Source organism: Parus major, chromosome Z (genome assembly GCF_001522545.3).
Source record: "Parus major isolate Abel chromosome Z, Parus_major1.1, whole genome shotgun sequence".
NCBI classification, from domain to species: Eukaryota; Metazoa; Chordata; class Aves; order Passeriformes; family Paridae; genus Parus; species Parus major.
In genome coordinates, this window is record NC_031799.1 from 19,859,193 (window position 1) to 20,141,259 (window position 282,067).

The 282,067-nt window shown below is 36.0% G+C and overlaps 4 protein-coding genes across 4 annotated transcripts in view; 2 read left to right on the forward strand and 2 right to left on the reverse strand.

Annotated features, from left to right (window-relative positions):
• The first annotated feature begins 11,866 nt into the window (after positions 1–11,866).
• RGS7BP (regulator of G protein signaling 7 binding protein) lies at positions 11,867–46,631 on the forward strand. The gene is made up of 6 exons (XM_015652753.3): positions 11,867–12,473; positions 15,203–15,369; positions 34,996–35,126; positions 42,699–42,846; positions 44,080–44,150; positions 45,620–46,631. The coding sequence occupies exons 1-6, from the start codon at positions 12,315–12,317 to the stop codon at positions 45,709–45,711; spliced, it is 768 nt and encodes a 255-aa protein (XP_015508239.1). The 5' UTR covers positions 11,867–12,314; the 3' UTR covers positions 45,712–46,631.
• A 5,777-nt stretch (positions 46,632–52,408) lies between these two features.
• SREK1IP1 (SREK1 interacting protein 1) lies at positions 52,409–61,222 on the reverse strand. The gene is made up of 5 exons (XM_015652754.2): positions 61,132–61,222; positions 58,605–58,652; positions 56,884–57,024; positions 54,782–54,860; positions 52,409–53,236 (listed from the first exon to the last, which is right to left on the reverse strand). Exons 1-5 carry the CDS (start codon positions 61,142–61,144, stop codon positions 53,053–53,055), a joined length of 465 nt encoding a protein of 154 aa, XP_015508240.1. The 5' UTR covers positions 61,145–61,222; the 3' UTR covers positions 52,409–53,052.
• Positions 61,223–61,309: 87 nt separating this feature from the next.
• CWC27 (CWC27 spliceosome associated cyclophilin) lies at positions 61,310–161,693 on the forward strand. The gene is made up of 14 exons (XM_015652752.1): positions 61,310–61,579; positions 62,250–62,346; positions 63,916–64,028; positions 65,236–65,379; positions 66,095–66,193; positions 66,348–66,451; positions 67,432–67,501; positions 69,950–70,029; positions 72,425–72,458; positions 76,210–76,385; positions 131,909–132,006; positions 141,267–141,376; positions 144,130–144,233; positions 161,275–161,693. Exons 1-14 carry the CDS (start codon positions 61,538–61,540, stop codon positions 161,435–161,437), a joined length of 1,434 nt encoding a protein of 477 aa, XP_015508238.1. The 5' UTR covers positions 61,310–61,537; the 3' UTR covers positions 161,438–161,693.
• Positions 161,694–198,885: 37,192 nt separating this feature from the next.
• Positions 198,886–282,067, reverse strand: part of ADAMTS6 (ADAM metallopeptidase with thrombospondin type 1 motif 6) — an 87,834-nt gene continuing 4,652 nt past the window's right edge. Inside the window, exons 3-18 of the mRNA XM_033520586.1 lie at positions 270,283–270,429; positions 262,308–262,449; positions 252,314–252,421; positions 246,859–247,004; positions 244,566–244,629; positions 236,647–236,749; positions 235,464–235,597; positions 233,615–233,738; positions 232,313–232,393; positions 228,006–228,169; positions 226,024–226,162; positions 216,710–216,839; positions 212,968–213,172; positions 209,324–209,500; positions 208,002–208,158; positions 198,886–202,681 (exon numbers count right to left, since the gene is read on the reverse strand). Coding sequence (XP_033376477.1) covers positions 202,572–202,681; positions 208,002–208,158; positions 209,324–209,500; positions 212,968–213,172; positions 216,710–216,839; positions 226,024–226,162; positions 228,006–228,169; positions 232,313–232,393; positions 233,615–233,738; positions 235,464–235,597; positions 236,647–236,749; positions 244,566–244,629; positions 246,859–247,004; positions 252,314–252,421; positions 262,308–262,449; positions 270,283–270,429 — 2,131 coding nt within the window. The 3' untranslated portion in view covers positions 198,886–202,571. The remainder of the gene's footprint in view (positions 202,682–208,001; positions 208,159–209,323; positions 209,501–212,967; positions 213,173–216,709; positions 216,840–226,023; positions 226,163–228,005; positions 228,170–232,312; positions 232,394–233,614; positions 233,739–235,463; positions 235,598–236,646; positions 236,750–244,565; positions 244,630–246,858; positions 247,005–252,313; positions 252,422–262,307; positions 262,450–270,282; positions 270,430–282,067) is intronic.

The following is a 282,067-nucleotide window of genomic DNA, read 5'->3' on the forward strand; positions in this document are numbered from 1 at the left end:
ACTCCCCCGCCGGCAGGGGGCGCTGTGCCGCGCCCCCCGCCGCCTCCCTCACGCGGGGATGGCGGACGCTGCCGGCGGAAGGGATGGGAAGGGGCTTCCCTTACAAATCCCGGTGTCCCCCCGGATAGCGAAAGGGGTGCAGCAGGAAACTCGGAGCGGCGGCTGGAACGGCGGAAGGGGTTAACCCGGGGCAGCAAGCAAGAGGCAGCAGAAACACCGCAGCTGTAGCTGGAGCCACAGGGCATCCCGGCAGCCTAGGGGTGTGTGGGTACAGTGTAGGGAAAAACTCGAGCAGTGGCTGGGGAAGTGGGCAGAGGCAGCCCGGCTCCCGAACACGGCAGGGAGAGGCTCCCTGGCAGGGGAAAGGGGCTCGATCCCGGGATTTCCCCTGAGTCACCCCACCAGATGGTGAAGGATCCATTTTTTTTAGTGCGGCAAGGTGCCGGTAAGGTCCCAGTTCAGTGGCTGCTCTCACGAGCAAAGGCTCACCCACAGCACAAGAAGCAGGGCAGGACTGAGCTCCGGCAGCGGCAGCAAGTTCCCCGCACCAAGCAGCAGCTCGACCGTCCCCCTCCGAAGCCGGGAGAGCAAGAGACCCAGGAGCTGTGCCTAGTCCCCTTCTCCCCAGCCCAATTCTTGCTGTATCTGCCCCTCAGAGAGATACCCCCTAGCTAAGAGAGTAGTCAGCCTCACTCTTCCTGTGGAAACCCTCTTCTGTCTCTCCGAGGTATCACTCGTTATGGTTTTGTAGCAACAGGTGGGACACAGTTCCAGGAGAGAAAAAAACAGAAGGAAAAATCCTAACTTCCCAACAATATATCATTTACCATGAGTTACAGATTGAGTTACAGAATTTCACCTTATCCTTAATAAAAACGCAATAGGTAGGTTTAGCCAATCTATCTGTTATAACAAGAAAAGCTGAATCAATTTAATTTGGTTTTGAAGCTATTCTAGGTACACAACTAGCTACACATCTGTAAAGGACACTTGTGCATCTATTTCGGTTCACAAAGTCTCTAAGTTTAAACAATTATAAATCATCCTTACAGGAGCAATTTTTTGTTAAGAAGGAAAAAAAGCTTATATTTAATGTTCAGAGAAAAGACCAAGGTAAAAAAAATCTCAGCCTAATGAGATACTACTTTCTGCACCAAACATTTAATAATATGGAGGGGAAAAATAATTCTCAGTAGCCTACATAAAAAAACCCATAAAACAGTACAACAGTAGGCATAAGAAGTACTGGCCACAGTATTCTCAAATCTGTGTATGTTACAGAAGCCTACATAAAGCAGCATTTAGTGGCCTAATGGACCAGTTACTAGAATCCTGGGGTAGTATCTGAAAAGATCCATTTTAAGTGAATTATTCTAGAAGATTCTGGATGCTAGGTTACTTCAGGAGAGGATATAATTGCTAAGGACAGAAACTAAACGTACTTATTAAACTTTAAATACCAATATTTCAGAAGCACTGTTTACTATGAAAATGAACTGTAAGTACACAGGCAGATTTTTGTGGAAACAACCACTTCCAGTATCTTTCTTTGAGAAATAAGATGTTTTCATGTATGAAATTGTGGTATATATGTAAAACAAGAACAGAAAATAAACTTTATTATAAGGAATTAAATTTACTTCCTAAAAATTAACTAACCCCTGAGCTTCAAAAGACTAGGCAAAAATAGCAGGAACTGAAAAACTACTAAATGTCATCCTTCCACTGAACTAAATCCTCATATGTCTGGAAACACAAAGCAAAACAATCAAAAAGTCCAGTAAGATAAATCCTTGACATATTTTTGCTTTTCCTTTTTGGTTCTTTTGCATTTAGCAACTCTAAAGAGCCTTTGGTTTACTTACATATGTCATTGCCAAACAAAATCATTTGTGCTTTATCATTTCATGGGTTACTGCACTTTTGTTCTTAACAGCCAGTTCTGTTGGTCACTATTTGTCACAATCTCATTTGGGAGTCTGAACATGTTCTGCCTGCAATAAAAGCAAAGTCTGTTTCAACTAGGGCTTAATTACCCTGCTTATTAAAAAATGCTTCTTTTAAAAAGCACACTTTATATGGTTTAGTTGTTAATTTCAAACAAGTCTAGGCCAAACCAAAAATCTTAGCTAGATTCAAATGGTCTTGGATTTACGTCTTCCCTGAAGTAATTGTTCCTGAGGACTGGAAGAGCTACCAAGATGCTGCTACTGTACAAATTGTATGCTTGTCCTGGTGTGACAGCAGCTATTTTGAGATGCCACTAAAATGTTAAAAATGTTAAAAATGTTGCTTCATGTGATGGGTAGTTTCTACCCATCACATGAAGTAATTAGGCTGTATTGACACAGGCTGCATAGAAGTTAAGAATGTAAGGTTATGTCTGAGACAACTTATAATCAGAAAGCCACAGATGAAGCCACACATCTAGAAAAAACAACAAACCACAGGTATTATGAAATTCAATGTAGATTTCCTTACTAAAGACAGCAAATGGTAAGTACATCTGCAGGAATTGTGCTATTGCTACACATAAAGCTGATGAATTTAAGCAACTTTCTCTAAAACCAGTAAGTGCATTCAGGGAATCAAACTTTATATCTATTGCAAGTCTACAAGAAAAAACAAAAACAAGAACCAAGTCCATTAGGGCCATTTGTCATACTCTTCATGCTGCTAATCTATACTTGTAGCCTCCTTTTGACTGATGTTTTGGTAAAGATTTCATTTGGCATTTCCTCAAAATAACTGAAAATATTTACAAACAAAACAGATGTACAATGTTTAGAGCACTACATTCTCTTTCAAATGTCAATAGCAGGTGCTCTAGGAATAGACAGGAAAGGGAAAATAGAAAAAGGCTACAGGCAAAATATGAATTTGCTCTTTTTCTGCAGGGCTTTATCTACCCCATGGCGGATAATTTCTACCAAAGTGCAGTATTTCTTACAAGATTTCACAACTTTTTTTAAAGATGGTATCTTCAATTTGTCAGGATCACAATGAATTCTCAGCTCAGTTCCAGCAGCTGTCCTTTCCCATTTGTGTCATCTAAATTAATAAGTATATTCCCAATACCACCATCTGGGGAACATGGAAAGCACTGAACACTGAGAGCTGGACTCTCAGTGGGCATCTGCTGAACTCCACTCACATTAGCCTCATGTTAAGAGTAACCCACTGACTACATATGGAATTGTTGTTTGGACTATTTTTTTCTCCCTTAACTGTAGCGCTCCCCAGAGACAAGGAGAAAAAATAATATATAGGTAAATATTAATCTATATTGTCTATGTCCTACATATATGTAGCATATATTTCACAGTATTTCTCCAGTTCTCTGTGGCTATCTGTGGTGAACAAAGACAGTAGTAGGTTTCTGGCCCTGTAAGTCTTTCATGTAGGGTAGTCTGGGTCTATATATGAATTTTTAATGTAATTTTTGAAGTTCATTTGTATATTAAACCTTCCTCTCTCATCCTAAGTTTTAGCCTATGTAGGGTAAGCTTTGAATTTTGCTCATATTTGGAACTCTGACATGCTAGCCTCAAAACCATAGTTTCACTTGAAGAACAAAATACAAAACTGTTCTTTGATCACACGGATCAAAATAAAACATAATCAAATAAAAACAAATGTGAGCATGGACAACAGAGAAATGAGTGAGAAACAAAACTGGAAAAATAAGTACAAAACATTGAATAGAAGGATAATGCAAGATAACAAGAAAAAACAGAATATAAAAACAGGCAAATTAAAAATATATAGCATAAACTGAAGAACATAAAGCAAAGAAACAATAGGATAACGTTTAAAAGAACAGAAAAAAAAGACAAAAAAAAGAAAATGCAAGTCCATTACATAACATTGGAATCAAGCACTTAATTCCAAGCCTCTATACAGTAATTCAGTCCTATATTTTTAGGAGAATAGTCATACATTCTCAAATCTTTAGCTGTTTACTAACAACAGCCTCCTTCAGGATTTTAAAAGCATATTTTGAGAAAAGCAAGAGCTATATCTTTCTGAATCCCTTCAGGTTCTCCCACATGCTATGTCCTTTCTCAATCTTCATAAGATTAAACTTAAGGTACTTTGTTTTTTCTTTTTTTCTCTTTTGAAATACATTGTCAGAAACACTGGTCTTAATGTATAGAGTATATCTCCCTAAACCCTACCTCTTATGAATACACAAGTATGAATTCATGCTTGTGTTTGACTTTTTGATTCTTACAGGGATATTTAATTCATTATCATACAAAGCTCAAGGAAAAATTATTAGAAAGGGTTCTTATTTTCATGACCTGCAAAGAAGAAAGGAAGAGGAAGAATTAGAGAAGGAGACCTCTGCCAGGCAGAGCCTTCATGTTTCTCAGGTTCAAGCATTCAAGCAATGCACCTGCCACCACAAGCAGAAGGACACTTTTCTAATTATGAATTTCTCCACACCTCAATAACCAACCAACAAGGTAAATCTGGAAACCTACACCAGCAAATCAGCACACCACAATAATGATTACCAACTTGTCTACACAGGTACAGAGATAAAATTTAAAAATCTTCAACTGAGTAAAGTTTGCAGAGTTGTGCATATAATGAAGCAACAAAACTGGAAATTCTGGAGTGTATTTTCTGAGAAGCTACCATTCCACCATACTAATATAATGTGGAGGTGGGGCATAGAGGGAATATTTTATTTGCTTTCACATGGATGAAATGCATAGTTTGGGTTGTTTTGTTTGTTTTGGATTGCATGGATTTTTGTTGTTGTTTTGGGGGTTTTGGGTTGGTTGGCTGGGCTTGGGGTTTTTTTGATTTATTTTTATATTCTATTTTTCTGAAATACCCTAGTTTATTCAGTTCTGGTTTTCCTTAAAATTCTCCCTGCTTCAAGTGAGTGTCATTGGAATAACACCAGGCAACACCATCATTGTCTCTCAAACTTTTTATAGATTTTTGAAAGAATAATGTAATATTTAAAAGTTAGGCAAACAAAAAAGAAAGGTCCCCATTATTGTCCTTGTCTGTCATAATGCACAGCCAGATTCCCAGAAGTACACAATGTTCATCAAGAACAATTACAGGTTTTGTTCTGCCTTTTGAAAATTTTACTATGCTTTAGAAAAAGTCAGTTCTGTAGGTCAATGAGCTTAATGAAAGAAGGTTGATGACTGATTAAGGACAAGAAAGGCATTTGGCAATATATATTCCTATCATGGAAGATCTTGATTTCACAGCAGTTACTTATAGCAACAAGGCCAAAAATCTTGTAAGGCAGAGTAAGACCTCAGCTTTTCCCCCTGGAATACCCACTGATCATAATTTGATTCAATCCAAACTGCTTTTTCATGTAAAAATGAACTATGCTGTACTTACCATGTACCAAAAGTAGATTAAATCATGGTGGTGTGTTGTAATGACACACAGAAACAACATCATTTCCCATGAGATCTAAGCTTTCATTTAAAAAAGCTATGAAAATGTGGTTATTAAAATAAATCTTTCAAATGGGTATTTAACCAGCAATGTAACAGTCCAGATAATAGTTCTTAACAGGATGTGATCCATTTCTATTCATTTAACTAACACATTAATTCCAAAGTCAAGTAATGATCATTTCAAAAACCTTTTCCAACCAGGTACCAGACATGATAGAATAACTGAAATTGATGTAAAAAATTAGTTTGTAGGGCTACAAGATTTTTAACATGTAGCTAGTGAATAATTATAAGGGAGGGCAGAGGAGTAGAGATACCAACTGGACAGTAAAGGCTGTTTCACAAGGCTAGATTCAGACTGCAAGTAGAAGAGATTTCCGAGCACTGCTGCTTCCAATGAGTTTACTTATTTTCAGTTGTATTCTCATCTTCTTATAACATAACTAGAAATTTGTCAAAATTACTAAGCCTGAGTGTCCAGTCTGATTTAGTGTCCAGACTTTCATTAAGTCACTTGCTCTGAGACATACATTTGGATTATTCCTTGTAACAGCACAATTATTGCACTATATGTACATAATATGCAGAAGCAAAGTTTTACTGTCCTTGACTTGACTTTGTTATCTGAAAATATACATACTTTTTAAAATATTTTTTTACTTTACTTTTAAAAATCTTGAAAGAGAATAGTAAAAATTTAATAAAAATACTATTTATTTTAAAAATATTATCAAGTAGCTTACCAGCAGGATTCCTCTTGTTGGCATAATTTATGCTGTGTGCAATTCCATTCCTCGGCACTGGGACTGCATGACCAAGAGGCAGTACAGGCAGTGGCAAAGCCATTTCTTATACTGAATAAACCATAGATTTTGTATAGGCCTTTTATTTCTAGTTACCACTACATGACAACAATGGACACGACAATGAACACAAATTTTGCCATCTCTTCCACTTTTATAAAGAACAGGACTGTTTATAATGTTTCTGAAGATGTAGTAGAGGGCATCTGTATTGATCCAGGCTTTTTTCCTGTAGACATAAGCAAGATGAAGAATACTTGGGTTTGGTATTTATGCATTATTCTCAGATTCTCAAAAGACCATACTTGGTTCTTTGAATTAAGTATATGTTCCCTGAATGCATAAATTACTGCAGTTTATACATTTAATCTAAAACCACAAACCCCACATATTTCTCTTATTCATCCATCAAACACTCTCTAAACCACTATATGCCAAACATTGTCTTTTCTAAGTAGCAGGGCACTGCTGCTTCTAAAGACTTTGATTACTTAAAGATCCATTTGGCTAAAGCTCTATTCTCTTAGTCTTCTAACAGCTCCTCGCAAATCCAAGGTGTTTTTGTTTTCATCGGTCTTCCTATTCTTCTTTAATAATAGCATTCTTTTACTTTGAGTTTAGTATTCACTAGTCAATTAATAATGTACTGATTCATTGTAAGACTTTATTCAAATATTTTATTCTTCAGTCTTTCATTAAATTTGTCATGAGAGTTGTGATTCATAAGGAATTTTAATAATATCATAAAACTTAGCTTTTAATTGTTATTTCTTATACATATTTTTTAATCATTTTGGTTTTTGTGTTTTTATGACACTAAAGATATTTTTCCTTGGCTTTTTTACAGACTTTTACAAGAAAACTTATCAGTAGTCTCTTGTATCTTCCATTTCTTGGGTGGCTTTGTTTTATGTCAGATTTTGTATGATAATAAAAAATAGATAATCCTAAGGCAAAATTGTATTAATTTATTGCATTATCTACACTATTTATAGTCATTCTCTATTGCATTGACTACACTAGAGCTAAAAGTAAATAATTTGCTTTCATACTTTCATAATGAGAAACTTATCTTAACCTTGCTCATTTCAGAAAGAATTCTTCATTTCTGCAGTTTGAAGATTTTCTCTGCTAACATCTGGGTTATTAAAGAAGGCTCCCCCCCCCAAATAAAAGAAGTGCTGATGGCTTTAAAATTGCTAGTAATGATACTGTGTTAAAAAAAAAAAAAATAGATGTGAAAGCAAAAGGTATCTGGTTCTGTGGGCCATTTTCTTAGAAATCCTTGTCATTAAATCTTACACTGTGTTAGGCAAATCCAGATATATTTGAAAATTTTAGTTGGCTAGCTTCCTGAGTGTTTCCACAGATATTTCTGTGTAAGTTTATGTTGGAATTACATATGTAAATATATGTGGTAAAGAACTAGAGGAGGTGGGAAAATATCCTGGATTATCTGACTTAGAATTTTTTTCATTCTCTGGTTTAAAGAATGCAATAGTTATTAAGTGCCAAATATCCTACCATAATAATTTCTAGACTCCTCAAGGCATGACTTAAATATTACAAACAATCTTTTGCAACACTTACAGAGAAGGCAAGTAGAGCAGACTTAGCCATTTTTACATTTTTGCTAGTTTAAGCATGTTGTTTCACGCTTTCCTAACCAAGAGAAACATGCCTGTACTGGGCTGACAGCTACAGTCTCCGTAGTGATTACATTTTTAAAAAACTTGACAGCAATCAAAGTAAGCCGCTTCCTCAGCATCTCCACTGCTAATACATTGCATGGACATTAGCTTCCTAAGTGAACTTGGTAATTTTTGAGTCTTCTAAGACAACAGTACTTAGGAAAGTGTTGCTGTCTTCTTTACAAGTTTAACTGATAGATGACCTGTGTTTGTGGAATTGACTGACTAGAAAGTTCTAAGCACAGATATGTTTCTTTAGATACATTAAAGACTTTATGGAATCAGTATGGAATAGTCCCTCTTGTGGCACTCTTTTCCCTAACTTCCCAGTCTTATGAAATAATTTATGAAAAAGAAATGGCCACTAAAGTTGTGATTTTCAAAGACATTATTACATTGTTATTCGTGGTAGTTAAACAGCTTAACTCCACAGGAAGCCTGATACAAAAATCAAGTACTTTATTTCCAGTACTTATCTCAGCCTGCATTTTCAGGGTATAAATCTGTGCTCTGTTTAAAATGTACCATACTTACTTAGAATGTCAGTCATTTCAATTCCTTTAAAATATATATATTTTATAGAAATACAGAAAATCTATCGGTGTTTGAGAGACAAGGGTACCCGAGTCGAGATCAGAAGCCAGTTTTACTGAGTATACAAGGTGTTTGTATCGGGTTTTACTTGTATGGCACTTTTACAGGGTTCTGTTTTTGGTAACAATTTCTCTTTGGTTACACATTCTTCACGACATTACCTGGTAACACTATCTTACCACAAAGTTTCCCAGCATGTTTCTTGGTCACTTATTGCCTATGGAGCACTTACCTGTTTCTGTCTCTTCCACAGTTTCTGCTCAATCAGACCTCATATAGTAGGCTCCTTTATCAGTTCTATTGTACTCTGTTTTATTCCCAATAAAAGCCTATATTTTTTTGTTTTAATTTTCACTTAACTTTTAAACTTACAGTTTATTTTTCTGTCTTATGAAAATCAGAGAGAAATACTTTCCTTTTTTTCTTCAGTACCTGCTTCCTGGTTTCCTCTTCTCTACACATCTGTATCTAGAGAAATGACCTTTTTTCCTCCTAAATTTTATGTATCTCTTTCTCCCTTTTTTCCCTACAATGATGCCTCTCCACATTTCTCAGAAAATCAGCCTCTCTTTCATAATTTATCTAGTCCGTTACATTCTACACACCCTTGAGAAATATCATCAGGAGCCAACAAGCAGAGCAATAAATGGATCAGATAAAGATTACAACAAAATGGAACAAGAGAAACTCAAACATTTTTAAAAAAAGTTAATCTCACCTGATTTTTTGGAATTACCATACAGGCTAGGCAAAGGAAAGCCCACATATATACTTTTGATTCACTGTGAGTTATACACCTGCAAAGAATGTCACTGCAATGGGCCATGTACTTTCTGAACTTATCTCAAGGTAACCTGCCTGTGGTCTTGAGAGGATGCCGTGGGAGGGAGCAACAAGCCTCTGCTTCATGCAATCCATAAAACATCGGGATATAAAGCTAGAGTAAGGAAAAGTTGACAGAAACACTAGTTCAGACAAGAAAAAAGAATCATGTCTCTCTCTTCAGTAAAATTTTCAACATACATACCTCTGCTTTCAAGACAGAGCATTTTGTTTCCTGGTGATACATATTTTCAAACTTAGTCTTGTTTCTTCCGCTGCCCATCCTGCCTTTGGTGGGTCAGCTTAGAGCTCTCTCCCCCATCCCCATCCCCATATACCATGTGAAGTCACTAGAACTTCAACACTGTTCCAGATGCTGGCTGATGGACAAAACTCAGCTGTGACTCAGCTTTATATAGGGCAGATATATCACCAGGGAATAAATTATAATCTTTCTTAAAAGCCAGTGGGACTTTGGTGCTGATTCCAAGGCACTAGAGCTTCAGCCAAGACAGGTAACGTAAAAGCAAACATGCTGCACTCTTTGATAGATTTATTGTTATTGTTGTTTGGTTTGGTTTTAGCATTATTTCATTACTGATATTGCAGTAGCTCTTAATAAGACTAGAAATAGACTGAAAAATACTACAACATTTGACTAAAATGATCCTTAGGCAACAAATAAAACACTAGCACTGGTATGGCATAATGTTATATTCAATTTCCATTTACAAATATATTTTTTCTTACCTTTATAGACACAAAGAGAGGACCTGTTAATTTTGCTTTTTCCCAGTATTAAAAATATTTTTCTTGGCATTAGGAAATGTCTTTTCTCTATATTTTAGCAGTATGATATCCTGGCTCAAAGCACAATCTCATGCATTTATTTCCTATGAAAGAATTTAATTGACTATGAAAAGAATAAGTGATGTCCTTAAAATAGGACTAGCAAACTGCAAGTTTTTCTGTGCTGACTGTTGAAAATCTAGTAGTTTATAAAGGTAGAGTTATAATTATAAGGCCATTTTAATTTTAACTATTGTGATGACAGCACTTGCACGTGCTGCAAATCCATCTATACAACCACATATCCATTAGCTTACATTTCTGTGAAAACTGCAGGAAAGGTCTAAAAAGAGTTTCCAAGTAGATTCATAGGCCATATCCAGATTAAAGTGGGTATAAGGTTGTCTGTGTTACAGTAATGTTCAGCAGAGTCTGAAAAGAGTTCCTCAGACTGCCAGAGTGCCACTGATGGCATACTAGGCTACTCTGTGTGATGTGTTTGATGTTGCTTTGGATTCAAGAACATTACTGAAACACAAAAAAAGCTCTTATTCAGTGGCCTGAATAAATAAAATGATACCAGAAGCTAGCTAAACAGCCATAGCTGTCTGGGTACAGAGGGGAAAAGGATCAGCAGAAGTCGAAGCCAGCTTAGGCCATAGCTCGTGCTGGGGCAGTGCAGACCCCAAGAGCCCCCGGGGAAGGGAGCTACAGAACTGGCACAGCCCCACAGGCCTTTGCCTTGGAGGGGCTGGTGCCCATGGCCTGACTGTGAGCATCAGCCTAGTGAACTGCAGCTGCACTGTGGTGCTGCTGCACAGAGGAGTCTCTCCACTCAATTATTATTTAATCTTTTCTACAATAAACAAATACTACCTTGTTGCATCACACATACCAAACATTTTTTTAGAGCCCCAAAATACAAAGATTTATAGACACACAAACTAAGTCATAGTATCATAGAATATGGTGAGTTGGAAGGGAACTATCAGGACCACTGAATCTGCTCCTGGCCCTGTGCAGGACACCTCAAGAATCCCACTACATGAATAGGAATGTTGCTCAAACACTTCTTAACTCTGTCAGGCTTCCTGCTGTGCCACTTCCCTGGCAAGCCTGTTCCAGTGCTCACCACCCCGTGGGTTAAAAATTTTCTGACATCCAACCTAAACACCCCGACTCAGTTTCATGCCATTTCCTCAAGTCCTGGCACTGGTTGTGAGCGCGATGGGATTGGCACCTGCCCCTTTGCTTCTCCTCATGAGGATGTTGAAGACCACAATGAGGTCTCCACTCAGTCTCTTCTCCGGGCTAAACCAGTGGCCTCAGCTGCTCCTTATAAGGCTTCCCCTCCAGATCCTCCACCGTCCTTGAGTCCCTCGTTGGGACGCTCTCTAACATTTGACTAAATTTGATAATATTTGAGCAGCTAACCAAGTCTTTTTTAAAAAAGAAAAGCGACGTCTAAGCACGCCTCTTGAAGACCGGTATTAACTTCGCCAGACGCGAGGCGGGCGGTGCCCTACGGTCCCGGGGTGCGCCGGGGCGGCTCCCAGAGGCACGGCAGCGGCTCCCAGGGGCACGGCAGCGGCTCCCAGCGGGACAGCGGCTCCCCGGGCTCGGCGCGGCGGTGCCCGGCCCCCTCACGGCGCGGCTCGGGGCACGGCGGGCTCGGGCGCGGCGCTCCCGCCCAGCGGGGGCGGTGCTGCTGACGGCGCCAGCCCCTCCGGACCTTTCGCGCCGTTCCCGGCGGGGAAGCCCGACCCGCCGCGTGTGGCGGGGCGCCGCCGGGAGCGCTGGGTGCTGTATGGGAGCCCTTTCCCAGAGGACACGGTCGCGCTCCCCCCACCACCGCCGGCGGCGCGAAGGAGGACGGCGGAGCATGCCATCGGCGGGGCGGTTCCGCGGAGACTGACATGCTGCTGAAGGAGGGCAGGCGCCAGCCTCTCCGCCTCTCCGCGCGGTAGCGGAGGCGATGCTGAAGGGCGCTCCCCGGGTTTTTCCGCAGGCGCCAGGCTATCGCCCACAGCAGCCGCGGTCGCTGCCGTGAGCGGCGCGGCTCCGGCCCGGCCGAGGCGACGAGCGGCGCGGGCCCGCACCCGTGCCCGGGGCGGCGGCGGCGGCGGGGAAGGCGCTGCCCGCGCCCGCGGGCGGCTCCGCGCGGCGGATGCGTGTGCATGAGCGCTGCACCGAGCGGGCGCAGGAAGCGCCCCCGCTCCGCCGCCTCCATCTTCCAGGGCAGCAGGACCTCGCCGCACGGCCGCGACAGCGAACGCCAGGGCAGCGGCTCCGATAGCGCCTACCAGACCCAGAGAACCCTGGACGACTGTAAGCTGGTGAGTACCCCGGGCGGGCTTGCGGTAGTTTTTTGCCTTTTCCGAGCTCTCTCGGCGCAGGTAGCGGTGCCGCTTCTCCCGCCACCTTGACAATTCCCATCACGTGCAGTTGCACTGCTTTTAAACCCGCAGCCGGGGTGCTGCCCTGCACTCCAGCTCGCCGCTATTCCAAAGCCGGAGCCGGAGGAAAGACGAGACCTGCGGGACAGGGAGCCCGCCCGCCCGCGGAGCCGGGCGCCCAGACAGTCCTGCGGGAGCAGGAGTCCTCGCCCCAGTACACACACCGCAAAGCAGATGGAGTTGCGTTTTTTGTAGATCCGTCCAAATCTGTACCCAGACTTGGGTTCACTGAAGCCTACACGGGTAAATAGTTACCTCAAATCAGTCACTGCACTGCCTACTTGCTGTCTTGTGCAGCAACCACATGCTTGCCCTAATATCCTAAATCAGGACACAGAATTAGAGGCCCTGAAATTCTGTCCCTGATATATGTGGTACCTGTTACTAGTCTTCCCAGAGTAACTGGTTGCAGTTGTAAGACCTCAGGTGAAGCACTTGTGTCTCTGTTATTTATGGACTGTCACATTCTGGTATGAGATTTTTCCCCAGTCATACCCAAAATGCTTGTATCCTGACACTTTCCTCCAAATCAGCACCATATGCCCCCTTTCAGGCTCCTTGAGCTACCATCAGCCTGACACTGGGCCCGAAAATTGCTCCTCTAGCTAGTGACAGATGTAGAAAAAAATTAAGTTGGTGCTACTTTATCTTGACAAATCCATACCTAGCCAAAGCTCTGTCCAATAGCATTGAAAATGGAGTTGTTGCTTCTATTCTGCTGGATTCTGGCAATTTTTTTTCCTCTTGTGCTGAAAAATGTGCTGGCAGATTATCCACTCTGATGCTTCAAGATTGGGAGCAATTCCCAGTGCATGGAGGAACAAAAGCTGCCACTGTAGCTCTATTAATATACCCAACAAGTGGATCTTACTGGATTTTGCCTTTTTTCTCATTCCAGATGAATGAGAAAACAAATTCTCATTTGCATAATGTGGTTAGTTACAGAGAAGTTTTTAAAATTAACTGATTAGAAATAAAATATGTTTTATAGGTGGGTTATCAAGTTGTGGTAGGATTCAGGAGGTAAAATCAGTGTGGCATTTTTCTTGCTTTCTGTCTTGATTCAGCAGCATATGTGTGGTTTTGTTTTCCTGGGCAGTGCTAAGGTGGCTGGGATCAGACTGTTTAAGCAAGGGATGTCAGGTGAGAACTGGCAAACTGCGTCTGGTGCAATCAGTGTCCAGTTGCAGGATGCAACGCTTTTCTTCCTAATGCACAATAATCACTCTATGACACAACATAGTATAATTTTTTTCCTCTCCATTGCGTTCATGCATTCTCTTAAGCTGCAGAATGATGAGAGTTGAAGACATGTTTAGCAAATATTGTGCCTAGGGCTTTGTTTGGTGGGTGCTTTTGGGTTTGTTTGGGATCTAGGTGTGGGAGGGTGCAGATGTACTGAAATGCACTTGGATTGACTTGCTGCTCCTGAAGCAGAGGAACCTATTTGGTATTCTTAAAATGAAATTTTAGGAAGCATGGCCAGAACTATTCTTGATACCAGTTCTTCAGCTATACAGTTCAGTGCAGTGGGATGCATGAAGGGTATGAATGTAATACTGCAGAAGTGACTCGCTTATTTCCTGAGCATGATAATTTGAGGGCTTGACTTTAAAAATTGGTAGCTCTGATAGACACCAGGTTCTTGGCATATTTTTATGTTGGGGTGTGTTGAACTTCTGGTGATAATGATGACTGCAGAATTATGAGCAATTACTCTTGTCTGTTTTTATGTAGTTTGGAAATTGAGGTCAAAACACAGATAAATAAATATTCTGTTCTATTACTCCAATCCTTCCACCCCCGCCACCATGTGGAGCAAATGGTCTTATGTGCAGTCTTTCAGAAGGCAGCAAATGCTTAATTTCCTTAAAATATAATTCCATGCATGTCATTAGTGGAACTAAACAATAATGATCTTTCCATCACTCTGAAATTACCCATTTATCCAATAACATCTCTATGGATCTGCTGGATATTGGATTTCTGTGCAGGTTGTATTGTTTATTAACTCATTTGTTTCTTTTTCCCCCATGCACTTTAGAAAAGGTGCATTTTGGAATTTTAACAGGAAAGTGCTTATCTGGTACATCTTCTCAGCCAGTAACAGCAGATGAGTTTTAAGTCAGAAATCTGGGTTGAAGGAAAGTGACAGAACAGAAATCATTACAAAATGAATTAGCAAAATTGCCAGTTTAAAAGCAAATGCTACATTCCAGTCCCTGAACATGCTGTTAATCAGGAAGCAGGAGGAGCAAAGGCAATAATTTCTGGAGATATTTTTGCCTTTCATGATAGCAAAAAATAACCTCATGCTACTAATAAAACAGATGTTTTTTTGTCTGCTTAATACTTAATACTAATAACTCAAACACTTTCAGATATTAAAAGCAGAAACACTATTTTCCTACAGATGAACATTTATAGCTCACAGAAGAAGCAGCTGCCGTGGAGGCTCTATCGTTTACAGAATTGTGTGCTCTTGATCCTATGTATGAAATTGTGAGCAGCAGGAACAAGCCCTAGATTTGGCATGATTTAAAACACTGGATTGTTTTTACCAATGTAGTTAAAAATTCTCATGTGTGTAAATCGTTTTTGTTTTTCAGCTTGTCCAGGAGTTCAATACCCAGGTGGCTCTCTATCGGGAGCTGGTCATTTCTATTGGGGATGTCTCAGTCACCTGTCCTTCTCTGCATGCGGAATTGCACAAAACTCGAACCCGAGGATGTGAGATGGCCTATCAGGCTCATCAAAAACTAGCAGCAATTTCTGGGTAGGAGGCAACTTACGTTTAATTAAAGCCATATTCATGTGCAAATCTTTGTTAAATACTACATAATGGAAACTTTCAAGAAAAGCATTAATCTGTGTTTCTGTTTTAGGCATAGAGGCGTATGACCACAGATTTTGCAGAATGTCCATATCTTTATGATAGTACAATTTGGGATCAAATCATGGTCCCCTTTCCAAGAATATATCCTTCTGATTTCACTGGATGCTTTTATGTAAGACAAACGGGATTTTATTGTGTATCACTGTAGACCAAGGGGGAAGCCATGCCATGCCCTTCAAGGGTGAAATAGCAATAGCTTTCTGCACAGTCTTCCATTGAGTATACCTAATTGAATAGTTAAGAAACAACCAAAATTTGCTGAAAATTCAGCAAAGTGAATACAAATACTAGTCTAAAAACTTGTGTTTACCTTCTACATGTTTTTAAACCCTTGTTTGTGTTGAAATAAGAATGAAAGCTTTGCCAGCATATAATGTTTTTAATTTATTCTTTGGTATCACATTATGTACATTTTTTTCCATGGTGACAGAATGTATTATCACATACTTGAGACTATGCCTCAGTGCAAGATCAACCAGCATAAATAGCTCTTTCCTAAAAAATGGGAATTCGTGCTGCTAATTCCATGTGGGTGCTTCACAGTATGATGACTGGGGCATTTGCATTTATACATGTACCCCCTGAGTCATGTCTTTCTGATTACACTTTCTCAGAACTTTCTGCATCTATCTTATCTACCATAAGCCATTGTGCACCACTAGAAAAAAAAACCACCATCTTTTTTTTTTGTAGCTCTGCCTAATCTCCATTGAATTTCTTTCATCACTTTAATATGTAAAAGAAATCTGTTATAGGTTTGATATATAAGGGGAGCCCAAAGAAACAAACCAAACAGGGAAATATACTGGTTGGGTGTTTTAGTAGAAATGTCATCGTTTTCAAGTAAGACTTTGTGCACAGTGACTTAAGTTGGTTTTGTGACCTCTGATTTGTTCCTCAAACAAAATACATGCTTTTAAAATACTAAAGTTGATGGGAACTTTAAAAAAATTAGCAATGAATAGACATAGTTCTTTTTAACCAGTACATTGAAAAATGTGAAGCAGTAGTGAAATTTATCTTGTGTGCTTTCAGACTTTTCTATTCAAAAGAAAAACTAATATAAACTAAAATAATACATTTGAATAGCTGAATCTATTTTGTAACTCTTAAATATTTTTCCCTGTAAAGAAAACATTTGATACATGCTCTTTTAGAAAGTACACAGTTGTTTTAAGCAATCATCTCACAGCTGGAAGTCTGTCATATGCACAGAGATGTCCTGAAGGTTGTGCAGTTGCTGCGAGATTGACATTTGGCTAATCTGAAACTGTTCTAAATAACTCTGATAATACTGTGATATCCATAACAACTGGTAGGTGTTAGAAACTCTCTGGAAATTACTTGTTTGGTTTCACAAACATTTTACAAGATGTGCTTTGAATCCCCACCCTCCTGTAGCTGAGGAAAGCCATAATAAGGCATTAACTTTTTTGATGTATTTTTGAGGAAAGGTGGGAAATGAAGATACAGCAAGAAAATAAATAGAAGGAGAGGGGTAATAAATAGTCTCAGAGATTTAGTCTTTACCTAAGCAAAAATACTGATGTAGTGCATGTGAAATAGGATCTGGAATAGGAATCTAATTGGCTAGGAAGAAAAAGTATCAGGAAAAAAAGTGCTTAGGGACAGGAATGCATTAAATCATCCTCAGTGTTAAATAGTCAGGAGGGTAGTGTGCTGTTCAGAAACCACTGTTAGTGTCAGCATATGGGATGAAGGCTTATTTAGTTCACTGCTTTAGCTCAAAATGCACACCACTGCACTGGGTAGCACAACAAGTTCTGTCTTCCAAAACTTATTAAAGAAAATGTGTTGCTTTCCCACCTAGAAGAAATAATAGCAAGAAGCTGTTTATGTTATCAGACTAGAACGTTTCATGAGCGAATACCATTCTATTAATTTAGGCCATCAGTAATGTTCAGTTAGTATCTAAGTGATCTATCTGAGATGTTGCAGAGCACTCTTCCTTTGGAGAAGCTGGTGTGACTGTCTAATACTAAGTTTGTTTATCTTGTTTGTACTGTGTTTTCCTTGTAACATTAGCAGACACCTTAATGTGATACTGCTCCTCTTTGAATATATCAGGATGTAACGGAATGATGGAATTGTTAGGGTTAGAAGGACCTCTGGTGATCATCTAGAGATCACCTAGTCCAACTCCTGTTGGCACTAGTGCATTTGAGAGTCTTAAATTACCTGATTTGGACAATTAGAAGAGGCTCCTATTTCCTTTCTTAATTCACTTGTAGTACAAGACTAAGCAAGGTAACAAAGATGAAAGATGCGAAGACTTGGAAGGAAAGAAGTAAAAACAAATCCTCTAGTGCTGGGGAAGGGAGCTCTGGGAATAAATTTGGAAATTGTGAGAAGGGAAAGAAATGCTGAGGTGGAGATAATGCATTAGAATCTTAGCAGGATAGAAATCAGGGGGACAAAAAAATACATTTATTTTTGTCCATTTTGCCCAATGGTCTTGGGCATATGAGTTCTGGAATATTAGGCACACATCAAAGTAGGACAATGCCGTAATGTGAACAAGAAGAGAAGTAAGTGTAGTAGTAGTAGAAGCGTGCAAGTGGACCTGTAGAAAAAGGATACACTGATATGCCAACAAAAGCAGATTCAGCTATAGAAGCAGAGGAAATGAAACTCACACGTTTTAAAAACTGAGAGAAAGAAAGACAAATTAGATAATGAAAAAAAAAGATGAGGTAGCAAGGAAACCTTTTAAAGTCCACACGGGATTAGACCATATCACCCTATATCTGCCTCAAACCTGACAACTGCTGGTAGCAGAGATTTCATAAAAAAATATTCAAAGATACAAAAAAGAAGGTTGTGCATAGATGCCTTCTCTCACATACTTGACCCTACCCAGCACTCAGCATTCAGTAGGCAAAGGCTGCATCTGAACAGTCCATATCTGACAAATGCAATTTCTCTAAATATTAAGATATTTACTCAAAAAATGCTGAGATTGAGTAAGGAAATCTTTACACTGTGATGTCTTTAAAAACCTATTTACTAAAAAATATTACTGAAAAAGAAAGCTTCAAATGAAGTCTCCAACTTAATAGGGCCTCATAGATACTACATCCTCTTCTTTACTTGCTCTGATATCTTTTTCTTATAGAAATAGTAAGATTTTAGATGAGAGGAATACTGATTAGAAATAAAAATAATCTAAATTGAAATATCCTAATTCTAGTTAGTGTTCTTTTAGGAATGCCCTAAAGCAAACCCTCTTGTCAGTGTTGTATTTCTCAGGACTTCAGGTCAATTCCTGCTCTCATATTAAAATTTGTTAGTGATTCTTAATGAGCTGTCTTCTGAGGAGGGTGACTAAGGTTTGGTCCTTTCATCACATTTTCTGCTCTATAATGTAGCAAAAATTAAAAATCTGAAAGTATTTACATTGTGCATCCTTGTAGTATTAGCTGTCCAGTCAAAACTAGACAAAGTACAGGAACAAGAAAATGAGTCAGCATGATTTTTTTTTCCAAAGAAAAGAAAGGAAAAAATTTGTAACAGTAAGAAGATGGGGGTGGGGGGAAAGATGCAGATCTCTGTTGGGGAAGGGAGTCTGCTTTATGGAATGATAGAATGGTGATCTGCTAGAATTGGTCAAACAGGGAGCTGGTTTTATGTGTGGCGTCCACTGAGTCTGGGATGTCAAGAGAAAGATAACTCAGAACTGTATTTTAAGTTACAGGTCTGCACAACTGTGCACACACTTTTGTAAATGTCCTTACATATTCTCAGGCACTTGATAGGCTTACATAATGTGTGCACTTGGCACACTGAGACCAGAACTGGCAGTGTCTCTGTGACAGTCTGATATATATGTTGGCAGTGGCTTTTTTTGCATGAAATAAAACTGTGTGAGGAGCTCAGAGGTGCATGGCAATGTACATCTGTGTGAGCATAGCTCTGAAAGTGATTTTTCTCTGTTTTTCTGACTAGTTGCAAAGTCCAAAATCTAAGAAGGAATAAACCTCTAGTATACACTGGGGCAGCAGCTTTGCAGAAAAGGATCTTGGGGGTTCTGGTGAACATCAGGTTGAACATGAGCCAGTGCTGTGCCCTTGTGCAAAGAGGGCCAGCAGCCTTCTATGCTGCTTCTAACAGTATGTGGAAATGCTGCCAGCAGGTCCACAGAGCTCATCCTTCCTTTTTACTCAGGGCTGTTGAATATGGATGCAGTGGGCTCCCGAGTAGAAAGGAGGAAAGGACAGGTCTAGTCAACTACCTTAAAGATGATTAGGCAGCATCCCACATACTGTTAGACCTGGGATTGTTTAGCTTGGAGAAGAGAAGGCTGGGAGGGGGATATTATCAATATGTATAAAAATACTTGATGGAATGTAAAGAAGACAGTCAGACTATTCTCGGTGATATATAGTGATAGGACAGCAGGTAAAAACTGAAATGCAAATAAAAATTGATTTAAATTTTTTTAACTCCTTTTTTATTGTAAAGCAGGTAGAATATTAGAACAGGTGTGCTGAGAGGTTCTGGAGTCTCCACCGTTGTAGATACTGAGAATTCAACTGGTCATGGCCCTCAGTAACCCTCTGTAGCTGATGCTGCTTAGAGCAGGAGGCTTGGAGCAAATTAGTTCTGGTGTCCCTTCCAGCCTGTGACAAAGTCATCATAAATCTCCTTGGGAAAATTGAAAGAAAAAGTTTCCTTATTTAACACCCATGTGCATCTGTTACTTTTATAAAACAGTTGCTAATTTTAAGTTTCCCTAAGTTAATGAAGAATGAGAGAAAGAGTTGAGAAAGTGAGCTAAAATCACATCCTGATTGCAATCCCATGCACAAAAAGACTATCACAGATAGTGTTGCTTTAAGTTTTTAATTTTACGTAATTTCTACTTTTGTTTTCCATTGCAGTCTGCAGTAGGTATTCTCATGTCTTCAATAAGCACCAAATAGTAATTTCTCAGAGCTAATTAATATGAGGTAGTTTCCTAAGGCTGTTTTAAAACATTCTACTGACACCCAATTGTGGCCAGTTTTTCTCTGAATTGTCTGGATTTTCCCTGAATTACAATCCTAAAAAAAATCTGCTTTTTAAAGCACACAAACAAAAAAGGCTCCCTCAAAGTATTTTACAAATTAAATGAAGACTCCATATCTGTAAGTTAATGAAAGCTGTATTAAGATAGGCGTAACAGAAACCATCTTAACTGTTTAGCTGCAGATGTTAAATAAAGCTCTGCTGGCTGTCAGTATTAGCTGAGCAGAAACAAAGCGCAGCAACACTTAGCTCAACAGGGAAGAATTTTTATAATCTTGATTCAAAACCAACTTTATGGCAGCAGACAGAGGAACAAACCAGAGGTCTGCCCCAGCTAGATACTGATCGAGCAGCATTTGTGATCTCTGTCCTTCCTGGACATCTTTGCAGTCACTGCCATGGTACTCCTCTCGGTGTATATATCAGAGGTGGGGAGAGTGATAATCTTGATCATGGGATTCTGAACCACAGGCACTGCTGCCTGTAGCTAGCCTCTGTTGGAGTTGTTAGCGTTGCTTCAACTGCCAGATGAAAGTTACGAAATAAGGTAAGTGCTTCACTTACTAGACTGCAGCATGATAACCAGAATGTGGCCTGATTAAAAGTACAGTTAAATATCAAAAATAGTGTTATGTGTAAGAAAACAGGTAAAGAAGTCAATATTCACTGCAAGAATCAATGCTGTTATGCATGACAATACCAGTAGCACAATGCCTTCTGAATCCATCCGAGTTTTTGTGTTTCTTGCTAACATGTTGCAGATGTTTTAAACAGGAGCAGCTTTAAGTTCTGACCTTAAAAATCCTGTCTAGTTAAAAAATTCTGAGATCCTCCAGAAAACTCTTGGAAATGTAAAACATAATTTTGCTCTCACAGGCTTTACTAAAAGCATCTCAGTAAGTTGTTTTAATGTGGTATGCTAGAATCCACAATTCTTACAATCATTTTATAGTACTTAGGAAATTGTCCTGATGATTTAACTGTGACTGTCTGAAATTGGTAAAGTTGAGGAGAGGTTTGTCTCCCTTCAAAGAAGAGCTTTTTCAGGATTACTGAGCATTCTTGTCATATAAAGTCTCATTTCCCCTCAACTTTGATATTCAGCTCCTGTAAATGTTTACTAGAATTTTCTTACATGCTTAAAATTTTCTTGTGATTTTGAGCATATCAAATTCTAGAAGCAAATAATGACAGTGTTTATTTCACTTTGTTTGGCTGGCATATATTCAATGATTTCTACATCCTGAAGTGATTGTGAACTTAGTACCATATATCAGAGACCAGACCTGTTCCAGTGAATAAACAAGATTAGATGTGGGTAGTTTAATGTACCCCTTCAGGAGCATGTAGTGTGTGATAGTGCAGTAAGTATATCATAGCTTACTCCTTTCACAAGAGGTTAAGATGCACATGTATTGTTCTGAATAGATTCCTTGTAAAAAAATTTCTCTGGTTACACAATCCACATGCATCTAAAATGATGGAAAGGAAGAGCAGAAAGAAAAAAGTTTTTCTTTGGAACTGAGTTAAGGTAGGTTTGGTTATTAAGAATAAAATATGTTTGCTCAATTTAACTTGCAAGTTGAAAATGAAATTGTTTAAATCAGGTACCTCAAGTTCAGAAAGCAAATAATGGAAGAAAAATAAGGTTATTTACTAAGGCTAGTATTCTCAAAATATCTGACCTCTATAGACTGTTTTCTTTGTACCTCTGTCTTTGGAAGTGCTTTAATAGGTGTTTGGGACTTGAAGATACAAAGTATTAATATCTCCCTTTATAGATCTCTCTTTCATAACTGGAGGCCAGATGTAGTAAAGGGCAAACAGACCTAAAAGTGAATTTATTACTCTATTATTTTTCTGTGTTCAGAACAGTAATTCTGAAAATTCTTGAAATTCTACATCTGCAGTAACACAACATATGTTAGTTTTGACAGAGTGGAAGAGCTTATAGCAACTTGCTTAATGATAAACCTCACCAGCACTCAGAAGGACAACATTCTTGGTTGTCCAAGCTCTGACAAGATTGTTCCCAGAGGTGCTGGCAGAGCATCCTCAGAGCCTGACAGCCACTGACAGCTTTAGGTTCCTCACAAAACTCAGTGGACTCTTACACTTTCTTCTAGGCAAAGCTGAGGGTGTGTCAAGTTAATTTCCAGACCGCTTGCACCCAGAAAAGGGAGAGAAGTGAGAAAAGGGGAAAGGGAGTGCTAAAGGTAGAACAGACATCATCTTTGTCAGTCAGTTATTTGCCCCTTTATTCCAGCTGACACTCAATTAGCACATTTACAGCCCTTTCAAGTGCAATGCTGCCACTGCTGAGCCACTCCAAGACTGCTGGGTAAGCCAGACAGGTCACCCTGCCACTTGCATGAAGGGTACTCCCAAGAGCAGGGAATCCATGTCCCAGCCCAGCAGCCAGAGAGGCTGCCTGTGCTTGAGGATCACCACAAATAGCATGATTCTCTCTGGGAGAGCAGCATAGCTTTTCCTCTGTGACATGACCTGAAGCTGTGAGGTAGTTGTAGAGAATTAGGGGGCACACTGCCATCATCTAACCCACTGGAAAGAGTATTTTGCATGAGGAAGCTCTGTACTTGGGCTTCAAGCCGTGTAATTGCAGGTAAACACTGAAAACTGTTAGAGAACTTACTTTCTGGAATTCTAATCCTTGTTCCTATTTTTTTTTATATATTTTAAGCAGATAAAACACGTAAAGATACAGGGAAACAGAGATTCAGAACTCAGGTAAAGGCTGACTATTCCTCAGCATTTTTTATCTTTTATCATTTTATATCTTCAACCTGGCAAACTGTAAATTCATCTGCACTGAGCCTGGGGTTAGAGTAGCCTGCAGGTTTAAGGTCTTTACCTTCCATTTTAACATGCCCTCTGCATTCATCACTCCCATTGTGTGTTCCTGGAACCTGGAAGATGATACCAAAAACTAAGATACTACTGTAATTCAAGTCCTTCAGTGGAATGTTCTCTGCTGTGCACAAGCAGCATTCGATTACAGTTAGATTTTAGAAGGGTTGTTTCTTGAAGTCTAACTAATTAATAGTGGAGTATTCCAGTCATAGATAAGACTGTTTATCTGTAGCAATGATTGAAATAACCAACTTGTTTCACATTCCTATTCTCAGGTGTACAAACCTTTACATGAGGAATTAAAGTGAAGGAAAACAACATGAGTTATCAAAGAGACTTGGGGTCTGAATTACATTGTCAGGGCCTCTTTAGAAATGCTGCAGAGTCAGAGCTGACCTTTCACAGAAAATTCAGTCTTTCTGCCAGCAATCTGTGACATCATAGCCTTCTCTTGCCCCATTTTTGTCCTTTCAGAAGATCTGCTGTCATTGTTGTACATAAAAAGCTTTTCACACCTTTGCTTTGCAATTGATTTTCTCTGGGAGTAATCAGTCAGAGGATCCAGCAGTTAGGTACATCTCTAGAAACAGGAACTGTGGGTATTTTTTAATTTAAAAATTAAATTAAAAATTAAGTTATTAAATGTGAGCTCTGTTTTGACAGTTGCTGTTACCTTTGCTTCACTCCAGATTTTCTCATGCCCTTTTCTCCTTTGTCATCCCTTTTTTCCAGTGTTTCTGTTTCTTGATTTTTTTTTTTTCCTCATAGCCTGTCTCTAAACAGTAATGAAATCAACATCTGATTTGCTACTGTCACATTAACTATTTGGGAACTCCTTGTGGCAGAGACTTGAATGGAAAAGTAACAAGCCCACTGAAATCCACTGACCTTTCAATCTGTGGCATTACTGTAGTAAACATGGCTAACAAAAATAATAATTTCAAAATCCAGCCTTTTGGGAAAAGTCTGGAAAATCTCATTCAACCTCTGGCTGATGTTTGTGATGAATCACTTATTAAATAGGTGTACCAATACTTACTATCTCTGAAAAATACCTAGTAATTTTATAATATATTTGAATCTTTCAAGGAAAAGCATTGTTTTCAAACATTCTGTTTTATTATTGCTGTAGTGCTTTCTAAATAACACATTTTCTAAATTCTAAATTCTAATTTCTAAATACTGAATATTACATTTTTATAATTGTTTCCATAATCAATTTATTTTGAAATTGATTTTTAAGTGTCAATTTACTGGAATTCTAAGCCCTAACATGTAACAAACAGCACATAGCAACTCCTGTTGCTATGTCTTGTCATTCATGTCACAAGTGGAATCAGTTAATAAGCTTGAACAAAAACCTGAGTATTACTAACTTATGTCAGTAAATAGTGCTCCACAAGAGGATCTAGAAATAAATTTTAGAAGGTAGTTAAAGATAGAAGTGCAGCTGATTATGAGCCTGTCATGCCATGGTGATTTCTATGCCCACAAAAATTAGAAGTACCAGAGAAGCCTCCATGGTTCAAAATTAATGTAAGGCAAATCTAAAAAAAAAATAAAATACTGCAGTATTTCTGAAAAAAATAATATATACTTCATACCTATCTTCACAGATGTAAATAAAAGTTGCACTTGTACTAATCTGTAACCAAGATCGCCAAGAGGAGTGTATTTGTGTCCCCATTAGGCCCATTGCTTTGAGACCTGTTTCAAAAGCATATTTCAGTATTTATGTTCTGTAAGTTTCTAGTGAAGCACAACTGAAGCTAAGAATTTAATGGTGAGTTTTAAGTGCTTCTTTCATGATCATTTTCCTGAATACTATTTAAGAAATCCCACATGGATGCAATTTTTTGTCATAGACACTTTGCCTATCTTTGTTCTGGTTAGCTTGGCTTATATTGTTCTCAGAAAATTACTTCTGATTCTTATAAAGCCAGACTATGTTGACAATATGTTCATATATCTTAAGAGAAGTGGAGACATGAGATAATGAAGTTATGCATTAGAAAGGCTTCAGCATGAGCTCTTAGAATTCCACATATACTGGGATTTGCTTCTGATTTCTTTCATCTTTTCTAAATTTTGGACTGAAAATTGCCAGTTAATGGAAATGTTTTTACTAATGCTTAGTATTTCTCAACATTCTGGAACACTGCTCTCTAGCTGGAAAGGAACCATTTTGATTCTGTGCCCTTCACTGAAATCAGCCGATGGCATTGCCAAGTGAATTGTGCAGGGCCGTGCAATTAAGAGCCATGTTTGATCATGCTCTTTCAAGTGCTGCACTTCCTGCATAGGCAACCAGAAAAAGACTTCACTGTGAGCTGCATGGTACGTGGAGGTTTGCTCTAGAAAGAGGTCAAGTACCAAACAGTAGCTACTCTTCAGCATCATCAGTACCTTGCAAGATCAGTCTCCAGCTGTGGGAGATAGTAGGTCTCTCAGGCTTCCACTGGAAAAATTCTAACCAATGTGTGCAAAATCTGTTGTAGTTTTTCTAATTGCTTTATCATTCTGTTTCTGAACAATTAATTAAATATTTGAAGCCATTATCTGGGCATTAAGATCTCGTCTTGACACAGCATTAAATGCAGCATTCCTTAATCCAGAATCCTTCCAGTATTACCAGTTAAATCTGCTTAAATTCATGTTTTTAAATTTAACATAAACCAAAGTGTTGGCTGTTGTTGAATAGAATTTTCTTCTTGATGGGAATATTTAGAGATCTACCACGTAATTTTTAACTATCAGAGAAATAATATACCGAATTATTTTTATATTAACATAGAAGGTCTTCTTTTATATTCCATTTTTTATCTTGCTGCTCTTATCTAAGAGTACTTTCGTCATGAGCATTTCCTGGCAGCAGATCTGGTGTAAGAATTCAAATACATATTAAATTCTGTTCTAGAAGTTGTTGAAGAAATTGCTTTCCCTTTTAAGAAGAAAACAAGTTTGCACGTATTGTGTGAGCAAAGAGAAGCTGACACTTCGTATCTCTGTCTATCATGGCAAGACAGATCATTGCAAATGTACTGTTGGTAATCTTGGAAGCATGGCAAATGGTTGAGTGGCAAAATATTTAAAAGTGCCATGTTTATACAGCAGCTTCCAGTTATTTCCAACAGTTCTGGAGTTGTTACTGCAGTGAAGCAGCACTATCCACCCATATGCATTTACAAGCCCTCCCAAAAAAAAAACCCAACACCAACAAAGCAGTGTTTGGTACTTGGGAATAGTATGACAACTACAACCACAGTACATAAGACTCGGCACAGGGTGAGGCTGTGTGCTGAGGAAGCAGTCCCTTCATGCAGGATGAAGAGCCCCACTGCACCAAAGTTGTGGACGTTCCAAAGTCTGGGCATATAATTTAGCTGCAGACCTACCCAAAGGCTGTGTGTACAGCCTTTTGCAATTCATTTTGCATCATTCAAGACTCAGAAACAAGTAGTTTGTCTGTGCAGCTGCTAAAACACAATACTGAATGCCTTAGGAAGACTTCATGGAGAAATCCTTGTTTCCAAGCACAAAAAAAGGGCTTTTCAAAGAGGGGAAAAAACAAAAATAACGCCAGTTCACAAAGTCAAGTGGAGACCAAAGCAGGATTAAAAAAATCTGAAATAAAAAAATCACAAAGTTCTTTTAGCTAGAATACTCCTTCCTGAACACATTTTATCAACAGATGGTTTTAAAAATTTATTTCTCCATATATGAATTTAAATTCAGGAAGCTAATCTGTTTCTTTTTTCCTTCTATTTCCTTCTATTCTTTTTTTTCTTTTTTTTTTCTCTTTTTTTCTTTTTTGACACATTCAAGTTTTCTCAGTCTCTCAGCTGTGATTTTTAACTGCTCTTACAGATTTCATCTGTGAAGTATCTGGTGGTGCTGTGTGAGATTCTTCTACTGGTTCTATAACACAATTTCTTTTTCACTTGGAATACTTTTATATGGAGGTATTTGAACATCCTTTTTTTTTAAAAAAAAAAAAAACAGATAAAAATACTCTGAGGTATGAGCATGATATATTCAAGGCATTCCTGGAAGCATTTGATACATAAAACATCCCAAACACTACCTTACTCTGAACAATCTAGTAATATCTACTGGATGTGCAGTCTTCCTACCAGTTTAGAATTGTAGCAATCACATTATTGATGTATTTGACCGATAGACAAAAAGAAGCTATTACGAAAATGTAGAATTTTTTCCAGTAATTTTTAATACAATATAGCTCTTACCCAAATCACAGTGAAACCTTAAAGAACATCTTCCCTTCAGTTTAAATACTTAAATAGGTGGTTTGTAATATTTTTGAGGAAAAGCAAATATACTGTTCCTTGCATCTTCTCATTCTAACATACCTTCACAACTGCTCTGGTTTTCTCATTTTGAAATACAGAAAACCAGAAATCTGAGTTACAAGCAAGTAACAGGTATCCAGATCGCTCTAATGTGTTATGGAATGCCTTTTGGAAAAAAAAAATATGTTGAAATTTATATTCAAAGAAGGAATAAAATGAAATAAAATAAAAGGAATAAAAGGGAAAAAGGAAGTATCACAAATCTGAGGCATCATCTGGTTTAGTGTCCTGTGAGTGGTCAACAGCAGATGGCATCACTTGGCCTGCAGCAGAGTTCCTTCTAAATCCAGTGTGTTCCTAGTTCAGTGTGACCTAGATCCTACGGCATCAAATATCTGAAACATCTAACTCTCCTTCAGGCTCACTGGAAAGTTTGACCCTATTTGTCCACACAGATCAGAACCACTTTCATAAATCAGATACTAGTTTTCATAAAAACTCTGTACAACTGTTAATCAAAGGAACTGGACGGGACTGTAAGTATGAATACATTCATGTTTTGCAGACTTTTGAAAAGTAGAGTTTATAAATCACTCATTAACGAATAGTGAGTGATTAAGGGACATTTTAAAAGAGAAGCTTAATTAAAATCAAAGGGCAGATCCACAGGCAGCATGACTTTCAGCTGCCTGCAGTAAAAGAGGCTGGGCTTGAGCCTGTTGGATGGCACAAACTTATCTGTGCTTTCTCTACATTTTTATCAAATTCATTTGAGAACAACTTGTTGATGCTGACAAGGCAGTGTTCTGAATAGGAATTTCTTTGATAAGCTTAAGAGTTATTGCATATACAGCTAATGTCACTGTCTCCTGCTTGGTTAGCTCAGATCTTTTCTGGAAGGTCTGTGTCATGGTTTGGATTTATCTGTTCTTTGGTATCATTTGAGGCTGTGAAATTTTTTATTTAGCTGAGGCTAAATCTAACAGGGCTGACTTGAGAGCTCACCCAAAGTTTTCTTTCATCTAACTGGACAGCACCTTCTCAACAGGTTATTTGATAACCTGTAGAGAAAAATGCTCTGTTCTGCTCATGTCTGGCTAGTGCAAAAGTCTCATGGATTTCTCTAAAGTAGAAGCAAGGGACAGACAGCTGAAGGAAGGATCAATGGGCTTAAGATGTGGTGATCAAGCCCTGCATTTCTATTTTTATTTTTTTTTTAAATCTTATGAGAACTCAGAAGCATAATTTAAGATACATACACAATTTCATTTGGGATTCTGAATACCTAAAAACATTCTGCTGGGGATTTTAAGCTTAGCTAAAGTGGTATCTTATTTTAAGACAACATCCAAACTCCTGCCTAATTCCTTGCTCGCTCCTCAGCAGAATATGGGGAGAAGACAGGAAGAACAGGAATGAGAAAGATTAGGTGGAAATAAGGACATTGACTGTCTGTAGAGCAGGCTTGACATGGGAAAGATTACCCTAATTAATTCCAATTAAAATAATTTCTAATTTAAGTGATGGGAAGAGAAAAGAAACATCAAGCTACCTTTTCTGCCTGGCATCCACGCTCAACTTCGCCCCAGTCTCCTCGCCTGCCCCCACCCTCCTGAGCTGCGCAGGTAGAATGGGAATGTGGGGTTACAGTCCATAACCAATCTGCCTTGTTTCTCCTTCCTCCTCACACTTCCCCTCAGCTGTAGTGTAGGCTTCTCCACAGGCAGCAGTCCTGTCAGGAAAATCTGCTCTAGCATAGGTTCTCCACAGGTGGCAGTTCCTCCAGGAATATCCATCTGCTCTGGTGTGCTCTGTGGGCTGCAGGGAAGATCTGCTTTGCCATGGAGAACCTCCTCCATTCACTTACCCTGATATTTCCTCTCTTCTTTCTCACTCTTCCCACCCCGCACCCCACTCCCTTCTCCCTGTGGCTATTTTTGCCCTTATTAGAAATAAGTTTTTTGATCAGCAGGTAGGTTCAGCTGTGTCCTGCCGAGGAGCCCTTGCCGAGCTGCAGGGACTGGCTGTGTCCAGCACAGGGAAGACTCTCACATCGTCTGATAAAGGGCACCCTGTTACCACCATCACTACCAAAACCTTGCAACTCCATCTAACACACCTAGTATTGCCTAGAGTGGAGTGAGTTTTACTGAAATCTCTTGTTTCAGTGCTGTTATACTTGTGTACAGGATGATATACTTAGTGATTTATGATTGGGTTTTTCCTCTAGTGGAGTAGTTTGCATAGTGCTCTCATAATTTACTTATTGCCCATGCTTGAGTTAGTTCAGCCATTAAAACTTCTGAGGAAAGAAGTCTAGAAAATTCTGGTCTGTGATTCTGATAGTTTGAAAACGATGTTTTCTCAAAAAAAAATTAAAATGTTACAGTTGTATCTATATGTATCTAAATTGTTCTAGAATGGAAATATCTAAAATGTTATCAACATGGGAGGTAGCAATGTCTACAGTATGAGTCACTGCATTGAGGTTTTGTTCTGCTGTATCATATACTCAGATTGACTCCATCATCCTTATCAGAGTTACTGGAGATTTGCAGTGTTCTAACAAAACGAAACCTGATCACATGTCTTCTGTTACTGTGAGTGCTGTTGTAACTGCTTCAAAACAACAATCTGATTTAATAAGAACAGCATTGCAGTAATTTATGGGTCTGCTAGAAAGAACAAGCCCTGCTTTTTTTCCTGGCTGGACTGGGATGTGGAATAGCAGCTGTATCACAGTATTGTGTATGTAGAGAGCAACAAACCAACACATGGCACTGAAGCTGACAGCAGTTTGTGTAACTTTTTTTAAAAAATAACCCCAGCAAATGGTAGGAACACAAATAAGAACATTTTCCCAGGAACTGTTTAGAGGAAAACATCATTGTTGGATTACAACTTTTCTACCTATATTCAAAATAAATTCACCTTCATTTTGTTGCCTTCAAAGATGTATGGTTACATGATAAAGAAATAAACAATCAGTTTATGGTACAAAAGCAGAGGCAGGTTTAGTAGGCTGTTGAACCTGAGCTGTAATCAGAGGGGCATCTGGTACTTGATATATAAGGGGATTAAGTGTATCTCTTCTGCAGTGTTTGTCACACTTTTTGTCCCAACATAAGGATCAAATGTCTGAGGTGAGATTTGTTTTTCATCTTTTTCATCCTTTTACTGCTTCGTATTTCTAAACCACAGTGTTTTCAGATACTAACTTAAAATACAATCTACAGGGTAATATTTATGGACAGTGATTTTTTCACAGCTCATCAAGCCAACTTACATTATTTTTCAAGGAAAGTACATATGTGGAGCATAAGACAGAATTTGATGATTTAATTTTCACTTTTTGCTTGACAAATGTTTATTTGCCTTTGGCTTTTGAAGACAGTCTTCATTATATATCTATATAGTCCTTTGAGCTTATAATATTTAAGAACTATTAATACTTTTCTTTGGTGTTAAGCATAGAATTTGTAAAAAGAATGCTTTTACAAAAAAGTTTATCAGACCCTTCATATAGTTTAGCTACTCTTACCAGAGATAGTCTATCTCTCTATATTTTTTAATGTTGTTGATACTAAAAGTAAAATGCCGTTCTGTTGTAAATGTGTGACTAAAGTTTTTAAGTTAAATTGAGAGTCAGACTGAAATAATTTTTCAGTTTTAATAGTCTTATGTTTCACTTAATTTTACTTAAATTTCACTAATTTGCAACTTTGAGTGCTGGGCACCTGTGGGAATTCAGGAAAATTTCAAGATGTTTCTCAGTTGTAACCAACATTTTGACTGTACAGTGAAATCATCTGTTAGCTATTTTGGAGGGAAATATTTTTTTTAATGAATTTTTACTTTTTTTTTCTTTGCATTTAGGGAGGAGCGTTTTAATCTTGTTTTTTTTTAATATTTTAACATAATTACCAAAATAGCTCCATTTACCTCTCTTAATGATCCTGGGTACTATACAGGTGGTGTAAGAGCTCCCTCTTTAGGTTTTATTTTAAATCTCAGCTTAGAAAAATAAAAAGGAAAGGAAATTCCAGTTCTTGTCAATGCTTTATAAACATATTCAGTCACACATGGTTTTACATGATTACATGATTTTTAAACAGCTGGATTTTATGGAAAGAAAGCCATCAATTTTGCCAGCAGTTAAAGCATGAGAATGTAATAGTTTTATTATAGATTTTACAGGCTTAAGTATGTTTCCACAAAAAATTTATACTTTTAATAGCAGCCTGATAAACTGCATAACTTAAGCTGCTGTTTTATGTAGGAGTAACACAGCATTTTCACTTTTGTAACTGCATTTTATACAGCCAACAATGAGGTGATGGTCTGTGTCTCATGGGCAGGGGCTCAGTGCTGTGCTAGCTCTCTTATATCTGGCTGCACATAAACTATTAAATAGCTCTGTTGCAAACACAATTTAGCACAGCCTTGTATAAGGTCATATTATATGAGATTTCTCTTGAATAACTAAAGCAGTCTTCTTAAAAAATCAGCTGGACTAACTGAAGTTTACATTAACTTTTCTTTATATATAAATACTCATTTGGCATATAACTATTAAATACTATTTAATAATAGTTAATAATAAATGTATCATAACCAGCATTCTGAAGTTTGTCTGTACTAGTCCCTCATTCAGCATTTCTCAAGGTATAGCATTGTACACATAGAAATAGAAAAATTGATAGAACTTCAAAAGGAAATGTTAAGCTCTGTACACAGAATTCAGGGATTACAAAAGAAGTCTTTGTAGGCATTCATATCAGAGCATTTGGCTTTCAGAGATGAAAATGAGGCCTATATACATGCATAGAAGCAAATTGTTTGGTTGCAAACTACTGGAATTGTTGTGGTCATTATTACAATTAAACACTAATTAAATGGTTTGAGACAATCAGTGAGGGTACTGGGCTGGAAATACTTCTCATTATAAAAACTCTGTATAATATTTTTCTTGGATATCTCTGCAGTTTCTCTGGATTGGCAAATGAGAGAAGAATTTTGTGCATAGTCCAGTTAGAAATGTTCCATATTCTTAAGAAAACAAGAATGGATCAGAACATGCATATATTATTGACATTTCTGGTTCTTACTCTCACACTGTTCATAAATATAGTTTGCAAAAAGGAACCACATTAGATTTATGACAGCAAAAATAGTCAATTAAAATGCCTATTACTATGCTTTTGAATACTCTTCCAACTTATTTGTAAATAGGAAGCCACTAATAAATCTGAATTGGCTCATGAGACAAGTGTCTTATTTATAATTGCCACTTTCCTAGTCTGCGCAATTAAAAATTCTGTCACTAAGAGCAAAAATGTTTTAAGTAAAAGCTTTCACTATTTTTGTTTCATAGGAATTTAATAGCTGTATAAGGAAAACACTGTTTCCTTACACCTGTGTGCAGACACTGAAATCTTTTTGTCAGTGACAGCTAGAAAGGAACGTTGCAAACAAAGTTCCTGTAGTAGCCATGACTTCTGAGAGGGTCTCAGGTTTTCTAAGATCTGAAATAGTGCAGAGAAAAATAGAAAACTATATTTAAGTTTTCTCTGAATCTGCTACAAGGAAATTACCTGATCACAATATAGTGTCTGTTTCTCATAGAGATAGGCTTGTAGTTAAGTAATACTAGTTTTCAGAAGAGCTAGACAGATTCAGCTTGACTGGCATGAGAAAGAGAGGTAGCACTGTATCTCCCAATCAAGAGATCTCTCATCATTGAACAGAAAAAGGTCATCATTACCATCTCTAGTGGCTTAAATTTTTTGCAGGTTCCACTTTGCACAAGAACACGTTTGGCCAAATCCTCTTCTGGTGGAATAGACAAGTCAATGGCTTCAGGACAGAAGAAACCTTGGTCAAAGAGAAGTCTTCAGATATCTAGGAAACTTAAGCAGAAACTGAACGGGCCTGTGTGTTTATTGGTGGGGCTCCAGGACTTAGGTATTGCATGAGATAAGCAATAGGTTTGAAGACCTAGATTTTGGACCCGCATCCTAAATATGGAAAGTAAATGGAACTCTATGCTCCTAAAGTTTTTTCCATTAAAGGAATTTTCTGTGTGCTCATTGAGAAAAGGGCTGCAAGAGTAAGTGATGCAAACATTGCAGGGGCAGGGGGGAAGCAGAATTGTGGTTGAACCTTTTTGTTCTGCACCATAGCTTTATTCTATATTTATAAGATGCAGAAAGTATCACGCATGATCATTTTTCAACAGATTGAGACTTCAGAAGTAGAAAAGTGGCTTAAGAGAAATAAACATATTATAATCTAGCCAAAAGAAATAAATTCGGATGGACAGGTTTATTACCATGTGTTTGGTGTAGCTGCTGTAGTAACAGATCACAGCAACTGTAGTTTATGCTTCAGTAATTTCCTACCTCTTTGATGACTTCTACTTTGTAATGGATTGGCAGGTGGAACCAATTGTCCTTTGTCTCTTCCAATTCCAGCATAATTTCTCCTCAGTCTTTAGTGTAGGTTCTTGTTTTTGTTAGGTTGGTTTTGGTTTTTTCTTTTCTTTTTTAGCCTAATTTTTTTCTTGATTAAGCATTCATGACTGTACTGCTCTCCACTTCTGTGATTCCAGCCTTCAAAAGTGGTACTTGGTTCCTGAGTATGTGTAAATTATTTTCTTGGTATCCTGAGCAATTAAATGGAGGTGTAGGATTTCAATTTTTGTTTTCAAGATTGTTAATACTTCCCTGAAAAAAGTCTCGTGCATCCCATTCTCTTCACAGTGCATAGGATCACATCACTACTAATTTAAATATGGAAGAAAACAAGTTTAGGCAGAATGTATAGAACAAGTAGGCTAAAACTGACTTGTTTCTGATGATAGTGTCTTCAAAGTAGGGTTGATTATGCTTGATAAAGGATTTGTAACCTGAACATGGACTGTTAAAAGTGGCCTGGTAATCTGCATCTGTGTCAAGACCAAGGGTAACTGAAACTGGATGGCAAAAGGAGGCTTCAGTCTCACAGAAAATACTTGTACAAAGCTTCTGAAGAGAAGATAGTCACGTACCCATTTTCCAAAAACACACAGAGGACATAATGACATGCAGTCTTTCCAAAGACAGTCCAAGTTCGGCTGTGTTGGACCTAGAGTTTTATAGATCTAAAGAATTGTTTGTAAACAGAGTTTGGTAGAAGAAGCTTAATAGTTTGTGAAGCAGATTTTGATACGGTTGCTTGCAACAGTAAGGAAGTGGATTTTATGACCCCCACATTCTTCTAGTCTCATTCTTAACTACATTTTTCTCTTTTTTTGCAGCCCAGAAGATGGTGAAATCCATCCTGAAATCTGTAGACTATATATCCAGTTGCAGTGTTGTTTAGAAATGTACACAACAGAAATGCTGAAGTCCATATGTCTGCTGGGATCACTGCAGTTTCACCGGAAAGGTACTGAAATGCACAAATACGCAGATGCTTGTTTTAGAAAAATTGATGCCCCAATCTTCTGGGGTATGCCTGGTATTCATGAAAGACAAAACACTGTCCTGGTTTTGGCTGGTGTGGAGTTAATTTTCTTCATAGTAGCCATCATGCAGCTGGGTTTTTTTGCACTGGAAACAGTGTTGATAATACAGGCACGTTTTAGTCATTGCTAAACTCACATGATGTCAAGGCCTTTTCTGCTCCTCACCCCACCCTACGAGCAAGAATGCTGAGGGGGCCCAAGGAGCTGGGAGAAGACACAACCAGGACAGCTGACTCCAGCTGACCCAAGGGAAATCCCAGACCATATGGCATCATGCTCAGCATATAAAGAAGGGAGGAAGATGAAGGAAGGTGAAGACATTCAAAGTGATGACGTTTGTCTTCCCAAGTCAACATTACACATCATGTAGCCTTGTTTTCCTGGGGATGGTTGAACATCTGCCTACCTGTTGGGAGTGGTGAATAAATTCCTTGTGTTGCTTTATTTGCTGCATGGCTTTTGCTTTCTTTATTGAACTGTCTATATCTCAACACAGGAGTTTTTTCACTTTCACCCTTTCAGTAGTCTCCCTCATCCCACTAAGGCTGAGCAAATCAGCAGCTCTCTGCGGGTTCATTGATGTCCAAGGTTAAACCACAACAGCCACCAAACTGTAAAATTTATTATGTATATCTATTGGTAGGTTGTCAGTTAATAAAAAGGAGCTCTATTTCTGTTTATCAACATTCTTACAGAAGTGTGTCTTATCAGATATATATCACAAGTGTCTTCACCATTTAAAAGTCAGATTCTTTTTAAAAAAGAGTATTTCCTTAAGTTTTAGCTGTCATTAGTCAAATGAGTGGGCTAGCTGAGTAATGTTATTATACATATTTGTTGGGCAAGATATGTTATTAGCAGTGTTGTTATTACTATTAGTTTTCTTATCTCATTGCTGTTTCCAGTAAATTGTGCTTATCTTAACCTGTGATCTTCACCTTTTGTGCCTCCAATTCTCAACTCCAGCCTGCCCCAACACAAAGAGGAGCGGGAGAGGGAGTGGCCTGTGGTTTGGGAGAATGTCAGTGGTAGCATTAAATTGGGGAGTATCATTCCTAAAACATTACCATAGCAAAAGGTAGATACATATGGTTCAAAATATGTCCACCTTTATAAAAGCAAATACTAGACTTGTAACTGAAAGGAGATGTCCTCACTTCAGTGAAAATGCGGCTCTCTAATAATTTCATACTTGATTAACCGCCTACTGAAAGGAAGATGTAGAAATGCTGATAATTTACTGAATAGTTTAGTTAGTAACGTCATTGCTCAGAGATGGCACAGGCTGATTATGGCTGTATCTGTGCTGATTGTAACTACTCTTTCCCCAGATTGTATCTCATCAATAAAAAACTAGGTAAGGACAAGACAGAGTTCTGTAATGAGCTGTAATAAAGGTCTTGTAATGAACCTGTTGCATTTCCTGTCATGCTAAAGGGTCCTGTAGTGTACTTTTCATGTCTAGCTGTAGAATACTGCTAAAGCTGGGGATATTTTTATTATGAAAGTAAGAATGGGAGATTTGTGAATGCTTAACTGAGCTTCTCAATTATTTTTTCAAGTCAAAAATAAGTCTATAAAATAGGAAGAGAGAGAATTAGCAAAGCCATTGTAGAACAAGATAATAGTAGCTGTCAAAATGAGTCATCACTTTTAAGGCAGATTGTACTACATTTCCTATTGTTGGCAACAGTTGTCAAACCATCTTCTGAACTGCTGCAAGTAAATAGCTTAAAGTGACCGGAGTAACTCTGAAATGTCTTCTCTGTCCCTTTTGTCTCTGGGTGGAATCTAGATTAATAACTTAAACTAAACATCGAACTCTTAGATGTCTAAAGTTGGATAAGAAGAGTCACAGCTTAGTTCCTATCTGGCAGTAGTGTGATAGACACCAGTTTCTCAACTCATCACAGAGAGAGTCATGGTAGCTGTTTTGTCCTTGCCAAACAGAGTGATTTTTGTCCTTGCCAAATAGAGTGATAAACACAGTAACTTGGCTCCAAGCTTCTGTGACATTCTTTAAAAAAAATGCACAATAGGCAAAAACCATATGATGACAGGGATTCAGATAATTTGACTATCCAATAGACAATCACTTTTTTGTATTAAATATTTAGTATTGTCAACATCTAGAAGTAGGCAATGCAAGGGCATCATGCAATGATGGAAATTCCAGTCCTGTATTAATTGTTTTTTCACTGTGAAGGTAGACTAGACAGGCACCCAAAGGGGCTGTGAAATATCCAGCCCTGATACTGATAACTCAAATAGTCTCAAGCAGTCTGATGCAAGATGGCCCTGCTTTCAGTGGGATGTTACACTTGATAACTTTGCAACCAATTTATTCTATGCTCTGACAGAACATATCATTTTCAGAGAAGCATTATGAACCCATAGGTTTCCTTGATTTCTCTGCTTAGAGAGAATGCTGCTTTAGTGTAGGTGAAATGCACAAATTTATCTCTAGGAAGGAAAGAGACAATTACTTCACTATTATAAAATATATTATAATGCTGCTGTATATAGGTTTTTTATTTCTCCACCTGTTTAGTTTTTCACAGGTCTTTCATCAACTGAGTGAGCATATTAAAAAAAAAAGTTTGTTGTTTAAAAGAGTACTGCCCTTTGTATAAAAAGGCAGTAAAGTATTAAAAAGTATAATCTTTGCTTAACCCATAAGTGTGCATGTCTGGTGTTCTTGTTGTGTCTTGAAAATAATTTCTGAGGGTAATATTTCCTATTTGGATGTAATACTTCCCTTCTCTAGCCCACTTACCTGCCAGACAATTTCTTAGGTTTTTAAACCTCCCGGGAGGTTTCCACAATTCATGTTCTTACTCAGGTGGCACCAGAGATTCAAGTAGAATGACCTGCAGACTGTTCTTCGCAACCTGTGAGTTATAAATAATAAAGTGGATATTGGTACCTTGATCAGAATTTATCAAACAAGCTGTAGAACTGATAAAACTCAGGCAGTGTGCTGATGGTGATGTTATTTTCCCAAGAGAAACTCAGCCAGTAGGAAAGAGATGTCATACTAGGAAAGAGATTCTCTTAAGGAAACACCACACAAAAATTTGAAGGTCTGAGCTTTTGATGGTCTGGGTCTTTTGACTTCCTTTCACAGCACGTATCGTCTCATATCTTCTTATCTTTCTTTTCAGCTGAACAAATATTCCTTTATTTGCTATATATATATATATATATATCAGTCTTCCTGTACAGAAATTTCTTGTATGTTTACAGTGCTTAGAATAACTTACTGCTGTCATTAAAAACTCTACTAGAAAAGTCAGATAATCTGTTGTTTCCTTGAGAGGTAACTGGCACAGTGGGGCCAAAAGCTATAAATATTTGCAGCTGTTTTATGCAGTAAGTAAACTGAGGTAAGTGCTCCTCAATAATTCTTTCTTGTAAGATACATACACTACAAAAGCCCAGTGTTGAGAATATATAATGATTCAACAGTTCATCATTCAGAAAGTTTGCAAAGGGCATATGGAATTTTGCCTAAGTATCTTTAATTCAAGTGTTTTTTAGTTACTAAGTCTTTGGCTACCTGATAATTTATTCTCATTTCAGTAATCCCAGGAATTCTGGCTAACTGATACACCTACAAATGCTTACTTGGGCATACATCTTTCTTTTATCCTAATTGTTTAGTGTCATATGCTTTATTTGTTGCACATCATGAATTAAAAACTGTAGAGTTATGTCATTGTAACTGAGATGTGTGTGTCCCACCTGACATGTGTAAACACAGGTGAGGGCAGAATAGTACCAGCACTAACCAAAGTGATTGGTACCTGTATAGTACCAATATTCATGCAAAAAAGACAAGAATTTAGTCTTAAGGAAAATCAAGTACGTGTACTACTTGTGTTTCATATAAGAAATTAATATAGTTAATTATTGTATTTCCAGTATGTGTTTTGTGATAACAATACATATTTCCTTAAAATAGTATCTAAAAATGATAGCTTATGTTACAAACCCTCAGTTCAGTGGAGAGAATTCTTTCTTTTCAGCTTTGTTTAAATGACATGCTTTTTAGAGTTTTGAAGGGGAAAGGAAGGATGGTTTAATGGTTGTGCTACAATCTCAGTGTTCTTTTTAAAGACTGGTAGATATGTGTTATTACCTACACATATCACTTATGAAAGAGGGATAAGATGTGAGAGTGCGGAAGAGCACACAGGTATGGAGAAACAAAATCAAACACAGTCACCCATTCTCACGTGGACACTATGAAGGAATGGAACAAAACCAGCCATGGAAGGAGGGTAACAGAACTTTTACCACAAAATTATTGTTCCTATTCCTTTTCTTTAATAATAGTATTTCCAGTGAGACTATCTCCAAGTTCTGCAGGTCCTAAGTGTTAAGTAAAGAATTAAATTCATCAGGCTGTTACTTTTTTACTTCATACACAATTCTTTCCTATTCCCCTTTATAGGTTTTCCTGCTTATTTACTTTAGCTTGTGCATTTATCCTTAATTGCCAGGTTAGAAACCTGATGTAAACACTGTACTCTTTTCAAGAGGGGGATTTGAGATCACCTTTGTTAGCTGATCAAAGATCTCTAGTTCTTCTGCAGTGAAACCTGATTAGCACTTAGGGACATATATTTTTCTGTCTTCTAATTTTTTCATTCATCACAGTTTATGTGCAAATTTGGTGATGACTAAAAGTAGGTGCCTAGGCTTGCGTGATGGAACCAAACACAAAGATCGCCACAGAAGCAGTAAGGGGCACAGTAGGTGAGACACATAAAAACAGGTGATGTATGTAACCTTACCGAACTGACAATTTTATGCCTTCTTATTTATCCTCACTCAAGTTTGATCCTCAGCATTATTTAACTAAATTGATTTAATTTCTTATCAAAAGCATTTTCTGCTTCTTAAAGTAAAAAAAGAAAAAGCTGAATTACTGATGAGAAAAGGAAGAATAGATCATTGTGACTAAAATTATTAAAAATCTTTCCATTGACTAAATTGAAAGTAAAATTTAGGGTTCATATCCATTTTTGAAGTATCTGTGACAGAAAATATCTTTACCAGCCACTGTAAAGATGAAAAGATTTAGAAACTTTTGTTTCCCTATAGGCTGTGACCATGGCAGAAATGTTAAACCTGAGTCATACATTATTCAAGCAAAGCCTTTATTATTATCTGACTCTTTAACTGCTTTCAAGAGACTGAGCAAATGATCTGAAATTCAAGAAAGGCTTCATGAATTGCTCACAATACAACAGAATTACTGGTGAAGAGCTTTTTCCAGTTGAAAAGAGATCTGTGTCATTCATTCTGCTAAATCTGCAAGAGCTTGTCTTTGTGCTGACAAAAAGAACATTATGGTCTCTGCTTCTGAGCGCAAACTGAGAAAAAGAATCTTTGCTATTATTTCATCTAGTGCTGTTACTGTTTCCATTGAAACACCTTTCACATCCCTGAAAGATGCATCATTACAGCGTGTCTCCAAAGGTCAGGTCAGGGTTAGGGTTAGGATAACACTTAAAACACTTAAAAATAATGGAACAATCCGCTAATACCCTATTTCATGAGTAACACCTTGTGATACTGGTGGCAAATTAGATGGTTTACCTGAAACCTTTTTAGTGAAAATGTAGTATGTGAGATACTGGTAACATTATGTTTTGTTATGGTCTTCTTGTGAAGGGAAAAAACAATGAAGCTGATATGACTGAACAATGAAAACTATACTGTATAAATCACCTTAAAATAACAGCATAAGCTGAAGTTAAGGACAAGAAAAATTTGAAAGTTAAACCTACAGGGTGATAAAGAGTAAAACATGCAATCTGTGAAGCAGACTTAGTCTGCTATTCCACAAGCAAGAGAGTCAACTTTCAGCATAACAGCGTGTAACCAACAGAAAGGTCTTGGTTTCTTTCTCTCTGTCTCCCCTCCCTTATAATACCTTCACTTCTTCCTCCTTTCCACTGCTTTTGCAAAAGGAATGATAGGATCCTCCTAGTTGCTCCTGGACATGTACAGTTTTTGACTGACCTTACTTAAACCACTTCATTGGAAAGTTCATCAAATTTTATTTTTCCTTTTGTTGGGGTAATCTATAATTTCAGTGGCTAAAGTAGATCACAGAATGATCTGGCAAAGCACAAACTAGCAGTGGATCCCAGTAAGTAGCAAAGAAGGGACACAGGAGGTTCTTTTATAGAGGCTAAACTTATTACAGTCAGGTCATGCACTCTCTCAGATTCATTTAGGTAACCGTGGGCTTCCTACTGTCTTTAAAGAGCATTAAAACATAAAGCAAGTATCTTCTGTAGCATACGCAACATCTAGTTTCAGACAGGTAGCTAAGAATACTTTTTTTTTTCTTTTTTTCCAAGGAATATTTATCCAGAGTGCAACTGTATAGATAACTTATCCAAAAATATTATCTTATGATCCAGGAATTTCTACATATTAGAAAACAAGGCTGCCTGCCTGATAGCAGGGATATATATTTGTGATGTGGAAGAGCAGTATACCGTGGTCTCTAGTGTCCCAGAAAAATGGGCTGAATGACCACTGCTCTATTAGCTGGTCTTGTTTCTCAAACCTTTCAGGAACTACTCTGGTTTGTCCTGACATCAAAATTTTTCCAATTGCAAAAACTGCAAAATAAAAAAAAACACATTTCCTACTCAACTTTTAGTTCTACTAGTTTAAATGTTGACAATTGTCTGGGATACACTCCATTGTGCATTTTCTTCTGTATTTGGTGCCAGAATTGTACTTGGCACAGTACAGAGAAAAGGAATGCTATCAAGTAGTCCAAAGGAGATTTGCAGGTTTATCAAAGTGTTCTACGAAAGGTTAACTCTGTTGCATGCTCCATTATCATGCTATTATCCATCCTTTATCCCGTTCTCTTCCTCACAAAAGCCCTGGAAGGTCATAAAGCCCCCTCTTCAATTTCAACACTATATTTAATTTTCATACAGGGAGTGGGATTTAGGTAGGTGTCAACACAGAAAAGTGGAATGTAATTCATTTGGGTTGTGGATGGTGGCAGCTTCATATTGCTGTTAAACCGTGAAGTACAAAATTTCACATTTTTGTCTTGTGTTTTCTCTCAGTATTGCTGTAGCACTCAGGGACATGGATTGCAGTGTTCTTTAGTGTCAGAGTTTTGAAATTGTTTCCACAACGTGTGTTATACTTTCCTCACTTATTTCATTCTGTTTTGTCTTCCTGGCTTTTATTTTGTGCTCCATGAGAGCCACTGGAGTTTAATTGAACGCTTTCAAATTGGTAAGAGTAACATAGGGCAGCACTCTGATTTGCAGCTTGGTGTGGTCTGCTCTGCTTTTGAACAGTACTTACTAAGAGTTTGCATTTAAGTAGTCTTTTTCTCCATTTGTATTGTGCAAGGTCAAGTTCAAAGCATCAATTAGGTAATTTGAGTATCCATTTTAATCAGTAAATAATAGGGATACATGTTTTGTTTAAATATTTTAAAGGAAAAGAACCTTGTGGCCCACCCAAGAACTTAGATACTAAGGTGGAGGAGAGTTCTGAAGTACCTATTTTAGAAGACACGTCATTATCACCAACAGATATTCAACAGCATCTATGGCAGGTTTCCACAGATATTGAAAACACTGAAAGGTATGTGTAGCACTTCATTCCAAAACAAACAGATTTCCTTCTAGGATTTATTTAGTCTTTTTTTATTTGACAGCCAGTGTTGCTACTATGAAAATTATAAGTTAATTAAATAACCTGTTAACTTCTCTGGTACATCAGATTTTCTGATTTTGTGAAATGTGGCTGAAATATGCTAAGCTCCAATTCTGCATTTCAAAATCAAAAACACAGAATCTAATTAATTTCACTTAGTTCTGCCCAGAGTTTTAAATTTGGAAGTTTTAGGAGGGGAGGGGAATGTTGTAGTGGTATTATTGTACTCTCTTAACTATACAGTTGAAAGACAAAAATTAGACCCTTTACTGTAGAGTAATCCTGATGGTTAACATTTCTTTGCAAAAAGTTCTGTTCTGAGGCTTTGTATATTAGGTTGCTGCTGAGATTTGGATTGTTATCATGCTTATTTACATAAAACCAAATTGTGGAGAATGAACAGAGCAATTTTTTACTAATCATGCTGCTACATTTCTGAGAACCATTTCATGTGTAGAGGAATGAAGCAAGACCGTATTGATTTTAAATCCTGAAAGCATTGAGTCATTACAAGCTTATGTACATCTGCCATCTGTGTGTAAAATGGATACCACTTGAAAATTTCTGGCCTCTTTCAAAACATTTCAAAGTGTAATTTTCTTTTGGAGATGATGTGTTGTTATCATATTTTCCACCATCTCCCTTTTAGAAAATCTAATGCCAGAGTCCTCCCAAGGCAGGTGAGAGTCATAGCCCTGTTTCTAAAATTTTCATTTAATGTGCACTGTTAAGTATCGTGGGTTAGTTGCATGTGTTACAATTTTCTTCTGAACAGTGAAACACATTCATGGCACAAGCTACAAAATGCTTATAAGCAGTATGAAGATGATATTAGTACTAGCTACTATTAATTTTAATACATATTGTGTATTTTGCCACTAGGATCACATTGTGTCCCCAAAGGTTTTTGATATAAAATATTCAAGTGCCAGAATAGGTCATAAATTTGAACCAGGAAAAGTTAGTGATCCCCTATTAATTTTTTTGCTGTTTCTTTTGGTATGAATCTTTAGATACATGTATGTAAACTGAATTCTTGCTCAGTAGATTCTTGTATTTATCACTCGGTTGTTTTAGCATATAAAGCTATACTGTGGGCGATTCCCCACGCAGTCTTCAACTGTTGTTCCATTGTATCTTTTTTAACTGTTGTATCTACAGAGATATGAGAGAAATGAAGAACCTTTTAAGTAAACTCAGGGAGACTATGCCTTTACCACTGAAGAATCAAGGTAGGTTTTGAATTTTCTTTATTTAATAAAAATCAAGATAATGGAAAGATTTTCCTTCCTTTGTATACAAAAAAAATCTAGGGCTCTTTAATGGAAACTAGAAAAAGAGAAATCTAGACAAAATCTAGATTTCTGATTCAGTGGAGCTGATTCAGTGGAGCCAGAATCTAGTATGTGATCTTTGGCCTCTTGAATTTCACATGAGGTATTCTGGAATTTATAAATACAGTATGTATAAATAAAATAATAGACCTTTCCTGTTGATACAAAGGCAGAAGCACAACTCCAGTGTCTGGAGTCCTTCTTAAAAGCAATGAAGGTGCAAGTTGCACAGACTAAGGGATCCTTTTGAGTGATGTAGTTTGCTTCGCCCCTACAAGGCTCATGCCTTCTGTGACCTGACACTGACTCTGCAGAAAAGCTGCTTTTCTTGAGTCTGCCACCAGGCTGCTTTTTCCCATAGATGGTGATCAGGCACCCCATAGAATTGCACAGGTGGGCAGGATCCCCATCCTATGCATGTATTTAGCAAAGGGCATTCATTTTCTTGGCATGGTAAATACTCCACATCTACAAGCACTCTTTGTTCATGAGAACGGCATAAAAAAGATAATGATTTTTCTTTTTGATTTCTGCTTGATAATGGGTGTTCCTTAAATGTGGTGCAGTCTTTGCACGGTGACAGCTGATGAAATGTACTGAATGTGTCCTAGATCTCATTCCAAGTAACTAAGCAGCCTAGCATTCATCATAATATGCTATGAGATGAATGTAGAATGATTGTATTCATTATACAAGTAAGATTTCATGGCAGGATAGCTTGATTGAAGACTATACTGCAAGGAAAAGGGAATCACTTGTGATACAAATGTGCGATTGTAAAGACTAGAAGAATGATAAAAAGTCTAGGCTTAACGTAGAAGAAAAGAGTGTGCTGGAAATAAGGAAGGGAAAGACAAATTGAGGGGATATAATGCATGGAGAAACTTGAATTCAGAACAGAGATAAAGGTGTAGAGAATTCTTTTTTGCTGCCTGCTGTCTACACTGCCCTTCAACACTGACCAGTGCAGCAGGATAGGAAGCATCCCAGAGTTTTAAAACTCTGAGATATGCCCCAGGATCGGGTAATCATAATTATTATGGAGATCCTGTTAATTAGCACTGTGTGACTCTCAAATGCAAAATTCAGGTGCTCTGTGCTCTATGGGATCTACCACTTCACAGAAAGGGTTGTCAAGCATTGGAATGAATGCCCAGGGAGGTGGTGGAGGTATTCAAGAAAGGGCTGGACTTAGTGCCATGGTCTGGTTGTTGTGGTGCTGATCGGTTATAGGTTGGACTCAGATACCTTTTGCAACATGAATGATTCTGTGATCATGCAGGTGCTGTTAGGATACATAAATGATGTAATCTCTTTTCTGTGCATATGGGTACATGCTTGTTAAGATGTGGGGTTTTTCATCACAGATGATAGCAGCCTCCTAAACTTGACTCCATACCCACTGGTAAGAAGACGGAAGCGAAGATTCTTCGGATTGTGTTGTCTTGTCTCAAGTTAGAAGATTAAGCACAGGAGTACCAAGGAGATCATGACTTTGATTAAACCACTATTATTTGATGACTGAAAAGATGAAAGTGGCTAATATTGATTATAAAGTATATTTTCTACACTAAGCTATTAATTTTTGCCTTCTGCTCCATCCTTTTCAAATAAGGGTTTTAATACTTTCAAGTCTTGAAAGGCTGTGGAACAGATCTAGCATATTTAAAACTTTTTAAAGTATGTTTTGCATGCTTACTTTCAGTCACTCAAAGAAGACACAAGAATTATGGTTCATAGATAATTTTAGAGGGTTTTTTAATTGTTTGAGCCACTGGTAAAAGTTTGTGCATAGTACAGTACTCTTATTAGTATCATATTAAAATCATACTCTAACAGTCTTTAAGCATAGAAGAAGAACATTTGATTATTCTCTCACAGTCTTTAAGCATAGGAAACTATTTAAGAGCAAAACTATTAAGGTTCTAAGACATTAAAACAATATTGTAACAGAATTTATAAAATATAATCCAGTTGCTTTTTGTGCTCTCATTCATATTTAGTCTTCCACTGTATCTCAACTTCAAAGCTTTATAGAAGAATACCTTAATTTATTATACAAAAACCATATATGAAAATAGTTAGGAGTTGTAAATACAGAGAAATCATAATATCTACAAACTATACAATGCTTAGAAGCAACAGATTTCCTTTTAAGCCAATAGTATATCTACAAGCTTTTGGAAAGAAAAAGTAATTCATTAAAAGAAGGTATATTAAAATAATGTAAAACACAACACCAACCCATTTTGTTGCCAGTAGAACTCAAAGCATGGTGTCTGCATATCACTAAGTATTGATCTGATAAGGCATGCCAGAATTATCTCAGACTGTAAGATATTAAACGTTTTACATTGTTAATAAAGTTTTTTATTTAAATTAAACGTTGTCTTGTTTCTAGTTGTATTACCAGACTATGTATTTTTTCCTAATCATGTTGTCAGAGTACTGCATGAATTTGTGACAATATTTCCATTTCAGCAAGTATGTTTACAAAGATTAAAAAAATATGCATGACTAAATTCTTTAAATAGCACCAAAAAAGATAACTTCAGTGTGTTTGAAGATTTTAGGTCATGAACTGGCATGAATTAGGCATAAATACTGCTAAGCATCTGAAATGGGGAGATCCCTATGCACACAAAACTATGTGCTTGTGAGAGCAAAAAACATTTTTAAAGAGAACGGAATCAAAGTCCACAGCATAATGTTTCAGCACAGTTAATTCTTTAAAGCTTCCTGCACATATCTCATGAACCTTGTGTTAATTAATCAGAGCTCTTGTCTGTAACAGGCAGCACTGACATGTTTTCACTAGAACTCTCAAAACAGTAGACTCACTCTACGATTCCATCCTCACAGATACACTAGGTTTTGCAACTCTTAAAAAAACAACTTTGGAAAATAAAGTTTAAAAAGCTTTTTTGGAAAAACAACTGGTGTCTAATGGCTATTAAAAATAATGTCTACAAAGTTGATTAGTAGTTACAATTAACCAATTAATTTTTTTTCAGAATAAGTGAAAAAGACAGACATTAATGCCAGAAAAAATGTATGCATTCAAGACTGAATGTACAGTGATGCCATGAGAAAGAAAAGGGGGAAAGAAAATATCACACCAGATTTCTTTTGAAGTCCTATTTTGTTGGTACACACAGAGAATCAGATGGGCAGATAAAGCAGTGACCATGTCTTATTCATTACCTGACCACATATCATCACAGGGAATTTCATATGCCAGGTTGCATGACAGCTCATATCTTTGTGTTTTAACCACAGTTATTGCAATGGAATATACATTAGTAAGACAAATGTATAAACATTTTAATGAACAAAGTCCTGGTAAGTATCTGAATTGAAGAGGTATCAAGTGATAAATTGGTTTACTTAGGAATGCAGAGGATTATCTTTTACTAATTCAAAAGGAAACAAGAAAACTTTTTAAGCCCCAGAGCATGGTGTCAGTAAAATAAAGATAAAAGTTAATGATATTTCTACATTTTAATTTAATGGAATACGGCAGTGTAGGATCAAAGTTTAAAAGTTCCCTCAACTAAATGAAATACAAATTAGAGATTGTTTAGAACCATTATTTTCTTTCTGAGTACTTAGAAATACCCCCTATTTCACAATAAACTCCCAAATGGTAACAAGCAATTCCAGGAGAATACTGAGGAAAGCAGCACTTGCTTTCTAAATCCTTCTTGGAGTTTGAACATTTTAGTTGAAAGTGTTACAAGTTCAAGACACCATTATTTTGAAGGGTAAGGAAGCAAGTTCCTCTTGCCACCAAAAATGTCAAATTTCACCAACTCTCTCTTTTACTAAAATTGTGTACCTCCGGCTTTTCAAAACCAGGTTCTTTACAGCCACCTTCCACTGGCAGCACCCATTTTTCACATTTAATGTCATAAAAAATACCAATCTAAGAAATCACATAACTATGTACACTGTAAAGTCTAAATTTTCAGAGTAGAATCAAAATACAAGCATACAGCGGTAGACAGAACGCTAGCACGTGCTGCAGGTTGCATGTTAACTAACCCAAAATGAGAAGGTACCATAAAAAATCAGCATGTTAACTTACATAACAGGTCCATGTATATCCAATACAACTTAGCAAATCTGTGTCAGAGAATGGGAGAGACACAATAACCAACTTCTGTCCCATCTGAGGAATAAAGTGGTGCATTAAATGCCTATTGGTCTTATGTCTGTGTAATGGTGAAATTCCTTATTACCTCTGTAAGAAACATCCTACCTATTGTCCAGCTTTGTAGACAAGAGGCAAGAGAAGCTAAAGAAACATCTATTTCTTCTCATACTTAGTCATAAGTCACTCCAATCAATGAAGACTTATAGCATTTTTTTTGGAAGTTTGTGGTCCTGTTTAAGTTCTACAACCTTGAAGGCACTGACTGATATGCAGGAAAACTTACCCTTTGCCAGCAGAGCCAGCCTTTTCTGCTTCAAAAAACTGAACTAGGCTAAATACAGGTGGGCAGGACATATTTTCTAGGGATCATGGTGTGGCAAAAATTGTAACAATGACTTTTAACTGTTCTACACCTGAATAATTTGTCTCAAATACAAAACTATTTTCCCTGAGATTCCATTTTCTAGCCCCACCCATGTTTCAAGACTTAACTTTTTAACTTTACTTTTACTCTTTATTTGGTGGTTGTACCCTCTAATGTGGAGGCTGTTTTTTTTCACCTTCGGCTGTTCAAAGTGTATGCATGTGCTGTCCAGATCTAGCCTTGTGTTGCCAGTCTTAGACATTTTCCTGCCTGAACTCACTTGGCTTTGAACTACCAGTCTCCATCTCCATCATAGTACTTCGAGCCTTTCCCTTGTAACATCTGTACAATTTCTTGGAGTGGTATTTCTCTCACTTCTATTTTTAAAAAATGTATTACATACCACTAGCAAAGGGAATTCTGATCTCAAAGAGAGCACCTGTATTTGTCCAGTCTATTACTATCTAATGCAAGCATATCTTCATTTGAGCAATTACATGTACTCGGCTCCCTCTTCCAGAAGTTATTCCTAACTCTTCTGGGACTGCAATTCTTTGATGAAAAAAAAGTTTCTTCCAATTTTCATTTTAAATCTACTCCTGGACAATTAAAAACATGCAATGTGTTTCTTACAGGTCAACTTTATTCTTCGTTAAAATTCTCTGATAGTCAAAATTCTGAAAGGGTATGTTATAAACAATTATACTAGGTTAAAGCCTGAGGAAAATATACAGTACAGATCAATAAGGATTAATCACTCCTTCACAGTACACCTTCTCAGTGGGACAAATACTTAGCTTACACAGCAAACTGTAAATAAACCACATCTTGCTGAAGTTTAAATGAACTAACTCTACAAAATAGCCTTTTCAGACTTTTCTCTTTGGGTTCTTCATTCTTGTAGCTCTTTTGTTTTCTGCTACCACCTCATCTCATGTTCTTCTTTATCACTTGAATTCATCTTCATAGATTGTTATACTAGAATTTCTTGTGAACAGTGTAAGTGTTCTGGAGTTTTTACTACAGAAGCATTTTTGACATATTTTTCTCTATTAACCCTTATTATTCATAATGATTTTTATCTTATAATTTCTATTAATGTCTTTCTTAGGTACTACTGCCTTGAGGCAGAGGCATTGTAGTAGGTACCAAGTGTGTGTTTGCCCAAGAGAGTTTGTCATGTGTGGTAATTTTCACAAGGTAAGATAGGTTGGTTGCACAAGACATGGCAATATCAGAAATACGTTTTAACAGCTTTGCCACTGGCTCTACTGTGGAGACTTCAGCGCACAACTGAATCATCAGTTGAGAGAAAAAGTTTGGGATGTTTGACATTCTGTTTTGCATACAAAGAGATTGTGTCCTTTTTTGACTGGAGAGAGATGATGTGAGGAATTGCAAAAGATGATCTTCTAAAAATACATCCCAGGAGTTCCTATAACTGATTGTTACATGAAACAGATAACAAGCACCACGTCAGATTCATTACTCGTGATACTTTTCAGAGGAACCTGCATCTATGATTTTTTGCTGTTGTCAACTACAAAAGCACTGAATAAATAGAGTTCAATGTGCATTATCTCAGCAGCTTTCATGTCCTTAAAGAACAAGCCTGTAAATGTTACTCAGTCCAAGTTCACAGCTAGACACTGCTTTTGCTATCCATAATTGTCTTGTTGCACTTCTAAGCTATTATTCTTCACTATGACTTTTTTTTTAAAAGCAAAATAAACCAAAACCTTCCAGTTGTAAAGCTGCATAATAGTACTGCATCACAAAGAATTTATTTTTCTTTTTGTTCTACTTCTTGAGTACCTATGGCTAAGACTTTTGTTCGTCCATCATTTATGCTCCCTTGCAGAGTGCACAAGAAACAACACATACCAGGAGAGCTCAGAATACAACAGAGGAAGCATCTGACTAAACTGCAGGAAATATTCAGGAAAGAGTCCTGTAAACAATACAGGTTGACACTACCAAATTACTAAATCTTTAAAGTAATATTCATACAAATTTGAGTGCTGGTAGAGCTTGTAGTGGTAACACTTGTCTTTTTGCCCAACCTGGAAATGAAACTCCGTAATTTAATAAGGAGGTAATATTAAAAGGGATCTTTACTTGAAGGCCTTCAGGAACAGTTCTGGAAAGATGTCCACAAAAGCCCACACCCCCCACCCCCAGGGGGAGTACATTTTTATAGGTTTTAGGAAATTAAAATTTCCTGAAATAATTGATTAAAAGCATCACTTAGGACAAGAAGAGGTGATGCAATTCCCCCTCCAGGTCAAGCCCCTTCTCTGGAGCACCTGCTTCAGCAGTTGTACTTTGTCCATGAAAATGTAACTTGAAGAGTTATTCTCAGCCTTGGTTCCCAGGAATAACCAAGACAGCACAGAGCCTTGTACCCCCCTGGGCTTGAAGCTCTGGAATTTGTTTTGTCTTTCTGCTTAGGGAAAGGCCATGGAAAAGTACTGGGAAAACTAGCTACTAATACAATAGGTCACAGAGTTACAAATATATGTGTGAAGAGTACAGAAAACATATAAAAGAAAAAAGAAAAAAAGGCAAAACCCAAATGGCATCACCACAGGAAACTAGTATTAAATTGCAGTTGTACACACGGCTTTCCTCACACTGCAAGATGATGCTGGTAGCAGGTAAAAGACTTCAGAAGTTTAAGATTATGAAGATGCCAAGTATATTGTTAAAATACCTCTAAAGACTATGAAAACTACTAAGCATGGAAGTAGTTTTGTACTTTTGGCAGAATCTGAAGAGAAAAATATTATTGAAGTGCTGTTCAACTGTCCTAATCTGATATGTATTCAAATTAGGGTAATACATGTTACACAAAATTATTTGTGTTGAAAATAGCTTTAAGTTACTCCAGGTACATTTTAAAAATGTATATACTCTAAACTGTGAAAGAGACTGAAGGGTTTTCCTTGGTGTCTCTCAAGTTGCAGAGAACACTTAAGCTGTAATTTTTGTGCTGTGACTGTGTATTTTCTTTGGCTATTTATGAAACAAGAGCTTCATTCAGTTTCAATTCAGTGATTCCAGGATTTGGTGCATTTTATAGCAGTTTGTTTCCCATCTTAGCAGCTCAACTGCCAATGTGCACATTTTTCTTCCACTACCTGGGAAAGATGACGGAAGGAAACACCAAGTATCTGCTTTTGTTTCCTGGTGCCAATTGGCAGAGACTGATTTGCATTTCAGAGTTTACTGTAAAGCATATGAAGGTTGTTAACTCTTCATTACGCTATGCACTTGTCATGCTCGCCCCATATACTATCCATATGCTTTGTTCTTGTCTTTCTTTCTGGAAATGGTAATTTCATTTTGTAACGAGAGAAGCTGACAGGGAATGGCACTCATTTGTACTGGCATCACCTTTGTATTGCAAGAGCTTTGGAGCCTGTGGAGTAGCAGGGATGCAATCACTGCTGTAGAGTTATGCCAAGGTTAGCCTTCAAAAGTGTGATTGATTGATTGATTGAGATGCAAACTGAAGCTAATAACAATTGACAGGAATGAAGAAATAGCTGAAGTTCAATACTGGAAGTCTTGATATCCAAACTTTTACATCTATGTCAAAGATGAAATGACAAAGAACAAAACCCATGGAAAAAGAACTTTAAAAATCGGTAGCTTTTGTTTGCTTCTGTTTATTTTCAGCTTGCTTATAGTGATCCTGCCAAAGGAATATGTAGTTATGCTTCACAGTCTACGACCAGATCGATTTTAGAACATAATTTTGAAGGATCAATCTTTTTTAGCTTCCCATTGCTCATTCTTCCCCTCTCAGGACCTGAACACTGATTCATATTTGCACTTACTGATTAATGTATTTAAGCAGAAAACATTATGTAAAACATACATTTATTTAAAGGGTAACAGAAAATCTCACTTGAATTTCCAAATCTGAAGTAACCATTCTGACATTAAGCATATTTAAGTCCTTATCGTTCTACACAAAGGCTTGCAAACTGAAATTTACCACATCTTACTGTAAAGGTTACAAACACAATCACAACTGAACTAAAAATAAGAGTCAAGAACCACTTGCATTAGTACTAATAAATCTGAAATAGAAAAGAAGATTCTTTTCATAAATGGTCCATCTAATAATTTGAAGCACTGATGTATGCAAATAGATTTGTCAAAAATATATATATATATCCCATTTTACAACAGCATTGCAAAGCATAAATTAACTTGCTCTGAAAGGAAAATCATCTTCTCTGCAGAAGCGAAAGCAAAAACAGACCAGCACATCAGTCACTACTTGAACTGTCTGAACTGTTAGAAGATGAACTTTTTTCCTTTCGTCTCTTCTTTTTCTCCTTTTTATGATGTTTTCCTTTCTTAGATTTATGCTTTTTCCCTTTTTCTTTTTTGTGTGATTTTTGTTTTTTTGACTTTGGCTCATCCTCTTCTGCTGAACTTGATGAGGAAGATCTAGTAAAAAAAATGCAGATCAATATGTAATTAAAGAAGGAAAACAACACAATAATCATTTAAGTCAGTATTTTTATAATGTCACAATTTGAATTTGGTGTAGAATTTGTACAGTAGCACCCACTGGAAACCTTATGTTATCTGAATCTGCATGTTTAACTTAAAAGATGACTTTCCTATTAAGACTTTCATGCTAGAAAAGTAACATGTTTATAATACAGATTAAAAAATAATGGAATAGGCAAGTTGTGTGGGTTTTCAGTCTTTGAGAAAAGAACAACCAAGAGTACAGACCATCAAAAAATAAAGTATGACAACAAGATAGAGCTTCTGTTTTAAAATACCAAATGATCAATAACAATGCTAATTAATGCCTTCAGATATATGTCCCTGATGCAAAAATCTAAGAGAACAGTTATGAAAAATTTTTATGTTTTTGAAGCTCATACTATTGGTCTCTAACCAGTAGTGATGAGTGATTACATACATAAAAGAACTGTGATGACAATAAAAGTCATTAAATATTCATGAATACTAAAGAGGACATTTGTGCTATTGTTTACTTAAATATTACTTGAATGTAAAGAAAACCAACAAGATTGACTCTTTTCTGTTCTACTTCTTCACAAGTGCAAGGGCTGTCTTCAAAAGTGGAAGCTTGAGCTACACAATGTAAATAAAGAAAAGATAAAATGCAAACATAACAGGTATTAAATCCTGTTTCTTTATATCTGAGGGACATCTTGTGGTCTCCAAATATATTTTACAGTTTATACCTTCTAGTGCAGTTCCTGGCATATTGTCTTATCAGTTGTCCTAATGACAAAACATTAGTTTGTTTCATCTACAGTCTCACTTAAAAAATAAATAAATAAAATAAACAACAAACCCCAAGAAAACAAGTCTGTCCACAGGCCACAACTCAGATTCACAAACATTGGGCTATTATAACATTTTCCTCTGAAACTGGAGTAACACTGTTTTTAGGCTTCTAAAACTCAGTATTACATAGGTTTCCCTTTTGACAACTGCCAGTTACTCAGGGCACATGTGTGTGCCTGCAGGTGTGTATACACATGCACGTGTGCACATAAAGAACCCTATGGCCTCTGAACTTCAGTGAGCCTTCTCCATCAGGCTAGGCTGGGGACCAACCCCACAATCCTCCTGACTTGTTTTTTTCCCCATCACAGCTTGTCTGAAGCTGGACACTCAGGGGGACTTCGGCTTTCTCTGATCTGCAGACCTGCAGCTTGCTAGAGCTTTCAAGACTCCTATGATCCTAACTCCATGGCAGAAGGCCTGTGACTCCCCCACAGATCTAAGAACCTTTACCTTACTATTATTTTACCATTACCCTTATCATCCAGCAAGAACTGATTATAAATATTAATCAGTTCTCACTGGAAAATGGGACTTTTCAAGTGGAAGAGGTACTTGCAAATAAATTTACAACAACAGAAGCAGTATTTCCTGAGAAAACACAAGTATCAAAAATATTTCTAAAGCTATGTTTTGAAATGAAAAGAGGTGTGAAAAGGTTACCTTTTCCTTGGTCTTTTTAATTTTGTTTTCTCTTTGCTTTTTCTTTTTTGTTTCTTTTTTTCTTCCTCTTCATTTAAATCTATGGGTAGAAAGTTAAAGTTTACGAAGCACTTATCTGAATTACAATCAACATTAAAAAAGTAGTTTCAATAGCAATGTCAAGTTATTACAAAATTCTTGTTAAAAGGCTTTCTTTTCCTTCCCCCAAATTCTGGTTAGTATAGCAAATTCAGAAATATTCTGCAGTAACAGCAAGACTTCGATACACAACTTACACTGTACTGACATTGATCTAAGCGCTACAAATGAAGGAAGGCCTGTAAAACGTAGCAAAAAGACCTCTTCCTATATGATTACATCAAATTCAGGTTTTCTTATCTGTTCTTCTGTATTGTAGCAGTTTTAACATTTAACATATTATTGTCCATGTCTGAAAACTAGAACCATTAAAAGAAATAATATTCTGTTAGGTTTCCCTGAGTTATTTTCACACATCCCCATTTCAGGTTTCACAAACAGAAATGCCGTGAGACACATTTGAGTTAATTGTTAATGTACTGCCTACAGAGACCAGCAGAAGGCTCACCCCTCATCTGAGTGTGTCTGCCTCCTGCCCTAATCCTCTACAGTATAGTACAGTAACTTCACATTTCACTTACAAGCAATGTTTTTATGACATAGATGCAATTTCTGACCTTAGATTTTTCTATACCAGTTCAAAAAGTACTTTTGAACTCTCCAAAGTGCAAATCCACCACAAATATACCACCATAAATACACATTCAGCTAACAGGAAAACACTGATTTTACAATTTATCCTTAGAAAGAGAGGAAATTTTGAGTATTTCATTTTATTCCTAGGACCCTTTCCATAAAGTCTGAACGCTGGTGTAGTTATTCCTTTGCTACCACAAATACAAATTATTGGCCTGTATGTTATGGAGTGGAACTTAAAAGAATTTAGTATGACATAAAAAAGAAAATTACCTTTGGAGCAATGTAAAAAATATGAATGAGAATGGGTGAACAAAGAGTATTTTTTAAAGAAAATACTGCAAAATCTTAAGAAGATGAGAAAAAACAGCAAAATTCTGCCTGGATAACCGACAATACACGTCTCCTTACAATATATGTAGCAGCCAAAATTTGCAAGAGAACATATAATAAACGGGAATATTAGAAGGTCAAATAAGCAGCTGTTTTTCCTGCAGATATCCATCTTCAATCAGCTTAGAACTGAAAAAAACCCCAACCTTTACATTCAGAAATACACAATAAGTGGTATTTTTTCCAAAGAGACTTGTTCCAAGAAAGCACCATTACAGTACCAATTCAGCACTCTTGATAAACAGCCTACCCATTTCACTTGAAGTGTACAGCTAACTATATGGTTCTATTTACACCTTTTCCTTTCTAAATAGCTTCTTTAGGAACTAAATGTCACAGCATATGAGAGCAAGAGAACAAAACATAATAAAAAACAAAAGAGCAGAGGAGAAGAAAGTTCATTCATTTAAAACACACCATGGTGGAACAAACTCCCCTTCTTTCTTGGGTGAACAACCTCTTTGGAGTCCAAATTCAAATGAACTCAAGTATCTGAAAAACAACTCATCTATTCTCACTCTAACAACAAGTTGATAGTCAGACCTTCCAAATATAGAACAGTGCTTCTCCAAATATGAATGACTGAATTTCAATTTACTAGATGTTTCTGTCAAAATCCTATTCAGAAACTGGAGAGAAATCCAGGTGTCATATTCTCATTAGAAGATGTTTGAACTACATGTCACAATCAAAAGATTAACTCAGAACATCCATGTCATTACTAGCTTCTTAGTAAAAGATCAATAATCTCTTGTATTTAGGAGCCCCTTTTTAGATGTTCTAAATGGGTTCATTCATGACTTCCTATAGAAGGAATTAATCATAATACTGAAAGAGTGTAGGTGTATCAAATCTCTGAAGTCTAAACACATGAAGTAAATGACCTATTTTTAAATCACAGGCTAAAAGAATTAAAAGTAGCTATCAAAAAGGATAAAGTGAGAGTCCCTGCACGTAAGAAGACTATTATCCAAGACCCACAAAAAACACCTTACTCTTTTTTTCACGCATGGCTTGTAATCTCTGTAGTTCCTCTTCCTCGCTGTCTTCACTGCTAGTGCTGCTAACATCTAAAACAATATCTCTCTGAGGATCTACTCGGAGGAAGTTTCGACATTCAAATGTCAGATGACCAGCTGAACAAAATAAATATACAGAAAGAAAAATCACAATTTACCAAAAAACATCAAAAACTAAGTAACATTGATTTTTGTATTACTCAGTTTTGAAAAGTGAAAGGAAAAAAGGCAGTCTGTCATCTGTAAAAGGGACAGGAGAAAGTTTACTTTGAAAAAGTCTCCAAGAACTTTGATAGGTTCAATGCTCCTCCATTTAATAGTGCTTTATGGCCTTTCTCCTATTCTGCTTATTTGAAGATTTTTTTCAACTTCAGTTTCTATTTTTAAATGGTCTTAGATACTTTCTAAAGAAATTACCTAAAAACAGCATGAAATATTTCAAAAACTACAGTAAATGCATTGCTTAACTCCCTCTAGTGAAACTGTAGAATTCTATTTGCTTATGAGACATAATCTTTAACAACCAGCATTTAATACTAAAATACAACCTGACCAGTACTTTTATCTTATTTTCTAAGTTACATCTTGATAATCATGACCAGCTAGAAACCTTGTGCTGAATAATCTCATTGAAATAATAAAATGAAATTTAAAAAAAATTAAGATATGGTTTTGGAGACACAGTAATTCAAGTAGCAATTGAAATAAACTCATGTTCTTAGTAAGGATGATGTCAAACTACCTAACATTGAAGACAGGAGATTCTAGGAACATATAGACATGGATCATGTGATTTGACTACAAGTTTCTTCCTCTACCAGAAAGCTTCTGATACTTGTTGCATGTAGAAACAAAGCACTAAATCTATATTTATATCCACTGTTCTTTGAAAGAACAGATACATAAAGCAATTCATTGACAAAATTTGTTGCAAAGCCTGAAGTGAAAGCATGAAGCAATCTTTTTTCCTGTCACCCAAAATAACACTCATAAAAAACCCGGACAGCTTCATTCACTGTGCTGAAAGTTCAAGACAATTCAGTACAGAACAGTGTTCATTCCTCCAATGTTCCAAAAAATAATAGTCAGTGACTAAAAATTTATAATCTTCACTAAGACCTGTCTCCATCAATCAGGAAAGTAGTCACAGACATTTACAATCAGTGTATAATCCAAATCATGAGCTAAATGCCAACTGCAGAAATTGTAAGCAGTAAAGGTAGCTGTTTCTTGAAATAAACAGTGCACAAAATAATATTTTCTTAGCATAAAAGATAATACAGATTTTAAATTATTTTTTCTGGTGATTTAGATTGGACTTACACTGAAATGCATGCCTTTTTGCAGTAAGGTTCAAAAGAAGCACAAGCACTCGTCTCAATGTATATCAAAGGTGATTTCAATGCAAAGTTTCTCAAGTAATTGCATTGACATGTAGTATGTATAAATATAATATGGTTTTTTTTTCCTGAGAAACTCAAAGAGGATTGATAATTTGAGAAACCAGAGAATGAACATGAAATAAATAAAAGAAAAATAATGTGGTAATTTAAACTGACAAACATCTGGGCAGAATACTGGGAATACAAGGGAGAATACTTCTTTCTTTTTTCCCCCTTCTTCTCTAAAGGCAGTTCCAACCAACATCACAAACTAAAGAAAACACCGTAACTTCATACTGCTTATTACAGACTTACGGTAGCCACACTTTTTGCATCCAGCTCTGATATTATCCTTATTTCCACCTGAAAGAGAAAATTTCATCAATTAGGTGTGGCTGAAGAGAACTTTCAAGTTTCTTTCAAATGTGACTAGATATTATCAGTACACAGAAGTGATCACCCCCTCAAAAGTACTAAGTACACTAAGATCTCTTAAAAAAACTGCATTTCTCAGGCTACTTTTCTCTACAGTAGTCTATCAGAACATTTGACTAGTTTCAACTGCTAGAGATCATTTAGTCTTACATAATTTACTGCCAAATCCTAATTTGATTTATTGTAACCTTTCCACTTGTATAGTTACAGTAGGAACCCAATCATTGACATCTACAGATCACAACATTGCAGTGATCTGCAGCACACTATATAAATTCTAGCAGTGCAAGGATGTTGGCAGGCATCTGGAAACTCTATAGTGATTTATAATTTAATTACAAGAATTGACTTTACAAGGCAATTAAGAAGACCAAACAAAAAAATCACTCCTGAAAATAAGGAAATAAAAAGTCAACAAATCGTTAAATTATTCTGAATCCAGACAATATGACACCAAATACAAAAAATGCAAGAAAGCAGATGTCTAAGAAAGTAAAGACAGCAACAGAAAAGTTTGTATTCTAAGCAGGAAGAAAGATCTGAATAATGCAAATTTTAGGTATTGAAAGTGTATGATTCTCCCATGTGAGACAACAGTTAAGTTAAACAGACACAGTAGGACACAATTCAGGAGAAGAACCAGGGATCTGCCCCACAGATCAATCTAATTTTAATAATTTAAGCCATTGGTAATGAAAGGGACAACTGAATTCCCAAAATCAAAGGATGCTCTTCTATCTCCCAACTGAATGGAGCAGAAAAACCCCAGTGACTTAAGCAGTCATACGCTATGAGAAATGAAGTACATTGGCCCCATTAATTTAAATTATGATTTACTGAGACAAGCACTGTCTTTAGAAAATTCTACTCAAAATAACAGAAACTTTCAAACCCCAAGTTAAAAAAACTACCTTTGAAACTTGGACAACTCAGGTGTATGCCTTAAAGGGTATTGGAAAGCCAAGCAACAAAGATCCATACATTCCATTATAACAGGTGATTTTCTGCAAATCCCAAAACCTTAGTATTACATATCCCCTTCAAGGTCAGCAGTGTTCAGGTACCTGTTTTGTGACTATCTTTAGAAGGACACCCATGAGAGATAAGGAGGTAGGAAACAGAGAAGAAAGAGTCACAAAATAAAAATCAAAAGCATAAAAGTATCTTGCAATGTCACATCAAAGAAACACTCAAACCAGCATTAGCTTGTTCACTACTCCTTGGGACTAGAAAACAAGATTACCCAAGCTACCTACTTTGTCTCAACTTTCTGAAATACAGAGTCAACCTCTGCATAGCTGACCCATAGGTAAAGGAAGATTTGGTGTTGCAGCAAACGGAGGTCAGTACAGTGCACACTACAGAAATCTACCGTGTAAGTCAGGATCTCCAAAAGAGACACCCAGCAGATGACAAGAATGCAAATATTGTCATCAAATATTCCCACCAAATTCCAAGGACTTAAATTTTAATATTGTTTTTATGGCTTTACATAATAAGTGACTTTAAATAATAATGTTAGAGGCAGGGGTTTGGACTAAATGAAATTTTAGATGACTAAAAGCAAACAAATTGCAAGAAGCTTTCTTTCTCACTCTTCTTCCCATATCTTAATTCTCTAGACAATTAACAAATGGCAAGCAACTAAGGACCCAAATCATTCAGTGGAGAATAAGATAAGAAAAGCTTTGGAAACCTTTGAATGCAAACACGTCCTCCACAAAAAACCCTTCTAGAATGGGAAGAAGTTTATGAAGGCCTTCTCCTCATCAGAGAAGCAATTCTCACCAAAGCTCAGGCCTGTTCAGCTGTTCCTGAACCAAACACTCCCTGTTTGTCAGGACAAGACAACACTAAGAAGAAATGGCGACACCCGAATACCTTGTAAACCGCGCAGATACTTCTGCCTGCCCTGTCTCACAAGAACAGTCTACCGGGACACAAGCGTTAATCCAGAACTACCATGGAGGAGAAAAGCTATGTCTGACAACCACCGTTCTTTAACTCTAACCCCAGAGAAGGCGGCGATGGGAGCGGAGCGCCGGGTCACCCAGAAGCTCGGGGAGAGCCTCGCAGTCTCAAGAGGACGCGCCCGCAGCGCCCCTGCGTTGCCCCTACCCAGGGCGGACGCCTCTCCCTCTCCATGTCCCTCTCCCTCTTAATTTCCCCTTCCTTCTCCATCTCCATTTCCCCCTCCCTCTCCCTGCCGCTGCCCCCGGCAGCACGGACTGGAGCAGCGCCCGCAGTCTCCCGCACGCTTCCCAGTGCCGCGCACGGCCGCGAGCCCTCCCCGTGCAATTGTCCCAGCTGTCCACCGCCCAGCCGCTCGTTCCCGCTCCCAGGCTGTCGGGCGGAGCCGGCCGGCGCTCTCCCTGCCCCGCCGCGGCCCCAGGCGGGAGCCCCTCACCCGGCAGTGCCATCCCGCCGCACTCTCCGAACCGGACCGGCCCGCATGCGCAGCGACGCCTCTCCCCGCCGGAAGGCTTTGCTCGGGACACTCCCGGACCGTACCACTCTCAGGGAAGGCAGGGGGCCTCAGCACCCCTTGGGCGGGAGCCGCGGTGGGGGGCCACAGAGGTGTGGAGAAGCCTGCAGATCATTCCCAACACACGGCTTTTTTCAGTGAATCTCGGAGAGACTCCGGCCGAGGACTCGTTCCTTCTTCTTTTCTCCCGGCTTGTGCAACTTCATTCCCCCTTCCCTAGGTTATGTAAAGGCGCCCAAGATGGCGGGCGGCTCGGGGCGGTAGGAAGTGTCGGAGGTGAAGCGGGCTCCAGCGTCAGGCTTGCCGGCCGGGCAGTCCTTTACCCACCATGAGCAACATCTACATCCAGGAGCCTCCCACCAACGGGAAGGTGAGTCTGCCAGGGTGAAATCCTGGAGAAGTTATATGCTGTAGGGTTATGGGAGGACAGGCGAGAGGAACACGAACTTGGGGGGTGGTGGTGGTGATGATGCTGGTGGTGGTGATGGTGATGCTGGTGGTGGTGATGGTGGTGGTGGTGATGGTGGTGGTGGTGGTGATTGAGGCTGGGGAGGTCAGATCATTGTTTCTGTGGTGGACTCCTTTGGTTAAAGTTACTTTGACGCCGCCAGAGTAAAAGCACGAGGCGTGATGTCTGGAGACATAACACAGAGCAGTCCTCGAAGCGTTTAATTTAATTTCCTCTATTCTCGTTTATATTTTAAGTCCTCAATTTTATTATGATCTCTCACTGAATGTAATGGTGTTCCTTCTAAGATCGATACCTTTGGATATTTATGGCTTTTTCTTCCCCCCACGTTATGTTATGTTAGTTATGTTATGTTATGTTATTACAGCTATGTTATACATCTTCATTATACATTGATTCAGAGATACTCTCAATTTCTGGAAATGCTAGTTAGAATTAACAGTAGCTAACTGACACACCTAAATGTATACCACTCCTACAAATATAACAAAATCACATCTATTGTTCTTAAGCATTATATTCTTTGATCCGTTACAATAAAACTGAGGTTGCATCTTCTGTATTTTTATAGGTTTTGCTGAGGACTACAGCAGGAGAGATAGATATAGAATTATGGTCAAAAGAAGCACCAAAAGCATGCAGAAATTTCATCCAGCTATGTATGGAAGGTAATGGCTGAATGCAATGGAGTTGTTGAAATTAATTCATATGCGATCTTTGTGTCCTTTCTAGAAAACAGAGGTCATAATTAAGTTTTGACTTTAGTATGTCATAAGTTTATTTCTGTTTAGAAATCAATAATTAACACTCAGGCAATGTTTTCAAGGTTACCATTTAAGCTGGTGGAGAAAAATAGTAAAAATTTCTGACGCTTTTCTGAAATTAAGCAGATGACATAGTAGTGAGACATTGTCTTTCAGAGTCTTGAGAAGGCTCACTTTCAGAAAATGTCTACAAAGTATAACAGCTTCAGTGTGTGTATGAGACAAAAATGATGCAATATCTGACACTCTCCAACATTCTTATTTCTGCATCATAATTTACAGTACCATTTCTTTTCTTTTTTTTTTTCCCCATGAGTGCTCCTAATGTTTCAGTTGCTGTATTTTTTTGTTGATGAAAGCTCTGTAAAACTTTCCACTGAAGTAGTGCGTGCCAGAATGAGAAGCTTCCTACTGAGAAAACTGTAACAAAAATCTGTAAAAGACTTGATTCCTTTATATGTTTCCTGACTGGTGCTACTCTCCCATTTAAGCATTTATAGAATTGTTAGGAGTTCTTCTAGCATTTAACTGTTAAAAAAAAATAGCAGTCTAGGCTTTTGTGTCCCCATCACAAATATATACAGTCTGTTTTGTGTTCTTTGCCCTCATGTTGGGACTTTTTGCAATGGTAAAGGAATTTCTTAGCCTGTGGTAAAGGTTTGTGTATACTCGGTGGGTTTTATTTCCTTTCTGATTTTTTTTAACTGCTGTGTTGCTTCTTGTGCTTTGTATAATACATTTAAATATTTATCAGTACCATCCGAGCATATAACAATACATGACTGTCTAGTTATGCTGCAGCATTTGCACGCCTTACTTTATCTTTCAGCATGCTGCAGGTTTATTTTTTTAATTATTATTATTAGTGTTATAATATCAACCAGGGGTTTGGTTCAGGTAAAGTTATGTTTTCATTGCTTTCGTTTTCTTATGATCTTGTAACCTCTATCAGATAAATAAAAGAAAATAGCTTAGTGGGCAAAATGTACCACATATTTCATTCTGCAAAAATTACCACTGTCTGTGCAGTATAAGTGATGAAGGGTGTTCTGTGCTGGTGAGTGAAAATGCAAATTATCTGTATTTGGATATTGCTAATGTTGTATGTGAGATCTCATCTAGGACAGAGCACAGTATTTGTAGTTCTTGTTTTAGATTGTTCTATTTTGATAGTGTCATTCCAGTAATAAAACTTATAAGCTTAAAAGACTTTCATCAAGGTCATCTTGTCAGTGATGGGCAGGATTTTTTGCAATAGAAACATGTGACATCACAGAGTGTGATTTCATAAGATTGTGGAGAATAGGAGGGAACGAAATAGAAGCCAACAGCAGAATGGAGTTTGTTTTCTGGAACTTCTGTCTCTGGACATCATTGCATGATGTATATGAAAGTTTGGGTTTGAGACCACTTGCATGTATTTAAGAGCTTATTCTTTTTCTTTTCTTTTTTTTTTTTTCTTTTTTTTTTTAGAGTATTACAATAACACAATATTTCACAGAGTAGTACCTGGCTTTATTGTGCAAGGGGGTGATCCCACTGGTACTGGATCAGGAGGAGAGTCAGTCTATGGAGCTCCTTTCAAGGTGTGTATCTATATCTTATATGTTAATTAGTTTGTTATTCTCTGTCCATTGTTCCAAGTTCTGAAAAAGCAAATCTTGTATGAAATGCATCTATGTGCAGTAGATGCCTTCATGTGCTACTTCAGTATGTTTGAATATGCCCTTCTAAACTGAGAGTTCTTAGATCTAGCTACTCTGGTATAATGATAAACCTGGGTGCTCAGATCCTGGGTGAAGCTACACACAGGCTCAGCAGTGTTCTGTTGTGCCTGACTGTTCTATTTCAGGTGGGGCAGCCACCTTTATTTGTGACTGAAGCTACAAAGCCTGCCTCTGGGCCTCCCATCTTCTTGCTGCTAGACTTTTGCATCTAGCATGAACCTGAAATTTGTGGGATTGAATGGTACCTGAGCAGAGAACAAAACAAAAATTACCAATATTACAGTAGCATTGCTGCTTCAAAGTAGTGGTATCTCAGTATTGCAGTGTTTAGTATTGTGATGTTAGAGTGGTATTCATTGTTTTCCCTTGCTTTGGAAGGAGTCCTGTTTTGTCTTCCTAAATCCAGGAAATGTTCTTCCAGTGGATTTTTGCATTCATCTACTATTACAACCTCTTAATGTGCTTTCGGGAACTTTACATGAATTAGGATTTAAATTAATTTTTCACATAAATATAGTGATTGTCAAAAATAGTATTTTTGTAAGAAGTGTATGAAATGTAGTTACTTTTTTAAATGTTTTTTATTTTCTTAATATTGGGGGAATAATGAATGCAAATAAAAATAATGGATATCAATTGATTTATAGGCAATGACTGGAAAATATAAAATTAACAAGACAGAATTTAGAATTTTTTTAATTAGTAATGTGTCTTTCTCTTACTGATATTTTAGTTTCTAATTTTTTGTTTGGTGTTTGTTGTGTGTTTATGATTTCTTTTGAAGATTGTTCATTTGTTTGCATCATTGTGGGCACTAAGTATTAGAAATACGAACTAAAAATAATTTTTTCTGCTCAGAGTAGGAGATTAAATATAATTCTGGCATAGAGTTTCAAAATTTGGATTTATTACTGACTGAATTCAAAACAAAATTAGTAGCATTGTTTTCTGTGTGTGCATGTTGATGTAAATAATACCACTCCTATCTCCTATCATGCTGCAGCTAAAGGAGTGAAAAAACAGTTCTATACTGAAGTCATTCTCTTTTCTGTCCTGCTTTCACCAGGATGAGTTCCACTCACGATTGCGATTTAATCGAAGAGGACTTGTTGCAATGGCAAATGCTGGACCCCATGATAACGGGAGTCAATTTTTTTTTACATTGGGTCGTGCAGATGAACTTAACAACAAGCACACAATCTTTGGAAAGGTCTGTTACATGAATTGGAATCCCAGTTTAAATCTGACAGATGCTACTAGAAGTTTCCCTGAAGGCCAGTTTAGTATTGTTTGCTGCTATGTGCATTTGAAATTTAATCCAGTGCTTTCTAGGGTCTCTTCCATTCTCTTTGTTTCTTATATCTGGTAGGAATGTTTCTGTGGGTTGTGCCTGTTACTACCTGTTTTGCTCCTGTTATTCTTCTAAATTGTATTTTCATGTTGTGCTGCCTTTAAATAATCTTATTTGTATTATTATGGCTCTGTTGTTAATTGGTTCATCTAATACTAATGACATGTTGGAAAATTCTGTTTAGAATTGATTTGATTCTAATTTCCCAAGACGGATGAGGAAGATAAAAAACATGAGATGGATTTACCACTCTCATAATTTACTTAAAAGAAATTAAAGCAAATATTTAGTATATTTCAGTGTTTTTTGTTTCATAGCTCACAGTAACTTCATTGTCTTCCTCTGTATGCATTCTCAAAACGACCTCCATTCCTTCAACTTTTGCCATTAAATTTAAAAATCCAAACTTTTGTACATTGTACTTGCTGTCTTTTACACATGTTGGATGCTTACAATATTTCCTATATCAAATGTACTTTCAAAATTTTTACACAGTAATTGCCTTGTATTTTGCACAATAAATACCACACATTACAGTCAAGAATTTTCAAACATTTCTTTGTAAATTTGCCAGGTTACGGGGGATACGATATATAACATGTTGCGCCTGGCTGAAGTAGAAGTTGACAAGGAAGAGAGACCTCTCAGTCCACACAAAATAAGAAGTAGTGAGGTATGTTGTGTTTTGAAATATGACATTTAAAAATTATTTTATGCAGTGTTCAGAAAATTTGGCTTGTCCTTTTGCGTATTGTTTTGAAATATTGAATCACTTAATTACAAAATATTAATTAAAGATGTGTCTAAAATACTGGCTTTTTTAACAGGTTTTGTTTAATCCTTTTGATGACATTGTCCCAAGACCAAACAGAAAACTGAAGAAGGACAAAGGAGAAGAAGAAACTAAAAAGTCCAAAGTAAAAGGCACAAAGTAAATACATGCAACATAAATGGTGGTTAATTTTCTTTTGCATTTAAATTTCAGTTTAGCAGTTTTTATTTCCATTTCTGCCTTTGAAGCACTTCCTTTTTTCCAGAGAGGGTCATGCAAATCTAGTTTCTCTGACTGAAATGTTACTATGCATCTGCTGAGCTGTAACTGTTTTGTGCATGGTGATAGTTTGTTGAAAATAATAAAAAGCAGTTTATCTTTCCCAGATGCCACAATGTGCAGTCATCTGACTGAGATGACTCTGCAGTTAAAACCTACTGGTAGGAGTAACTAGGTTGCAGCTCAGTTGTTTGGGATTTTTTGAACTTCTTTTATCAGACACCATTTCTCCCCCACTGAAGTACTTAGCAAGAGGCAGGCATTTTGACGTGGGAAATTTTAGTTTCTGTGAATGAAAGTTTGTAGTCACAAACATGCAGTGAAAAGTAATAGGAATCTAAAGTGGGCGTGCTCTCAGTTCTGCTGCATAAAAATAGAACATATTGCAACTGACTGGTTCCTGCAATGTGAACAATTAACTCCTGAAAAAGAAATTATAGATCATAAATTCTTTTAATTACATTCTGTGAATGTGTATATATTTGATACCTGTCTGAGCTGTCATATCTTGAAAATCTTGCATCTTGAATGCTGCTCTGTTGAGAAAAAAAAATGCAGCAGAACTGTCAGCATTCAAGAATCTGGGAAAGTTAGTCAAGACAGGATTTCTTAAATTGTGCCTTTACTGATGCTTTGCTAGCCTTGTTTTATCTCAGGAGTATAGTACAATGTGCTTTTCTAAATATGTATGATGTATTTCAAAGCACAATGCGGTAGTTGTTTGGAATCGGTACATACTTCAGGACAAAAAGGTTTTTAAAAAATCAAATACAACTTAAATGTAATATATTTAAGGTTAATTGAATGTTATTAAGATGGTATTTAAAATTTTACAATAAATTTTCTTATTTTTCTTAAAGGAACTTTAGCCTGCTTTCCTTTGGGGAAGAAGCTGAAGAAGAAGAGGAAGAAGTCAGTAGAGTTAGTCAGGTATTGTACTAAATTATTCTTATTTTTCTTTTCAACCTAATTACCTTTTCTGCATATTTGTGGAAAGCTTTAAAGTTTTCAGTCGTCTTCTTATGTTTGCATTTTGAACAATAATACTAGCAGTTGCTTCAGTTTTTAGGATTCTGCTGTTACAGCATTTTGCAAAAACAAGTTTTTAGCTTGCTTTATTTTGAAGGTGCCTTCAGTTACTGCATGGAATTTTTACATTTCTATGAACATAAAATTTCATAGTATAAATCTGTCTGCTGTTTAAAAACCATGGAAGTGAAAGGTACTTATTCTTTTTCAAGTCCTTTATTTATGAGTGCGATTATATGGTGAAATACTTGAATAATGAAGATGATCATACGCATTTCAAGTGCATGTTTATCTCCATTTTCTTACATATATCCATTCATCTGTGAGTAAAATGAAGCACGGTTATGGAGAAAATAGTCTATTCTCGTAATTTAATAGTGCACTATAGTGAAATGTTCACATTCACAGAATCAGGATTGCTCTGGTAATCTTTGATCTAACATTTCTTCCCTGACTTAAATAAGGTTAGTTATAAAATTTCTTAAATTGCTGATTTCATTTCTACTGCTGACCAAGTTGTTTCATTAGACTCCTGGGCATTCTACAATACCTCATTGCTTCAGTTAGTGATCAGACTACATGGTCCTGCATACTGTACCACATAATGGAAAAAATGTTTGTTTGTTCTCAGAAGTTAGCTAAAGTACAGAAGGAAAACAGTGAATAATGATGGGCAGTATTATAGTGAGATGATGTCAGTCAAAATGATAATAGAGACTCATTACAACAGCAGCTTTAACTATTTATCTTTCTCTTTTTCAGCTTATCAGTCAGACAGACTTGACTTGTTTACCTTAATATGCTCATCTGCTATTTTGCTCTTGCTATATATTTGGCTTGCAATACTGCGTTTAGCTCAGTTGCTTGGACTTCCTTTTTTTTCATGCCAAATACTTGTTTTCAGGTTAAAATTATCTAAATAGAATGCCTCTTTCATGATAGGCCTAGTTTCAGTGTTTTCATGCTGTATTAAAACTTGTCCTCAAAATCTCATTTGCCTATTTGTCCTGACTAAATTCTGGACTGGCTGTAGCTAGATAAGTGACCAACCTTATGAAGAATTTATCTTTACTCTTTGTAACAAAATAAAACCTTTTTGAAACCTCATTGTTCATAAGAGGTCTAGATCAGTGTCTCTGTAGTTTTGACATTATTTTAATCTGATTAAGCTGAAGCACATGAATATCAGCACTAACTTGAATTCTCTGTTTTTGATAAGAAAAATGGAAGGTGAAAGTTATTATTGAGATCCTTTGACACCTACAAACTTGGAGTCCTATGAGCTTCTTCTGGTTCTAGATGCTGATGCTAGCTTGTTTAAGAAGGGCAGAGAAGCTCTGGGTAAAACTAGCTCCCCACAGCCATGAAGGCTATTAGTGCAGTCAGGGAGCTGGCTGTAGGGTCCCCACTGGTCGTTGGTCAGTGTTTAAACTGTAGCTTTCAGTATCCAGACTATTTACTGTCTGTACTTGTTTGGAGCACTTTGTAATATACAGCCCCACCACCACTCCAAATACACCACCCCTTTCTTAATAAAGAAATAACCTTTTTATCTTGATGAATGTGTTAGTCTTTGTTTTCTACATAATAAAAAATTGTAGTTGCAGTTAAATGAGTGAGATTTTTTCCACATGTCTCCTGTCTTCCCAGAAGCATTTGACAGTGCATCTGCCATGGAGACATTCACAATGTAGTCACAATACAGACATGTATGTTCCTGTATCACAGATTTTCAGTCCGAGTTTTTCTCTGAAAATTAAGTATACTTTTTTTTCAGTTTAGCATGTGGAATGCTTTCTAACTGCAGTCTTTCTGCCTGAAGATTTTATGTGTTGTTAGATTTATTTGACTCCTTGTATCAGTAGATGAGTCCTGAATGATGTATTCCAGATTGATGTATTGCAGTTTGTTAATTTCTTTATTTTTCTCTAGGGATCTAATTAATATTCTTCCAATTAATAAGTACTGTTTTGTACATGGTGGTTATTTCAGGTGTCATGTGTCATTATTGGAAAGTCAAGTTCTAACTTGTTCATTCACTCAAGTGTTTATGTGCTAGACCTACTGTCTTAATGATGTGTAATGATTGTACGTGACTAAACAGCATCTTTTTTTCCCCTCTCTCTGTCCTTTAAAACTAAGTGTATTGTTATTGCAAAAATTAATCTGAGGATTGTTGGCTTGATGTTTCTCTTTCTGGAGAACTTTTTATGTCCTTCTGTTCTTAAGTGTATATGCTTACTGGATGAAAAAAACCAAGTTATATTTTTCTTACGATAATCTTTTTTCACTATATAGTCTCTTAAACACTGGAATGAATAATAACTTTTTTCTTTTTTCTTTTAACAGAGCATGAAGGGAAAAAGTAAAAGTAGTCATGATCTCCTGAAGGATGATCCACGTCTAAGCTCAGTTCCTGCTGTCAAAAGGTTAGTATGTGATTTCCAATTTCTAGAACAGATCTACTTTCAGTATGTTATACCAAATTATCAGCATGTATGATCATTTAAGAGTTACATTTTCACATTACTCTTCTAAAATTTAATTTAAATTTTAAAAGTCAATTTAAAAATTAAATTAAATTAAAAATTTAATTTAAAATTTAAGAGTGCCAGTGATAGATCAGACCAAATATTTCTCTAACCCACTGAGCTGTCACCACCACTGGCCATCAGTAGATGTCCAGTAAAGAATAAAAGCAGTGCAAATGTAAAGTTCATCTGAGTAGTCTCCCAGCCTCCATCAACTTTCACCTCAGAGGACCGTCAGAGTTGGATGTGGTTCATCTGATTAGTAACTTTTAATAGAGCTCTTTTCAACGTGTTTACTAAGTCTCTTGTAATACTGTTTCCATTCATACTGTCCTGTCCAGTACAGAAAGAAGTGTCTCCCCTTTTTGTTCTGTTTCACTGCTGCTAGTGGTATTTCATGAATTCTAACTCTCATTCTGGAACAGACAGTGAGCAGACAGTCCCTTTTATACTTCTCTTTACCACAATCCTTTCTTAGACTCTCTTATAGTCTAAATTTTTAAAGTTACTTAAATTTTTGTCATGATGAAGATGTTCTTTGTTGTGATTATTCTAGGGGGTTGCTTTTCCCAACCCTCTAACCCTGCTTATGCTTGAAAATATTTTTTTTCCAAATCTAAAGAACACATGAAAAATTAGTGTGCTGCTGATGCTGCTTTGGACGCAGCCCAGGGCACAGTTGGTTTCCTGGGCTTCAGTGTGCATTGTCAACTCATGTCCAGCCTTTCATCCAGCAGTACCCCCAAGTCCTCCTTACTGGGCTGCTTTCAGTCCATTCATCCCCATCATCTGTATTATATCATCAATTGCTCTGACTCAGGTGCAGCACTTTATTAAATTAATGTCATTGATTGCAGCAACACTGATCTTGATTACTTACTGAGTGTTTAGAGCCTTGACTTCAAAGTCTTGACTTTTGAGACTTCTTTAATATTCCTTGGTTTTCCTCTAAGATTTCTGAGATTTTCGTTTTTTAAAATGTGGGCTAAAAAGGTTCAAGGGCCCTTACTATTAGCTTGTGATAATTAACAGTGGGTGTGTTAGCCTTAGCATATTCAAATAGATTTCTTTTTTTATTCACCAAACTGTAGCTGTATAACAAATTAAAATCTTGATGTTATGCTTAAGTGTTGGAATCCAAAATAAAAGCATCTCTGGGCTCCTCAGAGAGAGAAAAGAATTAAAATATATTAAACCATAAATATAAAGTAAAAATATAAGTTTTAGTTTTAAGTGAATAAAAATATAGCTTAAGTGCCTTAAGAGTCTGTGTTAGCTAGTGAAAAGCCTTATTATCTATTTTAAATAGATACGTGATATTAAATAGATCAGTGATAATAGCCTTCATAGACTCAGCTTTGCTCTAGTCATAATGAAAATACAGCTTTCATTCTTGGATAAGAACATACAGGATTATTCATGTAAACAGATAATGCCCTATATGTAAGTTTTAAGTAAAAAGAACATTATTTTCACATGTTAAAATTAAGTTCAGATTGGTGTAGAAAATATATTTTAGAAGCATGCTTTTAGCAGATTGGATGATTTATGAATTTAATCCCCTGTATTGGGGATCAGAGGAAAACATCCAAAGAAAAAGAGCAGCAGCACCACCATCTTCACCAACTGCTCTTGTGGTCCAGGGCAGCAGAGCTCCACACTGAGAAGCTGCTACCCCAAACATCAGGACCTTATATCTGAGACCTCCTGCTCAGAACTTGGGACTTTATGCCAAAGCTTTTAGTAAAGACTTCAACTTTCTAAACTCTTTGTCTTTGAGACTGATGCTTTTATACAATAAATACTTTTCTAACAGCCATCAACTGCTCCTGTCTCATTGAGACCTAGAAATATTCCTAGAATTCCCATTAAAGTGTCGACATGTATCAGTAAAATGCATCTTCCAAAGTATAAACTAGTTGCAATGAAATGTTACTAATTGTTTGATAAATGATATAAAAAGCATCTCAACTGAGTCTTGGAGCTTTTGACTATATATATTATTTTGACTATATACATTAGCATTTTGCTTGAGTAGCTCAAGATATGGTTAGGATTTCCCCATTGTATGAAAGCCCTTGTTTTTAAGCATTTCTAATTAGAAAAGATTCAAAAGTCAAATGATAGAAAATAATATTGATACCTTTCAGATAAATGTGAAGATGATGTAAATTAGTAAGTTTACTAAAATTTCAGGTTGCTAACAATTTTTTTTTTTATTTAAGAAATGTTGGGTTTTAAAAATTTTGAATCTCTAGCATTTCAAAATAGTTACTTTTTTTTCTTTTTTTAGTGAAGTGGCAAATGAAGAAAAGGATTTGAGTGAGGCAAGTATTATTTTTTTACAAAGAATTCTTTGTTTTTTACTGTGTGCAGATTAAATTTTCTTTGGGGAACAAATTTTACTTGAGAGATCTTTAAGAACTAGCTCAGGTCAGATTTCTGGCAAAAGTGTGAAGGCTCTCTAAGTTCTAAGGTTCGGCTATTCACAGCAGGGTAGAATTAGCATGCTACCTGCTACCTTTTATAGAAACTCTTTGTATTGTATTTCAGTCAGTAGACTAGTTATATGATACGGTATATGGGTTGTGTACCACAGAGTAACAAACCACCTGAAACTGCTTATAAAAAAATAATTAAAATCAAGCTTGTAATGAATAATTATATAATTACAATGTTCAAGGGTAAGTCTGCATGTGAGTCAGAGTCCTGTTTAAAAGATTTCTTGAAGAGAACAAAAAGTCAGTGAATTAATTAATTGTAGCAGTGAAATTGTATTGATGAAGACTGTCACCTCTGAAAGACGTGAAATTTGAATAGTCAGGCAGTAACATTCAACTAATCATGGAGGCAATTTAAATACTAGTAAATTGTCATACATGATGCAGGTAAGCATAAGCTTGTTAGCTGATGTCTCTGTCTCCAACCATAGGTCATGGGAGTACCCCTTTGAATTTCTGTTTAGATAAGGATGTATTATAGGACTAGGACTGTAATCTCCCATTCACCTAATTGAATCCTGGAAAGTATTGTTTTCTATATCTGTCCATCATGCACAGGTATTAACTACACTTTGTGTTGACACAGTGGAAGTAAAGGAAGAACACAGTCTCTCCCATTTGTGTGCCTGAAAAAAAAGCATCTGCTTACACCCTGTTCCTTTTTTCACAAGGCATAGTATGAATTCAGGCTTTTTCACTCTTTTCCTTTGTAATTTCTGCTGTGCAGAAGAATTCTAGTGTTAGAAAGGTTTGGAGAGTGCTATTTAATTAATAGTTCTTCAGATATTGAAATATCTCTTTGTTAAGCAAACTGGAATTGTGGATTATAGAACATGGATGTATTAGGTTGAAGAATAAAAATTTAAATAGATATCCTAGTTAAGCCAAAGTTGGAAATATGAAGGCTTTTACTCTTTTTTTCCTGGAGAGGGGTTCTCTTTAGATTTCATTAAATTTAAGATTTTAGCTAAGATTGAGGACTTCAGGCAGCTACCTGGGTCTTGTAAAGTGGTACTAGTATTTTATCATCTCTGTCGGAGTTATTTTAGTTAACGCATCACAGGATCACCTTTGCTTTTATACAGCTGCAACATGCAAACCTGGGAGCAAATAATTCTTACAGATCTCCCTACTTCTCCCAGCCTACAAGCCCATAGCATGTAAGAGAAACTCTTGTTAGTATTCCCTAAGCACCTGGCCTTGCTGTTCATGCTATTTAATCCCATACTGTTTCTCTTACTGCAGTCCTCAGATTTGTACATTTAATTGTTTGAAAGAGCCTTTGTATTAGCAGTACCTTGTAGCTATTTGTTAAGATTCTTTTTGTGCCCAAGCTGTTAATGAAAACATTACATGAAATGTATTAACAATTTTTTTTCTCACCACTGACATTTATTTTCTGCACAATTTATTTTCCTATTTGTCAGTCAGTTGTTGAACAGTAAGTATCATGCAGTACTGTGTATAGATAAAATTAGTTACCCACCCCTTGGTTCAATAATCTTCTTAAATAGGGAGATCATATTACATACAGTAGCCATTAGTCATTTTGTCACAGAATATCTCATTACATTTTTATTTCCATATTAAATAGAAGAATAGGGAAACTCCACCCAGCTAATAACAGCAGCAAGAAGTAATAGAGCTTTCAGGCTGGCAGTTTTGCATTTCTGTGTCATATGGGGAGCAACCGTCAGCCAACAGAATGGCCACTTCCCTTTTGAGGTGCCATGCAGTTCAGTCTGGGTTGTTGAAACGATTGTTAAATCTGTTTGTTGAGATCAGAGGGACTTAATGAGAGAGAGAGGGACTGAAGGAGGAGACTGGACAGGAGAAGAGAGTAGAGCTGCAGGAAGGAAAGCAGTTGAAGAGGAAGGATATATCCTATTTTCTCAGGGTTTTTCTAGAAGAAAAATGATGAAATACTGTGCAAACTGAGGCTAGTGGATGGTTTGGGAAGTAGGGGATTTAGCCAAGTGAGACAAGTTGAACCATTTTGTCCCTCCAATTTTAACCCCCCTCCTGGTACTCAGGTATCTGTAATTTTTAACTAGCTTACTGCTTAGCAATAGCTATTTATTTAGAATTGTCCATTTTTATTCCAGAAGTTCTCCTGTCCAATTAGTTGTGTTTCAGCTAAATGCTCTCACCTAAGCCCTAGTCAAATCTCCACCAGGAGTCTGTCTTTGCTCTTGATTGTTGAGGACTCTGAACATAGTCCTGTCACTTTTTCTTTGGGCCTCCCCCTGCTATTGAGATCTCTAGTCACCCATCTCTCTGACAATTTATCATGTAAGCAAATCTAGAAAGTTTCATTACGTCCTCTGTCTAACAATACCTTTCTGGTAAATTAAGGGTAATGCTGATCCTGTTCCAGTTTTCTCTTCCCCTGTTAAAAAAGAACAGACTCCCCCAACAATCTTTCAGTCTTTTCATTGTCAAAATATTCAGCTGTTTTACTGTGCTGAATATTCAGAGATTTCTTTCTTATTTCTGACTGGTCTTGGCTAAATCTCAAATCTAAGCATAGTAGTCTAATGATTGTCTAAACAGTGACTCCACTACAACTTTTGAAATCCAGCTCTTGACTTTTCTCTTCTATTCCCAAATTTTGTTTCTTGCTGCTTTTACTTTTTTAGCCTTTCTTCCTCCATGTTTATGGACATGGTCTTCATGCTTTTCTTCTTCGTACCTGTGCATTACACCCAGAACAAGTACATGTACATGTACCTTCTGGCAATCTCCTGCATGCAGTATCTGGATTAGTATTTCTAAGTGTCTTTTCTTTCTTTGGCTAAAATTAGAATCATGTGGCATCTTTCACTTTCCTTTTGCTGATGAGCATCACACCAAAATAAATGTAAAAAGGTGTACCACATCATCTTCAAGCTGTCATTCTTCAATTAAGATTCATACAGACTTCCTTCTTCAACAAAGGAAGTAGTCAAACTTAGCTGCCTTGGTCTAGTCAGACCACCTGTTCATTCTCCAATTACTTCTGCCTTCAAATGTCTTTGATCCAGGGTGGTTTATCCCCTTTTGCCTACCTGTGCTAGGCATGGAGGCCTGAGGCCTCTCCTTGGACCTCTGTAGCAAGCTGCAATGATCAATTCCACAGGTTTTCTCAGCCTGTTATGAACAATTTAGTATTTGTAAATTCCCTAACAGGAGCTGATGTTCTAAGCTCTTCCATCCCATCATGACTGTAGTATAGCCATGTGGGACGGAGTTAAGTTTTTCTTTCAGTGGAAAATGAAGGAAAAGTTTAGTGTATTGTCTCAATAAGATTTTAGATTCATGAACAATGGTACAGGTAATACCACACTTCTGTGATGTCATCTATAGACATGTAAGAGTTAATAGTCTAGAAAAGACTGTTCTAGTTTTTTTCACCCTACACATAAGAAACTATCACATTTGTATTTTTTTGTTACCTCTGAAGAAAATAAGGACACATTTGTTTGAAAAGTTTGCTTTTGTTCTTGGAAGAGATCATATGTATAAGAAAAAACATTCCATATTTGTCATCCTGTACTGAAAAGATCTAAGGTAGTTTTATCATTTTAAATCAATAAAGGATGAAGAGGAACATGATGAAGATGCTGATAGTGTAGAAGATGAAGCTGCTTGTAATGAGAGATTTCAAATAAAGGAACGCATTGCCAAGAAATTGAAAATTGATACAAGTGAAAATACTAAACAGCAGCTTCAAGAGGAAGAAACCAAGACAGAAAGGAAAACAACTAGTCGCAGGTAAGGATTGTGTTGTTTGGTGGGTGTTTTTCTTTAGACAGTTTACAGTTTTAAGATTTTCAGTATTTATTGATGCCTTGTATGGGAGTTTTATTTTTCGGTGAGAGTTAGAAATGAAGAGGTTTTTAACGTATTTTTCAGTCTTTACTTTGTCTTTCTTCTCAGTTGTAAGACCGAGTTTTGCAACTTCTTTGTCTGTGTTAACACATAGTAATTGTGTGTTGGGGTCAGAAGCACAGAAAATAGGCCCTTATCTGTGGTGCCTAGCTCTGACACCCAAGAGAGTGCTGAGTTTAGTCTAAAACCATGGAGACAGCTTTTAAAGTTAAGTAAAGAAACTAATGATGTGAGTGTGTTAGTTAGAGAGTTTTGTTAAGTCACTGGATGAGAAAGATAGAGTTTGGGGTTTAAGCTATTTTAGAGAATAAGAGACAACATGGAGGATTTAGGGCGTTGTCCCTTTCTCCTTCTTCCTTCTTCATTTTCTTCTTCTAAGGGTTTTTGGGTAATAATGAGTGATTGGATGAAAGAATCCGCAGAGCAGCACACAAGTGTCGGGTCATTGGGCCACAAAGAAAAATAATTTACTTGGCATTTGATTATTGGACAAGTAGACACATAAAAGACCTTGGAAAGATTCTCCATTCTCCATTTTGCACCCCTCTATCTTAGTGTATTTTGCTCCTTGTAGTCTGTGTATATGTAATGTAGAGAAGGAAAGAATAAACAACTAAGCCTGAACATGAGAAAACAGCCTCTCTCTCAGCAATCTCTGTCCTGGGGAAAAAGAACCCAGCCACCAATGTCATGCTCCAACAGTTGTCCACCACTGAGACTCACAGAAAGGAAAGACATCCAGTAAAGCCTGGTTTAATTCAGTACTCATCACTGTGGTGTACCAGCTTTTCAACATTGCAGCACACACATCTGTTTTTCTTTACAAGCATAAAAGCAAGGATTCCTGTCATGTAACTTAGCTGTGCCAGTGTTAGTGACCATCCCTTCCATCTCAGAATATTCTGTGATGTGTACTGAATTTTCCGTGAGTTAATTTGTTTTCTTGGAACCTTGCATTTTGACAGTTCTTCTTGCAGCGTGAATTTGAGGATTGATATTGCATAAAAACATTCATCATGTGTACAACTGATGAGTAGTCAGTGTGATGTGAAACTTACTGAAAATTATTATCCAGTATTTCAGTAAATACAGACTCTGGAAGTTACTGAAGAATTAAGACTTTGCAGCTGAAATGTTAAATGTGTAAGTTTACTTATTCAGTGAAACTTCCTGGGGGCTTGGTGGAGGAAGCATCAGAAAGCTAATTCAGATTTTCTGCTCCTAACAGTCATAGATAACTGCCTGATTAAATTAGTCAGGCTTTGCCCATGCTAAATTCTGCATATGTAGTAGCTGTTTTGGATTCTCTCCCATGACAGTTTCCTTTGAAGGGAACCATTCCAGTTTCATTTCCTATTCCAGTTTCTTTCCCTGTTCATTTTCCTTGATTTCCAGGTTTTTTAATTTGTTTTCTTTTAATTGGGTTTTTATTTCAATTTACTGTCATTGCAGGTAAGATAATTTAGGTGATGGCCAAGGCATAATGCTGACATGTAATAATCTAGAAGAGTCTAGATTTTGTCTTTCTTTGTGACCTGGTTCACCACTTCCATAGCAATTACCATGATTATTATATTCATGGGATACATCCCTGGGAACCTCTGGATCAAAACATGTGACGATAAATTTGTTATAGTAATAGACTTTGAGATAAAACATTGAAACTTTGGTTAGAAAACAGAAGGAATAACTGAAACAGAATCAGTTGTCATTTTACAGTCCTCAGAAATTCAGGTATCTGACTTCCACCTCTTGCAGGTTTTTATGATTTTGTTTTACTGTATATAAGTGCTAAAAATAAAATTAGCCATATGTTTTAATGAAAAAAGGGTTTTGTCAGTTTTGGTGAGTGTTCAATCATTATCTTAATTGTAAAACAAAACTTGTTATTATAAAGGGAAAAGAAAACTTACACCCTGATGTTTGCAACTTGATACATATCAGTATAATTGTTTTTACTGGAAGAATTTTATATGATTTTAAAAGCAAGATTAGTAAGTTTCTACCATTTCATGCTAAGTAGTATTTTTAACTCTGTGTGGCCTTTATGTTAAGAATAAGGCAACAATTTTAGAGGGATAGGAACACTTTATGCATTACTTTGGATATTATTTTAATACTGGTACATTAAATTATGCCAGCTCTAAATCTTGAAGTTCGGCTGCTTTTTCAGAGCAGTTAAAAGCCCAGTGACAATACTGCCAAGAAAGCAATTAGTATTAGCCACTTGAATAGGTTTGAAGAGCTCTAGAAACTAAAATATTCAAGGGATTTAAGAGGGAATTCAGTGTCCTTTTCTGTATCTCCTTCTCTACTGAGTCTAAGAATCACACCAGGTACGGTACAGAGGCCTTTGCAATTTGAGCAGATCTGCTCAACTGACTGATTCCAGTCAGTTATTTCTCAGGCCTGGAAGATTTTACTTCTCATAATTTTGTGTAATAGAGATCCATAAGAGTATTTGACATCAAAGACCTAGCACAATAACAAAAATAAAGAAACTGTGAACAAAATCTATAACTTAAGTGAGCATTAGTGTTTCCTGTCACAGGATTTACTTCTGGTTAGAGGCTAGGTAACTAACTTCCATGATTCATCAGATTTCATGTTGTCAACAAGATCTGTGTGGTCAGATCTGTAAACTGATGTTACTCTGTTTCTTTTGGAACCATACATAAATCTAATCTTAGTGGAGTCATGTGTTGTGGTTTAACCCCAGCCAGCCTCCAAACCCCCTGCAGCCACCTACTGACAGCCTCCACCAGCAGGATCTGGGAGAGAGTTAGAAGGGTAAAAGATAAGAGAACTCAGCTGAGGTAAAGACAATTTATTAGGGAAAGCAAAAGCTGCATGTGCAGGTAAAGCAAAACAAAGAGTTAATTCACTGCTTTCCATGGGTAGGTAGTACGTAGCCATCTCCAGGATAGCAGGGCCCTATCACATATAACGTGACTTGGGAAGACAAACTCCATTCCTCCAAACGTCCCCTGTTTCTTCCTGCTTCCTTCTACTTTTTATACTGAGCATGGTGTCACATGGCCTGAAATAGCTCTTTTGTCAACTGGGGCCACCTTTTATGGCTGTGTCTCTTCCCAGCCTCCCAGACACTCCATTTCTCTTGCTTGCGTGGCAGTACAAAAAGCAGAAAAGGCTTTGGTTCTCTATGATAACAACTCTGTGTTCAGCTCAAGTCCAAAACACAGCCCCATGCTTGGTACTGCAGAGAAAATTAACTCCACCTCAGCTGAAACCAGCAAGAAACTCTAATTCTGGAGCACTGGTTTTATGTTTTTCAGTGTTCCTTTCTCTCAGTAATAGCATGTAAATTGCAGTACATAAAGTACAATATCATGATTTTACAGCTATGTAGACATAACTGGGTGTTTTTGTAAAGAGCATTTACAAAACATCTTGTAAAACAGGTCACCTGACTTTGCATTGTTGTAAAATAGTGCTGTGTGTTGCTTTGGGAATTGGGAATTGTACTATCTCTGGTGTAGACAGATGGACCACAGGAAGTATACTGAGATCAATGAGTAAGATGGATAACTTCAATCTCAAAATCTAGTTACTAGTTCTGTGGTTGAGATTGACATAAGTTGAGGCTTCTCAGAGTTAATGAATTGTTCTTGGTAGGGGAGACTAACCAATTACAGTTTAGCATTAAATAGTCATATTCAGTAGTGGAGGACGAGGAATTCGAAATTTGGAAGGTCTCTAAGAAAAGTTTTCTCTGAAAAAGAACCTATGGCAGCCAAATAACACCTTTACAACACCAAAGGGCTTTGGAATCTGTACATATTCACTTCCTACCTATCTGTCCAACCACCTATCCACCTGTCTGGTGGATGATTTATTGTCCCTGTAGTTTTATTAGAATAGCTGCTGGAAAGAAAATTGTCTGAAGTGTAATAATAAGTTTGTAGCATGAAGAGAACACAAAGCTAGAGGATACTTTTAGGAATGAGGCATTCAATGCCCAAGCTTGCATCATGCTATAGCTTATTTTAAGAGCCATTTGTGTAATCAGTCTGTAAGCTGCATGTGGTCCATCAGTGTGCTCTGTTTGTGGTTATTCTGCTCTTTCAGGGTGGCAGTAGTAATAGTATTAAAGCCAAATGGGTTATCTTAACTCAGACGGGTTTTATTGGATGCATTTTTAGCAGTTGGGAGCCATAGCCTTGGGAGATACTGCCTAGTATCAAAAGTAACATAAATTTCTAGACTTACTGTTTTCTAAATAATTGTCTGCTGTTCTCTGGCATGAAAATCAAAGGCATCATATTGTTTGTTACAAATAATGTGTTTTTACATTTGAGGTCTGTTTTGATAAAGTAAGATAAACAATATCAAGTTTCATTGTCTAAAATAGTGACTATTTTCTCAGTGTACGGGAGATGTTTAATAATATACTCATGGGTGTTCACCACCCACTGTAGTAAAAGCCTGCGTTGATCACAAGCAGAGATGTGGGAGGTGTAAATGTCAAACAAAAAATTGGATGGACCATCTATAGCTTGAGGGTAATGTCTACAAACATATCAGTGGGTGAAGAAACTTCTCATATCAAAATTTCTTCTCATCAGATACTTAAATGTGCTAGTAGAATAACTGAACTACTAACATTTTTTGTTTCAGAGTTCTGTCTTTAACATGCATGACTTTTTCTGCAAAACTGTATTCATTTGTATCAGTCCAATTTCTTTTAATCAAAATGCATTTGTGAGGTCTGAAGGTTGCACATCTGTTTTAGAGAAACAGTATGGAAACTATAGACACCTTCTCAAATTCATGGTAAGAAAATCCAAATCTAAAATCCAATACCACTTCTAAATGCAGCCATACTTGAAGTGCTCAAATGGTGAAGTTAATTTTAGTCATTTCAGTATGCGTTTTAACCTCTTGTATCTATTTTTAAAATAGCTCTATACACTTGACAACTTTGTGTTAGATAAGAAAGCTTGAGAAAGAGTTTCCCAGTCATTCTGGCAAGTTATTAGAGAAATTCATTGAGTCTGGGGTTTCGATTAGAAAGATTAAATCTAAACTTCACAGTGCAAAACACATATAGGAATGTTTAGAGGTAGAAGAAGTGTTCACCATCTTAGCATAAGTAATAAAATTTCTCAGCATTGCATTGAGTTTGTAAAATGACAGTGGCTTGAGATGACCATCTGAAGGCTTCAGAATAAATAGTCCTATTCTAGTCTGGTAATTAAAAGTATTTCTTACACATTTATTTTCATCCTGTAGGTGGAGCTCAGATGCTACACATTTCTGCTTACTAGCTTTAAAAATTTTCAGTGCTTCTTGTTTGCAAGAAATGCAGTGTGGAGTGAAATACAGTAGACTGTACAGTTTTTCACTGTATAATCAAGTTAAGTTGTAATGGATGTGGTATTAAATAGCAATATGAAATAAGTGCTTGCAATAGCTAAACTGTTGAGGAAAAGAAGCTGACCTTTTGAGTACTTAACATCTCTTGAATTTAATTTGGTGTTTCCTCTTGTATATATTCTCTTAATAATCCTATAATTTGCAGTTGAACTAAGTAATCACATTTATTTTGGTTTACAAACTATTTCATTTGTTTACAAACTATTACTATCAATTACTCTCTCATTACTAAGGAGATGAATAGTAGTAGTAGATAACTACTACTATTAACTACTTGTAATTAATAGTACCTCTATTGCCACTCCTTTGCATTCCTGTTTTTTCTTATATCCATTTGCTTGTCATGAGTAAAATAAATATGTGAATAATAAATATATTATTTATAAATACGCTTTACATATTTTCTGTGCATATATAAGTAATTACTTCCTTCACCCTCAAAGAAGAAACCTTTAGCAGTTTTTAAGATGTAATTTCTCAGACTTGGTTTTTTGTTGAAAGACAACATGAAATAATTTGGACAGCTTGGATCCTCACAGTCCTTCTGTCATCTATGCACAATTGTAATAAAAATAGTTAATAATGTTAGGCAGGGTTTCAAGTTCATGCTAAGTGCAATTCAGACCAGAAAGTAAAAATTGAATATCATCAAGACACCTCAACATTTTTTGGCATCAGCATGAATAAACATTGCCACAATGAGCACGCAAGTTAGCTTTTCTGAAGTGCTCATATAGTACCGTGGTGTGGAAAAGCCAAAGGTAATTTTACATGATCACATGGAGATCTTTTTTAAAAGATCTTTAAATCGAATTTTTTCTATCTTTATAAATGTGCAGTTGTTATAAATGATGAGTTGGATATTTTGTATTTGTAAATTAATAATTTATGTTAAAATATGTTGGTTTAAATGCATTTATTGTGGACTTGTTACCTTGTGCTTCTACAAGCATTACAGTGAAAAGTAGTAAAAATGTGTATTTATATGTTTCTACTTATCTAAATCTAGTATCTCATCTTGTGTTCAGCAAGCTACTTTTCTATTAATTATTTATTCTATTACTTTTCTATTAATGTTGGCTGTTAATAAGTATAGCAGTGTGATGCCAGTACCATATATTTAGAGCTACGTATTTACTTTGGAATGTTAAGTTTTACCTGTTTCTATATAAACAGATATATTTCTTCACAAAACTACTTTAATAACTGTACTTCTAATCCTACTAGCATTTTCTTAAAATAAGTGTAACTTACTATCAGGCTTTGTCCAGAAATAGATTTTGTCTCGTGTTTTTTTCTGTCTAGCACCAGAAAATATATATTGCACGTTAATAAGACAGGCTTATGAGGTTCTGAATAGAAACTCTTTTTACAACTTCATTGTACCTAGAGAACTGCTGTTTTTGTTATACAGCAGATTCAGGTATTCTCTCAATAGTGTTTTAAGCCAAAGGAGACAATTAGATAAACAGTGTATCTACTGCCATAATTTACTGCCAGTTACCCTTGTATTGAACTCACTGTTTGGCTTCAGCTGAACAGGAAAGGCATTCAAACATAATTTTTGTAGTTATCAAGAAAGTGTAGTTTGCTCCATAGTCAGTGAGTGTATTCTATTCCAGTACTTAGATACATGATTCCTAACAGTACCTCTTCCAGTTTTACATTTTAACTTGTCTGGGTTCAGCTTGTAGCCAGTGAATTATTTTTTACTGTGCCTTTTCTGAAGTTCACTTCAGCAGGCTGTATTTTCTCTTACTTAACTTAAATTCTAATTGAGTCCTTTCAATACACTGTACACATTAAGTTCTTTCTGGCCTTCACAGTAAGAAATTTTTTCTAGTCTTCAAATTACTTTATGGTTTGAGCTCTTGTCCATCTCCAATTCCTCAACATTCTTTAAAGCTCTTTCATCATTAATCTCCTATTAGCCTTAAGAATGCTGTATACAGAGAGCAGCAACTTTTTTTTCTTACTTCCACCTTCCTCTTCATTCATATCAGCCCTTCTTTCAGGTATTCAACTGATATCACTTGCATTTATTGGGTTTTCCGGTTTATTTTCAATCATCACTCTGAGAATTTGTTTGTCATTTTCTCTGTTTTTGAGTTCCTAGATTTTGGCAATTAGATCTTCAGCTTTTGTTTTATTCAGCAAGCCCAGGTTGCCTAGCAGTTCTGATATGAGAGTTCGCTGCTGTGACAGTTTGTGCAATTCACTACTAATGGATTTAGTAGTGTTCCCTGGAATGAGCGGGTATATTTCTACACAGTGGTTATCTGCTTCTGACAACTATTTTAAGCAATAACTTTTTAACCTTATTCTTGAATATGGTTTTTTGGCCCATTTTGTGTTGCTATTTTTTTAAGACTTCCTTACATGTACGTACTGGGAAGCACATTTTCAGATTTTTGGATTGACTCTAAAATTAGCCAAGTTAGCAACCAGTCAGGAACTTATGCTTAGCTCTACTAAGAAATTCCCCAATAGCATTGTGTCAAAATGTATATGCTACTCTGAAACCTACATTTCCCCTCTATCAATTTTTTTCTCAGAATGAAACTCTTTGTACTCAAGTTTAACAATGCCAAGTGCAAGGTACTGCACCTGGGTCAGAGCAATCCGAAGCACAAATACAGGGTGAGCATAAAATGGATTGAAGGCGGCCCTGAGGAGAAAAGTTGGGGGGTGTTGGTTGACAAGAAGCTTCATGTAAGCTGGAAACATACATTTGCAGCCCAAGAAGCCAGCTGGGCTGCGTCAAAAGAAGTATGGACAGCCAGGCAAGGGAGGTACAACCTGTATGAAAGATGGGGGTAAACTTTTTAGGAGGGTCTTTCACAGTAAGAGTAAGAGGCAATGGTTTTAACCAAAAAAGAAAGCGTTGATTTAGATTAGACATAAAAATGATGTTCGTTATAATGAGGATGGTGAAATGCTGAACTGGCTGCCCAGAGAGGTGGTAGATGCTCCACCCATGCAGTTTGTTCAAGGCCTGCCAGGACAGAGCTCTGAGCAATCTGAGCTAGTTGAAGATGTCCCTGCACATTGTAGGGGCTTGGACGCAATAACTTTTAACCATCCCTTCCAACCCAAACCATTCTTAGATTCTCCCTCTTGAATCTCCTTCCAATCCATTCCATGGTTCCGTATGTCTTGTTAAGGTTAATGCTTGTGTTTCATGGGGAAATTGTAAATACTTTTATTAAAAATAATTAATTCTGTATTTCAGAAAAGACTTCCCTCTGTGTTTATTGTGCTCCATTTGTATGGGTGTTCTTTTAAAACTAGGAGCCATTGGTAGTAATAAACTGGCAAAACAGCTTGTGTTGTTTAATTTTAACTTAACTTGAAACAGGCCATTATGACACTAAGGTAAGTGTCCAAAGGTTTAAACTATTTTAAGCAGTTTATATATTAAATGGTTAAATTTCAACTTTATGCAAAAGCACCTATTTAATCACATACTGAATTGATTTTAAATAATATTGAATAAAATTCTATCCACTATTTCTGTAAAAGTGCAAAAGCTCCTATAATGCTGAATTTCAAGAGAACAAGTAAAAAAATCTATGCTACTTGTGCTATTTCAATTCAGGGTATTGGAAGATTTCTCCCAAATCCTAACTTTCAGTGGTCTTTATTACACTAGACTGTTCTAAGTGTTCTGCTTGTTGTTCTTCAGTGGTTAATAGATTTCCATTTCTGTTCTTCCACTCTTGGTTTAAATTGTCATTTGGTAAGCTTATTGGAGAAGTACTAGGCATATGAAATGTGCTGATACATATACAGAACAGTATGGCAGTATTTTAGTATTTCTGTTTTTCTGTATCTTGATTGAACTGTTTCCAAGGAGAATTCCATAAGGTTAGTCATTTGCCTTAGATACAGTACATCAAGAACACTAGCTGAATTAGACAGTTTTTCTTGTTCTTCATGTAAATTCTTGAAAAGGTACTAATTTCAAGCATGGATGAACTTGGTTGTGAAGACCTGACAAGGTTGTAGGAGATAATGCAGGTAGCACCTACCTAAGTATTTTCAGTGTGTATCAGGACCAGTGCTTTTTCATTAGAGAAACATTTTATGGAAATCTGGACAGGACTCAGCCCCAGTAAAGAGGTAGAGTTTGGATTATTATCTGTGAGGAAGTAATAAAGTTATTCGATTATTTATGAATTGACTTTACAGCATAAAAATATGGAAAGCACCTGCCAGTTGTCAAGATCAACACATTTTCCAGGTTTTACGCTGTAGTTACAGGTGCTCCAACATACAGTCCTTGCCTCACATGCCAAACTCAGCTTGTACTTAAGAGGGCAAGTGGGGCACTACCTTTGAAGAATTTTGGAGTTTATGCCAGAAGTAAAGTAGACAAAATAATGCATGCCTTCAGTGGTTTGCAGATGGGACTCTCCTGAATTCTAAATACATTTAAAATTGTTTTACCCAAGAGAATATGTCTTGTGTTTTATTGCCACAGCAATGATATGGAGATATGCATAAGCTGAAGCTACCTGAAAACTTTTTTTTCTCTCCCATGGTGTTAAGAAGAACCATAGACAGTAACTGGTGGTAATTCATTGGCTAGGTATCAAAAACAGTGGGAATGGAAGTAACCTGAAAAAGTAACTTATTTTTATGTGTTCTTTGAAAACCCAATTTGATTGTGTTAATGTAGTAGCTGTTCTAAGCTTCTGCTTTTCAGAAAGTATAAACATTTAAACTTCTAAATATTTGTAATTTATAAACTGAACTTTCTGTTTGTTTCTGTTTGGGGGATCTCTGGCTTCTGTGAAGATGTCTTTATACACTAGAGCCCCAGAAAAAGATTCTTAGATACTCTTATGGTGCCTTGCTTGATCTTGACTATGGCAAATGATACACTAGAAAACGACACACGTACACACACACAAATTCACTATAGGTGTAAAGAGAAAAAAAAATAGACTTAGTTTTACATATTTTGAGTGTCTGAAAAAAGTGAGATACTTTTCAGAGTACTTCGGTTTAGTATCGATATCCTAATTTTGTAATTATATCCTACACAGTCACCCACAGGTCATATATTCTTCACAGTCCTGCTTACATACATGTCAAATGTTTATTTTGATAGGATTCTACATTAATTCTTGTATATTTTGTATGCTTTGAGTGACTTGTCATAGCATATAAGTTCAATAAGAATTCTAAATTAAATTGCTAATTTGTAAATTGCCATTTATCCACAGTCATGGAAATTACTCACTTCTGCAAATGTTTACATGATTCAAGGGATGCAGTGAAACTATTAATGTAAACAAAAATTCATAAATAAGCCTGACGACCAATGAAGTTCCTTTGGACCAGAATTGGATAATCACTTTATGGTATGAGAATAAAGGAGAGAAATGAATATTTTGGTGAAAACGACAGGAAAAATCCTTACCCTTGGGATCATGTGGCTTTTTTTATAGGCGGTCTCAAGAGATCGTTGTCTTCTGTTCCTGTCCATTTGGCCTGGTTTTCTTTCCAATTTTTATGCAACTATTGATTGCTCATGCAACCTCAGTAAATCATATTTTAAAAAGTCAGCCACAAAATCAAAGCCAGAAGTAAGCTCTCATAGACAAGAGACTGCTAAGCAAGTTTTAGTGCTGTAGAAGGTGGGCATGATCATCTACCCCCAGCATACTGTATAAAAGGAATCAGTCTTAGAGTGAAATGGGAACAGTCTCTTGCTGTGACTAGAACCTGGAATGACATTTACTCTTGCTTTAATCTTTATATGTTTTATCAAGTGTTTTTTAGTTTTTTCTCATCTTCCCCACTAATATCATGGCATTAATGCTTTAAAAGTACATTTAACTGATATTTTCTTTTCCTTTACATACTTCTTTTCCTCAGTGTGTGAGGGATCACTCACTTCCATCCATTTTGTTTGTAAGGATAGCAATAATATTTGGTTTATCAAGTGTAATGTTTCATATTTTAACCATTTTTCTTTAGTATATTCTTCAGTTATTTTTTGACTGATGATAGTCTCCCTGTTCAAGAAACTGAAAACAATTACCTACTTTTCTTTTGGAAAAAATGAATTCTTAAGTTATCTGCAAGTTTAAGAATTCAGTGTGTTTCTTTCAATTTGGATTTTTCTATTTTGTTAAAGAAATTCAATATTTTGGACATGTATTACTGATATACAGAAAACAAAGATTACTCCAGAATTGTTTTTGGAAATACATTTATGGTCTAAATAAGACTACCCTTTTAGTGCTAAGAATTGCAGGATCCACATACTCTTTTCAAAATAATGTAAATTTTCCTGCCTTCTTTACCTTAATAACATTCATTGTAAAGACAAAATAATCCCAGACATATTCTTTGTAGAGTTAATGATTGGCAGTAACTTAAAAGCAGACTATACTATATTAAACACAAGCCCAGATTGTTTGGGCACAAAACCCAGAAACCCAGCACTGAGATTTTTCTTGGCTAAGCATCAAAGCGTGTTAATAGGTAGAGTGTTAGGCTGGGACAAAGACGGGATTGTTACTGTGGTATATTTCATCCTGCTGCTACTTGGCAAGACTGAGTGTATTTTTAGGTGAAGTTTGTGTGTGCATTTGTCTAGTCACCTGGAAAAAAGGATGCGTATATGACCCGTGAAAATGCAGTTAGCGTAATGGAAGGTGAGCATGTGTAATCCTTATTATACAGTGAATTGTTAGCACTATATAGTGGGTAAGATACCATTTCAAAGAGTTCGAGTGTTGTCCATTGTTTAGCTGCACATGTGATTTTTTTTTTTTCTTGTAACATAACAAGATGGATTTAGCAGTGGTATAGCCATGTACTTTTTAATTGCTAAATGTTCATGCTCTATTTCCTTTCTTTGTCTCAACAGAGTTGAGTAGCATGGGAAGAGACTTTTTGAGGGTTTTCTTTCTGTTATAGAATACATTTTCTGTAAATATGAGTGATACATCTTAAAGTGGCATTGCAGTGAAGGATGACTGGAATATGTTCCGTTTCTTTAAACATCTCATCTGCAGTTTAACTCTAGACAGTCAATCCATATTACAATTCAGTATTTTTATTATTTCTACATGCCTTTCTACAGAGCCAAGCAGATAATAAGTATTTTCAATATAGTGTAGAACAAACCATGTTGGTTATGAGGTTCTGGTTGTGGAACGTTTATAACGGATAATGGCTTGTAAATAAAAAGAAGGGAATTCAAGTACTGCCTGAAAAAGTTTTTGTATTACATTTCTGATCATTACTAGTTAATAGTAGTTGATAATTTGATAATAGGTAGAATATAGTGAATAGCAAAACAAAATAAATTACAAAACTTTCTAACCTGAGTCACAGAATGGGTAAGGTTGGAGGGGTTGAATAAAATCTGTGTCAACATGAATGAAGGAAACTAAATTTGAATCCTTATAAGGTTATATCTGCTTCTAATGAGAAGAAGCTGTTTATCTAATGAAAGTGGAAAACATCCAAATATCTGAACTTTGAGAGGATAAGGCAGAAAAGGCAGCTAGGATCATTTTATCCCGTGATTTACCTAACAGAGCACACAAGACTCCTAAATTCTTTTATCTTATTCTTATCTTCTGGTGGGGGGAAAAAGAAATCCCATTCTAATTTAGAGAATATACCCCACAAAAGTTTTCTTTAGTAATTGCTTTTCTTATAAGTAAATAAGAATGCTACTGCTTTTCAGTCTGACTTTTGGCACTTCTTGGACTCTTTATCACTCATCTGCTAGCCGTCTATTAGCATATCTTCATTTGCAAATTGTACTAAATCTCTCTTGGACTTTGGTGCATTAAGTAATTCCACTTCTTTTGTGGAATTTTAGTTTTCTCCAGCTTTTGTTCTGTGTCAGCTTCATCAAATACTATTCTGTGTTTTCTTCCTTCACACAAGATAGTTTGATAGTCTACCTTTTCTTTATGTCCACAAATAGTAGAAATAATTTTTTCATGACTCTGAGTTACGGTTCTGTTATTTTTGCTCAAGAACACTTTATCAATCTCAGGCATATAATTATCTGAGTTGTATTTATTGTATAGATACATATTGTACATATATATATGTATATATGTGTGTGTATATATATTGTAAAGAATGATGTAACACTACTGGTTTCCCCTTCTTCTTTCACCCCCTTTGTGTAGGTTTTTCCTCCCATTTTATACACAACTAATGTTCATCATGGCTCAAAAAAAGAAAATCTCTTTAAGCAACTTCTAAGAAATCTTGGAAACAAATTGCATGACTGTGTTCCTTTTCTTTTTTTCTCTGAGGCTTATTTTTAGTTGCTTTTCTTTCTGTTTTGGGATAATTCAAGAAGACAGAAAAATATGTCATCCTCAGGTATCATATCTGGCTTTCATACATCAGAATCTATGAACAAAAAAAGCTATTGAACCTTTTTTTCCCTTCTCTACATTGTAAGTCATTTTCCTTTTTGGAGGGTGTTTAATCCCTAACACAAAACAATAATAATGTTACTATTAAAGGTGAATGTCTGGATATCTTCAGCTGTGTCTACTGTTGTAAATAAATGGACAATAGTTGTTTAACAATCAGTTTTCTCTGTACAATATTTCTCCTTGTGAAAGAACATCTAAGGCCAAGTTAAAACTTTTTTTTTCCCTGTATGGTATCATTTTTTGATTCAGGCCTTTGGCAGCAAATTACAAATACCCAGCTATCCTTTTATTCCATGCAGTTGTTTCTTCTTTGTATTTTCCTGGACCTTGAGTATAAAATTCAAGATACTGGTAAAATCAAAGTATCAAGCCAAATATCATGTGTTCATGGCATCTTTTTAAGTAAAATTTTTATTAGAAAGTAATGTGGGATTTTTTTGTATTTTAGTATAAGTTGTAAATATGTGTGTCCATGAATGAACACCTGACAGAAAATTGATTTGGTGAATTAATGTAGTTTCTTCTTCCTCTGCTGGAGATTACTGTTGTCTTGATCCCAAAACATCTTTATTAATAATTGGACTTTCTGTAGAGCATGGCATTTTGTAGAGACTGCGTTTTTTACCAAGAAGTTATAAAAGGTTTGGACTAACACTACAGAATGGTTGTTACTCTGCGGGGTTATTAGGATATTACAGCATCTGTCATGAGGAAATAACTGTGGTAATACAAGTAACACTGTTAATGGCAGTGGGACCAGCAGTTCAAAATAAGCAATTTCATGGAGTTAGCTATAGTATGTGAATTTTCATTTTACAGTTTCCTACTTTCACTGTGACATGTTCTCTAGTTCCCCTGGTCTCAGAGCTCTGAGATTAGTGATACTGCTCCTTCACTTTCCAGTAAATTAGGGAAGGCTTTGAAGCATCAGAGAGATAGGAGCTATAAAAGTGAGCAGGGAGGAATAATGTAGAATGCTGTCATGCTGTATTATTCTTGTCCTCTCATTTGTAGCTAAGGGGTATTACAAAAGAAAGACATTGCTGCAAAAGTTAATGAGAAGTTAGTCTGACTTCTAGTGGATTTTGTGTATTGCTAAAGAAATGGGGCTTAACTGTATGCAAAGAGAAGTTGGTTTTAGAAGTTGTATAAACTGTGTTACTTCAATGTAGAACGAAAGTCTTAAAATCATACCCAGCCTATCAAATAACATGTGGAGACACACCCTGTGTATCCTTGCACATGTTCTTAAAGCAGTGGAGTTGACTCTTTTGAACCACCTGGTGATGTGTGGCATCAGCAATGGCTTATTGAGTCCTGAAAAATCTAGGCTGCACCCAGGTATATCTCCACAGTGTCTGTAAATCTCCAGAATGTGGAACACACTGAGACATACTCACCTGGGAGAAGTGGGGTAGGTAATTATAAAAAACAGCCAACAAAATGAACTCATTGAAAAGCAAACAAACAAGCAAAAACCCACAATAATCACAACAATGTAATTCTTACCACTGTTTCCATTAGTTCTCATTTTGGCTCATTAGGCACCTGGAAATCTGTGATCCTCTTGGCAAAAAGGTTAATGCACATTGTTTGACAACTTCCCAAGTTAGAGAACAGTAAAGCATACCATAGTCACAGTTGGATAATTTCATAATAAAATCGCTTTTTAATGAGAAGTGTATCAGCAGTACAGACCTTTTGAAGTCCTTCTTAAGTTTGGCTGATAAGCAGCCATACTGAGCTCATTGATGGAAAAGCATTATTTGTTGAACAAGCCTCATGCATAAGACTGGAAGTCATTGTTACGTCATTTCTTGGTTAATTGGCTGCACCTGTGATTTGTTAACAGCTCTAATCCAGTGGTCTCTGAACCACGTGTGGAAAGGTCAGCAGGAGAGTCTGGTGCACTATGAAGCATTGTTAGAGGTAATCTTAGTTTGGCAACTTGTCATGCCTGTTAAATCCAGATTGTCACTTTTTAGCTCATGACGTGAGCTTCTCAAAATGAGAATGGTGCAGATAACTGGAAAATTAATTCTGTGGTTCTTCTCCTGCAAGGCAATGCTTAGTTAAGAACACGGGGATTTTTTTAAGAATGTATTCATTTGTAGGTTTCTCTTTTGTAATGAAAACTTCTTTACAATTTGTTGTTCTGAAAGTTGTAATTTGTTGTGTTTTTTAACATAAAAGTGTAAAATTAATATGAATCCAGTGAAATATGTCTAGATACCTGTATTAACACATGCAAATTTATTTGTTGGTATTTCACTCTCCCTTTCAAGTCATAGAGTTTGGGTCCTAAGTAGTCTCAGGTGCTTGTCATTGTGCTGCCTATTATAATGTAATCATTATAATATAATGTAATCATAATCATTATAATGTAATCCTAAGTCTGTGAGGCTGAATTTTCAATATCATTATTATATACAAGTAATACAATTATGTCAGAACTATTAATATACATAAACCATCTTTAACTCCAGTGTGCTTTTCAGCTAGTTTAGTAGTTTGAGTATTGCAGTTAATCAGGAAAATACTTTGTACATATGTTGATACTGTACCTGAATTTTGAAAGTACATCTAAGTGTCTTGGGTAGTAGAATTTGCCTTTGTCTTTTTTGTGCATTGTATAAAAAGCAAGTTGCTAAATTTGTTTAAATAATTTGAATAAGTTTACTTAACTGAAACGTCTCTTGTAATATTCTTTATTAAATAGGAATAATCTAGCTAGAATATGATACCAGAGAATCATGAAATTATAGGGTAGGTGAGAAAGGACTTATAAGGGTCACCTAATATAACACTTGTGCAGTGGACTGGGTTCTCTTCCACCATATTATTTTGCTCAGAGCTCTGACCAGCCTGACCTTGGATGAAGCCCAGGGATGGGATATCCACACTTTTCTGGGCAAAGTGTTTCAGTGTTTCACCATACCCATTGTAAAAAATGTCTTCCTTACATCTAGTCTGAAGCTACACTCTTTTAGTTTAAATCCATTACCCCTATCCCAACAGGTCCTGCTGTAAAAAGACTCTGTCTTTCTTATAGAACCCTTTAGGTCCTGAAAGGATGCAATAAGCTTATTCCAGAGCCTTCTCTTCTCTAGGCTGAATAACCTCAACTCTTTAAGCCATTTTTCATAAGATAGATGTTCCACTCCTCGGATCATTTTCCTGGGTCTCTTCTGGACCTGTTCCAGCAGGTCCTGTGCTGGGACCCCAGAGCTGAGGCAGCCCTGCAGGTGGGGTCTCAGCAGAGCAGAGCAGAGGGGCAGAATCCCCTCCCTGGCCCTGCTGCCCACGCTGCTCTGGGTGCAGCCCAGGATATGGTTGATTGTTTGAGCTGCAATGGCATGTTGCTGGGTCATGCCCAGCATTTTATCTGTGAGATCTCCAAGTCAATCTTATTGTTCTCATGATGTCTTGCATTACAGGAATCATGTTTTTTCAGAGAAAGTATAAGTTGGTAGGATTTTCATGACTGAATTAACATTCAAGTATTGATTGTGAGATTGCAACATCTACTTTGGAAGTTGTTGGTTGTATATGGGAAGGAGAGTATTTCTGAATGCATGTGGATTAAATACTAATCTAGTACAATGTTCATCTTTCATTATTTCCCAAATAATTCCTCAAGAAATAGTAGTGACTTTATGTATAGCATGTCATTGGCACAGAAATGGCATTATGGTAATATTCTTATTTTAAGTACATGCATAGTCTCATTCAGTGTAGATGAAGTATTTATGCCACTTCTACTCTTGGTAGAAGATAGGGTCCAAACTAATTTTAGGAATATATTTTTCCCCTGTAAGATAACATTCTCAAGTAGGTTGTGTGGCTGTTTGAGTGACTAGAACACAAAACGGAAAAAGCTAACTGTTAGTGAGAATTGAGGTCAGCAGTTATTACTTCTAGAAAAAGACGATGGATTTAATGTGTTCAGCTTATTTTGAATAAAAAACCTGAAATTCTGTATTTTTTTATTTTTTAAAATTTCATTTTTAATGCCTATAATCTGTGAAACACTTAAACTCACAGCTTTAAGACTTACTGGGATATTAAATACAATGTACAATGGAGTATTCTGATGAAATATGTTATTTTTATAATGAAAATACGATGGAGGTTTCAGATGATTTCAAAGATACCTTATGTGCTCTTTTTTTCTTACACTGAGTAATTTAGTGTTAATTCACAGTAGCCTAGGACAAAAAGTTACCAAATTATTTCTTAGGTATGTTCATGTTGCTAGCTATTCTGATTACAAAAAAGGTATCTGAAACTAGCCATTTTGTTAAAATGTCCAAAGAAAAACAGATCACTTCAGCCTCTAAAATGTGAAATTGTTTATCAGCTTTAAGTTAAAGTTACCTTCCTTCAACAAATTATGTTTTTCTCATCTAAAAAAATAAATCTTTAAATGAAAAATGAACCTTCACCTACTTAAAATAGCTGTATTTTTTTATGTCATGTTATCCCTTCTATTTCATTATTAGCATAATACCTTCACAATATTTTTTTTAGTAGAAAAAGGAATTTAATTAAATTTGACGATAATATTCAATATTTTTAAAAGCGTAAAAATGGAATTAAAAACTTTATTTTTAAAAACAAATGCATGATCCAGTGGAATCAGTCATTTTAATTGAAGCTGTTGGATTTTTTTTATAACACCTCTACCCAGAAAAAAAATCTGTAGCTAGTGGAATGTTAACATGTTTTAGGGCATTATTAAAGCACTATCATATATCCTTCCTGTATAACTAAATGTGAGCCTCTTTAAAAAAAAATATTTCTGCCTACCAAGAAATCAGTATTTATATTGTTTTTTGTATTAATCAAAATTCAGTGATACTTTTAAAGAGTTATTATCTGTTATAAACTGATTTTTGTTTGGCAAATCTCTAACAAAAATTATCCAGATAATATAACCATCCTTAATCATAGACCATTTTTTAAATCTTGTAATCTATATTCCTCTCCAGTTTTAGGGGCTGTCCTTCAAATCCTATCTCTAGTTTGTATGGTTAGATGTTTCTCCTGTGAAACTTCCAGTGGACAGACAAAAATAAATAGCTTAACTTTTTCAAAGGCATAAAAATACTTCTGTTTAGAATCTGCAAAATTTTATCTGCAGTCTGTCCATGGCAGATGTGTTATTATAAGGTTATAATAAGGCTTTAGAGCTGTAGTTTTAGCCATTTTCTGATGGTAAGTTTAAAGGATTAAGCAGATCTTTTCAAAACTATGTCATCAGTAAGGTGGTAGAATATTGGTGAGGGAAAAATGCATTCATGGGTGTCTGTTTTCATTCAAGCATTTCCTCCACAAATTTACTGCCCAGTAACCTTTAGGCTCATTGTTGGTTTTTTTCCATTGACTGATGAAATGATAGTTGCAGGCTGTTGGCAGAAAAGGATGGTTTTGAATGGTGGCTATTGTTCTATTAACATTAGACCCTCTGGCTAGAGGATCAGCAAGAATGCCTGCTAAGATTAAGTGACAATGTTGTCTCCTGTTCATGGAAATAACTTGCTGATAAACTATGGCAGTAAAAAAACCCCTAAGGACTCGAGGTGGGAAAATCTGTATTAAACTTCATGTATTGCTCAGCAGAATTCTCACTTGCTAGCCAATTTGTCCACCGGTATCTGTTGGGAAGTAGGAATAAACCATATTTGTTTGTACTGTTTTGATAATTCTTGAAACAATTACAAATCATGAGGTTCTATTTCTGTTTCTCCCTACTTTCATGTTAGTTTTTGATACTAGAACATCCAAGGCATCATCTAATCCTTACAAGGAGTTATGTGATGTCTATTAAATAAATGTATTTCCAGTGCTCTTACTGAAATTTTTATCCTAAAAGGCTAAACAGCATGTTCATATTTAATACCTTCATATCTTTGAGTATTTCTTATATTTGGGCTAACTGTAGATAAGCATTTGTGCCATAATTGTTTGATCAGGCTCTGCTAGCCTACTCCAGAAGATACTCAGCTTTTTTAAAATGCATTTGTGACTAGTATTATTCATACAGTGATTCATATAATGTTATACAAATGCATGCTTCAAAATACCTTGGATTTAAAATATTCTGTCATTCTTGAAATATTTTCACATGTACAGAAGTTTGGAATTCTCAGAGAATTTCATCTTTACAGCAAGGTGTACTTTTAGAAATATTGTCACAAATGTTGAAACTGTTAATTTAGAATTACAGAACTACTGAGGTTGGAAAAGTTGTTAAGATCAGTAAGTCTAAACGTTAGTCTAAAACTCCCAAATCCACCACTAAACCATGTCCCTAAGTGCCAGTTCTATGTCTTGTCCACAAAGTGAGCGATGCACAAGAGCAAGGTGTGAAAAGTGAAATTGTTAGGAAGTAGGATTTTAATGTAGTTTTTTAAGAGATTTTTCTGTGATTCATATGAATTTGAAGATATTATGGGAAATGTGATTTTATTTCTTGGGGTTTTTTTCTGTCTCCAGTGATGGTTTTTATGTTTATCAAGTTTATGAGACTATGGCTCACTCTCAGATCCAAACAATACAAATTGTTATCTGTGTAAGCGGAATGAAATTATCTGTTTTAGAGCACGTGCAGATGAATGTGTTTGAGAGCTTCCATGGTTCCAAATATTCCGGATAACTTGGAGTATTACTAGAATACTAGAATATCAGAACCCAGTTGTAAAGTGGAGCTGCATATATATTTTATTAAATAATAAGAATTGTTCAGATTTGTATCTGAAGGTTCAAGTCATTTTTTTGTACTTACTCTTACTCTAGTAAAATTATTTTTCCTGGCTTAAGTTAAGCTCCTTGAAACTCATTTGAGCCTTATCAAATTTTTTTTTATTATTTCATTTTCTGAAAAATTAGTGCATCCTCATGGGGAATATACTTTGTTGTAATAGTGGTCAGTTGTAGGCTAAGTCTCTGTTCTGTGCATAATCTTTTAATTCCCTTTAGCTGTGCAGAAGGAAGCTCTAAAGTCTTGCTTTGATTTTTAAGAGTAATTGGAATGCAGTACTGAATAAAATACTGTTTTCTTATTTATGCTACCAAAATGACATCCCCCATTCCTTCTTTGCCCAAAGATGGAAGAAGTTCTGTCCTGTGGGCCAGAGCTGAACACAGGATTCAAGATGCAGCCTCACCAGTGCCCAGGACAGGGGGACAATCCCTGCCCTGCTCCTGCTGGCCACACTATTGCTGAGCCAGGCCAGGATGGCATTGGTCTTCTTGGCCACCTGGGCACAGCCTGGCTCATGTTCAGCTGCTGTCACCAGCACCCCCAGGTCCTTTCCAGCCACTCTGCCCCAGCCTGTGGCACTGCCTGGGGTTGTTGTGACCCAAGGGCAGGATCCAGCACTGGGCCTTGTTGAACCTCACACCATTGGCCTCAGCCCATGATCCAGCCTGTCCTGATCCCTCTGCAGAGCCTTCCTGCCCTCCAGCAGGTCAATAACACACACAGCTTGGTGTGGCCTGCAAGCTTACTGAGGCTACACTTGACAGAATCATAGAATTGTTTTGGTTGGGAAAGACCTTTAAGATCCTTGGATCAAACTGTAAAGTTAACACTGCCATATCCACCACTAAGCCTCCTAAGTGTGGGATGCACATCTACCCCCAGTGTGTAGGAGCACAAGTTCAATGAGGAGCAGCTGAGGTAACTGGGGTCTTTTAGCCTGGATAAAAGGAGGCTCAGGGGAGACTTTATTGCTCTCTACAACCACCTGAAAGGAGGTTGTATGAGGTGGGTAGCAGTCTTTTCTCCTTCATAGCTAGAGTAGAAGAGCAAATGGCCTCAAGTTGCACCAGGAGTGGTTTAGATTGGTTATTAGAAAAAAAGTCTTTCTCCAGTACAGTTGTCAAGCTCTGGATCAGGCTGCCCAGGAAAATGGTGGAGTCATCGTCCCTGAAGATATTTTTGAGATATAGGTAGATGTGGTGCTTGGGGACATGGTTTAGTGCTGAACTTGGCATTTGCTGGGTTAGCAGTTGAACTCAATGATAAAGGTCTGCTGCAACCTAAACAATTCTAGAATTTTATTATCTGCCCAGAGAATCTCTGAAAAACTGCACTTAAGAGTGTTCTAACCTTGTAAGAATCTAATCTAATGTAAGAATCTGTAGGTTCCTACATTGACAGATGACAAGACATAGACTTAGGAAAACCTTTGCATATCAGCTGAGATTCTTCATACATCTGCAAGGGAAGTGTCTGTCATTTTAAGCTTTGCTAAATAATGCATGCTGTCCACACCATTCAAAATTATTGTCATGGACAGGTTCCATTCCTCTCTAGGACAAAACATCTGGTGTCATACCATTCTGTACTAGGCAGGAGATTTGGTCCTATTGTTTTCAAGTCCTTTTCTCCCTTTTGAGAATATGCTCCTCTGCGCTTTCTTTTCATGCTTAATTTTGGTCATGGTGATACTAGTTTACTGTTTGAAGCCTTATATTTTCCAGGGAAAGAAAAAACTTGTATTTAAATTGGGTACTTAAATAGAGTTATGAAGGACTGTTGTTCCAAGTGGATGCTAAACAACTCTCCTTAGTAAAACTTTCAACTTCTGGAGTTCATATTTTGCAGTACAATGTATTTCATATCTTAAGGTCTTTTTCTACGGTCTGTCCTTTTTCCCATAGATTAGCCAAGAAATACATATTTTGTGGTAGCATTGACGTAAAGAATTTTTGTATTTTTAGGGATCTGCAGTTAAAGGAAATAGGTATTCTGTTGTTCAAGAAGTGCTTTGACAATGCTCTTGGGTGCATGCTGTAATTTTTGGGGTTGACCAAGCAAGGCCAGGAGTTGGGATTTTGATAATCCTTGTGGATTGCTTCCAACTCAGGATATTGTATGACTCTGTGATACTATTGACAAATGATCATTTATATTTAATGAAAAAAAACCAAAAAAACAGAGGAGTTTTTTTTTAAAAAAAACCTTTTTCACCATTAAAATGAAGATGTAAAAGATATCCAATTGCAGGAATGTCCTGGTAGAATAAAGTAATTACATTAAGTAATAATCACATGTATTTTTTTTATTTGAGTCATGTGGCTGTATGCTAAGTGATATGTTCTCTCAATGTGTGTAGACAGAAGCAGAACAGATAACAAACCCAGAAAATGCCATAAACTAACTTACTGATTATGAGTATTTAAAGCATGACCTACAAACCTGAAAAGTAGATTTCTTAATTAAAGTAGATTTCTTAATTACTTAATTAAAATTTATTTGGTAGTTCTAAGTAATCATCAGCAGGTCTGCAATCTCTTTTCTATCACTCTCTTCCCCTATAACCCCAGCTCTTTTGCATTTTTACTACTTACCATGCACACCTGTTCCAGCCCTCATCAGAGTAGCACTAACTTATTTCACTTTCCTGTAAGAAAGTTAATTGAGAAAAAGTCATTAGAAGTATGGCTGCCTGAACTAGATGTCATGGTAGATGAAGGAAGAGCAATTTAGGAGGGAACAGTAGTGCAATACCTTTTGTTTTCAGTGTCAGCCAACTACAGCTGGGCTGTTCATGTTCATTTATGCATGCTGCTAAATCTCAGATAGTTTCTGTAGAATACCAGTGTTAGTTTCCAGCTGTCCAAATGTATTATAACACATTCAGTATTTTCCTATTTTTTTTTAATCTTTTCCTTTCCATTAATTTATTCCTTTTGTTAGTTACAGGTAGACTTGCTACTTAATTGTAATTGAGAAATGTGGACTGCTGTGATGTTATGGTAGAAAATACTCTTTGAAAAAGATATAATGTGATTTATATAGAATACAATTGCAGCACTTACCGTGGAAAAGAAAATCCACGTTTTTTGATACAGGAATCCCAAATTTAACATCATATGTACAGTTTTCTCTCCTTGTACGTCTTCCAGTCTTGTTAGTAGTAAGATAAAGCAGTGTGTGCTGGGAAAGGCAAGAGACCTCAGTGTCTCAATGGAAGGAAAGTGTATGTGTGAATAATGTATCTCAATTAGTTTTAAAATTTTGTCCTTATTGCCTTTAGAATTTGAGGTGCATACTTGTAAGAATCTGGCTCCATATATTCTTTTCCGGCATGGTGCCAATAATAGTTTTCTATCTCAATAAGAATGAGTGTGTCGGTCACGCTTGTACAGTTAGTGTTTTACGACTTCTTTCACTAGTACCATTCTCTCAATAGTCAGGAGAATAGCCTAATGCAGAACAGCAAATTTTTTCATGCTATTTCCTTGGGAACTCACATGAGGAATTCAAAGACATGATCAGATTCATTCTCTTCTTCAAATGTGTTTTCAAAAGCTTAATATTATTTCTGCTTACATTTTTAGGTTCAGGTAGGCTCAACATAAAATGAAAAAGAGCAACTTTTCTTAAGCTGATTTGCCTCCCTCCTTGAAATTTTTTTGAAAGAAAGCTAGAGAAATTACTGATTACTTTAAAATTGTGTTTTCTTTTCTGTGCCATATGTATTGCTGTAGTAATTGCCACTGTGAGATCTTGCTATTCTGTTTTTCAAATCTGCATGGTTTATTTCTCTCATAGTTTTTTCTCTTTCTTATTTAACTTTTCTGTCTGATCTACTTTGATGTCGTGTTGAGCATTGTCTGAAATTAGGCTGGGTTTTTTTTCTTTATTTTCTCCAGTTGGTGGTAAGTTATTATCCATTGATTGCACTGATTTGAGATTTTAAATGTATGCTACCACAAATTCTAAATATTTCCAGTGTTCTGATTTCCAAGCTTTATTTTTTATAGCAGGAATTTTAAAACCTGATTTGTTTCATTCTGATTTCTTGCAAAATATGCCAAAATGGAATTCATGTGCACCCAATACTCTTTTCAGGCTTTAAGTTCTTCTAACTATATAAAACAGGAAAAAAAAATCCTTAATGTGAAATGAACCATACAATGCCCTCTAAATCTCCATGGAAGAGTCCAGGGTTACATAAGCTTTTTTCCAACCCATCACTAAAACTGCATTTTTGTCATGGCTGTTGTAAGAGTGATGGATTCCATGATTTTCGTTTTTTTAAAAAAATATCTATGACTTTTGACATTGTGGTTTTTTGCATGTGTGTGGGAGGATGCAGTGGTAAACAGTTTGAACCATTTACAGTGAGAACTTTCAGAGCTGCCAAGTTAAGCTTTGAGCTCCCTGGGAAGCAAGTGGAGAACAGGAGCTCAGCAGCAGTTCTGCAGTGACACACAGGATTAGGCATGCGAACTCTCAGTGAGAACTTCTGCTTCTTCCAGAGGTAGTTAGGCATCCACTTCCTCAGAAGGGTGGGGGATTCTTAATACTGATACATAGAAAGGCCAATAACTATAGTTATACATTGATTACTGTTTGAGATTACTCAAACTGATTGAGAACCATTACTGTGGTTCTTGGAGCAGACTCCACTCTGCGTTTTGAGGAGTTTTTGCCTTTTTTGGTAGAGTACTTGAGCCTATTAGTGTAAAAAAACATGGCTTATGACAATTTGCACTGCATTGCTGCAGTCTTTTACTTTGTCTCATGCTCTTAGCTTTAAAAAAATACTTGAGGAAGAACTCCACTCATGCTTGTTGATTATAAACAATTGAATAAATTTCAATAAATGTTATTTTATGTTTTGCTTTGAAAATACGATAAATTAGAAGAGCAAAATCATTCACTTTGTGGGTTTAGTGGTTCCTGAATTTAGCTGAGACTAGGCTTTGCAAATAACTTCAAGGACATAAATTAAAACTGCATTGGATTAAATAACAGTTTAGAAATTCAATCTGTTTTTACCTTAAATGCCTCTGTGTTTTCCACTTGTCTGTATCCATGTAATAGTGCTTCATAATTTGATACCTACCAGATTTTTGGGTGACAGATTTGCTTTCAAAAGGAAGCAAAAAATAAAATGTTACTAAGCTTTGTACTACAGATTGGTCTTACATTAAGAGAAGTATTTGACATTCATGTATGAAGTGCTGGTGTTAATAAATAATTATCATAAATGCTGTTTATGATAATGTGTGATACTTCATGATCTGTCTCAATTGAGCTAAACTTATGATTGAAAAGAGGTGCACAACCAGTTTTGCTTAATCAGGAAGTATTTCAGCCCTTGCATGCTTTCTCTTAATGAAAGGGTCCGTTTTGGGGTTTTTGTCTGTTAGTCTCATTAAACTGAGTTTTGCAGCTGTGATGTACAGCAGAGTACTGTGACTCTTAGGTAAGGCAAGCTCCAAATAGACCAAATGTATTGAGGCATCTCATACTTTCAGAGATATCCAGCAGTCCCCTTTGTCTCAGAGGTATGATTACACACAGGAATATTTCTTCCATCAAGTATGTCAGATTTGTGTAGAAGAGTATAGAAGGACTTTTTATCTGTGTATTAAAAAGATAGTATGGATTTTCAAAAAAAAAGTTTACTATACATTTATAAAATATGTAGGTCAGGAATAACCATGTAACCATTTGATCCTTCATAGATTACATAGAGCCTGGAAGAAACTGGGAAGAGAGTATTTCCTTGTAGGTCTTCATGTTTCTGACAATAGTTCAAGTAACCATGGTGTTTATTAAATTTATCTGAATACTTGAGCTTTAACAGTCTAATAGTATTCAAGCTTTGGAAATTACAGCATATTCAAAGAATTTTCACCATATTTTCCTTTTGAATTTTTTGCAGGTAAATAACCAAAATTACAATGTTGGAGCAGACCATGCTCTCTCTGTGTGAGTTAGTAAATCCTGCTTGATTCTTTCACCTTCATTCTAGTGATTGTCCAAAGAGATAGTATGTGATGGAAAGTTTGATCTGATACCTATGATTTGCTCATTTCTTTTTATATAAAAGTCTGTGTTCTGTTTTATAAATCTTAGTTAACTTTGGGCACTATAGATTTTTGAATGCTTGGCAAGGAGGTATGTTTATTTTGGCTAAAGATATGGAAATGTGAATATTTCCTTTTTCCCATCATGTAAACTAGTAATGGAAAAAAAAACGTGGATTTTTGGACTTATTAGATCATCTAGTCTGACCTTCATTATACCATGGTTTGTCCCACTTGCCCTTTTCATAAGCCCAGTAATCCACATTTTTTGACGGCAGAAGATGTATTTAATTCCAGAATACGTTTTGAAGAAGTAGGTATCATGATATGAAGACAAAATTAGACTCTGCTAAGGCGCATGGAAGCAAAGGGGTGGTTGGTATCAGCCAACATGGCTTTGCTAATGGCAAATCATGCCTGACAAATCTGGTGACCTTCCATCAGGGGTGACAGCATTGGTGGATGGGGCAGAGCTACTGACTAGGGGACTACTAGACGTATAGAAAGTGTTTGACACTGTTCCACACAACATCCTCATCTCTAAATTGGAGAGACATGGATTTGAGGGATGGACCACTGAGTGGCTAAAGAACTGGCTGGAAGGCCAGCCACAAAGGGCTGTGGTCAAGGGCTCATGGTCCACATGGAGACCAGCAATGAGTGGTGTCCCCCAGGGGTCAGTGCTGGGGCCGATACTGCTCAACATCTTTGTCAGGGACATGGACAGTGGGATCAAGGGCACCCTCAGCAAGTTCACTGACAGCACCAGGCTGTGCGGGGCAGTCAACACACTGGAGGGAAGGGATGGCATCCAGAGGGACCTGGACAGGCTGGAGAGCTGGGCCACTGCAAACCTTATGGGGTCAACAAAGGGAAGTGTAAGGTCCTTCATCTGGGTCATGGCAATTCCAGACACACCAAGAGCTTGGGCAGAGAAGTGATTGAGAGCAGCTCTGTGGTGAAATATTTGGGCTGATGGTAGATGGAAAACTCAACATTAACCAGTTCAGAAAGCCAAGGAAATCCTGGGCTGCATCCAAAGGAGTGTGAACAGCAGGAAAGGGAGGTGATTCTGCCTCTCTGCTCTGACACCCCAGCTGGAGTGCTGCATCCAACTCTGGTGCTCCCAACATAAGGTCAAGGAACCACTGGAACAAGTCCAAAGGAGGCCACGAAGCTGGTAACAGGATTGGCACATCTCCCCTACGAAGACAGGCTGAGAAAGTTGTGTTTGTTGAGGTTGGAGAAGAGAATGTTGTGTGAGGACCTCATAGCAACCTTCCAGGTTCTGAAAGCCTGCAGGGAAGCCTGATGGGCTCTTCATCAGGAGCTGTAATGATAATTCAAGGAGTAATGGGTACAAACTGCAAGAGGGGAAATTTAGGTTAGGTATTCGGAGATTGATGAGACAGTGGAACAGGTAGCCCAGGGAGGTTGTGGATGCCCCAACACTGGCAATGTGCAAGGCCACACTGGCCATGGCCTTGAGCTGCCTGGTCTAGTGAGAGTTGTTCCTTTCCATGGTGGAAGTGGTTGGGACTAGATGGTTAAGGTTCACATCAACCCCTTAGCACTCCATGAGTCTGATTCTTTATATGAAGTATTTTCTTCTACATAGTAGCTGAGCAAGTTTTTGGATCTCTTCTGTGCTGCCTATGAAGTTGCACTTGTTAACTATTTCCATTCACATCTTTAATAATTGAAAATTTATCACTTACTACAAAATACCCTTTTTTCCCCTTCTCATTTTTTTTCCTCACATTAAGTAGTTTGCTGATACTAAGGCAACTGACCAGTAGAACTGCTGGGTAATCCTAAATCACTTTGCAAATATTAGCATATTGTCGGTCTTTTAATTTTCATATGATAAAGCAAGAGATTAACTCAACTAATCCTTTTGGAAATTTAAATAAAGGTGACAGATTAAAATGTATTTATTATTCCATTAGATGAATTCTAACAACTTCCTTTACAACTGACGGACTGAAAAACTGTGCACCATTTTTGTGTAGCATGATTCTGCTGCACAAAAAACATAGAGAGTTTTTTTTTTATTTATGTGTTTGTATCCCTTGTTGTACATAGGGCTTTTTAATTAGAGTTGCTGCATTCAGTGTCCCAGTGAACCAGTATGGGGTCTCTTCCAGTGTTGTCTTTTTTATGTGTTGTAGAATTGTGATTTGAGGCTGACTTACATCTTACATAAGGATTTTCAAATGCAATCACAATTTCTTTGCATTCTACTAGCCTTAATTTAATACTAGTTCTACAATCTTTCTGTATTTTTTTTTCAGTGTTGGAGAACCAGCTCATATGTTTTCATATGCTTTTGAGCCAGTTTGCTCTTATTTTCTCTTTTATTTTAGTTCGTGATCAGTGGTCTCTGGGCAATCGTTCTCAATTCAAAAACCAAGTAACTTTCACCTCATAGTGAAGTCTGAAATACTTTGTGTTGGATGCAATATCAGTGTTTAAAAGGTCATATAATACTCTTTAAGCTATTTTCATCAGAACTTCCGCTATAATTTCTGATTTTTCTCTCAGTGCCTTATTAACAGATAATTTTAAAATATTGTACTTTTTTTGTTTGGGGTTTTGTTTTGTAGACAACATCTCTAAATATTCTGTTTTCAGGATGTTCAGGGTTTTTTTAGTTACCAGGCTGGTGTGCGGGCCTGGAGAGGTCTTCAGCTGCAGAAGTATTATGAAATAATTTCACTTTCCTGACTTTCTTTCACTCTACACTGTCTTTTTAAACTAGAATTCTAGTCACCGTTTTCCTCCAAGAATTTTCAACGTTCTGTGTGTATTGATCCTGTAGGTTGCAGTAATGTCAATTTTATCAGTTAGCCAATTATACCAATTAGTGTCATTATCACTTAATACATGGAATACGGGATCATTCCTACTAGAAATGATGACATTTCAGTAAATTCATGTAATCTAAATGCAGGAAGGATTTATTAGGTCATCTAGTCTGTCATCTCATCAGAGGGGGATTATACTCTTTCACATTCTCTACAATCATGTTGAGAACAAAATGTTCCGAGTAACGGTACTTCCATTGTGTCTCTTAATTACTTCATATAAAAATTTATTTTTGAGCAGCAAAATACCTTTGTATGTGGGTGTGTGTGTGTTTTTCCTACTGAATTACTAAATAACTGAACTTTAAGGTACTAGCAATTGTCTTGGTAAAAAACAGTTTCAGCAATATATTTCTCTTTTTGCTAGGTTTGTGCCCTGTTCTTTCAGATGGCAGGGCCTTTTCCTAAAATTTGGCTTATATGGATGCTTCTAAACAGGAGTCTTTTCCAATTCTGATATGTTTTTCTGTTTTTATGAGGACTGCTTCAGTAATTGAGTTCATGTGTCTTAACCCTCTATATTTCTCACTAGAATGTTGTGTTGGAATCTGAGCTACAGAGTGTGTTTTTTTGGAGAACAGTTGCATGTTGAACTGTACTCATTTAATTATCTCATTCACTGTTAATCTACTATTCTTCATAGTGTACTGACTTTTTACATTAATATCTAATCATGATCTTAGAAAAGTGGAAGAGGGGTCATCTAAAATGCCATTTAATTAAAATGTTGGGATCTTAATGTCTAATGGCTCTGTTTAATATTTTTTTAACCCCGCTCTGTGTGTGGATAAAAATTGTTTGATATAGCCATCTTTGTAATGTTTTTTCCTCATCCGTTTCCCTAAAGTCAAATAAGAATTCCTTCATTTAGTTTTTGATCCAAATATTTTCATATACATGAAATACTTTAACAACTACTTCTTTTGTTGTTATTAAAAATTATTGTGGCTTAATCATGAATGGTTCAGTGCAAATCCTTGACATCACGTAATGTATGGGAAGTGACATAATTGGCCAGTATTTGTTTCTTTCCTTTGGTTCTAGTCATTAACTGCTTGAAGTTGGCAGTTTCTGTGCATGGTTTATCACTAGCTTATACACTGGCAGCAGTATAGCTGTAGTAGTATGAGTTCTAAAATTTAGAAGAAGATTCACAAAACTGCTTTAAATATTTAGTGAGCTTAAATAGAAGTAGGTAATGGCTCTATTTACCTTTTTTTTTGTAAATTTTGATAGCTGTTTCTACATGCATTGCATGCAGTTCACCTTTTGGTGGAGACATAGCATGCTCTGCAAACACTTCAGTGGAAGGTAAAAGCTGCTGACTCATTGAATTCAAAAGGCTAGGCTCTGGGTTGTCTGGTAAGAGGAGAGGCTTGTTAGGGCTGAAACTGGAGACAGACAAAACACTGTCCGGGTGTTAGAACTTCTTACGAAATACATAAACATGTAGCACAGAATGAAGGTGAGAGAAGGAGTTCGGAGGTATCTTAAGGAAATGAAGTTAAAGGTTGCATTTTAATGAAAACTCACTATGTGTGCTGGAAGTGTCTTTATATGCCCCCCAAGCAGATGAAAGGGTGCTTTTTTCTTTTCATGAATTGAGACTAAAACATAACATCACTACTCTGCTGGAGACTCCTGTGGGACAGGTGTGGTCAGAAAAAGACTGCTAACACTGTCTGAAGAGAGAGAGTCTGAGTGAGCAATGTCTTGAGGCAGTTAACATTCACTGTTTTGTCACATGTTTTTGCACTCATTTCCAGACCAGCATTTTTATAAAGCTTAGCTTGCTGTGTTTTAGGTTATTGACTTAACGTTCTTTGCACATAATTCCTGCTCATCTATATTGAAAAATAGCATTAAAAACCTGCATGATATTAAGTTAATCTAACAGTCATGAAAAGGAACAAGGACAAGGCAGAAGGTTCCAATTACAGGAACAACAGAAGAGCAAGTTATTTCTTTCATTGTTTCTATACTTGAAAATATTAAACATATAATCACCAGTTTCTCAGTCTAAATTTTAGGTTTTGAGTTCAAAACAGATAAAACACCAAGTAGTAAAACTCATCAAGTGGTATCATGACTTGGGAACTTCTCAAGAGCAAACATGTGATACCTATCCTCAACCAAAATTAAAACAATACAAAGCCCACCAAAAAAAGGCCTGAAACAGGAGTAAAAATACATGTGTAGCAATAATCTCAAAATACTTTATGGATCTGTGCATCTTCAATACTGAAAACTATTCAGTTAAGAAGTACTGTTTAATGAATTATTACTTTTGTCCTTTGTTTCCCTCAGCTCATCACTTAATATGTACACTATGGCAGGCTTTGGGTATATATGAGAGAACATATATGCCCTTTTTATTCTCCTGGCTACCAGCCCATTTGATGAGATATCAAGCTAACTATTGCAACTGGTAGTTTCACAAACAAAATTAGTTCTTCATTTCCCAGCATAGAAAGTGGGTCTCCACTCCTGCTGCAACTTAGACATATTCTGTATGTATTTACCAATCTCTCAAATGTAGTGTGTTCAGTCTTAAAAATAGTTTTTAGTAGTCTGCTGTGCAGATTTTTTCAAAATCACATTTTTTCTCCTCAACCAGATAAGTTTTTTTTCTCCTAAAGAACTCCTAAAGCCATTCCTTGCCTGTATAAACCAGTTTGGTTTGCACTGGCATGGAATGCAAGATCGCCAGTTGTCCCAGAAATAGCTTCATCCAGACTTACACCATGAGCTGTATTCATTTATTGTTCCAACATTAACTTTTTTTTAAATGATGTAGACACTTCACTGAATTTGGTCCCTGAAATATTCTTTCATGACGTGTATTTGAACTTCAGGGTTATTTTATTCCATTTACAGTATCTACACTGTATAAATAAGGATTTTTTTATTCATTTAGTTGTAAGCATATTTAAAGGCATTTGGCAATTCAAACTGGAGAGAAAAAGAAGTTACTTTTTGTATGTATGTGTAAATAAATCCAACCTAGTGGTAGATTAAGTAAAATATAATATGTAAAAATTGTAAATGGCTGTTCTTTCTTTGTTGCCACTTGATGGTGTTGCCTGTTTTGAAGATGGTCTCTCAATAATGATTTTTTAAATTATGCTTAATATTCCTGCTCATCTTGAAGAACTCAGGAAAGTTGTTTTTTAAAAATGAAAGTATTTATTTTCCATCAGTTTTTATAGTCTTGAGGACAGTTGACAATGAGGGTATTAATACCACCATATCTCACTGTATTTATACCATTTGAAGCTAGCTCCTGTGTTATCATGGAAAGGTCTAGCATGGTCTTTACCAGAGTATTTCCAAGCTATAGGCTATCAGAAAAATGGGGTTGGGGTATAGATGCAACATGCAAATACAGAGCACAAAATCACAATTTTGTCTCGAAGTTAATGTAGTTGTGCTCTTCTTACCTGTTTTGGTAAGTGGGAGTAGTGAAAGACAGTGGGAAAAATAAGAGGACAGAAGAGGCTATAAGTCGATGTTGGCTTGCACATGGTACTAGTTGGGGGTTTGTGGATAGTATGGCAGAGGATGAGTAACACAGAATGAAGTTATGAAGGATGAAGTTTCAGTTTCTCTCTGGATTTTGTCACAGAATTTCAATCCAGATGAAAGGGGCAGAAAAATAGAAAGGAAAAGAGTGTATGGGGAAGGAGCTGAGAAGTATTTATGTACAAAGCTAGTAATGGGAACGCAGTGACTTACCCTTTTACACCACAGCAGATGCTGTGAAAGGCCTGGAGTCTTTTTACTTGTCTATAGTAAACCCAAATTTTCATATTCCTTGTGCTCATAGAGTTTGTTTGGGGTCAAAACACACAGTCTTACACAGTTGTTCGACATTGATCTCCTGTTGGATAAATGTAATGAACAGTGAACATGTGGTGTTGCCATATTCGACTTACTGAATGCCCGGGTGTTGCCACTGGTGCTGAATAGATCACATCGACACAGGTCGAGGTGTGGTGAAAGGAAGAGAGAGTTTATTTTTCCTCCCAGGATTTATAGGCTTCTGACCATGGCCAGGGATTGGATGGTCAGGATAACACCTTCCCAACTGCACTGGCCGTGAGAGATGCCCATCACAAGACATGTAACAGAAGGAATGTACTCATATCTATGTTCACAGTTACTGTCCTGGGAAAGTCTTAGAAAACCATGTCAGCAAGCTCAGAAGCTGAGTTTTCAGGGCGACACCAGGGTAGCATTTTGAGCTAGTTGTTTCTATTACCTATATCCAAGGCAGACTGTATGTTTCATTTAGTGCACTCTTGTGAAGAAATAAAACCAAGAACTGACATTATTTTCTTCTTTCCTCTGTTGCCCTTTCTAATGCATAGGAAGACTTTAATAATCACTTAGAGTGAATTTCATTTTTTATTTCTTTTTCTTCTCTCAAATTCAGTACATTTCTGCTATACTGTAATTTCAAGGCATCAGTCCTCTCCAGAATCAGCAAATTCCATTACCTTAAAAATACAATTGTTATTTTCTGTTGTAAGGAGGTAATCTTTGAAACTCAGGTTTAAAAACTACATATTCACTCATCTCTTCTTCCCTAAATGCTCTAGAATGTATTTCTGGCGAGTTGTGAACTGCTGTATTTCTGCAGTCTACTTAGCCTGAAGGCAGCACCTTACCATATACTCCCTGTGGTCTGTGTGGGTGCAGTTACTACTTATGCTTCTCTCCATATGAATTAATTTTCTAGTTTATTGGGGTTTTTTTATAGATCTGACTTTTAGGCTAAGCCCTCACTACCTTGCTTTGTTTTCAAACTTAAAACCACAATTTTTAAGGCAGGGTTTTTCTCTATTAGTATGAAATCCTTTGTGCAGAAAATGCTGGCTATCATGAGGTATAGGAAAATAAAGTATTTAGAAGACTACTTCTTTTTCTAATGATGTACTTTGTAAAATATTGCTAAAAAAATTAAATATTATTCTATAAGTATTTGTCAATTTTCCCCTACCTACTTGAGCAATTTTCCTGCTTTCTAACGAATGTTAAAGAAATTACTTCCATTTGTCATAGGGTTCTGACATATCTGCTTAGTGTCGGGAGTGGGTAGGAAGGGCAGACGTGAAGCCTGGAAAGATATGGCTGTGCTTTAACAGAGCTCACTTCTGATGCTGCTGGTTTCAGTCTTTTGCATACTTTAAACTAGTTGTGGAAAAACTTGTTCTTAAGAAATTAATCCTTCTTTTTAAGTTTTAAAGTCGTTTTAGTAAAGGTATTGATACAAGTATTCATAGTATGACTTTTCAGTGTCTCATATACCAGTCAAAAATGTTAACTGAGTCCATTCTCTTTTTTCTTATGTTTTATACTGGATCAAAAATTGTGAAATAATGTGTTATTTGAAGGTTGCTGCATTCTTTGTAACAAGTGCTTAATCTTTTGCAATAATGATAAAGCAAATATACAAAAGATAGTATTTGGCAATAGTTTACATAAGGGTGAATTGTTAAAAGGAAGAAGAAGATGGTAGAACTGTCTAGAAAAGAAAAATAACTGTTAGAAAGGAAAGAAAACTGTTGCAAGAGTATCTACTGGAAAACTCATGAGCCATGAGCCAGAACTGATGTCAAACACATTAATGTCTCATTCTGATGAATAACCAAGTAAGTATCAAGGACTTTTGTACCTAAAATAAGTGCTAGCACTGTATTTACTGGATATTTAATTTTTCATGTATTTTTTAGTTCTGAGTTTTAATGTCAGAAATTATATGGTTGGTTTTTTATGTGATAACAGTGAAATAGAAGAGTTTGGTGGATTCTTTGAGTTGCACTGAAATGGAAGAGAAGCTGTTAAGAAAAAATCAGTGTTATTCTTGTGAGGGAAAAGGGTAGCTCTTTTCCTGCATGAAAGCTACACAGAGTTATGTTAAGTACCTACAGAAAGAGTGCATGAAAGAGCTGACTAGCTTACAGCCTAGAGCAGGTTTCATTATCGGGAATAAATAGATTTTTTAGGATAGAAAGCGTGCAAAAGAAGCTGTGAACAAGCTTTAAAAAAAAACCCCTGAGAGCAGGTAGAGGCAACCTGCATGAATGATACATTTATGTAACTCTGAGACATAAACACATGAGGAGCTTCTATATAAATGTGGAGTTCAATTTTTCTTTATTTGCAGTGTGCAATTTATAAATGGAATGTATTTTTAAAATGTTTTGAACATGTCATTAATAGTTCCATGTTTTCATAGTTTAGGCAACGCTTTGATCATGTTATGCCTACTGAAATCCAATAAACTGTTGCTGGTTTCTAAGGGCTTTTATTATATACACAGGTTTAAAAAAACCCTACTTGCCAGGTTTTAACTTGATGATTTCCTATTAGTGCTTTCTTGTATAGTAATTGTTTCAGTAGATCACTTAAAAAAGTATTGGCTGTTACTGAAATCCCACATTGAGAAAGATTCTGAAGTAGGGAGATTCTTTGGAAAGTAATGAGTTACAAGAAAGTTTCTTCATGTATTACTTGCTTTGCTGTTAAAGCTTTGTTTAACTGAGTTTGGTTTTACTAATTGTGAAATGTTCTGCAGTATATGTCAGTAGTAGAAATCATTATTTATCTTTTCTTTCTATGTTTTGTTATGTCTTTGTTCTTGTAAGACTTATTTTAAACAAAATGTGCAATAGTTCATGATTGCTTGACCATTTTGGAGAATAGATATGCAAGAGAGATTATTTTATACAGGTCATTTGAAAATTATTTATAGTATTTTGCTGGAGAAACACTTTTAGGCCTGTAGTCTCTTTATTAATATGTTATTACTTCATAATACAATTTATACTGTTTCCTTCACATAAATTATGTGAAATATGAATAGCAGCCTTGTCGTGGAAGTCAGAATTTTAGGGATATGATGGTGTAAATAGTAAACTCATTTGGAAGTACGTTTTGGAAGGCATTCATATAAAATACTAATCAGCTACTTACCAAGTACCAGACTTTAAAAATACGTAATTCTGCTTTAGTACTGGCTTTGTCTTCCAATGGCCACAACCCCCAAAGCTGTGGAATTGTGGATTATGAAATTTCTGGTTTAGTTCATTAGAAATATTAATGGATTTGTAAGATCATGAAAATAGCTGTCTAGCTTTTTCTTTACAAATTACTTTTTTTTTTACTGCATTTCAAGTACTAAACAGGAAATCTGTTTCTTAAGTATTCATACTACTTCCATTATTTCTTGAATTCTATTCAGTTTAGAAATACAACAGAATATAGTCTTAACCAAGTGCCTTCTGGCTTGGGTTACCAAAAAATTTAGAAGTTGAATTAACATGGCGCTACAAGATCAATTGTCTCGAGAAGCTGTAATTGACAATTTAAGGTTAAGCTAATATGCTTTATTTTGTATTTGTGATTGCCTGAGTGAATATACAGTTATAACTGGTCAGTAGACACAGGGTAGTTTCTAAATCTTTAGTGTCTACTTGTGTCTGAGGATGTACAATATCTTACAGGAGTTTTCAAAACACATGTGTTCCGAGATGCTGAAAAGAAGGGAGAATCAGAATATTTGAACTGGATATCAGAAATACTTTCCAAATTATGAAACATAAGGAAGTGATTGTTTTAGATATTTGTACTAAGAGTACCAAAAAGTGCTACATGTCACATAGAAATGAGGAAACAGATAAACTAAATAACCTAGTAGATCCTTTGCATTTTCTTCATCCAGCTTTAAAAATAATTTGCTACAATTTTTGAACTATCTCTTTTTAGCTGTTCCAAAAATCAGTTTAACATTTTTCATGCCAGTTTTGCAGTGGAACTTCAGCCAAGACTAGTATGACCAGAATATTAATTCCACAAATTTTTTTAAAGAGAACTGTGAATATAGCAACAATGCTGTCTTTAGTTAATTTTGTTGGCATTGTCTGTGGGTTTCATGCTACTACTTGGTTCTTCCTACTGATTAACTGCACTTTTAACTATCTTCCCTAGATGTTTTTTCTTACACTTTTCAAGACAGAGTTCATTTCTGACCTTATTGTAATTTTTATAAGTCTGTTAATATATTTCTGTTTTCTTACTGCAGATAATATTTATTTGATGTCTGCAGATTTTTATTAATACAGTGTTTACTGTCTGTTTTGTAATTTAGCCAAGTCACTTCACCCATAATAGCTAGTGAAGAAACACAGAGTTAGGAAAAATACCAACAAATTCACAACACAAATGATCACTGAAAGGTAAGATTTATGGCACTGAATGAATGATGACTATGTAAAAACCAAAAGAGCAAGAGCAAATATTTCTGAATAATCTGGTTACATATAACATGCTCATCTTCTGTGTGTTGCATCAATATAGCTGCAGCTCAATCATTATGTGAAATGAAACACTTTTTACATGAATAGTATTTAGTCTGAGCTTAAAAGTAATTCCACTTTTGTAGAAGTGCAGTGCATCTGTATTAGCAGACACACAATGATTAAAAAAAAAATCTGCTAGCAGATGGTGTTCAACAAAGACTACTATTGTTTCAGTATGAGATGCTTCAAATGTTCTGGGCATTTAGCCCAGACAGAGCCATTTTTCTATAGTATGTGATCAGGCAATAACAAAAAGAATGAAAATAGAGGTGTCAGTCCATATAAAAATATTTTTTTAACTTAATAATCTAACAAGTCAGTGGCAATTATTAAACCAAGCTAAATTAACAAAACTGATCAGATCATTCTTTTTACATTTTCCTGTCTCTCCAAACTGTTATTTGGCATTTTACCTTCCAGAAAAAAAAGAGTTTGGAAAGTTAAGCTACCTGCTGGTACTGTTTAAATGCCCACAGATAACATAACTCAAGCTGCCTGGTGCCTGAAAGTGAGTGTTGGGGCAATCAACAGGAACAATAAAAATCTGTTCAAACAGAAAATCCACAAATCCCAAGGATTTGGAGCCTCCCTGTGGATTTTCCACAAATTTTGCTGTTTTCAGCAGAATCTAAGCTTTTATTTTAAAGGTGAACTGCAAAGCTGAAAAGAAAATTGAGTTAATAAAATATGTGCTGAATCCCATGCTCTCCTTTTGCAGCCTCCTAACTGAGGCCGTGTGCCACATGTGTTTCAAGTTTTTATTTTTATTAAAAAAGCATCAACAAAGTCTGTGTTTAAATATCATCTAATACTTACTTGTTCACCTCAAGAATAAGCCTCATCTCAATAATCTATTACCACTGTAGAATTTATTAAATCCATTACTTTGTTTTCTTCAAGTGACATGTCTGCCATCCATCATTCAATTTAGTCTTGCGTTCTTTTTTCTGCATTTAACCCTTTAGAGCATAAAATTTTGAGAATACAGCCGTAACCTTCTATTTATAAGGATATTACAGATATAAAATACTTTCAGAATAAAATGTGGTACAGCTGGCATGAATGAGGATCAACTACTGATTTTAGTTTACAAGCATTTTTCCAGGTATTTTTAGATTTAATTTGTAAAAATCAGATGGGTTCTAAATTGTAAAAATCAGATGGGCTCTCACAACAAATTTGATTTATGATAACTTAAGTGACATCAGTGTTTTATATGAAACATTTCCATTGACGTTCCTTACTTGAGAATATTTAGTAATAATCTTTAGTAGTTCAGTAGAAACAGGAACAAGATTTTACTGACTTATCAACAAATGAAAACCAGATCCCAAAATACTGATAATTATAAAAGAGAAGTAACTAATACTCTCTATATTATAATACTATATAGTATACTGTACTATATATACGCTATGTATTATACTAGAAATTTTGAACTAAAAACCCCATATGTATTATTTTTTATGTTGTTATGCATAAAATTCATGATAGAAAGGAACTTTTTTTAAGATCAGGAAAAAGTAACATTGAGGATCATGACACCCAGTGTCTGTGTCCAGTGATCTTTACTGTTTTAGCACTTACTAGCAGGTGCATTGAAGAAATTAAACATAAAATGAGAAGTAAAAAGAATATTGACAACTTTTTTAGTTTATATTGTTGTAGAAAGACTGCTTCTTGATAGGATCTTTTTATCATTTTCTTTCTAGTATGCTTTTTCTTTATTGACTTATTTATTGTCAATAACTGTTACTGGGAAAATTTAAGAGGAAGGGACATCCTTTGATTTTTAAGTGCAGATATCATTATTATTTTAACTGTCTACTTGACTTTTTACGTACAGAGTTTTATTATTTTATTGCTAGACTTTTGTATTTTTAGCTGCACTCAATGATTCTAAATGCAAAGCCACTTTGAGATAGCACACTATTGCTGAGAGGTTGGGACTAATAGACTCCTCTAAATTCTAAGATTTTTTTGCAAAACAAAGTTCGCCCTTAATTAAAACCTGTGTTGCAAGCTTTGTTATGATCCCACATGCCTGTTTTGTTTCCAAAGTAGAGATGTATCAGTTACTAAATTCTTTTTCCTTAACCCAAATAAACACTCTCTTCAGCAGGTCATAGAAATATTTCTGTTATAGCTGGTTTTCTTGTCTGCTTAATGAAACTTGTCTATACCAAGACTAATTTGCATTTTTTTTGCATTGCATTTGCATTTCATAGAGCATAAAATACTGTATGGTTATAGTATATGAGTTACACTATGTAGTATATTTAAGCAATAGTAAAGTAGTTGCATGTTTATTAAATCAAGTACTATATTTACATGACAGATAAATGCCCTCTGTAGTCCTCTACTGATGAAATTAATGTCAGTGGGGGCATTAACTGTGAAAATGTTACCTATGTCAGCTTAAATATAAAATTTAGTCAACTGTTTCATAATAAATTCAACTAGTAAGGACAAAAACTTAGCTTGACCAAAACCTAAAAAGATGAAACTTGCAGGATATTTCCTGATTGAAGCAGTTACACATGGGATAAATTGCATGCAAAGTAGCACCTGTCTTACAAATGTTCAAATATAAAGTTAGTTTTCATTGTGTACTATAAACTACAGCTAGTAGTTTGGAAATGTTTCAGCCTCAACATTTTGAGCCTATGTAATTAATAGATATGTCCATTTTTATTATTTTTTTTTTTATTCTTGTTTGGTCCTTTTTAATTTTATTTCATTTTTAGATTAGTATAATACATTAAACTATACTTATAACCCAGTTTTATTTTTATATAAATTTTTTTTATCTTTTTTATATAAAACTAAATTTTTAATATAAAACAGTGTATAAGACCAGAGGATTGGAGACTGCACTTAGAATACAAATAATTAACATGGTTGTATATATGCCAATCTGTTATCTATAATTTACTATGGCTTCTAGAATAAAACATCCTGTTGAAGATTCTTAAATAGGTTTGATACAAATTATGTTTATTATTAGTCAATTACAAATCTTTTCAAGCACACCTGAGGGTGACACGATCAAATGAAGTAGACTTCTACTGCAACATAATAATTCAGGCTCGGTTTCACATCTACTGGAAAAATAAAACATCCTTGCTACTTGATTTCATTTTTGAGATGTGCTTTCACTCAATTTAGAAATTCTTTTCATTCAGCCTAAAGAGGTATCAAAATGTTTTTTCTGGCTCACATATAGTCCATGCTTAATTAATGTACAGATGTGGGATAATAATTTAGAGGTATTTTGTAGCCATTATTTTTTCACATGAGCAGGGAATGGGTAATTGGAAGATATCAGAGATGAAGCTACTTCACAAGAATGTGAAATCCATCTGGAGTTTGAAGTTCATAATTTGAACTAATATTTGAGTTAATCAGCTCAAATATTCCTCTGTAAAATAACCTATAGCTGAGGTGGTGCTTGTAAGACTCTGAGATAATGAACCTTACTTTAATTATTCATAGACTACACAGATTATAATAATTGTTATGGAAACTATCACTTTAATTTTATTAATTCTTTTGTCTACAGTCTTACTATGATGCTGATTTTTGTGACTCATATAGTTGAAATTAAAAAACTAATGTACAGAATATACTAAGCACTGAAACAGATGCTTTGATAATGCTGTGGGAAGCTGAGAGTGTTTTTCTGATTATGTATACTTTGGTGTAATTAATTCTATACTCTTTACCCATTCTTCAGATAACTCTTATGTCAGATGTGGCATGATATTGTGCATTAAGCGTTCAATATGGAGGAAGTTCACCTAGGTCATAAATAGTGAGTCAGGCTTTGATTGTATTTCAAAATCAATCTATTGGTTATTAATCTACTTCCTTGTTTTACCATTGATGCATTACATAAAATTAGAATGCTTTTCCTTTTTGTTTTACTGTTGCATATCTCACAGTTGTTGCTTTCATAGTTATATCAAGTTTTCCAATTACATAAATTAAAGGATGATCTTTCTTGCAGCTGCAAAAAACCTTAATTTCCCTCCATTCAGAAACAGACAAATGACAAATCATTTTCTGTGAGGAGTATTTTTATATGAGTAATATTTAATTCCTAAAATCAATTTTAAAAATAAATGAATTTATGTATCTTCATATATCAAGCTCTCCACTATGGCAGATACCACTTCATGCTTGTGTGCTACCAAGTCAAGATAATAAATGGCAGGTTTTAGAAATCATAACTGATTGAAGAATAAGTTTTTCCAAATTAGATTAAAGATCTGTTTAGCCAAATGTCCTGTCTGTGATGATGGACAGAAGCAGCGTAGTGCTAAAATACTTCAGGGCAGCTTTTCCTTTTTCCAGCAATGTGAAGTTCAAGGCTCATTTGGTCAGGAAATTCATTTGGTCTTTTCTGTTTAATGTTCTGTGGTATATTTTCTCTTCTGTGACCAGATCTAGCTGCTTTGAACCTGTTCATGCTTTTGATCTGTTTGGTGTCTTGTGGTAAAGCATTCCTCATTTTAATTGTAAGCAGTGTGAACAACATTTCCTTTTATTTTCTAAATCTGCTGTTTTGCATTTTCATTTTATACCCTCAAGTCCCTGTCATATAAAAAATATCTTACATTCTGTTGAAGATATTTCTGTCCTGTGTTTGTTTGGATATATTTTTTAGGCTTATTCAGGTTTCCATTTATATTGTAATTCACCATCCATACGAAATGTCTGTAGCCAGTATTCCTAATCACATCTTGTTTCTGATGTCTGGAATGTGATTTTCAAACAAACTTTGGCATGAGGATCTCTTGTTTTACTGGGCATCCAGATGAATTTGATGGCACATTCTCCCCAAAATCCCAGTTAAATCTGACCTGCTTTTTCTGTCAGTTTATTTAGACGGAAGAGAGCATGAAATTAGGGCAAGGGATTTTTAAAAGGTCCTCTTAACCAGCTTGTGTTCTGATACAGAACCAGGTGTAGTCTGAGCTAACAGTGCTTGACTGATGAGTGAGCTACATAATTTTTTCCAAAGACAGAGAATTCACAATATGGCTTATTTTGATACCATTCTCTTGTGCAACTCTGAGGGTAATTCCCTGAAATGCTGTGTTTATTGCGTCTGTCTTTGTTTTCTGCCTTAAAGAGGAAAAGGGAAACAAGGAGCAGGATGCTGCTACTAGAGCATCTCATCCAGCTTGTACCTAGCAATCTGTGTGTGTCTTCAGGAGTTCCTCAGAAGTATGATCTAAATTGTTCTGACAGTGGAAATCCTGGCTTTTGACTTTCCCATAGTGTCCTACATCTCTACCCTGTCACATCATGTACATGTGGTTCCTTCATGTGACAAAAGAGGGCTTGGGAAAAGCAGTTGCTGCAGCTAGGTTCTTTTTTTGCTGCCAGAAAAATTCTTTCCAGTCTGCTCTCTCTTGTCTGGATCAGAGGAGCCCCTAGAAGAGGGGGCAGCCAGGAAGGATCCCCAGGCTGGATGAATCACCCTGTTGGATCCTTTGAGGCTCAAATAGTACTATTGGAAGAAGGAGGTTTTTTTTTTGTTTTGAGTGAGGCTCAGTGATTGTTTCTAGACTTGAAACATTCTGCAGACAGTCTTTAAACTGGCATTAAGTTGATGACATTTTTATGTACAAAAAAGCAATTTTATGTAAAGTTGACATTTGAGAAAAATTAAATTATTTTCTCTTCAGAGGTCTTCTAATTTCAAGTCTTATTAAAGAAACAAAAATCTGTAGTTGCTTGTGGAGGAATACATTAGCTAGATTTTGTAGAATGTTTAGCTGATCTTTCAGACATTTCATCATTGATCCTGAGAGCACCTCAAGACATACTTAATTTTAAGCCTTTTTTATGTTATTAGAACTACTAGCTACTGTGCACTCAGAGTTCCCATTTGTAGTCTGCAGTAGCAAATCATTTCAACATGATTTGTTTTTTTATAATACCTGTTTAATATAGAGACCACAGAGCAGACTCAATCAGGAATAATGTTGCCATTTTGTGTTAGGGAAAAATGTTAAAATCTATAAATGTCTAGGCCAGCTAACTATGAAAGATTTTTGGCAAAATTATTTTTTAATATGGTCCTTCAATGTAATTACAAATAAAATTTGTTTATTTAACATTGCTTCTATTATAGAATTTACTGTTTTGTATTGATAGGTAATATGGCAGATCAGAAAATAACTGTATGTCTGTGGTGACTATATTTTACAGTGTCTGATAGGTTTTTATGGAAGCCATTTGGTGATCTCATCAGCAACAAGTCTATTGTTTCATTACTATCAGCTTCAGTGGGTTTGTGATTAAATCAGCAGAATGGAGAACATGAAGGGAGTGCTGTTCACTTTGCAATCATTTCCATCTGTTAAAAATTTTTATCAGATGTTGGGAAACAGCAGGCAAAACTCAGAGCAAGTGTTTTATCCAGTTTCCAAGAAATGGTGATATATAATTGGCATATATTATGTTCTTAGTTTAATCTGTCCAGTTAGATGTTTTAAATAACCTATGGTATACCATTATTAATAGAATATATAGAAAGCTATTTCCATCATTCTTTATATTATATTCTTTTGAAGACTCTGGTGCTGATACAAGTATCTTGATACTTAGTAATCATGAGCACTGATGACACTTTTCATAAAATAGAGTGAGACTTGTAGAGAAAAATTTCCATTTGGCATATGCTGTGGTCTGAAGTGTCTTTGCCTTCATTGGTGATGTAGGAATCTGCAAGTGGAATTGTCTGGCTGGTGGCCAGTACCATTAGCCTCAGAGAAGTGGGAAAGGAATCCATCAGCAATACCCATAAGCTGATTTGTAATTGGGTAGTCCCAAGGCATAGAGTCCTCTCTTTCTTCTGAAATTCATTTTTTAGCAGTAGCTGTTCTAAATGTTTCTGGTTTTCATGTAAATTTCAGACATACTTTTAATAACGTGAAAGTTTTTTATCCCAAAGAAACAGTGTGCTCTCATTTGAAAAGTGAAAAATATTTTCTCTTTTCTAAATTACTGAGATATTACTGAGTGCCTCCTTGCCTAGTCATTAAAAGTTTGCAGTAGGTGTGGTTTTGCTACACTTTTTCATGTTTCCTCTGTCTCATCTCCTTCTGAAATGAATTCCTTTTTTCTTCATCTTCATGTCAGGGGTGATTTTTCATGATGGGAGTAACCTTTGTCATTTTTTCTGAAGTTTCCTGTATTACTATGTTGTCCATTTTGGCATGGGAGGTTCAGTTTCATTTATAGTATTCTAAATGGAGTAATATTGGCTGACTCTTGTAGAGCAACGATAATAATTCTTGGTTTATTCTCCTTAATAAGAGTGCATTTTCTGTTTTTGTTTTCCACAACTACAGATTGGTAGAGATCTTCTTCATTGTGCTGTTACTAGTAAAGTTGACAGACTTCTGTCATGAACTTGTTCTGTTACTTTAGAGTAACAGTCCTTCTAAAGAGTAGAACAACTTTACTCTGCAGGATATTCTCCAATTTTGTAAGATAATTTAATTAGTTTCTGAGAACCTGTGTGTTCCATTTTCCATTCCTGAGCTAAACCCATAAGAAATCACCATAGTTTGTCTGCAATTGGCTGAGTTTCTTATTTTGGATCTTCTAGAAATGTATCTCAGTTTATTCAAGGTATTTAACTTGAAGTATTAATTTAATTACATTGAAAAGTAATTGCTTATTCTTGTCTTAATCTGGCTATTTTTTTTTCATTCTGTGCTTTATTTTCAATCCAGTTTTCACCCTTTTCTCTCTCTTTTTAAAAGACTCATTGTATGGGTTTTTTGAATGTCTAAAGCTGTTCACCTTGTTGTCCATGGCTTTGTTCATCCACACCTTCACCAGTACGTTTGAATGAAACTGCTGGATATGTGAGAAAACTTAGAGACTCAATGTTCAGATGATTTTTATTTTATTAGTTACTTAAAACAGAAGCTGTTGTGTTGTTCACTGTCATCCTGTCTGTCCTTGGTCATCCCTTTCGTTCTTGAGATACAGTGTTTGTTACTACCTGGTCATCTGGTGCATTGATTTTTAAGGTGAGTTAGTGAAACAGTAATTTCTGAGTTCCTTCCTGAGGATGTACTCTGGAGCTTTATCACACTTGAAGTTGGTTGAAATTTACCCTTCTGACACCTCTCTGGTCTTGTCTCAATTTTATGTCCAAATCAGATAGGGTTCTTGGAGAGTTATCTCCCTTGAATCTTCTTTTGAGAAAGCTTACACAAATCAATCATTTATCCGGTCAGCAGTGATTTTATTTTACTTTATTATTCCCTTTAATCCCATGTGACCTAGTGACCTCTTGCTTCTTTTATGTTTCTTGTTTTAATTAATTCAATCATTTTGGCATTAAACTTTCAGCTGTTTCCTCTTTAAAACTCTTCATAGCCCCTTTAATACAACTTCTAACATACAGTCTATTCTGACAGGTCTAGCTTTATGTTTACAGATGCAAAATTCTTCTAAAAACTATTTTACTACTTGTTTGTCACACTATTTAATTGTCTTTCTGGTCCATTTTTTGGTGAGCTTTGCATTTCAAGTAATATTTTTAGGATCTTTTGGTTTACACCATTTCTATTTCTAAAGCTTTATATTACTTTTATCTAAGATATTAGAACCTGTTTGAGTTTTCTGATGAAACCGCACTTCTGAGTTTTCATATCAAGTTACAGATTTGGTTTGCTTCCCCTAAGATAGTACAACAATATAAGACTATGATCTAGATATGAAAATAAGAATATTAAAGATGCTTAATAGTGACTAATAGAAAAAACATGTTGAATTGGTTTACTAAAAAAGATTCTGATAAATTAACCTGCCTGTAGGTATTTCCTAAGCCACAGGAAGCTTTTTTTCTCAGCTAAATATTCATGGTAAATTTTAATTTGGTTTAAACTGGAGGAGATAGTTACAATTAAAGAGAGGGAAATGCAGAACAGGAACTGCAAAATAAATATGAAGGTGGTCAAAAAGAGAATGTGAAGTAAGTTGAAAGCTATTGTTTTGGTTCAAATTTATAGGCTAGTTCTAATTCCAGGTTTTCAGAAATATTTTCAATACTGAAAAAAAACCCCACCACAGTTGTTAACAGAAGTTTGTAAATACTATAAAATTGGAAAGTCATGTTAATGAGATAGGAATATCCTAATGCAAAATTGTATGATCTCAAAAGCTTGAATTATAGCAATAGGGTGAAATTTAAGAGTAACAGAATCATACAGTAAGGAACAAACCCAAAACTTCTTCCTGCAGGCCATCATTCAGAAGTGACAGAGTAACGGGAAAGCCTCTTAATTTTAATTGCAACAGTTCTGTTGGTCTGCAATGTGGTGTGTTATGTAAAAAAAAACCAAATAAACAAACCTACTTCTATCAAGCATTATGCTAGGTATTTGCGATCCAGATAGATACAGCATTGGTCTGGATGAGAGATGCTGTCGGTCTCCACTTTTTCTTGTTTTGTTTAACAGTTGTTAACTATCTTACAGTAAACGAAGTTAGATTTTCATCTTAAACTGAGAAATTTTAGGGTCTCCTATCTGTTTCAGGATCTGCTGTGAACATAGAAGGTCCAGATAGTGCATAAAATCAGCCTTAATATATGATCTGTGATATATGATTTATGCTTCTATACATGCCCTACTGCGTACATCTGCATTTTCTGGCAGTGTAACTGGTGGCTGAACAATGTAAGCACAGAAAGTTTATAGTGAAAGCTAATACCTTTTATTAAGCAAACTGTGGAAGAAAAATAAACTAGATGAAGAAGAGCTTGTGTGCCCTGAAACCTGTGGGGTTTTTTCCTTCTACATCTGTGTTAGTAACCATAATAAAATATATCGGCTCTTGTTTAGTATCTTTCTTGCTCAAGTTTGTACTTCTTGTTCAGCTTATGGGCCCTGCTGTTTGCTGAGTTTCTCTCCATCAGTAAAACATTCTTCATCAGTTTCAGCCTGTGAGAATTCACTGAACAATACTGAGGCTGCTGACGTATAACACAGCTTACACTCCAATATGTATGATTGAAATGGAGTGCCAGTTCTGTGAAGTGTTTGTGATGTGATGCACCTATTTACACTCAGGTTTATGGTAATGAAAAGACAGTAACAGTTTCCCATGTAGTCTTTAATAAACATGCCAGTCCTTTTAGATTTCATCATTGACATCTTTCATAGGTAAAATGTATGAATACTGGTGTTTGCCCCATAAATTCAGTCAGTGCATAAGTTTTTAACATTAAAACACTGAGTTACAGTCCTAATTGCAGACTGTAGTACACCAGCTACTGCTAAGTCAAACACAGCATTAACTGTGATCCTTACTGTTAACACAGGTGGCCATACAGGACCCAGCAGCTATATTAAAATATTTCATCTACAGTTTTCCAATGTCAAGACCGCTGAATATTTCTGCCACCATTTTCATATCATCATCTTATTTGAGATACTGCTGCAATACGCCATTTGCAGAAAACAGATAGATATATGTCTGACTTCTACAGAAACCAGGTTGGCAAAAAGACAAAGTGCATATTCCAAATCCATAATTTTCATTCTTGTATTTACAGTTGTCAAATTCTTGCAGTACCAGAGATGAACAGTAATGCAATCCAGACAAAAATAAGATTCTTGAACCCTAGAAAAGTCTTAGATGTACATGCCAAATGGGGAATTTGCTATCCATTCCAAGAGTTGCATGTTCGCAGATACCCCAAGGAGCAGAAGAGGGAATAACAGAAAAGGATTCAAAACTGGCAGTGTAGAGCAGACATTCACCTTGATGGTTCCTCACATTCTGCAAATCAGTTAGTTGTTCAAACATGTCATTTTATATTGTTTTGCTTTATCATTGGGGTTCTCTACTTAAAAATACTATTTGTATTTTAACTTAGAATTTGGAACTCTCAAACAGAATATTATGCATTTTTTAAGAGTGTCAAGCAGAAAACAAAGCTATTACCTGAATAGAGATTTTTTCTCATTGTATCTGGTATTATTAAGGTGCCTGCTTGTCAGTTTTAGAATGACCTTTCCATATAAATCATGGGCATTGAAAATAATCATTAATAAATGTGAATGTGTAATTAATGAAATGTGTTTTTAATGGAATTAATATGTTTGGGGAAAGATGGGGCTGCCTGAAATATGAGGGGATAGAATCCAGGACTTCCTTCCAGGCTATTAGCTTACGTGGGATAGTATGGTACTATAGCTTGATTTTTGTTTGGTTTATCTAAACTGAATTGAAATCATCTCTCCTGCTGTGAAATTAACATGAGAAGTGTTGAAGTTCTTCAGTATTAATTTTATTTTATTAAGACATTACAGGATTATGCTCATGTAGAAATTAAACTTACATAACAATCTTGACATACTTTTATTATTTATAGCATTCTAAAATTGCTTTTAAAATTATTAAGAGTATTTTGGGTTGTTTTCCTTGTTCTGATATGCTTACTTGTAATAACACTTCCTAAATAATGTTGCCATTTAAGGATAATCTAGGTTAGTAATTTTCTTTTGATATTACTGAATGAGAAGATAGCAAAACCAAGTGAAAGGAAATTGTCTTTAAATAAATAGAAGCAATGTAATTATAATACTAAAAAAGGAGAAGGGAAAGTAACATGCTGTGCAATCAAAAAATATTGATTTAATCATTGCTACAGCACTTCACTGAATTAATTCTTGTTTCAACCATGACTTGTGTATTAGAAAAACTCCAGGCCCAGTGATGAAAACACCATGATCTTTCAGTTGTTCAGTCTCTGAATAGTTCCTCCATTATAAATTTACATTTATCTCAGTAAATGCTCTAACTGTGAGGCTATCTGTATTGTTTTGCCACAACCTAAATACTTCAGTTTTTAAAGAATGTGGTCTTGTTTAATACTGATTGTACCAGCATCAGTAAATGACCATGTGTTAGGGTCACTTCAAGGAGTTTGAGCCTCTCTAGGTTCTTATGTGGAGTTTAGAATCAGAGTAGTAATACTCCCAAGTTGCAGTGAAGTTTAGACTGGAGTTAGGGTAAATTTGGAAATGCATAGAATGCAAAGTTTTCTTTCACAGTGTGATTGGAATATGGCATCAAATGAATTTTAGCATCTTCTGAGATTTATCGTAGGAATGATGAATAGCTGAATTTTGAATATATGCAGCCATTTTTTTCCCTAAATCACAGTTGAATAAAATACTGTTCCTCTCTAGGTTTTATTTGTGTCTGTATATAATATGTATTTTATTTGTTATGCTTAAATAAATACAGGTAGTTATTGTTTATATACATGTGTGCAGAAGCCTACAAATACAAAAAGGCTTGTATAAGTATGTAGAGAAAGAGGAGTGGCTTTGGACTTGTGCATAGCAATATGATCATATGGTTACTTATAGCAAAGTCACACTTACTGTTTATTTCTGTAATCAGTTATCTTTTCTTTTGCAAAAGTGAAGTCAAATACAGAACTTCTCTTTTTTGAATAAAGTTACTTTGTAAATTCAGAAGACCCTTAATTACTTTCAGAGAAACACCTTTAGTAGGTGACACTTAGAAACAATTTTATCCATTTAACCTAAACTATTTGGCTAAATTTCCAATTGATTTTATTTCTTATTAACTGTGTATTCTGATCTAAAATACTAAAGAAAAATAATATATATATTCATATTAGAAAGCTGAAACATAGAATATATATTGTTAAAAAGATAACTGCAGAAAATAACCTTCATCTCTCTGGTGGCCACACTACTTTTGATGCAGCCCAGGGCACAGTTGGCTTTCTGATATTCTCATCCATGTGCACCTCCCAGTCCTTCTCAGTAGAACTGTTCTCAAACACTCCCTCCCCCATCTTCTAAGATTAAACATTTTCAGATAACAGGGTTAGCTAACTTAAGTATAAGAACTTTAGTGAAAATATAATGCTTTTTGCTTTACTAGTGTTGTCATGGTTTTAAAGCTAAAAAATTACTAGAAAACTTATTTCTTGCTGTGAGAGGTGGATTAGAACAAGAGCAAAACAGGCATAAAACTTAAAAGGAATAAAGAAAGTTTATTAACAAAACTACAAAAATAAGAATACCAGAATAAAACTTCAGAAAACCCCTCTTTCCCCCACTACCCAACCATTCCCTTGTTCACATGACAACATAGAGATGAAAAACTTTGGAACTTTGGCGTTTAAAACAGTTCAATTCTGCTAGAGTCTTTTCATCAGCCTTTGTAGAGAAACAGAAGTCTTCTTCTGCTAATCTGTGGAGTTTCGCACATGAAAACTATTTGTTACAGCTTTCTATTTCTCTGATGCCAGCTGCCCGGAAATCTGTCATCAGTTCACTCCTCCCATTTCACATCACTCTGAGGTGTGTTATGGGTCATGAGTCTAGGGATGTCATTTTTAAGGATGAGTTATTCAAAGGCAAAAGTTCTCTTCATCTATCTCTGTGAGCTTCCTGGAAACAGAAGGTTTTTCTTTGCTTCTCAAGATCCCAAATCTTCAACTATTACTTCTTCCCCTCTGTTCCAGCACCTCACTGTATCACAATTACTCCACTTTTTGCTCAAAATCCACACTTTGAACACTCCATTCCTCCCAATATACTCTGTCATTAATTAAAGGAGATTTTTTTCAGAACACTACTGTCCATCTCCATAGCTTTAACAGAAAAATATTTCAGCTTATAAAGCATCTCCTTATTCTCTCCTCCCCATCTAAAGCTTAACTCTTTTCTTCACTGTCTTTGATGGTTTTATGAAGTCTTCTTCATGTTGATTGTCTCTCTCTCTCTCTGTCTCTCTGGGAAAAAGGAGTAATCTGTACGTTTTATTTAAGTAGTAAAAGAATTAAAGTCTTGGAAAAGCTGCAGATGTTGATGGTGTCAGGTTTCAGTCCAGCAGCAGAAACTGCAAACCCAGTCAGGCCGGCTCCGTTTCTCCCCCTCGCCCTCTGAGGCCTTGTCTGGCCTGGAGAGGGGGGAGGAGGCCGAGACAGAGCCTTATTACATTGTCAGAGGCCAGAAACCCAAAGACAACAAGAGAGCTCTGGCTTTACATCTTAAGGGGGTGTTCACAAGTTGATGTCACTTTTCAATGGTCAAAACTGCTGTCAATTCTCAGAAATGACCAATAATTAGTCAGGAGAAAAGACTCCCATCAGCCCCCAGCAGCTTCAACTTCCCTAGCTCCCAAAGCTATCTAAAGGTAAAGCCACCCCATGACATTGTGTTAATTTTAGTAAAAGAGAACTACAATAATTCAAACAGAACTACTATTTCATGGTCCTGTCTTGGTGAAAGGTGTGATACAGAGAAATGTAGACAAGTTAGCCTTCCTTCACTCCTAATCAAGTATAATAAAATGGTTTGGTACACTCTTCAGAAAAAAAAGAAATCACCAAAGTTGAAGTCAATGCTAGTTAGTGTGATTTTGTAGGTAGTAGATAACTGTATTGCCTTTTGAGAAAACTGGAGGGAGGGAATTATATGGTTCCGTTTCAGAAAATGTTAACTTTTTGATTTAGAGAAATACCTGAGCTTCTGAAGTGTTTATAGTGCAGGTAGATTTGTATCAAGCATTTATTTGAAAGCCAGTGACATTTTTATTTTTTTAGAAGTCCTCATAAGAAATTAATAGAATACATGTAAACAGAGTATTACAGATAATTAGAATTTAATTCCTAAGTTGGCACAACACAATAAAAATATCCTTCTAATATAACTAAATGCTGTCTTGCAGCTGGAAATCAAAAATGCAAATTGTAGCTGCAGGACAGTACAACTGCTGAATGGCATTTTGGAAAGAAGAGACTGGGAGGTGAATTGAGAGGAAAATGAGTGCTTGATGCAGTGATGACCTTGTGTTCCTTTTTGAGTTAGGAACCAAGTACACCACTAGCAGAGATGTGCAGGAAAGCTGAAACCCATCAGTGTATCTGATTCTGAATTCCGTCTTCAGAAGGACTGAAGAAATACTGCAGGGAGTTCTGGATTAGACAGAAGTGATTGAAGTGAATATTAGAAGAACATTCTTTCTTTTAAATGGAGCTCTTCTAAAAGAGTATGAATTAATCTGCTGAAGAGAAGACTGAGTTTTGACCATAATTAACAATGTAGATTAATTTTTTCTTGATCACACATTCAAACAGTTTACTAGGAAAGCTGATGCCTTCGCCATACATGGTGTCTTTAGGGTATAAATAGATTTCAGCACAAAGTTACCTAAGTATTCTGGAGTTCCTATCAGTTCACTGTTCACAGTCCTATCAAACCAAGGCACAGCTGAAATAGAAATTCAAATAGAATCTTAGACTTATTTCACCATAAATTTTCTAGATAAAATCATTTTTTTTGTTCTGAGTAAGAATCTGAAAATTCTGGAGTTACGAACCATTTGCCTAGATCCTTTTCACTCTTCTGCAGAGGAAGATTACATCTCCTCTGGCAGTATCTGCATATAGAGTGCAGAAGAACAGTTTCCAGGCTACAGAAACTTGGAAAAAGTAGGCACTTACATAATTGATTACAAGCTAACAGTTGTGTTATATGAAACCTGAATGTAAATTTACTGCATGCAAAGACCTAGACTTCAATGATGAAAGGGTCAGGTACGGACTATAGTCCCTTTGATTCTGCTCTGCCTTATCAGTTTGACATTTTCCTGTTTATAAAGTCAAGAGACATTTCTAGTTCTGTTCCAGTGAATGTGGTTTGTGAATGTAGTCTGGCTTTCCTATCAGCCAGCTTCCTCTTTAGCATGAAGCCTTTTTGGATTACGTTTCTCACCAATCTAATTTGGCAAAGTGAGCCTAGAAATAAAAAATATTAAAAGTGTGGTGTGGAGTTTGCAAAGAGCCAAGTATTGAAGTTGTTTATTGACCTAGTACTGATCACAGAAAGGGCTTGAAAAAATATTTTGGAGTTATACTTTCTAAGAATTAAGATTTTCTGTGTTCTGCACAAAAACCTCTTTCAACAGGGGAAAAAGAGGGGGTGAGGGAGCTTAATAATTGTCACTAGTTCATTGTTCATGCTGCAGTAGCATTTAGCTAACTAAGAGAAAGTGTAAGTGGGTCCTCCTTGCAGGTAACTTCTGATGTGCTAGACTCTGTTACTCCCAAGTGCCATTTGTAACCTACTCTCTCTGTGTTCCTGTCACTATCTGGCACTCTAAATATTTTAAACAAACAACCTTTTATTAACAAGTGTTGTTCCTGCTGTGCAACTTCAATAAGAAAATGTTGCAGTATAGTATAATAGTATTGTAATGCAGCTTTTTACAGTGCTATCCCAAATTTATAGAAAAACAATGGAGATATTTGGATTAAAAATATTTCTTTATCTCTTTTCCCCCTGATGGTTTTCTTTTCAGGTAGAAAAGTAGAACTGTAGTTTTTTGTAAAAGCTGTTAATCTTTCAAAGTAGTCATCACCCAACAGTTCCAAGTCTTTTTCTTAGAAAATAATATAGTCAGTAGTGGTATTACAGATGAAGATTAAGGTGCATAGAACAACTGCAGGGAAATGCCTGAATGTCATGTTCCTGCATTGTAATAATTTCTGCAGTACATTGATCTTGATAAAATTTAAATCAATCAGAACCTAATTTGAAAGTGCAAAATACAGATTCTAACATCAGAAAAATTTGAATTAATTATCTATTCTTTTCCACAGGTAACCATTGATGTTACCTGTGGATTGACACAAATAGGCATGAGCTGAAATAAATTAAAATCAATTTCCAGAAGAGCTATTTTTGCATTGAGGGAGGTTAAGAGGTGATTGCCCAGAGATATTTTGGAGTCTCCATTTTTGGATATTCAAAACTTGACGGGACAGTGCTCTTGGCATCCTCCTATATTTGGCCCTCATTTGAACAAGTCTTCTGGTCTTCAGAGGTCCCTTACAAGCTGTGATTCTGTGAAGACAAATATTTCATTTTATATTGGCACAATGATTTGCAAATGTTTGTTTCTTTTCTTCATTGTTATGACATGAGGTATTTGTAAAATGAAATTAATTTTCAGATCTAATAATATATGCTTATATACATTTCATGTTTCTTTCACTGAACAACTGCATTGCTTGTCCAACTGAAAAATCAAGATACTGAGATTCATTACTTGAGTAAACTGAATTTTATAACACATGCTATATTTATTTGGCAGTACCTCTGTTTCTGATTCTCTTTTTGTGGTTCTCATAGCTAATTAGAATGTTAAAATTCAGATGAGGATTCCTTGTTTTATTATTCATTTACTTAACGTATTTCTAATGTGGTCATAAAATAAGACATCTACTAATGTTATTTTATTATCCCTGCTAATGAAAATACAGACTTTCTGAGGTCCTAAGTGATTTTTAAGCCATGTTCTTAGCATCAGTGAGTCTGTGCCTTCCCTTTGTATCAAAATCATCACCCTGTTAACTTTGATTCTGTTTCTTCTGAGTGATTTTACATCTCAGAAAATTATATTGTAAACATTTATCTTTGCAGTGAGGAGTTACGGAAGGAAGCTCGACAGCTGAAACGAGAACTGCTGGAAGCAAAGCACAAAAAAGAAGAAAGAGCTTTAAAACCCAAAGAGAAGGAAGGTAAGAGGTTTTGTATAGATCTCCAGTTAACATTCTGGTTTTAAAGATTTTTTTGGTTTTGTGTTTTATATACATAAATGTGGACCATTGTTGAAATGTAGATTTGTTTTTTTTTCTTTCTGTAGGGATGGTAGTAATGATGCCAGTATGTAAGGAAATTGTATAGATAGTATTTGTTCTCAAATCAGTGTAGTATTTCTTCTCGGTGTTCTTTAGTTATATCTATGCTGTGACATCTTAACTTGCAATGCCTTTTTCACTTTCTGACTTGGAAAGGTTCTTAAATGCCGGTGGTTAACTTTGAGCTCAAAGCTACTGACTTCAAATTTTTATGTATTATAAGACACCAATGGAACTTAAATTTAGAAAGTCACTACCACATTTGTGTTCCTTGAATGGAATCTTCAGCTGCCCACTTCTTTGTCAGAGTTTTTATGTTCTGTTGCTTTTTAATATGTATAAATAGCTACATTTATAATAGAGTGTAAGGTGCACATTTTAGTCCAGAAGGATGAAACACCCTTTATTAGCCAAACTGTAAGAACAAAAAAATGTCTTTAAACACTCTGGGGTTGCAAGACACACTTTTAGAGTGGATTCTTACTTCAGTTCTCAATACCATAGAAATATAAAAGAAAATATTAAACTATTTTTTAAAAAATTCAGATAATGTACAATTTACAAGAGTGGTAGAAAGTATAGCATAGTTTTTAGAAAATTTCATGGACTGTTGACTAACAGGTGAGCTTGATCAGTGGTATTTTGACAGTATAAAAATGCAGTATCATGAATTTGTATGTGAAATCTGGCACCAAACGTTAAAAATTGCTGAAAATGCTCTAGTAATCACTGAATGAATATAAGCTCTCATGGGCAAAATAATGAATGCTGTACAAAAACCATTCATTATATAAGCCATGTAATAAAAGAACTGTGAGTAGAGGTATAGCAAAGGTAAACTGTAGTCCTTTCATACATATATAATAAATTATGTTATAGTGCCATGTATGGCAGTTCTTACTCTATTGCTTTAATTTATCCCTGTTCTGGTGCCTGATGGTGGACTTTTTAATTTGAGGAAATTCACTTTTACAGTGAGAGACTAAAGTAATACTTGGGCAATAGTTACTACTTTGGTACAGTTTGGAATACCTGTTATTCAAGCAAAGGGAGCTTATATACCAGGGTTGGTGGCGGGGCTTGTCTTCGAAATAAATAGTAGGCAGGCTATTAATCAGTTGAAAATCTGCAGGTTGAAGCTAATAGTAAAAATAATCTTGAATAATATTAGCTTTCCTTTTTGTGATGGGAAGGGATCTGTTCCAGTGCCTGTTGAGAAAGATGGATGGCAGGAAAGAACCTATTGAACTAGTCAGTGGAGTACCTAACTAAAAATCTTTAAAATAAACATGTTCTAAAATTTAAGGCAAAATTAAAAGGATGTTAAGTGAGATGAAAGTAGTGAAGGATAAAACTATTAATGAAAATGTAGAGAAAGATTACAGGTTTGTATTAGAAAATGAACTGAACATGAATTCACAGTCTGATGTGGCTCTCACTGTGTGGTTGTTGTTAAAAATGCAGAACCTTTAAAAGTGTGGTTGTATTATTGCACTCAACAAATACAAGTATTGTACCACCAAAAAGGATAATGAACAATTTGATAAAAGTGGAAAAACCACCCAAAACTAGCAGAACACTATTTGAACAAGTTTATCAGGAGACACTTGGAGATATGTGTAATTTATGTCGGGAGGGGGATGGAAGGGTGAAATCTCAAGTCAAAGGAATGAAGCATACCTTTATTGTGAAACAGAATTTACAGCTGAGGAATAATAGAGTAGACTTTAGAAAGACTTAATCTTGAATATAATGAACTCTAACAGAAGTAGAAGTGTTGTATCAAGTAAGTAATTTTGTCCCAAAGTTAAAAGCTGTTAGTCATTTTATGTTCATTGGCCTGAATTTTCATCAGTACAATAGAGCTATCAAAATGGAAGACGGTCTCTTAAATGTATAACAGTTTACCTATTCCACTTTTATGTAAAAGAATTTGTACATACTTTAAAAATACTTCTATCAGGAAGTTGATGTGTAAGTAGGAATAGATTTTTCCATTACTCTCTGCCTATCCTCTTGGGGAGTGTGGGATGGGGAGTGAGTTGTGTCATGCTGTATCAGGTATGCCTGTGCAGATGGTGCAGACACTTGCATTTTGTCTGCCTATGCTTTGAGCTGGCTGCATTAGGAAAAAACGTTAGTTCACAGACTATTTAACCACATTAATGTGATTTTATGCTTGATTAATAAACACAACATCTCAGCCAAAAATTGCAACCATAGTGGGAGAAATTCACTGAAGATCACAGAACAGTGAGAATAAGGCTTAGGTCATACTGGACAGGATTGGGTCTTACTCTGACTGGATGCTAGGGAAGGGTCAGCAGCACGACATGTCTATTTTAAGTCTACTGCACAGATCTTTATTAGTATTGGCATCACATTTAGTATCACTTCTTCAAATTGTTCATATTAATGTTTACCGAATATTTTTCTGTATTTGGAGATTAGATTATTTAAGAAAGACTGGAGAGGGAAAATTTAAGTGTTTACATTGTTTCAAGAGGTCAGAGAAAAAAAATAATTCCCTCTCTTCATGTTTGATTATAACCAGTCTTCCAATTTGTGAATAGTATTGTTGACTATGCCAGACTGCTGTCAAGACATTACTTTGAATAAGATGTTTTTCTTTTATGTGACATTTGTTGTAGTGATGCCAGAAATTACATCAAACACTATAATTTGAGTGCTGAATTAATTCAGCATTTTTGAAGTACTTGGTCAAATATTCAAAAAAGATGCACTTTTCAAAAGTTCTTCTGTGAATGTACTTCAGTGAAATATACTTCAGACATATAGCATCTTCCCAGTTAATTATATGTCAGTTTTAAATAGTAGTAATATTTAGGAAGCAATATTTTTGTTTTTCTTGTTAGAACATTTTTGTAAACTGATAATCTGTGGACAATGAAATTTAATTGCCATAACCAGCAAAAGCTGGCTTTTTTACAGAAAAGCTGTAAAATACTGTCTGAGCAGGGAAACCTAACAACTGATGTAAAAACCAACATTCAAGGGTAAGAATTCTATTGACGCATGTAGTACCAAGGCATTTTCTGCTTTGTTTTTAATTGTGATATGGTGATCAAATGATTGAAATGTTTAGAAAATCCTCAAAATTAAGTGAGGATTCCAGTGTAACATTATATTTTATTTCTATTTTATTATAAATTTTTATTAGAAAATATCAGGGGCACTCAAAGTAAAAATGTCTTACATGTGAAGATACTTTCTTGAAGTCTGGGACTTTAATAGGGTTTTGCACCCTTCAGAACACTCTGAAAATAACAAAATCCAAATTTTGATGGTTTGGGAACTTCATAGCGCAAATGCATTAAGTATGAAGATTTTTTTGAGTATGTACAGTAGAGCTGCATTGTATCAAAGTATCCACCTGGAATGTGTCATCTTTGCAAAACTTTGTTTTCTCCCACTGTTCACATTTTTTTACATTTAATCTCCTAATACTGAGCTGTCCCTAAGCAGTCCCCTTCCTGCTAAAGTGAATACTTTTTTCCTTTTGTCTCTCTGCAGCAAAAAAAAAGAGGACAAACCGTCACTGTTAACCAGCTTTGATTTTAGTAGTAATCTTAGATATGTACTCAAAATCCTTACTTTTGACTGTGACCATGTGCCTGAAGTCTACCAAAGTTCAGAAAGCATTTACTAGAAACTTGAAGTTCACACTGTTTTGCAAATCTGCTCTGGTCTTTCAAATAAGTGTTTTGAAGCTCTAGGAATTACTTGTAAGATTGTATTATTTGAGTTGGCTAAATGAACTAGGAAGTTTGTTCTAGAACTATTGCTTTGTTCAGAGTAGCAAACTGAAAATCTAGTTATCAGTCCAACCCTGGAAGCTCATTCTGTAAGCAAATCTATTCAATTGTTCACAGTTGCTAAATATTTCCTGACTCTTACCTAACTTCTTGGCAAACAGTGGCTCTCTAGGATCTTAGGCGGGCCAGAGCTATAGCAACATTAACTGAACAGTTCTTGAAGGTGCAAAGAAAACCACAATTAGAACTAGTCCTAAGCAAAAATATACATGAAAGGTTGTTACTGATTCTCTCAAGCATGAATTTATTTCATATTGGTTTTTGATGTATTTATTTTTAAACTACACTAAACTATATTTTAATTTTTAGATACATAATATTTAAAGTTGTAATAATTATTTTTTTCCTAATTCTGAAGAAGTGATTTATTTCTCTTGGTTATTAATTATCCAAAGTGTCTCTAAGTTCTGCATTCATAACTTCTGATGGGAATTTTATTTTAATTCCTGAAATATTACAGCATATTAGAATTTCTTTTATAATTTGTGAGGGTTTTATTTGGTTTGGAGCAAACACAACTTCTCTTTTTAAGATTTCAGTCTCAGTAATATTTTTAAAATGAGTACTGCATACCTTTACAATTCCGAAAGAATGCAGTATGAATTGAATATTGATGAGCTGAATGTGGAATATGTTGAACTAATACAGGAATGTGTTTTAGGCCTCCTATTTTAATTCACCAAATCATTCAATCCTAATTTCTTTCTCTTCAAACAAAAAGTTTTTGAGGTTTTTTTTCCCCTTTGGTATTTAGTCTAGCTATGCCATGCATTTCTTGGAATTTCTGTCCAGTAGTTCTTTTATCATATGAAATGTGTCATCTGAGTTGCTAAATAATACATTTTGGATACTGAAGAAAATTTATGGGCCCAGCACATTTCAAACATATAAAAACCTACTAAATAAACCGGGATACCTTTTTATATATGCATCTTTTTACATTCTACTTACCTTACCTCAGTTCTGCATAAACTCAAGATTACATATGAAAATTGCATTACAATAGTTAATGGGATTACTTTAGCATATCAAGAATGTTTTGTAATGTAAGATACTTAAGTGTGTGTAAAAATCTTCATGTTATCTGTATCTCATCAAAGAAAAACCATAAATCTTTCATTGATCCTTTCCAATACTATAGGCTCTTGCTTTTTTATGGTGACATTAAATCTTCAGAATCAGCATGTGTTTTTCTCTGTCACAATATCTATTGTTTCTACCCTTCTGTAGAAGCAGGTATTGTTTCTACCCTTCTGTAGTGTATTTCTGGTAATATTATTGCCTAACCAAATTCCTTTCTTTTTCCAGCAAGTGTTTTATACACAGCTTCATTATCTTTTTCTTAAAAATGAAATAAAATCTGTAGAATTTTATACAGATTCTAATTACAAGAACAGTAATTACTGCAAGGTTTGTTAAAAAAAGGTTGTACTGTGAAAAATTGTATGCATACTCTCAGACCTGCATTTGTGTGAAATTATATCTTATCTGTACCACAACTGGTTATGGCAAAGTTACCCTGCCTGCAATGCAAGAAATGGAGCCCAGTCTTTAAAAACAATATGAATTTGAGCATAAGCAGTGATCATGCTGTTCTGATACCACAGGCATCTGAATTAGAATTCATGTTTCTTGGTTTCATTAAGTGGAAGATAGAATTGCGGTTTTGAAATCAGAGCTCTTCTGATACATCTTTTTTTTGAGTGTTTGCTGTATTGTTAAATGTACCAGATGCTTTAGGAATTAAGCTTAAAATTATCAAGCTTTCTTTTCTGCTTGACTTCTTATTAGGAACTGATCCATCCCTAAACCATCCACTCAGTTCAATGCCCTTGGATCAAGTTTTGCCTTTATTATACTTCCTCAATTTTGTGGTTAAAAACTGACATTATTTGAACTGTTCATTATTTAAGTGTGAGCAAAATAAGGTCTTCTATTTTTTTTTTAATTACTTTTTGTCCTTTTTGGTTTAAAGACTTCAAAATTCCCTTCTTCATTTCAGACTATCATTGTAAACCATGTCCCAAACCCAAAGTTTTAGGTGAGATTACACCATCAAGTTGGCATGTAATGGTCATAATTTCAGGATAGAAGAATCTGTCTGAAAGACAGTAAATTACTGTAATGATTTTGCCACAGTAAGATGAAGACTTTCTTGGTAGTAACTCAAGCTAGCTTACATAAATAGCAGGGTACTTACAAATTCTTTTGAAAGTAGGATGAAATGTATTTTCAATAAGGAAGGTTATGTGTTTTCTTTTTTTTTTCCCCCTCACTTTCCTTATTGACAGAATATACACAACAGCTTGTTTCAGCTAAAGAAGAAATACTTTGCTTCATGATATTTACACTTTGTGGTGAGATCCTCCTAGGGAACAAATTCGCAAAATTCCTGTAACTTAATAACTGTAACTTGTGATACCTAAATTGAATTTATTTGCTATTTCACTTCTGTGTATTCATGACATTTTTCATTCATTTTTGTCTGAATAAATCCTCTTAGATTAAGGAGATCAATACCAAAGTCAAGATCCTGGTACTTTTGCTGAATCAGCAAGCTGGACCTAAATTTGTCAAGCTTGATTTGAAGGTCAAGTCCATCATACAGTGCTGTATGTTCTTCTTACTTTCAATTCAGCTGCAAAAGACTTGCAGGGAATCTAGGTTGCAGACTGGGAGATTTGAAGTAGCAGGCAATAATGTATTTTTACATTTAAAAAGGTTTCTTACCACCAAGTCTCTCACTTCTGGACTTATTTCCTTGCTTGCTAATTACCAGTCAGACACAAAGTAACTTTATCAAATAATTCCTACTTATCAAAAACTGAATATATAATTTCTATTTAAAAAGTACTCTTTAGTTTTGTGATCATTGGAGTTTTTGGGTTTTAAAATGTTAATAACCCATTGACTTAGAGGCTCTTGAAAATCCTTCCTGTTTTGTTGCTTGCTTTAAATGTTGTGTGATAGGCTGTAAGACTTCATGAAGAAATAAAAGCATGTTTTTAAGTCATTTTAGTGAAAGATGGAAAAATATGATGAATACAAGGGCACAGCTCTTTTGGTTGACTTACTCTGAAGTTAGTTCAAGTGGATCTGATTATCTTTTGTCTGAGTTATGAAAAGGCTTTCCTAGGAGGCAGAGAGCATGAAGTTGAGGATTAGAAAACCTCTGACAGGCAAAGACCCAAGAAACAATAATCACAAAAGAAGCTTTAACTGCAATTTAAAATATTTGTTTTAACAGTAAGTGGCACACATAGGAGTGGGATAAAAATACACACAACTTCAGGGGAGTTTTACTCTTTTTGTATGAGAATTGTATTTGAACTGTACTACATTAAACTACGTATTAGTCAAAATACCTCTATATGACTAAGGATCACATTTTTAAGTTCAGCATATGTATATCGAAGGGTGGGTTCCAGATTTAAATGTTTGTGGCCAGTTTGTGACTGGCATTTCATACATGTTCAAGAGCACTCTTCTCAGTTCTTTTGCTTGTCAAAGATGGGCACTTGTATTGATTATGGCATAAATGTGATTACCTTCAAAGCACTTAATTAGGTAAATGTTACCTGAAAGGATATTTTTTTATAAGGAAGCAGATGGTTGTGTATTTCAAATTATTTTTCTAGGGGCTAAATGTTAGTAAAAGAAGACATTATGTTGTTCCCAGATAGTCAACACTTTGGATACATTTATTTATGCCAAAATTAATGCATTATTTTGACAGGGGCTTGATCTTATCCTTAGGAATAATTCTTTAATTAACAGAAGAGATTGGCATAATAGGGGGAAATACTGAGCTTCGTCATTGTGTGTGATAGCTTTTTTATGAACTTCTGTTCTCCTCAGTTCATCTGATATTATGCTGCATGAGATTTGATGGCATATTTTATTTTATTCATGCAGCTGTTTAATCATCCCTAAATGTGTGTATATATGCATTTTTCTATTTTTATCATTCTGGAAGATATATATTTTTCTTTCTTTATCTTACTGGTACCTGTCATACTCTGTTCATGATTATATCCAACATATCAACTGGAAAACAGCAAAAGAGCCCAACTCTGAATGGTATTAAGTATGTTTGATTGTTTTCCCTGGTACCCTTTAAATACAATGTAGAAAGGGTTTAGATGTTGTTTTAATGCATTGTAGAAATTAAGATAAAAAGGAAATAAGATATTTTATTTGTAGAAATATGTAAACAAATATTTTATATGTAGATACATCATTACAAATTTATTTCCATTTATTACAAACTGCTGTGTTTATAAACTTCATAGAAAACTTGAGTTGTGAGAGAAATTTAGTTTAGAGTTAGAAACTTATTCTGTACAGCTGTCAGCAGTCATTTAAAAAACCTGATAACAACAAATTCATTTAGATTTACAGTTTACCAGGCAATAGGTCCTGAAATTTCTTGAAACAGTTTTCTCCAAAAATATTTTCTGTTCATCATTTGCAATGGACATCCAGGGGGTTTATTCTTCTGTTAGTTCCCAGAAATAACAATTATGTAAATATGTGTACATAAATTTTAAGTATACTAAATTAAGATGTACAATGTCTAAATGCTATTGAGGAAGAAGAAAATAATGTGAAAGTATGGTGAAGATCAATTTTTCTGTTCAGTTTTTGTCCCATTAAATTATTCATTAATAAATTATTCATTAATAATTTAGTGTGTCAGTGAATACTCTACAGTGAAGAGGCTATTAAAAAAAGACAAAGAAGAGTAGCTCTTGACTGACCCATATATCACTTTGGTATATAAAAAAGAGTTTTTTCCTGATTGACAAGATGAGTTATTTAAAATTTAAATGTTACTGGGGTTTTTTTTCCCTATTGCAAAAACAAGGACCTGATTTGTGTCTGCTTCAGCCTATAGAAGAGGAAAACTGTGAATTTTTCTATAAATTGTATTTGTCTGCTTTTGAACAAATAGTCACAGAATATTAATACACATAACTTTTCAACTTCTACAAGATCTTCAGAAATGGAGGTCATCTGGTTAAAGGAATTTCAGCAGTGTTCATCAGAGGTTTCATTTCTGTTATCCTGCTTTCCCTGGCTCCATAGTAAAATATAATTGAAACAAAAATCTTTTGACTCATTCTCTGCCCAGTACAGTGTTGTGTTTTTCATTTCAGCAAGTAGCAAATCATTCTACTGCTGAGAAAGCAGTACAATTGAAATGTTTTATGGGAGTGTTTTGCCTGGTATTTTATCTCCAAGAAGACATTAAATCATGAAACCAAATTAAATTTGTTTAACCAAATATGTTTCTTTATTCAGAGGAGGAACCTGCTCCAAACAGTGTTGTTGAAGAATACCTTCAGGAGAAGAGAAAATATGAAGACAAGCGAAAGCAGCAGCCAAAGAAAGGAGTTTCCCGTGAAGATCAGGTAATACTTTAATAGCCTGTGCAACAAAAATCCAGAAAATTGATTATGCTCATTTTGAATATGTTTATATCTTCATTTGTATTAAAGCAAAATTTTAAAATCTGTTTCATTTTCCATTAAAAGAAAGTTATGATTCATAAAAATAAGTATTTTAATTGCCCAGGTAGACAGGTAAGTGAGTTTTCAATGTGTATTTGAAAGGACTCCCAATTTAGTTACTAAAGTCTTCTGAAAAGTAATGCTAGTCAAGAAGAGGTGTCCTTGATTACGTTTGTGAGGGTTTGCCTTTCTTCACCTTATGTTTTCCTTGCCATAAGGTAACGCTGGGACAGAAGTTTACACATTTGGCATTTGTTCTAGCTGGGGCTTTTAACATTTTAAATTATGGTTTAAAAATATTAAATTTGTCAATACTTCTTGTTGTTTTATGAAATGAAAGAAATAGTTTATAAGCACTATAAAAAGAGAAGCTGTTGTAAATGCAATGAAAATTATTATTCAAAAATATGAGCAAAGTAAAGTTTGCCTTTCAAGAGTTGGGGTTTTTTTTCCTAAAATAGGAAGGTCTTAAAATGGTTAAATAGATGAAACTGCCTACAAATTGGAAATACCATCAACTCAAAATCTGTGCTGTACTTCAAACACACTGGTTTGTAATTGCATGTCAGTTCAGCTACGAAGATGTTCCTGTTCACATGTTGAATCTAGAAGAGATTGGTAACTTGAGGCTTAGTAACTTCAAAGCAGCATTTGGCAAACCTTTATATATGCAGCAAGCTGATTTAGCTCTAAACTAAGTTTATGGAAGCTTTGTACATTCAAAATCTCGTTATCTTTGAATCAAAGAGTACTAAAGCTCTGTTGGCAGTGTGGATCAAGGGACTTAAAACCATGTCTAATGAATTTATATCAGACCTGTCCTGAACATCACCAGAAAACAAGATGAGATGATAGGAATATATATTCTAGTAGATCTGAATTTTTATTAACGTAACCCTACTGGCAACTATTCAACAATAATTAATCAAGTTCTTTGTAATCCATTTGACTTGTGGAGAGCCTTTTCTAGTCTCACACCCCTTGTAACTGATCCTACAGCAAAATACCATTTTCCATCCTCAGCGCAATTGTTAAGGAAGAGGGAGAAGAGGTATGTTTCCCTAAAATACTAGATAATGGAAGACTTAGCCCTCTTATTCTACAAGGGTCAAATTATTAAGTTGTATAGAAGCACAGTATGGCATCTAGTGACTAACTGCAAAAATGCCTATTAAGGTATTTCAAATTATTTCTGTCATCAGGTCTAGTCACAGGAATACTGTCACTGGAGAAAATTAGACAAGACACAAGGATCATGGGGGTTTTTTTGGTCACAGTTTCTTATTAAAAGGGTCAGTTTGTTTCCTTCTGATGACCTAGGCAAAGATTTGCTGTCTCAGGTGTTGCAAGTACAGTGTTTCTTTGCAACAGTATGGAAAGCTATATAACTAGAATGATTTGCAGGCCCAAGTAGCCCCAAACTTTCCTCTCTCTCATCTTAAACAGAAGATCAGACAGAACATAAAGAAAGTAAATGCAAAAAAAGTCCTCCAAAATCTGCCCTTGGCAGTGGTAAAATATGTTTTTGGAAGAATTCAAAAGCCAGGAAACTCCTCAAGTTAAGATTGCTCCCAGAAGGAAATTTGATTCCAGTGAACACTTCTGGTATTTCCTATTTCTGTTTTCTATTCTTGTTTAGTTTTTATTCTTTTAAATTTGAAAAACTTGACCAAACAAACCTATACAGCCATACAGAGGTGTTTTACAACATAGGTTGCCAACCTATCACCTACAAATCAAATGTAGTCTGCCACATAAATTCAGTTAGGCACTTACTCCCTGATGCTTTCATTTTCAGGAATGTCTCAAGTATCAGCAAAATAAAAAGCTGTGGGCTGTGCAAATTATTCATATGCTCTGCTTTTTTTTTAACAGCCCCCCTCTACCATCACAAGGCTCAGGCATATGACTTTTGTCTAATCAAACTCCCATTTGAGATGATCAGAAACAACAACTGTGGTATGATCTTTGGGTCTCATCTGAGATTTGGTGACTTCATTATCTGTGAAAGATCAGGCAATGTCTGTTTGAGAGTAGAATAGCAGATTTAAATGAGTATGAGCTTTATGTGTGCAGCATAAGAACCTGTATCTGTAGAATTAGTTAAGCTATTCCTTTTATTTGGGACACATCTTTGAATTTTTTCAATTTCCACACATAATTTAAAAGACCATTAATGTAAAGTATATAAATATCAGTTAAACTGGGTCTTCAGGGCTTGAATGGTTTGTAATTCATACAGTGGATCACTTTAAATGAGGACAGTAGCGGGTTCAGAAAGGAAAATTCATTGTCAGCAGTGTTATTTAATCAGCAGTTTTATTCTGTAAGTAGCTACAAGTATTTGTTCCTTAAATATACATTTTTATTTCACTAGATGGTAAGAGAAAAACTTTTTACACCTGACAGGCCCCTCCCTTCTTGCTGCCTCAGTATTGCTTGTCCAGTCACTCGATGAGTGCTCTCCATGCAGTCCTGCTCTCACACCCACCATTGCCTCTTGTTATCTCACTCTCCTCTCTAAAGGGTTTCTTCCAAATTCATATGAAAGATTTCTCTCGTTGTACTTTTTCTCAAAATAATAAAAACATCGTATATGCCTGTTGGTGTGTAGAGATAATACAACTTCTCTAAAACCATGTATGTAATTTCAGACACTGGCATTATTGGACCGATTTAAAACAAAGTTAACCCAGGCGATTGAAGAAACTCCTGAAAATGAGCTTTCCGAACCTGATGTAGATAATGATGAAGGATGGTGAGTTTTTTTTTGTTTAGATTTCTATGTTTACAAATAGAAATTCTGCTATACTAACATAGTCTCATTGCTAAGCATAAATTTGAGTAGCAGGAAACACCAAATGTGAAGGCAGCTGCTTGATTAGGAGTCAGCTAAAAGGTACTGGTTTAACACTCTGAAAAATAAGGCATGAGAGTAGATGACATCTAGCATTCTTTAGTTTTAAATCCTTCTAAAACTGTGTGTTGGGGATGGTTAGTATTTTTAAATGATGAAGATAGACTGACTCATCTGAAGTGTAGGGTGACCCCAAGGCAGTGGGGGCTTGAAGTTGATAAAGCACTCCAGAAGTTACTGCCTCAATGTCTCCAAATCAAGGAATCAGCATGTACCCTTTTGTCTCACATTCATCTTTCATGCAAACTACCCACCTTAGGTAATCAAAGGAATAGAAATCAATATGATTTGAAGTGTGATCTTGAAGCTCTAGGTTGCATGCTGTTAAACATTCATAAAAGTTTGCATAATGCATAAAATGCCTGGAAAAAAGAAAATAAATCCTAGAAAAAAGTTTAAGTTTAAAAAGTTTAGGTTTAAATCCTAGAAAAAGGAATATGTCATCTCCATTTATAAGGCAAACGCTACAGCTGGTCCAAGAAAACAGACCGTCTGTGCCTATTTCTTCCATAGTTGTCTGCATAAGCCATTGGGACTACAGGAAAATTACCAGTAAAATAGAAACTTCAACAAAGTTCTTGGCAAATGTTTTAAGACAACTGGTATTTCTGTATCTCATATGACTTAAAATTATTTTGTTGCTTCTTCAAACAGTGTTTTCTCCCTTCATTATGTCTTTTCCTACCTCGGGCCCTTTGAGGATGAGATAACATATAATAGAAATTTCAAGATCCTTGGATTTCACTGATATTTTGAGATCCTTCTGAGTTACCAAAATGCTTCTAAGTCCTCCAAGAATTATAGTGTAACTATTTCAGTTGGAAGGGACCTACAACAATCATCCAGTCCAATTGCCTCACAGCTTCAGGAATGGCCAAAAGCTGTAGCATGTTGTTGTGAGCATTGTCCAAATGCCTCTTGAACACTCACAGGCTGGGGGCAGTGATCTCCTCTCTAGGAAGCCTGGTCCAGTGTTTGGCCACCCTCTTGGTAAAAAATTACTTCCAAATTCCCGGTCTAAACCTCCCATGTCCAGTATAAGATTCCTTTATCTGGGCTTTTTTATGAACTTTTTATGAACTTGATCTTCATGTCAAATATTTTCTTGTCACAGTAATATGAACAGTCTTTTAAATACTTTATACATAGAGTTCAAACATACCTTTCCTATTTTTTTTTCTGAGTAACTACTGATATCTGATTGTCAGTAATGCACTGTCATTCCTACTGTATGAAGAAGTGCATAATTTCAGATTATGAAGTTTTATTTTTGTTCAGAAAACAATATTACATTAAGAATCGCACTAAAAAATACTTAGAATAATATGAAACTACATAATAGACTAATAATCAATATCATATTAATTTTGTAGTTCAGTAAGTGTTCATGTTAACTTTACTAACAGATGAGACAGTCTATTTTCAAATAATTTACTCTGAGGCCAAGTAAATTGTAAGATATATGTTACACAAATTTGCTATAAACAACATTAACAAAGCAATGAAATCTTCTGAAAGCTATTATTTATTGTGTGAAACACTTGTAAAGTTAAATTGCATATTTTGGACTAAGTGTTTACATTTTCAGTACATCTGTTGTATAGGAATATTTCAGATAACTATAATGACTTCACATTTTAAAATTCTTTCTTAGTGTGAATCTACTTCTCAAAAGACAGTAATTTTACTTTATTTGATTTTTATGAAATAAAATTAGTGTATGGCATATGCATATATGATAAACACAAACAACATGATTCCTCCAGGCCATTTTGTAGGTTATGGCTGTTGTTTTTATGGGAAGGGAGAGCCTGCCAGTATGCTTTGCTCTACTGTCAGGGTGTGTTATCTGAGGTAAAATGATTGCCTCTAAGACATTTTTATGTGTCCATGAGTGGCCACACATGGAGGTATAATTTTCATTCTCTGTCAAGATAGAAACCATTACCAATTTGTTATGTTTTCTTTTGTTTGGCAAACTTCTCTCTGCATATTTGGCTGAGCTGCTGTATTGGCATGGTGCATAGCAGACGTTTGGGCACTTTTCAGCAGCATTCTACTTTTTATGCAATAAAAAATGAAGAAATATGACTCTATTGTAAACAGTGTGTATGGTGTTTGATAATTATTACCAGATTTTACTGTCTAAGAACGCATCTGAGGAACTGCTGCAAGGAGTGCTGAAGAGAAATGCATAAGACTAAGTTTTAATGTGGGATATCAGAATCTTTGCTGAGACATTTTATTGCAACCTCTGCTGTTCTGTGAGAATTATCTATATTTGTCTGCAGCAATCAAAATCCAATTTCTTTTACAAAATTCCAAAATATCATAATAAACATGATATCTGCTCAAAGAAGGGATCAAAGAATAAAAATGTCTGACAGAAGTAAACGGACACGATTTTACAGCATCTGGGTACCTTAGAAAGACATTCTTCATCTGAGTTCTTCCAGGCATTATTTGCCTCGTGGCTTCATGTTGAGAACTAGTCCTTGTGCTTTCCTCTTAATGATTGGTTAGATGTCCTCATTACTATTTAATCACTAGTTGTTCTTTATTTGTTTTCAATCCAAATAAGAAGGACTCAGATGCATTACTAGATTCTTCTCTTTCTTAAAGTTTATGTAGAGTGCTGCAGAGGTACGTAGAGATTTTCTGGAAGAACTCAGCCAAATCTTGGTTTAAAATCTTAACCAAGATGACTTTTCCCCAAAATGTAGGTAAGGTCAATCACAGTTGCAGTGAGGTGTCATTTGCTTAGAAACTATTATTATGAAAACCAAATGTGTCACAGCAGAAGACCTATCTGGAATGGTTTATTTCTTGATAGGCCTGAATTTGAAAGAGAAAATACTACACAGGCTACGCTTCTTCAGAGCATTGCTGCTACTCATTTTCTTTAGGACTTACCGTAACACATACACTTGCATGCATGTGATACCCATTCAGGTAGTAATGACACTTCAGGGTGCTGATGATAATATCAAATAGTTAAAACTGTCGTCAGACACAGATTTCATTCCGGAAGGTGTTACATAAGCTGCAGATAATGAAGCTAATGATGCAGATCCTGTGAACATGACAAAGTATTTTTCATTGAGAGAATACAGCAATTGGATAAAAAAATTCTGATGCAATGAAGAATCAAAGATTTTTTTCAGTTTATCTGTACGAAATATTCCCCTTCAAATAGGATAAGAGTCATACTTAGTACTTTAAAATACTCTTTGATCAAGTAATTCTGAAAGTTCCAAGTGTTTTTTTTAAAAATGTGAAATCTGAGACTAGATACAGCACTCAGCTAAGTCTTTGCCTGTGTTGAGGGGAAGGATTACTTTTTTGTTGCTGTTTTTTTAAAGCCTGGTTTACAATCCTTTCTAAGCCACAAATCCTTTCCTATTGAATGAATGGTTGCTTGAGTTCTGTCCTACACCCATACTGTTGATTACTCTTACTGGAATTTAGCCATTGCACTTTTAAAATTGTATCCCATTTTTCATACTGCTACTCCTTTTTGCCAAAATCACATGAATTCTAAATACTCCAATAAACATTCAAAACTTCATATTATACATATGTTCTGTAATTGTATTCTTCTCCAGTATAGTCATAAGTGGAAATGAGCTAACCAACCATTACCACATTAAGCTTTTCACTTCGATATTTAACTATGGCTGTCTACTCCTAAAATCAGGGCTCTCCAGATGAATTTTTAGGAACCTTACGCGCTTGTGAAATGAGAGAAACATATCTACACTTTACTATATGGAATACTAGTTTTTCTGGAAGGAACAGATTCTCTGCTGTAAAAATACATGTCCTAAACCAAAATTCTGGACTTACACTCTTCTCTCTCTGATCTTTTAAAACAAGTGGAGGTTTCCTGAAACTGCAAGATTTATTGGCATGCTGAAATATAACTAGTGCTATGACAGCGTTTGAGTTGGTGGAATTTTCTGTTGTAAGGAAGCCGCCACATTGCTTCTTGAAAACTCACCTGGTTGCAAAATCAATTTAGCATATATCTATGTAGGATCTCCATTATTTATACAATCTCACAGACAAAATGCACAAAAAGGTTCAGGAATCACTTCCAGTACCATTCTTGAATTTAAAACTTAATTGTCCTTATCAAGTAACTGAAAACTCAAAATTATCATTATTTCATAGCACTAAAATAGCATACATTGCACACAAAACCAGTCAAGTTTACAGAACCTTATAAGACATGGAAGACACATAGGTTAGGAAATCATGATGAGTTATTTTTAGCATGGATTGATTGAGAACACATGCCTGTTCATTCACTTCTTGGGACTGATTCTTGTTAGTGTCTTTATCCATGACAGAGGCAGTAGGACAGAGTGTACCCTCAGTACATTTGCAGGTGACAGGAAGTTGAGGAGTTCAGGTGACACTAAAGACATGGAGGCCACCCAGGGGCACCTGGACAAACCTGAGAACTGGGTTCATGTGAAACTCATAACATTCAACAAAGATAAGGTGCTGCATCTGGGCCAGGGCAATCCCAGACAAGAGCGCAGACTGGGAGCAGCCCTGCCTGGTGTGTGAGAGGCTGGACATGACCCAGCCATGGGCACTCCCAGCCCAGGGAGCCAAACGTGTCCTGGGCTGCATCCAGAGCAGCATGGGCAGCAGGGCCAGGGAGGGGATTCTGCCCCTCTGCTCTGCTCTGCTGAGACCCCACCTGCAGGGCTGCCTCAGCTCTGGGGTACCTGCACAGGAAGGACATGCACTGTTTTGACCTCCTCCAGAGAAGGAACACAAAAATGACTGAGGGCTTGAATATCTCTCCTGTGAAAAAAGGCTGAGAGAACTGGGGTTGTTCAGGCTAGGTAGGAAAAGGTTCTGGAGAGACCTTATTGTGGTAGGTATTTCAGTAATTAAATGATGATTAAAAGGAAGAGAGAGAGTGACTTTTTACTTGGGAGATAGAGCCAGGATGAGGGATAATGATTTTAAATTAAAAGAGGAGAGATTTAAATTAGATGCTAGGAAGAAATTCTTTACTTACAGGATAGAGGATCTAGAACAAGTTGCTCAGAGGGGTGGCAGATGACTCATGGCCATGGGGTTGAACTGGGTGACCTTTAAAAGTCCCTTCCAACCCACACCATTCTATGATTCTGTAATATGAACATTGCATTGAGGTGATATTCTGTTCCTGCTTAAAAACTATTTCCATACTGATAATCTGAGTTCTAATAAATATGGTTTTACATTGTTACTTCTGCAGTTTTGACTTTTCTTTCAGTTTTAATGGAAGATGCCAAATTCATCCTGTTGGATCTTCAATATTCACTGTATAAACTGAAATATTAACATGTGAAAGTTGTACCTTACTAGATGAACATGATTATGTGAAGTGCATTAAAATTGCTGCCACCAGGGAATCAGCCAAAATCTGTATCATCCTCTGTAAAGGATTTGGTCTGTTACTAATCCATCAGTTCACAAGTCAGGGCTGAAAGTAGACCCTCCGGTTGATTTTAGAGCTTGTGTTACAGTGAAGACCAGTAATTTTTCTTTCATTCTGCACCTGGCTAGAAGTTTAGGATTTCTTCTTCAGGATTCAGATCTCATCATTGGTCTTTATCTGCTCTCAGTAATGCACTCTGCAGCCTTTCAGAATTTGACTGAGATTGCCAGCATGCTATATAGTTCATTTAATTAATGCCATTGCTTCATAACTGAACCACTGCAGTGTTTCCTGGGTGGAATGTAAGGTGTTACATGTGAAACATAAAGCTTCTTAATCTTCAGAAAAGATCAGCTTTTTCCTTCCCTGTGGTGTGCTGTCACAGCTGTAACTAAGCGACAAATGTAAATAAGTCACTTAAGTATTTTTGGAAGTATGTCTAGACTCTGAAACTTAGTCTTTCTTTTTATTTGAAATAACATAAATCCATTCAGCTTTCAGATATACTGTGGGACAAGAAAGAATGAGTAAAATGGGAATTTGGAATGAGGTGGTAGTTTTTCACATGGTTTTTCAGTTTAAAGTTCCTCTGGTTACTTACCTTTGTTGAGTCTAAACTATTCTAAATGTTGGTTAATTTGAGGTATAGGAAAAATAGACTTTTAAATCAAAGGGAAAAAATCAACACCTGAAAATACTTTCCAATTTGCACAAAAGGTTGTTGTGAAAACTGTGTCACAGTAAAGGTATTTTAAACAAAAAGATATTTCATGTCTTGCTAAATGGATGGTTTCATGTCCATGTTGTGTAATTACTAGTGTTGTAGAAACTATCGTACTCTAAGTTATTGGTAAAAAATCTTATGTAATATAATGAGGATCAAAATTAATTCAAGTGACTTTAATGACATGCCTACTTTAATACATTGTTTAAAATCTCATGTATATTAGAACATATTTTAAGCATATCTTCTCAGTCAAAAAGTATTTTGATTTGCACAGTGATGCTTTACACAGATCAGATCACCTGATTTTAGCAGAAATTTAAGATAAAATCTGGTTTTATTAATGTATTGGCACTGTGGACAAAATACTCACAGCAGTTCAGTGCTAACCTGGTTTATATAAGTCAGATACTGTAATCTGTTCCAAATTCTGAATTTCAGGAAACTGTCACTGAGGCCACTTAAATATTGTGGGAATATTGGGTGCTAGTACTGAGCTCTTTTTGCCAGGACAATAATTGCAATTTGAGTGTACAATTTTTTACCCAGTTTGTAGAGATAGTTTTATTTTACTCCAGAACAAACAAAAAATAAATCTGTATACTGAATGAAGGTATTCTCTATTCAGCATCAATAGTTATTCACTCTATCTTCTTTAAGAAATGTTTTTGTTCATAATACAAGGAAGTCTCCTTGCAGAATATTTTTTTTGTGATTGTGATTTTTTTTAATGATTGGTTTCTTGAAAATATGTCACTATCAGGAGTGGAAACACACAATATTTTACTTACCTTGTATTCTCACAGTAAAAGGTTTTGTAACAGAGAGAGTTTAGGTCTTAAAACAGTATCAAGGCATCACTTTAGAATGTCTGTTGTAGAGTATAGGCTAGAATTTGTATGGGCTTGGGTCTTTTTGAATTGAAACAGCAATATCAGAATCAGGTAAATGTTAAAGTTACCCAGACTGTTTTTATCTTACCATATTTAATTTCTGTTAAGAACTAAGTCACATTGTACACTGTTAGTATTTAATCCATATACATTTGATAATCTGTTCCATTTTATTTCCAGGATTTCCTATATGCAGCATATACTATTGAAATTTACAGGGTGAAGTTCTTCAAGATAAACACCTAAAAAATGCTGGTTATATTTCTTTTATAAACTTTATATTATATACATTTTATAAAATGCAGACTTTTTTTTCCCTACAAAACCTTAAATTTAGGGTTATGAAATATGGCTTCCTCAAGATTAGCACCAGTCTTTGCAGCTTCAGTTTCAGAAGCTTAACTGTGACAAACACAGTAAACCCCTGAAAGCTAAGCTGCAGTCTGTTTTACATGCTGATGCTAGCTTGGAGAATGACAGAAAAAGTGCTGCTGTAATTTATGCCAGTGAGGCACAAAGATGGATTAAAGCCATGTTTGCTCCCCTCCTCCCATCCAGACTTGAGCCAGCGTTCCTTCACTAGTCTGGAAAAACTGGCTCTATATTAGGTCTCTCCTGCTAAGGCCATTGATTTACTCAACTACATTTTTTAAAAGTTGACAAAATACTTACTTGATTGTTACAAAGGATAAATGAATGCCAGAGGTCTGTATTAGAAACACATTGGAAAGAGAGGTTTCTTTTCTGTTTGGCAAAAAAATAAGCATTTGTTTGGGTTTTAGTACTGCCACTAACCTTTAAAGGAAGAAAGGAAAAAAAACCCTTCTGCTGTAAATCTTTCTTTTTTTCCTCCAGTTTTGTCTCTGCCTTCACCCCTGTACTGCTAGAATATGCTAGAATATGGTCAGACCTTGCTTGATCAGTAAATGCAAACCCCTACCCCACTGTTTCAGTCAATAATTCATATTAACAAATCTGCTGATGTTGTATATTGATTGCCTTTAGCTGTTCAGCATGTCTGAGAAACTCAGAGCATTTGAAGTGGGGTTTTTTGGTTGTTTATTTTTTGTTAATGCCTCTACATCTGAGCTTATTTGGATGAAGCATCTGAGTTTTGGCTACTGTTTGACTTAAATTCAGAGATGATCCATGCTTCAGTCAAGGCATATCTAGTGTTAGATATACTGTCTGGAAATCTGACTTATTTATTGCCAAAAAATCTAGTGAAGAATGAAGAAATAATCTTCTAAATCTTTATTAGCCTGACTTAAGTTTTCTGCATGTTTACACACCTTTTCAAGCACCCTAACTTCATCTCATTGAATGACATATTTAAGAAGTAAAGATTTGGATATATTCAGAATGAGAGAGAGAGAGAGAGAGGAGCAAAAGAAAAGGGAGGGTGTCCAGAGAAATCTGAATGTTTTGAAAATCTGAGTATTTTTATGCTAGAAATAATCTCTTTTCACTCCAACTCCATGGTGATACAATAATGCCTGACTGCTTGTGTTAACTTGGGGAGGTGATTTGCTGACTGACTTCAGAGTATCAGATGTTGTACAAGCTATTGCCAGAGACAGGATGCTAGACTGGATGGATCACTGGTCTATTCTGGTATGGTGGCTCCTTACAGTCCTTGGAGTAAATGCTGTGTAGAGTTTTTCTGTACTGGTGTGCTGTCTGGAACAACATCTGGAATTTTCATTTTAGTCTTCCATACCAATATACTCTACCAGGAGCAGTTGTCTATTTAAAGCTTCAGTCTTCCTGCATCAACTACGTAACATTTTTGTGAAAAGGTCAAGGATGTAGTGTAAATATACTATATATATATAAATTGTTACAGAACAGAAGCAATATCAAGATAGGATAACAGAATTTTATCTAGAAAAATATTTATTGCTTGAAAAGTAAGTAATTATAGTTTTACGTAGTTCTCTTGATACTATGAGAACTCATTGCATTTTCCCTAAGATTATCACTGAATAAGGTGAGCTTTTTCATAGTTAAGGTGATTTCCCCTCCTCTTAGAAGATAACTTAAAATTAAATGTTCTTTCAAGAGAACAAGATTTTTAGTACTATAGTGAACAATCCAAGGATACAATACTATATTAGTGTTCACCAAGATTGGGTTACTTTGTTGCTAGTTTTGCAAAAACTGGTATCTTTTTAACTGGGGTTCTTTTTAAACTGGAGGTCCCATGGTTAGTGAAACTATTAGTTTCTTTTTATGACCATGAATATTTTGTGATAAAATTAAGCATTACATTCAAATAAACTATCTCCAAAATTATCATTTTTGAAATATGTGCAGAAGTTCTGTTCTCATCATTTTATGCTGTAGGCCAACACAGAGAGAAAATATAAACAATTAACTCTTTGGTCTGTGGATGACCCAAAACTTGCTGGTCTTTCTGAAGAGGTTAAGTCAATTTTCAGTCCTCCAGTAACTGTAATATAGGAATTCCAAGGACTAGTTAAAGTTAACAGAAGTGTACAGACTTTGTATAATATTTTTAAAGTATGTTTTCATCAGTTTTACTTGGTTAACACTGGAGAGGTTTTTGCTTTGTGCAAGAGCAGCAGTAATAAAAAATTGTTGTCATGGTTTAACCCAGCCATCAGCCAAGCACCAGGCAGCTGCTCACTCACTGCCCCATCAGCAGAGTCTGAGAGAGAATTGGACAGGTAAAACCTGACAGCAGGGCCCCATCCTGCATGACAGGAATAACTTGGGAAAACAAACACCATCACTCCAAACATCTCCATTTCCTCCTTCTTCACCCCATTTTGTATACTGAGCATGATGCCACATGGTCTGGAATATCCCTTTGGTCAGTTGGCATCACCTGTTCTGGCTGTGTCTGCTCCCAGCCTCCCAGGCACCCCAGTCCTCTCACCAGTGTGGTAGTGTGTCCTCTCATGCAGTGTTCTTCATGAGAAGCAGAAAAGGCCTTGGTTCTGTGTGAGCTCTGCTCAGCAATAACAAAAGCATCACGATATTATCAACCCTGTGTTCAGCACAAATCCAAATTACAGCCCGCACATCAGCCACTGTGAAGAAAGTTAACTCTATCCCAGTGAAAACCAAACAGTTGAAGGCTGAAATATTGTAAGCTAATAGACTTGGGTCTTGCAGTTAACCTCAGGAGAGTGCAGGGGAGGGGCTATGTTTATAGCAATAGTAAAATTGAAAATTTCTATGCAAAAATCTGTATTATAATCACTAACATGGGTTGAAACAATATAATTTTGAAGCAGTAAGTATTTGATGTGAATACTTAACATTTGAAGTGGGCTGCAACATGGCACATAGCTGTATTTATAACTGTTTTCTCACTACTCTCCTAAGCATTTTTTTAACATTTAAAACTTCTATAGAATAGCTAATTATTTGGATTTTGCTACATCTGAACAACAAACTTTATTTCTCTTTTTAAATATCAAGTCAATAAACATGAAAAATAAAGGGTTTTATGAAAGCATTAAAAAAATCAGCTCTTCCCATCATTAGGAAGGGAGATGAGGAAAGTGAAACAAGGAATGTGGAATGGTAAAAACAAGTACTTAAAAAAAGAAAGAGTGAAATCTCTTAGTGGTAACAATCACAGCAGAAACCTAAGACCAGAAATTATTACTAGAAAGTATTGTGTGAGTCAGCCTCTTCTCCCAGTTAACAAAAGATTAGACAAGAGCATGCAGCCTTAAGTTTTACCAGGGGAGGTTTAGATTGGATATTGGGGAAAATTTTCTTCACCACAAAGGTTTTCAGGCATGGGAACAGGCTGCCCAGGGAAGTGGCTGAGTCACCATTGCTGGAGGTATTTAAAAGACATGTAGATGTGGCACTTCAGGACATGGTTTAGTGAGCTTGGCAGTGCTGGATCAATGGCTAAATTTGTTGATCCAAAAGGTCCATCCCGACCTTAGTGTTTCTATGGTTCTCTGATTATATACCTAGTTAAGTGAAATCATACTTTCTTTGGCAAACTAGGCATGATGGAAATGTGTGATACAGTGTAAGGTTTAAATACAAAGTGCTACAGAGGGGTACAAGCTTTTGTAGGTAATTTAGCACAGCTCCAGTACTATGAGTTAATGAGACAAAGGAAATTGTTTCCTGAAACATCTTTTTGGAGAACAGAAGTGGCTGTGTGAAACAGTGATAATTAGACAGATTAATCTATCTTTCAGACTGGGTCTATCACGGTATTAGGATATCAACCCTCATTGCTGTAAGAATTAAAAGCTATTCCAATTACTTAGTAAATTTATTTTTTCTTTTAATCATCTGTAAGAGAGAGAAACTTAGATTACAAGACTCCTTAGGATCAAAAGAGGGATGATGTGTTATGTTATACAGGAAGGAAAACAAATCTGAATGGTGACACAGGGTAGAGAGAAGCTATGATATTTGCTAGTTGTATTGCACAGAGCACTTAGTGATAGTTGCAGATTTCATTAGAGACACAAACATACTTCCTCTCTCCTTCTGCATTGTGTTTACAAAATTATTTGTAAAGCTCTTGGACACACTTATACAAGAAATGGCAGCAGCCTGATCCAAGAGGCTTATTTTGCTTGTAGCATCTCAATTAAAAAAAAAAAAAAAAAAAAAAACAACTGGAAAAAGATTAGTTGTTAGTAATATATTTCCTCCTTCCAAATTCCCTTTGTTTTATGGCCTTGACATTCTTTTTGCCTTGTTTGTACTCTTGTTCTCTTGGCTTGATTCAAAATTTTTGCTTCTTTTTAATTGTCATTTGACAATTTTCTTCACTTGATTTAAATTTTGATAAGTCTCCTTCTCCCTGTTTTTTGTTTCTCATTCTTATGTTTATTTAGTCTTTACCTTCCTCAATTTTCTTTTTTGTTTTTGGTAGTATCTTAACTGTCTCTCAGTCTTTCTCAAATGTCTCTCCTCTTCCTATGCCACTCACTACTCTACTGGGAGTGGAGAGAGTGCCAGTGAGTTCATTCTTCCAGAACAGCCTAATTTTTATTTTTTTTTTTTTCCTGGGGAGAGAGATCTCCTTTGCTTTGATTTGTGTATTCTCATCTGTTTTCTCATATGTGCACTTGAGTTATTTTTCTGTCCAGTGCCTAGGTATCTTGAAGATGATGGAAGTAAAGTGCTAGAATGTTTCCTACGTTAATGATTGATACTTACACTTCAACATTTACTATATTTGAAGGAAAATTAGCATCAAGTAGAATATAATTTGCAGAAAGCAGTCATGTTTGAGTACCTATTATTTTTGTTTTAAATATGGGATGCATTGTGAAATTGAGAAAAATAGGAAGCCTGTTACTTGCAATCAATGTTCAATTCAGAAACAACTGGTGCTACTAGTAGTTATGGTCCATATTGGTCCCATTTTTTTAGACAGCCTATACAATGCAAGAGGCAACAATGAATTTCTTGACACAGATACTTACTCCTTCTGCATTCATTTTAGTCAGCCTGATGGAAAGAACCAAAAACTATCATAAAGCATAGCCATAATGTTCAAAATCGTGATACACAACATTTTATTAGCAACATGATTAGTTGCTTTATTTATTTTGTATGTATCTAGTGCAAAAAGGAGTATGGCACCAACTGCAGTGTTAATGCAAGCACATCCAATGTGCAAGCTGCCTAAAACTGCTTGAGAATTTGCTGCTGCTCTGCCAGAAGCTACTACCCTTACAGCAGAGTTGGCAGGTTGTAACTTTTGCTCACACTTGTTGATGATTTCCTGTTTAAAACGCTGATGTTGCTAAGTGTAAGATAATGTCCCAAGTTTCCCTGCAGACACCAGGTTTTCTCTGTGGGGTCAGCTGTGCAAGGAAAGTTGAAGGGGACAGTAGGCAGGTGGTAGCAGGCAACAGCAATATCAGTTTGAAAAACAAGTGTGGTCTTGGACAATACAGCTTTGAAAGTTCATTTCAGTTAATATAAAAACCGCTGATGCATGAGTATACTTGGAGGTTTCAGCTTCATCAGTAGAGCAAAAGCATAGTGCTTCCTTACTCTTGCCAAGATTCAAAATTATTCAGCTCACTAATTGCCACTTCAGTTTCTCTCAAAGGGGGTTCTAGAAAGGCCAAAGCTGCTGGACTAGGGGGCTTCTCTTTATGCTACACTTAACATGACTACCACCTGTCAGCAGCTGGCATATGGTTCAGATCCAGTGCATGGCTCACACATCTCAAAAGCAGAGGGATTACAGTATATCATATCTTTTCTTACAAGTATCATCTCACTAGAGTAGTTCAAAAGAGCCTGATCTGTTTGCTGACCTGAGAATATCACAATACCATAAGAGTATCCATGTACCTTTGAAATCCTCTTATGTCTCTGAAACTGTCTTAAATTAATTAATGTATTTCGGTCTAACATTACAAGACATTGCATTTTTGGACTGTAGAAGAGAGCCAGCTACTGAGTTTTCTGTAATAACACGAGAGGAAAGAAACGCAGGGCAGCTGCTCCCCCATTACATGGGATAGGAACATGGTCAGCCTGTAGGAAGCTGTCATATGGTCAGGGTAAAAAACCTTTTCAACAATAAATCCATGCAAAGATTGGTCATTCATTTCTGTTAAGGAAATAATTTTGTGATTATGTCTTCTATTAAAGAAGGAGAACAGCTTCCACAACTATGTATTTCAAACTCCAGTTCATCAGTTTTGGCAAGCTATTTTATTTTACAAACTTTCAGCAAAAAGTTTCCACAAAACTGAGGTTTTGTTTTCTTTTGAGTTTTGCTTGGTAGAACTGACTACCTCTCATCCTTTAAATTTTGAAGAAAAGTGGACTTTAAAATATAATGTCTCTCTTACATATAATGAGCTGTGATAAGCACAAGTTAGTGGGTCTCTGAAGACCAGAGATACAGAGATTAAGTTACTGCTTTCAGCACAGTGACTACAGAAATATGACTGGGCAGCCAGCTCCTCACCGAACCCAGGAACATGCAGAAGGGAAGAGAGCTATAAATTGAACAAGGAAAAGTCTTATGAAACTTGTATTTGTGGAACTACGCCCTAACTCTGCACTTGGAAAATTATGCAAATGCAAACTTCAGTTGGAGGAACTTGAGTAAGATTAGTTTAAATTCAAATGCTTAATATAGAAATAATAATTAAATGCTTCCTATGCTCCTTTAAAAAAAAAATATTTAATTGCTTTTGAAAAGCAGTATTCACTGTGATTCACCATTCATATAGATGCAGAACAGGTCTACCTGGGAAGATGTGTGACCTGCTAAAATAAGCTTAAGTTCACAGAAGGAAACTATTTCTTAAAATCTCCACTGCAGTCTGTGTTTATTTTGCTTTACCTCTGAGATGTTGCATCTAAAATTGATTCTGGGAATATCAAAAAGTTTCTTAATATTGGCTTATTTTTAATCACAGCTGGGAATGTCTTAGTGGAAAGTTATGAATAAGAGTCAGAGACTGTGACTTCTTTCAGCTCTTGGGGAGAAGTAAATACTGCTTAGTCTGAATCCACTGCATCTAATTTGCAGACTGTTTGGGACACTGTATGGCCTGACCCAAGAATTAGAGATGTATTTAATTTTAATTCTTATTAGTTGTATCCTGCAGGTTATGTCCGGTGCTGTAGTATTCTTGGAAGAACCCGAGTTGATGAAAGGACTAAGTGTGACTGCACTTCTACTTACACTCCTATAACACAGTTTAAAACCATGCATCAAAGAATGACTCCATCTCTTAGGCCTGTACTTTATTCAGACTAGGACAGAGGGATTTGATATGTGTACTCATCTTTAATAAGTTGAGAAGAATATGACAAATGCAGAAAGCATGTTAGCTAAAATAAATTACTTCAGTCCCTCCACTGTGAGACAATGTTTTTATAATTAAACTACAAATATGCAACCATGAGTCACTCTGATGGTACATTATGTTATTCTGAATTGTAGAGATGACTAAAAAAAATAAGTTTGGGTGTTAGTGGTGCAGACAGGGTTATAAACTACCTAAGTTTTTTACACTGGAAACAACTCTTAAGTATTTATGAAAGACATATGTCAAGAATCAGTTGTGATGTTGTGATGAAAATTCTCCATTTTTGTTTTTAGGAATTTTCTAAAGCATTCAAGCAGATCACCTATGTTCTATAGCTTTGACTGTTTTTCTGATTTCTTTACTAATACTGTATTGTAATCTGCAGTAACTGAGCTGGTTCTCCATCCCTTTCTTTATGTATGGAGATTTGCACTAAAGCACTTTGAAAACTCTTTAGTTTAGAATGTCTTACATGTTGCAAGGACCAATAAAGAAGTACTTCATTGGCCACAAAACTTTCCTTTTGAAACTTGCTCATTTTTCTTGGATTTTCTGTCACAAAGACATGCTATAAAGATTGATATGCTTAGATCAGATGAGATTCAGTATAGTTCTTAAAGTCGCCCCATCAAAGTCAAAGATGTTTTTGAAATTGATCACACAAAATCCAAAGGTTAAGTGTGGTTTTTGCCTAGACATATGAGTTTTCCCTGAAAAAATAATGTACCATGTCTCTGGGCAGCCCATTTCAGTGCTTCACCACCCTTGTCTTAAAAAATGTCTTTCTTATCTCATCTGAATCTTCATTCTTTTGGTTTAAACGTTTACCCTTTGTCCTGTAACAAAAGGCCCTGCTAAAGGGTGTGTCACCATCTGTCCTAGTAAGTCCTGTTGTGTACTGAAAGTCTGCAGTAAGATCTCCTGAAAGCCTTCTCCAGGCTGAACAATTCCAGTTCTCAGCCTGTCCTCCAGGAGGGCTGCTCCATCCCTCTGATCCACCTTGGTGCCCTCCTCTGGACTCCCTCCAGCAGGTCCATGTCCTTCCTGTGCAGGGTCCCCAGAGCTGATACAGCCCTGCAGGTGGGGTCTCAGCAGAGCAGAGCAGAGGGGCAGAATCCCCTCCCTGGCCCTGCTGCCCACGCTGCTCTGGATGCAGCCCAGGACACGTTTGGCTCTCTGGGCTGGGAGTGCCCATGGCTGGGTCATGTCCAGCCTCTCACACACCAGCACCCCCAAACCTCTCTGGGCAGGGCTGCTTCAATCCCTTCCTCTTCCAGTGTGTGTTGATATCAGCAGTTGCCCAGGTATAAGAACTTCGCCTTGTTGAGCCTCCTGAGGTTCACATGTGCCACTTCTCCGTTATGTAACAGTGATGTTTTCAGATTACTAGAAATTTGCTGAAATTAGGAAGTATCTAATGGGGGGTGAAATTTCTCATGAACAGTAGAAAAAACATTGAATTTAACAAGGCATTTGTTTAGTCTGGTATTCAAAGAATTAAAAAGCATGATCTGAACCAAGTCAATGTGGAGCAGCAGGACATGAAGCATTCCCCTTTATGATCTTCTGTATACCTGCTTCAAGCGTTTTCCATGTAAACTCTTCCCCACTTCTGTAAAACCCTCCACCCTGTTGAAAGGTGTCTAAAGTGACTAATAGGAAAACTTGAGAAACACTCCCTGTTCCTGGGAAATATTTGCCATGCATTTTGGAAGATAGGCTAAACAGAACAAGAGAAGAAAACAGAATTTAGTATGTGAAATAAAATCCAGAGACAATTCTATCTGTATTTAACTGTGCTTTTCAAAAGGAGTCTTTACAAAAGTATATATAATTATTATAATTATTATCACCTTATAAGGGTCTTCTAAGAAATTTTTTTTAAAAACCACCAACAAGAGAAAGCCAGGTCAGTTCTTTTTTTCTATGCTCAAAAATAAATTAGAAATCTTGCCATGTGTATCAGAATTACTAATAGTAGCTTCTTCTTTCACTGAGTTGGAGTTTGGTTTTTTTGTAGGATGTCACATGTGCTTCAGTTTGAAGACAGAAGCAGAAAGGTGAAAGATGCAAGCATGCAAGATGAAGACACTTTTGAGATCTATGATCCACGGAATCCTGTAACTAAGAGGAGAAGAGAAGAAAGCAAGAAGATAATGAGAGAAAAAAAGGAAAGGAGATAAAAGGAGTGTAAAGTTAGCCAGAGCTGCCTTGGAAAGTGACTGCAATAAAGCACTGGCTCTTTTGTAAGCTGATCCTAAAAATACCACTGGACAAGTGTGAAAAGGCATCTCTCAAGAACCTGTCGTGCGGTTTTGAAGCAGAGCTGTCATTTGTTTCTTAAGTTGTGCGGTCAAGTGCTCTCAATGCATTCATTATTCAGCCTCTATAAAGGTTTATAGAATGATGTATTTAATAAAACAGCTGACTTGACTTTTATCCGTGTTTTAATTACAGTAATCAAATTATTTGTTTAATCAAAAATACAGTAATCGGAAAGTTTTCACCATAATGAATGAGAATTTGTGTAAGTGAGGGTCAGGTTAGAAGATGGAAACCCCATCTGCACGCTTTTAAGATTTTATGAAAGTACAATTTTAATTCTTTTAGTTGTTCTTTAAGAGGCATGTAAACTTTGCCTGCCTGAACCACTCTGACACAGAATTAAGATGGTCCAGTACTTTTTAAAGCAGTCTTAGCTTTCTTGAAACAAGCTAAGTTTAATTTGAGAATCTGGCTATTGCCTCCTTCTTTTGAAATACACATTGGAGTACAGATCCTATCTTGGGAAGCTGTGATAATACATTTTAATGTATGATTTTACTATCCATACCACATGAATAAAATAAGAGGATCTGCATATGATGTAATGGTTGCTCAAACCACTTGTTGCAATACCAGAAAGATCCCTTTGGTAGCACTTTCACTGTAAAGTAGCACGTAATGAAGGTTCATTTGTTAATTAGTCCAGTACAGAAACAAAACAAAATGTGATCAGTCTCATTAAAAACATAACCTCGCTTTAAACAATTCTTCTATCATCTAAAATTGAACAGCTCAAGCTTCCAGTTTTACAGGTTTTCCTCATATTTTACAACCCTAGATGTTAATATTTTTACAGATAAACAGGAATTTTCATCGCTCCTTCTTTACAGCAGTTCTGGTGCCACAGGAACATGAATTACCCAAATGGCCAATAGCTAAAAAAGAGTGAACAAGGTCATTAAAAAGTGGCACCAGATCAGTGTTTTTGCTGCTGTTGTTTTTAGAACAAGTTCAGTAAGGTAGGCCGTCCTTATCAAGCTGCCACTGCCAAATTTCTTGATAGGGTTTGAGGTGTGAGATACATAAACCTGCATTGGTAGGTTAATATGGCCTAAATGTCAGAGGTTAGATTAATACAGACTATTGCTTTAATGCACAGTGTAACCTTTGAGATAAGGAGAAAACTTGGAGGTGTGAAGTGAGATCCTGTATAAAGCTGTCATTATCCTCCTCTTAGGCTGAGTGAATTATGCTGTGCCATAGTGTAAAGAAGTTAAGAGGGGTTACATTCCTTAACATGGCCATTCACAAACTAGTGGGTCAAAGTTTTTTAATTATTAAGTCATTTCTGTCAGGCTGCTGCTGGCAAAGTGAAGAACGTCTAAAGTCACCTCTATTTATTGCTTTGTGGAGAAATTTTTGTATCGGTCACAACAGGAAATGAGCATATCAGACCCCCATTCTGGTGGAGATAGGAGGGAGGAAAAGGTGGTGAACATCTGAAAAGAAACTTGAGCATCAATTCCAGGATAGTTACTGCTCCTAGAATAAAAAAAGATATGCTCTAATTATATAGTTTTTCTGCAAGCTAAAGTAGGATGCATGAGTCAATAAATGGACAAGCTGACTAGCACCCTTCTTAGCTGAATATTTTTGCTGACTACCTGCAGCAACTCTGAGTAAGCTGTGTTAGATGGTTCCCAGTTTTAAGCACTAGAGAAGCCCAAAGAGGAAACTTCACTTGGGGGTTAGGACTCTGCTCAGTTGGAAGAGGTTTGAAAAGTCTGGACCGTGGATACACAGGACTGGTAACCTGACAAGAACAAAAGTGTAAGTATGTTGACATTTTCTTGGTACGTGTGCATTGAAAGTCAGATTATCACAACTAGTCAACTGAAAGTTACTTAGAAATGGGCTAAGGTGTCTAAAATTTATTCATTTCAGTGAAGCAAAATTAGTTATGTATTTCATTTGGGAGATGTTTGGAGCAAAGTTAAGAAAAGCTTATGTCAGAAGTACACTCAGGTAAAGTCAACACCAAAGAGTAAAAACCTTACAGAAAGAAGTTGAAATGATGGCACTTGCCTGAAACAAATAGTTTGCAGTGTCATAGGTAACTCCCATTCTGCCAGTAACAATCCTGTCTGTTTCCGATACTGCCAGGCTAGCAGAATAATTTTGACTCAAACCCATTTCATTTATCATGTAGCATTGCTGTAATTACATGAAATGTTGAATGGTACAGCACTGCATTGTTCTATATAGACTGTGAAATGTGTGTGCTCAGAGTTACACCTTTCGTTCGTCACTACTGAAAATCAAGTGGGGAATACAATGTGGCCAGGTGTCTTCCTCTCTGTGAAACAGTCATATTGAACTAGGTTAGTGGTTGAAAACTGAAGAAAGTTAGTTTTGTGGCTGAAGAAAGGATTTGTTCTATGGTAATGAGATTTTTTTGACTGATTATATTTTCTTAAATCTTTATTAAGCATCTCCCAAGTTCCATTCTTACGGCCTCACCTGTCTGTATAAACATGAACATAATCTCTACATAGTTGTAACATACAGCTAGGAACATTTGTCTGTGCACTACCAACACAAAAGCAATGACTTGACAGCTCCTTGTGAAGCTTTACTTCTTAAAAACACTAATTATGAGCACAGATTGTCCAGCTTGAAGATGCAAGCTGCAGTGCTGATATGTAGTCATTTCTGTAGACAAGGCAGTGTTTAAAATTGCTGGGTTATGCTCTACTTCCCCACCATCACTGCCTGCTTTTTTGATTACTCATTACATCAAGCTAAAAATTGGATAAACTCAGATTATGACTGAATTTTGAGTTAGATCTACCAGAGGTCTACCAATATTTAGTGGCAGCTAACCTGCAATTTCAGTACATCAGTTTTGCTACCAACACAGTGGGCCAGTGTTGACAAATGTTCTACGAGGCAATTCCTCCAGTCATCCCTGCCTTTCTTTTAATATAAGCATTAATGGAACCTTTCATTTTGTAAGAGGGAATGTGACCTTCCTAACTGAAAAGGAGTGGGGGAAAAGCTTTTCATCCTTGTAGATACCATTATGTTGGTAAAGTCAACATTTTCATTTCCAAACCAGCTGGGTTTTGAGTAGATAATGTCCTTCTAGGCCACATCTGGTAATAGCAAGATCCTCAAGAAGAGCTTTAAAGGCTTGCCCCAAATGCTGTCAGTGATGCCAAAAGCTAGTACAATGTGCCCTTTTTGCTTTGGAGCTAAAAAAGCCCTGCAGTACAACAGCCTGGTTTATTTCTGTCAAAATAGCTACTATGCCTAGGCTGCTAGGAGTGTAGTCTGCAAGGCCGCATTACGTAGCTTTACCTGAGCTGCTGGCTTCCAGCATGAGCAGGTTTGGGAAGAGGTTTTTCCATACTGTCTCCTTTCCCCAGCAGCAGAGTGTCTGAACTATAATGGTTAAAATAACTACACAGCAATGTTGTCTGCTTTCGTCTAGAGGACATCTAGTTTGCAAAAGACACAATTAAGTTTTGGCAACATAAAAACTAGCTTCAGACAGAAAGGATAGCTCCAGACTCTGCCTCATTCTGGCAGAGACATGTGCATCTGTCATTACTTAAATGATGACAGACTTGAGCTGTTAGAAGATGAGGGGACTTCTTACCTGTATATTCTCAGTAAAAGATGTAGGTATTTGCTTGCATCTTTCACTGTAACAAACAATGAGCCGATCATATAATGGCATTATTTATAAAGTTCCTGGTGATGTACATACAGCATAGAGAATGTAAACTGAAAAGTTTCTGAATGTATCTGATCATCCCTCAATAGCACATTCCTGCCCTACTGATACAGCAAGTACCAGAAGTTTGCTACTTCCCAGTCGAGTGCCATAAAGTGATACCCTTTGGTTATCCTGAGCAGATGTGCCACATGCCACTTTGGTAGTCACAAATTCCTCATGCAAACTGACAGACACTCTGTGCCCACAGGGGTGTTCCCTGATGGGTAAGTTCTGGTCTGCAAGGCACCCAGGGCAGGTTGGCACACAGTCTGTCAGAGGCCTGTGCACCTCAGCTGCTGTCACAACAAAATACTCCTCCAAATTAATTTTCACAGTACTTTTTCTGGGCAGGATTTCACTTCCACTTCAGTATCCATCAAAGATGGAGTTTTCTATTTGGTTTTTCACTTATTTTGGTTTTTTAAGAACCTGCTCACAAAGCACAAGCTTCATTTATAAGTCACAGATTGGAACGAATGTGTTTACAAAGCTACTGCACACTTACGCAGGTCTTTCCTATGCATCTCACACAGACGCATAAGAATGAATTTCTGCCTCCACAGACTTCATCACCCCTTCTCTCGTCATCATGCCTTCCCTGACAGCCTCTATTACCAAGGGCCAGAAAAAGAATTTATGTCCTCCCCCTCCTCAACCTTTCAATAGTTTTTGCACTTATAGCTAGCCTCTGCCCCACTGTCCTCTCCATCTCTCTGTATGTCTGCTGGCTTCCCAGTGCTGAGCTGGAGAATCTGTAAACCACCAGGCAAGTCAAACATGAAAGATGAAGCTGCATTTTACTTTATTATGCGCCTGTGTAGATTCTTTACATACTACAAATGCAAAATACATTTTGCCAAAGCTTCAGAGAGTAGATTTAATACTTATATTTAAACTTTTTTATTTTTTAAACACTCCCTCTGTACATCTTTTATTTTTAAAATTGTTATTCCTGAAACACATACCAAAATAGTATTATACCTGATCTGGCCTCAGAATGAGGATCTGCTGATTGTCACCTACGATTGTTTGGCATCACTCAAAAACAGTACAAAAGCCTGAAAGCTACTTTTTTGGGGAAAAAAAGATTAAGGCTTTTTTTTAAACAAATTGGTTGGTACTAATAACCTTCTACTCCTAAAGCACTATTTTAAAAAAGCACAAGAACCCTGCCTTAACTCTAAATTTACAGACATGAGAGAAGACTGCAGATAAGAAGACAGCACCTTCTGGGGAAGAAAATGACCCTAAACCTCAACATATCAGAAAAAAAATTGCATTTTTAAGACTAATTCACCAAATCTAAATGAAAAAAGTTTAATTATAGGGAAGGTAGGTGAGAAATCTACACTTCTTGACCTAGACGGTCACAAGGAAGAGAAAACAAATCCTGACATGAACAGCTTTTGCTATGGTTCCTATTTCTAATTTATGAAATGCACTGGCTTTGGAACAAAGCATCATGATATGATGGTCATATTTCTACGTCAGTGGGTATTACACACTTGAAAGTCCAGTCCAATATTCATAAGGTTATTTAAGCTGCACACTTGCCCTTTGTAATTTGTTTGTAGTAGTAAAAGGGCACAGTTACAGAATAGCCCTAGGATAGCCTTTAGTTTTGGCAGCTTTATTTGGCAGCAATAAAACACTGAAAGCTGAACCTTTTTATATTGAACACAGTCTGGAAGATCACATTTTTGCAGCCACTATTGAAACTTGGTTCCAAAATCACATATGTTCTCCTTCAGAAGTAACTTCTGAGTCAAACAGATTTTAATACACCATTGCATTCAAAGGGTACTTCCTTCACCTGCTTGAACAGAGACTCTCTACAGTCTTGGGAAGTATGGTCTGACCTGTATAATGAGGTATTGCATCCTTCCATCTAAAAAGTTATTTCACTGGAACGGCAGAAAATAACCACCAGTATGTGGTCAGTGATTTTAAATAAAGATTTCCATTACAGCTACAGTGTTCTCTCCCTTACATTTACAGAATATACAAACCGAAGAGTTTACACATTAAACACATGAATTATTTCAAATGTCAGAGCATGAGTTGGTCCTAAGTATTCGAGTAGACTCGGCAAGATGGTACAGTAAGTATGAACATCTGGACAACGATTCAGGGGCATGAGCTGGTAAATGGGGTCGTTAACTATAATACCTAACCCTGCCCTGCAGATTAGGAAGACAAGTTTTAAGATGATTGACCCTTGAGTGGAGGCAGAAATATGCATCTTGTGCATCTTGTGCAAGATGTTTTTATCTAGGGCACCCAAACAGCCAAGTTATCCCAAATGACAACAAAAAAGCATTTGAAAGAGCTGTAAATGGGGGAGGAAAAAATAATTCTGACCAAACTATTCCAGATTTACTTATATTTATAGTGTAGTAAAAAGATTTTCCTCACAGTGTTTCATATCATTATATTTTACAAAGACAAAAACCATCAGACAGAAAGACCACAGAAAGCAATGTTTACCTTTGCCAAACAAAGAATTTACATAAAAGTTTGCAAATAGATTTAAAAAAAACCAAAAAAATAAAAAACTCAGCCCAGCTTTCTTCAGCTTCTAAATCTGATGCACATTACTGCTTTTTGTTTAATTTCAGGTGGTTTCACTGCTACAAGATGAGACCTCATATACCAGAGAGACCAAAATATACTACCTCACTGTCATATAATTTAGGCTCAGTCATACCTCAGACAATATTTTTACAAGGTCACTTTGCAAAAGTATGTCTAGCCTATCCAAATGACAATATTATTTATGCCAAAGGTTTTGCTTTACAGATGGAAGCATTCCAACCACTGTTTAATAGGCTGTATGGAGAGGCTAAGAAAACATCATTTGTTGCACACACAGCTTAAGTATACAATATAGAACTAAAGTGTACAGACTGATCATTGGCAACGTGGGCTAAAACCAGCCTCAGTCAGTGAAAAAAAGCCACAAAAGCAATGAGCTTCTGAGTTTTCCTCTCTGATATTATTTTTGGAATTCCTGAGCTTAACCAGAAATATGAATGCACAAGTGAGAAATAGATGTGAATTCAGTAGCTACCTGGATATTAAAAATGCAAAAAAGACATTTTTCAAAAGGGACTTTGTAGCACAGATATACGACTTCACAAACAGACAGGACAGCACATTATCTGCTGCAGTCTCAGATCGGGGAATGGATAGGAGAGTAATGACAGGAACTCCAATAAAAGGCTTTGTAAAAATACTGAGGTGAAGACAATACAGTCTTCAAAGCCAAACTAATTAGTACCAGGACCAAGTGTTTCAGAAGGCAATTAGAGTAAAACAAGTGTGTTTCATTCTTCTCAAGCTCTATTTTTAGAAAACAAATTTCATCCATCGACTTTACTTCTAGTCAATTTGTAACAGTTTTTCTGACACACACTAATTATTTTAGGGCTGAAACTTGTCCTTATTGCTGACTAAAATAATTGTGAAAATTGCTAAGATTAAAAAATCCACACCATATACATCAGAACATTATACCATGTGAAAATCAGCTGTCACCCAAACAATCTCAGCGTATCAGACTCATTAGGAAAGTGTAATTAAGATCTGGAGGAACAGAAGCACAATAGGAAACCCCAAGGCCTGAGAAAGGAGCTGGAAAAGTACTGTGTCTGTCTAAGCGTCTTAGACAGGCAACCATGGTACACAGGCCACTGCAAAATATTCTGTAATAGTTCTGTTTTCAATATGGAAAATTGATATTTATTTACCCTTCAGAACTGTGGAGTAGCTGCCATTCTTCTGTTAAAGTGCCAATTAAGTCCATGCTTTCTGACAGCACCAAAACATGCAGAAATCTGGGACTTTTTACCATATGATAAAAACTACAGCAGGGTAAGCAACCTTTTTGGTTGTTGTTTAATTTTGAGAATACTTCTTGTAGACTGTTGGTCAAAGCAGCAACATTACTGAGACTGGCAGCAGATGGTAGAGTGTTGCTCTTTCGGTTTTGGCCATTCTGATGTTTTGGTCTGATCTGAATTTCACTAATATAAGTTGCTCTTTCAGCTGTCAGACCACAGGTTTAGTTCAGGTTCCAGACAGGATGGGGAGAAGCAAGTAAAAAACTTCCATAGTGACAAAGTGTTTGCTGTTTCCACAATGTGGCTTTTGCAGTAGTGGTCCCTTGTGACCACAGAAAGCCACAAGCATTCAGAGCCATTTGAGTAAGCCAATACAGTATCACACAGCTATGGACAGACAGCATTTGGCTTCTAGACACCCTGTGTGGAATGTAGTTTTAGAAGAAAAATATGTTAAACTTTTGGTTAGAGGGCAAGTCCAAAGATATCTCACACAAAGAAAGACTCAGTGCCTCAAGTTATCTATTGATTTCTACCTTGAATACCTAAAGTACACATTTATAAATAGTATGAATGAACCTAAAAAAAGAGTTTGGAGGCTGAGGTGCTATTTATTCACAAACTAGTGAACTGATTATTGTACACAATTGTGCAGTAATTATTGCACTTCAGAAATATAGGCAACATTAGGGAGAATAAAGGCTGCAATGCTAATAAGGGACAAAAGGGTGCTATTGTAGAAAGGCCAAATGGAAGTCTAGAGTCCTTTAACAGCCGTGAATTAATCGGTTTTGTATTAAAGTTACACCAACACCTAATGGAGCTACCTATGAAACAACTCTCTTTTCATGCTTTCTTGGCTCTCTGCTTACATATAGCATCCTATTTCTACTGGGTTTCCAAATAATAATAACATAGCCACTAAACATTGTTTCAAATTAGAACACACAGCACATAATCAGATACACTTCCATAGGCTGAGAGGTTTGTCTAACCTACCTCCCTCAATACTCCACATGTTTTGGTTTTTTCCAGTGCATGACCATTCTTGTCTTCAGAAATATTGTCCTAAAATCTTACCTAAATCTCTCTTGCTGTAGCACAACTCGTAACTTCTTGTACAAGTCTGAATGAATAACCTTTTCCGCTCTGCAGCAATATTTTATGTATTGAAAGATTTATCATGTCCTTTTTCTCCTCTAGAATAAACAATCCCAAAATTTTAGTTCTCTCCCTAACAGTCGTGTTTTGTATATCTCTAAATCATTCCTACTAATCTTCTCTGGCTTTTCTCCCAGCTGACCTACATTTTTCTTTACCTGTGTTACCTAAAAAAAGCTGGAAATAGTAATCTCATCAAAGTCTGATCCATGCTAAGAACAGAGGAATAAATCTTACAACACAACATTCCTGTCTGTACATCCAAGCATTCCTTTCTCCTCCATTTGCACAGGTTTTTTTTATGATATTCAGCTCTAAACCTTTAAAATTCTCAAAATCTTTGCTATTAACCTACTGATTAGCAAGTAGGGGTTTTTCTATTGTAGCAATTGATTATTCCCAGCAGTGGTGTTTGGTATTCATCCATATTGAACTGCACTCTGTTGTTTTAGTGTTTTGTCAAGTAGTTGCAATCATTATGAATTTGTCTTGTTCTCAAACATGCTTGGCAGGCCTTCTAGCTATAGTTTCACCAACTCAATACTTCAAAGATTGTTTATCAGAATTACATATGAAGCTGGTCAAACCATCACATGATCAAACTTCATTACTCCTCTACTTCACACAAATCCTATTACCCTACACCAGACTTCAATTTGGCAATAAAAGTAAATTTATGCTCTCAAAACTAAGCTCAATTTCATCATGTTCTGAAGAATTATATGAGAGAAGAAAAAAATTCCTTGGCAGGAAAATATATTCTGAGATGCAATTTATCCTTAATATTATATAGACTATGTAAGATAAGAAATGCTTTTCATACTTGACTAAATCCAGCAGCAACAAACCAAGCTAACACAGAGTTGAGGCTTAAAGCCTGATTATCCTGTCAGTTACAGGCATTTCTCTTCCCCAGGTGTGTCATGAACAATAGCAATATAATGCCTGGCTGCAAACAGCAGGAATTAGTATACCTCAAACCTCAAGTCCTTTAAACTGTCTGGATAAAAGTGTGAAAGTGAATAAAAAGGCAGCTCTGTGTCTGAACAGAATGATGTGAAGGAGGTAAACACTCCTGAGCTTTCTTAATCTTTTCATGTTAGGAAGGGTATGGAGCTCCTTCTGAAAAAAGGGAATCTGTAGAGGCTTCTTCCTTGTATTGACATGGAAAATTGTGTCACATGTACACAGTAGCTAAAACAACTTAATTTCCTGTACATCCTCATATGAATAGTTATAATTCCTCTTACTAAGGTAGAAAGTGAAAAAGAAAAGAAGTGTCAGAACAACAGTTCTCATCTGTCATTTGATAACTGATCTGCCATGTCTGCACAAAGGAAGTGAAATTCCAGCCGTTGTTCTTTGACAGATTTCTCATGGTTTTTACACTTTATTCAAGTGTACTTCCACTGAAAGGAAGCCCACAGTCTACAGAGAAGGAAGATAAGGGACATGCTAAGTGTGTGAAATACTTAGTGGTGACTGTGAATGTAAAACAGCATTTCACATTTATGAAAGCCAACTGCACAACAGGGTGAGATAATGGGATGTTTTCTAAAAAGACCCCCCAACCTTGCATGTGAAAACAGAATCTATGCAATCAGTGGTCAGACTGATGGTGAAACTCTCCTCTTTTATCTTTTGAGACATTGTACGTGTAATCAGAACACATATTCTATCTGAGTTTTTGCAACTATTCAGGTCCAAATATATTTGTCCTGTGTAGCACAGTCTTTGCTATAACTAGCCCTTGATTCTGGCACCTTTCTCTACACATTAGTGAAACTTTAGATGGATTGATTTGGCCATCTTCTCAGAATGAAATAGCTTTTTTTTATGAATGGGACCTGCTAGTTCATTAAACAAAATCTAAGGGAAACAATACCTAATGTCTTGAAAAATCTGTTGAACTGGGAAGCAACTGTCTTTCCATCTTCCTGCTGATATACCAGTCAGTTTTGGGAGAACAGTGTTTCCATATACTGCTTTAATCCTGGAAATTAGTAGAGAAACCTGTTACAAGTGACAAATAGTGACAGTTGTTTCCTGAGATATACTGGACATATAATGTGATTACTCCTTGGTATCAACATAGTCTTCATGCTCTGCTGTTGATGCCTTCTGTAGAACCACCCCTTCCCATCCTCAAAATTTTGACCCTTCTTAAATGAGACACTTCTTGAACAGAGCCATTGCTTTCCTCAGACCCAAATATGATATCATCTGAATAAATGAACACTTCTGCATTTCTTCAACAAGTCTTTTTCAGTGGGCATTACCTAATCAGAACAGATGTGGCTATTGTAACAGTAGTTTGTGCCTTAGGACTCCAAATTTTTGTTCCCCCGACAATAAGAAACAGCTGGCCAAACAACAGTCAGAGATACATCTCCTACAAAAGACACACCACTCTCATTTTTTTGAAATGAGAAGATTTTTAGCATGACAAACAAGGCTGAAACCTTTTACTGTAGGATACACAGAAAAAAAATATTTTCAGGGTTAAAGAGAAAAGTTAAATATTCATCTTTTCATAACTGAATGAAAGCAGTCCTACATCCAGATTGAACTGGATTCATACTGTATTGCCAGTCTCTCCCCTCCCAAGCAGAACTTAGAACCTGTCAGGCAAAGCACAGTCATGTCTAAGTGCTGCAGTCTGGGCTGTGTTTCTGAGAAGCACACTGTAGAAGGTCAGTCTGTCTTAGCTGGAAACACCTGCATGCTGCTTCAGACACAGAGCTAAGTTATCTCCTCTGTCTGCTTGCACCTCATTTATGCTGTGATGCTGTCCATTGAAAAACAACTGTTTTCCTGTTAGAGAAAAACACAAGGTGTCAGAGGTAAAGAGTACTACTTCTGTATCCACTGGTTGCACCAAAAGTTGATTCTGTTTTACCTAACATATTTTTACTTACTTGATATTAGAAGTTACTGTTACCAAGAAGCTGTGTTTGTTTTGGGGTTTCATTTTTTGGCCAAAATCTGTCTTGGAAGAAGACCAAACAGAAAAGCGTGTATTAAACCTTCCATCTTATTGCATGGGTTTTACTAATATGACATTTTTCTCTTTACAAGTATTTTTCCATAGCATCCATGCCAAATTTCTCTTAGGCTGTAGGGAAGCAGAAGACAGACAGGGACAATGCTATTTGAAAGCAGTTTAACTCACCTCCAAAATAATACAGCTGCAGTCTCTTGCTACACTAGCCCATGCTCACTAAACAAAACTTAAGTGCTTGAAGAACAGTATTTAATTCCCCTGAAATCCAGCAGACCATATCCCTGTTTAGCACTTGGACCCTGATTGCATTTTACATGCAGGTAGAACTAGGGGAAATTTTAGGTATTGAGCACTGTCCTGGTATTTCACAAGCAGCTCTCAAACTCAGGATTTTTGTTTTAGACTAACTAGAGACCTAAAAGCCATTCTGAAGTAACTGAGAGTTTTGAAACTGACACAGTCCTGAAAGCTCTAAACATTAAACTACATTTCTAATGAGAAGAAAAAAAAAAAAAAAATCATGCATTTTGTGATGTTTAGAGGTAGTTTTCTGAATTCTCTTTCACCAAAATATTCTGTGGTTATTTTTCTGGAGCAAATGGAGTTGTTGTGACTCACGTGCAGGATCAAGCACTTGGCCCTATTGAACCCCATAAAATCTTTTCTCCATTTCTGGGGAACACAGTGTAGGAAGGGCATAGACCTGTAGAAAATAGTCTGGAGGAGAGCCACTAAGTTAATCACAGGGCTATGAAGACACACCAAGAGAGCTGGGGTTGTTCAGTCCAGAGAAGAGAAGGGTGGATGCCCCATACCTGGAGGTGTTCAAGGCCAGGCTGGATGGGGATCTGAGCAATCTGGCCAAGGAAAAGGTGTCCCTGCCCATGAAAGGTGGGTTGGAAGAAGGTAATTTTAAAGTCTTCAATCCAAACCATTCTGTGATTCTGTGATTCAAAATCCATTTGATGTACAAAATAGATTGAATACGAATACCATTAAAATAGACTCAGATGGAATTTCTTCATTCATGAACAATCTGAAGGGTATATCATATATATTTGGAAGCTGCAGAAAGAAAAGTCTCTGGGCTGGTTGCAACTTTTTCTCCTTCACCACATTCAACATATTATGGCAAGATCACAGAGTTAGTACTCAGTATTAGTACTCAGCACAAAAATTAATTATGAACTGCAAGGTAAGGCATACAAATATCTGCTCTCTGAAGTGAAAGAAAAGCATGTTTCATAAAATAAAAACAGATTTAAAAGCTAATGGGACAGAAAAATCCAACTAAAATCTCATTCAATCTGTTCTCATGAAAATCAACCTTGCAGCTAAAAAAAGATATTGTTGCTGTAGAAAAGTTATTCTCTCTCCCTATCTTCTTAGAAACTGTTGAATGGAAAGTCAGCTCCCCTCCAAGGAGTCACCAAGGAAATAATTTCATTCTTAGCCTGTAAACTTAATTACTCAATGAATTAAAAAAAAAAAAAAAAAAGAAAAAAAAGAAAATACTGTGTGAAATAAGTTGTAGTCATGCTTTCAAAATAATAGTCATCATAGTCTCTACTCTGGAGTCCTTACTGGACCTCTTTATAGACATATTTAGAGTTACGTGTAGGACAAGAAAAGGAAAAATTCTGAAGGGATAAAACTCAAATAGATTACCCAGCTCAATTTTTCTCTCATTGTCTCTCTCTCCTTTTATCTTTTTAGGGTTTCTCTAAAAGTTCCTTTCTCCTTGGTCTTCCTTATTTTCAAATAGGTTTCTTCTATTTCTTCTTTTGGCTACCTTAATTTACCATTAGTTCTGGTGAACCATGGGGTTCCCAGTTAGCAAGTATGATGCTAATCTACAAGAGTGGCTGGAAGGCAGATGTGGCCCATCAGCCTGACTTCAATGCCAGGAAACATTCTGGAGCAGATTATCTTGAGTGTGATCATGCAGCTCATGCCAGGCAATGGGATCAGGCCCAGCCAGCACAGATTTGTGAAATGCAAGTCCTGCTTGACAAACCTGATCTCTTTCTATGGCAGTGTGACACACTTCGTGGATGAGATGATGAGATGAGATGAGATGAGATGAGATGAGATGAGATGAGATGAGATGATGAGATGATGAGATGATGAGATGATGAGATGATATGATGAGACGATGAGATGAGTGGATGTTGTCTGCTTGGACTCTACTAAAGCCTTTGACACTGTCTCCCACCCCATTCTCCTGGAGAAACCGGCTGCTCAGGGCTTGGACAGGTGCAGGGTTCATGGGTTGAAAACTGTCTGGAGGGCTCGGCCCCAAGAGTGGTGGTGGATGGAGTTACCTGCAGCTGGTGGGCAGTCACAGGTGGTGTTACCCAGAGCTCAGTACTGGGGCCAGTGCTGTGTAATACCTTTATTGATGATCAGGTGAAACCTCCGTTAAGTTCATGCATGACACCAAGCTGTGTGTGTTATTGATCTGCTGGAGGGCAGAGGGATCTGGACAGGCTGGATCATGGGCTGAGGCCAATGGTGTGAGGTTCAACAAGGCCCAGTGCTGGGTCCTGCCCTTGGGTCACACCAACCCCAGGCAGTGCCACAGGCTGGGGCAGAGTGGCTGGAAAGGACCTGGGGGTGCTGGTGACAGCAGCTGAACATGAGCCAGGCTGTGCCCAGGTGGCCAAGAAGGCCAATGGCATCCTGGCCTGGCTCAGCAATAGTGTGGCCAGCAGGAGCAGGGCAGGGATTGTCCCCCTGTCCTGGGCACTGGTGAGGCCACACCTCGAGTTCTGTGTCCAGTTCTGGGCTTCTCAATTCAGAAGGGACATTGAGGTGCTGGAGCATGTCCAGAGAAGGACAAAAGAGCTAGAGCAGGGTCTGGAGCACAAGTCCTGTGAGGAGCAGCTGAGAGAGCTGGGAATGTCTAACCTGGAGAAAAGGAGGCCCAGGAGAGGCTTTATTGCTGTCTACAACTGCCTGAAAAAAGGGTGTAGAAAGGTGGGTTCTGTCCCTTCTCCCAACTAACAAGTGATAAGACAAAGACTTATGAGCTCGAATTAGGTACAGTTTCATCACAAACATTGAGAGAAAAGTTTGAGAAAGGTTCCCTTCTATGGGATCATCTAAAATCCTCCACCATCCATCCAAAATAAAGGACAGCTAGCTTCCCTAGTGAATTTGGGCAATGCGAGATGACTCAAAAAGGACATAGAACAAAAACAAGGACCATTAGCAATATATAAGAAGTGAAAGATGCCCCTTTAACACAAAACTTATTATGGAAGTACAACAAATTTGTCAGAACCCAAACTTCTTTTTGTTTTTAAACTAGGAATCTCAAATCCAGATAACTGGCTTTCTCTCCAAATCAGTGAAACTCATTCATTATCACAGTCTTCAGAGTGATATAAATAAGACATTACCCCTTTGCGGAAGGGAGAAAATCTTTTGAACTATAGAAAATAACAACAACAAGAAGGAAGACATTACTTCCTGTCTCTTGGTACTTCTGCAGGTCCTTTCAAGAAGCAGCTACTCCTTTCCTCCATGTGCAGGAACCATGTGCAATGACTTCATCCAGTCTCTCCTGGACTAATTTGTATATATATAAAACTAATAATATACATCTATAACCATAACAATATATATAAAAATACGTAACTATAATATATATATATATTTTTAAATAGCAATAGAGGCTGGAAGAGCAATAAATAAATGTAATAATTAAATTAATTTATATAAAATTAAAAAACAATAAATTATGTAGATGCTAAACATTTCTGAAAGGGAATGTGTTACTGAAAGTATCTGGAAATGAAATAACTGTTTCATCTGCAAATGGCAGATTATTATTTGAGACATGTCAGAGGGAAAGGACAAGTATAACTAAACCTTTAGAATTCATACTTTTACATTACTTTACATACTTTTCCATTCCATTACTTTTACTTTTTTCATTTTCATATGCCAAAATAGAACCTGACTGTTAAGACTGATTTCACATTTCCCAGTCTCCTATGCAATTCCTTTGGATCCAGACATTTGCACTCAGCCAATATTCACTGCATTCCCCCTCTTACACTGAGTAAGGTGTTAGCACACATACAAGAAACAGCTGCAAACAACCAAGACAAAACATACCACACACCAACTTTAGAACATGCATTTCACATTTGCAAACTGCAAGAAATGTGACTGTCTGTTTGTTTGGATAGTGATAGGATCAATAGGCTTTTTGGTTTTTAGTTCTAGGGAATCAGTAAAAAGATATTTGAATCACTTGGCAAGGAAATACATATTTAGAGTTATTAGAATAGCTATAGGTAAAATTGTATAGATCTACATTTAATTACACGGGCACAGCTTTTCATGTACCATTTTGCCAAAAACATGCATCATAAACACAAAATAACATTGAATTCTGGGGGAAAAAAAGCAGACTCAACAAGGGAGAAAGGGAGTAAGTTGTCAGAAATTCATATTTCCCAGAGAAGAAATGAATAAGTCATATGGGATGAAACCAAATTAATTATGACATATAGTTAATTAAGGCAGTTCCTAGATAGAAGAATGACTCAGAAAGAGTAGCCAAAAAAAACAAAACAAAACAAAACAAAACAACCAAAACAAACAAACACAAAAAACCCAACCAAGCAAACAAACAAAACAAAACAAAACAAAAGCCTTAAACCAAACAAAAAAAAAACCCACAAAAACAAAAGCATGCCATCAAAATAAAAATAAATTACACAGGAGGAACACTAGCTGATCAAAGAAGGAAACTAGTGATAGATGGTCAATATGTTGCAGGTGTACTTTTTTTTTACTGACAGTCCACACAAAAAGAAGGAAGAAAGCATCCTGGGGACTGACATATGTTTTCTTAGGCTTGGGGGAGTGAATGGTTGAAAAGCTTTACCCTCATCATAAAACAGATAAGAGGGCAATTAGAACTCCTAAAAGACAACAAAGCACTAGACCCAGATGACTTAAATACCCAGCGGAAGAGAGGAGAACTGTAAACCTTATAGAAAAGATTTATGTCAGGTTACTCAGAAGAGGGTATTACAAAAGGGCTGGAGAAAGAATTGGTGCAATTACTACATTCAATACAGGAAGGAAGGAAGGAGCCAAAGAACAAATGCATTGAGCTGTAGGCACAGATATAAGAAAGGCTCGCTAGAAAAGATAAAAAAAATATGTGACACTGATACAAGATATGGAAATAATAAGGAGAAAGGGAAGATAGGGAACTCACATTTGCAAAACTAGCTTTTTTTCCTTTGGATATCTGTTCACATTCAATATTGATCACCTTACAGTAGCAAAGGAGACATGCAGTAAAGGCCATTTATCTGTGTTTAAGGCAAGAAGATATCCCATATCTGTATTAATGCTGATTGTCACAGAGCATTTTTAGTTGAAGAGAGCAGTTCATCCTGATAAAGAACCTATCACAGACAGCTGCACCAGTCAGTGCAGCATGAATGGATTCACTCCAGTGGCAGGCTCCAACCTCACAGAAGCAGAAGTTAATTGAATAACCCAACAGATACATCTGACAAGTGAAAATTTAAAAGTGCTACAAGCCGTGAAGACACATAAATAGTGCTCAGAGATTACAGAGGAGCAGCAGAACACCACTGAAGTACATGAGTCACAACTCAGTGTTGAAGGGACACTTTCAGAAGTGTCTTTAATAAGTAAGCACTTTTATAAACCCAGACACCACAATTTGCATGGTCAAAGTGAGATAAAAGGGGAAAAAATTAGAGATTAATTTCTTTAAGGTCAAAAGACTAAAAGCAGTAAGTGGACGTGTACAATCCCTTCACTTTCTCTCCCAAAGCGCTCCACCAAATTAATTCCTCTAAATTACACTGTTAGTTTACTTTGGAGGACATTAGTTTGTATTTTTAATTTGTACTTTCTACTTATAACAATTTACTTGACTCAGTAATTGAAGAATATGACCAGAAGGTCAGAAATACATTCTTACAGTTCTCTATTTCAGCACTTGAACTCCCGAGTACAAAATTTGAGCTGCCAAATTTAAAAATACCCCAAACACCAATTTTCTTGCCATAATGTGATTTGGCACATGGAGCTGAGATTCAGGTAGTCCACTAACTTCTTTAAAGATCTTCTCTTATACCATTTCACAATACTGGTAGAGGAAAGTACTATACAATCATGGAAGATATTTTTTCAAAACAGAAGTATGAACATTTTTAACATGATGAGGCTTAGAAAAGTATGTCCATAATCATAGGAAGAGGCAGAGCAACAAAACAGCCTTCATATTTAAATGAATGCTTTCACCTTTCTTATCAGCATTCCTGTGCACACTCCAGAGTTTGTCACACAATTTATCTTTTCTAGAGGGGGAAAGGGTTTCTGTGGGAAGTGGTGTTAAAAGACTGGCACACTTCATCAGTATGCAACAATTAAAGAAATATCACTATTTTTAGTTTCAGTGAGATGTTTAGTTCATTAAGTGTCACTTCTAACTGCCCTAATCACCGTGTCAGGTTCTTGTAATGGACATTTCTGATCATCAGAAAACCAACATGAGCTAAAAATATATACATCAAGGAATCATAGAATGGTTTGGGTTGGAGGAGACCTAAATAGTCAGGAGGGTTCTATGGTTCTATGACAGTGATCCTCACCCACTAGACCAGGTTAATCAAAGCCCCATGCAGCCTGGCCTTTGATAACAGCAGTGATGAGAAAGAGCTGAATTCGCTGAAGAAAAGAAAATGAAAAGCAAAAAAAGATTTACCAACAAAAATGCATGTACAAGCACCAAGAAATTGGAACCTGGGACCACTTTTATCTTTTTTTTCTTTTTCTTTTTTTTTTTTCCTTCTAAAAATGTGTGAAGTATTTGTGTACTAAATCTGTGTACCAAGAACACAGAAAGAGTTTCATACAAGGTCATATACCAATGAACACACAAATTCAGTAGAAGCTCATTTACCATAGGATAACAAAAGCACATTTGGAAAAAAGATGAAGTGCACTGAATTAGAAAACTCAGGGCAGATGGACAAGAGCAGTTCTGGAAGTACAAGATGACTAATTTTCAAATGTAAAAATTGTGAGAAGAGAAACAATAAAAATAGCCATTATAGCATCTCTAATATTTTATAAGGCCAGCTCTTTGTAGCTCCATTCTGAATTGTCCTCATCTGTCATTTAATATCTGTATATTCTAAATTACACAGTTAACCTCACTGGAAGCTAAGACCTATGGACTGTCTTTCTGCTCTTTATTCTTACCATTTTCTTACAGTCTTTGAAAACATTGATTGAACAAAGAAGTTAACACAGCTGATGTTACCAGTGCTCACAGCCATATGGACCATTTGCTAGTTATATACAATAAGACCAAAAACAAATAAGAGTTGTGATGTTTTTTGACTCAACACAGAATAGCTTCTAACTCAATTTTTGACGCACTTTCTCTGCCTAGACTATTTTTTTGTTTTGGTTTTGTTTTGGTTGGTTGGTTGGTTGGTGGGTTTTTTTGGTTTTTTTTTTCTTTACCTTATATTTTTATTCTTCATTTTAGCAAGTCAGACCATATCATCTCAGATCGCCTCAGGGGCCTCTGAGAATCAATTGCACAAAGGCTGAAAAAGCAAATGCAGGTGCAAATTATGCTATCTCTGATCACATATGGTGCACTGTAATCATCCATTTCTTAAGGCTTCAAAAACTCCAAGCTGACCTTGTGCTTTATAAATCATGTCACTTTTACAGCACTATCCCCTTCAGCTATTAAGTGAATTGCTTTGCATAAACATGCATCAGATCTTATTGTTCCTTTTCAGGCTTCCAAAGGGCATAGCTTACCCCAGAGGGAAGAGAAGCTAAGAGAAACTTGGAAAATAGTTTAAAAACCCCCAAGCACCCAGTTCTATATTCCAGCTAGTCAAAACCCACAAAAATCAATGCCTATCCTCAGGACTCATCCCTCTTAAAACAGTTTCTACCATTATTTAAATGCAGCATAAGCTTTGTAAAAACATTCAGCTCACAAAATCAAAAAAGGATTTTTTTGTTTCCATTCATAACCTTATTTAATTAGCATAAGCACGGGAAAATGATTTAAGGCTGGCCTTCAGACAAACAAAAAGAAGTATTTTTTGGTTGCTATCAGGACAGGGGTAGTCAATATATTAAGCTCATAAGGAGTCTCAAGATTTGCATACATAGATACCCATGAAAACCTTGTTCCTTAAGCCTCCCTATCTGTGCCTGCAAATAACCAAAGTTACTAAGAAACCAATGTAGATTTAGGTAGGTACCCAAATGCATACCACTTTAGCTGCATTAAGCAAGGGTAGACTAGGCTAATCCTTAATTGCAGAATAGAGATATTGACTTTTTCTCACTTGTGGGTATATGCACTCAGACCACATGTATTTCCAGACAAGACACAAAGGAAATATCATCATCTCCTACCCTGTGATTACAACCTGATGGTGGAATAAGGCACAGACTCTGCAGTGTTAATGCAAAGACCTTTTCTGGTTTCAGGCACTTATATTTATACCTATAGAAGTTGTGATAAGATGCTCCACGTAATGGAGTATGTAACATGGTTACCTGTTATTGTGCTCACCTCATGAGCTGAGCACGCTGTGGTTACACTGCACACATGAACGGGAAGAGGTGTTTCATCTTCTTGGACACAGCTCATGCTGTGTGATCAGCTTCAAGGTTGTTGCTGCACAAGCTTTAACAAATCAGCTGTGCTGCTCACATCATTTGACTTACTCTGCTCTGCAACAACCACCAGAGTCCAGGACGTGGAGACCTGGGTGCATGTACTTATGTCTGTCCTGCGGCTTAGAACCCATACCTGACCGCTGCTTCCTCTCTTATCTTTTTCCCCCCAAACACCAAGCTATGGGATACCTTAAACAAGGGGTGAAGGCATGTATCACTAAGGGAGATATCCCATTACTCTGACACAACATGCTCTTGTGCATCTAGCCGTTACATATTCTTGGAAATTCCCCCCATAGTATTTGTTTACATGGCATTTTGCAGGCAAGCACATGAAAATTCCACCCAACAGAGCCAGCAGGATATGTGCCAGCTCTGAATGAAAAGCCATACTGTGCATTTAGCACGTTATTGAGCCTCAAATGATAAACTCCATCCAGCAGTAAGCAACTTCAAATCCTGGCATTTCTTAACTTTTTACTGTTTAACTACAAGAAAACCCAAGGATGCCTGCTTGCAATACATTAAATATCAAGATTAAGAATTTTCCTCTCTAGCACTTTCCCCAGAACTTATGTTAATGCTAGTAATAAAAGATTAGCTTTTATCTTGTGTCCCAATCTGTAAGAGGTAAAGACACACACTTTACAATTTGTCAGGTTTTTGTAAGTCAGTAATGCAATCTGAGATCTTGGGAGGAGCAGCCTCTGCAGGCAAGCAGGCCATACTTAATGTGCCATTCAAAATGATCTAGATGTTTCCGAGGGAAAAAAGGTTAGAAAAAAAAATTGAGAGCTTAAAAAAAACATGATCTTAGTGAAAATACTCATCTTAGACTTCCCTGTTCCCTCACCAACTAGATTTATGAAAACCACTGTCAAAACATCCAAGATCCACGCAGAGGACAGAAACCTATCATTGCTGCCAATTAATTGCTTACTTCAAAGTGCTTGCATTGGTAGGCTGAAAATTTCAGTCTATTTTGAATGTACAAAGCACCTTGGCGAAAGCAGTATGATTTTCAAAATCAGTTATTCAAGAGTAACAAAGGTATGAAACTAACACCTGCTTATGCAGTATTAATCCAGCTACCTGTTTATGTATGCTCAGGTCAGATATAACAGGAAAGGGAGCTGAAAGGACATCAGTCTTTTATAAAGGCACTTCCCCAAGCCAAGGCTAGTAATATTCTCTGCAAAATTATTACCATTCAGAAAGTTACTTAAAACCATCCTCTCCAATTTCAGATAAGAACTAGCAATAGTTTGTACATGCTTTTGAAATTTTCAGTTTGCCTGTCTGAAAAATAGATTTCAGTTCAGAAAACAATTACATGCACACTTAGAACCAAAACCCAACCATCAGTCCAACATTCCTCTCACAACAGTGTAACATTCTGTATATACTTTAGCAGTAGGACAGACGTTAAAATTTCTGCATACTGTTGGGAGCCTGAACCTTGCCCATGAGCCCTTCTAGTTCAAGGCAGGTAGGGGTTGTGAACAAACCACCAGCACAAGTGACATTCAATTCTGATTGTTCTTGTGTTAATAAGAAAGGGGGGCTGCGTCTGAGCAAAACCTCCGGGCAAGTTCAGTATTACATGTATCATTTTATATTCGAAACAGAATTTGGGAGGACTGAGTTGTTGTCTTGATGTGAAGTATAAAAATCGTCACCAAATGAAAGGAAAAAATCCTTCAGGAATTCATCTAAGTTAATGTTGTAACTGTGGAGTTAATCCTGAGGTTGGGTAAATAGCTATTTACTTACTTGTCTAACATTTTCTTGTGTAAATGTTGATTCCAGTCTAAGAGACTAAACACCACCGCATTCCTTTCCTGTGAACGTGGCAACTCCTAAAACTGAGGGAAGTAACAGCATTTCAGCAGGGAGAGCCTGAACCTCAGGACACTCCCTATGAGTCTGCAATCCTCCCTCCCTTCATCTGTCCATGATGTTATGTTGCATACTTTAATGATCACAAAACAATTTTTCATTAATGACCTCTGCCCCTTTCTGTATATTTGAGACTTGGAGGGTGAATCAAGGCTGCACATGAAGTACAAAAGGCTGTCTTCTGAAAGCACTCTGCTTGGCCAAAAACACTGGTAGAAATATTTGAACAAAGCCAGAATTGCAGAAGGAAGAATCTGGTTTCATAGTCGAGGCTGATAAGTGATAATCTGGAGCATTTGTCTCTGGACCTGTCTTTGCATAACACTTTTCATTTTAGTTAATGCTATACAATGCCATACAATGCTACAAGGGAGACAATAAATAAACAAATAAACAGAAAAAAAACATCATTCCAAGACTTTAGGAACTGGACAGCCATAGTGCATTATGGCATTGAATTGCAAGATTAAGTTCTGATCTATTAAATTGCCAAATATGGGACCTATTAACCTTTTTAAAGTGTCTTGAAAATCTCAGAGATACTTCACTATCATTTGAGAATTCTTAGATACCATTGTGCCAATTTCCATAAGAAACTATCAAATTTAATTAAACTATTTACTTCACATGATTTTTAAAAGCACAGGAAATATGGTCAGATTTAGATGTTGATTTGCTCATTATTTCAACCATTATAGTATCAGAAGTAGCAGAGCAAATAAAGCTGCAGAATGTATTTGGCCCTATGTGCAAAACTCCTATACATTGCATTAAGGACCTGTTGAAAAATGCTGATTTTTTCTAAAAGAATCCAGAATTCCAGTTTTCCTGCTAGCACTGTCATCCTGGTGAGTAATTACTAAATTTCAATAGTGGAAAAACAACTGCAATTCTGTGGAATTATTATTTTTATACATTACTATTTTATATCTTATAATTTTTATATTTTATTATTTTTATACTGTTGTTAGAAAAAGTGCTAGAGGAAAATGAGGTAGAGGCCACTTTCTCTTATTTTATGCAAAGCTTCTGAGTCTCTAAAATATCTTATATGGTCTTTACGTTTTCCATCTTTAGAATTTCATTAATGAAATAGCTCTCACTAAGGAAATAATAGTTACAGGCCTGTTTATTTTCTAAGGTTCCAAAGGACAAGTCTTTAAAACTTTTTAAAATATAAAACTGTTTAGAAAATTAAGGTCAAATAGAAGGACCTCAGCAGTTTGCATTAAAGCTCATTTCTCAGGACAGAAAGTACATTCCTTCCTTGTGGTCTGTAAAATACAGAGAACTTTATTACAAAAGTTGGCAATTAATTACAAGGTTAAATAGAGATTTTATTCTTTTTCCCCCTCTCTTTGTTATAAACTGCCTTCAGCTGATACTGGTTTGACCACAAGATTTCAGGATATAATCCAAAATGATTGCAAAACACTGAACAATTAGAATGTGATTTTTCTCCTCTTTACAGACAAACTGTGGGTTTCCTACACAGATTAATTTTAAAATTAGCTATTATGTATCTTCTCCTGCTTCTTTACACCTCATACCTTCCTTGAATTTTTTTATTGCATTAGATCTGGGAGAAAGAAATTTTCCTCTTTAACACTGAACCCCAGGCTGCCTGTGATTCAAATATTTCTTCCAAAAAAACTGAGTGAAAGTGAAGTGTGTCTGGTTTCATAAGTGGACTTTAGGTTCATGATTAGCTGAGGAACCAGATAAGACTATGAGGGCTGATGAGATCCATCCCAGAGTCCTGAGGGAACTGGCTAACATACTTGCCAAGACCCATCTGTGATGTGTAAAGTCGGGTGGAATCCCCATTGAAAAAAGGGGACACCTTTTTAAAAAAGATGAATGGGATCCTGGGAACTACCAACCCGTCAGCCTCACCTTGCCACTGTTTCCCTCTCTAAATTGGAGAGAAATGGATCTAATGGGTGGATGGTTAGATGGACAAGCTAGATGGTGACTTGTAGAGGGTATTGGTCAACAGTCCAAATGAGGATCAGTGATGACTGGTGTCCCCCAGGGGTCTGTAATGGCACCACTGCTCTTTGATAATCTTCATTAATGACAGAGATGAAGAGACCAAGTGCAGTCTCAGCAAGTTTGCAGATGACCCCAAGGTGAGTGGTGTGACTGACACACCTGAGTGATGGGATGTCATCCAGAGGGACCTGGACAAGCATGAGAAGTGGGTCCCCATGAACCTCATGAAGTTCAACAAGACCAAGTGCAAGGTTTTTCACCTGGGTTGGGGCAACCCCCAGTATCAATACAGGCTGGGGAATGATCAGATTGACTGTTTACTTAGGTTGAAGTACAGGTTAGTTCTTCAATTTTGTTGGTATAAGAAACTAGTACAAAGGACTAAGGTACGGTTCTTCATCTCTCAATTTTGCATGCTTTGATAATTGCTTTTAATCACAGGGAGCAGTTCTAATATATATGGTAGACAGATAATTTACCTATGTCCAGCTCCAAAATATGCATTTTTTTATAATACAATGTCGTATGTTATAGAAGTGTTCATACTGGTTATGAATATAAACAAAAGGTAAGCAAAAAGTAAACAAAAAAGGTTAAAAAAAGTGCAAAATAGTATTTGCATATATGAGTTGAAAGGTGAAGAGAAATAAAATCAAAATAATTTGATCAAATTTTAGTCTTTTTTTGCGAGTAATAATATTGCTACTTCCTGGTACTTTTCCTTAGCATATCTGCACAGCTTGTTTCTCCTTAAACTAGAAGCCAAAGATGGATGAGACACAAGGCTAGCCTAGATTTACAGATATTAAATCCCATCGAATTTTAGTAACACATTTCTTATTAGACCACTACCAAGGCCACAGCAGTTGATTAAAAACTGTACAAAACCCGGTGAAAGGCTTGTAGATGGAACACTGAAGTAGAACACTTGATAGACCTGTAATCATTTAGGCGGAGGCCTGATGAATCAGCTCCCAAGAATCCCATTCAAACAGACTTCATCTGGCAAGGGAACCACCTTTATGAGACAGCAGCTGAAGACACACCTTTGTCTAGTTTTCACAGCTCTGAAATGAAAATTCTATTTCCAATTTAAACTAAAAAAAAACAATAGTAGAAGCTTATCAAGAATGCAGATATTCTCTTCATTAAGAATGCTCCAGGAATGTCTTGGTTTTCTGTCTGCCATATCTGATCATGAAAAGTTGTATCAAACTTAAAAACAAGGCCCTCCCCTTCCACTTATTTTTTTTCCATTTTTTGGGAGGGAACAGACAAGGTGGTCATTCCTCAGGAGCCCTTGATTTGTTATGAAAATGGGCTGTGCGAAATTGAGTGAGCTGCCGGGTTCTCTGACAGGCTTGGCATCCTCCCTCTCCTGCCATTGTCTCTTCTGAGCTCCTTTGTGGGTGTTTTGTCACATAGCCTACCACTTAGATTTAGAAATAAAGAAATAGGCAAAGAATTTGAAAGAAAAAAAAACAAATAAGGATACTATTCAACTGGAGGATATCTAGAAAATTACTACCTATAACTTAAGCTTTCCATTTATCCTTATAGTCTTAAGCTGTAATGATGCTGACAGTCAGAAAAGCACAGTTGGAAAACAGGAAGTGAAGATAAAGTAGTACTTAAAAAGGAAAGTTACATCTGGTTTTGGACCTTTCTTCTTTTTTTTTTTTTTTCCCTCTCATACTGCTTTGCTCAGCTGGTCTTAAAATACTTATATTTTGATCACACTCTGAGCTGTGCTTTTCCTGGGCTTGTCTTGATCTTAGCTTCATCATTTTAGAAAGCCCCTGCCTGTTTCAATATCACATGGCAAGTGACAGATATGTGATGATAAGTAGCATTAGATGGGATAAGTATACATTCTGACTGTGGGTTTCAAGTGAAACCCACTTGGACACAGAGAGTCTGATTAGAGCCAAGTGTTTAATTTTTTTCTAGATCTCACAAGTTCTGGCACAAATAGTAGAGACCTCAACTTCTTCTACTGCTTTTAGAATAAGACAGAGTTTAGTAACACACTATAAATTCAGTAAATATAACACTAAAGGATTTTTGGCTTCATCTTAATAGAGAAGCCAATGAACACATCATAAACATGCAAGGAGAATCTCACTTTACCGACTTTGGTCTAAAACTCCCTGGGATAAGGAAAAGAGAAACCATAATTGTCCTTTTCTGACTAACATAACATTAAGTTTGACCATTAGCAATGTCTTTATTAAGATTACTAAATTTCTCTTTTATAACACCCTGTTCCTCAAGTGATCAGCAACTCAGCATGTCAGCAACTTTAGACATCTCACAGTTTTTTTAATCAGCTGGGCTTGCAGCATCTATAATTGAACATCAAGAATACAACAACTGTGACTAAACCTAGCAACGTTTAAGCTATTGCACTTTCAGTTTATTATCAGCTCTTTTAAAAAATAATATCTATGTGAAAGCAGAGTATTAATAGTTTCTGCTTCCCTGTTTTCCTAACAGGGCTCAAAATAGCTAATCACACAAATGCAGGATCTAACTCTCCTAGACCAACAGATTTCAGTGATGACCATTAGAATTGCCTCTTAAGGTGCAGACATGCCAGACCACTGCTTGATTTCAAAGCAAAGGCTCAGTCAGAATTACTTTATCTTCTGAAAGGATCATCAGACCTTGTTAGTTCAGGCGAATTCTCTATTTATTCCTGCTCTGCTAATGTCTGCGTGATCTACAGCCTCTGGAAGGTAGGTATTCACCTAATTACCAGATACCAAATGCTTGCTGCCTCGCACATCAGTGATGTGACCTCCCTTATCATTCTGCAAGGAACATAAGTAAAACTGCATTAACTACCTGAAAACCAAGACTATCTCAGCTCTAAATCACTGTAATCCCAAAGGAGTTATTTGCTGAGTTTGGCAACACTGAAGTTCTTCTGACTGGTGGAAGGATCAGTTATGGGTCCCCAGTACTACCAGTACTATGGAATAAGACCAAGCCTATTTTACTGCCAGTTTGTTTAAGGAGAGATCTAAAAACCAATTAACTTGCAAAGGAAAAAGTGTTAATCTCCACCAATGATAAACAACCTTCTAACCTTCAAAAGGGATTACAAACAGCAACCATCCTGTATATCTTAGCCTCTGTTGAATGTCTTACAGGGTAGGAGATAAACTGCTAAAATTATATACATAAAATTATGAAATACAAAAATATAAATAGAGAGAGAAAAAGCATAAATTATAGGACTCTGCAACACCATGGCCAGCCTGGAATCTGCCTTTGCATCTTCCTTAATTCCTCATACAGCTTTATTGAGTAAAACAGAATGTCTAGAACTGAATAAATGTGATAATTTTCTCCACACAAATCCCCACAACCTAAATGGGCTTGCTGCTTTTCCCAGCTCCAGATCAGTCATGCCCTGTGAAATCCAGGCATCTGTATGGACCACTTTAGCACTTCAAGAAAGCAGCCCATGATAGCACCACATGGACCTCTTGAAAAAGTTTTGGGAACAACTTCCTATTCACTAGAACTTATCAAGGCACAGGAACATCATCACAAGTTTTATCTTTCCTTCAGACAGAATTGCTCCAACAGCAATGCCAGAAACACCCTTACAGACCTCAAAGGAAACACCAAAGAGCACATCAACAACCTTCCGTAACCTCCCCCATGGGAAGCCTCCCAGCAGGGACAGGTACCCAAAGGCAGTTTTGAGAGGAAATGGAAGAGTGTGAATAAGCCCAGTTAACAGCCTGACAGCTTTCATCAGTTTTAGAAAGTGCCTGAGGTTACCTAGCACAAATGGTTTCTCAAAACTCTCAGCAAAAGGTTCACAGATGGTTTCCAAACTTTTCCAAACCTATCTGTATTTCCAATGCCCAGCTGGAGCATGACTGATGTTCTACTTTTGTTCCACAAGAATTTTGGACTCTCTGATTTGCAAATGTGCAAATACTTGACTCTGTTTGTATACAGTACTATCTTTATATGACTTTTTAAAGAGCTGCAAGGATAGACCCAAACCAGGTAGTAACACATCAGAGAGACTATTGGAATACAACATCTGAAGAGTTTGTTAATTAAGTAAACACGGGACTGCACCTCACACGTATTATCAGATCTCTTCCCATATCCCTTTTGGCTTAGCCATGCAGAATTCCTACCTCACAGCTCCATTTAACTGGAACAGCAGTCTTGTTACGAAGCTCTTCCAGTCAATTTCATCTCTGCATCAGTTTAACAAGTACATTCCCTCTTTTCTGTGATATCGCTGCCCTGTGTCTGTCTCTGCTGGCTTCTGTTCATAATGAACATGGCACAAGAGTAAGAACTATAGCTTGCCTAGAACAAGTTCTTCATAAATGTAGAAGAGGATCTGCTGTGGGTTATACAGAACAGAAAGATGAGCTCAGTATTTACAGAGACATCTTAAAGCTTCATCTGGGTTGAGATTTGTTTTTTCTTAGGGAGAAGTTAGGATCCAGAGGTGAACATGGCAGCAGATAGGAAAAATACCCTGTCCAGATATGGGAACAGTGCTCAAGTTTGTGATCCAGTCTAAACTTGTTGATTTGACCTTGAGAAACATCAGTTAGCATAAAGCCCAGGGTAAATAAATGAGCATTTAAAATGAGCTCATTCTGAGATGAGTGGTTCTGTTAACAAGTATTTTTAAAAACATATATTTATTTTATGCTAACCAGAAAGCAGTATAAAAGCACTTTGTGACACTGTTGGTAAGCAACAGGAAATTTGTAACTAATCTGAAGAGTATTTTTAAATAAATGTAGAAATATGCAATGTTTATAATTTGGCACTTGGTTCCTTGTACCAATAGGATGAAGCACAGCTTTTAAGGCTTAAATATGACTGCTAATGACTAGTTTGCAAAAAAGAAACTATAGGTAACTTTGTCATAAAATCATTCCCAAGTTGCTTTCCAAAAAATTTTAACAAAATTTTAACAGAAAAATATACCTGTGACAAGGCAGCATACAATACAGCTGGAAGTTCCCAGAGGTTATTTATAACATGGATGCATAGCTTAGGCAGCTATCAGTGAATAAATAACTTCATGCTTGGATATGGTCATTTATACGTGATCTTGGGAAAGTTGGTGAACTTTCTGAAGCATTAACTGATTTCTGTTAAATGTGTCAAGGTACAATAAAGAACATAGTGAGGCTTAACTGAAATGAGAACCTAACTGGTTTTAATATTTTGCTGTCAATAAACTGCAACTGCATGTTAGCTATGCAGTGTATGGGTCAGGGTGAAAGATTTTATTTCAAAGATGTTTCTCCAAAGAATGTTCTCCTGGTGCAGGTATATATTTTTTAAGTATACTGCTAACAGCTTTTAGACACTGACTTGTAATTTTATTTCTAAGTCACAAATGCAATTTTGTGCTTCTTTTTTTAAAAACTGGAACTGTAATTCCAACATATTCTTCACATCACCTCACCCTAGCACTTCTTCAACAGATGCCTATCAGAAAAGTATATTCAGTCTGGAACCTCGTGTGGGTTTCTTCTTAAACAGAAGGAAAAGGCAACAAAATAGTTTGGGAAAGATCTCTGTCAGTTTATAATGAACAACACTGAAGAAAACTTAGCTCTTTATCTAGCATATTTACGTATCAGTTTCTAAGATGTATTGCTTTGTGTTGAGTGTTCAGACCTAACTGTTTGTTAACAAATTTGGATGAATCACAGGAGTACCCAGATACCATCATATCAGCACAGTACTTCATCAAATACTGACATATGAAAATGGGTCAGATTATCCACCCAGAAGAAATCATTCTTTTCCTTGTATGTTTACTTTAACACTGTTATGTACTTATATGGAATTGTTATTTAATCATTTATTGCCAAACTGGCTATAACATAATTCACCTAGCGCTGACCAACTACAGAACAAAAATTAAACAAACATTTTGCTGTTGTTAATTTTTTTTTTCTATGGGTCTGAGCTTCTAAAGCCAGCAGGTCACTTGGATTATATATACAATGTTGATAATTGCATTCCTAAATTCTACAAAATGCAACAAAGCTCACTATTTTCCAAAATAGCTTTAAAAACAATTACAATTACTGCCCAGACATTTTCAAACACAGCAGGCTATTGGCTTAGGCAGTGATGGAAAACCTAAAAAGAAGATAAATATTTTGAAATGCACTGTAAATCAAATTTGTGCCCTGGACTAAGAATGGATTATCTGCCTCTAAACAGCAAAAGATGTTTCAGTCTGAGGGTTTTTTTTCCATGCTTATTTACTAGAAATTATTTTAAATTGTGTCTGTGGGAATTATTTCTTTCTTTGTCAAGATTTTTAACAGCTGCTTTGTAATAAATGGTCTACTGTAATTAGTTCTACATACTTTACTCATTACATTTACTGATGCACAGGAATCCACTTTTTCTCAACTTCTTAATAAAAAGTATATTTTTCAGCCTAAAAATTGATTTGGAACATTGCTATGTTTGCCTTAAGCTGCTCTGCAGGTATTTATAGCAGATGTATCTACAGTCTCAGCTGGGAAAATTTTGATGATGTAATTAACAGAGGCCTTGATTAAGAATGAGACCTTGATGAAAATTATTACATTATGATCTACTATCTTTTGGTACTGTATTACCAAGACAAAGTTACCCACTTTTTCTATCTTTCATTCCAGAAAGCATTAGGATGAAAAAAAAATTTAAGAAGTTTAAAAAAAACCCTTAAATTAAAAAAAAATATTAAAAATAATTTTTTAAAAGTCAGCCCGAATGGAAGCCAAAGGCACTGTTTTTGTGTATGTCCACTCAAACCTGGCTAAGAATTATCAATATTTTGATTTTGGGCCAGATTCACCTTCTCTGGCACAGCAAGACTATTGTAGTTTTGACATGAAGACAACAGTGCATGTATGCCTTCTGAGGAGTCCTTCAGGAGATCACAAGCTCAGGTTCACTGGGCATTTTCTTGAAAGAAGTTAATTAAGTAAGATAGGAGGATGCTAGATTGATACTGATGGTTTACTGATCAGTATGCAGCTGGCATTACATCCTTCTCTTTCCTAGTAGATCACAAAGAATGTGAGCAGTCAACCATTCAAGAGTTTCCAGCTGGAAGACAATTCCTTGGAATGACCCAGAAGGCAGCAGCATTTTGCTAAGTCAGATCATTATTTTTATAAAATGGGAAAGAAAGCTTAAAGTTTTACAAAAGTTGCCTTCACTGAGAAAGATACCTATCATTTCCTTAAAAGTGTAATAAGAATTTAGTGCTTAATCAGAATGGGGTATTATCCTGTTAGCCCTTGTAATATTATAATGTGCTAAAATATTTATGTTTTCTCCTGAAAGACTGTTCAGTTATATAACTCTAGCTGTTGCATTTCCAACCTTTCTTCTTCCCTTTAGAAAGTGATTTTCTGGCTTTCCTCATTGTACAGACCGGGAAAATATGAAACAAGCAAACCATAAGACTTTAAAAAAGGTTAATAAGAGAATGGTAACTAAGAAGTTTGATTTTGGTTTGGTGGTCTATTTCTTACAGACAGTTGCATGATTTTTTTTCTAAATCCTAGCTCAAGATTTCTGTGCAGTAGGGCTGGTCATTCATCTGTCCACCCCTTTCCAAATTTCTGTACATTATGTCCAGGTAAGAATGGGCCATACCTCCAAAACCAGCATGAACTTAATCAAAACAAAGATAAACATATCTTGTTGGATGACATACATGGTATAATAAGGGAAACACAAGCAAAATCAAGCTGAGACTTCACATGTAACAAGATTCCATTGCACAACTCTAGACACCCTTTCCATGGTCACTGCTTTTGTAATCAAGTTTCTCAAGCCACAGAAGGATGATCAAAATTTCAGACCAAAGTTACCAAAACACATTACTTCTCTCTTGTATTTTTAAAGGAGAGTCATGGTTTATTGTTTTGAAGGCTCTAAGTGTCATACTCTTAATGAGCAACATACCTCTTGGCAGCTTTTCACTACCTTGATTACCAGCTGAGAGTCAACACTCCCTGTAAGCATTTGTTCATCAGCTCAGCAGAATTACTCAGGATCCAGTGAGCATCTGGCGTTCAAGAATGCAGCTGTCTGTGGCAGGCAAATTTACAGACATGATTTTTGCAACTGCTACATTTTGTGATCATTCACAGTTCACTCATCTGCTAAATACAACATGGCCAATTAAAACAGGTTATCCAAAATGGTATAGAGTTCTGCTCACTGCTGCAACTCACTGAGAGACTCATAGCTTCTTTGGTTAATAGTATATATAACATTTCAGGTGTTCACCAAAGGGATTAAACTGACCAACTGGCCTCCCTGTCTCTGCAGGCTCTGCAAGAGCTCTCCACTCTCCACCTTGAAGACTGAGCTTCTCCAAGAGATGTCTCTGAGCTCAATGTGTTTCTGAAAGTTTCTTGCAATTCATCTAACCACAGGAGCCATGTCCTTTCCTCTATAGGGGTATCTCCTCTTTTACCTGTGGTATTGGCCTATTTTCCCAGCACTTGCCCCAGGATCCCCTCACTGAGATTTGCTCAGCTCCTCATCAGCTCCATCTCATGGTCCCACTCTTTCTTCCTACTCCCTGGCCCTTCCACAGCTTTCCCAGACCAGCAGCCCCAGCACAACTTTCCCAAAACCACTATCACTGGCCTTCCACCTCAGCTCAAGCCATCCTGTTGTCATGGAGCTGTCATGGTTGCTCATTGTGGCAGCCCCTCCACCCCTCCAGCTGAGGAGGCAGCTGTGGTGTGCCAGGGGCTGGGCAGAGGATGCTGCTCAGCCTGCCCCAAGCAGTGCACCCCAGACTCACGGGTCCCTGAGGGGAAAATGAACCACGCCAAGCTCTCGGCCTGCCCTTGGTTGCCAGCTGCTCACAGAGGAGATACACCACAGCTCAGAGCTCATCAGCTCTCCACACCAGCATGATTTACCAGGGCTTGCCAGCTGCTGTGGCAGAATTGCACATTGCAGCATTCCAGCACCCATCCTGGCTGCAGCTCTGAGCAGCCACAAGCCACAGCTGAACCCCAAAAAAGGGCTAAGGGAAACTTGCTGTAGACCAAGAGGTGGCTGCTGGCCAAATCTGAAAGATGCTCTGGAACCCTGTCCCCAGCATGAAAGCCAGGTGACAGAAAGGCCACATTCCACAGGAACCAATTTTATGCAGCGCTGGTCCAAAATACCTGTGATACGTGATGGCCACATTAACCCACTGAGTCTTTCATGAGCATCTGCCCACACTGCAGATGAGCAGACAGCAAGCCTGTGGTGCCAGAAACCTGTTTTGGTCATATTGGTGGAAAAAAGGCCACATGGCAGTTTTCCAGCTAGAGGAGAAAGGGAACAAGGAGACACATCCACAGCCATGAGACCAAGGGCTCAAACCCATCATTCTTAGTCTTTCTCTCATTAAAATTTGTGATCATCACAACTGAAAAAAGTAGTAAAAAAACAGCATAGCAAATTTGCAAATCTGAGGGGGATGCTTTATAGAAAGGTGTTTGTCTTAGTGCTTGAGACCTTTCCTAGATGGACTGGGATAACAGAGTTAAAAACCCTCCATGGAAATAGAATTCGGGTCATTTGTCTTCAGCTTTATAAACATTTTACAGTGCAGTGAGCAACCAGTGCTGGGACAGCTTCTTAAACCTCACTGAAAATCAAAATGGAATATTAATCCCTTGCATTTTATTTTTGAATCTAGTATAAAATGCAGTTTAATTTATTTTCCCTTTTAATTAAATAGGCTGTTCTGCACTTCACAAGAGCTCTGAGCAAGATATAGTTAATTGGTATGTGTAATTATAGACATCATACCTTCCCTCCTTTCTAGAAAGTCAGTTATAAGCCCTATCCTTGATATGGACATTCAAAATGCTTTTGAAGAATAATACATCTGAAGTCAAATGTTATTGCTAATTGACAGGACAGTTTCAACAATATAACCTCATGTTAGGTAAATAAACTTCTAAGGAAACTTCGGTCCAGAAAGGCCAAATGAGATGTTTGGCATTCCTTTTTGCTGCAGAAGGTCTTGTTTTGATAGTGCATTTCAATACAAAGGCTGTGAAAGAGAATCTGAGACCAAAAGAGAGACTTGGTTCCTTCTGTTTGTATTTGCTCCTAACTCAGTATTTTTCATAATAGCAAAAATGTACCTTGAGGGGGCCTCTAATTACTGCAGTCATTTCTTGAAATTCTTATTTAGGTTTTATATTTGTTTTTACACTTCAATAAATAATTCGCAAAACCAGCTGAAAATGAGCATTTTTAACAAATAACTGTGTTAAAGTACAGATGTGAAAAATCTCAACATTCACATTAAAGTATCTGGTCAAAGACAGCAGCACTGTACATCAAATATGAGATGCACAGATGTGTTAAAGCAGTGAGAAAGAGGAGAAACAGCCACCAGGGGGGAGGAGATGATGGAGAGAAAAGATTTTCTGTACTAGTGTGTGGATTCTGAGTGGAGTCTGAGAAATGAAAGAGAGTCTCCTGGAAATTACTATAAACTTTTCAACCACACATTGTCATTCATGCACAAGGTCCTGCCCCTGTTTCTGGTCAGTGTTCAAAGATGTTAGAAGGCAGTCACCCCACTAAGCACACTGCACTCCTGTAAATTTATTTGCTTAATAAAACATAGTTGACCTCAGAACAAATGTGGCAAATAATAAGTTTAAATGTATTCTCAACTGAAGTTTGTCTTCTGAAATACTAGAGTGGGTCTGGGTCTTTTCATAGAGACATAACTGGAAGATATTCCCACATGTCCAGAACAGTTACCTCACAGTTAATTTGGAGATGAAGAGTTACTCAGCATTGCTTCTAAGGGGAGGTAGATTAGAAGACTGATCTCCATTGCAAAAGATAAATCATACTGCAAGATGGGTTTTTCAAACAATGTAAGTGACGATTTTGTTGTGTTATAAACACTGCAAGAGTATGCACATTTGTAGACTTTGATGTCAAGGTGGGGTTGGGGAGAAGAATAAACAAATATACTTGTCTTAATGCAGATGAAGAAATCCAATTTCCAAAATCCATGGCTTATTCCTTATCAGCCGGGCCAGATCTGATCTCTCTGTGTGGTCATAGCAACTGAAGCCTGGACCACTCACTGGCTGAGTCTTCACTTCTAGCTTCCAAAACACTTCCTTTTCTATCTCGAGCTGTGATCTGATAAATTTATTTCAAACAGGATTACTAAATAAGTGAGATTATTTATTTACTGATCTTGATAGATTTTCTCTGAAAAGACCTTCCTGTTTGTAGATATTTAATCTTCCAATCCTTAATGCAGAAATACATACGTCCTTTCCAGGACAGACTTCAATAATTTTCTGACTGGCAGCTATATGACCTCTGAACATAAACTGTATCCTGTAGCCTGTCTAGTTCAATGAAAATGTCAGTCCTGTGCAGAGACAGAGGAAAATAAATTACATGTGGTACTTAGGTGGTATGCCAGTTTAAGGGATGCAGTATCCCTAAATGTACACCACCCCATATTTGAGTGGCTCATTTTCCTAAATTGGACATGAGCTTCCACTTTAGCTGGGCCAAATACACTTGGGAAATGACCTATTCACTAGTTCTGTAATGAACCTTGTTCTGTGGCTGACTGAGCCTTTATAAATCTGTTTGGTATTTCATCCTGATTACTGCATGGAAATGCTCTTACACCATTCTGTCTAGAACAAAGATTGGAAGGACCACACAGAAGCAGTCATCCATCCCTTCCACCTAATTGTTGTTTGTGGTGAAGGGAAAAGAGCCAGATAGATTGTCACTTCTTGTGGAATGACAGCCTCAGCTTAGTAAGGGCCTTCTGCAAGACTCTTGGATTGATGACTGAGTGCCTCCAGACAAGGCTCACAGGACTCATCCCCAAAGCCCATTGCAGTAAACCTCCACAGAAGAGGATCCAGAAGAGTCCTTAGTTCCGAGTAACAATAGAAAGGTAATAAAGAAGTCAGGAGAATAACCAAAGCCTGTTCAGAATTCTACAGAGGTTATGTAAAAATGCTTATTGTACTTCAGAGAGCTTCAGACTGAACAGTGAGTATACTCAAGAAGGAACAGTTTTGGGGTATAGAAAGGGAAGCTGGGGAAAGGAAAAGTGGTGTTCATTTCCTCAATAAATAAACTGGAAAAGTGTAATAGAGAATTATAACAGTAGGATTGGCTCCAGAATGAAATTCTGGTGAAAAAATGCATTTTAAAAAGACTGGAGTGAATTTTTTTGTTTCAGGAATTCTACAGGCATGATGGGTTATGTCAGGTTTAAGGTAGCATGAGAAAAGGAGGGAGAAACACATCTGTTTCAGTGTTCTCAGTCTGTCATTACAATACAAAACACAACCACTCCAGTGGGAAAACAACACTAAAAAATGAACTATAATGGGAAATCTATCAGATTAAAACTTACAGTGTGAATGTATGGCAGGAAAGTCAACAGCTTTACAATGGCAGAGAAAACTGTCACTAAACTGTGCTATTTACTAAGAATACTCTAACTTCTGACCTGAAGGGCAATTTTTGTGATCAAGCACAGATAGAAGTACCCATATTTTTAAAACAAGCAATTGTTTTTTGAATCCTTATTTTTAAACAGAATAACAAAGAATAACTAAAATTAATAAATACCTCATCAATATATTTAAGGTTCTCTGTACTTGCTTTAATATCTTGTTCATAAGAGTAGAGTGCTTAATTTCGTTAAACCAGAAACTGGATTTTAATTCAGAAATAATAAATATTTCATAGGACTTGATCAGAGATTTCCATAGCAAGTTATTTATACTGTGCCAGGTAAGAAAGGAAGCACCTCTCAGCAACAGTTACCCAAGCATCAAGTCTACTGAAATTACTTTCTTTATATTTAAAAACACCATGGCTTCAGATAAACTTCAGATAAAACCTTAAAAGCTCAATGCAAGAAGGACATTTTATTGTTATTATTGACTGGCTGTTAACGAAATAATTCCAAGAAGTACAGAATATTTTTGCTGCCATTAATTTCATTCTTGATCTACATTACTGCTTAGGCTAAAATATTACTTAATCATGTACATGACCATATTCTCGATTTTTCCTTTTTGTTATTTCCTTAATTGCTTATATATGACAAATATTTCTGCTGCCCAGGACAGGATTCTAGCATAAACATAGATGTTACTTCAAAGAAGACACCTTATATATATTTTGATGCATTGGATGAAGCAAACATTAAGCATACAGAATTCTAGTAACTGTAAGTCAGGGAAGAGACAACTGTACCATGGGTATCAATCTTAAAAGCTGCACTTTTATTTTACTAAATTATCTATGTTAAAAACAAATCTGTGCCTGGTGTGGAATTTCACTGCATCAAGTGTTACAATATCTTGTTTTTATTACAAGCAGGAGAATGCATGTAGAACAAGTGTTAAGAAACATGACAATAAATTAGAATATAATTTACAAAAGCAAAAATAATAATAATAAAGTAACAGTGTACCACATTAATACTGAGTATAAAATAATAAGCAACTAATCACAATAATACAAAGGTAATTTCAGTCTGTATTATTAAGGATATCTATGTGACATTCACTCCTTTATAAAGTTCCTAATGAAATGGACTATTTTGGATGTATACACCTTGAAGGATTAATCTTAGATCTTTATTTCTGTTTTGATATTTATCAGCTGATAGTATTGCTCAGCGGAAGTACTGGCACCAGGTTTCTGCATCTTGTATTGTACTATGTGATTCTAGGTCTGTCATATTTATAGCCTGCACAAAGACTCCTTTTGTCACTATTTAGGAATATAACACTATTTAGCTTAGATTATATAGATGGCTACAGTGTAGCAGCAGCAATGAACTGTGCCTTGAAACCAGTTATTTTTCTTTGAATTAGGTTTCATATTTCAGTCTTAGTCTATAGTGTTGCTTAGTTTGTAAATCCATATACATTCTGTGTTTTGTTCCCTTTAACAATACAATTCAACATTGCTCCAGGCAGTTCTTTAAATTCCAACCTCAGTGCTGTTATATTGCAGAGTAAACATGAGAATCCCCGGTGTTCTAGCACCAGTAAAAGAGCAAAATGTGTCTTTGGAAACATTCCTTACAATTTTCATGTCCTAAGTGAGGTAAAAAAAAAAAAAAAAAGGTTTCTTATCAATACAAAGAAAACCCTTTTCTCATTAGCTGAAATGACACATTAGCTGATAACCAAAATCATGCCCTGGAGAAAACTGGACCTTGATACAAAGAGGCCTCTTGCTTAGGGAATGTTGTAACAACCCCTTACCCTTTCATCATACTTCTGATCTAACCAGGGCATATTAGCACCAAGGTGTTCTGTCAAAAGGATATAGGAAGTCAATTCACTTAACAGACAAGGACTACATATTGCCCTTAATCTCTATGTGCAACTCCCAAAAATTGGGATGCTTTTATCTACTGGTGTCAGCTTTAACAGGAGTTGTTTACATGGTGATGAGAGCAACAGATAACAAGCATATGTGAATACATGCAAGCCAACTGAAAATTAATTCCACTGGTCACAAGCGTACAGAAGTGGAAATACTGGCAAGAGGTAGCAGATGACAGGAATTTGATGGTTGTGAATACAGACATGGGGCTACACAAAACCCCTTGACAGATTGTCAATATGTTGGGGGGATTTCATAGTATGAGTCCTCTTAACATTATCTATTCTTCCATGTTAATTCACATTAATAAGTAGTGTGCAACATATTTGGTTTGTTATTGGTAAAATACATTGGTACACTTCAATCTTATATTTTGAAATTATTTTTCACTGAAAATATTACCTTTTTTTAAAAAGTGCTATTTGAGTTAGAATTTGTAACACATTATTGTTCACATAATTTTAACTGCTTTGCAACAAAGGAGTCATAGTTGGACACACAATCACATTCATGAAGTACCTGTTGCAAAATGCAAATGTTCAAGTACAATATATTATAATAAAGAAATATCTAGTTTCCTCATCTCCTTGTTGAGTCTGTTACTGAAAAGTGAAGGGGAACAGGAGCATGACAATTATATTTTTAATGTTATATTCCTGATTGTGACTTGCCTAAGAAGTTTGGTTTCACTTTTAAAAATGCAAAGTATTTGGTGAATAATAAAAATAGGGTAATATGAATAAGTGGAGCATGGCAGGGAAGAGTTAAGGCATCTAGCTTCTAATTTAGAGGCATGACTTTGTTCCAGTCTTATGCTTAAAGTTTCCCCTTGCTTTAAATATGGTCCACCTTTAAATAGGCACCTGGCCTTTTAGATGAAGGAATTCACTACAGCCACCCCTTTTCCAGTGTGCCTTATTTCTGACAGTCCAGCAGGTCTCTTGGCCCGAGCACACTTTTGCCTTCTCAATTGAACAGAACCTAGATACCTCCATGAGTCACTTATTCTTTGGTTGCAATCTTTGCCACTCAGATGCAGTCTCCTGAACAGCACATCCACATATTCCTTCTCATAAACAATACCTCTGCTATGGTATCAAAGGAGGGAACATCTGGAATCCATTTTAACTTTCAGCTTTGCAAAGGATTCTTGCTATTACACAGTAGGCTTATCTTTTGCATTCAAATTCCTCAGTTTTGGAGAATCAAAGCTAACACGTAAACCAAATCTAGAAGCCCACAAACCATCTTTGTGGCTAGTGTTGTAAACAAAAGTGAGCTGGAGTCAAAGTGTAAGTCCTAAACAACCTTTACGGTAGTAGCAAAGGAACTGGCAATCCAGTCTTCACCACTGCTGGAGTCTGCCTCCCCCATGATACTGAAATATGTTTCTTTCAGTGGAAATCTGTCTCACTTGTACAATGGTAAGATGGCTATAAACCTGCAATGAAGATTTCATTTTGTTTCATAGCACACTTGTATTTCATGCACCACTGCAATAACTGTTGCACCTCTTAAAACTAAGTCCCTCATGGTTGTTCTATTTAGTATAGCTTTATATATGGCTCACAGCAGTGTTCAGGAAATATGGATTACTCCAAAGGGAAATAGGTGGAATGACGGAAAAATACTTTTTTTTTCTAAAAAAATTCTGCTCCTTAAATAACATTTCCAAGCTCATTTTATAATTTAAATTGTGGTGCTGTGTCAAGAGATAAAATAGTTAAGGTTTTTAAGCTATGACTTAACATTTTTTCTGATTCTTCTTTACTTCCATAGTAGACCAACTCATAAGAACTACATTTTAAACAGTTTTAAATAGAAATGGATTCAGTGTCATTGCTAAGTCCATAATAAAAATTATTTTAATGGTGCAAGGATGTAAACAGACTATTGGATTTAGTCAAAAGAACATAAATGTTCCACAGTAAGCTATTCTATATGTGTTGTGTGAATCTTTCAAATTTGGGATCCCCTCATACTGTGTCCAGCACTTTGGATTAATAAATCCCACTTCACAGAAGTTAAAATAATATTGAAATCCTGTCAGCTGGGGCTGACCAGTGGTTATGTTTTCCACAGGGTAATGCATTTGCAAGGACATCAATCTCATTCCGCTGTGTGTCTCTCTTCGATGGACACTCTTCCACAATGGTAATAACAAGGCACATTCTTCTGCTTCCTGTGGGTCAGTGTCCTTGGCAGGTCTTGCAGCACATCTGTCTGAAGTATGCTCGACTGCAGAACTTGAACTTCAGCACCAGTGGGCAATATGCCACTTTGTTCACATCTTTGCACTCTAATAATTAAGAATATTAAAGAGAAAACAAAACAGAAATATAAATTAAAGTACAAAGAAAATTTGATGTTTAACATGATTCTCTATCCATCTACCTTGCTTTCTTTGCAACTACTCTTTCTAGTACAGTCTAACATATACAATATTACAAATTTAAAAAGCCACAAAAATGTTTGCAGGGCTTTCAGACATTTAGAAGTGCACAGTCTTTGCCTTGCAAGCATTATCATTTATTGGGATAACTGATCACTTTACGAAGTTAGAAAACATGAGTCTTTTTCTTTACATTACTTTTAACTTCCTTCTCAGGAGTTATTTTATTCATTCATGAGAAGTTATCATTACCATGATTCACACTGTTTGACACCACACCTGTGACTTGTGAGAATCCTTAAAACAGAATGAGCACTGCACCTAACAGGGATAGAGAAAACCACACAAGTGTTTTGAATAATGGTACCAACAGGGCGAGTTCAGTGACCAAAGTGAATGGTGGATTACACTTTAGGCTTGGTTCCACACATCCACAGTTTATTTTATGCTAGGAGGAAAGCCATTTTTGTGCCTGTAATAAACGTCAAAGCTTCTTTTCAAAGTTGTGTTTTGCCTATGTGCTGGGCTTACTGCCCCAGCTGCCTTGTTATGCCGGCAGGTAATTTTCCCAGGAAGGGAGAACAGAGCTCAGCTCCATGGAGGAAGGTTTCTTTTGCATCCCACACAGGTTGCATATAAAGTGACTTTGTGGATACATTACAGGAGCTGGAATATGCTGTAGTTCTCCTCTGGCTCATTTTTTGCACCTGTAGAAAGAAGGTGGAAATGGGGAATGGAATAGTTTGGTTCCTGCTCAGTTCTTATTCTGATACAGCTGGAGAAAGAGCTACATCTGAGAATTCAGATACGCTCAGGCTCTACAGCTCTTCAGACTCCATTCAATCTCCTAGTACATTATTCTTGCTCTGGGACAGGGTGTTACAGATAATGGATTAATACTTGCAAGCATAGTGCATTTGCAGTAGCAAATTGAGTGCAGATGAGAATTTTTAGCATTTGAACCTAGGAAAGCATGAATGAGGCTGAACTTTCAGGTCTGACCAGTATTTCTGGTAATGGCAATATGCATGCTTTTAGCTAAGCAAGGAGTGGTTGGGAAATTATTTAAACTTTCATTTCAGTAACACAGACATTGTGCTTTCATTGCAATTCTTTTTTTCTTCAACTCCACCTACATACTGCTTTTCTAATTTTTTAATTCTTATTGGAAGCATTATTGAGGGACAGAAGAAAAGACATTGTGGGTAACTGGTTCAAACAGATATATTTCTCTACCAGCACCCACACATGGTCACTGTATTTGACCGCCTTTCAAAAACTCTTCATGAAAGAGGTCAAGTATCCTCCAGAAATATTTCAGGTCCTCATGTTTCTGAAGATTGGGAATATAGAAGAGACAGATGGTGAATTATAAATGAAGTGAAAAATAAAAAGGTTCATTCGATCTCAACAAGACATAAAAAGTTCACTCAATCCCAAAAATAACCCTCAAACACACAGTGTTTAGTTAAACAAAAGTAAAGCCACTAACTGCATTTTTGCTAAAAGTAGGATTTTAAATGATCCTTTTTCATGTTTCTCTTAAGTTATTCTTCCTCTTGAGTAAACCTGGATGCTGTTCAGCTGACGCCATTTGGACAGCAATGAGAGAATATTCTGGAAGTCCCCCACAACTTCTGTTTTAAAAATCAGTTTTGAAATAGATATGGTGGCTGATGAAATAGTTTATTCTTCATAGGACTGTGGCATGGAGAAGGTTTAGCAGAGTTCCTTTTGTTTCGAGTAAGAAGTGTTAATAAGTTTCAGTAAGCTACATGTATAAGCTCTGGCTTGCTGAACTTTGTGGCTAGATCAGGTGATATTATGATATTAACTATCATTTTACATTAAAAAATCACAAAATGTCACTGTGTCTCTAGCTAAATAAATCACAAATGTGTATAATATAAAATATAAGAAAAAATGAAATTAAATAAAAATTGACAAAGCAGTTTTTCAGGTAAACTTTTAGATGGGCTTTAGTAGTCTAGATTCAGCAGACAAATATGTATGTAAGAGAACAGAATAATTCTGAATAGATTTCAAGTGTTGTGGTAGATGATGCCTGCAGTTCACTTCCAGCAGAAAATGCAACATTATCTTCATCAGCGGCAGCTCATCAAAACCACATCTACAATATTCTAAATCACCAGTGAAAAATTTGAAAGCCCCAGAGCTGAAGCACGTGTAAAATATGACAAGATTCAATGTAACTTTCTTTTAGTATTTCTGTATCCCCAAAATTTTGATCCTTGTTTTATGCAAGCAACCCATACCTTCCCAAAGAAAAATATTCCAGGCTTTACCAACATGATCAACCACAGAGCAGCTCAAGCTTCCTCAAAACCCTGTATGATTTTATCCTTGGGTAGCAAGATTAAATTGATAAGAAACTGTTGAACAGGCTCCACAGTCTGTGAGCACAGGCGTTTAGACAACAAAGGGAATCAGGTTTGCTGGGGTTTGAAGCAGGAAGAGATCCCCCCCAGATAACCTGACCTTGCTGCAAACCAGTGTGCTGCTGCTCAAAGTTGCTTCTGCCCCACAGCGGAGCCCAAAGCAGGAGGCTGCACTACGAGGTGGCACACGGGCAAAGCCCCAGCCTGGGGGCAGGTATTCTCTGCTACACACACACACTCCCAAGTGGACAAACGCTCTCTCTGGGAAACCTGACTCTTTCCTTGAAACCCAAATACTGACAGTCAGATCCCATCCCACTGTACCTGCAGAGTGACAGAAGCGAGCGCAGAGACACAGCATGCCTCACTCACAAATATATTAACGACAAAATATCACAGCTACAAAATTTCTCCCATAAAATACTACTTTTCCAAAAATAGTTGTGATCTTTAGGATTAGTTAGCTCTTGAAATCTTTTCATCATCTTCAGGACGTTGAAGAAGATAAGCCTGTCTGTTTTAAGGCTGTCACTTTACTGACACTTTACTGAACTAAGAGATGTCAGCTCCTCTTACGTCTAAGATGACTTTTTTAAAGCAGAAAATGTGCCAAATGTGCACATTATTCTGCAAATCCTGTTTGTGCTTCTCATATTCACTATTTAAGAGCAGCTGTAAAAAAATTAATAGAAATACTAGTACAAGTATTGAAAAAAATACCTTAAAGATAGAATTTTTCCTAATTTTGGGATAGGGTAACCTTAGTCTTTCACGGATTGTGGCAAAATTCTACTGAAAGTATCTCAGCATTTTAAACTATTAAATGAACTTTGAGATAAATACCTCTAGACTGGGACATAAACAAAAATGGGACACTAAGTGGCAATGTGTTGGGAACTGTATCCTTTAGAAATACTGTGCTATATCTCTTCCCCTTTGATTCTTCTTAACTGTGCTAATGAGCCTGGATGGCAGTCAGTAAGGAGCTGGCTTGCACCTGGCTCTCTCAGAGTGCAGGCCAAAGAACTGGCAACCATCTGGAATACAGCAGAAGAGTTATCAACATTTTCTATTTGTGGATCCCAAAAATTTTAGGTGTGGGTCCCTAAAAACACAATAACCAACTGACTCACTGTACATAAGCAGCCTGCACAGTTCTACTGCAGAGGAGTTCAGGCCACCCAGTGTATGGAGATCACACACAGAAAACCCCTGATTGCATTCTTCTGTAAGAGACTAGCATATTTTCTGATAGTACTGAAGAATTACTAGCGTAATTACTATAAATAACAACATGACCTTGTCAATGGGAAATTAAGCGAAGACTGGGACTGAATCATGTCCACTTATAAGTAATTTATTACCTTCCTTACTTTGGACTTAAGTCAACATCTCTGCTTGGAAATAAAATATCATGTAGTCTATGAGATTTAAAAGGCAGAAAGTTTCCTAGATTGATAATCATCACTTAAAAGTCTCTTGACAGCACTAGAAAAAATCTGGTATGAAGATGTTTTCAAATGATATCATTAGATGATAAGCCTCTACTTAAAATTAAAACTTCACTAAAAATAGTGAATTACAGTGATCATACATTGAACCATCTGTGTATTTCAGGGACAATTTTAGATGCTCCCATTTCATCACAAATGTCTCTATTTGCCAGACTTTTATAACAATTTTGAATCTATGGCATGGGCATTGATGGATAGAGCAGGCATTGAATGACCACCAAATCCGGGTAGACTGCAGGACAATCTCGCCTTTAAAAAAATTTTAATCAGAGCATTTGTTCTACATAAATATGAAATTAAACTCCAGTGTAGTTGGAGATCCTGCGTAAAGAATACACAATTATATATTGCACAGGGATTAGTTATATTAAAAGCAACAGTGCTAGTGACATTGCAGTCAAGTACTCAAAATTCAGGGAATAAGTGTTTTAGAAAGACTGCTATTGCTGTGTAATCTCTTAATAGGAGAATTTCCTATTGCTTTCCCCCTTCCACACAAAATTAACTGCTCTCATGGACAACTATTCTAAATTTTATAATCAATGAGGAAACATATTTTTTACTGCCTAGCACTCCAAGTCTACTTCAAAGTCAGCATTTCCTTACAGTTTGGCATAGGCCATTAACAAGTTCAGATCCGAAGTATTTAATAAATGTGAATAAACTTATTTTCACAATATTATCTTATATATCCTCCACCACAAATATATTATGATGAAGTTAGTTAATGGTCTGACTGAATTGGACTGTATAAAGCAAAAAAAAATCCCAAAACTATAAATATTTTGAACAGGCATTATAAATAAAAAAAGATTACAAGTTAATTAGAAGAAGCTGAAAGGATGTCAGAGTGTAAGAACAGACTTGTTCTTACATGAACCATGTAACATGAAATCTATGGTCCCAGTCTTCTAATGAACATGGAATTTACTGGTTTTTGCTGCTACATTGTTGTTTAACACTGATTAAGCAGGTAGAAGTCAGTGGATGAAAAGTATATCATGCTCCCCCTACATGAAATTATGAATGTTTCCATTGAACCAATAAAGATATTAGAAAACCAATGACACAAACAATAGTATTTTGTCCATGACTTAGGCTATATATGTTTAAGGGCATTTTGTTAAACAAACAATTTGTATTTAGGTTTTCATTGACTTTATCATTGATCTACAATGACTAATCAGAATACATTTTTTAAAAAGTCATTCAAAGCCTGAGGCATAATGTCATATAGACTTTTACCAATGCAATGATGCTGACTGTGTCACTTTACTCCTTTCAGAACAAATTATATTAAGATGGCAGACTTACCCTCTGTGTTGGAAATGGGAGTGCTGTCACATTTACTTTCACACTGCTGCATTGATGGAGGTCTGAGGGTTTCTGGACACTCACTGGATGCTTGTCCAGTATATGAGAGGCACTGTACTGTTCTCATCTGTTGCCCAAGACCACACTGTGCAGAACACTAAAAAAGGAGGAAAACAATTTAAAACCCTACATCCAATATTTAAATATAAAATAAAGCAACTCGAAGAAATCAGAAACACTTCACATCCACAAATTTTAAAGACAGGAATCTGAAGATGTTTGATTAATAGAGAAAATAATTGCCATAAAATATGCCAGAAGTTTTTGTAATACATGTGAGTACTTGTCTTTCAATGAAAAGAAAATGCAATGCAATATTGACTCCCTGAACAGTTCAGATTTGAGATATAAGAATAAAATTTACTCTATTTCATATATCATGCTGACACTTTAGAATGAAGAAGGAAAAAAAACCAAAGAGAACAACTCAAATCTGCTAGAGGACTTTTTTAAGGGAAAAGTAAACATCTTTCAAACAAATACACTTTGTTGCTTCAAAACATTTTAAATTTCTGGAACTAAATAGTTACAATTTTAGTACCATATTAGTTAAATATAAAAGTGGTTCTGAAGAACTACCGTGAAGAAAAGCCAACCAGACTGTAATATCGCAGATGATTTTCCACGGGTTAATAAAACAAAAATGTTTCATTTTCATTAGAGGAAAATTTCTCAGCAAACAGAAAAAAAATCATTCATTTAATATTCTAAAAGCAGGCCATTGAGCACTAATGAGATGCAAAAACATAAAGAAAGAAGGAAATTTAGTAAATCATATTTAGAAGCACCACATAATGGCAGCATTATTCAGCCTGTCCTGGAGTAATTTAGCTCTCTGTATAGAAACTCAATGTATCTTATGTAAAAAATTATACTGATCTCAAAGTATGTTTTTTTCAGAGACAGATATATATATACAGATCTTCTACAACGGTAGACTTTATATTTCCATCATGTTTCTCAAGGAAGAGTGTTTTAAAAACAGTATACCTTGCAACACTGTTTTATCTCAAAAAACTCTTCAAAAAAGTAAAGATACTTTTTTCTTTAAAGTGCATGTAGAAACTCACCCAGCAGAAACTAGGTGACTCTCAGACAACCATCATAAAGAATCACACTTCAATCTGACACAAAAGGGGAGAATCTTTGTGTTTCCCTCAGCCATAGGAACCATCTCTTGTCTATCTCCAGGGACACCTGTAGTCCAAGAGATGCTAATGTTGGAGACTAACAGTAATGAAGACTTGCATGAACTATCTCACCTGTCCCCAGTCTCCAGCAACCCAGCGAGGAGGAGGACATCGGCCCAAGCTACAGCGGATGCGCGCTGGTGGCTTGTTTTCATCTTGGCATTGTGCAGCTGGAAAGGTTTTCAAAAGATCACTGCTTTTGCACAGAACAATTCGGTGCTTGAATCCTGGGCCACACTTTGGTGTGCACTGAAAAAAAAAAAAAAAAAAGTTTATGTAATAAATAATTAAAATATCAGTAAAGCACCAATAAAACTCTCAGAAATGTGATTTGTAAGGCAGGACAATATATTTATGATCTTACAATTCCACTATAATCACAGTACAGTAATAATAATTTTAAAGTGTTTAGAAACACCAACAAGCTGACTGAATATTGTTTTATTACGTACAAGCTTTTCTAAGTTTTAGATTTCCTTTGCTTTTTTTATTTAGACTACAGTGTTGCTATTTATGTCAGGTTTAAGGAAAACACTGCTGCAAAGTAGAAAGGTCTCCCACATGTAACACTATTATGAAACAAATTTGAGTATTTCAATAATGAAAAATAAGACTCCCTGTTCTTAATATCACCTTAGTACGGTCTTTATCCACTCCACTTTATCCACAATGAACACATTTTCCCTCAATATATGAAAGGAAAGATAAATGCTGTATTTGACTTCATAGAAACCACATCATTCAGATATATCAAAATATGGTACCCTCTCCTACAGTGCATGCTCTCCTCTCCTTTCCTATTTAAATTTTAAATCTGATTTCACAATTTTCCCTCCTTTTATTACTCTTGTGCTATGCTGACAACAAGCAGACAATAAAACAGCAACTTAAAAAGAAGCAGGTCTGATGACCCCTCCTTTGCCTCATCTTCCTTCACTATGGTGTCACTGCTATTCCATTTCCTTTTTGCTACTGACCATTAACTGTCATTCACAGTAGCTGAACTGCAGAATGACAAAGTGCTAACAAAATTAAAACTCAAGACTTTTCCCAGATCAGTCCCTTTTGAACATGAGATATTGTAAGCACAGTTTTAGAATCCTTTATTGCATGTTAACCTTTATACCATAAGCATATCTGCAGTAATTGGATCAGAATCTGTTGCTGACAGCATAGACCTTACATGCAGATTATGCTAACCTGTTCAAGACTGGAACTGCCTTTAATCTGTAAAGACAAAACATTATTTGGGAAACAACATTATGTGGAACTGGAGCAATATTCAAGAGATCACATACCAAAGGCTTTCCATACATCCAAAACAACTCACTATATCACTGGGGGAAAAAAGAAACATCCCTAAGATTAATTTTCAAAAAAATTACTTGAGTGATGCAAACTTAATTTTTTTTATGCCAAATCTTGAAGTATCTCTGAGTAATTTATAGAAATTCTAAAACAGTTCCACAGTATTATGTAAGGGTATAGCCTATGAATATATAAAACTTTTTATCTATACCTACCTCAAAATCTCCAGAGGGAGGCACCTAAACTAGTCTAGATAGAATGAAGTGGTTTATTCTAAATGTTATCTCCATTTGGATTTAGAATCTTAAACTGGGCTGCATAAAGATGAGTCTTGCATTTGGAGCTTATAATCCAGAATGCAAAATGGATATATAATCACTTTTCTTAAAATGTAACCTTTTCTTTTCTACCCTATTCAATCTTTTTCTACCAAGGTACAGCCTCTTTATCCACAGTAGTTCCGTATTCAGAATTTAGATATGGAATAAACAGTTTAAACATCCTTATACTGAAGGGACTCCAACTCCATTTCTTGTGCACACTGCCTATAGAAAACTAGATTAAGGAGGGAAGAGATCATCTCTGGTAGAACTACACAAATAATACTAATGAGAAATAGAGATCAAAACCCGATGACAGTTAATATATGAGGTTTTTGATGTCATGATCACAACTGATCATTTGGGGTCCAAATTCCAACGAATGTTATGAGTACTTTCTCCCACATGCATTTCATGCAAAATACATGATTTTTTAAGCAGGAAGTAGAAGAATGTGCCCCTTCCCAGTGCTTCCTTGGGTGCTTAAAAATCACATCAGTCTGTCAAAGCAAACAAAGGAAAGTGATGATTTTGAAAGGACTGCATCAAAATGTCAAATCCCAATTGGCCTGTGAGGTTTCATAATCTATAGAGTATGTTAGCAAACAAGCAACACTCCAAGGAATAAACTTTGAATTTAGGAGCATCTTCCTTCTAGTACTGCTTGAAGACACAATCTTTAATCCATGTGGAAGATGCCATCAGAGGAAGGTCTTCCAGCTACTGGTACCAGGAGAAAACAACTCTCCTTTTTGGGAGCTATAGCAAAAATTCTACTAAGCAATGGATACCAGAAATGGAAGTGAAAGAAGGAAATATATTGCCTTCAATAGTACTTAATCACTAAAAACAAAAGACACCAGTAAAATTTAACAAAGAGATTGTAAATTTCCAAAGAAAACAGAAAGAAAATATCCAGATAAACCGAATGAGGAAAAATTATCTTCCATTACTAAATGCTTCTAGAATTTCTGACTGCTTGTGTGGAAGTCATGAAGGCAAGTTATATGTGTTTGTCTGATAAAACACTTCCCAATAAATCCTCAGAATATTTTTTTCTGCTTTTTTAATAATTATCCTGAAAAATATAAAAGGAGTCATTTAGAGTGGGTAGGTTAAATCTCTCAAAGCTCAACTTTCACAAAGTGTGAAAAACCTTATGGCATTACCTAAGAATGACTACATTCCAATGGAAAAGACATCCTCAGTTTTTAATTTGATAAGAATCATGTTTACATTCTCCTAAGGACTACATCTAACCAGTATATTTAGAAAATGTTTTTGTTTCTCTGGCCAAAAAGATACATAATTTCTTGTTAATAATCACTGAAAATTTTAAAATTGTGCAATTACATGGATTGTCAACAAGTGCATAAGCAGATAAAACAGTTCTATAATTGTTTTATTTGTATTATGCATTGTTTTGAGTATGAAAAGAAAACTTCATAACTTGCATTCCAGGGAAAATCAGCGAGGTTTGCCATTGGTTTCAATGGAAGGAATATTCAACTCTTCATTTTTTAAGCTCAGTCTTGTTTTCCCTTTCATGTTTTTGTCCAAAATTCATATAAACACACATATAAAAATGTTTAATACAGGGATTTTAATATATTATAATATATTTTTGAAAACCATGAACAGAATAAAAACATCAACCTTTCTCATTATATTAAAATGCTATAATCAGTCAAAACAGTCTGCCAAGCTACAGAAACAAAATTCATACTAGAAAGAAGCATGGTACTTTTTCACAATCCTGATTAATTATCACAACCAGAAGTTGATAGCAGTTTGAATCTTTAAGTAAGAATGACTTTGCTCAAAATCATTACATGATCTTGTTGCATAAAAGGCTGGACATGATAAGAGAGTGTAAAATTACATTAGGTAACCAGTATGTGATACCTGTGGGAGAGAAGGAGCTAATTTAGGGGACAGTGACACACTGTAGATTACAGGCATTTCTAAAGCGGCAGGAAACGAAACAATGAAGCACAGGTGAAACCTCCTCCTGGAAATTTTCTTATTAATCCTTTACTTAGCAAGCCCTGACAGAAACAGCAAAATACCATGGCAAAATCTCCTTACCTCTGACCAGTCCAGCGCAACCCACTGTGGGGGGCAGGACTGATTGTTGCAGGGCTCTTTTTCGATCGGCCGGTGTGTTAAACAGTTGGCAGCATCCAGGGTCTCCTCCTCAGAAGGCCCAATCTTTCTGATGCAGAGAACTGTTCGTGAACGCATTCCTCCATCACAGGTCTTACTGCACTCTGACCAATCTCCTATAAACCATCTGGATAGAAAACGTTAGGCGACTTGGTCAATACATTTCAGAAACAGAGCTAATAATTGCACAAACCAAGAATGCAAATAGTTTAAATCACTAAACCTAAGTAATTTTTAACAATACAAACATTCATGGTGAAATAAAGTAGAAATTTATGTGTCTTTTTACAAAATATTTTAATTTATGCCTCACTGCAATCATATCTTCCAATAATAACACTACCTTGTATTTTTCTAGAGCAGCAGTTTCCATCCTAGCCTATAGTAGTCAGAAAGGAGTGTTTGAGCATGACAAAACTGAAGCTATTTATGTAGGTTTGTATTGGACTTGCCTGAAAAAATTTCTGTGAAAGTGGTTTGCAACTGGAAATGTTTGGGAACGATTGCTGTAAATTACAAGTCAAAAGCCAAGATGTCTGCCTCTTTAGTATCATTACAATAAAATAACTCAATGTCAAAATTGGGCTTTCTGAGAGTCAATTCTCATCTGATTATGAAACATTTGTAAACTTTTCAATAAAAGGCCATACTGAAATGTAAAATATTCTCATTTTTTAAGCAAACACTAGTAAGACAAGAATTCATCTCATGACAACTATCATCTCAAGAGACTCTTTTAAAATTTAAAGAATCATATGATAGGTGGTAGAGGGAACTTTTGAGTGCTTCTGCATACATAGTGGAAACCAAGAATTGTAAATAATATTAGATTGCTTTGTGCTGCTGCAGAGATTAAAGCAGCTGTTAATCCGGCTGTAATGTTACCTATTTCTATTTATGAAATGCAGCTCAATTAAACAGAAATATCTCATAATATTGGCAAGCACATTTTGTCTTCAAAAATGTTAATTAGACACTCTCCTGAGACATCCTTGCAAAGGATGAAACTGAAGTCTAATATGCTATCACATGTTGCCAACATGCCAAAAATGCCAGGCATGTCAGTCACTGGATGGTTCTGGAGCTATGCCTGAAGCTGCTTCATAAAATCTGTCATTTTATCAAGCTGCTGTCAAAAAAAAAAAAAAAAGTGCTGCTATCCTCTTTTGTGTTACATTATGTGTAATGTATCCTGACATGAAACTAGATCAATGCAGAGATGGCAAAAATTATGCTATATTCTGTCCTTACTGTCCCAGCAAAAGGAAATTAATTTGTGATTCTTCATCAAAACATCTTATGCTTTTACCACAATAGGGAGAATCTGAAGCTCTTCAGAGCTTTCAAGAGGCTATAGTGTTAATTTTTAATTGGTACTATGATTTGCTCAAGTGACTTTGCTCTCAGGTACCTTTAATATTGATACTGTATGACAAGACAGCACCATTCATAATTCATAGAACTGTAAGAGCATTTTCTTGGAATCTGAAATGTAGGAGTTACTTACTGTAATAACAAATACCATATTGAAGATAAACACAATCTTTTGCTGTTCAAAGATATCAAGTACGATGTAATCAGCATTCAGTCAGAGAGAGTAGTATTTTCACTGCTTTTGGTATACACCACAAGAAGAGCAGAATTGTGCTAATTAAAAAGATTTGGCCAGTCCATGTAAACACTAACTCTTACCACATGATAAAACTTTCTGCCAAAATGGTCAAACTTCTTCAGATAATTATCTGTTATTTGTACAGCCTTCTACTAGACTACTCACAGAACCAGGCATTGAGAACTTTTTCTTAGTTTGGCACTTCGAATTCACTCTGTGGGGAACATCAGAATGGAGGCAGACATAGCTCGAACTGCTCTGACATGTTGAAGTAGATGCTAATTAATACATTCTACCCATTTTCGGAATACTGATGACTTTCACCATGTCCATCAAAATGCCTGTTGTAGTGGATGGGCAATCCAAAAGCTTCCCACTCTGTGGACTGGGTTTCATTGGTTTGTGGAGTTTTTTTAAGTAGTGTCAGTGAAAAAAACCAAAACAAAGAATCAAACCAAACCAAACCACAAAAAGACCCCCAAAATTTAACTAGTTTGGAATAAGTTTGTTAACACTGCTTTTTAAAATGCTAATTTGCTAATAGCTAAGCCACACAAAGGAAGGGATTGGAATGTGTTCAGTAAAAAGGAACTGAGCAAACTTTTCAAGGCTCTTCAAGTCCTGCTCTCAGGTCTCAGGTACATGGTTGGTGCACTTACAGCCATGCCAAAGTGTTACCCAGAGGACAAAGGCATATCCTTCCAGGATAAACATACATTTACACATTAACTGTGGGACAATGATTTTGACCTAATTTAGGCTTGCCCATGACGCAGCTTGTTCACAGCCAAAGGCAACAGCAGTGCAATGGCTTTACATGGCTTTATGCCAAATGAGTGTGTTACATGGCACAGCAGGATGAAGTGTAAGAGACACTGCTCTGCACTCTCAGGCACCACACCAGGGAAGCAGCTAACACTCCAGGACGAGACTGACTTCAGTTGGAAGCTCATTGACCTGCTGGGATTTTAATGCGCAATAATCTTGTCTAATTCCTCAAGTGTCCTTCATCCTACCATTCAGCAGTTTCTAAGAGACATGTGACAGGTGACCAGAGTATTGTGCAGTATCTGCATTTAATCAGCATTAAGGATTTTCATACCCAGTTGGAATACAGCTACAGATTATCATCTAGTACACTAGAGCTTCAGAATCATTAAACTGTTGTATCTGTTTCACCTTTTCCACAAGTTTTATCTGCCTCAAAACATAAGAAAAGCTGTTGTTCGCATGCTGATATTATTATCTAGTAGAAAATACCACAACCGTACAACCGTTCCTAAACAGGTTTTGTAGTAAGATTAAGCTATGCTACATGTCCTTGCCAAACTTCATTTTTGATCAAATGAAGTTTGAACTGCTGGGTTTTTAATTATCAATATATATCATACAGCTATCCTTAAAAATAAATCTAAACAGAATCTAAGCACCTAACCCTAAAGGCATACAGCATTAATGCACGACACTGAATATGCTGGAGAAAATGTTTTACAAAACTTATCAGGAAAATATTAAAAAAAAAATTAGAAAAATTATCAGGAAATGGTTTGGTCTGCTTAGAACTTTCTATATTTGCCACTTCTCATGTGAACACTTCAATAAAAATGTTAATATAACATACTCTAAAATATGGCAAATGTTTCAGATTCAATATTAATAACTAGGGTAAAGTTAAGTCTCATCTAAACATTCTTTTATCATTACTGCCTTAAGAACGGTCCCTAGTTCAACTCTGTGCACTATTCACTGCACATGACACTCAGATCCTCAGAAACTGCTTTGCTAGTACCCTTTCATTTACAGTGTTTGGTGTAGTTCAAACATCACTATTGTGCCTCTGTCAAATCACAGCTCCTCATTGCATTTTGCAGAGCTGAATTTAGGGAAACAAGAAACTAAAAACCAAACCCAAATACCATTTCTGAAAAGACAGGACATGAATACTAGATGAGAATTTTATATACATTTAGTTAACAGGATTTGTTATAGATAGTGAAGAACTTTTCTTTCTGAGCAAAACAGATGTCCATCTTAAAGTGATTAATGACTTACTCAGGTGGGCAAGGCTCAGTGTTGCAGGCTCTTTGGTTTTCTGGAGGCTTACTGTCAGGGTCACAGTAATTGTTTTGTACAATGGAGCTGTCATCCAGCCTTTTACACACCACCTCCTGTTTCTGGATACCTTGGAGTGAAATGAAAGACTGTTAATCATTCTTGCTCTTCTACTTTTTGAGTATAACTGTATTTCAGCTATTGATTATCAATTCTACCATCCTACTTTACTTGGTCAAAATCTACAGCAGTGAGAATTTAAATTCACTGAATGCTCCCTAGCAACAATATTTTTTTTATTTTTCTTCCGTTTTAGGCTACCCCACTCAGAGAGGGATTTAAGCTTCTGTTGTTTTTTAAAACAAAGGGAATATATTTATAGATTTACTAGAAGTTTGTTTTTATTTATATATTGCACAAAGTTCATTCTTTGTCTGCCATCCCCTCTCCTAGTAAAGTCACTTAAATTTTCAAAGAAAACATTACCAAGTACAATGTGGTCACACTTCAATGAAGAATTATTGTTTATGTGCTCTGATTTAAAACAAACCAGCAATACTGGGAAACAATGTTGCATTTTCATACATTATCTTACAAAGTTTTTTCAATAAAATAATAGAACTGTAATTCATTCTGAAAGAGGCAGTTTGTCTCTGAATACTCATTTTGCCTGGCACTTCCAGATCCTCCTTTATTGTTAACCATCAACAGGGTAATTTAGAATTGATCATTATTCCAAAAATACGATATATCACTGCCAAGGCAACATTATGAGGTAGTTTATTAAGCACATTTTCTGGATTTTTTTATAAAAAAAGTTGTAAAGAACCACTGATATGATGACAGTGTATTGCTGCAAGAGTAATACACACTGCCTTCTTCCTCTCTTAAAAACATGCTGTAAAATGTTAGCATTAAAAATAAAATGTGTATTTGCAATTCACAAACAGTTTTTATTGTACATAATATGCATAATATGTGCAGTTATAAAACTGAAATAATGTGATTATTTGTATTATAAAAGCTTCAAAAAGTCCCATACCTTCCTTCAAACGAGAAGCAATTATTTAACTTATTCCAAAATGTGATATGTGTACCATTACACGGGGGTTAAAACCTCCTGGCTTCAAATATCTGCCAACTTTACCTTACAGCCATCTCTTCTTTTTAAGACATGCAGAGAATCACAGAATTATTTGGTTAGAAGGGACCTTAAAGATCGGAGTTCCAAAACCCTGGCTGTGGGCAGGGGCCTGACCATTAGACCAGAGCTTCATCCAGCCTGGCCTTGAACACTACCAGGACTGGGGCATTCACAACTTCACTGGGTAACTTGTTCCTGTGCCTCACCAACTTAACAGTAAAGAATTCTTTCCTAAATAATATCTAATCTAAACCTGCTTTCTTTCAGTTTGAAATCATTCCCACTTGTCCTCTCACAACATGCTCTTTTAAAAAGTTCCTTTCATCTATTTTGTAGGTTTCCTTTGGATACTGGATGCCTGCATTTAGGGTCACACCTAAGCAATCTCTTTTCCAGGCTGAACAAACCCATTTCTCTCAGCTTCCCTCATAGGAGGAAATAATATACTCCTTTGGCTCTTGGAAAATAAGTGAAAGATCTAAATATATGAGAAGCTGTGACAAGATATATTTAGAATTCTATAATCAATGCAAAAACTGCTAACAGATGACAGCAATTTGAATCAGACCTGGCAACCTAAGTAGGAATATTTATAGCAATTTTCTGCTCACATTTCACCATGATAAGAAATAATATTTAGCAGCTCTAGACAAACAACAATGCTGTGTTACCTGATACACAATTCATGTTCAGTTCTGACTAATCATTTATCATTTCTATCACAAATTGCCTTAATTCTCTTGATTGAAGAGGCTGAATGTGGCCTCAAAATTATATTTTCCTCAAATATATTTGGTTAAAAATATTTTATACATACTTTAGAATTAAGCATTCTAATAATGCATACCATTCTCACAAATGTATTCATCAGATAGCATTGATATTAATGTTATATTTTTACCGACTTTCCTATTGGCATCAAATACATTTCCTTCTAGAATCTGGTTAAAAATTGGCACTTCTAACAAATTCATTTTTGAGGAATTCTGTATTAAGAAAATATTCTGAAGTTTTATGATCACAAACTATCGCTGTGCTCAGCTTCAAAAAAGGTTTTCAAGTGTGTTATTTACTGAATGTTGTTCAGGTAGTAAATCACCTGTAAGACAGTGCTCACACTAATCACTTACAGTGAAGAATCTTTAATTGATGCCAGGAGATACATTAATCCATTTTTTTAAAGTTCTGCAGCATCTTGTCACACAGTATATAAACTGCATATAATTGCTGTCTAATTATAATGTTACTTAATAAAAAATCTCAAAGAAAGAAAAAACCAGATAATAACTTTTAAGAAAAGAAAAAGAAATGGAAAAAGCTAGCAGTGCTGCTTTTATCCAGGCAATAGCTACAACTTGGGTATGCCCTGTATTGAAAAGGAATTTTTAAATTATGAACTCTTCCCTGAGTATATGGTCTCTTTTAAAAGCAATCTAAAAAAACACAGATAAACATGTTCATTTAAACTCTGGGGGGAATAATTACAAGCACTTAGACAGAAACATTCTGCTTTCAAATCTATAGATTTTTAGTTTATAATAAAAGACATAAATATCCTCATGACTGGTCAATGCAATCCTAATAGAAAACAAGTGGTTTAGTGACCATGATCTCCAGAGAACTGAAATGCTTTGCAGATTTCAATTCACAAATAGTCTGTATGACTTTCAGCAGCCAAATTTTAAATTACATGGAGCACATTTTATTCTTGAATTTAAATTGCAGGCATGTAAATGCTGTATCTATTTTTAAAAGCAATCCCAAAAACTGTGGCTTGTGATTGCAACTGTTAATTATAAAGATGCCAGGACCAATACATAGTGAATCTTGCATCACTAAGACTAGTGCATGCTGGTTAACCCAGACATACTTTCTGAGCTCACTCATCACATCACAAGATGTTCGTCTCAGAGCCAAACTTACATTTTCTTTGAAGAAGAAAAGTATATTTTATTTGCCTAAAGACAGCTTCATAATTCATCTGAAGGCATGAAAGAAAAATATAGTAGGCATCACTCTACTTGGATTATGAGCAGCAAAGAAAACGGAACAGTAATCAATTTACTTGTGATAATAGTATTTTATAAAATTATTTTATAAAAACCCCCATGAATATCTAAGACATTTAATCTGTTCATTTGGAGATGAACTGTAATAGAATGAATGAACTCCTAACCAATTCCTAGAATTACTGGCAAATTCCACATAATAAATGCTGTCATTTGTTGCCATAATTAAGCATGAAAGAAATTTAAAAGGGAGAAGGCAGTTATTTGAGTTATTTTTAAATGCATAAAATATTTTTAAAAAACATGAAGAAGGACTTATTTCCTTTGGTGTATTTTTTTGAACAATACCATCAGAAGCTCACTGACTTATTAAGAAGACTGGTGGATCTGAACAGAGTAATACACTTTCTTTTGGAAAGTTACAAGATATAAGGGAAGACATGCACAAGAGTTAATAAAATATAATCCTGTGATCTGCAAGTGGTACAACTTCCCTATCACTTTTCAGAATTTATTGTATTGTTTCATTTCTTATTTCTATGTATCTTACTTTTCATTTCCTCTGTTTCTCAATAAATAATATTCAGATCCTTAAAGAGAATCTTCTGTTGTTACCATTAATCTTTTTCTAATTTCCATGTGTTCTCTCCTTTTCCACTCCTCTCTCTGTAGATAACTTAGCACTGTACATTCCAGTATTCTATGGCATTGCTTTCACATAGTATTATCCAAGTTTGCCACTGGCTATAAAGACCTACCTATATGAGATAATAGCAAACTTTTCTTCTGAAAAATCTTGCCTCAGAATAGAAGAGTTATTAGTGTATTTTCAGGAAAAAAGGAAATTAATATGAAGCATACATGTAGATCAGCTTTACATTCCCAGAAAAAAAGGACTAGCTCAGCTACTATAAATTTGTATGATAAAGGAAAATTTTCTAATACAGAAAACATAGGTTCTAGTGTACAAAAAGAAGAGCTGCAATTCTGGATCCCCAGGACTAAGAAAAATGCTGACATTAAAAATCAATGAAATTATATTCTCATCCTACATATGAGCATAGGAATCCTAGATAAATAAGACCTGCCTACCATCAGAAAAGCCTTTTTTACTGTTAAATCTGAAGAACTACTTTTTTGGAAAAAAAATTGAAAATATCAACACCTCAGACTTCAGAGATTTGGCTTCTTCTTCTTGATTCCCTGTACAGTGAACATTAAGGTCAGTGGCAGAAAAACTATGTGTACTTTTCCCCTTTAACATAACTGACACTACAAAATACACAGTTTACAATCTCTCAGAGTGTGTCAGGTTGGAAGGGACTGCAGTGGGTTATCTGGCTCAAACTCCCTGGTCAAGCAGAGTCATCCTGGAACACATGGCACAGGATTGTGTCCAGACACTTCTTGAATATCTGCAGTGAGGGAGAATACACAGCCTCTCCAGGTAACTTGTTCCAGTGCACGGTCACCTGCACAATAAAGTTCTTCCTCAACTCCAAGTGGAACTCCTTGTGCATGAGTCTATGCCTTTTGTTCCATTGCTTCTTGTCCCATTGATTGGCACCACTGAGAATAGCCTGGATCCATCCTTTTGGCAGCGTCCTTCAGGAGCTCCATGTTCCACCTCTCTTGTCCTGAGGAGTCCAGAACCCTCAACACCCCAGGTGAGGCCCCGCCAGGGATGAGTACCAGGGCAGGATCATTTTCCATGACCTGCTGGCGATGCTCTTCCTAATGCTCCCCAGGATCCCACTGGCCTTCTTGGCCACCAGGGCATGCTGCTGGCCCATGGACAGCTTGCTGTCCACCAGGACCTCCAGGTCCTTGTCCACAGAGCTGCTCCCCAGGAGCTCTGAGCATCAGCTCAAGGCTCTGATGGTGCCTGGGATTGTTCCTTCCCAGGTGCAGCACCCTTCCTTTGCCTTTGCTGAACTTCAGATGGCTGTTCTTTGTCCATCTCTCCAACACACTGAGATCCTTTTGAAGGGCTGCACAGCACTCCGGGGTATCAGCCACTGCTCCCAGCTCTGAGTCCTCAATGAAATTGCTGAGGAGGCATCTGCCCTTCAAGTCATTGATGAATAAGTTAAATAAAACTGGGCCCAGTATTGAACTTGGGGGTAACACCACCAGTGCTAGGCTTCTAACTAAACCCTCTGCCACCTATGATGAAACTCTGGGATCTGCCATCCACCTCATTGGCTGTTCATCCAGTCTACACCTCCTGATTTTGCCTATGAGAATGTTGTGAAAGGGTACTGAAAGCCTTGCTGATGCAGACAAGTAGATACCTACTGCTGTCCCCTCATCCATCCAGGCAGCTGTTTCACTGTAGAAGGCAATCAAACACCTGATTACCTTTAGTGAAGCCATGCTGACTATTCCCGATCACCTTCTTGTCTTCCATAAGGACATAGATGGCCTCCAAAATTAGATGTTCCATCACCTTCCCAGGGATTCTGGAACATAGTTTGCTGGGTCCTATTTCTTGCCCTTTTTGAAAACTGGGGTGACATTTCCTTTCTTCCAGTCCTCAGCATCCCTCCTGATCATCATGATCGTTCAAAGGTGATCATGAGCAGTCTTGTTATGGCTCTCTCATCACTAGTGGATGTACCAGCCCTCTCATCACTAGTGGAGCCATCCCATCAGGGCCCATGGATTTGAGTAGATCTGTCTAGTTGTTTCAGACTAAATCCTCCTTCACAAAGGAAACGTCTTCCTTCCAACATTCCTTCACCCTAATCCTCAGTCAGAGATCCCTGAGGCCTAGTCTTGTCAGCAAGGACTGATGTCCCGTCTCCATTTAAAAATGAGCCCACATTATCCTTTTTGTTTAAGTCTAGCTGGGCAGTGCTCTTTATAGTCTCTTTTGCATTTACCCTGACCACCTCTCTATATTCACTTCAGGTGGCCTGACCCTGTTTTGATCTCCTGAGCATTTCCTGCTTATACTTGAATCATGACAGTAGCCTTGATTCATCCATCCACAAAGGTCTCTTGCCCCATTGGCCCAATTTCTTTCTCATTGTGATACATCATTCCTGAGCCTGGAGTAAATGATCCTTGAATATCAATCCACCCTACTGGATGCCTCTGCCCTGCAGGGCCTGTTCGCACAGGATTCCTCCAAAAAGATCCCTAATGAGGCTAAAGTTAGCTCTCCTAAATTCCATGGTAATAATCTTTCTTGCTGTCCCAGTACCTCTTACTTCAATACAGAACTCAACAATCTCATGGTCACTGCAGCCAAGACTGCCTCTCATATAAGACTTTGTTCTGGATTTTAAAAGCAATCTAAACATGTTTCTTTCATGAGCTCTAACTTACCTCCTAGATCTTTCTATTGAGAACACAGGGGGACAGGAGGTACAATGTCTACTGTGAAAAGCCCATTGATTTCACGTGTCTAGATGAGTTTTCACATGAGATGATTAAATTCCTGGAATGCTTCAGAGGTCAGAAATTCCAGAGGGCCAGTCATACAATAATCAACTCATAATTAGCAAGTAATTAAAAAACATATATGCTCTGAGTTTCTCAGTACTGTGAGAAAGACACAGAGGAGACAGGAACAGAATCCAGAGCTCTAGCATTGTATTGAACTGTCATAAATAAGAAACCTTTCTTCTCCTTCCTATGATTCCACTTACTGTGCTCTTCCTATTCTTTGAAGTCAAGACAGGCCCTAGAAGAGAGGTCCTATTTGAAAAGTTCAAGCGTTTTACTGTTCTGATATGACTTCTCAGCACAGCAGAGATGAACACAGTATAGAGGTCCAGTGGAAAAGACAGCACTATTCAGTCAAAGACTGTAGGTTTCTCCCAGCTTGCTCTTTACTTGTTCCTTGACTGTTCTGGTCACTCCTCTCCAATATAAGGCATACTAGCAGGTCTAGGAAGAGCTGAATGCAGTGGATTGCTCTCAAAACATTATGAAGAAGAAACAGCACAAAAAATCAGACACTTTTGCTATATACAACACTCCAGAACTATTTAAACTCTGCAGTGTCACATTGTCTTTATGCTCTACTTCATGACATTCAACACATATGCTTAAATTCACTTTGGTTACTACATCAAGTGATAGTTTTAGGAGTCAATAAGCAATTAAGAAATGCTTAAGTCACTCGGTCATTGAGCAATGCAGATACAGATAAACTGATTTAGAAAGAACTAGACTTAAGCAGGGTTGAGTGGACATAAGGTAGTGTGTTAAAATGGTCCCTGGTCAATTAGTCTCTATTTAATAGAATATTTATATTTGCTATATTCTCCAGTTAAAGTCTCTTTCTCTTCAAGCTATGTCTTCCTTTTTTTTTTTTTTTCCTGACTCAACTCCTCTTTAGAATAGTGTCTTCTTTTGGCATATGGTGAAAGGTGTTTCATAAACTGTGAGAAATATCAGGTTCTCTCGTGGAGAAAGCAGATACATGTTTTAACATGAATTATAGCTACAGTGAAATATATGTTTATGAGTACAGTGCTCAATGAAAGTAAGTGACCACAATACATCCTTCTATTAAGCTGAAAAAAAGGACAGAAAATGCCTTGGTCAGCCACCATAAGCTACCAGAGAAAATCTCTCCTCCACCTCCTCTAAGTTTAAATTAATAAATATATGCTACTTTTAGGGATTCACAAATCTTCCCTTGAAATCTAATTAATTACATCCAAATTCTTTTAATTTCAACAAGTGCCTACTCCTTCAGAGCCAATTATTTTTTCCACTGTATTTCATCAAACGTGTGAAATGGCAATAACCTTTGTGACAGAATACCCATGGCTATTACATTATATTATACCTAAATCAATGGGAATTTTCCCAGGAATTCAGAAAGATTAAGAAAGATTAGCTCACTAACATCACAAAAAAAGAGGATCTGACAATACCTTTAAGATTCTGCTAATTGGAACTTACTTTCTCTATTAAGAGGTAGGCACCTCTTTATATTTTCATTTAAAATGTTTTTTTCACTGCCACACTTACCGTTACTAAAATTGTATTTAAAAATCAATCAGTCATCCAGAAATCCAACAAATGAATAATGAAAATATTGGAGAAAGTTGGCATCCTCTTTTATTTTGTTTCAAGACTTTCTCTAGTGGCACAGAAAAGAATTTATGCTATTCTTTGTGTATTCTGTATGGCTAGGCTGTATTTAAACTGTATACAACTAGTACCAGCCACAGCAGCTTCCAGCAGAAAGGTGAGCCATGATGAATACCTCCCATAGAAAGAAAAAACAAGAAAGCAACAAGTATCTGGTCCAAAGGTTCTTTAAAAAAATATGGTGTCTTCTTCTTGATAAAGGTTGTCCACAATGCTGTAGAAACTGACATTCTGAGATGCATTTAAAGCACTCTCCCATTTCTTCTGGAACAGAGGTATGTTGGGGAGATGATTCATTCAGTCTCCAGAGAGAAGAAAGATACTGTTCACACAGCACTTCTACTCACCAGTTCTTGCAGCAGCAATGGTGTTGGCTTTGAAGGAAGCCAACTGTCCTGCTCTCCCAGCCAGAGGTAAAGAATTGCATTGGTGGCCACTAGAGGGAGGATTAGGAATATAATAAGTTGTCGGCAAAAGCCACCCATGATGAACCGCATGGGACAATCTACAAATCCCCCACTGCTGCCCAAAGGCAACAATTCTCACATACTGCTACGGGCTGGCAAGTAAAATCCAATTGTTATCTTCTACAGAGAAGCTGCCAGTGTGCATCCTAAACTTTGGTGGCTGGAGGATAGGAGGGCTGACTAGGATTGTGTGAAGCACACCTACAAATACACAAAGACACATCTCTTTATTTACAGATGCCTATTTTGCCTTCCTGTTTTTAATCGCCTTACTTTAAACTTCTGATATCCTTTATCAACAAGGCTTCTGGGAAAAACAAACATACCAGCTTCAAGAGAGTCTCAGAAGTATCAGCAGAGAGAGACACTGTGCCAAGATACACTGTATTTAACAAAAAAGTCTGAACATATTAAAGGTACTTGTAAACAACAAAATCCACTGTGATTAAAGTAAATGTTCATTAAGATCTGAGGCATACCTGAAAGAAACATTTTTAATTAGTCACCTAGATAATTACACATATTTAATTTTATCTTGCAATTCAGTTTACCCTGTAGCTTGACTGTCTGGAGCCTTACCTCCTGCACAAGTGGCAGAACATTCTGACCAAGGCAGATGATTCCAGGCAAAGCCAACCTCATTGTCTCCACTGCCAGTGCGAGAGATCGGAACATTGAATTTATACTTTATCCCCAAATTCTGTTCCTGCAGCAGTATCTGTAGTTGAAAATAACTGGTTATACCATTAAAGAAGGCAAGCAGACGGCAAACACAGTGACATTTATTCAAGGCATGTGTTATGTTCTGCTAAATGGGAAAAAAGTAATAAAGGAAGTCTAAAAGTAAACTATTACTATATATACAACTATATTACTATTACTATATAATAACTATATTACTATATTACTATACACTATTACTAAAAATAACTCTTTTTAGATATTTCCCAACATAATCTTTTAAAACATGTACAAAAGAAAAATATTATTGTCCAAGGTGAGCTTTTTCCTTTTTTTCTCCCTTAACTCAACTTTATTATTTCAGTCAATTCCTTATTCCTGACAAAATTTCATCATTTTGCTCATTTAATGAATTTTATAAATATTGCTAGTTTTCATAAAATTAATGTCTTCGTGGAAATTAAATTGGGAGCTGAATAATTATGGGAGGTCAAAGTTGGAAAAGCACATTACTGTAAAAACATGCAGCAGTTCTAACTGAAGTCTTGTGAGGAGTACAATCCACAGTTTTGAACTTATCTCTTCCTTTGTTAGCACTCCTAGTGACTACAGTACAGTACATTACTTCTAGTAATAATAGTAACACCAACAAAATGTTGCTGAGGCCATTGTTTTTCCTTAATTCAATAGCCAACAGCATAAGCTTGATGGAATCACACCTGTGATTCCTTTAAAAGAATAACAAAACTTTCATTGCAGCCACATCACTGCAGGCAACATAGACAAAACTGCAACCATCAGCAAGAATTTTTGTCTACCCTCACTGTTGAACTGCACTTATACAGATTACCTGTCTAACGCTAGCCTTTGATTCTCTATCAAACTTATTTTTTTCATTGCTAATAGCACATGAAGATGTGCTATTAAGTTAGATGCAGAAATCTGACTCACCTTAGAGCTACTTTTCATCCATTTCTACTTTTTCTTATATTTTGCAGAAGCACATCTGTCTACCTCCACAAGGCAAAAGAGCAGAGGACTTTGAGAAAGTCAGTAACACAGACTTAATGAAAGAAGGCACTATAATTGTGTAACCTTTTCTGTACAGACTGTCTAGTCTATGCACAGTTACAGAAGAAAAAAAGATTAATCAAGTGTTTGAAAATGCTGCCTAAAATGTGTATATCCATACAAAAATTACTCTCTAAAAAAATATCCTATGTGGCTCAAGCAACCACTGAACTGCAAATCTGGCAGATGACAGAATACATTGTGAAAATATCAACTTGTTCTCATACTCCTCCTCAACACAGTAGTGAAATAGCAGGCTCGTGATTACCTATTGTCACAGATGGCATCAGGATCCTGGTCATAGCTTCTGTTACATTCTCATACTTTACAAAATCTTTTGAGAGGAATGTATGTTACAGTAACATGGGAAATGCCACATTAACATGGGAGATACCATTATACTCATTCTGTGGTAAAGGTATGTATAAATGTCACACTCAGGCCAGGCTTAAAACTACTGAAATGTGCAGAACTGTCAGGGACTGTCAAGTGTCAGCACTGTGCAGAGATATGATACATGGTCCATTCACAATTTTCACTACTATTACTGTGAACCACATTTAAAGAGATGTGGTTCAGTTTCTGTGAGATTTCCTGGTGCTCTTTGGACTTTATCCCCATTTCATCACTCTTTGCCAGTCAGTTTTTAAATGTAGGGAATGTGTGTTAAAACACACACAAAGTCTCAGCTACACAAACTGCGTACTGTTTGCAAACTCAACCTATTTTAATTTCATTCATGGCATTATCTTTTCTCAGAATACAAACACATATTTCAAATTATAGAAATATATTTATTATAACTTTACCATGACTATGAGGTTTTCTGAAGTAGGGCCTAGTGCTTCCAAAGATTCTGGTTCATCTGTTGGCCTCTTGTAATGGAAAGCTGTTCCAGCAACATCAAACTTTCTTGGCCAGTCAATAGTCCAGGCACCATTAATATAGTAGTCATCCTCTTCAGATTTTAAAGCTTAAAAAAAAATACAAGCCACCTAAAAATTGGAAGCAGCATTTATAATGGAGAAGCCATTGTAAATTAAGCTACTAATCTGTCAGAAGTATGTGAGCTTCAGCTGTTCTCTCAAAACACTGTTTTCTCAAGCAATATAAAGCCTTTTCTTAAGCCCTGGTGAAAATATCCCTCATGTAAATCAACAATTTTCCCTTCACAGTAATCTTCAATCAGATGACTTTGCAGGTTTCAACAATGCAGATGCTGCATGAAATGAGCCAGAATGCCTCATGCAACTTGCAGTATATCTTCAACTTTAAAATGGACTCCATGGGCAATGTATTCTGAACTACATGAGATACATGGACATCTGAAATATGTAATCAATTATCAACCTCATCTTTAGATTAAGAAGCTGGAGAATGGAATAAGTACCACAGATAATGTGCAGAAGAAAAAAGAGAAGGAACATTGACTCTGACATATAGTACCAGTCAGCTGACATCTTGTTGCCTATGTTCACTTCTTTTTTGCCATATTAAAGCACAAATACAAGCTATTTCTACTACAAACTGAAATATTAGCTAGTTCATCTGATAAGATATTTTAGCTTTCTTAATTTACAGCCTTGAAGCATGAAAGCACCGGAGATGAAACAGAAATTCCATAGCTAAACCAACCATTAGGATGGGCAAGTATGTATTATTCAGGGATCTGAATTGGATATTTTATTAATAATATTACATTAAGTTCCTAAATATGAAACTGACATTGTATCTTAAAGTGAATATTCAGTTTTCTAATTTAAAGTGAAGATTAAGAAGTGTTACATATTTTATTTATTTATTTATAATAGATCATGGTTTTAACTGAAAAATTATGGGTGGAACCCCACAGTCAAAGAGCCTGTCATTTTCCATTGACACAAACAACTGATTTTACTGGGTAGGGGAAAACTTCACATCATAATGCTAAGGAGTAAGACAACTTCAGTTATCTGACATTTTGCTCTCAACTACATGTGTGTGGACAGTTGGTTTACCTTAAACAGTTAGGGAAAATGCCTCGGTGATGCTTAAGTTGTGTAAAACAGATCAGATAGCAACCAATGTGAGCACGAGATAGTGAAAGAGGTGGTACTGTTCTACTGGTGACAATGATATTCAGCAGAAATTAGTAACCATTTCCTTTAGCATCATTAAGTCTGAAAGTTAACATACATGTGCTGCATATGATTAAACTAACATATATCCAGAAGCAAAGCAGTTAATTTTTTACCTGACTGCCAAAGAAAAATGCATTTTCATTCTCCAGGTAAATTTACCTAATGTCAGTTGTCATGCACAGGTGAAGGCCACAATTGTGAACAGCCTTCTAATAATTACACAACAATAATTATGCAGTGGCATCATGCTAATAGCATATGAAACAAAAAGAACAAATTCATGTTCATAATCAAATCATTTATGAGAACCTGAAATGCAGGAAGCCCACAGAAAACTGTCATAAGAGGAATATAAAGCCAGGTGTAACCTTGGATCAAGCCATTTAAAGGAAGATAACAGCACTATTAAATATATAGATTTTTCTGCAGCTCTGAACATAGGTAATTTTGTTGCTGCTAGGTTATCTGTTGGAAAAACCACTTAAAATATTGTGCTATTTGTGCAGCTGCAGAAATGGGCTTTTGACCAATTTTGTCACATAAGTAGGAGTGATACTGGTGAAAAAAATGATCTGCCAGATCAAGGTGAGAGAGGACAGGTGCTAACTGAGATAATTGAATTGTCTAACTGCACTCAAAATTTGAGGTCATGGATTTCAAAGGAACTGAATTTTAGTTGAAGTTGGATGTTTGCTGTGAGTTAGTTTGAAAACCTTAGTTTGAATAAAGGAGCCAGTGTGACAACTACAGGGTTTTTTAATTCGGTATGTTAGAACCATAGAATAGTTTGTATGGGAAAGGACCTTTAAAGGTCATCTAGTCCGACCCCCCACAAGAAGCTGGGACATCTCCAACTAGAACAGGTTGACTACTACAAAACTGAGAAGGTTTAGTACACTTTCAAATAGAGAAATTAATTTCTTAGACTGTGATCACATAGTTGGCAGCACTGTAAATAAGAGAACATATAGTAATATGTGTAAATGTTTATTTTGACCTGAACAAGTTCTGCAATCTTGTTCATGGTGTGGCCACAGAAATAGATGTCCTGGACCATAGGAGGAACTCCATAAAGACAGAAGGAGCTGTGGAGTTGACACTGCCCCTAAAGCAACATGCATAAAACAGTACCCTTGGGTTATGTATTTTAACATCATAATATCATTTTAGCTACCAATTCTGCTTGAGTAGCTCCTTTAAGGGAGCAGACAAATCAAAGCCTTCTTTCCCCTAGAAACTGGTTATCCTAAAACAAAGATCTGGTTCACACTCACTGAACAAAATTCCCCATAAGGTATAGTGGATAAAATGGCACTTTTGAAACTTGGAAATGTAAGAAACTAGTAAAGGAAAGGAAGACCTCATTTTGTAGTAAGGGCACTGTGGAATGAAGCAACGTAGTGAGGAGAGAACCTGAAAGCCCAGGAATCCCTTGAAATTGTGATAAGCACATTAAAAAAGTGTTTATGTACAACTTTACATTTTTAGATCTGTGGCCAGATTAAATATTAATGTTGTAGGTATTTTCTATTTAAACCAAAAAACTTGCTTTTTTCATTTACTTTATTCAGATTGTGCCAATCAAAATGGTTTTCCAGATCTCTCTTCTCTGCTCTATTCTTAGAGAGGAATAACAAACAATTGTAGCAGTATCTATGTTCTGTTTTTCAACTGCCCATTAAAGACTTCTTGGCAGAAAATGATGATGATGTAGCACGAGTCCCTCACACCACCTCTGCATGAAACCTCAACAGAGGATACAGAAGCAAACTAAGGCGTGGTATACTTTGACATGGGGGAGGGGCCTTGGGGAGAGTGATGCTGAAAGCATTCAATTGCTGATAGTGTTATTAATACTGCAGAATGGAGGGAGGTTAACTATCTGCTGAATTACAGAAGGGTGGGGGCAGGCAGAAAGAAAGGTAAGCATTCAGCAGTAAAAGGTGCCATTATTGTCAATATAATCCACTTACAAATTAAATTTCTGATGATGGTAATTGCCTTTCTAACTCACACCCACAGATATCACAATTCTTTCCTACATGTTAGTATTATTTACCAAGTACATGGACTAAAGACTGAAAGAAGTAGCCTCAACAGCTGCTTTACAGCTTAAACAGGTAATAGCTTTTGCTTGGGCTAATTTCTTAGTTTGCTGTACAAAAATCAGCTCTCTAATCTATTTCTGACTAAGAAATTGGTGTTCTTGTACCACTGTCAACTGACTGCTATGCAAACCAAGATATGTTGACTTTCAGCAAAGCACATTGTCTTCAGTTTGACTGTGTCAGATCTGTAAATACCAGTATTAAAAAACCAGAAAACACACTTAACAGAATCTAGAGAAATGAGTAAGAATCTGGGAATCTGAATTTAATTCAATGCTTTACAGTAGGCTTCCCAAATTGTTTCAATTATCACATAGTTTTTCTGCACCTAATATTCTTACCTACAAACCAGGAGTGATCTAGTACCTACAAAACAGCAACGCTGTGTAATTGATACATTAAATTCCTTTGAAGTAAAGAGACAGGATTGTTAGCATTTAAGTAACTATGACTGTTCATGAAATAAAATTGTATTTTAAAACAGTTTAATCCCCCAAGAGACTTTGCAGATGAAAGGCACTACTTCACAGCGGAACAGATTATATGAGTTTCATTTCCTTATTACCGAGGAATAATGCTCATTTTGAGTATTATTTCCTTATCTCCTTCAGTTCAAATCTAACACTTTAAAAATAGTGAAGGTGGCATGACTTTGCACTGAATGGACAAGGAGAAAATGTGTGGACTATTTCAATAACTACATTGAAGAGAATATACCCGAACTAACTACTAACTCTCTGATCACAAGTTAGCTGTATAAACAGCTAACTATTCCCTCTGCTACTTCTACTGTGTATAAGGTTTGGACAAATCAGAAAATGTAGCTTCAAATCACAATATAAACTCTGACATTTTAATAACTATCTGCTGTATAAAGAATGCCCTTACCAATGTAGTTTTTTGACATTGCCACTTCTCTTATTTCAATGTGCACAGAACCTCTTGGAATTTGAATCACTTCCATATATCCTGTAAGACAAAGATAAATTTTATTTGCTGTTTTTTACTTTCATCAGTTTTAAGTACTGAAGCTAACCATTCATGAATTACTTACAACAAAAATTAGTGTGAGATATGGGATTCAAATGTACCTGAACGTTTTATTTCATGTGATACAAAGGAAAACTCATACAAAAATTTAAACTTCATACAAAAATTTTTAACTGATGGCAAGAACTTGAGTATTCCTTTTTTTAAGTGCTAGTAGAGTATTTTCAACAGCGTATCTTTAGTAACTAACATTTACAATGTCTTTGGGATCATAGGATAATTCAAGTTTTAGAGGACTTCAGTCAGTCATTTAGTCCAAATTCCTGCTACAAGCAGGCACAGCTAAGAGATCAGATTGAGTTACTGAGAGCTTTATCCTGCTGGGTCCTGAAAAACTTCAAAGATGCAAAATGTAAAACCTTTCTGGGAAATCTGATCCACTGCTAGACTGTCCTCCTGAGGAAGTAGGTTTTTTTTCTTCCGTTTGGTTAGTCACCTTTCTTCTATCAGTTTATAGCTACTGTCTTGACTCCCACCATGTGCCCACCAGTGTGACGAGCCTGGCTCTGTTTTATCCATGACCTCTTCATAGTACTGAAGGATCATAAACCAGAGGATTCTCCAGGCTGAGCAAGCCTAGTTCTCTCAACCTCTCCTCACAGAGGGTCAAGTGTTCCACACCCATATAATATTACTGGTCCCCCATTGGACAGAACTAACTGCAGTGCATTACTCCTTTTCCTGAATTATGGAGTCCAAAATCTGGTAACACTAAGTCTACAAGATTAATATTTTTTGAGCTAAGTTTAAAAATACTAGCCTATATATATTTCCTGAATTTTTAATATGATGAACTTCAGAGATTCTTCTGTATTCTTGCTATTCTAAAATTTCATGCATGACTATAAGATTCTACCATACGCAGTAAAATAATACACAACTTAATACACCCTTAATATACCACCATAACTAAAAAATAACAAAAAAACTTCACCAACAGAACTAAGCATTCAGTAATTAAATACATTGTTGTATTTGGGATCATATTGGGATCAATACACAAAAAAAGGAACCAATTGGCAAAAAGAGTCAAAGTGAATGACCAGCAGCAAAGCCATGCTGGGAATTAAGGCAGCACTGGTATTTGCTAAAGAGTCATCTAAAAGCATTGTGCAACAGAACGGACAGACATGTACGTACCTCCTCTGGGCAATGAATCATTGAAGAAACCTTCAATGGCTTCACATGTACTCCCATCTCCTCCACACACACGGCATCTATCTTCCTTAGCATCAGACCCCAAAATATTATCACAACCTACATGCTGAGAACAGGTAAGAACAAACATTTTAACAGGATGATGGTAGTGCACCATTATTTCAAAAGTTTCTTTGAAGTTTTTCCCTCAAGTTTGAGATACTCAGTTCTTATTTTTATCTAATTTATTGTTGATAACCAGTACTTTAAGTGGATTTTCACTTGACAATGAAAAGAGATTAAAAAAAGAGAAAAATTAGTATTCTGGGATGTTACCAAATCTTGATTAATAAGAACCTTGCATTTCTACTGTGACTTCTAGGAAGAGATTTTACAGTGTTTTGCATAATATAATTATTATACTTATCAATAAATGATTACTGATGTTGTTATTTGATATTACAACAGCTTCATGCCATCTATATTTTTTTTTAAGGTAAACATTCCCTGTGTGATCCTTAAACATTTACACAGCATAAGTAGTATTCTTAAGACAGCTTCATAGACCATATTTCCATATGTTGCAGGAGAAACTTGCAATTTTTTTAAGTATGAATATAGACTGTAAACTACTTCACAGTAAGAATAAATGCAGAATGAAACATAGTGGAAAGCTGCATTGCATGCTGTATTATATATAAAAAAAAAAGAAAACAAATGAAAATAAAGACAGAATCTTTGGGAAAAGAAAAAAAAATTAGGATGAAACCAGTAGGTTGTAAACAGAATAAAGACTGCAGCTTGCCAATATTTTTCCAGGACTCAAACAAAGAAGATGGTAGCTATGTAACTGTCTAGCTGTTTTTGTTTCCTGTCTAGCACTATTATTTGCCATCTTGTAAACAGCTAATATACACATCATTAAAAAAGTTAAAATACTTTCAATAACTGACAAAATATTATAATTTTAACTATTTACAGTTCCACTTACTGATTCACTAAGATGACAGACACCCAACTTTCTTCACAGTTCATTCTGAACTTGAGACTCTTTTCACTAGTTTACTAAAACATGGCAAAACTTAGTATCTCTCTATGTCATTCCATAAACATACATTTTCAGCCCCTCATTTAGCAAAGCACTTCAGGATTAAGTTAAGCTTTAGTTAGGTCAGTGATTTTGTTGAAATCAAGTAATTTTTAGAGTCACCAGTACTTTTCAAATATCTAGACCTCAGGACCTTTGCTAAACTGAGGAAGCAGTGGAATGTTAATAACCAAAAAATATGGCACAGAATCCTGATTCTACTGAAATTCTTGTAATTCAGTTCTATAGGAATCTACAAGATAACAAATTTTTTAATAAATGGCAAATAAATAATTATACATTTTTCCTAGAACCATAGGGCAATAGTGACAACTTTCTGTTTCAATTAATGGCATGATTTTTTGCAACAGGATGAACTAGTTCAACAGATCGATATGTTCACATGTAGTGTTTTCCAGCCAGAGCAATGTTCTAGCTGAAATGATAGAACAGGCCTTGAAAGACTGCAAGGAACCTGTTCATCTCCTGTTGCCATTGCAATCAACTCTTCAACAGAAACCATCAAACCAGAAAAAAGATAAAATGGCAGATGCTACTAACATCTGTGAGAAGTTACTGAAATTAAAATTATTTGTCAATTTAATGCAATATCTTTTTTTAACTTTTTGTCTCAATCTTACACTTTTATTAACAACTTGACCTGTCAACACTCTCTTTTGTGTAATATACAAGTACCATACCTAAATATACGTGACAGCAGACACAACAAGCTAATTCATAAATACTTTATAAAACTTTTGTAACCTTGCATTCTCCATTGATACAGATATCCAGTGAATCAGCATTGCACTGAGTCCCATCTATTACTGCAGGAGCACGTTCAGTGTAAAAATTATACCCTTCAGCCAAGCAGTTTAATGCACATGGTTTAACCCCACCTGGACAACAAAATCAAATGAAAGGAAAAAAAATTAACAGAAACCTTAAAGAGTTAAGGTTTAGTTAAAAATATTAAACAGATCTGCAATTTGCTATCTTATCTCATACCTGACATATACAAGGTATACATTTTATTTAACCTCCCCTTAATGATTTCTCTCCTTGATTCTTCTCTTTTGCAAAAAAAGATTATTTCACACAGTAAGATATGACAAGTTGGCTGGGTCCATAATGATGCAATTATGCTAGTAGAATCCTAATGGGTATTGAACAATTTAAAACAACAAGGATATCACTTCACTATTTGAACAGCAAGAATAGTAACAGAATGTAGTGCTAGAAGTATATCAAAACTAAGACCAGAAAATTTCAGTTGAGAATTCAGTCCTTTTGAATTACACTACAGCTCACACCACATGATCATGATGACCTTCCTTAGGCTTTTAATCTGAAAAGCTGTTTGTAAAAACATTTAGGCTGTTAAGATAAAAGCATTGATAAATAATTTTATTCAAGTCAGTAAAGCGTAAAAAACACAAGTTATACCCTCTAGCTTTAGAATAGGAAAAAATATTAAATTATATTATAAATAATGCAATTCCTGAAGTAGTCTTCAGAGACTCCTATAAATGCTTTTACTTTTTTCTCATTTTCTTAATATATTCCTGACTTTAGGAAAGGCAAACTTATTGTGATGTTATTTAATACTAAATACTAAACTTATCACTGTAGCATAAGAGGCAGTTGCAGATCATCTATGAAGTATCTAATTCTAGTACAGGTGCAGGTGGAGAACGCCTCCATATTTTTAAAGTGGAGTCTCTACAATGATGGTGACTCCCTTTCCCACCAAAACAAAATCTATTAGAATAAAGAAGTTTTGTTCATCACTATCACTTGCAGCAACTGACAAAAGTTCAAGCTTAAAAATTTTAGCTCATGCTATTTTAGTCAAAACATTATATTTACAATCATTATTCTCTGTACAACATTCATATAATTTCAAAATCTTCACATACAATAATGGTTTTGCAATGCTAACCATTACCTCCAGTGTAGGGTTTCCAGTTATAATACTTTCCCCGGAAAGGCATATTGTCAAAATCCGCACATTGCTTCTCTCTAAAATCACGAGCCCCTGAAGGACATGGCTAAAAAATAACACAAAATAGTTCATTTATTCCAAATATAAACATGAAAGGAAATGCTTAGATGCTTATACTGCAAACACAATCATGCAAATGATTAGAAGGTTTTGTCTTGTGGTTCTGACTCTGAAATTTACTTTATTACTTTACAGCTGAAGTGTCTATTTGCAATCTTAGGCTGGCATGAAATAGCTGAAGTAATTTAAAGAAAGGTAAGTGTTACATAACAGTTTCCATAAAGCTGGAAAATCAGAATCCTGTCAAACTATGCGTCATAATCAATCCATCAGCTACCTTCTTATAAACACATTAAAAACAGCTGGAAAAAAAATTTGTTCAGAGCTGTAGGTTCAATTATCCTGTACTAAGCAGCTGTACTGAGACACATTATTAAGACATCAAGGAAGAAAAAAAGAATTTTCTAGAGAACTATATCCCTCCTGCTTACTTGTATTCTTGACAAAAGTATTTTTTAAGGCTGAGAAAGAAAATAGATAGCATGTCTTACTCTGATTACCAGCCTCCACGCATCAAGAAATAAAAATGTTCATTTAATATTTCATTGTTTTGCATTAACAATTACAAAACCATGAAGTCATTTTTTCACTTGGAATGAGGGTAAATTTCAGTTGAATTATTTTGGAAAGAATTACAGGAGAAACAGAATTCTTTGTTATTTATAACATTTTTCATCAGCAGATTCAAAATAATCTTGAATATACCCTCATCTCATTAAACATTGTTATCAATGTTTAAGTACCTGCTGAAATTGGGAGCTTCATAAGAAAATACTTAAAACACAGATTAAAATCCTGTTTAGAGTGAAAGAGAAAATGATTTTTTTGATGGACATCAGAGGTGTTAATAAATATTACTACTTTATGAGCAAGAGAAGAATTCATTTTATGGCATTTTACTTGTCTTCCTGTGTACCTAAGCCAGCTAGCAGTTCCCAGGAATCTGAAATGCATTCAAGTGAAAGGGACTCTATTAACATGGATGCTAAAAATTTATCACACAATGCAAACATAAACACAAAAATTATGATTCTCATTATACATTAATATCTCATGATAGCCAGCCTATTGCCACATGATTCAGGAGCTTTACAATTTTTTTTTCCTGCTATTCTGAAGCAATATAAATTAAAATAGTGGACATTAAACAGTATTTACATTTTTAATTTTCTTTATTACTCTATTACCTCCTTTTAATTAAAAATACAGTTTTAAATACAATGCATTAACTGGTAAGAACAGAGTAGTGCAACTACTTGTATTCAATAATCCTTCAGATGATAAAAATAAGAATTCCAATAACTATGTAAGTTTTTTTAAAAACTTAATTTTAGTGTGCTTTTAATAGTAACCCAAACTAAATTTGCCTCTTTGCATCACATTCTCCAAGCAGTGGAAAGATCAGTCTTGACATCCCTCAGAACTAAAGCCCGAATCTCTCTGGAACTGGTCACTTCACACTTCTTCAGTCCTGTTTGCTCAGCTCCTAATCTACACAACTGGTATTTTAATTGCACTGAATTCTCCTTACAAGTTAAATAAATCACCTCCATAACCAAACCCTTTAACCTAAATAATTATACTAGGACAAAATAATAAAATACGAAGATGAGTAAAGAAGGACCAAGATTTTCTTTTTTATACTCTAAAAATTATTCTCATAATCTGGTCTTTGAAATGTAGTCTTGCTGCCTTATTTTCCTTTCTTTAGTATCTCACCAATACCTGACAGGAGGTAAAACTAAAGGCTACAATCTCAAGAAATGCATTCAAAACCATGCTTGGCAAACCTGGTAACCTTCTCTGACACAGCAGCCTGCTTAGTTGATGTTGGGTGAGTGGTGGGCATTGCTTGCCTGCATTTCTCTGAGGCTCTCAGTATTACTTCCCACAGCCTCCTCCTGGAGAAGCTGCTGTGTTATGGCCTAGGCAAGGGGTCTGTAGGGTGGGTGGGAACCTGGGTGACCCAGGGAGTGGTCAATCACTTCTCTTCAAACTGACAGCCTGGCACAAGGGGTGTCCCCAGGGATTGGTACTGGGCCCAGCACTGTTTATTTTCCAAAGTAATCTAGAAAATGGGATCAAATGTATCCTAGTGAAATTCTGCAATAGTAGCAAACTCTCTGAGCAAGAGGACACTTGGGAATGGAGAGACACCCTGCAGAAAGACCTGGATAAGCTGGAATAGCGGGCCAATCAGACCATTGTGAAGTTCAGTGAGGATAAGTGTAAGGTTTTGCACCTGGGAAAGCATAACCCAGGAGTGCAGCACAGGCTGGGATCTACCCAGCTTGGGAGCAGCTCTGTGGGAAGTGGCCTGGCGCTCCTGGTGGACTCGGCTGCCTCTGAGTGACGTGTGTGCTCCTGCAGCACAGAAAGGGAGCAGATCCTGGGTGGCTCCAACAAGGGCTTCACCAGCAGAGATGAAGTCCTTATCCCACCCCACACAGTGCTTGTCAGGCCACACCTGGAGTACTGAGCTCAGTTTTGGCCCCTGGTGCCCAGCACAGATGTGGACAGGCTGGAGAGGTCCAGAGGAGGGCCACAAAGGCAATCACAGGGCTGGGAAGCCTGGCACATGAGGAATGGCTGAGGGAACTGGGTTTGTTCAGCCTTGAGAAAGGAAGGCTTGGGAAGGCCTTATCCCTCCCCATGTTACAGTATTTGAAGGGTGGCTACAGAGAAGATGGAGATTCTCTCTTTCAAAAGGAGTCATATAGAGGACATGTAATGTGTGCAAGTAACTCCTGGGCAGATTCTGAACACAGAAAATAAACTTTTCTCAATGAGAACAACTGGCTAGCCACTGGAATAATTTCCTCAGAACAGTGGTAATTTCCCAACCAGTGGATACTTTTAAGATTTGGCTGGACAGGGTGCTGGGCCATTTTGTCCAGACCATGTTTTTGCAGAGAAATATTGGACCAGATAGTCCTTGAGGTCCCTTCCAACCTATGACTCTATGAAAATCCTAGACACAGAAATGCAAAAAGACTATAAGGTAAGTCACAAAATGCATTTACAAAATGTCATCTCTTTGGCACTATCTCTTTGTGTACGTGTTCTTTTCCTAATGTAAATGTGCAATAACTGATTTTCTTTACTGGGTCAGTTATTTCATGCAACTACAGTACATGGATAACTCTTGTCAAGCTAAGGACTGCTTGTGTCTCCAAATGTTCTTTTATGAGACTGCAAATCATGAGGAAGAAACCCAGCAAGAATATGAGAACTTAAAATCAAGTCTGAAGAAAGTCCTGAGAAGAAGTTTTGAGTTTTAAAAGTGTTAACAAAATATTGAACACTGACACAACACCTTCAGCAATTGAACTTGTTTCCTATTAGCAAAGGTTTATACAACCCCTCAGAGAAGATGAGAAACAAGCCAGAAGAGTGACAGTTCAAACTCAGATACTATTTCAAAATGTGGCTTCTCACATGAATTAATTTCAGAAAAAAAAATTGCTTATTATGAAAGCAATAAACAATATCTGTGAATGTATGCATAATGAAAGGAACACCTCCTGCCAAATTCTGTTAAGAGAAAGGACTGAAAAACAATAAACTTTTGAAAGCATGTAAACATACATATATACATAAAACATTTCCAGAATTTGTAAGCAATCCATGTTTTTCATCATATATAGAGAAAAGAATACTTCTACAATTTTAGATGAATGTCAAATTAAAATTTGCATCCTTAAAAATATTTTAAAATATTTTAAATCAATTAAGTTACTATAACTGTAAGAAATTATGTTTCTTGCAATTCTACTAGAATTTTTTTTTTTAATTAAAAACACATCGGTTGGAAAAATACATATTTTTTGTTAGAGATAATATGGTAAAAAACAATTTTCTGATGAGTGTGTTCTTTCTACCACCCTTATGTTTCCAGAACTTATTAGCTAATGTTATTTTCTGCTGATCTCAATGTTTCCATTAGCAGATGCCTTTTGAATTAAGAAGTCATATATGGCTTTGGAAGTGCTTGACGAGAAATAAGTCTAGTAGGAGTGTGTGTACTGTTTCCAAAGGATTAAAAAGGTAAAAGAAAAAAGACAAGAGAACTAAATCATGCCTGCAAGACGACTGAAGTCAAAATAATGGTGTTTTTGGGTTATGAACAGTAGGCACTTCAGGCAGGGCTATGTTCAAAGTTACAGATTTTAATTACAGGCAATGAATGTTGACACTGAACAAGAAATTTCAACAGAAAAAGGTACAAACAGCACATTACTCATCAAAACAATAATAGATTTGCATGCTCTTAACACTTATATTAATCAACATATGATTCCATTAAAATTGCCAAGCACTAAGGACTAACATAAATCTTGAAACAAAACCTAATAGTGTCTCTGACTCTTAGTTACGTAGATTCCTAAATATTGCTATGAAAAAAATGGACTAGAATTGACAAAACCATTAAGACTGGAAATTTAGACTTGTACCAAGATTTTCACACACTGGAAAACCATACTAAAAAACATGCTTAAAAAATGGATCACAAACTTTAAGAATGGCATTTCCAAACTGCCTGGCTTGAGTTTGCAATCAGTTGTTTTTCAGACCTAGGCAATGAAATGCAAAGTTCCCTTTCCAATATCTTGTCTAAATTGTAGGAAACCAGTATTTCGTAATAGAGTGCTGTAATCTTAAAATATTTCAGTAGATTGTTGCAATGGTTTGAATGGATGCAAATTACTGCATTCAGGTATGAACCATCGTCTGTGAAAGCACAGCTGAAGAGTGACCTCTTTCAAGAGTTTTGGGCACACTGAATCAACTTGGACTAAATGAACATTGTTACTACCATAAGAAAAATTAACAAAATACTAAATGAATGAACAGAATCCCATCACTAAGGTGACAAGCTAAGTTTGAAATTAGAGTTATCTCTGACAGTCCTCAGCTAGTGCAGTGGTTTGTGCACCATGCTTCAAGGTGTGTGCTACCAGGATCACCAATGGTAACCAACATGAAGATGGTCTGGTGTAAAGAAAACTCAAGAAAGAACAGACATGAGAGTAATCTGCAGACACAGGAAAGGTTCCAATCTAGGGAATAATACCAGTTATCTTCTTACTGGGCAAAGAGTAAGTAGGGATCTTAAAAGATTGAAAAATATACATTATATTTTATGAAAATTGTACTGACTGTAAGGACATTGAAAAATCCTAATGTTATTTCCTGGACTAGAGGTATTTCAAAACAGATCAGGTGCCTAATCATAAGTTAAGAATGGTTTATTGAGAATTATTTTGTCTTTGTCTTTCTTTGAGGGAAAAATCTCAATGGACTCCTCAGAGACCTTCTGTATGTTTCTCCTCTGACTGTGTAAACTTTCTCTCTCTAATAAATAAAGAATAGGGGGAGCAAAACCAACTAAGAATAAAACTGCCTGAAAAGTGACAATTAGAAATTTAATTCAATAAAAATAAATCATAGTAACACTTCTGTGGTATGTCTAGGTAGATACAGCATCATTCTTAATAATAAAAAAGCATTAAAAATTGTATGTTTGTGAAGGAATGGGGTCACATACTATGTAAACATTTTTATATACTAGTTATGTGGCAGATTGGAGACAAATGCTATAATTAATAATTAATTAATAATTAATAGAATATTCTAGATTAAAATTTGCCTCATATCGATCCCAAATAAACAGAAAAGTTGGCAGATGTTTGAATAATACAGGTTTAAAAGGAAGATAACTAATAATACAAATCAGTATTTTTGTGTAAGTTTTATGAACTAAAACTTATTACAATTCCTGGTTAGATTAAAAGAATAATGAAACACACTTAGAGTTTGGTAAATCATTTAGCTTAGTAGTAGACAGTATCATGGAAGATGTTGTAATAGTTCAATAAAAAATATGTGAAATTTACTCAATACTGACTGACAGATTTCAGTAAGTAGTCATTATACAGTCGCCAAATTTGAAAGTGAATTTCTTATCAGCTATAAGAATTAGGAAGACACCTGATGTAATTCAATATTTTCATTTGTGAATTACAACTATAAAAATATTTCTTGTTTATGAAATCTTTCAATTATAAGAAGACCACCTGAGTGAAAGTAAAGAGAAAGGTAAATTAATTGCAGAGTAGCATCTGATAAACCAGATCCATTCAAATTAAAATTGTACCAAGACAGACAAATGCAAAGATATACATTTACAGAAAAAAAATAACATGGTCTAGGTTCCAGATTGGTGCGCTGGATTTGGAAAGTTGGACAACTGGAAAAGTTTTACAGATCCTACTGGACCAGCATCTAAACTTCAGCTTTTCTTACTACATTATGGGCACTTCTTGACTCTGTGAACAGGGCAGCCATGATCAACAGTAAGAAAGTAATTTTTAATTTGGAGATTTTTAATACTGCCTAATAATCAGAATAACCTCCACAGAGAAATTTGCGGGGAAAAAATATTATAATTAATAATGATCATAAATGCAATTTTTTCAAAAAATCAGTACATAAATTATTACATTTTCCTGAATATATCAAAAGATAAAGATGTGAAACAACATCTTTTGGTAAAGATTCAGTGTTACAAACTTCCTTTATTTAAGATGAAAATTAATATGAATTTAAAGCTAAAATAGTAGGAAAACCTTTTTATGTTTACAGTGCTACTGACCTGTAATTTTCACTTGGAAACTTATTAGTGAAATTCTTTACTGATGTGTACTTTTTCCTGGTTCGAATTTTAAGTTAAATGAATTTGCAGTTTAGGTTCATAATTTGACCTTTTACATTTATGCTGTGTCTCGCCCCTTCAGGGTCCCTGTCCAATGGGCTCAGCTCTAAAATGGAACTCCAGGATCATTCTGGTAATACAGTAACTAGCGAACACCTGGTGGCAAAACAGCAGGTTTTGAATACATTTGCACAGAGTGTGTAAGAGGATCATTTTACACATTAGCACTGAATGTTATAAAGGTACAAAAAGTGTAAATGTGACAGCTACAGCTGGTCTGTAAGCTGTACAGATAAACTGGCAGCAGACCTCAACTCGACCAGCCTAGTTCATTGGAGAACTGAAGTAAACAAGTCCCTGGGTAAGACACTGATAGGTTGGATTCAAACTCAAACTTGGAACACCAGCAATCGCATTCAATCACAAATGCAGACGTGCAATTGGCCAGTGAGCTGGGCGGTGCTAAGACCCCAACCAATCAGGTGCGCGAGCATGGGAAATTTGAAGTCCCTATGAAAGGGAGTACCCATCAATAAACTTTGCCTGTTCTTGCATGGATTTGGGGTGTTTAATTGTGTACCTGTCTCCAAAACTGCGATATAAGAGGGTTTAAAAGTGGGTTCATGGGGGATACTTTAACTTGTTGGCAGTTGATGTGGTAGAGATATGAGTTCCAGCAATATTTAGACACACAGCTTTTGGAAACTCACAAAGTTTCCAATAAGTCATCCCTTAACTATCAGAAGTGTATAACTTATTTCCTGAAAACCTGTTACAGGACACTGCTAGAAGATAAGACAGTGGGCTAGACAGATTTTTGCTCTGGTGTGGAATGATTCTTGTTCACATTTACTGTGGAAGCTCAAGTAGAACTCACTCCAGGCTTTAATGCAAAGGCACTAGCTAGACACCACATCAAGGTATGATCCTAACATTTACCAGAACACACAGGGTGCCTGCGCCTTACAAGACTGTTTGCCAATTAAACACAGAATCCATACGCTTTCTGAACTGGAGAAAAAATGCATCCATTGCTGCTAAAATGTAAACTAGCCAGGATGATCACAGCGGAACAAAAATTACTTACATCGGTATTACAGGAGCGATAACGCTTCCTTTCTCCAAGACAATATTTTCCTCCACCTGAAGGCCTGGAGGAATATGTTTATATGTTAGGATATGCACTAGAACAAACACAACTGCATGAGATATACTAATGCATTCTTAATATTAATACAAGTTCAAGAGATATATATTATATAAATAATAATAAAAATATGTTCAAGTTTTATGATGAGATTTTGATAAGAATTATATCTTTCAATTGCATTGGAGCAGACACAAAATATTACTGGGTACTTGAAAAATCTTCGCTAATAACATTAATGTAGTTTGTGTAACTTCCAAACATTTTAATTGCATTTTGAATATAATAATAATTAAAAAGTTGGTTTTGACTATTTGCTTGCTTTATAAAATTAAAATGAGAAATGTGTAAACAACCTATGTGATACTTTTTTTTTCAATCATCTTACTTGAATACCAACAAAGACTGATTTTAGAATCAGCAAAGACTGTATATTCTAGTTCAGAAATTCGATTCTGATTTTAATTAATCAGTAATAAATCTGAGGAAACTTCAGAGTAAGCAGATTTTTATTAGTGTGGATAATTGGCTGTTAAATTCCCAAGCTGCTCAAGAACATTATCTATCTTCCGTAGAGGTCGAATAATGAGCTAACTTAGACTTATATGGAAGATTAATCAGACATCAGCTCTATGGCTTGCAACTTGAAAGCAGAAAGAAAAAATACTTTGTGAGGCTTTCATAATAAAAAACTAAAATGTTTATAATTTAAAATTAACTAAAAAAATTAAATCAATATTATTTTTCACATTACAGTATTTAACCAGGAAATGTTATCCTTAATCAACAGGTTTGTTTTTTTCCTAATGAAGACAGTACCCTCTTCCAAATGCATTTGCTTGTTAAACATTTAAAATTTAATTGTTTTCATCATACCAACCCAAATACATGGTGACAGGAGCTGGGAAAAAAAAATCTTAGAATACTATTCATGCTCCAAACATTTCACTAGGCTTTTTAATACTGCTTTGATAACAAATAATTAATATAATAATAAATAATAAATAATTAATCTATTATTCTCTCACCAACACAGTCTGACATGTTATTGATGCAGACAGATAATTTCTGCTTTTGTATCCATTGAGTAAGTGGTGATACTGGCCACATTTGGTAGTTATTGCTAATAATAGGGGACAAACAGACCACTTTAAGTAGCATATCTGTCTTGCAGAGTGCAGTGGAAAGCTGCTGGACAGCCTGGCTTGGAAAAGACAGATATAAAAAACAAATAACCTGAGTGAACAGAGAACAGAAGACAAGAAAAGGAGTGACGAAAGACACACAACGAATTTTCATGAAAGAAACACAAATGACTTTCAAAAAAAGTGGTCTTAAAAACCAACAGTAGTGAGAGAGATAGTGATTATGAGAAATGACAAGAAGAGAGTGTGGAGTAATAAAACTATCCTGCGAAGACCTATAGCTGTGGTGAGGTAATCAGAACAGGTGAAAGCCAAAACAGAAAAGAGCAGTGATTCATTCAGCAAAGAACAGCAGTAAAAATAAACATTCCTCATTAGAGAAGAGGTGGTGACAAAGAGAGGAGCACTTACCTGACAGAATGTCTCTGGAACAGTGCTCAGGACATTGGAAAACAGACAGATTGTGAGACAAGCACAGATATATACAATAGATCTGTAGTGGAGAAGCTGGCCCCTCTTCAGGGAGGACAAGCAGACCAATAGGGAGTAGTGGCAGGGAAAAAAGATGCTAAATTGTTTTAAGAGTCAGTTGGAAGTCACAACTGAAGTGTTGGACAAGGCAGCACATAAATATATTGTATGCAATATAATATTACTGTCTATGGTTTGTATATAAGCAGTTCTATTAAAAACATTGGAAATACTGTGTTGGGTTTGGTGTTTATTTTTTTTAATAACTAACTAGCAGTTATTTTATATCTGAGTCAAGAATTAAAGGAAATATGCCCTAAGAAAGAAACCCCTCAAAGGCATGATTTAAATATATTTTGATGAACAACACGTCACATAAAGAAAACCATTCTGGTTACTGCTAAATATAAATCCAGCTATCTTTACAGTACATAAAATACATTAAAAATGTTAAAAGTATGTCTAGTGAACTCCTGTTTAAGCATTTCTGTCTGCTATTTTGAAGACAAATGTTGGCAAACTAGCAAAACATTTTTACAGATAACAAGTGAAACCACAGTTTTGAATAATTTCCAAATGTGTCTTTTTGTTGGCTCCGGCTTACTTTAGCTACTTACGCTGGACTGTCACAGTGTCTTATAGATGAGGAGACTCCTCCCCCGCAGGTCCTGCTGCATTCTCCCCATATTGACCACGGACCCCAATCCCCATCTATGCTCTGGGGCCAAGTGCCAAAAGGTACGCACTCTCCCTGATAACACCACTGAAAGATTTCACAAAAGAAACACAAAATTAGCTTGGAGGCTGACAGAGTTATCAGGACAGAAAAATATAAGGGTCAGGCAATGACCAATTATAGGCATTAGCATTCCCTGTAGAGATAACAAGACTAGTATTTTACTTTTTCTAGCCATGTTTAGACACTGGTGAGGGCGTGTGTGATTTGTTAAATGTCTCCACTCAGTCCTAAATTATAGGTCCCCAACAAAACAAAAGTATTTTTTATTTCATCAGCCTCCTTAATGTTTCACAATTCAGGAACTGCAAGTTGCTTACATTCTTTAAAACATTAATTTCCAAGCCCAGTTTGGTAAAAGACCCTCCACTGAAGATTCATGTAGAGACTTCATTATAGAAAATGAAAAATTGCCCTGATAGTATTTTTAAGAATGTATTTATTATTATAAAAGAAAGTGTGCATGACATTACAATGGAGGAAGAATTTGTCACAGTATTTCATTCACTAACACTACAGACATAATAAAAGTAGTGCTGAAGCATTAGACATGAAACAGAAAATCATTTTATAATAGTGATTGGCCACTTATTTGGGGCAGAACAGATATGTGTACTTCATTCAAGCAAACACTTGAACTTTTCAATATTATTAGTTAAATCAGAAATACAAAACGAGAGACAATTTGCCCATATTTTTAACTATTAAAACAAGTTTATAATTTAGTTCACCAAAGATCTTTTCTAAACCATTCAGAAATAAAATAACTTTGATCACATTCTGTTGTCTACCATATCACTGAGAATTTGAAGTAGCTCAATTTGATACCCTTTCCTACTCTTGCAGGCTTAGGTGACTGAGTAGAGCATGGACTCAGGTTTATCATGACCTGAATGTGCACATTTTTCTTCCAAAAGCTGAGCAAGTGCTGTTTTAAATTCCCTTGAATTTCTGTAGTATTGACCCTTCCGAAAAAGAAATACAGACAACTTCTGTATTCTGTGTCCATATTAATTTGACACACTGAGACATGCACGGAAGACATGGGCAGGTAGAAATATCCTTGTCCCTCTGCAAAGCACTACTGGAAAACTCAGTCTTAACTTCAAAGTAATATATACAGCAAAGCCAAGCCTTCTTTTCCTCTTGGGAGTTCTAAATTTATAGACTCAGTCAAGACTTCATCAGAGGACTGAACCTTTCATAGGGAGTCTCTTAAATCTAGATGTCTGTGTAATGCAACTCATGCCACATAGTGAGTGAACTCATGTATTTAGCTCGTATAGACAGATAAATATAAATAGCACTGTGTTTTGCAATGCCTCTAATAACACAATAAGGATGGAGAATAAAGCGTTTATGTGGGCTAAAGGAGTGCCTAAAATCATGTCTTTCTTCTCTTTACAATGATAAATTGATAGAAATTTTATTGACTAAATACCAAAATCTCCTTATTATAATCTATTTGAGATGCCACAAAAGTACATTAAAAGATATTTAATGATAAAATCAAAAGCTAAAAATGAAAATGCTTGTAAGAGTAAAAATGTAAGCAACTAATATAATTAAAATTATATTACATACATTACAAACATATCAAGACCCAAGCTAAGAAATGCAGGATACTCAAATTTAAAGGTTATCTCTAAGAATATCACAGATATAAAACTGAATATTTAAACCATCCTAATTCCATACTGTTAGAACTATAGAAACAATAGGCAGGTTCAATTTATCTGCTTTGTTTTTCCAAAGCTATATAAAATCCCTATAGTGTGCATTTTCCACTGTTGTGCAAACATTGTCTTCCACATTCCCACACTGCCCTGTAAAACCTCTTTAAATGCTGGGTTTTCTCTTGTACTGAACTTAAATCTGGGGATTTAATGCTCACCTCTGTCTCTCTTCTTAACTTTCTAGCAAAAATTTATCTTACAGTAGAAGCCAGTGATGCATAGAATTTCTGTCAGAGTAATTAAAAATTACCAAAATTTTCATTTTTTTCTAATGGGACTTCAGAAATGTGCTTCCTCCAGGAATGACAACAACCTCATCTGCTATAATGAGGTTAGGACTATTGAGTAATCACCATATGAGGAAAGGAGAAAAAAAATGCTATTTTAAAAGAACAGTTCTTCACAGAAGGTTTAGATCTGAAATATTAATTATTCTCTAATATTGAAAGAATAATTTTCCATTATTTCAGCAGAAAGATGACAGTAATGCATTGAAATACAAATAATACAGCCAAACCCTCTGTGAATAAAAGCACTCTGAAATTTTTGCTAAAGAAGTGACTAATGAAAATAAAATACAGTGGCACTTTTATGAGTATTAGCTGCTTTAGACAATCAACAGTTGTAACAGTATGATTTTAGAAAAAACACACAGCAAGTACTCTAATATTGAGGAAAATTGATTTCCTATATTGTATAAGGAAGAAAAATATTAGTGTAATTTAAATTTTAACTACTGATTTTCAGTCATCAATTCTACAATTATTTTGCAAGAAAGCATAATGTTCAATAATAACTTACATTTACCTTATGTCAATGTCCAATAACAAGCTAAATCATCCCACAATGTAGCTAGGTAAACTGTCCTTTCAATGTTGCGTTTTCATTTTTTGTCTGTTTGCTCCTCTTTTACATCCCTAGAGTGGATGTAATCTATAATCTACAGGAAGGGTCACCTTTTTTATTACATTAAATTAAAACACAACATATGTGTTCCTATCAGTTCTGTCTTACTGTTTTATATGCACAGTTTCTTCATCAGTGTATTTTTTAAAACCTATCAGTTAATTTATCTTCACAAACACATCTCTGGGAATACCAGAGAGAAACTTCATGCATATTTAAAATTCTTATTACAAATTAGGAAAAGTATACCTTTTTGAACCCAGCTGATATGTAAAACCCTTCACCAAATCATGAGCATATTAAAGCTTCAAAACAGAACAGATGTAACAGTTCTATCAGCAGCAACAAACCATTCTATTCTCTTTCCCTATATGCAGAAAATAGCTGAATAACTCTTATGGAAAATAAAAATCTTCAGGTGTAAGTAGATACCTATCATGGAAAAATTCAAACCAAAGGGTTAAAAGCTTGGCAGATTTGTAAAACAAGCTGAAAGAAGGTTATATTAAAGAAGGTTAGGCTGTTTTAATTGTAGAAATCCCTACACCTTCTGCCAATAAGATATTAATATATATTGCATCAAATTATGCTTTGGGTTTTTTTGTTACACATAAAATGTAAGTAAATATCTAAATGCAATTAAATACTCTGAGATCTTGTTTGGTATTTAAAGCTGGAAATTTCATTTATTATATATTTTGGCAGAATCCATCAAGATAGGCCTTAACTTGGTTGGGGCCTTTTGGCATGACTGCAGTACAAATGTAGCAGTAGTAATAGTAATAGTAATAGTAATAGTAATAGTAATAGTAATAGTAATAGTAATAGTAATAGTAATAGTAATAGTAATAGTAATAGTAATAGTAACAACAACAACAACAACAACAAGAACAAGGTGTTACAGCTCAGTAACCTATTTATTTCACATCACTCTTTGGGAAAGAAAATGACATATTTAGAAAGAGCTCATGATTTCTGGTTTATTGCTTCCAGGAACTATTAACTCACAGGAAGCTTTGTGGATACAGTTTATAGGCACAATTCTCTGCTGTTAACAGGCATCTTTGGTTAACAGGTTTATCTCTGTAAAATGGCATGGATTCTCTCATTTTCCTTTAAAATCTAACAATGGAACGAGATCATGGTGACTGGAAAAAGATGCTTGGTGGAGAGCAACCTCTTGACAAGAGAATAGATCAACAGTGTCTAAAGGGATCTCAGCTTGTAGTCTCATGGTTTAAAAAACATAAATTGAGGTAAATTAAATTACTCTTTGTCATCAGAAATAAACCTAGACTGTTGATTTAAGAGCAGGGCTTCTAACATTTTCTATTACTCTAATATAAGGTAACATTCTTGGTACTATGCTCTCTATTTTTATTGGCTAACTCTATTCACTCTATTTTTTTAAATGACTGGTTCAATAAATGTATTTAACATTTTACCAATATTTCCAAACCCAGCATGGAAAAGCCATCAGAACGATACCAGGTCATGGGCCCTGAATGAAGCCATCAACAAGCATTAATAAATTGTGACAGCTGCCCAAAAGCTTTCATTCTTGTTGTTTAAATATCTGATTACAAGTCAAAATGCACTGTTTGTTGAAACCAACTCAGCTAGCATGACAAAAGTCAGAGAGAGAATAGATGGCAATGGTCATTGTTCAGAAAAAAATCCAATCTGAATCACTGAATCTCATGAACAGATGCAGCCACTCCCAGACAGATACTGGTAATGGTTTAATATAACAAGCTCTCTTCACTTTGTACAAACCTGCATAAAATATATTATCTTGAAAAAGGTATGTAGAATAAATTTTTTCCTCCCCAATATATAACTTTTAAATCAATTAAAATATTTTTCTCTCCTCTTTAAAATCCGTATCGAATTTGCCTTGTAACTGAGAAACGGTCTTCTAACATTCTTCTCTGAAACTTCTGATATATAGAGATTGTTTTAAATCAAAATTCTCATATTCGGATAGATATTATAGTGCTAAATGTATCTATTGCAACACTGACTTTCTATATTTTTCTGTTAGGTAGAAGAGTTTATCTGACTATACATCAAAGTCCATAAAGCTAAACAGTTATGCAAGCATAACTGAATAATGAAAGAATAATTCAAAGTCAAAATAAAAGGTCCCTGAGAAATACAGACTTTTATAAAACCCTTCTATGGAGTCATTATTTTTTCTATACACTTGTATGATTTGGTTTGTATCTGAAAAAATGAAATTATTTTCCCTTCTAACAAAATAATATTTCAGGCTCTGGATTTATGTTACTCATTTTCAAAGTCCATGGCAGACCTAAAGATGCAACAGTCCCTAATGGAAGAGTATATAAAATATTAATGTGTAAAATCAAATAAAGATTAAACTAAAAGATGTTTTACAAAAAATTGCTCAAGAAATATACAGAGGAAATAGAACATGTTTTGGGGTTGCTTTTTGACCCAGGCTCTAGAGTTTTATAGAGAGGATAAATATTTTATTAAATTGTACATAAAAAATAATGGTGAAAAAATTCTGTATGAGATTTTCCATTATGATGCACATGTATTATGACAAACTAAGTTTTAGTTTGAGCTGTTATAATTGTTGTGAAATACTTTAGTTTTCTAGTTCTTTCTTCTTGTAGTCTTTGAACAATAAATTGCTTACTTGAACAATACATTTTTTGTACTCACCCCCTTTTCAATGCTCCCTGTTTGGCACAGAGTACCTTCTGCTGCTGGAATGCTGTTGGTGACACAGCGGTTACTTTTGCTGAGGCACCAGAGCTCTCTACACACTTCCTAGGAAAGAAGGCAGAAGCAAGTTGATCAGAATAAAAGCCTAAAATTTCTTCCAGTCCTCATACACACATGTATACACAAATTTGTTTTGAACAGAGACAAGACATTGTCTGGAGAGAGAAATCTAAAGATGTCTGTGATGGCAGCAATTTCGAAGGCACTATATTTTGCTCAAGAATATCCTGCCGAAAAAAACATTCTGAAAACATCAAAACTAGACAATAATATGTTTTTCACACCTACTATGCAAGTAATGTTTTATTATTGCTTTTTCTTCTTGATTTGTGCTAAGATTGGGCTTAGTATATTTTAGTGTTGCTATAGAAGCAGTTTTGGATGAGCTGTAGGGTCTCCATTAAGGCTATGATTTGACTCAAAATTACCTGCCAAAAAGGATACCGATAATTTTCACATATGAAACAGCAACAATTACTTTTCTTTCCTTTATGTAAAAAAAAAAAAGGAAGTTTTTGAGCTCAGACTAGCTGCATTCGTCTTCTGCAACACTTACTAAATCAGTGTATGTGTAGTTAGAACAAACTAACCTGTGTACTAAAATATTTCCTTTAGGCTTCTTAGATTTGCAGCTGCTTTTTCATAAATTATTTAGCCTATCCTATTTCCCTATGCTGTCATTGTTTCAAGTACTCTTTTTGTTCCTACCATATTTTCTCATTTGGTTTTGCCCATTTATTAATTTAAATTAAGCCAGCTTTGATGATTTTGGAGATAAATTGTTAAAATTAGTAAAGGGTTAAAATTCATAATGTGGGCATGATCCAAAATCGGGTGAACATCAGAAATCTTCCCAGTTGCTTCAGCTGCCCTTGGATTCAGCTGTGTACACACAGAAGAATCAGGAGATGTTTGCTTTTATGGTAAATTACTTACACAATAATCTTTGCTGTATTACTTTGGGATCTGTGCAAGAGCTCACAACTTCCTTATACATATTCTATATTTTAAAATATTTTTTAAAATTTGGAATAGAACAAGATCTTTAAAATGATCTTATGATCATTGATCTTTATGTTCAATCCTTACTGTTTCATTTTATTTTAACTGCTGCTTGAAATAATACCCCACCAAAAAATCCTTGTATAGATTCTATAGTGAAACTTAAAAGGAAAAGGAAAAGACATTGTGAATGAGTTATTGTCCCCCCTCTACATTCATTGTTTATTTGAGGTAATGAATAAGTATCTGGCACCTATGCACCCTATATAATGTGCTCTATACACATCAACAGGAGCAGCTGTTATGTTTTACCCCAAGATTCACGTTTCTTGCATTGTACTGCATGTAAAAAATTATTTATTTATTTATACATTACTCTCTAGTGGCTGCAGTGATCCTTCAACATCTTTTGAGAATCTTTTCTTGAAAAATGCAAAATTATTTACGAGCTTAAAATCAGCTGGTGCCATTCTTGCAGGGATATAATGTATTTAGTTTCATAACTGACAGAAGCAAGGTGTGTTCTCTATAATCCATAAAAGAAATAGACTATGGGAATGGTTTGAAGTTATATGGAATGAAAACTGGTGATTCCCGGAGTTTCCATCCAATTTTTGACAATTAGGCCTAAGTTAGTTCATCCTAGTTAGTGTCTGGCTCTATGAAAGTTACAATTATTAAGCCTATTTTGGAAGATATACTGCCACTTGTAAAAGTCTACCTGTAGCCAATGCATTTCTTCCAGAAATGGAAGCAGCATAAATATTTCATTAACTTAAAACTCTGAACGAATTTTTTTTCTCACTCAGCTGAAAAATTTTCAAATTAAGATACACATAAATAAATAAATACACTAATTAAAACAAAACTGAGAAGTAACAGAAGATGCATCACAAAGCTTCTTGAAAAATATAACTTGATTACAAATTTCAAAGAAACTAAGGTGCTAAGATTCAACACTAAATCAACTTCACATCTAAATCAACCATGAATCCAAACTTCAATACAGTACGGATTTCAAAGTGAAAACCTAAAATGGATTCTTTTCAGGCACAGTATGAGGTCCTCCTGTCGTAATCCTGCCTTACTTGCTTTAACCTTTAATTTACTTCCTCATTTTGTTGAACAAAATTGGAGTAATTTACTTGCTCCTGCTTCATGTGTCGTTTACACTGTCAAATTAAAAAGCGTCAGACTGTGATAATTCTACTTGTGGCCGTCTATTTATTTTAGATCTGACCAAGTTCAAATGTCTAAGTTAACGGTTGTTCTGACTTCATGGAGTTTGCTGCAATGTTCTGAAAAGCAAAACATTCAATTGCATTAAAAAACAAAGATTTCAAATATTCCAATATGGACAAAAGCAAAAAAATCAGGTCTGGCTAGCAGCCTGGATTTTTAAACCATCTATGTTTCAGGATGATTTGAATTCAGAATTATGGTTTTTGGTCCAGAGCTTATATGCAAAATCCCACTTTTGACATGCCTGCACAAGTACACTTTTCATATATTGTCACATAAGTGAAGTGATAATTAACATGTCTTTGCCATTTGTCTCTACAAATGAGAGCATTTGACAACTTCCTTTCAGTAGGATTCTTTCTGCATATTCAGGCTTCTCTGGTGCATTAGACTTTTCTAACTCACTGATCTTATTTGACATTTTAATTCAACAGTGTGAATTAATGAAAACAGCTCTCCAAAACTATTTTGGTAATTTGTCTGTTTGTAGGAAGATTACAAGCATGTCAACTCACCTCCCTACTTCACAAAATGAAAAAAATATTTATTCTAAATTGTTTTGAGAAGCAGTATATCAAAAGTAGATATTATTACTGACACAGTCTGACAGTCCTTTTTCAGACTGTAATTTCAGCAGGAACTTACCTCGTTAAATCCCTAAAGACAAAATGATAGTAGTGTAAAATTGCTATGGGCTTTATCATACTATTAATGTGTGAGCAGAAACCTCTACTTAATTCAGAAAGGAGTTCTGTTTGAGACAGATATACAATATCCTAAAATCAACACAATGTTTCCTCAAAGAAAACCTATTCAAAGCACCAAAGATTCAAAAATTAACACAATATATCGATTTGTAGACATCATTTATATTAAATACAAGAAATGAAAGGGTTTTTGTAATATCTTTTAAATATAGCCAAATTTAAGATATTGTTTATTTTTCCCCACTGTATTACATTTAAAAGAAAACATAATCACCCTGTACATGAAATGAAAAATAACATTAATAGTCATTTGAAAACAAATGAGATACCTAGAAAGAAATAAAGAATCCATCAGTGCTGTAATTTCATTAAGTGAAAATGGAATTATACCAGGTACTCCTATGTCTATGTCTTCTATATTTTCAACTGACCTTGGAAAGTTAAACAAAGAAGTTCTCACTAAGGTTCCTAAAGCTTTCTCTTCTCCAGCTCAGCCCCATGAACCTGTACCTGCTACTACTTCAGTTATTTACCGGAGCTACTTCCTTACTACCACCATTTTCTGTAACACCTCTAACCAGTAGTTCTTAATAAGCCAGCCTTAAAAACATACGAGAAACTGCTCTGAAAAAGTCAGGCCCAAAACCACTAATAGAAAGTATATGCCTTTTGTTCACACACACACACACCCACACACCCACCAACAGGTGACCCTTTTAGAGTAGTCTTTTCTTCCATGGAAAAGGATGAAACTAACATATTTTGCCAACATTAAATTTGTTTGAATAATTTAATGGAACTAAGAGAAAGAAGCATAATCTGAAAATTAATAAATGACTTCAAAGTCAGTCTCCAAATGTCTGGATTTGGAGAATTTGTTAAGCAAACAAGGGAAAAGTTTTTTTAAATCCAGGAAACATAAACTGAAGCTGAGGTCTTTCACAAGATCAAGACAAGATAGATGACAACCTGTAACGGTGTATCTTAGGGTCCCATGACTTCAGTTTGGAATTCGGATGCTTGTATTTGCAGTAAATTAAACAAAGCTGAACCCATCTAGAGAAAAAAACACAGCAAATCAAATTACCTTCTTTTTGCCTAAGTATTATGAATGATGGAGCCTCTTTCTGTTGCGTCATGCAGAGTTACATATAGGCATTTCAAATTATGTAAGGTCTAAGTACCCTATATCATAATCATCATAAATTGCTACAATACAGCACAATAAAACTCGGTAATAGGACCAAAGATCAAATGCTGTGCTGCTCTTTTTTTCAAAACTCATGAAAGCTTCCAACGAATGTTAGCAGTTCAGCCCATAAAATTAAAAATTAAAAAAAAAAAGATGGGAAATACATTCACAATACATCATATTAAATTATGATAATTTGGGAAGTTCACCTTTTGTTCATAAAATTTTTAAATCCTAATTAGATTTATCCATTACTTCAGCATGTTTAATTAATAATATGCTGCACCTCTGAATGAGCATTTTCTAAAAGAGAGCATAAAAACAATTAGCTTGAATTGCAATTCAATCAACAATCATCAATAGAGTATTTTCAGGCTCATTGCTGAAATGAAGATGACAACTCAACTAAAACTAGAAGACCCTAATTAACAAGTGAACTTCAGAAGGTTCAAAGTTTTTTCAGATAAGCACCCAGAAGTTTCCATTTTTGTGCTTCACTAACAAAAGCTCATTAAGTGGTGCAGCATGTTATGAATCACATGCCAAAAGAATGTGAAAGAGAATACAAAACTTAAGTCCCACCTTTGTATTACATTACCAACACTCTTTCATAGATACTGGGTGCTTATGTGAACCTTAGGGAAACTCAAGGAACTCTGCAAGGTCAATCACCTCCAAGTACCATCTTCCCTTTCAAACCCATGCAACCTATCAATTTCATTCAAACTATATTCTGGTATCTGGAATCTCATTCATTATTGCTTCTACAATCATCTAATGCACTCCTCCTGTTCTGATCAATAGCTTCTCCTTGCACTTTCTTAACAGCATTCATAAGGTGCAGGCATATATCTGTGTCCCTAAGAGAGGGAAAGAGAAAACCAGAGACAATGGGAAGGAAAAAAGAGGGGTGTTTGGAGACAAGAGAGTCCTGAGGAAATAAAAAAGGGGATTGCAGGAAGTTGTTCAAAAAAGGGTGCTGAATTGCTTTAGGTTCCAGAAAGAGGAAGACTTCTGGGACTTCCCTTGGCTATACACATCATAAACTTAGAAAAAAGAGGGAACAAAATTCATTCAATTACAACACAATCCTGTAAGTCCTTATACAAGAAAAGTTGAAACTTTAATAACCTGTAATGCTGAAGGCCTGCACAATACTAGCAAGAGTTCTTTCAACTGACTAGGAAGAAAAAGAAAAAAAAAAGTTGATAAAAATGACAGAGTATGATACCAGTATCTTCAATTCCTCTCTTTGCTTACACATACTTTTAAGTCCTCTTTGTGAGCAATGCAAGCAATGCAATGCAAATCCATCTGATGAAACTACATATGCTCAGCTATCAAACAAGTGTAAAGCAACTTAGTTATGGTACGATATATGAAGTTGGGGTCAAAAAAGGCACTTTATAGTAAGTTATTATTATGCCCAAATTCAACTAAATGCATGATCCTAGGCATAATATCAGCAGTGAAGGAACAAAAGGAAAACAGTAACTTCAGTGCAAAGATACAACAGTGGCATCTCTGCCTTTCTTTGTGAAAAATCACCAGCTTCCAGAATCTGCTTCTGCTTCTACCTTCCTATCAAACCCCTACATCAAGGTCAGTACTACTGCCCTTCATTTAACTGGAGTAAGCCACATCCATATTTAATGAGAAAAGTGAGAGTTTAATTCATGAATGTTAAAATTTTTATCACCCAATTACAAGGGTCAACTGCAATTCAGGCTTCCCGCCCTAGTGGAAATATTGTAGAACTACAGGTGTATAGTAATGTGTTTATTCTCCTGGATTTTAAAGTCAGCTGACCAGTGCTGGTGGAAGAGCATAAAATGCAAACAAATTATACCAAATAACTGTAAGCTACTATATCTGAAACGCTGCTGCTAGCAGCCAGCAGCTTCACAGATCATAAAATGCAACACAGCAATATCAAACATATGAATAAAGTATTAACTGCTTTTAATATGTTTGAGGTTTTAGCCTCTGTCCTAAAAATGTAGGGACCAACTCTAAAGGACAGCATTATTTTGAACCACAAAATCAGTAAGTTACAGCTAGGAATTTTCCAGGTATTATTTAAACTCATAAAGGAGAGAAATTGGAAGTCAAGAATACAATTCTTTCCTGAGTTAACCCAGAGACAGCCAACAGCCAACTGTTACTAGGCAGATGCTCAAAGGATAAGGAGATCTGAAATCAATGAAACAGCTCCGCTTACAATTACCTAAACCAAAAGACTAAAGGAGGTTCTGAACTATCAGTGGAACTAAAACACAAACAGAGCAGAGAACTGAGACACATCTGACAATCAGCAGAAGAAAATCCACACTGCATCATCCTAGAAGATGTAGGATATCCAGCAGTTACATAACTGAGGAGGAACTAGCAATGCTTCTAACAACCTCAAAATCTTCCACTGCAGTGAATCCAATAAGATACCTGGAAAGCATGTATTGCCTTTAGGAAAAAGCTATGCATCAGTATTAAATAGTGCAATTTCCACCAATAGAATTTGGCTCACTGTATAAGTCATAAATTTAACATTCTCCTGAGTGTGAAAATATACCCTAGAAATGAAATATTTTAAATAGCTTGAGACATTGCCTTTCAGTTTTTTATTCTAAACACCCATTTCTTCACCTAAACTCAGTAAAATTTTCCCTGTATCAGAAGGGATATAGTATAGTAGATAGACTAATTTAGTATAGTACAGTACAGTATAAAGAACAATGCACATGTAACACTAGATGGATCATTATCTACTTGCTAAAATACAGCTTTATTTTTTGAGCTCAAACATTTAAGGCATCAGCTGGACTTCTTGTCTCAGTTAATGTGCCAAACACAGAGAAATCTGACCAATAGCTGCAATGCTTTTCCTGCAAGAGTTCTGTCCAAATTTAACTAAAGTTTAATTAGGACTAGTCCCCAAAATAGCACCAAAACTACTAAAGAGCTCCTTTTTATGCCAGATTGTCCCCTTGTCAGTAAACAAACACACACAAAGGCAGAAACTTGAAGTCCCTTTAGTACTTGAGTTCTGATGCTTTAGTTAGTCAAACACCTCTCCATGTATTTAACTTCATGTTCCTAAGTAATAACAGCTCCAGCTTTTAACTGTGAAAAATTCATTGCAGAATTAAGACAGGATCTACAACCTAAAGCAACAATTTAACTTAACATCCAGAGGGAGCAGATGAGAAAATAAGCAGATGAGGAAAAAGAAAGAAACACACATTAACATTAAAGCTACACAGTTGAAAGAGGTACTTTTTATAAAAGGCTAGAAGATTATGGCAGAATTCCTAAACAGAAAGAACTTGAAGATTTTCCAAGTTATTTTAAAAACACCAATTATATCAACAGGCTCATCAGAGGCCACAGAAGATTTTTCTACCTGCATGTGTTTTGATTTGAGACTTCAACTGTTTCTCTTGTCATGGCTTACCACTAAAAATCAGTAGATTTTCTCAAAGAACATGAGAAAGAGAAAAAATACAAGCAATTTTCTCTGAGACTTGGAATTTATTTCCTCTAAGGTCACAAAAATCCTTGTTGGAAAACCTGCTCTGTATCTTTTTTACTAGATGCTTCAAATAAAAAGGACTAGAAGAAATGCTTGAAAGAAGCTAGTATATGAACTACATTCACTGCAATTAGGTAACTTTTGCTATGTTTTTCTATTATAGTTGCACATATGTCTGTTTGAAAAAGGTCCATGAACTATTAATGTTATCTTCATTGAATAGTACGTTGAAAACAAGTATCCAAAGCACTGTCTGTTTACTTCTGCTTATAAGAGAGTTGAGTATTTGATTTAGCTTATGTTGGGAGTTAGATCTAGCTTCACTCTTCAGTTCTGAAACCATTTCATTTACAAATAAATCTTTTTTAAGTAGGTTATTTTCATTTACACTGCAATCTCCCAAAGGCTGCTTCCCCCCAGCTTCAAAATTATCACTTCAAATCTCCAAGACAATAATCAGCATGGTCACATTTGGAGACCATTATGGCCATGGCAGATAATATTTTTAAATGTATATACTATTTTACATGCATATTATTTCTAAGAATGGCTATTACCAGACTTCTACAATAACTTATTTATTAATATATGCAGTTTGAATCCTATGATCAAAATTATGGTGATTATTTTCTGAGACACTTGGAAGTTATGTTTGCATTGATGGCACACTGATGGAACACCTCACCCTATATCAGTTCAGAGATGTGGTAATGAAGACATAGCTTCACTTCATGAAGACATTGCCTCAATTATGTGTCACCACCTTTTTGGTAACTCTTAGGGAATCCCAAAAAAAACCTTTTAAAAAAAAATATAAGAAAGAAGAAGGCAAAAAGCAAAGATTACCTACATGTCTTCATTACTTCCAATTATTTCTGGTTTAGAAACTGGCTAAAGAAAGAAAATGTACTGTGCAGCACAATCATCACAACAACGGTTACGCAGCTTACTAGTGTTTAAAAAAACCTACATATATGCAGAAAAGCCAGGTTTTTCACATTATGAGCTTTCCAATTTAATTTAAAATGCAATATGCCTCTGAAGACTGTGCTATAAATCGTAGATCAAGTACCTGCAGATTTCCCTAGTCTGTAAATAAAATACTGTGGTGAAAATTTGTAAAAAAAAAAAATACATAAAAATGGTATGACTTAGATGAAGAGACAGGAAATAGGGCCATTAAAAAATACTGATGGGAAGTGAGAATCTAAAGAGAAACAATAAAGGCCAAAAGAGGCTTGATGAGGAATCAGAAGACTCAGAGCTACTTAGCCAGCTACATAGCTCTTAGATCCTTTCCAAAATTTAATCTGCCAAAGAGACATTCCAAGAATAATACTGTATTTATCACCCCAGAGATATTAAAAATGGCATTTCTTGTTTTATTTAATTATTTTATCTGAATAATCTACAAATTTAAAATTATTAAAACTATTTATTTTTAAACCATAAGATATGTTCTCAATGTTTACTTAGTGTGGTCTCAGCTAATTATTTCATAACAAGCATAGCAGAATGCGTCCTTTAACTGCATACTTTTGGCTGGAAGATTTTAAGTAAATATTTGTAACACAATGACCTACATGTGAAGGTTTTTATTTCTACTGGAAATTTATTTACTTTAATTATTGTACACTGGTACTTGCAGCCAAACCTTTGCTAGTACTTTGCTACTCAGTATTCTATCCAGCTATCTATCTTCATGTTCGTCTGTTCCCAGAACAATAATTCATCTTTCAAAATAGATATCGGAATAATGTGAGATGCAACAGACTCAATGTCAGGGGAAAAACAAACAAACAAACAAGAAAATAAAATCAGGTCTGATAAATCAATACAGGTACAAAAGAAACTTCAAAATGTAGCTTTATATTGAAAGGTTAAAGCCGACAAAACAGACTTTATGTTTCAAGATTAATACAATATAAACTTGATCTCATTTACCTGAAATCAGGGAAAATTCTCTTACACTTTACAAGGATCGGGCTCGAGTGTTCTGGGCAGGTTTTTTTTCTTACAATTAAAGAACAGCTTACCCGGCTCATCGTTATCCACATTTAGTGTACAGCACATACAAATGGCTCAAGCAAAAGATGCAGCATAAGGATTAAAATTAACCCTTTGCTTACAAATGATGGCACCAGACATGCTATTGGAAATCTGTAACCCACTACTACGACTAACTAAAGATTTATGCTATAAAGGAATATATACAAATGACTAAGCAGAACACTCAGCATAAGGATTAAGACTTCTTACCCCATATTTACATTGGCGGGATGTTGCTCCATACTGGAAGCGACACTGTTCATCAGCATCATACACCTGACCTGGGGCCACAGCTGGATAAAGAAAGTCACGCTTGGGAGGCTCATTATCAAGGCAAGTACCACGGCCCGAACTGTTCAACATAAAGGACCAAATCAATTAGGAATTCTACTGACTGTAAATCACAGTAATGATATTATGTATCTAGTTCTCTTACAGTGCTGGGTGTGAAACAAATATGATTGCAATAAACAGACAGTAAGAAGGTACACCCATATTAACAAGAGAAAATATTGATAGGGATTTAAGAAATTAAAATATTTTTTCATCATTATTATTTAAAAAAATGCTTCTTTTAGATTGTGAAATAATTTTATATATTATCCTTTTTAAAAGTGTGATAATTTCTGAGCCACACAAGACTGATTTTCATTTTTGGTTTAGGACTCCTATTTGTTTTCACTGAAGAACAGCTACATTTAGTCATAGAATGAAAAATAAACATATTAAGCAAATGTAAGAAATTCAGTTTACAATTTGAAATGACCCTTCTGATCCTTCAAACAGCTAAGTATAATCTTATAGATAGCTGCAGCTCAACTGGTTTATGTAAAACTAAAACAGATTTGAGTTTCAACATGATGAAATGTTTATAGGATCACGACCTTAACATGCAAGCTTTTCTTCCATTAGAGTGAAGAAAATGGTTACAGAGGTAAAAAAATTCTGCAGGAACTTCAAATTTACCTATACTAGGGTGAGCGAAAAATTTTTTATGGGTCCCAGACCTTTTTTGTTGTATTAATATTTAGTTCTAAAAAATTCATGTTGGAACCAAAAGAATCATCTTTGCAAACTTCAGAATTTTCTTCTTTTTATATTCACTGTTTTGTTCAGTGGTTGATGGTTTTTTTCCAAAATATGCCCATATTCAACCACAATATTTAAGTGTAGTGGAATAAATAACAAAGAAAGCCAAAACCAGACTGAATTCTGTTTAGAAAACTTTATACTTTGCTAAATACAATTATTCAGTTTTATTGGGTCAGTGTGCATAAAAGAGGACAGATGCTTTTTTACTTTCATTTCACATGTGAATAAGTGAGGATTTTCAAAGAATTCTTATGGCAACACTTAAAATTTTTTTTCGACATTCCTACCAATTTTGCCAGCACTTATGTTCTGTTTTTTTCCAAATCTTTTCCATGCACCTTGCCAAAGGAACGTAATTTCAGAAGTGAATGTTCTACACTGTTTTTTGGAGATCTCCAATTTTCTATACTTTTCATCTGCAGATAAAAAAAGAGCAAAAAGTGTCCTTTAACTACACAGTTTATCTTCTCATTTTAACTCTATTTTGATCAAGTCTTCAAAATATTACAAAAAGATCTTTTGGAAAAACGAAGAAACAAACCTCTGCCAACCACTTCAGAAGGTGGCAAATAGCAGCTAATGCAAGAACCAGGTAAATACTGGAAAAAAAGACAGTATTTGATGACAAATTCCAAGGAATTTGGTGTGATTCACCTGCATGCATGCATACACACCGCACCCATGCATCCACTCAGCTGAAATCTACTTTTAAAATATCAACTGTGTGGTTCCAGCATAAAAAAAATTATGTACTTTCCCCTTTATCTCATGCAATTACTGCAAATATATATATTTTCTAGCAGCAGAAGTTGGGAAGATATCCTTCAATCTTTTCAAATATTTCAGTGTTGTATTTTGCATGTATGAGGAGTGCATGGTAACAATTCCAGTATTAAAAGAACTGACATACAAGCTGATTTTTCTGCAATGTCTGGACTAAACTGCAGATAGGCTCTTTCCTTATACAAGCAGTGAGAAGTTTAGCATTTGGCACCAACTTGAGCTAGTATTGCTGTATGATGGGAACATTTCCATAGACTCCAATATTGCAGAGTTTACAAGATGACTGTAAACTGTGATCTTGTAAACAGACAGCCAAGGGTACAGCATTTAAAAAACCTCATTACCTTCAGCGAGTTCTCCTCATAGGCATATGTACCCCTGCCCAAATTAGATCACAGAACCTATTCTAAATCTTTAAATTTGCTAAACAAAGATCTATACCTTCTCTACAAGACATAAAATGGCAGAAAAGCAAGTCAAAAATCCTTGTACTGGATACAAAAATATGACTCGTCTGCTCTGATACAAAATTTGTACTATAATGAAATATTGTTGTAGTAAATAAGCGAGAAAATTGCTACTGAAGTCATTCTCTACTAGCTAGATTATATCACATCCTCAAGACTGAAACATTATTTCTGTCTTCCCTTCTGCTCCAGTTCTAGTATTTATCTCAAGCAGTTGAGCAAAACTGACAGCTGATGCTGTATTGCGGGAACTGAAGTATCCTGGAAAAGAAATGGCATGATCTTTATAAACACATTAATAAAACCAGAGACTTTCCATTGGTAATGAAAGGTCTGACCAAATCTGTGCAAAGGATGAATACAGGCTGAGGACCATTTAACCTTTCCAGAAAACTTTTACAGGACTTGGGAATGGTCCAATAATCTTGTGTGTATGTCCCTGTTCTCTCTTTCTTTGTTCCATCAAAGCAAAACCCAGATACTTGAGAAAAACATTTATGTTAAATCTAGGGGAATGAACCAAAAGGGTCCAAGAAGATTAATTGTTTTGGAGAACTTTATAAACAGAGATCTAATAGTTATTATCAGTCAGGCATATAAAATTGTAATGTAAAAAAGGATAGGAAATGATGGCCCAAATACCTTCATACCCACAATTTTAGAAAATTTCTACTCACAATTGCTTTTGTGCTTTGTGATTCTATCTTATATAGGAAGCATATATATCAAGTCAAAAAAAAAATGACAGGATATCCCTGCAGAGCATTTGCGTTTTTGAACATGGGGTGGATAAATCTTTAATGTCTGCAACAGAAATAAGATGATCTCGAACTGACCATTATATTCTATTACTCTGCAAGGTACTACTAGTACTCAAAGTTTTTCTCATTTTCCTAAATTTAGGTTAATTTTGAGAACTTTTATGGGACATACTGGGACTTGTTTCAATTACAAAATAGCTAAGCTTGATGTCATTTCAGCCCAGTATTCCAGTGTAGTGTCTCCAGAGATCATTTTAAAACACTCTACAATTTAAATTCTTTTTTTTGTATTTTAGTGTCACAGGACAGCAAATTATTCTTCTGTTTGAAAGAATAACAAGGATACTAGAACATTCTAGGAAAGCTTAAGATTTCAGACTGCTATCACTGCTAACTGCTCAACCAAATTAATACCAACCAGGGATTAAATGTTTCTAAATCTTTACAAACTGAAGAACACAAAACTCAGGATCACCACCTCAGCACATATATCACTGTTGTATCCAAGACCAATAAAGAGAAAAAGCAAAAACCATGAATGTAGATCTCTCAGGGTGTATGTTTCTGTTACAGTATCTATTCCCAAATATCCCTACTTACACAGTATAACCCAACTATAAGCCCAATGGCTGAAGAAAATAGCACAGAACACTGGCTCTGAAAATTGGTTCTGAATGTCACTCAATGCTCTAATTCATAACAATGATGTGGACTATAATCCAAGCTACACTGAATGATCACAAATTAAATGTGTTACAAATATTTGTGAATATCAGCTATAGCTAAACAATCATATACATGAATACATTGATAGTATACATAATGCTTTATTTAATTCTGATACCAAATTGCCCATAAAATATGAAAAAAGAAATAGTTAAAATTATTAACAAAAAACACATGCCAATACATCTGGCTCCTAACAGAATCCTTGCTTCATATTTTTAAGACTGATTTTTTTAAAGCACCAGGTTATATTGCTGCATGGCAATCGTAGAGTGTCATCAAGAATTTCCTGTGATAGATCTTACTGAAATAATTTAAAATTCTTGATTCTCCACTTTCAAAAGACAATCCTGCCTTTGAAAGACAGAGCTAGCCATCTTGCTTCTTTTAAGTCCTCTACTGGTTACTGACAAGAAAAATAAATAAATGATGATTCCAGAAATCACCCATTTTTTTTTACAGCAAAACGTGGAAGTTATATATTTACCATACATATTGCATGGAATGAAATTCATATGAGTTGTTTTTCAGTCACTAACATTTTAGGATTGGTTCTTTTCTCCCATGAATAGATATTACAGGTTTCTACTCGTCTCACAGAAATCTCTGTCTCCTGAGACTGCCCTCCAAGCCTTCAATTCTCAGTCTCTACTACTGTAATTAAATTGTAATGTGGAATTAAAGCCATCGCAAAGCATTTATGAACAATTCAGTTGATTAACTGAATTATGTCAGTCTTTCACTCTACCTAAAAGCTTGATAGACAACAGCTAGTATGGCAGACAACAGCTGTTATGTGCTCCAAGGAATGTTTTCTCCAGAAAAAAAATGTATTTTCTTTGGTCATTGCAGTATCTGTGCTGGTTGATCATCCTTGCTGAGAGTTTTGGTAGACCTATTAGCATAATCCAACTTTGCTTTGTCTTACTGTCATTCTTTGAGCCATATTGATCCTCTTACCATCCCCTTTCCAGCACTTCTGCAAAATAATTTGCTTTCCCCACAACTGACTGAACTGATACTCTCCAGGTGATACTTCATGGTTATTCCTCAGTGCAAAACTGCTGTAGCAAGTGGTGATCTGAGCTAGTAAACTAGTAAACCCACATTAATCTTCCTTACCATAAAATAATGTGAACATGGACTGAAATTCTATCAAAATTCATTCCAGTTACATTAACATGGTACCATGACAGCCTGGCCCAAACACAAGCAAAGATCCAAAAATATAAATCTAAAAGGTCCTACAGACCAGGTTTCTGCTTGGGTATCTGCATTTAATACCCTCATATCCTACCTGCCTTTTTACACACGGCTAAATGAATTCCAAACCGGCTTAGCCTCTAATGAACTAAATCAGCATTTTTCTCACCTGTTGCTAAGTCATGAAGAAATACTATGAAAAAATAAAAAAATCCTTTCAGGATGCAGACTCTTCTGCTCTTTTAAGAGCAGTCACAGATATGTTGCCATGTGGAACTGGCTTGCTTTTTTTTTTTTTTCCTTCTTGTTAACTGTTTACTATCTACAACTGAGATAAACCCGCTCTTAGCTGTTCTGTCTTAAGGATAGGTACAAATGGGTAAATGATTTTTGGGTTCTGACAGCTGTCCTGCAGGTATTTGTGTTACTCTTAACAGCTGCCTGTTGTCACTGAGATAGCATAAAAGCTGGTGAGGAAACTAGAAACTGGAGAAACAAAGTACAATTTCACAGATTACCTTATGAAATAATAAATCAAATACTTAAAGGCAAAAAAGCTATCAATTAATTTATAGGATATTAGATCCATAGACAATAAGAAGCATAGATTTGTAACAAACAGATCATGATTAGGAAATCTGACATTTTTGAAAACAGATTCCAGGATTAGTAGATGAAAGAAAAGAAAATTATTTGACTCTCAGTACAGTATTTAACACAGTATTCTATACAACTGGAAAATATACAAAAATTGTGATGTGTAACATAATGTGTGTCCAAGGTGGCTTTGAAAAATAATATGTCCATTCCAGGTTACAAAAATACAACTGAAGTATTATAAAAAATAATTTATCATTAAATCTGCTATGCATAGAGTTTTGTTTTTCTCTAGTTTAAGTATCATTTAGAATCTTCAGTAATGATTTTTTTTGTAAAATTCACAGATGGTAGTAATTCAAATAGAGTTGCAGACACTGGCGTTGGTAGAGAAGTATCTCAAAAAACCTGAGAAGATTAGAACTATGGAAACAAATTCAACAGAATACTTCTAGCTTTATGTTAGTATAACTGCAATTTCACTACCATCCCACAGATTTCAAAATCAACCAATAAATCAAATCAATAAATCAAATCTATGGAATGGAAAAGAATAATAGAGATGCTAACAGTAAATTATAAACTAAATCCATAAAAAAACCCAGTGTAAAAAGGCTCAAGATAAAAATGTTTTTAACTGGCAGTAAAAATTTGAAAGACCACTGCATACATCAGGCAATTTGAAACTGTGCAGGAGCATTATGAACAAATGCCCGGATCTTTTATATTTTCAGAATAACACAAGCCACAGAATTTTACCATGTTCTTTTCCCTAAATCCAAAAATAAGAAATAACTTCTTCACTTTATGTTGAATTATGTCCTCATCGACTGACAACTTATTGTCAGGACAATCATAGGATCAAAATGAAGTTTTTCAGAGAAGAGCAACAAGCAGAAGTAAACGAGACAGAGAACAGCAGAAGCGTAACAAGAAGAACAAGCTAACAAATCCTTGAAGGAAATAACCTGAATGGCAAGTTGACAGTCAGAATTACAAAGCTGTGAAATAATCTTGGAAGAGATATGAAAAACATAGTCTTCATAGTTAAAACCGGGCTGCAATGACATTCTAGAAAGACTACTAATGGGAACAGTATTGAATTAACATAAGTAATTAGCAATTATAAAACAAAATATCTATGCATATTTTTTAAATAATGCTAGTGTTAGAAAAAATACGTATATATATATATATATATATATATATTTATATCCCCTTAGTAAATGAAATTGTATTGTGAGAAACCTGTATCACACATATATGGTAAAGATGATTTACTCAATTTACAGCTTTAGTTTAGACATTCATCTTAAATACATTAGTACATAAAACTGCCTGGTGCACAGTTCAGAGGTATGATACAAAATGCCTTAAGCCTATTACAGTAATTGATGAGAAGTTTTCTTCCTCAGAATAGCACCAACATTAAATAACTCTGCCCACTGACTCTACAGCAACTCAAGCATCTTGACAGCCCAAGTCGGTGATCCTCAACATCATGTGGGAAGCTACATTTGAACCAACCTAAAGGCTTTGGTCTAGATGAGTCTCTTCAGAACAGATTCAGAAGACATAATCTTATTCTGAAGTTAGATCCCTAAAAAAAAAGGAGATGCTAATTTTGTTCTTAGTAGCCTCACAGTTAGATAATTTGACTGGCTTAAGTCCCTCTCCTAAAAAACAGTAAGTGTCTGAATTACTGAACAACCCGTACTTCTTAAAGGAATGATTGCACTGATGACACTGAACTTGCCAACTGTTATTTGCCTACAATAAAGCCTATCTTTCAGCATCTAAACATATCTGTTAAGAAGTTGTTCTCAGTGAACTCATGGTTGTATGTACTTGTTTTCAGAATTTAAAACACATACAAGGCTTCATTATGAATCATCTTTACCAATGTTATATATTGATATGAGTACATTTTTGAGAATAATGTATTTTGATGGTTTGGATTTTTTCATAGTGAAATTTCAGGTAGCAATCTACTTCAGGATAAAAATCACCGCAGAAGTAGAGTTTATCAGAATTTTTAGGAATTAATATAAAGATCTATGCCATCCCCTTCTTCTATAATCTTTATATTCTCACCACTGGTACCAAAGAACATTGATAAGTAAAAAACCCACAATCTGCATTAAAAAGTTCAGAAGAGTGAAATATAAAAGGATCAGGGCTATAACCACCTTCCTTTCATTATATTCCCTCACATTATGTATGCTTAAAAAGCATGATCTATAGACAAATTCTGCCCTCCTTTATTTCCCACTCTCAGCTTAATGAAGTAATGAGGTATTCATTCTGAGCACTTCAGAATCTTTTGAGTAGATTAAAAACAGTAGAGAACTCTTTAGGTGGTGAATGGACCAAAAGGAGCTTTTGCCATTACATTGAAATAATTCTCCACAGAAAAAAGAGTTTTCAATAGCTCACTATATTTCTGTCTATTTATTATAGAAATGTAAACCATCAGGACAGGTCACTATATCTCTACAATTGATCCCAAAAGGTGTTGATTTTTTGAAAACTCATTTTTCTTGAGAGATTACTTACTCTAAAAAGCTGGTGATGTAATCCCGACTGCAAGCTGACCAGGAGAAAGGATTGGTGTTTGCTGTAATATGAGCTGCCATTAGCTTTGCTGCTTCATGACCTTTGGTCCCACAGGAATTTCCAATTCCATCATGATTCATACCAAAACTGCTCAAAAGAGTAGGAGAAAAACAACCCATTACTTTTCTACAGCATCATATATCACTTAAAACATAATGTCACCTTTACAGCAATCATGTTGGACCTAAAAGAACACAGTGCAGGAGGACTCCTAAGTAGAGAATCAGTTAAGCTCTGTTTAGTTTATTCAGATCTCATAATACAGCACAACAACATAACTTTCTTTTCCTCTATGGATTTTTGGAAGCATTTTATTTGTTTTCTAAAGCTTTCAAAGAAAACATAATACTATTCTTGCAAGACAAATACAGAGCATTCAGGCCTTTATTTGGTATGGTACCTGGATATGGAATATTTATTATAGTGCAGACTCCTGGATTAGTAAAAAAAGGAAAAAGAATAGGTGCTATTGCTGTAACAATTCACTATATAGAGGCACAGTAAAACCAATGATAATTCAAGTAGAATGGGTTTTGCAATTCGTAGGACCATCCTGTATGCACACTTCCTCTCTCACATCTCAGTATCTACTCACAGAGGGACTTGAAGCCCTTCTGTTAGAGCTTTTTTTGTCAAAGAATGTCAAAATGAAGACAAATAAAATCAGCAGAAAATATAATAAGAAACTTCTGGATAGAACTTGGCCAAAAGAGATTTTCAAGAAAGAAATTACCTTTCAAGAAAGATGATTATGACCCTAGTAAAAAATATCCTAAAGAATCCTTATGTCGTAGAAACCTTTTGAACTATAGATCATCAACATATCCTTTAAATTAAAACTGGAAGTAAATTCACAGACAATCTATTTCAACAGACTTTCAACACAGACTATCTTTGTTTAGGACAACCAACAATGTATACGTTATGGGTGTGACATAAATGAGGCACCTGAACAGAATATTTCTCAATAGTATACACATTTCTAAAACTCCACTTTCTTATTCTTTGATTAATTTCCATCAGCTAGGGAGAAAAGTTTGTTCCTCATTTCTTATTTTTTTAAATATTAAGCTTTGGTCAAATTTACTTCTTCTCGAAGGCTTAAGAAATCAGAGGGACAGATAATGAGAGACACAGGAATTTCTCTGATAAAGGACAGAGAATAATTGAAACAATGCCAAAACTGATGTTTCAGAATTGATGTTCTGAACTCCCAGAATCATACAGAGAGGTGTGTCCTTGGAGTCTTCTATATGCTAAAAAGACTGACTCTCTAATTTCTTATTCATCATTAAGGAAGACAAATGTGTTGAGGCACTCAGTTTTCATTTTCATTTAGGACTGATTGCAAGAACATACAAAATGCAGTAGATAAGAAACTGACATTTTATCAGCTGACAATACCACTTCATACCGGTTCATGCCACTTTCTTCACTGTGAAAGCAGTGGCAGGTGTGTTATATTAATCTGAACATATTGCTCCAGAATGTGGTATAAAAACCCAAGACTTTAACGTTACCCCGAACTTCAATACACTGAGTACTATTTCACCTCTTTAAATGATCATAATAACCTACAAGTTAAAGTGTTGGCAACTATTCCTTCCAAATTAAAAAGAACACTCAGTGAATCATGGATGATTGCTACAGCATCAGGAAGGACTTCGTCATCAAAAAAGCATGGCTGCCTTGCCTATAGGATGTGTCTCTGTGGAATACATATTCTGCAGCAATGCTTGCGTGTGTCTGGCTCAGTTTGGGATATCTCACAAATGCAGAATCCATACACTGTATTTATACACTGGAAAGATCTGACTGACACCTTAGACTGTTATATAATCAAATAAAGAATGTCCTTTGCTTATAAAGAATAATGCTTTAATCAACTCATCTGAGCAATGCAATAAAATTTATTGCAATAATGCAATAAAACTTTCAGACCAATGTTAATTTATTAGACTATTTATTAGAATAGATATCTTATCAATATCTATTTGTATTAGGAGAGAACTTAGATGCCATGTGCAACAACCTGAACCAGAATTTTACATTGATAAATGTGCTTTATTTACCTGTTCTCAGTGGCAATTACTCCTAGAATTTGGGGTAGATTGAGCAGAAACATTCCTTTTTTAAATGTCTCTGTACCATTTCTGAAAACAGAAAACCTTATTTTTTAATATTCCACATAAATTACTCCTTTATAGAAATGAGTTGGATGATTCTTACATTCAGTTTATCTCTAAATTGTGTATTCCATTTGTTAAAACACTTACTGACTTCAGTTCTCTGGGAAATTAAATTTCTATCTTTTGGGCATATAAATAAAAGAACAAACTTCACAGTTTAAAAACTTTCCTTCTACCTGCTCTCCTTGTGAAAAAGATAATGTTGATGACAGTGGCAGTGATATGCCTGATAAAAAGCATGTCTGTGACTGGAAGCCTTAATTACTAATGCACGTGGGAACTCCATCAATGCCTTTCCATCAGCCAGTGATATACTTTATAAATATTCATTCACCTAAATCATCTATTCCTGTCCAAGAAGGCTCTTCTACTTGTCCTTGCTTCTGAATTTAGGAGGAATGTGATCATGAGGTGCAGGTAGCTTTTTCTGATGTTTCCAGAAGGGTTTTACAACTACTGTCATCATTTCCAAAGATGGTAGTGGCAGCATGCCATTACAATCCAGTAATTTGCCCTCCTGCGGGCAGGATTGCAGATGGAAACACATTTCTGACCAAATTACCAGTTTTATTTCCATCAGAACATGCTGGTCATATTTGGCCATCATTATATGAAACTAGGTCTTTACAAAAGCATGTTTGCAATGGGTTTGGCATGGAGAGGAAGGGAAGAAAGTAAGGAACATAAAAAATTCTTCGTGGAGCCACTGTTACAACTTGCCTACCTTTTTCAAACTCGCTAAACATAGACAGACTGTGTTCCTTTCATTGGCTTAAAAAGCCTGTCTAAAACTACCAGTATAATTTTTTCTTTAAAAGAACAGCCAGATGGGTGAGGACAGACTGAAATCTCCTCAGCTGACATAGAAGTTATTCTATGAAATTCCATCTATCTTTCCACCTACCATCTCAAGGAAGGATGTTTAACCCAGCAGCTCTTGTGTTTTCATTCATTATGGCTCCTCATTTCTTGAGAGCACTTAATTTACATTAAAGAATTGTGAAAAGTAGAAATACTTAAGAACTTTAAAATTATAACTAAAACTCTCTTGCAAATTATCTCTAGTTTGTGTGCTTCTTAAAAAATTCAAAGGCAGCACATCCTAGTAGTGCTCACTGCATGTTTTACTTACTAACATCTGTAAATGAACAGATTTTTTTTTTTCCTTTGGCAACCTGTTTTTCCTTATATCTGAAAAAATTATCTGAGAGAATTATTTGTAATAGACATCGAACTTACAATCCAACCCCAAAATCACAGGGGAGATTAGTGTCAGCTGCATTGAATAAAGAGCAACAGATAAGCAGAGACCCTGGAATATAAGCAGAGGGAAGGATGTGAATATAAACTGCTTATCTACCCTTTCTTTATCTTGCAAAAAACCAGCATTGTAGGTTCCTGCAGTTTCATTTGGTTACTGATATGTTTAGTAGTTCTAAACAATGCTGGTTATGGCTGCCAAAACACTTAAAGCTGATACACTTGAAATTACAGCAGCCATTTCTGTGGGACAGCCAGAATGCTTCCATTCTTATTTACTACCCAGACACTTCAGATTAAGAGAAGACAGATCCACACCAATCTGATTGCATCTCCATACTCCTCACTGAGATTTATTTTGTATAAAAAGTACTGTATTAGCCCTGAAGCTTATATTAAAAGTGGTACTCAGGTGAAATGCTGTTTCTGAAACAGTTATCTCTGCTATCCAGCTGAAGTACTAATTATCTGCACATCAAACAGTTTTCTTAGGGTTTGGAGCATTCAGAAAAGCACAGATTGCTAATGTTTCATTTCGCTAAATACAACAGAGAACGTTAGGTTTTTTTGTTTCTTGACAATTCATGAGTTATACAAATTTGGCCCATTATTTTAAAAGCAGTGTGTTTTATGTTGCTCTACCACTTGTTTAACAGCGTTAGGAAGAAGTGTGCCAGAGACAGAATTGTGAGTCAGGTGAGGAAAAAAAATTACAGAAACACAAGCAAGAGAAATACTGTAAAGTGAAGCACTGGATCTTGTCCATCAACTGAAGCTGATTTACAGCTCCAAAAACTACATATCCCAGGATAAAGAATTGGCACCCTATCTTTCTAAGAGAAAGAAAAGCAACTTACACCTTAAGAGGTTTTATCATAGTAATTATCAGTACTAGGAGATGAACACACATGTGAAGAGCGAAACCAGGCTATTTTCAAGTAAGTATCTTGATCCTAGGTACATTTCAAGTATTTCCTCCAGTGTCTCAGCCTGACTTAACATTTATGGAGAATGAAGTAAAAGGTAGGGAAGGCTCATAAAGTAAATCAATGAAGAATACTTTAAAAGTTTCTAAAAGCAAAAAAGTAAGTCCCTGTCACAGTGTGGGCATGCTTGAACAAGTATTTTTGTATTTGATAGAAGACCTAAACAGTGAACCATAACTTGCTTGGAGAAACTGAGTTGATTATATTAGATACAAAAATTTTCATGAAATTTGCACTAAGTAATTTTGCTGGTGCATTGTATTTATTCTCATAATGGTTTAAAAAGTGTAATTTAAAACTATATATGTATTTTATATAGCTTAGAATGTCTATTTAGGGTCTACATTGAAAAATTAGAACTGTTAGCTTTCCTACATCTGTAAAACAGAGGCATGGCTTTAAATACATCTTTTCTCAGTTTCAGTAGAAAATACACAAGGGAAGAAAGGTAAACTGCCATGTTTCTACATTATTTTGTACAGCAAAAAGTGGGTGAATCTGAACATAAACTACTATTAAAGAATAATAGATCTTTTTTCCCTTCAATATCAGAGCTATGAACTACATGGAACAAAGCACAATTTCTATGTGGGCATACATGGTAATTTTCTTAATTATTTTCATGTCTACATGTAGTGAAATATTTGTCAATTGTTATGAGGTTGTGGTAAATTCTGGACACCTTACAATCACCAGACTTTACGTTTTCTCAGTAACAAAAGCAAGCACTTTTTCTTTACTTTTGCAAATATTTTCCCCCTACTGTCTCTTAAAAAATAATTTTCCTCTTTCTGTGTAGCACTCCATACAATTTTAGCCAATATTATAAAAGTATTGGTTTATAGCTACTTATATAGCATGCTTAATAGCATGAAAATTAAAATTTACCATTAAATGACATTACAAATGAAGGGATAAATAATCAAAAAGTATTGTTTTGAAAAATCAAATTAGTTTAATTTAGGATTCCAAACATTAATAGCATGTATTGAAACTACCTGACATTGCATATTCCTCAGGGGAGTAATCAAGGTTAATTAGTTACTTCACCTTCTATTTCCATGTCTTTATATGGATTTTAACCTTAACTACTGAATTCCTGCATTTGGACATCATTCTGAGGTTTGGAGTATCCTTAATGCTTTATTTTTAAGTAATGCAGAATTTTAAACTTGGGTGAAACATATTAGTTCCCTGAAAACTTGGGAAACAAGCTAATTCAATAATAGGAGCTTTATAAACAGCATATCTGCCATGAAATTCAACATAATTTTAGCACATTCCTATCCTAAAAATTATTCTTCTCTCAGTTATGGATGATGATCAAACACCCCATAAAAGCAATTTTTTAAAATAAACATAATTTAATATTTAATAATGTATGAGGCTCTTTAAAGCACAGCAATTTCTAAATTACTGAAAACCAGTGCAGTTTTTTCAGAAACCTGAACTTTCTTATGGGGAAATGACAGACTTCTGTGGGACTGTTACCAAAAAGCAAAGCACAAACTTCTCCTGGATTACACTGCCATTGCTCTCCAGCCTCCATAGCACAACAGTAACATCAAGAAAGGCTGGTGTGCTACACTAAGTCAATAGAGCAAATGCATCAGATCTTTACACTGTAGGTCAAAGGGGAAAGTATTGGCTCCAATCAAGAAGTAAACTTCTGAGTAACACTGAGAAAATTTCAGCTTTTGGAAATTCAAGATGGCCTGATGGTTATGATAAACTTCCACTTTAACCCCATTTATTCTTCTTGCACTTTTGTTAAGACTTTTGAAGTGTTACTATGTTCAGTTTCCTTGATAAAAATGCTTTGATGTTATTCTGAACATATTTCAGATATGTAGAGACAGAATTTTTCCATATTTTAAATATAAACATGTCGTATTACTGAGGGATTTTGCCATTTGCTTATAACATTTTATTTTATATTCATGTCACTAAAACTGAAGTCCCAAAGAAAACTTTTTAAAACCTGCAATATTATTAAAGCAGGTATAAAGCAATGTTTCTTTAGCAAAAAAGACCAGGGCAGGGGATAGAGGGTGGGGAGTGAGAGTTGGAAATAATTATGTATGGTCTTATGTGGCTTGTGGGCACGTCTTGGTTAAGATTTTTGGTGGTTTTGTTTTGTTAGGGTTTCTGGTTCTTTGGGTTTTTGGCTTGGTTTGTTTTTGTTTTATTTCTTTTTGTTGGGTTTTTAAATGAAAAAATATAAACTGTCCCTAAAAATTCAAGCCATTTGAACTCCATCACTCCTAGACACCTACCAGGAATAAGCATAATGTTTTCTGTTTGCTGTTGAGGTGTTCATACCCTGTAGGTTTGAGAGAGACTGCTGTAGTTAAAGATGGAAGACATCATCATCAGAGACAAAACAATGATGACTGAATCAACCAGAGAGCTGACAGGAGGTGATGTTAGTACAATCCACCCTAGCTGTGTTACCACTAGTTTTGAAAAAGCTATTGTAACGTTTGGTGTATGTGTCTCTGTTACCTCAGACTGGAGTATTTTCTTTCTAGCTGTACAAAAAAGACATTGCTTGACATGCACTTCTTCTAGAAAACCTCTCACTAAAACTCAGGTCCTGTAATGCACCTGAGGTTTGACTGACTGTGGTGAGTTGACCCTGGTGAATGCCGGGTGCCTGCACCTCTCTTCCTCAGCTGGGCATGACAGAGAAAATATCAGGAAAGGTTTGTGGATTGAAACAGGGACAGGAAGAGACCACTCACCAATTACCATCATGGGCAAAGTAGATTCAACTTGCTGAAATCAGCTTAATTTTATTACCAATCAAATCAGAGTAGGAGTATGAAAGACAAAAACTAAATTTTAGAACAATTTTTCCCCCATCCGTTCCTTCTTCCCAGGCCCAAATTTACTCCTGAATGGAGAATGGGGGTTACAGTCATTACACATCACTGCTGCTCATTTTGCCCCACACTGTTCCCTTCTCCAGCGTATAGTCCCACCTACCCACGGCAGACAGCTCTCCATTAAATTCTTCACCATGAAGAATGAGGTTCCCCTGCAGCTGAGTTAGGTGGCTTTCTGCCCTATGCTCAGCTGCAGGGGAAGCTCAGATCCAGTGTCTTCTCATAGACCTTGGTGTCTGCAGAGTTGTTTACCTCATGTATTCTCACTCATATTTTCTGGCTGCTGTTGTATAGCAATTTTTCTACCCCCTTTCTAAAATGCATTATCCCAGAAGCCCTACCACTGTCACTGATGGGCCCAGTGTCCTACTGGTGTCAATCCATCCTGGAGCTTCCTGGCATCAGCTTTATGGGACATGGAGGAAGCTTCTGGCAGCTTCCCACAAAAGATACCTGCAGCCTGCATGCCTCTAAAACCTGCCCATGCAAACCCAAAGCACTGCTCAGACATGAAGACCACTTGTCAATGAAGAATGAGGTAAAGACAAGCATCTTATGAAAGTACCACCAGATTACAAGTTTTACTCCAGCTCTGAAGACCATTCTTCTCACACAGAAGGAGGGGTATTTATAATATATTTCATTTTGCATATAGCCTGAAAAGAGACTTTGGAAAGTGCTGAAACTGCAGGAACACTTTAGCTGTATGAACCAATTTAGAACTAAATACATGCTTGAAATTATCACTGTTCTTCATCTTGAAGACAATTTAGTCAGTCGAACATTCTTATTATTTCTCACCTTTTTTATCAAGATATGACTGTCAAACTGTCAAATTTGAATTCATTACATCATCTATAAGTGAAGACAATTCTGACTTTTCAGAAACTACTTTAGCAACCAATCTTATCTTCCAGCTCCTTTCATGCAGCCCTCAATGGTTGTCTGTCATTAGTAAATACTTTTCTTACTCCAAGTTCTATGGGCAACTTTCTGTCCTAAAAAACAGAAAGTTTTTAGGACAGAAAAATTTAGTCCACTATCCTTATGTTCTGACATTTCCTTTGTTTACCTGTTTTTACTCTATTTATTCCTTTTCACTCAGTTTCTTGCTTTCCAAATCTCAGCTAACTCCTCCACAATACTACAACAATGAATGGTAAAATGCCTTTCTTTTGCTGATACACCTCCTCCAGTGGAATCTGGAATTCCTTGCCAGTTTAACTAAGCATGCTGTACAGCATGCATGGGACAAGCTAGACATTTTAGCATGTCTCCAAATATAAAAGCATAGAGCAGAAAGCCACCTAACTCAGTCAGGCTGGGGAATATAAAATAGGATTGGATCTTACATCATTCAGCTTGTCCAAGATAAAAGCATGCCTGCAAAGAGTCCCTCTCTTCACCAAGAAGAAAAAGTCCAACTTTGCTTGAGGATTTAGGGGATACACACTCAATTCTCACTCCTGGTACAAGAAGTCACTGTGATTTTTTGCTTACCAGAAATCTTAAACAACTTTGGTGTGAAACATATGATGAAAGCAGACATTCTGTAGGTCAAACAGCAAAATTCAGTTTTCTAGAGAAACCATTCTGAAGTCTAAAGGGCCAACTCTGAAATGTATCTAGTTCAGACAAGTACTCAGAGTAATACAAGGCTGTTCTCTGAATCACTGCTAGGGAGAAACAAAAAATGTTAGTTTCTCCATTGTTTATGCCCTCAAGAAAGAAACAATCACTGTGTACTACCATCTTCAATAGAAGAGCTGGTTATGAGTCTGAACTGCACAGAGCTGAACAGCACCAAAACTGGGTTATATACATACAAACACTACAATTGGTAATGAATGGAAGCCAAAAAAATTTTTTTACAAAAACTGTAACTATTTAACAGAAGATATGACTGACTGTTGCAATCAGACTACCAATTCCTTTAAGGTTTCAAGAACTACTTTCCTGGTATTCTTCAACCAAATGGAACTAATTTGGATCAATACAGGTTAAATGAGTTTAATTTAACACACTATGATATACAGGAATTCAGACTGAAGGATGTAATGAGTCCTCATCACTCTATAATTCAATAGAGTACTAACAACAAATAGAGCCACACTTCCATCAGGGAAGCTTATATATCGAATTTTGGAGAAACTCTGGATAACCCATCAAAAAATATGTATTATCATAATTGTTCTCTTTTAATCACTGAAGAATTTTGAGCCTCAATTCAAAAGTTTTTTAAAAATTTTGTATTTCATAGCAACTATACAACTAGTACAAGGGACTTGTACAACTATACAACTATACAAGGGAGGGAGGGAGAATTTAAAAAATGTATATACAACTAATAAAAACATTATCTTTAAAAGTGCAATTCTCCCATTGCAATCTGTAGAAGGCTATCCAGAAAAGCATTTTTCCTTGAAAACTTGAAAACTTGAGAGATTGATAGGTTGATTCTGATTATAATGTTCAGTCATACCTTCTGTTAAATATTTATTGGGGGGGTAATTTCTTTTTGCTTCTGTTCCTCACCACTTATACATTTTTTATGTGTATATTCATCAATCATTTGGATGAAGGGGCTGATGCCTGCTCAGCACATTGGAATGGCCAACACCCCAGAGTGCTGTGCAGCCTATCTGACCTTGGCAGGTTGGAGAGATGGACAAAGAAGAACCATCTGATATTCAGCAAAGACAAAAGCAGGGTCCTGCTCCTGGGGAGGAACAATCCCAGGCACCAGCACAGCCTTGAGCTGACCTGCTGGGGAGTAGCATGGAGGGGAAGGATGTGGAGGTCCTGGTGCACAACAAGCTGTCCATGAGCCAGCAGTGTGTCCTGGTGGCCAAGAAAGCCAATGGGACTCTGGGGAGCATTAGGAAAAGCTTTGTCAGCAGGTGGAGGGAGGTGATCCTGCCCCTGTACTCATCCCTGATGAGGCCTCACCTGGAGTGCTGTGTCCAGTTCTGGGCTCCTCAGAACACGAGAGACGTGGAGCTGCTGGAGTGCAGCCTTAAAAAAAGCTGACTGAGAGGGGACCTCATCAGTGCCTGTGAGTATGTGAATGGGAGGTACCAAGAGGATATGGAGGGGAGGTACCAAGCCAGGCTCTTCTCAGAGATGCTGAATGATAGGACAGAAATTATGCACAAAAGTTCCACCTGGACATAAGGAAGAACTTCTTTACTGTGCAGGTGACTATGCATGGGAATAGATTTCCCAGAGAGGCTGTGAATTCTTCCTCACTGGATACAACCTGTGCTATCAGCTCTAGGATGACCTTCCTTGAGCAGGGAGATTGGACCAGATGACCACTGTGGTTCCTTCCAACCTGACTCATTCTGTGATTCTGTGTAATTGAGCACTCTTTTATTGTATGTTACATATTCAATGTAGATGTGTCCTTTAAATGCTTCTATTTTTCACTTAACAATGAAGTCAATTTCCTGTTCTAAGTCTGAAAAGAGGTACAGCCAAAGAAAAATGTTTACAAGGCTCTCAGAAACAATTATTTTACTCACATATGCAAATAGTGTCTAGTAGGTACTGGAAACTAGAAGACTGAGAGGAAATAACTGTGACATAATTGTGGAGGCATTCAATCACTGTGTGGGTAGAATGACAGATGATGTTGTGGCTATGATAAAATATAAATCTTGAAGCCTTTTTTGTCCACATATTCTTCACAGGTTTTACTGATGATATCCACATGGCATATTAATTCTTAAAACCAAACTTGTAGTGCAGCTTTCTTTAATAACTGTGCAGTTAAAAAAATAAAAGCTAAAGGAATATGATTTCTGCATCTTACCAAAACATCATTTGACATATCTTGCCATCTCAAGAATTAGCTGAAAGCCTCAAAGAGCTGAGATTTCAGAATTTTAAAAGACCTTCTGTGTAAGAAGCCAAAAGATACCGAACACAGAAAACACTGATGGCAAAAACTTTCCTATGATCACAGAATATATGCTATTATTATACTATTTTTTTTGGGATTCTGAGCAGTCTCTTCAAACTGTTGAAGTCTAAGCTCTTCAAATAAATTCTGGTCATCATGCCATCTTGCATGATAAAATTTTTACATATATTAAATAATATTCTGTATCTCTGGAATAACATATACAGAACATATACAAATATCTCAAATGCACGTGCCAAGTGGATGGTGCCAGACTCTTTCCAGTGATGCCCAGGAACAGGACAAAGAGCAATAGTCAAAAATTAAAACACAAGTAGTTCCACTCAAGATGAGGAAGAACTTCATTATATTGAAGGTGGCAGAGCACTAGAGCAGGTTCCCTGGAGAGGTCATGGAGTCTCTGTCTCTTGAAACATTCAAAATGCAGCTGGACATGTTCCTGTGTCACCTGCTGCGGGTGACCCTGCCTTGGCAGGG

Excerpts from the sequence above, each read along its gene's own strand:
- RGS7BP (XM_015652753.3), top strand. The coding sequence starts at position 12,315 with ATGAGCGCTGCACCGAGCGGGCGCAGGAAGCGCCCCCGCTCCGCCGCC. Across the intron at positions 12,474-15,202 it reads CCCTGGACGACTGTAAGCTG|CTTGTCCAGGAGTTCAATAC; the intron begins GTGAGTACCCCG and ends TTTGTTTTTCAG. Across the intron at positions 35,127-42,698 it reads ACTGCAGTTTCACCGGAAAG|GAAAAGAACCTTGTGGCCCA; the intron begins GTACTGAAATGC and ends AATATTTTAAAG.
- SREK1IP1 (XM_015652754.2), bottom strand. Across the intron at positions 57,025-58,604 it reads ATGCAAAAAGTGTGGCTACC|CTGGTCATCTGACATTTGAA; the intron begins GTAAGTCTGTAA and ends TATTTTGTTCAG. Across the intron at positions 53,237-54,781 it reads TTAAAAAGACCAAGGAAAAG|ATCTTCCTCATCAAGTTCAG; the intron begins GTAACCTTTTCA and ends TTTTTTTACTAG.
- CWC27 (XM_015652752.1), top strand. The coding sequence starts at position 61,538 with ATGAGCAACATCTACATCCAGGAGCCTCCCACCAACGGGAAG. Across the intron at positions 66,194-66,347 it reads ACAAAATAAGAAGTAGTGAG|GTTTTGTTTAATCCTTTTGA; the intron begins GTATGTTGTGTT and ends CTTTTTTAACAG. Across the intron at positions 76,386-131,908 it reads AGGAAAACAACTAGTCGCAG|TGAGGAGTTACGGAAGGAAG; the intron begins GTAAGGATTGTG and ends TTATCTTTGCAG.